Consider the following 259,527-nt stretch of genomic DNA (forward strand, 5'->3'; position numbering starts at 1 on the left):
TCAAGACAGATGTTGAGGTGCTGGAAGGTGTTTGGAGAAGGGCAGCAAGGCTGGGGAGGGGCCTGGAGCACAGCCCTGTGAGGAGAGGCTGAGGGAGCTGGGGGGTGCAGCCTGCAGCAGAGGAGGCTCAGGGCAGAGCTCATTGCTGCCTGCAGCTGCCTGCAGGGAGGCTGTAGCCAGGTGGGGTTGGGCTCTGCTGCCAGGCAGCCAGCAACAGAAGAAGGGGACACAGCCTCAAGTTGTGCCAGGGCAGGTCTAGGCTGGATGTTGTTAGGAAGTTGTTGTCAGAGAGAGTGATTGGCACTGGAATGGGCTGCCCAGGGAGGTGGTGGAGTGGCTGTGGCTGGAGGTGTTGCAGCCAAGCCTGGCTGGGGCACTTAGTGCCATGGTGTGGTTGGTTGGGCAGGGCTGGGTGCTAGGTTGTGCTGGCTGAGCTTGGAGCTCTCTTCCAGCCTGCCTGATTCTGTGATTCTTTCCCTACCTGTCCTATTGCACAGCTCCTGGACACAGCTCCCCACCCCTGCTTGGCTGCCTTCCTCCATCCCTGTACTACTTACCTCGCCCTCATTTGTGCCTCCCAGCACAGGGCTGCGTTTCCACGCCTGCTCCTTCAGCTCAGCAGCCCGTTTGCCTGGTTCTCCCAGTCCTCATCCCCTGCAAGACACCTCCACAGCAATCCCCACTGTGACAACACATTGTCCCAGCTCCAGGTGGGAGCAGAACTTCTCAGGGTGTGGGAGCGGATGCAGGGAGCAGCCTGGCAGCAGGAGCCAGCGAGAAGCTGGGGAGATGCCAGTCTCCAGCTGGCACATGCAGTCCTCCCACTATAGCTGAACCTCCTGTGTGAAGCATGGCCAGCACCAGATGTTCTGATATCATCAGTCAGAAAAAAAACCAACCTAAATCATGGGAACACAGGGGAAAAAAACCCCAAAGCACAAACCTAAACCGTTACTGTAGGAGCTAATTGATACTCTGCATTCTCAGCCTAGGAACACTCAGCTTCATTTTATTTCTTACTCTTTTCTTTTCCCCCCTGCAATCATAAATGGCAGATGGAATTTTACTAAGGAGAAAAATAAGTGAGGTGAATATTCAAAACAGATGTGGGACAAGCTGGAACATAGCCAGAGAAGGGCCACGAGGATGAGCAGAGGGTTGCAACACTTCTGCTACGAGGGCAGGCTACAAGAGTTTGGGCTCTGTAGTCTGGAGAAGAGAAGGCTTGGAGGAGAACTTGGAGTGGCCTTCCAGTAGCTGAAGGGGGCTCCAGGAGGGCTGAGGAGGGACTATTGACAAGGGCTTGTAATGACAGGAGGAGGAGTAAGGGGTTTAAACAGGAAGAGGGGAGATTCAAGGTAGATGTTAGGGAGTTCTTTCCAGTGAGTGTGGGGAGACACTGGCACAGGTTGAGGGTGGTGAGACACTGGCACAGGTTGCTCAGGGAGGTTGTGGAGCACAGAAGCACAGAATGTGATCAAAGATCACATTCTGTGCTTCTGTGCTCCACAACCTCCCTGGAGGTGTTCAAGTTCGGGTTGGATGAAGCCTTGAGTGACCTGTTCTAGTGGGAGATGTCCCTGCCTATGGCAGGGGGGTTGGAACTGGCTGAGCTTTGAGCTCCCTTCCAACCTAAACCATTCTATGATCAGAAGGCCAACTGACCTGCCACATGGAGAAAGCTGGGAGAGATGGGTTTGTTCAGCCTTGAGCAGACAAGGCTTTGGGAAGACCTTATTGCCATGCACCAGTGCATAAAGGGTGGCCACCAAGAAGATGGAAGCTCCCTTTTTCCCAGCAGTTACATGGAAAAGGAGGGGGGATGAGAACAAATTACTGCTGGAGAGATTCTGCTTGGAATCCAGAAGAAAATGTTTCCCCATGAGACCAGTGAGGCTGGAATTATCTCCCAAGGGAAGCAGTGGAAGGGAAGCTTGACAGAGTGCTGGGCCAGCTCATTTCACCTAGATTATGACCTAGAAAGCTTGGACCAGATGAGCCTTAGGGTTCCTTCCAAGCTGGCATTCTGCCATTCTATGATTCACCTGACTGTAGAGGCTGGAGCTTGACTGAGACGTGGAGTGTTGGGAGACTGCCACAATATCTGACTTGCCATTTGTAAAGCTGAAGGATCCCTGTCCCCTGACACCATCTGGCTGAGTTTTAGGTACCTGATTTAGATGTGGCCTCCCCATTTAGGCTTTTTGGGTGGCTGTAGCAAATTTGGCAAGGCCTAACAGGACATGGGGAAAGGTGGCTCCTGTCACCCATCTCAGACTGAGACAGACTGTGTCTGTCTTCATCTGTGCCTGCCCCACATGGTGCTGCATGATCCCTGTGACTGCTGAGGGCTGCAGATGGAAGGTAATTATCTGGACTAGCTTTAGATCTAGGGTCTGGGCCAGTTCACTTAAACTCTACTAGTACCTATAAGGGTTGGAGCAGATGGCCTGGAGACAATCAAGATCAGACTTGATGTGGCTTTGGGCAGTTTGACCTAGCTGGAGGTGTCTCTGCTTACTGCATGGGATTGGACAAGATGAGCTTTGAGAGTCCCTTCCAAGCCCATGCAATCTGTGAACCCTTGGGGTCCCTTCCAGCCTAGCATCCTGTGATTCCACGACCTAAGTGTGGCAATGAAATGAGAAGGAATAAGAGCACACAAAAGAAGTGCCTTGATTGGATTTGAATTGTGCCATAGGAATTAGCTCTTCTTCCAGGCACCCCAACCCTACAGTGAGTTAAAATAACAATTACCTTGGGAAACGAGAGTCAAACGGGAGAAAGTGAATCAGCATCTGAGATGTATTTGGGCTGTAAGGTGATTATCTCAGCTCCCTTCATTAACATGATAACAGCAGACTCTGCAAACAGGCACGGGGTAATACTGTAGATGTCTGCACTTTCATTTTGCAGAAGACAGCTGCCTGGGAGAGTGGGATTAGTGCTGAAAGTCCTCCTTGCTGATGCAGCTAAAACAGGCTGTGGCGATTGTGCTCACCTCACCTTCACATCGGAAGTGCTCGAATGGAACTGCCTCCCAGAGCCAAAGCTGCACCTCGAGTGTGCCTCCAGCCCTGCTGTCGCCAGCATAAGAACACAACTGTTGGAATGAATCCAGAGAAGGGCCACAGAGATGCTCCAAGGGCTGCACCTCTGCTGTGAAGACAGGCTGAGGGAGCTGGGGTTGTTCAGCCCCAGTGTTGTCTTCACTCTGGAGGGACCTCAAAGCTGCCTTCCAATACCTGAATGGACCCTACAGGAAGGCTGCAGAGAGGCTTTTCAGCCTCCTCTTCTCCAGGCTGAACAGCTCCAGTTCCCCCAGCCCCTCCTGAGAAGAAGATCTGTTATCCAGACTCTACAGATACTAAAAGCAAGCTCATTTTTTTCTCCTGATTCTCCTCTCTTTTCTAAAAACCTCTAATTTAAGGGTGACAGAGCTCTGGAGCAGACTGCCCAGAGCAGCTGTGGAGTGTCCTTCTCTGGAGACATCTGGATGTGTTCCTGTGTGACCTGCCCTAGGTGATGCTGCTCTGGCAGAGAGGTTGGCCTGGATGATCTCCAGAGGTCTCTTCCAGCTCCCACCACTGTATGATTCTGTGATAATCCAGAACACTATTTCTGCCCCAACAGGCAAGAAAGGCAGCCCCTGCTTGTACCACCCCTTCTTTATCTGCCCTTAATGTTTTCCTAGGTCTCAGACTGCTTAGTTTTTGTGCTGCTTCTTTCCCTGCTCTTTAAAAGAGCCTTTGCTGTAGTCCTTGCAGCTCACCCAGGGCTTTGCTCTCCATGAGCAGCGACAGAACAGCAACTCCCGCATCTGCCTTGTCCACAGATGCATGTGGGCAGCTGTCCCTGTCTTGAGGAGTCCCAGCTGCTCCTGTGAGCTGAAAAAAGCCAGCCTGAGATTGGGACAGCAGAGCCTATAGGAATGCCAGAGTTATCTCCTCGCTCAGTCACGCACCACAAGGTGTCAGCAGCAGTCCAGGCACCGCTGCGGGCTCTGGAGTATCTCCTGGGCTGAGCGTCCTCCCAGGCACAACTGCAATCCCTGCCCCTACTCTCAGCAGCCCCCCAGCTCTGTGAGAACTCAGATCTCCATCCTTTGTTTGCTGGGAGATTTAATTGCTGTGAAGGGCTTTGAATGAGGGCAAGCTGAAGCCAAGATGTTTTTTGTCTTGGTATTCCTTATTTCCCTGTGTTTAACACTTTCCTCCTTCCTTTCATTTAAACCAATTTCTTTTATCTATATATTATATTAAACACCAGTCAGGGTGAGTTAGCTTTTACCTTGTGTGTAACTGTAAATATGTGTGCTTAGGAATTGTGCTAAGCTGTAAGTATAACTTCATCTCTTAACTTTCAGCTGGCTGAGTCTAGTCTGGGTGAATTGCCTGGGTGGGAGGGATAACTCCCAAACCATCACAGACATACACTTGTACATGAGGACATATGCATTTGCACTGCTATCACTGTTAACACCCTGACAGCAAAGCCCTTGAGGGTTCTCCTGCCCGTGAAAAGGGTAAAACATCTCAAGCTGCCCTCCAGGAGAGGTTTAGGCTGGATAAAAGGAACAATTTCTTCCTGGAAAGGACTGTCAAGGCCTGGCACAGGCTGCCCAGGGCAGTGGTGGAGTCTCCATGCCTGGAAGGTTTTCAAAGCTGTGGTGCTGAGGTACATGGTTTAATGGTGAGCTGACAGAGCTGGGTTAACAGTTGGACTTGATGATCTTAGCCATCCTTTCCAGCTGAGGCAATTCTGTGTGTCTCCTAGAGCTATCCACTTGCCTCACATCACCAGAGAGCTCAGTGAGAAGTTGCTGGAGCAAGAGGAAGAACATATGTCTTGCATTCCACTGTACTGCCCTGTGCATAACCACTGCTACTTGGGGGCAAAAAGGACTCACAAAGACCTGGATTCCTCTTACTGAATTGGGTCATCAAAGGAAAGCAACCAGGAGATTACAGAACCATGCAGGCTGGCAAAGCCCCTCAGGATCACCAAGTCCAACCTAGAACCCTACTCTACAAGATTTGCCTTAAACCATCTCCCTAAGCATCACATCCAAACACATCCAGGCTGAGGGACTCCACCACCTCCCTGGGCAGCTCATTCCAGTCCCTGACCACTCTTTCCATGAAAAACTTTTTTCCTGATGTCCAATCTAAACCTCCCCAGGCTCAGCTTGAGGCCATTCCCCCTCATTCTATCTCCAGTTACCTGTGAGCAGAGCCCAGCTGAATGTGGGAGAAAGCATCACTGGAGGTCCTTGCCCATAGAGTACCAGGTGCTTCACCTCTTCTTGGTGCTGCCAGGAGCACCAGTGAGCCCCACTCAGTCTTGTGTCTCTCTCCTGTCCCTTGGTGGTCTTTCTGCTGTGATTTAAGGGAGGTTTGACAGAAACATCTTTAAAATCAAGCCCTTTGTGTTTAGAGAGTGGCACTTGGTGCCATGGTCTAGTTGACTGGCTAGGGCTGGGGGATAGGTTGGACTGGATGATCTTGGACATCTCCTCCAACCTGGTTGATTCTATGATGATGAGGAAATGATTCCTGGATCTTTCCAGAGATTCATGGGTTTAACAAACCAGATGGATTTGAGGCATTCCTACATTGTAGTGCTACAAGAAGACAGCAGGCATACCACATTGCCCTGCTCCTGCTTTGCCTTTGGGGGTCCTGCATGTCCTACCCACCTGTCAGGCTGCACCAGCCACAGGCTTTGTCCAGCTCTTCCTTAAAAACCACAAGGGCTCAACCACCCAAACCCTCCCTTCTCCAGCAATAAGAAAGCATTTTCAGATCCCAACTGGAAATTTATTCCTGACCAAGATGTGCCTTCTTTTATCTCCTGCTCATATTATCCTCTAACTTAAACCATTCCCCTTCCTCCCACCCTGAATGTATTTATGAAGAGTAATCATATCCCCTCTTAACCTTTGTTTTTCTAGGCTAAACAAGCCAAGCTCTTTTAATCTCCTCTCCTAAGATAGGTTCTCTCCTCTGCTAATCACCCTGCCAGGCCTTCCCTGCACCTGTTCAAGGATAAATTCATCTTTTCTTGTTCCAAAGAGAGGTGCCAGAACTGCACACAATATCCCACACCAGGTCTTACCGACACCAGGACTAATATTTCCCTCTGTCTGTCAAAGAAATGGTTTGCTGCACAGTGAATGGGAAATTGATGTAGCTCCATAAACCATCTGAAGAAAGGCTGAGAGGCCTGGGGTTGTTCACCCTTGAGAAGAGAGGGCTGAGGGGAGACCTTATTACTGTGGAGCAGTGCATAAAGAGTGGCCACCAGGAGGACAGTGAATCCATTTTTCCAGGGAGTGCCATGGACCAGACAAGGGCAGATGGGGACAATTTACTGCTGGGGAGAATCTGATTGGAATCCAAAAGAAACCATTTCCCCATGGGAACAGTCAGACATTGGAGTAATCTCCTCAGGGGAAGCAGTGGATTCCCCTACACTGGACAGTTTCAAGACTCAGCTTGACAGGCTGCTGAAACAACTCATTGCAACTGGACTATGACCTAGAAAGCTTGGACCAGATGAGCCTTGGGGTCCCTTCCCACCTGGCATTCTGTGGTCCTGTGCAACCAATAACCATAAGACAACTTTACTCCAAGAAGTCACTGCTGTACCTGGCAGGAGGGAAGTGATCCTCCCCCTCTGCCGTGCACTGGTGAGACCTCACCTGGAGTACTGCATCCAGGTCTGGAGCCTCTATTGCAAGAGGGCTATGGAGGTGCTGGAAGGTGTCCAGAGAAGGGCCACAAGGATGAGCAGAGAGCTGGAGTTGCTCTGCTGTGAGGGGAGACCGAGGGAGTTGAGGCTGTGCAGGCTCACAGAGACCTTCTTGTGGCCTTGCAGGATCTGAAGGGGGCTACACAAAAGCTGGGGAGGGACTTTTGAGGCTGTCAGGTAGGGATAGGACTGGGGGGGATGGAACCAAGGTGGAAATGGGGAGATTCAGACTGGATGTTAGGAAGAAGTTGTTCAGCATGAGGGTGGTGAGAGCCTGGCAGGGGCTGTCCAGAGAGGTGGTGGAAGCCTCATGCCTGGAGGTGTTTAGGGCCAGGCTGGCTGAGGCTTTGGGCAGCCTGCTCTAGTGTGAGGTGTCCCTGCCTAAGGCAGGGGATTTGGAACTGGATGATTCCTGTAGTCCTTTCCAACCCTGCCTGGTTCTATGATTCTGATCCTTGCATTTCTGAGTCCCAGTCCTCACAGACCTTTAATGAATGGTTGGTCCATATTTCATTTACCCTGAATGAGCACCAGGAGGCACTGAGGGAAGTCTCCTCTGTGCTTCACTCAGATGCTGCTCTGGCAAAACTCTCTCCGAAGTCATGGCCAAGGTTTTGAACTGCAAAGGCAGAGAGTCAAACGATGAGAAGCGTTTTGCATTCATCTCTCCTCTTTTCAAAATGATTTTCCAGTTTGACTTGGGCTTTAATTGAATTTTTGTGACCCAGGCAGGCAGTTCAGCCTCTCTTGATGAATGCTCTTTAAAGGGTGGCTCTGATAAGAATTTAGCATCAACAATTGAGCTAATGAGCCCCAGAGAACAGTTTGTAGCAGGAGACTTAATTCTATTAGCACTTTGCAGTGTCAGGACTCCACTTTGAGCTCCCAGCTGAAAGGAGGGATGGGGAGAGAGGGAGAAAATGTAAAGTTTGGCAGCTAAATTGCCAGGATTCAGCTTCTTTGTGGGCAAACCTCAACTGGAAAGTAGTTTAGCTGACAACATCAGAATTTCACCTGTTCTGGTTTTAGTATTACTTCTTAGGCTTTTTTCCCCCTCTCCTGGCTGGTGCTCTGCACTTTCTTGTCTCGTTGTGATAAGGGCTGAGAATAAGGACTGGAACTGATAAGAGAAATGAAAGGGCAGTGTGATGACATGACACAGGGATAGGCCCTCTGCAGTTAGCCTTGCCTGTGCTGGATGTGTACAGGGTGGTCAGGACAAAGGTGCTTGTGCTGACAGCTGCAAATTAGTGTGTGGTGAGGGGAAAATTGAGATTAGTCCTCTGCAGGGATGGTTCTGCTACTTTTTGGTGACAGCAGAAAGGTCTTGCAGGTCCATCCTGCTGAAGAAGCCTGAGGCACGAGGAAGCTTTTCTCTCTTACCCCTACCCTGATTAAGGCACCACTAAAGGCTCACTCGATCTGTGCTAAACCACAGCCTGGTGTCATTAAACCAGAGTGCAAAAGGCTTGGCCAAGGCATCTCAGCTGATCCACCTGCCCAGGGCTTCTCATCTTTCATACCTGGAGATCCAGCTCAAAGCTTGTCTGGTTTGAGCTGCCCAAACCTCACACAAGCCTCTCTTTTGTGAAAGCCTGGAGAAGCCAGAATATTATTTCACACAGTCCTAGCATGATGGAGGTTGGAAGGGACCTCTAGAGATCGTCCAGTCCACCCCCCCTGCTAAAGCAGGGCACCCACAGCACCTTCACCAGGATCATGATGGCCAAGGTGGGGTTGGAAGCTCTGCAGAGGAGACTGCACAACCTCTCTGAGCAGCCTGCTCCAGGATGCTGCACCCTCACATCAAACAAGTTTCCCCTCCTGTTCAGCTGGAACCTCCTGGCTTCCAGTTTGTGCCTTTTGCCCCTTGTTCTGTCACTAGACACCACTGACAAGAGTCTGACCCCATCCTCTTGTCCCCCACAGCTCCTTTAGCTCTTGCTGAGCACTGAGCAGAATCCCTCTGGACTGCTCTTCTCCAGGCTCTCAGCCTTTGCTCCTCACAGAACTGCTTCAGACCCCTCAGCAGCTTTTCAACCCCTGCTGGACTCCCTACAGTAGTTCCCTACGTCTCTTTGACTGTGGAAGCCCAGAACTGGACACAGTACTCCAGCTGAATCCACTGACAAGAGCCTGACCCCACCCTGAGCCGAGCAAGTGTTGCTCTCCAACAAAGATCCTGCTGCCTTCATCTCTGCAGCTGCTGGAGGTGGCCCCGTGTCCAAAGGGCAGCATCCTCATTCAGTTTGGCAGAGGCTTGCCATGTGGCCAGCAGGAACTTGGTTCTGTCTAGTGTGGGTAAGCAGCCTGGTCAGCACCTCCAACTGGAGTGGAGTGACAGCTGGGAGCTGGGCTCTGGCTGTGGTGGGAAAGGCTCCTCTCAGCAGGGAGGCAGTAAGTTTCCCACCTAATCTTCTGTAACCTTCAGGCTGCTAACGACTGGAAGAAGCCAAGCAATGGGTAGTTACTGAATTAATGACTTCATCCCCAAGCTGGTCATAAATATTTCACAGTTTTAGCTCTCCAGCTTGCAGACTGCTCCAGACTGACTAAACTGTTTATTAATCTGGCTGCTGGAGTTATGTTATTTAATTGCTGAACAGCCTTAGCATAGTTGAGGTGGGTTATTGGATGCTGAAGCTCAAGAATCATAGAAAAGACCTTTAAGATCATTGAGTCCAACCATTAACCCAACAATACTAAGTCTGCTGCTAAATCATGTCTCTCAGCACCACATCTACCCAGCTTTGAAACTCCTCCAGGGCTGGGGAACTGCCCTTGATAGCCTGTTCCAGGGCTTGACAACACTTGGCAAACAGCAAGCCTCAGGAGCTGATCCTTACAATCATAGAATCAAGCAGTTTGGAAGAGACCTCAAAGATCATCCGGTCCAACCTAGCACCCAGCCCTATCCTATCAACCATGGCACTAAGTGCTCCAGCCAGGCTTGGCTTCAACACCTCCAGGCATGGCAGGTAGTTATAGGCAACAATGAGTTCTGCCCTGAGCCTCCTCTGCTGCAGGCTGCACACCCCCAGCTCCCTCAGCCTCTCCTCACAGGGCTCTGCTCCAGGCCCCTCCCCAGCCTTGTTGCCCTTCTCTGGGCATGATCCAGCATCTCAACATCTCTCTTGAACTGAGGAGCCCAGAACTGGACACAGCACTCAAGGTGCAGCCTTAGCAGTGCTGAGTACAAGGGCAGAAGAACCTCCCTTGTCCTGCTGCCCACACTGCTCCTGAGCCAGCCCAGGATGCCATTGGCTCTGCTGCCCACCTGGGCACTGCTGCCTCAGCTTCAGCTCCTCTCTCCCAGCACCTCCATCTCCCTCTCTGCCTGGCTGCTCTCAGCCACTCTGGCCCCAGCCTGTAGTGCTGTTTGGGGTTATTGTGGCCAAAGTGTAGAACCCTGCACTTGTCCTTGTTCAATCTCATCCCATTGGCCTCTGCCCACCCATCCAGCCTGGCCAGGTCCCTCTGCAGGGCTCTCCTACCCTCCAACAACTCCACACCTGCTCCTAGCTTGGTGCCATCTGCAAACTTACTGATGCTGGACTCAGTCCCCTCGTCCAGATCATAAATGAGCTTCAGGCCAAAAATCAGCTTCCCTGTAGTGCTGAGGCAATCTTAACTCCTGAATGCAAACCACTGGGACCATTGCTTTGTGCTTGGTTTGAATGGACTCTGGAAATTGTTGGAAGCATGGAAGAGGCAGGGAAATAATTCAGAACATCTTCAGTAGGGGTGTGCTGCAGTTAACTGCATCCAGCTCTTTCTGCTAGTCTTGGATCTCAGGCAGAGCAAATCATAGAATCATGGAATTGTTTAGCCTGGGTCTTGGTTCTAGTTTAAGTTTCCCAGAGACTCAACCATAGTTCACAGAACCAATAACAATTTATGGGATGCTTTTCCCTCTGCCTCCTTTGTTATCAAAGAAAAGGAATTAGATGTAGAGAGGAAAAGGTAAAACACAGCCACATAAAATAGTCTCACTTTGATTTGGAAGTTCAAAGAGGGCATTTTAACAACAAAGAAAAGGTATTTGAGGTAGGGCAGCTACAAAGAGGTGTAGGGAAGGAAAAACAAGATACAGAAGGTATGGATACGACCTGATGGATGGCTGTGGGTTTGTCCTCCTCGTGGTAAAGCAAAGAGCAGCAGCAACAGGAGGATGGTCCTGTCAGGCAGGGAGGCAGGGCAAGAAAGAAGAAAAAAGGTAGTTCCTCTGGTTTTATAGGGGGGTAGGCAGGAAGTGGGCTAAGCATTACACCTGGAGTAAGGTTTGGACCCACCCCAAGGAGGAGTCAGGAGGACATGCAGTCAGGGTCAAGACTGCCTCCCCAGGAAGGTTAACCCTTTACAGGCTTGCAAGATCATTGAGTCCAACCTTCAGCATAGCACCACCGTGGCCATTACACCATGGTCCCAAGTGCCATGGCCACAGGTTTCTTCAACACCTCCAGGGATGATGACTCCTCCACTTCCCTGGGCAGCCTGTTCCAATCCCTGACCACTCTTGCAAGAAAGATTCTGTTTCTGACCTCCAATCTAAACCTCTCCTGGCACAATTTCAGGCCAATTCTTCTTGTCCTATTGCCTGATCCTGGGGAGAAGAGACAACCCCCACCTCACTTCAACTTCTTCTCAGGGAGTTGTAGAAAGCAATGAGGTCTCCCCTCAGCCTCCTCTTTAGTCTTTGCTCTATTGGGCTGACCTCATTGCTGTCTACAACTACTTGAAGGGAGGCTGTAGCCACGTGGGGGTTGGGCTCTTCTCCCAGACAACCAGCAACAGGACAAGGGGACAGAGTCTCAAGATGTGCCAGAGGAGGTCTAGGCTGGATGTTGTTAGGAAGTTGTTGTCAGAGAGAGTGATTGGCATTGGAATGGGCTGCCCAGGGAGGTGCTGGAGTCACCATCCCTGGAGGTGTTTAAAAGTAGGCTGCATGAGGCACTTAGTGCCATGGGTTAGTTAATTGGAAGGGTTAGGTGATTAGGTTGGACTCGATGATCTTAGATATCTTTTCCAGCCTGGTTGTCTCTGTGATTCTATGTGCTCCTGACCCCAAACCTCTGGAGCACAGGAAGATGCCAGCTGTGATTCTGATTCCCTGTATGCCCAAGGACCTCACAGTGGGAGGCTGCAGGGCTCTTGTAGGATGATGTGAAGGAGGAGGCAGCTGGTCTGCTGTGTTTATATCTGCAGGGCCTCCTGGAGCAGAGAGCAGGACCTGGCCCCCTGCTTGAACTGATGGGGATTCTGGGTTGGAGGAAGCCTAAGAGCCCTCCTAAGCACACCTAAACTGCCAGCCTACCATCTGAAACCAATTCAATTCCCTTCCCTGCCATAAAGGACGCCAGCTGCGAGCAGCTCACACCTCCCAGCGATGGCTCCCCAAGCTGCAATCCAGCCTGGCTCTGAGAGCTCTGTTCTGCGGCACAGGCAGCTCCTTAGCGAAGGACGAGCGAGCTCCTCTGTGGGCTCCACCACCCTCAGCAAATATTGGCACAAGGAACAGCTCAGCAGTGCAAAGTTGGGCAGAAAAAAAGCCCATCACACAATCCCCTGCCCTTCAGGATAACAACCTGCCAGCCACGGCACCAGCCCCCCTCTTTTCCTCCTCTTCAGGTGTGCAGCCCTTAGCCCTGGTGACAAAACCCTGTCAGCTCTCAGCTGTGCCCACTAAAGTCAGCCCTGGAAACTCATCAGCATGAAGCTTAAGAGCATCTACTGCAGCCTTTCCAGGAGGGGATCTCCTCTGTACCACCATCCCTACAAGTCTCTGTTAAGTCTCTGCCCGTTATCTGCCCCAGGGCACCTTGCAGACCTCTGGTGAGTCATAGACTCAGAACAGTTTAGGTTGGAAGGGACTTCAGAGATCATCTAGTTCCAAAACCCCTGCCATGGGCCAGAACACCTCCACCTAGACCAGGCTGCTCAAAGTCTCATCCAGCCTGGCCCTAAACACCTCCAGGGATGAGACATCCACAACTTCTTTGGGCAACCCCTTCCAGTGGCTCACTACCTTTGTAGTGAAGAACTGCTCCTAATCTCCAAGCACATTGTCCCCTGCTCTAGTTGCAAACAGTTGCCCTTTATCCTGTCACCACAGGTCCTCACAAAAAGTCCCTCTCCAACTTTCCTGTAGCCTTATTCAGGCACTGAAAGAATCACAGGATCACAGAATCAAGCAGGTTGGAAGAGATCTCCAAGCTCAGCCAGTCCAACCTAGCACCCAGCCCTGGCCAGTCAACCAGACCATTGCACTAAGTGCCCCAGCCAGGCTTGCCTTGAACATCTTCAGGGACAGTGACTCCACCAGCTCCCTGGGCAGCCCATTCCAATGCCAATCACTCTCTCTGTGAAGAACTTCCTCCTCACATCCAGTCTAGACCTTCCCCATGGTCAGCACTGGGAATGAAGGGTGTGAGGTGGAGGTGCCTGCAGCCCTCCTGCATTGGGCCAGGGGTTCTATCAACCAACCAAGTACCCCCTACCTTGGGCTGTTGGTTCTCTGCATCATGAGACTGGCAGGATTTCAGGCACCCACGTGGCCAGGTGATGACAGCTCCTTATTACACAGCATTCCAGCACAGTGAGAGCTGGAAGTGGCCTCTGGAGATGATCCAGTCCAACCCCTCTGCTGAAGCAGGGTCACCCACAGTAGCTTGCCTGGGATCACAATAGCCAGGAGGGGTTAGAACCTCTCCAGAGAAGGAGACTCCACAACCTCTCTGGGCAGCCTGCTCCAAAGCCTTCAGAGGTAGATTTGTGAAAGCCTTCATAGGTATTCTTGGAAGCCTAAAGGGGTCTACAGCCTTCAGTGGTAGATTCTTGAAAGCTTTCAGAATCTTGGAAGCCTGCAGAGGTAGACTTTTGAAAGCCCTCAGAGGTAGACTCTAGAAAGCCCTCAGAGGTAGAGGCATGAAAGGCTTCAGAGGTAGATTCTTGGAAGCACTCAGAGGTAGGCTCTTGGAAGGCTTCAGAGGTAGACTCTTGGAAGGCTTCAGAGGTTGATTCTTGGAAGCACTTAGAGGTAGGCTCTTGGAAGCACTCAGAGGTAGACTCTTGGAAGCACTCAGAGGTAGGCTCTTGGAAGGCTTCAGAGATTGATTCTTGGAAGCACTCAGAGGTAGGCTCTTGGAAGCACTCAGAGGTAGACTCTTGGAAGGCTTCAGAGGTTAATTCTTGGAAGCACTCAGAGGTAAGCTCTTGGAAGCACTCAGAGGTAGACTCCTGGAATCCCTCAGAGGTAGACTCCTGGAAGCCTTCAGAGGTAGACTCCTGGAATCCCTCAGAGGTAGACTCCTGGAAGCTCTCAAAGATACCAACCCTAAATCCCCCCCTTAAACCCCCAAATCACTGAGCATAACCACCTTTAAGACCTCCACTGACCACCCACAGCTCCCAGGAGCAAGACCACCAACCAGGCAAGCAAGAAACCACCCTGCCCCCTGGATTGGGGAGGAGAACATTGGCAAGACCCCCAAAAGAAAGACCATGGGAACTGAAGTGCCAAACAGAACCAGGTTTTATTAGGAAACACCCCTGCCAAGTACAGAAGGAAGTTCTGTCTGCAAAATACATTTCCTGAGGAAAGTAGATCACAGTATCCATATTTTTTGTTTTCTTTAGGGTTCTTTTATCTTTCTCTTTGCTTTTTGGGGGTTTTGGGGGTTTTTTTTTGTCCTTTTTTGTTGTTGTTTGGTTTTTTCCTCCCCAGAAGAACATGTAGCCTGCTAGAACTTTCAGTGTGACTTCTTTTATTCCTTAAACATTAACAGTATTCCTGCACATGGACAAGTAAGTACTCAGTCATCACAGAACCGACACACAAGCCACAAAATAAATACACAGCAAGAGCACAGGGGGTTGATTTTTGTCCTTTTTTTGTGGTTTTTTTTTCCTTTAAACCTTTTTTCTTCTTCTTCTCCCCCAGACTTAAATATTAAATAAATAATAAATACAGATTCATTCCTTTTAGTTTCCTTTTCCTCTTCTCAGTGCCTGAAACGATAGCAACAAACCGAAAAGCAACTAAAAAGATTCAAACCTCCCCACCCCTAGATGCTTTCCCCATCCCCCCACCCAGCACCTCCCCTGCTGCTCCCATCCCCCCCCCAACACACACACACACCAAAAAAAAAAATGAACCAAAAAAACTTATCAAAAATGTCTCAGTTATAAAATATCTTTAAAAAAATTTCCTGGCATTAAAAGAATAAATAACAAAATATATTAAAAAATAACTTGGTTGCATCAAAGTTACAAGGAGGAGATGTAGATAGAAGGGGGGGAGGAGAGGGGAGGGGAGGAGAGGGGAAGGAGAGGGGTGGGAAAAGCCTGGATGAGGCACTTAGTGCCATGGTCTGGTTGATTGGGCAGGGCTGGGTGCTAGGTTGGGCTGGCTGAGCTTGGAGCTCTCTTCCAACCTGCTTGATTATAAGGAGAGGGGAGGGGAAGGAAGAGGGGAAGGGAAGGAAGAGGGGAAAGGAAGGAAGAGGGGAAGGGAAGGAAGAGGGGAAGGGAAGGAAGAGGGGAAGGGAAGGAAGAGGGGAAGGGAAGGAAGAGGGGAAGGGAAGGAAGAGGGGAAGGGAAGGAAGAGGGGAAGGGAAGGAAGAGGGGAAGGGAAGGAAGAGGGGAAGGGAAGGAAGAGGGGAAGGGAAAGAAGAGGGGAAGGGAAAGAAGAGGGGAAGGGAAAGAAGAGGGGAAGGGAAAGAAGAGGGGAAGGGAAAGAAGAGGGGAAGGGAAGGAAGAAGGAGGGGAAGGAAGAGGGGAAGGGAAGGAAGAGGGGAAGGGAAGGAAGAGGGGAAGGGAAGGAAGAGGGAGGGGAAAGCCTGGATGAGACACTTAGTGCCATGGTCTGGTTGATTGGGCAGGGCTGGGTGCTAGGTTGGGCTGGCTGAGCTTGGAGCTCTCTTCCAACCTGCTTGATTCTATGATTCTAAAGAGAGGGGAGGGGAAGGAGAGGGTGAGAAAAGCCTGGATGAGGCACTTAGTGCCGTGGTCTGGTTGATTGGGCAGGGCTGGGTGCTAGGTTGGACTGGGTGAGCTTGGAGGTGTCTTCCAACCTGGTTGATTCTATTCTATGGAGAGGGGAGGGGAAGGAGAGGGAAAGGGAAAGGGAAGGAGAGGGAGAGGGAGAGGGAGAGGGAAGGAGAGGGAGAGGGAGAGGGAAGGAGAGGGAGAGGGAGAGGGAAGGAGAGGGAGAGGGAGAGGGAAGGAGAGGGAGAGGGAGAGGGAAGGAGAGGGAGAGGGAGAGGGAAGGAGAGGGAGAGGGAGAGGGAAGGAGAGGGAGAGGGAGAGGGAAGGAGAGGGAGAGGGAGAGGGAAGGAGAGGGAGAGGGAGAGGGAAGGAGAGGGAGAGGGAAAGGGAAGGAGAGGGAGAGGGAAAGGGAAGGAGAGGGAGAGGGAAAGGGAAGGAGAGGGGAAGGAATGTTCTTTTTTTTTTCTTTTTAGTATTTTTTTTTATGGTCAAAAGATTTTTTTTAAATATATTTTTATGACTATTTTTGCTTCTTTTGTTTGTTTTATGTTTGTTTGTGGTTGCTTTTTTATCTCTTCCCCAGCGTCCAGTTTCAAATGAAGTAGAAAATGAATAAATAAACCCAGAAACCAACCCCCTCCCCCCCCCCAAATTTTTTTTTCAATAAATAGGAAAAAAAAATTATGAATAATAATAATAATAGAAAGAAAGTAACAAGAAAATGTTGGAAAATATAAATTACATCTTGCCAAAAATTAAATAATTTACAGGAGAATTCAAACTAACTACTTGGGGGTTTCTTCTTCTCTTTTATACTCCTTAAGGGTTTTTTCTTTCCCCCCCTTTCCCCTTTCTCTTTCTTCCAAGAAGTGCAATTTCTCTACTGTTAAATACTAACTCAATTGCAGTCACAATCAGTTTGGATTCTATTTACATCTGAAGAACACTGTGTTTTGAACACCTCAATTTATTATTCTTTTGAGCCTTGTTTTCTTTGTTCTTTATCCCTTTTCTTTCTTCTTTTTGCACTTGGGATGGGTTCTAAAATAAGTGAACTCATGGAGTCTGATCCCACAAACGCTTTGGGATGTGAGGAACTCCCTCACGCCCCCATGGAACTCAACGCCAGTTGAGCTGCTCCTGAGCTTCAAAACCAGATCCAGTAGCCCCATATCAGTGGGAAGCTTTCCAGTGATGCCTCCAAATCATAAATATCTACAGGTTTGGGCTCCAAATGAAACCACAGGATTGATTTTAGTATGGTTTGGGCTCCAAATGACACCACAGCCTTGGATTTAGCATGGTTTGGGCTCCAAATGACACCACAGCCTTGGTTTTAGCATGGTTTGGGTTCCAAATGACACCACAGCCTTGGATTTAGCATGGTTTGGGTTCCAAATGACACCACAGCCTTGGATTTAGCATGATTTGGGCTCCAAATGACACCACAGCCTTGGTTTTAGTATGGTTTGGGCTCCAAATGACACCACAGGCTTGGTTTTAGTATGGTTTGGGTTCCAAATGACACCACAGGCTTGGTTTTAAGTATGGGTCAGCAAAATCCTCCCCATCTGTGCCCATCCTGCTGCCAATAGGGATGTGGGATGCAAGATTCATAGAATGGTTGAGGTTGGAAGGGACCTTAAAATTCATCCAGTTCCAACCCCTGCCATGGGCAGGGACACCTCCCACTAGACCAGGTTGCTGAAGGCCTTGAAGATCTCCTGGGAGGGGACATCCACGACCTCCTTAGGCAACCTGTTCTGGTGTCTCCCCAGCCGAGCTGTAAAGATGCAAGATGTGGGATGCAAGAATCAGGATGCAGGACCTGGGATACATCTCCCATTTGGATCCCCTCAGGAGGGCTTTGTCCTTTTCTGCTTGCAAAGCGTTTGCCAGAGGGGGGACAGCAAGTTCTGGGTGAGGAGGACAGCAAACCCATGAGGTGACAGCTAGAGAGCAGCATCACAAAGGCAGTCTATAGTCACTCCATAGCTGCTCTCCACATGCACAGCGAGGCTGCATGTACCAAGCTGCTTACAAGATGCTTCTTTGGAAGAATACCCAACACCTGAATACTTCCCCCCCCCCCCCCCCTTTTTTTTGTGTCATTTCTCTTTGTGGGTTGCAGAATGCTCCTTGCACCATGATTTCACCTCAAGATGTACAACCCCAAACCCAAAGCATCCCCATTGCCCTCGGGTAGCTGCTGGGTAGGAACTGGCCAATAACATCTCTCTTTCTGTTGCGTTTTGAGGTGGTTTGGGGGTTTGGTTTGGGGTTTTTTTTTTGCTTCTTTTGTGGCTGTTCTGTTGTTTTTTTCATTCTTTGTTCATCACCATCTCAATCCTTCTCTGGTATGATCTTCACTGATGTATGACCTCTGGACTGGCCACCGTAAAGACGAGCCCAAGACTGAAAAAGAACCAGAACGGTCAGCAAATAGACTCCCAAAAAATCATATACACTGGACCATGACACGTTAAAAGGATTCATCTGTATGAAACATCTGGCATTGGCCTATTCATTATAGCTATTCTCATATTTAAGACAGACAAAGGAATACTGTAGTTGCAAACTCCAAAAGCTTCCCTGAGAACCTTGGTTTTTTTTTTTCAATCCATTGCGCTTTCCACTGGAGATCCAGGACCTGCCTCCGGGTTTCTTTGCAGCAAATAAAAATAAGCTACTTTATAACACTTCAGAGTTCCCATGCCCAGTGGATATCTGAACACCTCGGGGTTGGGAGGCCCAGCCTGGCTTCAGATTTACAGGTAGCTTGCAGCTCCAGCACTTGTAGCAACGCAGAACGTGTGTGAGTAGGTGACCTGGACGTACGACTGCAGGTGACAGGAGGGTTTTAAGCCAGTGCCACGTTAGTCTTGGGTCAGACCAGACCCAACTGTTCTTGTGACAGTTTAAAGCCTTGGCTCAACGCTGCCAGAGGAGGGCAACTCGGGAGAGCTGCCTGCTCTTCACCAGCTAACCAAGCCCTACAGCCTACTGGGGAATTGAACCTTCCATCTTCATCTACCTCATGGTCCAGGTAGGAAATAAAACCAAATCTCCCTTTTCCTCAAGAAGGTCCAAAGTGAAGTAAACCAAAACACTGAGTTCGCTCAGGTCCACCTCTCGGAAATGGCCTCTTGGTTATGTTTTGGTCCTTTTTTGTTTTCCTCTCTCTTTTATTTTCTTCTTCTTTTTTTTTTTTCCCATTCATGACACAAGTTTTCTGACTTGTAAACCTGAATACTTGGAGGGAAAGTTCCATCTTACAGTCTCCATTCGCTTGCTCCTCTCCATCCCCTGGCACTAAACTTGGATGCCCTTGACGGCTTGCTTGATGCTCTCCAGCAGGTCCTTGTTGTCTGGGTTCTGGTAGCACTCCTGGTTGGTGTACATGTCAGTCAGCGTGTTCACGTATGCATCGAAGTTCTGCTCACTGATTGGCTCCTGCAGCCCAAAAAAAGCCAAATGAGAGGGTTGGTAGTGGAGTGGAAAGAGCCTGAGATGGGCAAGGTCTCCGTGTCAGAACCTTTTCGTCCTGCAACCCCTGATCCTGCCACAACTTAACTGGGTCCTGAGTCATAAAAATCAGAACATTGTTTTGCTTGGAAATGACCTTTAGGATCCTTGAGTCCAGCCATTACCTAGCTCCACGCACAGTCTGGTGCTGAGCCATGCCTCTTAACACAACCACGTCCCTTAGCCCTGTAGCCACATCCTTTAGCACCACAGCCATACCTTTGAGCATCACAGCCATGCCTGTTGGCACCGCAAACATGTCCCTTAGCACCACAACCATGACCCTTAGCGCTACAAACATGCCCTGTAGCACCACAGTCATGCCTTTTGCAACACAGCAACATCCCTTGGCACCACAACCTTGTTCATTTGCACCACAACCACTTCCCTTAGCACCACAACTACATCCTTGGTGGCAAAACGATGCCCTTTAGCACCAAAATGATGCCCCTTAGTACCACAACCCTTCCCCTTAGTACCACAACCCTTAGCACCACAACCGTGACAGCACTACAACATCCCTTGACACTACAACCCTCCTCCTTAACACCACAACCACATCCTTGGCACCAAAACCCTGCTCCTTAGCACCACAATCACTTCCCTTGTCAGCACAATTACATCCTTGGCATCAAAGCCCATTCCCTTTAGCACCACAACCCTTCCCCTTAGTACCACAACCCTTAGCATCACAACCGTGACAGCACCACAACATCCCTTGACACCACAACCCTGCTCCTTAACACCTCAACCACATCCTTGGCACCACAACCCTGCTCCTTAACACCTCAACCACATCCTTGGCACCACAACCCTTGTCCTTAGCACCACAACCACTTCCCTTATCACCTCAACCACATCCTTGGCACCAAAACAGTGCTCCTTAGCACCACAACCATGCCCCTTGGCAACACAACCATGCCAGTTAGCACCACAAAATTAATTCTATGCCTTAGCCTCATAAAGTTGTGAACAGCATCAGGGTACAAGGGTGCAGCAGTTTGACAGGCTGGAGGCTGAAGGAAGCCATGCAAATGAAGGGCTGGAGGATGAGAGGATTGCTGAAGCATCACATAGGGAATCAAAGGCAAAGTTAGGACAGGAGCTCAGTCACCTTGAGCTCACATCTGCCCACGCCAGCATGCTGCTGTGGGTACAGCTTGTGCTTTGGAGGGGCATGGTGGAAACCTTGCATACATCTAACTTGGAGGAAGGGGGATGGGGGGGAGGAAGAAAAAGCAGGCAGAAGGAAGAAAAAGACCAGGAATAAAATGAGCACAGGAGTCTCGTGGGCATCATTTAATTGGAGTTGCCTGAAACCTTGAAAAAATATTTGCTGAATAGTTTGTTTGACCTTTATGTGTCAAACACTTCACACACACACACACATGAAAAAGCAAGCACTCAGCAAGCAGTTTTCTGCCAGTGCAGGCAGCTGGGTGAATGCTATCCAAAACCACACTGCTGGGGGATGGCTTCTCTCCAACCAGCCCGGCTTTAAATACAACCCCCAGTGAAAAGCATCCCCCAACACTACACAGAAAAAGAATGGGAGAAGGAGAAGAGGGGGAAAAAAATCAATCAATCAAAAGCTCAATCCTCTGATGTCAGCGATGGGTTGGAGGAGTTGGAAGAAGAGGAGTTGGAAGAGGGCAGCTACTCCAACAACATTCCCCCATCCCCCTCGGTACACCTGGGTTTGACAACAGTAATTACATTCCTGGGAATAGAGGGAAGGTAATTAATAGGCTTTTGTGCTTTTACTGTTTTAATGCAGCCTTTTCTTTTTGCTCTAAGTCTCTGGTAGCACGCTGAGGGCTGGTAGACCTTGTTAAATTAAACAAACTCCAGGCTCTTTACCAAGGCTATTCTTTGCCTGCCAGCTATTCAAAACCCCACTTGAAACTACCTGCATGATAATGGCAGCCCTAAGATCTTTCTGACGTTGAAATCCAATCCCTCCTGATCTCTGCTTGTGCTGCCTCAGCCTAAAAGGCGCTGGGTAGCCTTGATAAAGTTTCCCATGTTGTGATAAGGCTCCCAGATGTAATGAGACAGAACAATAGACACAAAGGGAGACCGGCAGAAAGAGGACAACAAAAGGGAGATGGAATGAGGGCTTCAGAGATAAGGCAAAAGCACTGATCTTATACAGGACATGTAAGGGTATGGAGAGGCATTCTCCCATTCTTCAGCTGTGCATAAGCCATGGCTTTGGCACAGCTCCCTCAGTGCCCTCCAAGTTCCTTACCATGTGTGGAAGGCGAATATTGGCAAGACTTTGGATCAGAGCCTGGCTCAACCCTGAGAGCTCCAGGAACAGGGCTTCGTTTTGCTCCTCGATCATTTTGTTTTCCTCCTCAATGTTCTTCAGGTTCTTCTCCATAGTGGAGATCTGCAGAGGAAGCAGCATGGGCAGGGTTACAGTGTCACAGTGTCACAGTATCATCAGGGTTGGAAGAGACCTCACAGATCATCAAGTCCAACCCTTTACCACAGAGCTCAAGGCCAGACCATGGCACCAAGTGCCACGTCCAGTGCTGGCTCTGCAGGCAGTGGCTGTGCTGTAGTGTCACTGTTCTACGTGGCACAGTCACAGAGCTGGCTCTGCAGGTAGTGGCTGTGCTGAGAGTGCTGTGGTGCCACTGCTCAGCATGGCACAGCCACAGTGCTGGCTCTGCAGGCAGTGGCTGTGCTGAGGGTGCTGTGGTGCCACTGCTCTGTGTGGCACAGTCACAGAGCTGGCTCTGCAGGCAGTGGCTGTGCTGTGGTGCCACTGCTCTGTGTGGCACAGTCACAGAGCTGGCTCTGCAGGCAGTGGCCATGCTGAGGGTGCTGTGGTGCCACTGCTCTGTGTGGCACAGCCACAGTACTGGCTCTGCAGGCAGTGGCTGTGCTGAGGGTGCTGTGGTGCCACTGCTCTGTGTGGCACAATCACAGAGCTGGCTCTGCAGGCAGTGGCTGTGCTGTGGTGCCACTGCTCTGTGTGGCACAGTCACAGAGCTGGCTCTGCAGGCAGTGGCTGTGCTGAGGGTGCTGTGGTGCCACTGCTCTGCGTGGCACAGCCACAGTGCTGAGCATGAGCCCTGTTGGGCAGCATGGCACTGCCTGGGTTGAAGACAGCTCACTGTGGGCATCAGCAGCCCCTCTTCTGGGTCAAAATTAGAGCTGGGCACCTGCCAACTGTCCAGATAACATTGGTAAAAAGCAAGCTAGTGGTGGGCTTGTGAGTTCTGGGTGGGTGGTAGGTTATCAGCCTTCAGCACCCACCACCACCCATGCAAGGGGCTTGGCCATGGGCCCCTGGTCTTGGGTGCACAGCCGAGGACACAAACCTGTGACTGCAGTTTCACCATGGCTGCTTCCATCTCCGAGTTGGACTCGTTCAGCTCACTGATCTCCTTGTTCAGCTGCTTGATCTCTTCATCGTTCTCCAGAACTACAGGAGAGAATCATAGAATGGTAGGGGTTGGAAAGGGACCTCTGAAGATTGTCAAGTCCAACCCCCCCTGCCAAATGAGGGTAACCTAGGGCAGGTCACACAGGAATGCATCCAGATGGGCATTGAAAGTCTCCAGAGGAGACCTCTCTGGGCAGCCTCCTCCAGTGCTCCATCACCCTCACAGCACAGAAGTTTCTCCTCACGTTGAGGTGGCAATTACTCTGCTCTGGTTTGTGTCTTTTGCCCCTTGTCAAAAGACAGGACACCACTGAAAAGAGCCTGGCCCCTTCTTCCTGACATCCCCCCTCAGACATTTATGAACATTCATAAGCTCTCCTCCCAACCTTCCCTTCTCCAGACTAAACACCCTCAGCTCCCTCAGCCTTTCCTCATCACACAGATGTTCCAGTCCCTTCATCATCCTCACAGCCTCCAGTGGACACTCTCTAGTACATCCCTGTCCATCCTGAACTGGGGAGCCCAGAACTGTCCAGAATAGTCCAGTTTTGGTAGGAAAAAAAAAACATTAACAAAAGCAAAAGATGTGGAAAAGAAGAAGGCCACAGGCAGCCAGCAAACACTGCTGGGGAAGGCAAAGACCTTGGGGCTTTCTGCTGAGCTTTCTGTTGCACAGACCTCACCACTCATCAAGTCCTCACCTTGCTTTTACATCCTGTGAAGAGGATGTGTGTCTCACCTTGGGGGGGTGGGGTATGGTTTTATTACACAGTATCACAGTATCATCAGGGTTGGAAGAGACCTCACAGATCATCAAGTCCAACCCTTTACCACAGAGCTCAAGGCTATTCAGTACCATTTTTAGCAGTTCAAGGGCACTGTAGAGGTCAACATGGAACTGCAAAAGCCAATGACAGCACAGCAGTGGTTGGAGACCACCATCACTGCCCTGAAAACTCAAGTCCTTCTCCAAAGTCCTGAGCTTAAGGAGATGCCAATGCCTGGCATGAGTGGAAATTATGAGGGCCTTAAAATAAACCAATATTTCCAGCAGAGTGCAGGTTATTTATAGTTCCAAACTCTCAAAGTATTCAAGTTAAATGCCTGAACCTTGTCTAATCCCACAGCAACCTCCCTGCAAATGCAAAGTGCTGTCGCTGACAAAATCCCAGCTCCAGAAATATCTGCCTGAATGTGCCTGAATAGGTGAAAGTCACTGAAGGACTTCCAAGGAGTTTGTAAAAAAATGGCAGGGAATGCTTCCAAAAAATGCCTCAGATAATTCCTTTTGCCTGGAATTTTGCTATGGAGTCATAAAATAGTTTGGGTTGGAATGGAATGGAATAGAAGAGAATCAACCAAGACAGAATAAGCCAGAATAAAATAGGATAGGATAGAATCAACCAGAATAGAATAGGATAGGATAGAATAGAATCAATCAAGTTGGAAGAGACTTCCAAGCTCATCCAGTCCAACCTAGCACCCAGCCCTGCCCAACCAACCAGACCATGGCACTAAGTGCCCCAGCCAGGCTTGGCTTCTACACCTCCAGGCACTGGGACTCCACCACCTCCCTGGGCAGCCCATTCCAATGCCAATCACTCTCTCTGCCAATAACTTCCTCCTAACATCCAGCCTAGACCTCCCCTGGCACAGCTTGAGGCTGTGTCCCCTTGTTCTGCTTCTGGCTGCCTGGCAGCAGAGCCCAACCCCACCTGGCTACAGCCTCCCTGCAGGTAGTTGTAGGAAGGGATCTTAAATTTCCAACCCCTAATATCCTATGTGTGTGATCATCCAGATACAACCCCCCCTGGCATGGGCAGAGGCTCCTCTGGCAGGGCACACCCCAAGTGTCCAGAGAAGGGCAGCAAGGCTGGGGAGGGGCCTGGAGCACAGCCCTGTGAGGAGAGGCTGAGGGAGCTGGGGGTGTGCAGCCTGCAGCAGAGGAGGCTCAGGGCAGAGCTCATTGCTGTCTGCAGCTACCTTGGTCTGCAAAGAAAAGCTCTGTGGGCTCAATACCTGACACACCTGCAAGGCAACAGGCTGGAAGATCCTTACCATCGCTGGTCTTGAACTTGGTGTTGAGAATTTCATCCCCTGAGAGTTTTCCTTTCTTCCCAGCAAAAGTAGCTCTTGGACACCCTGACAAACTGCAAAGGAAGCCAAAATGGTTTTCATTAACTCTGGGAGCTCAGAGGAGCTTGTGTTCCCAACAAGAGCAGGTTTGGTGGAGCTCACAGCAGAAGGCTCCAGCCCTCCCATCATTGCTCTGGCCTCCTCTAGCCCTGCTCTGAACAGACTCACATCTGTGCTGTGCTGAGGACTCCAGAGCTGACCCCAGCACTGCAAGGGGGATGTCAGTAGAGTGGAGCAGAGGGGCAGATCTTTGTTAATTGGACAGAGCTAGATTGGTTGGACTGGATGATCTTTGAGGTCTCTTCCAACCTGGTTGATTCTACGATTCTCACACTGTGAGCCAGTTCTTCTGAAAGCTTTGCATGGCACAAAGGAGATTGCTTTGCAAACAGTGCCTCCAAACCTCCTCAGCTATAAAGCAAGAGCTCAAACACATTGTCTCCTAAAGCAGAGGGCATGACAGATAGGGAAGGTGGGAGGAAACCTGTTGGTTTGGATAGCAAACCCTTAGTTCTGTTCTGGCTTGCTCATGGAAGGACATTGCTGGTTCTGCCCAGTCCATGTCTCACCACTGCAGTATTCAAACAAAGAGAATCAGAGAATGCATTGGGTTGGAAGGGTCCCTTGAAGGTCATCTTGTCCTACCCCTTCACAGGGAGCAGGGACACCTTTAACTAGATCACATTGCTCAGAGCCCCATGAATTTTGATCTTAGAATCATAGAATCAGGCAGGGTTGGAAGGGAGCACAAGAAGCAGCCAGTTCCAATGCCCCTGCCATGCCCAGGGACACCCTACCCTAGGGCAGGCTGCACACAGCCTCAGCCAGCCTGGTCTTAATGTCTTGAATGTCTCCAAGGTTAAGGCTTCCACCACCAATCTGGGCAACCTGTTCAAGTATATCATCACCCTCATTGTGAAGAGCTTTTGCCCAATGTCCAACCTAAAGCTGCCCTGCTCCACTTTCAAATCACTGTCTTTCATCCTACCATCATAGGCCCTTCCAAACAGTCCCTCTAGTTTTCCCCTTTCTCTGCATGCTTTCCCCCTTTCTCTGCCTCCTTTTTCCTTTCTCTGCCTCCTTTGCCCCTTTCCCTGCATGCATTTCCCTTTCTCTGCCTCTTTTTCCCTTTGTCTGCCTCCATTCCCCTTTCTCTGTCTCCTATTCCACTTTCTCTGCCTCCATTCCCCTTTCTCTGCCTCCTATTCCCTTTCTCTGCCTCCTATTCCCTTTCTCTGCCTCCTATTCTCCCTTTCTCTGCCTCCATTCCCCTTTCTCTGCCTCCTATTCCCCTTTCTCTGCCTCCATTCCCCCTTTCTCTGCCTCCCATTCCCCCTTTCTCTGCCTCCATTCCCCTTTCTCTGCCTCCTATTCCCCCTTTCTCTGCCTCCATTCCCCTTTCTCTGCCTCCATTCCCCCTTTCTCTGCCTCCATTCCCCTTTCTCTGCCTCCCATTCCCCTTTCTCTGCCTCCCATTCCCCTTTCTCTGCCTCCCATTCCCCTTTCTCTGCCTCCCATTCCCCTTTCTCTGCCTCCATTTCCCTTTCTCTGCCTCCATTCCCCTTTCTCTGCATGTTTTTCTCCACCCAGAACGCCCCAACCTTGCAGCACCCTGCCAGAGGCCACCATCCACAGCACCAACTTGGCCTGAGGAGCTGAAGGATGCTCAAGCAAGCTCTTCAGGCAGCCAGGCTAAGCCACGTCAGTGCTGCCGGTGATGTGCTTTACCTTCTGTGAGTGAGGAAGCTCCCATTGGCATGCCCAGAGCCATCACAGCCTGGGGTTGGGCAGGTGGGACCTTCATTCTTCAGTGACTTCCAGGAGAAGGAAGAGCCATTGAGGGATCCTTCCTTCTGCCTTCGGGCTGCCAGGGGACACCCCGAGGCGCTCCGGTGAGAGGCGTATTTGCCGCTGATGTGCCCGAGCCCGACGCAGCCAGGGACTGGACACCTGGGAACAGGGAATCACCAACAGTTACAGCATGGGAATGAAGAGCAAGGAAGTTAGGCATGGGAATCACAGGACCAGAGAATGGCAGGGGCTGGAAGGGAGCTCCAAAGCTCAGCCAGTCCAACCCCCCCTGCCAGAGCACTTAGAGCAGATCACGCAGGAGCACATCCAGGTGGGTTTTGCATACCTCTAGAGAGGGAGACTCCACAGCCCCTCTGGGCAGCCTGTGCCAGGGCTCTGGCACCCTCACAGGCTAAAAATTCCTCCTCGTGTTTAAATGGAACTTCCTCTGCCTCAGCTTCCACCCAGTGCCCCTTGGCCTGGCACTGGGCATCACCCAGCAGAGCCTGGCTCCAGCCTCCTGCCACTCACCTGCACACATTGATAACCATTGCTGAGGTCACCTCTCAGCTCCTCCCAGCAGCACAGCCCCAGCTCCCTCAGGCTCTGCTCCTAACAGAGCTGTTCCATTCCCTTCAGCACCTTTGTGGCTCTGTGCTGGACTCTCTCAAGCAGTTCTATGTCCCTCTTGAACTGGGGGGCCCAGAACTGGACACAGTACTCCAGATGTGGCCTCAGCAGGGCAGAGCAGAGAGGCAGGAGAACCTCTCTTGACCTACTAACCACAGCCCTTCTAATCCACCCCAGAATGAGAAGGAATGAGGAAGCCTGGGAAGGGAGTGTTTGCATTTGGGGAACTCATTTGGGTGCTGGGAAGGGAAGATGAGAAATGAAGACCTATGGCTGCAGCTTCTAAAGAGCCAAAGGAGAGACAGAGGAATCCTTTGAGAGACAGACTGCCCAGGTCACATCACACACTTAAAGCAAGGCTCAGCTGAGGGAGCTCTCCTGGAGCAAAGGAGGCTGAAGGAAGAGCTTCTGGCTCTCTACAACTCCCTGGATGGAGGCTGGAGCAAGGTAAGGGTTGATCTCTTCTCCCAAGGAACAAGAGGAAACAGCCTCAAGTTGCATCAGAGGAGGTTTAGCTTGGACCCAAAAAAAGGGTTGTCAAGGCCTGGCTCAAGCTGCCCAGGGCAGTGGTGGAGTCCACACTTTGATTGTTATAACCAACTGAAGCAGAGAAGAGCTGTGAGGGGTGATGTGGAAGTGCTGACACAACTGCAGCTGTGACTATCAACTACAGTTCATTGGGCTGGGTGCTAGGTTGGACTGGCTGAGCTTGGAGCTCTCTTCCAACCTGCTTGATTCTGTGATCCTGTGATTCTTTCAGTGCCTGAATAAGGCTACAGGAAAGCTGGAGAGGGACTTTTTGTGAGGACCTGTGGTGACAGGATAAAGGGCAACTGTTTGCAACTAGAGCAGGGGACAATTTGCTTGGAGATTAGGAGCAGTTCTTCACTATGAAGGTAGTGAGCCACTGGAATGGGTTGCCCAGAGAATTTGTGGATGCCTCATCCCTGGAGGAGTTTAGGGCCAGGCTGGATGAGACTTTGAGCACCCTGCTGGTTCCCATGGAGTTGAGTGGCTCTCAAAAGTTCCCTTTCCCTCCCTGCTCACTAAATTCAGCCATTCAAAAGAGCCTGCTGTGTCTAGTAAGGTTTCTGCTGTGCTTTGCATTTCCTTAAAGGCATGAGGGAATTCTAAATGCAGCTAAAAGTTTGTGGCTTAAGGGAGGCTTCTTTGGGACAAAAAAAAAAGAGAGGTGGAAGTTGGTAAGAAATGGTCAAAATAACCCTGGTGTCCTCAGCTCTCTACAGCTCCCTGAAAGGAGGTTGGAGTGAGGTGAGGGTTGGGCTTTTCTCCTTAGAATCAGGTCATAAGACAAAAGGAAATGGCCTGAAATTGTGCCAGGGGAGGTTTAGGTTGGAGATTAGGAAGAATTTCTTTGCTGCAAGAGTGGTCAGGCACTGATATGAGCTGCCCAGGGAGGTGGTGGAGTGCCCATCCCTGGAAGGCTTCAAGAAACCTGTGGCCATGAGACTTGGGACCATGGTTTAATGGGCCATGGTGATGTTGGGATGAAAGAATAGAATCAACCAGGTTGGAAGAGACCTCCAAGCTCATCCAGTCCAACCTAGCACCCAGCCCTATCCAGTCAACCAGACCATGGCACCAAGTGCCTCATCCAGTCTTTGCTTGAACACCTCCAGGGATGGTGACTCCACCACCTCCCTGGGCAGCCCATAGTTGGACTCAATGATCTCAGAGGCCATTTCCAACCCAAACAATGCTATGATCATACGAAAAGCAATTAAGAGACTTGGAATTTCCCCCAGAACATCCACCCAGCTGCTCTTGAGCACCAGGAGCTGAGTTTCACCACGGGAATGATTGCCCTGATTGTTTACATTTGGTACAAAAGGCAGATGACAGCAGAAGATGGGAGGGGGGAGGAGAAGTGCTGCCCAACCCCAGCCTTCTCCCAGGGTAATTTGAAAACTGCTGATCTGGGTTTTAATCAGCTGCAAATGCAGCACAATTCACTTCTAATATCCCTGCCAGCAGGATCCTGAGTAAATTCATAACATCATTGCTTTTATATGATCACGAGCAAATTACTGAAGCCTCAGGAGGAAAAGGAAAGAGAGGAGAGGTGGGAGGAGGAGGAGGGGGAAAAAAAAGAGAGAGAAAGAGACAAACCCCCAGCATTTAGCATGCAGTGCTTACAGCCCAACCATTACATATTTTATGCTGTTAATTTAACTTTCATTACCTCTCCAGTGTTCAAAAATAAACCAAAGCCTTATTGTGCAAAAGCAGCCAGCTTGGCCAGGTTGATTTTCTGGTTTAACTTACTGCTGTTGTTATTATTAGTGTTTAAAGGAAGCACCAAGCAGCACTGCATGGCTTGGGCAGCTGTGGATGCTTCCACTTTGGTGGGCTGAAGGTTGAGGGGAGCTCTTCAATCACTTCTGTAGCAAATCCAGTGGAAGGATGGAGAGCAAAAGCAGTGGGGACTAAATGGCTTTCTCTATGGTGGTGATGTGCAAACCTCAGCCAGGTTCCCAGTGGTGTTCACTGCAGACAGGCTGGATTTAGAGCCAAAGCTCCTTAGCAGAAGGCTAAGCCAGGCACACCTTGCTCCTGGGAGTACTGAAGGAGGAGAGGTTGCTGCTTGTGCCTGAAGGAAGGTTGTAGCCAGGTGGGGGTTAGGCTCCTCTCCCAGGCAATGAAGTTGGGGAAGGGCCTGGAGCACAGCCCTGTGAGGAGAGGCTGAGGGAGCTGGGGGGGTGCAGCCTGCAGCAGAGGAGGCTCAGGGCAGAGCTCATTGCTGCCTGCAGCTGCCTGCAGGGAGGCTGTAGCCAGGTGGGGTTGGGCTCTGCTGCCAGGCAGCCAGCAACAGAACAAGGGGACACAGCCTCAAGCTGTGCCAGGGCAGGTCTAGGCTGGGTGTTAGGAGGAAGTTCCTGGCAGAGAGAGTGATTGGCATTGGAATGGGCTGCCCAGGGAGGTGGTGGAGTGGCCGTGGCTGGAGGTGTTGAAGCCAAGCCTGGCTGGGGCACTTAGTGCCATGGTCTGGTTGGTTGGGCAGGGCTGGGGGATAGGTTGGACTGGATGAGCTGGATGTCCCAAGAGCTCATCCTATGTTCCTATCCAAACACCAGCTGGACCACAACTACCCATAGCAGCAAGTCTGGACTAGAAGATCCCTTCCAGCCCAAACGATTCCATGATGATGAAGCAAAACAGCACAGAAAAGCCTCTTCCTCTTTGTGCTGGGACACACACAGCTCTTTGCAGAGAAACCACACTGGGGGAGCTGACTGGCCCCAGCTTCCCACTTCCCAGCAGGGAAGATGTGGAGTGGGCAACCTCCCAACTGGGAAAACAGGGAGAGGGCAACCTCCTAATTGGGAAAATAGGAGAGGACAACCTCCCAACTGGGAAAATTGGGAGAGGGCAACCTCCCAACTGGGAAAACAGGGAGAGGGCAACCTCCTAATTGGGAAAATAGGAGAGGGCAACCTCCCAGATGGGAAAATATGGAGTAGGCAACCTCCCAACTGGGAGAATTGGGAGAGGGCAACTTCCCAACTGGGAAAAGAGGGAGAGGGCAACTTCCCAACTCTGAGCCTCTAACTGCTGTTAAAAAAGCAAACCTCAAGAGCCAGCAGCTCCACAGCAGCATGTGCTGTGCTCTTCTCCTTTGCTGTGTCACCAGGTAAGGTCCCAGCATTGCCATGCCACCAGCACTGTAGTGCCTTTGAACCAAACCAGGCTTCCCCCCCCGCCAGATTCTCGAGTAGGTTGCTTAATTATTAATAAACTCTGCTAGCTCCTGCTAATTATCCCAGGGCTCACTGAACTGGGAGGCTTTCCTTCCTGTAGACTGAAGAGAGAGAGGAGAGCAGATGGCTCAGATATCAGCTTTTGCTTAAGGCTGGTGCAGCTCAGCTTCCTGCAGCCCCCCGCAGGGTTGCTTCCTGCTCCAGCTCAGCTTCTGCCCCAGGGCAAATCCTGGCTACAAAGAGGTTTTCCCCTCTGCTCTTCTGCAGGGGCAAGGCCTGCCCTAGGGCTAAAAGGAGGAAAATAATTGTAGGATGGATTAGGTTTAGGACCTCAAAGATCATCCAGTTCCAACCCCCTGCCACAGGCAGGGACAGCTCCCCACTAGGAGATGCTCTGGGGGACAGTCTGCTGAGCTTGGCCAGATGCCAGAGCTCATGAAGCTCTTAGGATCATCAAATCAACCAATCCTTTTGCTTGGAAGAGACCTGAAGCTCAGCAAGTCCAATCTTTACCCCAGCAGTGCCAGGGCACCACCAAACCATGCCCCCCAGCACCACATCTGCACAGCTTTGAAACCCCTCCAGGGATGGGGACTCTGCCACTGCCCTGGGCAGCCTGGGCCAGGCCACAGCAACCCTCAAGGGGAAGAAATTGTTCCTCATGTCCAAGCTAAACCTCCCATGGTACAGCTTGGGGCCATTTTCTCTTGTCCTATTTCTTGTTCTTTGGCAGAAGAGCTCAACCCCCACCTGGCTCCAGCCTCCTTTTGGGCCATTGCAGAGAGCTGAGGACACCAGGGTTAGTTTTACCATTTCTTGCCAGCTTCCACCTCCCTTTTTCTTTTGTCCCCACGTGCTCTGGCCACACTTTTCTTCAACACCTCCAGGGATGGTGACTCCACCACCTCCCTGAACAGCCTGTGTCAGTCCCTGACCACTCTTCCATCTCATCTCCAACCCTAACCTCCCCTGGCACAATCTCAAGCCGTTTCTTGACACTAGGGAGAACAGCCCAACTCCTCCTCACACCAACTTACTTTCAGGGAGCTGTAGAGAGCAGCCTCCTCTTCTCCAGGCTGTACATCCCCAGCTCCCTCAGCTGCTCCTCCTCAGCCCTGTTCTCCAGACCCTTCACCAGCTTCATTGCCCTTCTCTGGACACAGCTTCTCGATGTCCTTCTTGGAGTGAGAGCCCAAAACTGAGCCCAGAATTCCAGGTGTGGCCTCATCAGTGCTGAGTACAGGAGGACAATCCCTGCTGGGGTCCTGCTGGCCACACCACTGCCAATCCAAGCCAGGGTGCTGGTGCCCTTCTTGCTGATGGTCAGAGCAGTGTGAGCAAGGGCAGCATGGGATGAGTGCTGCCTCCCATCCCCAGGTAACTCCCTGTGAGGCAAAGGGGATGGTGGGGTTGGATGGCAGGGGGGTTGGAACTAGATGATCCTTGTGGTCCCTTCCAACCCTGACTGATTCTGTGCCCAGGGAGGTGGTTGAGGTCCCATCCCTGGAGGTGTTTAAAGCCAGGCTGGATAATGCTCTGGCCAGCTTGATCTAGGGTAGGATGTCCCTGCCCATGGCAGGGGGGTTGGAACTGGCTGCTCCTTGTGGTCCCTTCCAACCCTGACTGATTCTATGACTCTGTGGTGCAAAAGGCTCTCGCTGGGAGTTCCATCCAGACTTACTTCATCAGCTCTGGGTCTTCTTTATCATCCTTTGTCGGGGTGATCTTGATCCCACTTTTCTTGGCCCGTGGGCAGCCTGACAGACTGTGGCAAGAGAGAGAGAGAGAGGAGAGAGTCTTGTCTGACTGGCATCATCCTTGCCTTTGCTATTCCCCTGCTTCAGTCATCTTTGGCAGAGAGCTTTTTTTTGGGGGGGTTGTTTTGTTTGATCTGGCTCGTTTTGAGGCTTCACATCACGAAGAGAAGTCAGGAGGAGGGGAGGGGGGAACCCAACATTGGTGGGAGATGGACAGTAATTAACAGTGTGGAGATAAGAAGCTATCTGCTAACAGCCTGCAGAGTTTAATGGAAGTGCTGAAACAGAAGGCTCAGATCTCTGTTATTAATGCTCTAAAGCGATAATAGAAGTCATAAATAGGAGGCATTATTAAGGGGAACATTGCATCAGCTAAAATGTGACCCCTTTGTCTTTTATTCTCTTGAAGGCAGCTTCTAATCAGGCACTGGAAGCATTAAAAAAAAAATGGAGATAGAGGCAGAATAAATAAATAAATAAAGCAAAAGAGGAGTCAGATTAAAGGGATGAAAATAGGCTTCGGTTGTCAGCCATGGCAATGTTTTATTCACAACTTTACAACTCTGCCCGGTGCAGGGGGAGGGAAATCATCACCAAAAAAAAGATAAAATAAGGGAAAATAAAATTAGAAATGGAATAAGGTCTAAAAAAAAAAAAAATAAAGAAAGAAAATAAAAGATGAAATTTTAAAATGGAATTAAAAATAAAATATAAGAGAAAAAGCAACAAGATAAAGATGACAGAAGAAGATAAAAGAGGATAAAAGAAATAATAATGAGAGTAAATTATTAAGATAAAAGAATGAATGAGATTTAAAATAGAATTAGGAATAATATAAAGCAAAATAAAATAAATAATAAAATAAAATAAGATGGAAAATGAGATAAAATAAAAAGGAAATTAAAAATAAAATAAAATATAATAGAAAAGAAGATCAAATAAAATAAGAGAAAAAGGAAAAATAGGATCAAATGAAATAAAAAAGGAAATCAAAATTAAAAATACTATAAAAGATCAAATAAAATAAGATAAAAAGGAAAAATAGGATAAAATAAAATAAAAAAGGAAATTAAAAATGAAAATATTATAAAAGAAGATCAAATAAGAGAAGATAAAAAGGAAAGATAGGATAAAATAAAATAGGAAATGAAAAATGAAAATATTATAAAAGAAGATCAGATAAAATAAGAGAAAAAGGAAAAATAAGATCAGATGAAATAAAAAAGGAAATTAAAAGTGAAAATATTATAAAAGAAGATCAAATAAAATAAGAGAAAAAGGAAAAATAAGATCAGATGAAATAAAAAAGGAAATAAAAAATAAAAATATTATAAAAGAAGATCAAATAAAAATAAAAAGGAAATTAAAAATAAAATATAATAGAAAAGATCAAATGAAATAAGATAAAAAGAAAAAACAGGATCAAATGAAACAAACAAGGAAATTAAAAATAGCAATACTATAAAACAAGATCAAATCAAATAAAATAAAATGATAAAATAGGATCAAATGAAATAAAAAAGGAAATTAAAAAAAGAATAAAAATAATAGAAAATGAGATTAAATAAAATAAGGGAAAAAGAAAAAAACAAGATAAAACAAAATTAAAAAGTAAATTAAAAATATAATTAAAAAATAGAAAAGAAAATCAAATAAAATAAGAGAAAAAGAAAAATAAGATAAAATAAAAAATGGAATAAAATAAGATAAAAAATGAAATTAAAATAAAAAATAAGCCAAGATCAAATAAAAGAAAAAGAAAAAATAGGATAAAATAAAATAAGAAATTAAATTAAAAATAAAATTAAAAATAATAGAACATGATATAAAATAAGATAAAAAGATAAAATAGGATAAAATAAAAAATTAAATAAAAGAAAAGAAAAGAAAAAATGAAATTAAAAATATAAACCAAGATCAAAAAAAATATTTTAAAAATAGGATAAAATAAATGAAATATAAAATGAGATAAAAGAAAAATGAAGTTAAAAATGAAAATAGAAAAGAAGATCAAATAAGATTAAAAAATAGGATAAAATAAAATTCAAAATATAAAATGAGATAAAAGAAAAATGAAATTCAAAGTAAAAGAAAAAATAATGTAAAACAAGATCAAATAAGATTAAAAACATGAAATAGGATAAAATAAAAAGGTAAAATATAAATAAGATAAAATAAAATTAAAAAATGAAATAAGAAATAAAAAAATTATAAAACAAGATAAGATAAAAGAATATAAAATAAAAAGATAAAATAGGATTAAAACAAAAGATTAAATAAGGTACAACAGAAAGATAAAATAGGGTTAAAATAAAAAGTTAAAAAAGATAAAAAGGATTAAAATAAAAAATTAAATAAGATAAAAAGGATTAAAATAAAAAATTAAATAAGATAAAAAGATAAAATAGGATTAAAATAATAAATTAAATAAGATAAAAAAGATAAAATAGGATGACATAAAAAATAAAGGAGAAAATAAGCTAAAATAAAATAAAAAAATAAATAAAAAATAAATTTAAAATAATAAAGAAGAAAAAAAAGAAGTTGAAAGAAAAGTAGAAAATGGGATAAATATAATCAAAAGATTAAATAAGATAAAATAGGATAAAATACATTAAAAAAGATAAAAGGAAATTTTAATACTGAAATTTGAAATGAAATAAAAAATAATATAAAACAAGACAAAAGAAAAAGATAAAATAGGATAAAATATTAAGAAATAAAAGATAAAAAAATGAAATAAAAGTTCAAAATATAAACAAGATCAAATTAGATAAAATAAAAAAGATAAAATAGGATAAAAATAAAATAAAATATAAAACAAGATCAAATTTTAAATTAAATTAACAATAAATTCAAAAAATATGAACAAGATCAAATAAGAGAAAAGAAAAAGATAAAATAGGATAAAATATTAAGAAATAAAAGGTAAAAAAATGAAATAAATTTTCAAAATATAAACAAGATCAAATTAGATAAAATAAAAAAGATAAAATAGGATAAAAATAAAATATAAAACAAGATCAAATTTTAAATTAAATTAACAATCAATTAAATAAATATGAACAAGATCAAATAAGAGAAAAGAAAAAGATAAAATAGGATAAAAATAAAATAAAATATAAAACAAGATCAAATTTTAATTGAAATTAAAAATAAATTAAAAAATATGAACAAGCTCAAATAAGAGAAAAGAAAAAGATAAAATAGGATAAAAATAAAATCAAATATAAAACAAAATCAAATTTTAATTGAAATTAACAATAAATTAAAAAATATGAACAAGATCAAATAAGAGAAAAGAAAAAGATAAAATAGGATAAAAATAAAATAAAATATAAAATAAGATCAACTTTTAAATTAAATTAAAAATAAATTAAAAATATGAACAAGATCAAATAAGAGAAAAGAAAAAGATAAAATAGGATAAAAATAGAATCAAATATAAAATTAGATAAAATAATAGAAAAATGAAATTTAAAATGAAATCAAGATAATATAAAACTCATTAAAATAGGATAAAATAGGATGTAAAAAAGAACATTAAATAAAAGATGAAAGAAAAAGTTAAAATAGGACAAAATAGAACAAAAAAAAAAAGATAAAATAAAAAACTAATGGAAAAAATAAATTCTGTGTAAAACAAGACAAAAATAAGATAAAACCAAAAGATGAACCAGGCTCAAATGAACTAAAAAATGACTTTAAATATAAAATAAAGATAAAATAAGATAAAAATAATAAAGGAGAAAATAAGCTGAAATAAAAGGGGGAAAAAAATTAAATGAAAACTGGAAAATCAATTAAAAATAAGAGAAAATCCAGGAAAAATATAAAAATAAAATAGGAATAAAGGAAAAGCAAAGCAAAAGAAATGAAACTCAACTAAAAAGACTCTCAGAGTCTCCAATCAAATACCAACCTAGCAAGCAGCTATGGAGCAGAGAATGGATGTGGGCTCTCACCTTCTATGCGATGCATAATTCCCTGTGATGTGACCTGAGCCATCACAACCAGGAGTAGGGCACCTGTGGAGGAAAGGGAGGCTTGGATTAGCCCCAGGGATGCTTAGTGGCAGCTGGGTTCAAGGAGGCATCCAGGGACTGGTGACACCGAGACAGGTTTTGGCTGCCTGCCCCTTCCCCTGGCGCAGGAACGAGGGGTGGGTGGTGGCACGGTGTGGGTGCGGTGGTTGCTGCCTGGGGTTGGCATTGATGCACAGAATCACTCTGGTTGGAAAAGATCTTCAACAACATCAAGTCCAACCCTTCTCTGACTCTGCTGGGGTCACTGCTGCGCCGTACCCCTGAGCAGCATGTCCAGACAGCTTTTAAATGCCTCCAGGGATGGCCATGCCACCACTGCCCTGGGCAGCCTGTTCCCTTCTTTGAGAGCCCTTTTGGTGTAGAAAGGTGTCCAAACTAAACCTCCCCTGGCAGACCTGGTGGCTGGTTTCTCTTGTCCTATCAGCTGTCATCTGTGAGAAGAGTCCATCCCCCACCTGGCTCCAGCCTCCTTTCGGGGAGCTGTAGAGAGGCAGAAGGTCTCCCCTCAGCCTCCTTTGCTCCAGGCTGAACATCCCCAGCTCCCTCAGCTGCTCCTCCTCAGCCCTGTTCTCCAGACCCTTCCCCAGCTTCACTGCCCTTCTCTGGGCCCACTCCAGCCCCTCAATGCCTCTTCTATGCTGCAGTGCCCCAAACTGAAGCAAGTACTTAAGGTACAGAATGAGCTGCCCAGGGAGGTGGTGGAGTCACCAACCCTGGATGTGTTTAAGGGTCACTTGGATGTGGTTTAAGGTGAATCTTGTAGAGTAGGGTTCTAAGTTGGACTTGGTGCTCCTGAGGGGCTTTGCCAGCCTGGATGTCTCTGTGACTCTGTATGGCCTCACTAGTGCCAAGTACCATGAGACAATCACCTCTGGAGAGGAACATTGGTGGGAAGAAGATGTTGGGAGTGTGGTGGGCAGCTGCTCTCCACTGAAGGGATGCAGATACCACCCTTCTCTTTGGGGGAGGAATTTGCTGTGCCCCCAGGTTCTCAATCCCCATTTTTAAAGCCACCAGTGCCTGGCTGTGGTACCACTGGTTGGTAGCATGCAGCAGATCAGGGGGTAATATATCTCCAGGACATCCCAGTCAACCAATGGGCAATATGTGGTGGTCCACAGGCAAGCCTCTGAAGCCTTTGGGCAATCCAGATGCTGATGCCCGGTCCAGGCAATAGTGTGGTTGGGCTGCTCTAGATGCTAGCAGCCCATGCAGCAGCAATGCCCATCAGTGCCTTTAGTTTTTAAGCTTGGAAAAGAACATTTTGAAAGTCTTCTCTTTTGTGTTTTGGGGTGGGGTTTTTTTTTTTGGCCAGAAAACAGAAGCATAGAATTGTTTTGGCTGGAAAAGACCTCTGAGATGATTAAGTCCAACCACCAAGCCCAACACAGAATTGTTCTGGTTGGAAAAGACCTCTATGATGATCCAGTCCAACACAGGACCATGGAGATTAAAAAAGACCTCTAATACCAAAAGTCTCCTCCTTGCACCAGCTCTGAAGGAGAATTGGACATTTGTAGCTCAGTGGGGGGAAAAAATGGGCTCCTCACCTAGGCTGGCAGAGGAAGGCCATGTCCTAGAGCTAGAAGGGTGGCAAGGAGATCAAACCAGGACCAAGCAAAGCCCATGGAGAAGGGACACATCAGCAGGGCCTCAACAAGGGTGCAAAGTCTCTGACTCCTTTAGGAATGAGAGGTTTAGGAGGTGATTCTGACATCCCCTGGCTAGATGCTGGCGAAGTGGAAAGCAAAACCCTCTCTTTGTTGTTCTACCTTCAGGGTGGGCTGGAAATTATGACAACACTAACAGCCAACTCCTTCTGCCTTTCAGGATGTTTAAAGAAGGGGGGAAAGTGATTTGATTCTTATTTTTAATTATCTGGAGACAAATCATACCGACAGAGACCTTTTATTGCATGTTCCAGCCTGGAGCTATTTTTTCCTATCAAGGATATTAACCCCTGAAATGGAATTTCTAATGGAAACACTGGCACAGCCTTATCTGAAGCAGTGAAGAGCTGTGACTGCACTATCTGGGAGATCTTCAAATCCTCTTCCTTTCCTCCCATCTTCACCAAGACAGTGAAAAATAAACCCCAAGCAGCACATGGGGAATAGCATTAAAAGGCTTTTAGTCTTTGGTCAGAAGCCATCATAAAGTGGTTTGGATTGGAAGTGACCTTAAAGATCATCCAGTTCCAACCAACCTGCCAGGGCAGAGACACCTCCCACTAGCTCAGATTGCTCAAAGCTTCATCCAACCTGGCCTTGAAGTCTTCCAGGCTTGGAGTCTCTATAAGTTCTCTGGGCAACCTGTTCCAGTGCTTCACCACCTGGGGAAGAAGGATCACAGCAGGACCATGCTGTGGAGGGTGGTTTGGTCAAGCAGAGCTCAGCATCTTCCCAATCTCTCTTTTTCCTCCCAACCTCTGTTTTAATTCCTCAGCTCCATTTTTCATCTCAACCCAAAATTCCCTTTTTCCCTCGTGGGGAAGAATTTCTTCCTAATGTCTGATCTCAGTCCAGACTCTTCCAGTTTGAAGCCAGCATCCTTCCTCCACTCACTCCATGCTTTTACACCAAGTCCTTTTCCAGCTCTCCTGTATCCACCCTCAAATGCTGGAAGCTGCTCTAAGCCCTTAGTTTTCTGCAGGATTTTGATGCAAAGCTCTGCCCTCAGATACCTGAGGGGAGCAGGGATGCTGCTGAGCAAGGCTCTCAGGGGTGACCCCATTTGGCTTTTCTCTGGGTTCTTACTGGAATTGGGCACTTGTTCCTGAGAGCTTTTCATACCTCTCACACTGACTGCTGATCTCTGAGCTGTTCTTGTAGGCTGCTGGAGAAACAGCAGCTCAGCAAAGTTCTCTTGAGAGGTCCTTTCAAAATGTATATGGTCTATACCAGATGATTAAAGGTACTTAGCACTAATCATCAGAGTCCTCTCCATCCACTGGCACCTTCTATTAATACCAACTAATCCAGAGACCTTTTCTACCTCTCTCATAAGGAGCAGGTGGCTAACAACCATTTTTCCTGCCACCAGCACCCACGGTGATGGTGATGTGAGGAGCAGTCCTGGATAGACTTTGCCCTCAGGGTCACCCAAAAAGGATGTAGGACTTTACCACTCACCTTAATGACTGAATGGGTTCCCCCCTAACTATTCTTACCATGCCTCCAAGCATCACTGATTGCACACAGGACTCACGAGGTGTTTATGATGACTCTGTGCAGTATAAAGCCCTCCAAGAGGTGTTACTCTCTGGTAGCAACCCCAACAGGCTCAGCCTGGCCTCCCAGCAGAACCCTTCCAGGCCTCCCAGCATCACTGTGGCCTCCTCTGGTCTCTGTCTCTGTTGTACTGAGGACTCCAGAGCTGGCCCCAACACTGCAGGTGTGGTCTCAGCAGAGCAGAGGGGCAGAATTCCCTCCCTGCCCCTGCTGCTCACACTGCTGGAGATCAGCCCAGGACAGGGCTGGAGCTGGGCTGGGGGCCAGCTTATCACAGAATCACAGGGCTTGGAAGAAACCTCCAGAGATCATCAAGTCCAACTGCTCTGTCAAAGCAGGATCAACCAGGGCAGGCCACACAGGAACACATCCAGGAGGGTTTTGAAAGTCTCCAGGGAGGAAGACTCCACAGCCTCTCTGAGCATCCTGCTTCAAGGCTCCATCATTCTCATGTTGAGCTCTTCATCACCCAGCACCCCCAAATCCACAGGGCTACTCTCTATCCCTTCATCCCCAGCCTGGGCTGATACCAAGGACTGCCCAACCCTAGTGGAGGACCTTGCACTTGACCTTGTGGAACCTCATGAGGTTCACATGGTCCCACTTCTCCAGCTTGACAATGAACATCCATGGATATGAACAGGAACCTCTGCTGCTGACACCTAAATGGCCACAAAAACTCACCATCAAGTCAGCACCTCAGGTTCTCCTAAAGCATTTTCTTTGCTTTCTCCTGGTGGCATTTTCCCAGCTGTATTTCTACCCCTCCAAAATAAACCTTGCACCTTCATCTGGGCTTTGGGTTGTACAAAAAAGTTTGAATGAAAAGGGTTAGGACACAAACTGGGAAGATAGAGCATGGGATAAGACACCAAATCAAAGGGAACATTTATCTACAGTGCCCAAAGGAGGCCTGTCAGGGGCCCAGGCTATTGCTGATCACTGCCCTCATCATCATCTCTTCATAGAGAGAGTGATTGGCATTGGAATGGGCTGCCCAGAGAGATGGTGGAGGCACCATCCCTGGAGGTGTTCAAGACAAGCCTGGATGAGGCACTTAGTGCCATGGTCTGGTTGATTGGCTAGGGCTGGGTGCTAGGTTGGACTGGGTGAGCTTGGAGGTCTCTTCCAACCTGGTTGATTCTATGACTCTATGGTCTAGCTGATTGGATAGGGCTGAGTGATAGGCTGGACTGGGTGAGCTTGGAGGTCTCTTCCAACCTGGTTGATCTTATGACTCTATGGTCTAGCTGATTGGATAGGGCTGAGTGATAGGCTGGACTGGGTAAGCTTGGAAGTCTCTTCCAACCTGGTTGATTCTATGACTCTATGATCCTATGCTCTGGTTGATTGGATGGGGCTGGGTGCTAGGTTGGACTGGATGAGCTTGGAGGTCTCTTCCAACCTGGTTGCTTCTATGATTCTATGATCCCCCCCTCCCCAGAAGATGCTTTTCCTCCGTGCCATCGCTCCTCCCAGTTGGACTCCACCAGAACTCCTCGCGGATGGATTTTCATCATCTCTTTGAAAAGAGAAGGGGAAGGGATGGAAAAGCAAAAGCAGAGCAAAAGGAAGAAGGGGCAGGAAAGGGAAGAGAGGAAAAAGGGTGGGGGAGAAAAAAAAAAGAAGAAGGAAAAACAACAGAAAAGAAAAAGGCATCCAAGTTGAGCGCAAACATACTTGAGGTCAGCAGAGTGGGCAGCCATGAGGTTTCTGAGGCTCTTGTCAGCAAGAGGACAACCAGAAAGGCTGAAAGAGAAGAGATGGAATATCTGGATAAGCCAAAAAAAAAAAAAAAAAGGAAAAAAAAAGGAAAAAAAGGGGAAAAAATAGAAAAAATAGAAAAAAAAAGGATCAGGGCATGGGGAGGGAGAGGGGCAACAGAAGGTGGGGAGGAAACAGAACCAAACTACCCAGGTGGACACAAAATACACTGAAAGAAACTGGAAAAGCCATCTTTTGAAGCCCAAAGCATGGGGGAAAGCAGAGGTCAACCCACCTGCGGTGAGAGGCGTAGTTTCCCGTGATGTGTCCGCTGCCATCACAGCCTGGGGTTGGGCAACTAGGCAACAGAGAAGAAGGAGGAGGAATTTAAGTGCTGGAAAGGAGTGGGGGCATCTGCAGGCTCAGCTTGGGGTCTGTCTGAGGGGAGAGCTCAGCCTGGACCTGCAGCCAGATCCCTTGCACCTGATCCCTCCACGTGTTTGTGTGTTCACACACACCTAAGCTGACTCTTTCCCTCTCCTCTCCCCTTCCTCCCCTTTTCAGCCCCAAAAGCTCTCAAGGATCTTGGAAAAACAGGTGACAAACTTGTGGCACAATCAGAGACTGGTTTGGGTTGGAAGGGACTTCAAAGTTCATTCAGTCCAACCCCCCTGCAGTCAGCAGGGACATCTGCAATCAGAGCAGGTTGCTCACAGCCCCAGACAGCCTGAGCAGCAGTGGTGCCAGGGCTGGGGCAGCTCCCACCTCTCTGGGCCAGGCTCTCATTGCCCTCATCATAAGAAATTTTGTTCTTGCAACAAGAAGGAGGAGGAACTGAAGTGCTGGAAAGGAGTGGGGGCATCTGCAGGCTCAGCTTGGGGTCTGTCTGAGGGGAGAGCTCAGCCTGGACCTGCAGCCAGATCCCTTGCACCTGATCCCTCCACGTGTTTGTGTGTTCACACACACCTAAGCTGACTCTTTCCCTCTCCTCTCCCCTTCCTCCCCTTTTCAGCCCCAAAAGCTCTCAAGGATCTTGGAAAAACAGGTGACAAACTTGTGGCACAATCAGAGACTGGTTTGGGTTAGAAGGGACTTCAAAGTTCATTCAGTCCAATCCCCCTGCAGTCAGCAGGGACATCTGCAATCAGAGCAGGTTGCTCACAGCCCCAGACAGCCTGAGATGCAGTGGTGCCAGGGCTGGGGCAGCTCCCACCTCTCTGGGCCAGGCTCTCATTGCCCTCATCATAAGAAATTTTGTTCTTGCAACAGAAGGAGGAGGAACTGAAGTGCTGGAAAGAGTGGGGGCATCTGCAGGCTCAGCTTGGGGTCTGTCTGAGGGGAGAGCTCAGCTTGGACCTGCAGCCAGATCCCTTGCACCTGATCCCTCCATGTGTTTGTGTGTTCACACACAACTAAGCTCTTTCCCTCTCCTCTCCCCTTCCTCCCCTTTTCAGCCCCAAAAGCTCTCAAGGATCTTGGAAAAACAGGTGACAAACTTGTGGCACAATCAGAGACTGGTTTGGGTTGGAAGGGACTTCAAAGTTCATTCAGTCCAACCCCCCTGCAGTCAGCAGGGACATCTGCAATCAGAGCAGGTTGCTCACAGCCCCAGACAGCCTGAGCTGCAGTGGTGCCAGGGCTGGGGCAGCTCCCACCTCTCTGGGCCAGGCTCTCATTGCCCTCATCATAAGAAATTTTGTTCTTGCAACAAGAAGGAGGAGGAACTGAAGTGCTGGAAAGGAGTGGGGGCATCTGCAGGCTCAGCTTGGGGTCTGTCTGAGGGGAGAGCTCAGCCTGGACCTGCAGCCAGATCCCTTGCACCTGATCCCTCCACGTGTTTGTGTGTTCACACACACCTAAGCTGACTCTTTCCCTCTCCTCTCCCCTTCCTCCCCTTTTCAGCCCCAAAGGCTCTCAAGGATCTTGGAAAAACAGGTGGCAAACTTGTGGCACAATCAGAGACTGGTTTGGGTTGGAAGGACTTCGAAGTTCATTCAGTCCAACCCCCCCTGCAGTCAGCAGGGACATCTGCAATCAGAGCAGGTTGCTCACAGCCCCAGACAGCCTGAGCTGCAGTGGTGCCAGGGCTGGGGCAGCTCCCACCTCTCTGGGCAGCCTGGGCCAGGCTCTCAATGCCCTCATCATAAGAAATTTCATCCTTCCCTCTAGTCTAAATCTCCCTCTTTTAGTTTAAACCCATCCCCCCTTGTCCTGTCCCAACAGGCCCTGCTCAGGAGTCTCTCCCCAGCTTTCTGATGGATCCCTTGAAGCACTGTAAAGCCACCAGAAGGTCTCTCTGGAGCCTTCTCCTCTCCAGGCTGACCAAGCCCAACACTCTCAGCCTGACCTCACAGCAGATCACTTCCAGCCCTCATATCATTGCTGTTGCCTTCTCTCCAACCCATGTTCTGGGTTGTCCTGGGACAGTTTGGCCCAGCAGGTTGACAGCTTGGAGGTTCACCTACTCACTATTCACCCTTGAGTCCTCTTCACAACCATAGTGCCCTCACAAACCCCCTGCAGCACTGATGTGAAGATGGTCAAGCAGCAGTGATGTGTGCCCACGTGGTACCCACTCATGTGGTGAGAAGATTAAGGTGAAGAACACAGCCACTGCCCTCAGTGCCTGGACTTGGCCCAAGGACTGCACCCAGACAGTGAGCATCAAACAGGCACAGCAGGCAAGTCTGCTCCCGAGTTACAGCCCAGCTAATCCATCACAGCCCTGGGGCCAGAGAGGGAGGAGGATGATAAATGGGGAGGAGAAGGCTCAGGGATGCCCTTGACACCATTTCTGTATTCCAGGGCTGTTTTCACTTACAATCACAGAATGATCTGAGTTGGAAGTGACCTCCAAAGGTCATTCAGTCCAACCCCCTGCAGTCAGCAGGGGCATCCTCAACTAGATCATGTTGCTCAGAGCCTTGTCCAGCCTCACCCGGAACAGCTCCAGCCATGGGGCCTCAGCTCCCTCCCTGGGCAACCTGCTGCAGTGCTCCAGCAGCCTCCTGCTGCACAACTTGTTCCTCCCCTCCAATCTCAATCTGCTCTGCTCTCATTCCAAACCATTGCACTTGTGCTGTCCCTGCAGGCCTTTGGGAGCAGTCCCTCTGCAGCCTGCTTGTAGCCCCTTCAGGTCCTGGCAGGCTGCTCTGAGGTCTACCTGCAGCCTTCTTGTAGCCCCTGTAGGTCCTGGCAGGCTGCTATTAGGCAAATTCCTCTCCCCTCATTCACAATTAAAGCTCAGGAGCACTTCAGGGCTCTGCCTCAGGAATTGCTGCTCACATCACTGCTGGCTTTTAAGAAGGCTTTAGGGCTTGGCAGAGCAGGGCTTCACTGGTGTAGGGATGGTGCTGCTGCTCTGACCCTATGGGTGTCTTCCCTCCCTGCCTCATCAAACAATGAGCTCTGTTGTATGAGGTCAGTAAAATGATGCCTGTGGACTCTTCCCTGTTTGACATACCCAAACCAGCACATCTGTTGGGATGGCTGGGAGGAAAGACTTCCCCATCACAACACCCAGCCTGATCTCAGCGTGTCCTCAGATCAGAGCAAAGTCCCAGCTGCAGCATTTGGGTCAGACTTTGACCATTAATCAGTAATTTGAAGATCACAGAACTGTTTTGGTTGGAAAAGACCTTCAAGATCATGGGGTCCAACCATTCCCTAACTCTACCCAGGCTGGTGCCAAGCCATGGCTCTCAGCACCACATCCCTGTGGCTTTGATGTGGATGCAGAGCAAAATAGCACAGAGCTGGGTCAATATTTCTCCCCACCCAAGGCTTTAAATATGTAGATGGGATCTGGGTTAAGATCTCTCTCCAGTGGAAGCTGCACCATGAAGCAGTCTTGCCACAGTCCTAATTCACACTCTGTGGCCCTGAACTGTCATGGTGAGGGGACCTCATTGCTCTGCCTTAAGGAACCAACCAGTCTTGGCTTTCCAGTGAGGCACCCTGTGGTTCAACACCCCCTTGGAGAAGGTACTGAGATGCCTCAGGTGCTTTTGGCTCCACAGCATCACCCAGTATCCAATGCTGAGGCTGGGCAGGCTCCAGAAACACTCTTGCAGCAAAATCTCAGGAGAAAATGAACCCTGCAAGGAGATTTCCACAGCCCTGCCCATGAATCTCGAGAGCACCAAGCTCCCTAAAGAGTTCCCTTCATATCTGCAGGGTTTCAAGGCTGTGTGGGAATAGACTTTGCCTCAAAGCTCAGTTATATGAGGACAGGGCCCCTCTGTGAGCTTTCATCTGAACACTTTGGATGAGGTAAGAGCAGTCACAGTAAGAAAGGGAACTACATTTCTCATTTTTAAACACATTTGCTATTGGCTATCAAGTTTTCTCTCTTGCCAGCCTGGTTGTAGCATCATAGAATCAGTCAGGGTTGGAAGGGAGCACAAGGAGCAGCCAGTCCCAACCCCCTGCCATGCCCAGGGACACCCTACCCTAGAGCAGGCTGCACACAGCCTCAGCCAGCCTGGCCTCAAACACCTCCAGCCATGGGGCCTCAACCACCTCCCTGGGCAACCCATTGCAGCCTCTCACCACTCTCCTGCTCAACAACTTCCTCCTCACCTCCAGCCTCACTCTCCCCACCTCCAGCTTTGCTCCATTCCCCCCACTCCTGCCACTCCCTCACAGCCTCAAAAGTCCCTCCCCAGCTTTTTTGGAGCCCCCTGCAGATGCTGGAAGGCCACAAGAAGTCCCCTGGGAGCCTCCTCTGCTGCAGCCTGCACAGCCCCAACCCTTTCAGTCTGTGCTCATAGGAGAGGTGGCTGTGCAGCCTGGAGGAAGAGACAGGAAGGCAAGACTCACGTGAGCAGCTCCTTCTTGATGTCCTTGGAGAGGAATTTAAGCTTGAAGTTGGTTAAAGTAACTTCCCCTGGGTACTTTCGTTCTTCAAAGTTCTCCTCTGGCACTTCCTGCTCATCAGCTTCCGAGGAGGCAAAAGAGTGGGCAGCAGGCTCTGACTGCAAGAGAACAGCCAGGAGAAGGGATGGCAGTGGTGGTCATGGCTGCTGAGCCACGCTGGGAAATGATCCCAGCTCCTTCCCAGTCAGTGCAGCGTTGCCAGCACTGCTGAGCCCTCTGCAAGTGCCTCGTGGTACCCAAAGAGAGATCAAACAGTCCATAAATGCCCCTTTTTGTAGGAGAAGTGTGTGACAGGGATTTACCCCTGGATCTCTCAAGGTCCAGAAGGGATGAAGATCATTGTAATCCCCCCATACTCATCCTCAGCAGTACCTCCACATGGGCAGAGAGGCAGGGTCAAAATTGCTCATGCCAGTTAGGAGGCAAAAGTTGGGTTCCCCCAACTTCAGAATCAGTGCTGGGGCACAGAAGGTCACATCTGCTCACAGCAGGTATAAATGATCCCAGGGAACATCCCAGCAACACCACTGGTGGCAGTGAGCTGAAGGAATGTACTACAAAGCAAGGAGCACAGAGCCAGGACAGCACAAGTGGTGGGCTCTGCCTTGGCAAGACCACCTTAACAGACCCAGGGCGATCTTCCTCCTGCCTGCTTGCCCACAGGTGATGTCTGGTAGCACTGATGGAGCCCCCAGTATTTACTTCCCAGGCTCAGAGGGCAAACTGGCAGTTGTGGGGTGGGGAAAAGAACAACTGTGCAAGCAAACATACTCAGAGAATCAGAGGATCCTTTGGATAGGAAGGGACCTTCAAGGTCATCTACTCCAAGCACAGACAAGGATATCTTAGAATCACAGAACCAACCAGGTTGGAAGAGACCTCCAAGCTCATCCAGTCCAACCTAGCACCCAGCCCTGGCCAATCAACCAGACCAAGATAGGATAGAATAGAATCAACCAGGATAGGATAGGATAGGATAGGATAGGATAGGTTAGAATAAATCAGGTAGGAAGAGCTTTCCAAGCTCAGCCAGCCCAACCTAGCACCCAGCCCTGCCCAACCAACCAGACCATGGCACTAAGTGCCCCAGCCAGGCTTGGCTTCAACACCTCCAGCCACAGACACTCCACCACCTCCCTGGGCAGCCCATTCCAATGCCAATCACTCTCTCTGCCAGGAACTTCCTCCTCACATCCAGCCTAGACCTGCCCTGGCACACCTTGAGGCTGTGTCCCCTTGTTCTATTGCTGACTGCCTGGCAGCAGAGCCCAACCCCACCTGGCTACAGCCTCCCTTCAGGTAGCTGTGGACAGCAATGAGCTCAAGTTGCTCACAGCCCCACCCAACATGACCTGGACTGCTTCCAGAGATGGAGCATTTAGAATCTCTTTGGGCAGCCTGTTGGTTGTTGAGTATCCCTACCAAGCAGGCAGCATTCAAGCCCCAGGGGTCCCCACTCACCTCTTCTGGCTCCTCTTCCCGCTGCCGGTTTGGTTTAGTGTAATCAATGGGCCCATCCCATTCATCCTGCCGAGAGGTCTGGCTGGACTGGGGGGAGGTCATGGTGCTGCTCGTGGCACTGGTGCTGTTTTGGCGCTGGGATACATCTGGGGACTTCATGCTGGGACTGCTGCTGCAGCTGCTGCTGCTAGGGAAAGTGTTCTCCCGCTTGCGGTGCTTGTTCATACTCAAGTCCAGAGTCCCATTCTCATCCACTTCAATGTCCATGGACTGAAGCAGAGAACCAGAGAAGGGTTTAGGTTGGAAGGAACCTTGAGAATCATCCAGTTCCACTCCCCTGCCATAGGCAGGGACACCTCCCACTAGAACAGGTGCCTCAAGGGCCTCATCCAGCCTGGTTCTGAACATCTCCAGGGAGGTTGTGGAGCACAGAAGGAGCACAACTTCAGGCTGTGTCCCCTTCTTCTGTCCCTGGGTGCCTGGCAGCAGAGCCCAACCCCACCTGGCTACAGCCTCCCTGCAGGCAGCTGCAGGCAACAATGAGCTGTGCCCTGAGCCTCCTCTGCTGCAGGCTGCACCCCCCCAGCTCCCTCAGCCTCTCCTCACAGGGCTGTGCTCCAGGCCCCTCCCCAGCCTTGCTGCCCTGCTCCAAACACCTTCCAGCACCTCAACATCTCTCTTGAACTGAGGAGCCCAGACCTGGACACAGCACTCCAGGGGTGGCCTGAGCAGTGCTGAGCACAGGGGCAGAAGAACCTCCCTTGTGCTGCTGCCCACACTGCTCCTGAGCCAGCCCAGGATGCCATTGGCTCTGCTGCCCACCTGGGCACTGCTGCCTCCTCTTCAGCCTAATGTCTACCAGTACCCCCAGGTCTCTTTCTGCCTGTCTACTCTTAGCCACACTGCCCCCAGCCTGTAGCGCTGCAGAGCAGTTCCCTCACCAGCCCTGGTCTGCAAACCCTTTGCATTTTTATTGCCCTTCTCTGGACCTGCTCCAGGCCCTCACCTTGCCAGGGGCCTCCTGCTGCTTGGTGCTGAGATTCTCTGGCATCTCCCAGCAGCGGGTGGAGAGGTTGAGGATGGCAGTGGCAGCCATGTGCGCAGCCTCGGCGTCATGAGAGTAGTCGAAGCCTGTGGAGGAAGATGAAGTGCTCTTCACGTAACTGCTGGAGGGGCTGTGGCTGGGGGAAGAGGCCTTTGGAAAAGGTTTGGCTGGAATAAAAAGAGAAGGAAGAACACAAGGCTAATGTATAAGCAGCATGGGCAGCGGTGAGAGGTTAGGGCAGGCTGCCACAGTTGACGGATCAGCAGCCAGCATGGGACAGGCAAAAGGATCATTGAGTCTTAGAACTGTTTTGGTTGGAAGAGGCTTTTAGGCTCATCAAATCCAACCATTAACCCAGCACTGCCAGGCCACCACTAAACCAGGGCACTCAGCATCACACCTACATGGCTTCAAAACCTCTCCAGGGATAGGGACCACACCACTGCTCTGGGCAACCTGGGCCAGGCCTTGATAAGCTCCTGGGGAAGAAACTATCACAGAATCAGGGAATCAAAGGATCATTAACGTTGGAAAAGTCCTCTAAGATCCTCAGGTTCAGTCATCAACCCAATATTTCCATGCCACTAAACCACAAGCTTCTGCCTTGGGGCTTGGACTGGATGATCTTTCAGGGTGTCTTCCAGCCCCTGCCATTCTGTGGTTCTGCCTGACAAGAGTGAAGCAGCAAAACAACCTTGGTTGATGTGGCTACAAGAGCAGTGTGATGGATGGATGACATGGATCTGTTGGAGAGGGGCCAGAGAAGGACCACAGAGATGATCAGAGGACTGGAGCAGCTCTCACACAAGGATAGGCTAAGAGAATTGGGACTATTCAGCCTGGAGAAGACTGTAGGGAGACCTTAGAGCAGCCTTCTAGTACCTGAAGGGGGCTACAGGAGGGCTGGGGAGAGACTTCTCAGAAGGGCATATGGTGACAGGACAAGGGGCAATGGCTTTAAAGTAGAGCAGGGTAGATTTAGGTGGGACATTAGAAAGAGGTTCTTCACTGTGAGAGTGGTGAGACACTGGAACAGGTTGCCCAGAGAAGTTGCAGACATCTCATCCCTGGAAGCATTTAAGACCATGCTGGAGGAGGCTTTGAGCAGCCTGGTCCGGTGGGATGTGTCCTTGCCATGGCAGGGGGGTTGGAACTGGATGTCTTTAAGGTGGCTTTGAGCTGATTCTCTGAATCCATGATTCCCAGCACAAACTGCTGGTAGAAGGCTCTGTAAAGCACTGCTCCTCCCAAGGACTTTGTTCCTCCTCCTGGCCTGTGTGGATAATGCATGCTGACATTAATGGGAGTTCTGCACACACAGGCAGGGGGATGTAAATCCCTCTGGAGGAAGATCTCCTTAAAAGAAGTTCTCAGTGAAAGGAACAGATTTCCCTGCTATGATTGGCAATCATATTCATCTTGTCTCTCTGATTAACTCGTTGGAGCTTTGCCCGACTGCTTCTGCTGCTGCATGGAGGCTGCTTTGCAGCCTGCTCTAATCCATGCCTGTGCAACGGGGCGAGGGCGTTTGCCAGCCCAACTGGCAGTACCCAGGGGGCTGAGATCACAGAACCATAGAATCAGTCAGGGTTGGAAGGGAGCACAAGGAGCAGCCAGTTCCAACCTCCCTGACATGCCCAGGGACACCCTACCCTAGAGCAGGCTGCACACAGCCTCAGCCATGGAGCTCCAACCACCTCCCTGGGCAACCCATTCCAGCCTCTCACCACTCTCCTGCTCAACAACTTCCTCCTCACCTCCACCCTCACTCTCCCCACCTCCAGCTTTGTGCCATTCCCCCAGCCCTGGCACTCCCTGACAGCCTCAAAAGTCCCTCCCCAGCTTTTTTGGAGCCCCCTTCAGATCCTGGCAGGCCACAAGAAGGTCACTTGGGAGCCTCCTCTGCTCCAGCCTGCACAGCCCCAACTCTTTCAGGCTGTGCTCACAGCAGAGCTGCTGCAGCCCTCTGAGCATCCTCCTGGCCCTGCTCTGGCCACACTCCAGATGTCAATTGTGATTTCACACCGTGGGCTGAGGGCTGCTTTTCCATCTCCCAAGCATCTCTCCCCCTCTAACAGACTGACAATCAGCAAACTGGGGGGGGGGGGGGGGAAATAAACGATGAGCAGAACTGGCAAGGATTATCCGAGCAGGTTTGCTGGAATGGTTTTTGCCAGAACAATTACCCTGAAAAATTCTTTGCTAAATATTGCAAATAACACAAACCTATTCAGTGGGAGAATCACTTCTGCTGGGGAACAAATTACTTTCCCATCAACCCTAACCCGGGATGACAGTGGCAGTTGTGCTCTCTGGCCTCCATCCAATTTCATTGTCTGATCCTTTGCAGATTTAGTACTGTAATAAAGGGCTGCTCCCATTGTGGTGCAGCCACCAGGATGCTTTCAAGTACCAGCACTTTTATTTATTTAATTATATGGCTGTGGGGTTGTATTTTTTTTTTTTGGGGGGGGGGGGGGGGCTCAAGAGCAGCTGCCTCAGGATTAAGCAGGATTGTGGCAGTGGGATTAGCCCAACAGAAAAGCTCTCTTGGAGGCTGCTGACTTCTGCAAAGTGGGCTCTGAAATCTTCTTTCTTCTTTGTTTTGGGGTCTGGGGTTTGTTTTTTTTTGACTTTCAAAAAGAAAGATGTCTTCAGGGGCAAGGTTGGGGGCAAAGGAAGGGAGAGGTTTGACATTGTTTTGCAGCAAGCTGTCTACTCATTCAGTTTAGAATCAGTTGGAGAGTGTGGAGTCCAAACCCCTACTCTTGCCAAAGCAGGGTCACCCAAAGCAGGTCACCCAGGAACACATCTGTATGGGTATGGAGAGTCCCCAGAGAAGGAGACTCCACAGCCTCTCTGGGCAGTCTGCTCCAGGCCTCCAGCACCCTCACACTGGGGTGAAACATCCTAGGTTCCACTTTCCATAGAACATAGAATGGTTTGAGTTGGAAGGGACCTCAAAGATCATCCACTTCCAACCCCCCTGCCATGGGCAGGGACATCTTCTGCTAGCCCAGGTTGCTCAAGGTCTCATCCAGCCTGGTCCTGAACATCTCCAGGGAGGTTGTGGAGCACAGAAGCACAGAATGTGATCTTTGATCACATTCTGTGCTTCTGTGCTCCACAACCTCCCTGGGCAATCTGTGCCAGTGTCTCCCCACCCTCAACCTGTGCCAGTGTCTCCCCACCTTCACTGCAAACAACTTCTTCCTAATATCCACTGTAAATCTGCCTCCTTCCTGCTTAAATCTATGATCCCCAAATGATCTTCCAAGCAGACAACAGTCTGCAGATTTCTTTTAGTATTTTTTTTTCCACCCCAAATGGTCAAAACTTATCCATAATTTTTCTTTTTGCAGTGTTCTTACAATGAAATTCTTTGACCAAATGTCCTCACCACTAATACATCCTGATCTATATGCTCATGTAGATGACACCCAACTAAATGAGTGCAAGGTCCATCAGCAAGGCTGGTTCTAAATGCCTCTCCTTCCTGGTTGTGTGGAATCCTTTTGTACTGCTTCAGTTTGTGGCCATTGCTCCTTAGAATCATAGAGTCAACCAGGTTGGAAGAGACCTCCAAGCTCAGCCAGTCCAACCTAGCACCCAGCCCTAGCCAATCATCTAGACCGTGGCACTAAGTGCCTCAGCCAGGCTTTGCTGTGTCACCTGCCCTAGCTGATCCTGTCTGGGATCCCTTTCAACCTTTACCAGTCTCTGTCTGTATGGTTCAGTTTCACCCAGATCCAGTGTGGACCAGTGCAAGGTCCTTGTTACAAAGCAGAGGTGGGTGACTATGACAGGGAAGAGTTGGGAAGTAGGAGCTTGGTGATCAATAGACAGCAGAGCTGGGGAGCAGAGCACAGCAGAGAAGACAAATGGGTGAAGTGGGTCATATAGAAGATGGAAGAGAAGCAAACTGTAATCCATTTAGCTTAGATGAGGAAAGGCAGATCAATAGCTATGAACTGCAGAGCAGCAGGGACCCACTGAGGACAACTGTGTAACTTATCCCACCTAAAGACATCACTCAGATTAATGCTCCCACCACTCAGTGCAATTCATCCCAAAGCCAAACCCAAAGTGACTCTCCACCAAGCAGATCTTTACTGGCAGTCATAAGCTCCTCTCTCCACCACCCAGGACCCATCTCAGCCTCCCCCATCCCCATCCTCCTTTCTCCCCATGCTTCACAGCAGTGGAGGTCAGGGTTGGGGGGGGAGAAGATCAACCCCAAAGCCACCATCCTGAGAGCCTCACAACATGCTGAGAAAAGCAGAAAATGCAGAAGCCAGCCCAGCCCTGCTCCCAACTTACATTTAAAGGCTTTAGGTGAGGTTTCGCTAGTCTGAATCTTTGGGGCAAGCATGCGTTTGCCAAAAACCTGAGCATCAAAACTTGCATAATCGAAGGTGACCTTGGAGTACTTCTCCAGCTCCTTGGCCAGGTTGGCCCGGGGGGTTGCTGGGACCATGTTGGGCCGGTAGCTTCCATACTGAGGGATCTCCAGTTGCTTCACAAAGCACATAGGCCTGAGGATGAAACGAGGAGCAAGAGTGATTTCTCGGTTCCTCGACGAGACAGCTGCTGAGAGGGGACCAAAAGTGGAGCTGCACCTTGTTTCTGAGGGTTACTGGAGGGAAAGAGGCAGTGACAGCCTTTTTTCCCCTCTCCCTCAGCATCTGGTTGGGGGTCTCAGATTTCCTTTCTATTTTTCCCCCCTTGTATTTCCTTGATTTTGATTTCTTTCTCTCTTTTTAACCAAAAGACCAAGCTGTTGATGCCAGCCCTATCAACAGCCTTGCAGGCTACCATCCCATGGCAGCATTTTCCTACAGCAGCAGAAACTTGGGCATCACTCATGGCACCCATGGAACAGAGTGGTCCACAAAGGTAGGAGGACCCCAGTTTAGTTCTGCTCCTCACCAGAGTTCCACTGCCAAGGCACCAGGGCAATGAATGGTCCATGAAGGCAGGAGGATCCCAGTTCAGCTCTGCTCCTCACCACAGCTCCATTGCCAAGGCACCAGGGCAATGAATGGTCCATGAAGGCAGAAGGATCCCAGTTCAGCTCTGATTCCCACCAGAGCTCCATTGCCAAGGCACCAGGGCAATGAATGGTCCATGAAGGCAGGAGGATCCCAGTTCAGCTCTGCTCCTCACCACAGCTCCATTGCCAAGGCACCAGGGCAATGAATGGTCCATGAAGGCAGAAGGATCCCAGTTCAGCTCTGATTCCCACCAGAGCTCCATTGCCAAGGCACCAGGGCAATGAATGGTCCATGATGGCAGGAGGATCCCAGTTCAGCTCTGCTCCTCACCACAGCAGTGAATGCTCCACAACAGCATGAAGACCCCAGTTCAGCAACACTGTCCACCACAGCTCCATTGCCAAGGTACCAGAGCCTCTTCCTTACCCTCACAGTCCCTCTTCCAGCTCCATTTCTGCTGGGCTGCCTATCATGAATCAATTTGTCCTGCATGTAAATGGTGTATAAATGGCCCATTGTTATTCTCCTTCCCATGACCCCTTTCCACCAGCAAGTCCTCAGAGCAGGAGCTCCTTGGAGGGCAGAGAATGCTCAAGATGAGCTCAGAGCACTCCACTGGAAATAAAGAAGTAATCACCCCAAAATGCTCTTTTCAAAGCATGAAGCACTGGGGTGTCTGAAGTCTTGGGGAGCAAATAAATAGATGTATCAGACCTCAACAGCTTGGTGGGGGTGCTCAGGGGACATGGGGTGGGTTTCACCCTGCTCTTGTTGCAAAATGACTAAACATGCTACAGTCCATCTGTAGCTTTGTGAAGCACAACAGCTATGGAAGTCACCATCTCTCAGGGACGTCCTTCACCTTTCTCCTGAGGTCATGGAGATGGGTGAAACAACCCAAGAAATGGGCCTTGCTTTGATGTGAGTGGCAGGTTTCTCTCCTCTGAGCCATGCAGGCTGAGGAAGAAAAGCAGCTGGACTTGGGGGAAGCTGCCAGCGAGTGATTTATGGTAGCCTGAACCTCCTCCTCCCCCCTCCCTGAGCCCACCCCACTTATAATGCTAATATAATAGCCATCACTCTCTGGCAGTTTGCATTGCAGAGCCAGAGGCACAAATGTCTTCTGCTGCACTGCTAAAACCCTTTGGCCTGTAGCCTCAGCATTAATTGATGCTACAGAAGCAATTCATTGTCCTCAATGCCCTCCCTGGGATCATCAATTAAATATCTCCCCACCTTGCCGAGACCTATGATCATAATAAGGGACTCAGCAGTATTAGGATACAGCTGGAGGGAGCTGTGATGGATGGTCTGGAGAGTGTGGGATCACAGAGAGGGGCTGGGGCAGCCTGGTTGGGGGGGGGGGGGGGTTGGGTTTCCCCATTCCATTTTACCTGAGTATTCGGTCAGAATTGGAGCTGGTCTTTGAAGGATCACCAGACTGGGTTTGTTGCTTTTCATGTGATTTGGCTAACTTTTCAGCAGCAGCAATGGGGCACCCAGATAAACTGTGGGAGAAGGAGAAAAAAAAACAGAGAGCAGAAAAGAAGAAGAAGAGAAAAGGAAGCTAAGTGTGAGAGCTGAGCACGGAGATCTTCATTTCAGGGATGAGTAAGGAGATCTTCGTTTTAGGTTGCACCAAGCCCGTGGAAAACAGTGTTTACATTTGAAAGGGCTTTTATCACCACCCTCCTCCTTTACTTTTAGTCTTGGCAAGCAGCAAAGCAGCCAGACATCGAGTGCTAAACCTCTCCAGGATGAGCTCCAGAGCATCCCTTGGCCTGGAGATGGATCAAGGAGGCAGCTTCCTCCAGGGGCAGGAGGGGCCAGGCTGGCTTCTTGAAGTGGTTTTAGCACTTCACTGACATTTTTGCTTTGGATTCTTTGGGATCTTTTGCAGGGGCTGTTTGAAGGGGGACTGCTGAGGGGCACTTGTGTGGCTGATGTGCAGGGCTGCCAGTGTGCTCTGGGGAGGTTGGAGCTGGGATGACTTCTGCCTACACACATCCTGCATGTGAGGCAGGTTCTGCTTCTTTAGGACATCTTGGCTCTTGTGGTGATCACAGAATCACAGAATGGTTTCCACTGGAAAAGCCCTTTAAGATCATCCACCTAAGGCCACCATGGCCACTAAACCATGGCCCCAGCTGCCATGTCCATGTATTTCTTGAACACCTCCAGGGCCGCTGACTCTATCACCTCCCTGGGCAGTCTGTTCTAGTACCTGAGAACCCTTTCTGGGGAGGATTTTCTTTCTTGATATCCAACCTAAACCTCTCCCAGCATAACTTGAGGCCCTTTCCTCTTGTTTTGTCACTTGTTGCATGTGAGAAGAGACCAACCCCCCCTTGCTCCATCCTCCTTTGAGTGAGTTGTAGAGGGTGATGAAGTCTCCCCTCAGCCTCCACTTCTACAGATTAAACAATCCCAGCTGCCCCATCTTGTTCTCCCCTATTATTCCTTGCCTCAGAGTCAATCCCTCCTTCACCCATCCTAGGTTACAGATTCAGAGAATCATAGAATGGTTTTAAGTTGGAAAGATTTTTTAAGACCATCCAGTTCCAACCAACCTGCCACAGGCACAGACACCTCCCACTAGCTCAGATTGATCAAAGCCTCATCCAACCTGGCCTTGAAGATTTCCAGGCTTGGAGCCTCTATAAATTCTCTGGGCAGTCTGTTCCAGTGCCTCACAATCTGGGGAAGAAGGATCACAGCAGGATCATGCTGTGGAGGGTGGTTTGGTCAAGCAGAGCTCAGCATCTTCCCAAGTTCTCTTTTTCCTCCCAACCTCTATTTTAATTCCTCAGCTCCATTTTTCACTTGGATCTCAACCCAAAATTCCCTTTTTCCCTCATGGGGAAGAATTTCTTCCTAATGTCTGATCTCAGTCCAGACTCTTCCAGTTTGAAGCCAGCATCCTTCCTCCACTCACTCCATGCTTTTACACCAAGTCCCTTTCCAGCTCTCCTGTATCCACCTTCAAATGCTGGAAGCTGCTCTAAGCCTTAAGTTTTCTGCAGGATTTTGATGCAAAGCTCTGCCCTCAGATACCTGAGGGGAGCAGGGATGCTGCTGAGCAAGGCTCTCAGGGGTGACCCCATTTGGCTTTTCTCTGGGTCCTTACTGGAATTGGGCACTTGTTCCTGAGAGCTTTTCATACCTCTCACACTGACTGCTGATCTCTGAGCTGTTCTTTCAGGCTGCTGGAGAAACAGCAGCTCAGCAAAGCTCAAATGAGTCCTTTCAGAAAGGTTTCATCCAACCTGAACTTGAACACCTCCAGGAAGGAGCATCCACAAATTCCCTGAGCAAGTAAAGCCAATGCTTTTTAGGGCTGGTTGTTCTACTTCCATCTTTGCCCTGAGCATTCCTCATTGTGGCCTTTCAGTATCTTAAGGAGGCTGCAAGAAAGCTGGGGAGGGACTTTTGAGGCTGTCAGGTAGGGATAGGACTGAGGGGAATGGAACAAAGCTGGAAATGGGGAGATTCAGACTGGATGTTAGGAAGAAGTTCTTCAGCATGAGGGTGGTGAGAGCCTGGAATGGGTTGCCCAGGGAGGTGGTGGAAGCCTCATGCCTGGAGCTGTTTAAAGCCAGGCTGGCTGAGGCTGTGGGCAGCCTGATCTAGTGTGAGGTGCCTCTGGGCATGGCAGGGGTGTTGGAACTGGCTGATCCTTGTGGTGCCTTCCAACCCTGCCTGATTCTAGGATTCTATGATCCTGGAGGAGAAGTCAAAGCTGGTACCTCCTGTGCGTGTTGCGGTTGCTGTTGACGTGACCCTGTCCTGTGCAGCCGGGCGTGGGGCATTTCAACACGTTCTCGTGCATCGCCAGGACTTCCGAGCGAGAAGGGCAAGGGGAGAGGGGAAGGGAAGCAAAAACAACTTGATAAAAATCAGAGGAAAGAAGAAGAAGAAGAAAAGAAGAAGAAGGAAAAAAAAAAAGAAAAGACAAAATCAAGCCTTGTACTTTGGTCTCTTAGGAATCAGGGAAGGTGAAATGCTGTCATTGGAATTCGTCTGCACAGAGGAAATGAAGCTTTGTGAGGCAGCAGGGCTCAGCTCAGTGGGAGGTTGGCATCTCCATGCCTAGCTTTGGGCTTTCGCCACCTTTGCTGGTCACAAACCAAGTTTCCAACCCCACAAACTCAACCCAGCCCTCTCCTGCCCATCACTGGTTTGGAGCCAGGTCTCTCAAGTTCAGGTAGTTTGAAGCAATTGAATTTGCATCCCAGCTTTTTTGTTAGGACTACTCTTTGTTTGCTTGGAGGTTCTGCTGTGTTTTCAGCTCAGCCCTAGGCTGGCATTTCCACACCCAGCTTTGGGCTTTGTCCACATTTGCTGATCACAACCTAAACCCAATCCAGCCTCTCCTGCCCATCACTGGTTTGGAGCCAGGACTCTCAATTTCATGTAGCTTGAAGCAACTGAATTTATATCTCAGCTTTAGCCTTAGGACTACTCTTTGTTTGCTTTGAGGTTTGGCTGTGTTTTTAGCTCAGCACTAGGCTGTCATTTCCTCACTCAGCTTTGGGCTTTCTCCACCTTTGTTGGTCACAAACCAAGTTTCCACCTCCACAAACCCAACTCAGACCCCTCTTGCCCATCACTGGTTTGGAGCCAGGTCTCTTAATTTCAGGTAGCTCGAAGCAACTGAATTTATATCTCAGCTTTAGCCTTAGGACTACTCTTTGTTTGCTTTGAGGTTTTGCTGTGTTTTGGGTGGTTGGTGTTGTTTTTTTCCTTTCTTTAATTTTAATCTTCAGGATTATTTTGCTTCCTGCAGCGCTGACCTTAAAAGTAAAGAGAATAATATGATTTGATTTCCTAAAGCAGCCTGCTTGGATTAGTTATGCTGGTTTTTCTTTTTCCCCTTAACATCCAAGCTCGTGTGAAGATAGTTGGGCTCACTCCTTGCTTCCTGCAGCTCTGTGTTTATGGCAGGTCTGCAACCTTTGAAATTACTGATAAGGAGAGGCCCTTTTTTTGCCTTTTTTTTTTTTCCCCAGAGGTAGGGGGAATCTATTTTGCCATTATCATAAACAGACAACACTGATTTTTATGTGTCTGTCTAGGGAAGGCTGTTACGGATGTTGGTGGAGAGGGAGAAAGAAAATCTCTCTCTGAATGTTTTTTAATTTCCTATGTATATTTATTTTCAGTAGGTTATTTTGTATGTTTTTATGGATAATCTATGAACTGCATGTTGGTAAGCACAGAACAGCTCTTTACACTGGAGGTATGCGTATTTACTTATGTGCAGAGAGGGGGGGGAGAGGAGGAGAGGGAGCGCATGAGAGAAAGAGAGAGCGAGTGAGAGAGAGCGCAAAAGCAAGCGAGCGAAAGAGAGAAAGAGAGCGAGAGAGAGAGAACGTGAGCAAAAGGGCAAGAGAGAAAGAGAGAGCGAGCAACAGAGCGAGCGAGCAACAGAGCGAGCGAGCAACAGAGCGAGCGAGCAACAGAGTGAGCGAGCAACAGAGCGAGCGAGAGAGCAGAAGAAAGTGAGAGCACGAGCAAAAGAGTGAGCAGAAGAGGGCGAGAGAGTGAATGAAAGAGCACGAGAGAAAGAGCGAGCAAGAGAGAAAGAGCAAGCAAAAGACAGAGCGAGCAAGGGGGGGGAGAGGAAGAGAGGGAGCACATGAGAGCAAGAGAGCGAGTGAGAGCGAGAGCACAAAAGCAAGCGAGCGAGAGAGAGAAAGAGAGCAAGAGAGAGAGAGTGAGAGAGAGAGAGCATGAGAAAAAGGACAAGAGAGAGAGTGATCAAGAGAGAGAGAGAACGAGAGAGCAAGAAAGAGTGAGCGAAAGAGAGCAAGAGCACAAGGGGGAGAGCGAGCAGGGGGGAGAGCGAGCAGGGGGGAGAGCGAGCAGGGGGGAGAGCGAGCAGGGGGGAGAGCGAGCAGGGGGGAGAGCGAGCAGGGGGGAGAGCGAGCAGGGGGGAGAACATGAGAGCAAGAGAGAGCGAGTGAGAGAGAGAGCGCAAAAGCAAGCGAGCGAGAGAGAGAAAGAGAGCAAGACAGTGAGAGAGAGCGTGAGCAAAAGGACAAGAGAGAAAGAGTGAGCAAGAGAGAGAGAACGAGAGAGCAAGAAAGAGTGAAAGAGAGCGAGAGCACGAGTGAAAGAGCGAGCAGAAGAGAGCGAGAGAGAGAGCGAGCAAGAGAGAGAGAGCGAGAGAGAGAAAGAGAGGAAGAAGGAGAGAAATAGACCGAGCAAAAGAGAGCACGAGCAAGGGAAAGAGCTAAAAGCCTGTGCTGACGATGCCAAGTATTTCCTGTGGAAGAACTGAATCTTGTGAACGTGACAATAATGAAAGCATGGGAGGACACCCGATGAACTCCACACATCCTCCACAGCTCCTCTCCATGCAACACCTTTGGGTAGCAAGAAGGAATGGTTTCCACTTCTTCCCAACCTGTTATCCCAAGCAGAGACAAAATACGTGTGGCCTTTCGGGATAAAGGCGAGAGCTGCTCCACCCCCCTGTGGAGGCGAGCAGTCAGTATGAAAGCTCTTTGCTTGGCAGAGAAGGGAGCTCCTTCTCCACAGGATGGTGCTAAAAATCTTTAAGAAGGGTTGTGCTTCCTCATGATCTTCCCGTGAAGAGTGGCAACACTTGGGCGGGCAGAAACATCCCAGGACAACTCGGGAAAGCACCATCCTGTGCCAGAAACTCCCTTCTACCCCCCGAGGTTTAACATCAGGCTGGTGCTGGGAGTTCACTCATCCAAAAATCACATCGCTGGGAGCTCTTTGAAACCCACACAGGGCTTGAGACAGGCTCTACCCATCGGGTGGGAAATTCCCCCTGGGAAACAAGGCTAGAGGCTCCTTTCAGCCACCCCTGCTGCCCCACCATGTACTCACTCTCGGGAGGGATCCTGTCTTTGTGCGGACAACCGGAGAGGCTGCGGTGGTGGGGGTAGAGTCCTGTCACGTGCCCGGTGCCATCACAGCCAGGAGTTGGGCATTTGATTTCTCTCTTCTCGGGTCTTGAGGGATCTAGGGATTGTGGAGAAAGGGAGGTAGGAACGGGTCTGTTGGAGATGGTCCAGAGGAGGCCCAGAAGGTGATCAGAAGGCTGGAACACCTTCTGTATAAGGATGGGATGAGTTGGGGAAGAGAGAGCTCCAGAGAGACCTCAAAGAGCCTTCCAGTACCTGAAGAGGACTACAGGAGAGCTGGAATATTTGCCATTGGAATGGGCTGCCCAGGGAGGTGGTGGAGTCATCATCCCTGGAGGTGTTGAAACAAAGCCTGACTGGGGCACTTAGTGCCATGGTCTGGTTGATTGGCCAGGGCTGGGTGCTAGGTTGTGCTGGATGAGCTTGGAGCTCTCTTCTAACCTGGCTGATTCTATGATAAGGGACTGCTCCTAAGAGCCTGTGGTGACACTGCTGTTCCAGTGAGTTCTCTGGGACCAGGGAACAGTCTCACACATGGGTCCCCCCGCTCTGGGTACAGTTCCAACACTTCATTGTAGCTTAAACACTAAAACCATCACAAGAAAGGTATATGTGCAATAGCTATGGCTCACCTGCTACAGCCACTAGAGAAACTACGGTGCTGAACAAGACACGAGAAACAATCCCAAGCAGCTCTATTGATCAAGGGGCAGGCTATACTCACCCTATCCCCCCAGCCAGCAATGCTCCTGAGATGTGTAGCTAGCAGAGCTGGTCAACTGCTGGCTCAGAAGGCAGGCATATCCCCCCTGGGAACCACACAGCATGGTGCTCAGACTGGCACTGCTCCAGCTTGCCTCCCCACACTCCTGCTTTAGGTGTGTTCAGAATTCTGTGATGTATGTCCAGTGCATCCCAGAATTCTGAACCAAGGAGAACCAAACTCCTCCTCTATTTGGAACACCACTTTTCCTCTACTGCTCATGTGCACACCTGCAAGCCTGCAAGCCCTGGTCCCATGGACCTTATCTTTAGTAACCTAGTGATTAGGGGCTTGGTGTAACTTAGAATCATAGAATCAGGCAGGGTTGGAAGGGAGCACAAGGAGCAGCCAGTTCCAACCCCCTGCCATGCCCAGGGACACCCTACCCTAGAGCAGGCTACACACAGCCTCAGCCAGCCTGGCCTCAAACACCTCCAGCCATGGGGCCTCAACCCCCTCCCTGGGCAACCCATTCCAGCCTCTCACCACTCTCCTGCTCAACAACTTCCTCCTCACCTCCAGCCTCACTCTCCCCACCTCCAGCTTTGTTCCATTCCCCCCACTCCTGTCACTCCCTGATAGCCTCAAAAGTCCCTCCCCAGGTTTTTTGTAGGCCCCCTGGAAGGCCACAAGAAGGTCCCCTGGGAGCCTCCTCTTCTCCAGCCTGCACAGCCCCAACTCTTTCAATCTGTCCTCACAGGAGAGGTGCTCCAACTTCTGATCACACACAAAGCAACTCTGCCCTCTTACAGCAGCAAGGGGCAATGGTTTGAAACCAAAGCAGGGGTGATTTAGATTGGACATTAGGAAGAAGTTCTTCACTTCTGTGAGACACTGGAATGGGTTGCCCAGAGAAGTTGTGCATGCCTCATAACTGGAAGTGTTTAAGATGAGGCTAGATGAGCCTTTGAGCAGCTTGGTGTAGTGGGACATGTCCCTGCTCACGGCAGGGGGGTTGGAACTAGATGATCTTTAAGTTCTGTTCTATGATTTTATGAAGCAGTTAATGGTTTGGAGCAAAAGAGGTGGAAAAGAAAGAAAGAAAAGTTGCCAAGGATGCTTCCCACCACTTTTCCAGTCAAATCAGGTTGTTCAGTCTGGAGAAAAGGAGGCTGAGGAAAGACCTTCTGGATCTCTACAGCTGCCTGAAAGGAGGCTGGAGACAGGTGGAGGATGGAGACAGGTGGGGGTTGGTCTCTACTCCCAAGGTACAAGTGACAGGACAAGAGGAAGTGACCTCAAGCTGCCCCAGGGGAGGTTTAAGTTGGACATGAGGAAGAATCTTTTTCCTGAAAGGTTTGTCAAAGCCTGACACAGCCTGCCCAGGGCAGTGGTGGAGTCCCTGGAGAGGTTTCAAAGCTGTGTAGGCATGGTGCTGAGGGCCATGGTTTAGTGCTGACCTGGCAGTGCTGGGTTAATGATTGGACCTAATGATCATAAAGCTCCTTCCAACCAAAATGATTCTCTGACCTCTAGGTTGTCCCCATCCCTCTGGGCATTGAGGATTCCTGCCTAAATCCCTCTATGGGTGGTGAACCTCCCCCAGCAGCCTCATTTTCAGACAGGTTCAGCCCTTTCCCTTGGGTTGGGAAGGAAGGAGACAGGTGGAGGTTCCTTGCCATACCTTTGCCGTAGTAGCTCTTGCGGATGCTGTCCACGGGTTTGTTCTGTTTCTCATCCACCTGGAAGTGCTTCACATGCTCTCCTGGCAGCCTGCCGGGCTCCCGCACGATCTTCACCTGCTCAGCTTTCAGGGCAATGGCTTGCTCCAGCAGCCCCAGGTTGCCCCTCGTCATCATGTCGTACATCTCCGACTCGTCGGTCACGGCCGACTTCTGGGAGCGGGCATCGTCGTCCTTGTCGTCGTCCGACCTCACCTCCACGATGACCGAGTACTCGGCCTTGGGGCTGAACTGCCCTTCACAGTGGCTTTTCTGGGGGTCCTGAGAAGTGTGAGGAGCTTCCTCGCAGATCACCTCGGGAGCCATCTCCTCCTCCTCTTCATCCTCCTCCTCTTCGTCCTCTTCCTCCTCCTCCTCTTCTTCTTCCTCCTCCTCCTCATCATCATCCTCCTCCTCCTCCTCCTCCTCCTCCTCCTCCTCCTCCTCTTCAGCCTCAGCCTTCTGCAGCTTGCACGCCTCCTCGCAGTTGGCATCGTCGCGGTGCTCCGGGCACAACTCACTGCTGCGCTCGCTGGTGACCTCGATGACCTCCTCCGCGTCCTCCGTCTGGATGATGATCTCCTTGTCGCACTCCTCCTCCGCCAGCTCCTCTCCCGCGTCCTCGTGGACCAAGTGCACGACGTTGGACGGTGGCTTGGAGTCCTGCAGCTCCTCCTCGGGCAGCTGCCCTTCGATGGCCAGGGTCTCCTCCGCTATCTGGCCTAGGTTGAGGAGAGAGGTGGCGATTATTTCCTGGTAGCTGCTATAGTTGGGCTTGCTGGGCCCAGGCGGGTTTGCGGCTGTGCTTTGTCCATAGTGGGCTGCTTTTCCTGGGTTTCTCTCTGAGAGAGGGAGAAGAAGGGAAAGGAGGAGGAAAGGGGGGGAAAAAGGAGGAGGAAAGGGGGGGAAAAAGGAGGAGGAAAGGGGGGGAAAAAGGAGGAGGAAAGGGGGGGAAAAAGGAGGAGGAAAAGGGGGGGAAAAAGGAGGAGGAAAGGGGGGGGAAAAAGGAGGAGGAAAGGGGGGGAAAATGGAGGAGGAAAGGGGGTGACAAAGGAGGAGTAAAGTGGGGGAAAAAGGAGGAGGAAAGGGGGGGAAAAAGGAGGAGGAAAGGGGGGGAAAAAGGAGGAGGAAAGGGGGGGGGAAAAAGGAGGAGGAAAGGGGGGGAAAAAGGAGGAGGAAAGGGGGGGGGGGAAAAAGGAGGAGGAAAGGGGGGGCAAAAGGGGGGTGGAAGGGGGGGGGAAAAAGGAGGAGGAAAGGGGGGGAAAAAGGAGGAGGAAAGGGGGGGGAAAATGATGAGGAAAGGGGGGGGAAAAGGAGGAGTAAAGGGGGGGAAAAAGGGAGGAGGAAAGGGGGGGGAAAAAGGAGGAGGAAAGGGGGGGGAAAAGGAGGAGGAAAGGGGGGGGAAAAAGGAGGAGGAAAGGGGGGGGAAAAAGGAGGAGGAAAGGGGGGGGAAAAGGAGGAGGAAAGGGGGGGAAAAGGAGGAGGAAAGGGGGGGGAAAGGAGGAGGAAAGGGGGGGGGAAAAGGAGGAGGAAAGGAGGGGGGAAAAGGAGGAGGAAAGGGGGGGGAAAAGGAGGAGGAAAGGAGGGGGGAAAAGGAGGAGGAAAGGGGGGGGAAAAGGAGGAGGAAAGGGGGGGGGAAAAAGGAGGAGGAAAGGGGGGGAAAAAGGAGGAGGAAGAAAGAGGGGGAAAACAAAGAAAAGAACAAAAAGGAGGAAAAAACAAAGGGAGAAAAGTGGAAAAAAGAGGAAAATAAAATAATAATTTAAAAGGATAAGAAGAAGAAGAAAAAGGAAATGGGCAACCAGAAGAAGAAAAGGAGCAGAGAGCAGAAAAGGGGGGAAAGAAAAGGAAAATGAAAAGGAGGTTAAGATAAAAAGAGGAAAATGAAAGGAAAAGAGGATAAGGAGAAAATAGAAAGAGAGGAAAAGGAGAAGGGAGGAGAAGGGAGGAAGGGAAAAAGGGAAGAAAAGAGAGGAAGAGAGGCAGAAAAGGGAGGAAAAGAAGGTAATTGTGTAGGCTCATCAGCACTTCTGTCTTACTTGAGCTTAACTGAAAGCAGAGCCTGGCCCTTTGGCTGTTCTAGCCTGCAGCAGCCCCAGGGATTGCCCTTGGGAAGGGTAGGTAAAACAGGGATTTCCACCTGGAAGCTTCCATGGGGCTCAGGTGCACACAGCTTCCCAGCCCCCAGGCTGTCAGCAGCCATCTCATCCCTCACTCCCAGTGCTCCCCAGACCATGGGCTTCAAGCCAGTCAGTTCCATGTCCTTCTTGTGCTGGGGGCTCCAGAACTGCACTCAGTACTGCAGGTGGGGTCTGAGGAGAGCAGAGCAAAGGGGCAGAATCCCCTCCCTTGCCCTGCTGCCCACACTGCTCTTGCTGCAGCCCAGCACAGGGTTGTGTCTGGGCTGCACTCACGCTGCAGGATCACGCTGAGCTTTCCATCACCCCAGACCCCCAGGTCCTTTTCCTCAGGGCTGCTCTCAGCCATTCCCCACCCAGCCTGCACCCACCCAGGTGCAAGACCTTAGAGGTCTTCTCCAACCCAAACAATTCAGTGGTTCTATGACCTGTCCTGTGCACCACCCAGCAGAGCTGTGACTCCTGGCTACGAACACTCCCTGCCCTTTCTTCACCTGCAGAACACAGCTCTGCCATCACTAACAAGAAGTACCTTCAGGCAGCTCGGGGCTGTGGGTCTCCTCCTGCTCCGCCGCCTCTGCCTCATCCTCCTCCAGCGTCCCCTCGGACTCCTCGGAGCCAGACTCCTCCTTGGCCTCAGCTTCCTCGCTGCCATCGCTGTCAACGTTGTAGCCTTCATCCAGGGCCAGCTTGAGTGGATGGGATTTTCTCTTTGACACCAGATGTTCAGCCTCTGCATCCTGGAGCTTCCTCTTCTTTGCCAGAGGGCAGCTTTGTAAACTGCAGATGGGATCAATGAGCAGAGCAGACATTGCCCAGTGAGAAAGGCACAGCTATGGTGCCCTAGCTGGTTAGGCAAAGGTGAGTGGGACAAATGCCAAGAACCAAATCCAGCCAGCAGCCCAGATTTTAGCTGCTTTGACCCTTTCTGGCCAGAAAATCTGCTCCTTGAGCTTGACATTGAGTATCTACATCAACTTAAGGGACCTCACTCCATCAGTCTAACCCATGGGCAGCTGTTGTCCAACACCAATAGCTCCCAGCACCACTTTTGGTGATGATTGCCTCAAATGCTGGGTTCAGTTTTGGGCCACTCACTGCAAAGACATTCAGGGGCTGGAGTGTGTCCAGACAAGGGCAACAAAGCTGGTAAAGGGTCTGGAGAACAGGGCTGAGGAGGAGCAGCTGAGGGAGCTGGGGTTGTTCAGCCTGGAGAAAAGGAGGCTGAGGGGAGACCTTCTGCCTCTTTACAGCTCCCTGAAAGGAGACTGGAGCCAAGTGGAGGTTGGGCTCTTCTCCCAAGGAACAAGTGACAGGACAAGAGGAAACAGCCTCAAGTTGCTCCAAGAGAAGTTTAGCTTGGACATGAGAAACATTTTCTTCCCCTTTTAGAGTTGAAACCAGACAGGAGATGCAGAACCTGCCCCTGGGCCACTTCCACCAGCTGCTGAGAGGACACTGTTACAGGGTGAGAGAACCACCAGCCAAGGTTGGCAAGACCCCAGAGTCAGCCAACGTTCTCTCACCTTCCTCCTCATCTGTAGAGGCACTGAGCAGACCAAAATGTCTGCCCACCAATAGCTCCCAGCAACCCCAGGCCCTCATGCCAGGCTCTCCCATCCTGCTTTGGGGTCTGTGGGAAGTCTACTGTCAGCTTGCTGAAGCAGATCCCCCAGGATCCCTCATGGACTGGTGAAGAAACAGAACTGGCCTCTTTGGAAGGCAGGTCAAGCAAGTTGGGTTGCTGCTCCAGATCAGCCTCTCTCCATTGAGCCTGTATCTTTGACCTTCTTGCTGGTATCTTTCCACCCCCCCACCCCCACCCCTGACCCAGCCTCACCTTCTGTGTCTTGCGTACTTCCCACGGATGTGTCCTGAGCCGTTACAGCCTGGGGTTGGACAGCTTGGGAGGGAAACAAGCAACCATCAGGAACAGCAAGAGGGCCTTGGAGATGACAGGCTGGAGAAGTGGGCACAAGCCAACCTCAGGAGGTTCAACAAGACCAAGTGCAAGGTCCTGCAGCTGGGTCAAGGCAATGCCAAGCACAAACGCAGGCTGGGCAGTGAGTGGCTGAAAGCAGCCCTGAGGAGAGGGACTTGGGAGTGCTGCTGGAGGAGAAGCTCAGCAGGAGCCAGCAGTGTGCACTTACAGCCCAGAGAGCCAAGCAGAGCCTGGGCTGCAGCAGCAGCAGTGTGGCCAGCAGGGCCAGGGAGGGGATTCTCCCCCTCTGCTCTGCTGAGACCCCACCTGGAGTCCTGCATCCAGCTCTGGAGCCCCTGGGACAAGAGGGCTGTGGAGATGCTGGAGAGTGTCCAGAGCAGGGCCAGGAGGATGCTCAGAGGCTGCAGCAGCTCTGCTGTGAGCACAGACTGAAAGAGTTGGGGCTGTGCAGGCTGGAGAAGAGGAGGCTCCCAGGGGACCTTCTTGTGGCCTTCCAGCATCTGAAGGGGGCTACAAAAAAGCTGGGGAGGGACTTTTGAGACTGTCAGGGAGTGCCAGGAGTGGGGGGAATGGAGCAAAGCTGGAGGTGGGGAGAGTCAAGCTGGAGTTGAGGAGGAAGTTGTTGAGCATGAGAGTGGCGAGAGGCTGGAATGGGTTGCCCAGGGAGGTGGTTGAGTCCCCATGGCTGGAGGTGTTTGAGGCCAGGCTGGCTGAGGCTGTGTGCAGCCTGCTCTAGGGTAGGGTGTCCCTGGGCATGGCAGGGGGGTTGGAACTGGCTGCTCCTTGTGCTCCCTTCCAATCCTGCCTGCTTCTGTGATTCTGTGTCATTTTTAAGTACAAGTGTGGAAAGCCTGCTCAGCTAAGGAGGTTCCTGTGAGCAAGGACCAAAACTACCCCAAGAGGGGAGAGGATTTCCTTCAGAAGGTTCAGCCTGTCCCTCGGAGTTCCAAATGAGAAGGGCAGGAGAGCAGCTTTGCAGCCTGCTAAGAATTAATGAAATGACTCACCCCATTTAATTAGATGAATGGTTCATTATAGTTTTATGATGATGTTTAATTAAAGCTTTGCATGTGTAAGAGCAAGCTCTTAAAAAGGAGACAACTGCTGCTCCCTCCCCCCAGCACCACCACCACGCTTCACAGCAGCACTGGTGTGGGAGGAAAACAGGAGGAGACCTTCTCAATGATGAGCAATAGCTAAAGGGTGAGGGGCAAGAGGATGGGGCCAGACTCTTCTCAGTGGTGCCCAGGGACAGGACAAAGGGCAGTGGGCACAAAGTGGAAGGCAGGAGATTCCATCTGAGCAGGAGGAGGGTGTGAGGTGCAGAGCTGAGGGGCCTGGAGCCTCTCTGTGAGGAAGAAAGGCTGAGAGCCCTGGGGATGGTGAGCCTGGAGAAGGGCAGCCTGAGAGGGGAACTGAGCAGTAGCCAAAGGGCAAGCGTGAAGAGGATAGAGATGGACTCTTTGGTAGTGCCCAGCCACAGCATAAGAGGCAATGGACACAAACTGCAACCCAGGAGGTTCCATCTGAGCAGGAAGAAAAGCTGCTTTGGTGGGAGGGTGCAGAGCCCTGGAGCAGGCTGCCCAGAGAGGTTGTGGAGTCTCCTCTGCAGAGCTCCCAACTCCCCCTGGCCATTGTGCTCCTGGGCAAGCTGCTGTGGGTGCCCTGCTTTAGCAGGGGGTGTTGGACTGGATAATCTCCAGAGGTCCCTTCCAACCCCACCATGCTGGGATCCTGTTGCAAAGATTTCCCCTTGTTTAGTGGCTTTTCAGGCACTTGGAGTTCCTTGCACTAAATGGGTGGCTGTCTGGAAAGAGCAGGATGGAGACTTTCACCAGAGCACCTGGGTGGAGGTCACTAGGAACAGATTTCCCTGAAAGCACCTCAAAGCCTCACTTTTGAGGGAACAGATGGGATTTAGGTGACCAGATCTCCCCAGATCCCTACATTAGCCCCTGCTGCTGAGCAGAAGAGGATGAGTTAAAGACTTCCAAGGAGCTCTGGGCCCTGGTCCTGCCCTGAAGGTGTAATTAGTCCCAGCTCCAGCAGCTCTAAGGGCTCCAGATAAGAAGCATTAAAGCAAACATTTTCTGGCAAAACCAGATTACAGCATTGATTATGGGATACCCAAGTGACTTGCTTGACATCTGAGGAATTCCGGAGTCGTGTAGGATTAATAACCTCATTTAGCACCGTATCACCCTCAGCCCGGGAAGCTGGAAGTGCTAATGAAATCTCTTGATGACAGTGCAAAGGGAGGAGGCATCACCAGCCCGGAGGGGATCTGGCCAGCCTCTTATTCTTGCAGTAAAAGACAGGGGACAACATTAAACAGGACCAAGTGGCAAATCAGGCTTTAGGGACTCAGAGTTCCTCTCTCAGCAGAGCTCAGCCTTTGCAGAAAGCTCAGGATCAGGAAGGTCTGAGCAGGCTGATGGATGCAGGAGTGCTGGGTGCACTCGTGGGTTACTCATGGGCTCAGCTCTCCAGAACACCAAGCACAAGTCAGATGACTGTGTTCAGAGAATATGGTTCAGCCCAAAAACAAGGGGCTGCTGAGGTCAGGGGAGGAGGAACCTTTCCTTCAGGGAGACTGCTCTGCTTTGGTTTAGCAAAGCTATGAGGACAAGTGATGGCAGCATGTCCCCAGAAGGGGCATGGTTTGCTAGATGGGCTGTCTGTAAGCTGCACCTCCTGGTCCCTCTGAGATGAAGTTCTCCCTTCTTCTGAGATAAAGTTCTTTTCTGCCAGGCATCTGGTGACAGAGCAAGAGGACACAGGCTCAAGCTGCACCAGGGCAGGTTCAGGCTGGATGTTAGGAAGAAGTTCTTCACAGCAAGAGTGATTGCCATTGGAATGGGCTGCCCAGGGAGGTGGTGGAGTCCCCATCCCTGGAAGTGTTTAAAAAGAGGCTGGATGAGGCACTTAGTGCCAGGGGTTAGTTCATTAGAAGGTGCTAGGTTGGACTCAATGATCTTGAAAGTCTTTTCCAACCAGATTAATTCTGTCATTCTTCCTGCTGCTGCCTTTGCTTATGGCTTGTTTTCAACCCAAGATACTGAGCATCCTCCAACACTGTGGCTTGGCAGATGGCTGCCAGGTGGTTTTGGGGGCATCCTCCAACACCATGGCTTGGTAGATGAGCTACCAGGTGGTTTTGGGAGCATCCTCCAACACCATGGCTTGGTGGATGGGCTACCAGGTGGTCTTGGGGGCAAACATGCTCACTAACCCCAGGAAAACAGTCGAGGTCACCGAGAAAATGATCTCCTCCCACTAAGGTGCATGATCAGAAGAGGGAGCTCCCTGCTTTGCTCTGCTGGCAAGTTGAAAGTCTATTTAATTTCAATTACCCCCAGTCGGGACTGAGGCTGCTCTGTCCTGGGCAGCCCCAGACACACTTTGAGTGCCAGCCCACTCAAAGACAGAGCAGTGTTTATGTTACCAGACACTTGCCTGGAAATAAAAAGAAGAGCCTTGTTCAGTGGGGAACAAGAGCAGCTCTGAGGAAGATGCTGCAGGCTTTGCTAAGCTCTCCTGAATCGATACAAACTGATTCCAGCCTGGTTTTTGTGATGTGGAGAAATGAAGCCTGCAGTAAAAGCCAAACAGGAAAGATCCAAGTGATTCAGCACTGAGGCTTCCCAAAGCAGGTGACAATTTGGGATGTCTCTGGCTTCAGTGTGTGGAGGTGATGCCTGCCGTGCTCTGGGCCAGGCTTTTCCCTGCTCTCCTCTGGGGAGGTTTAAATTATTTGGGCAGGAATCCCAAAAAGGGAAACGAGGCTTTGAGGTCTATTAAAGCAAGCTTGCTTGCTTGCTTCCTTCCTTCCTTCCTTCCTTCCCTGCAAGAGCCACCACACCAACCTGCTCTCCCTCTCTCCTCAGCCTTCCTAGGTTTGACAAAAGGGGCCTCTTATTGTCATGCAGACGATGTCCTGCTTCCAATTAGTCGATTAATCGTCCAGCTATTCAGGCAATTAGGTGACAGCTGCAGAGATGGCTTTGTGGAGCACTCGGTCCTGCCCCTTCTATATGTCACCTGCTCCAATTACCACCTCCACTCAAGTGTTCAGCAATAAAAGTTGGAGAAGTGGCATGGCCACTGCTGGCTCCTCCCGGAGTGACAGGAGAGCAGGGATGCTCTGGAATGGGGTTGGTTAAGGTCCAATTGCTCTCTGACACACACAGGGCTAAGGCAGGCTGCTAGGAAAGGATGCCCCTGCTATTAGTGCCTGTCCAGGTTAAAGACTCCTACACCTCTTCCATAAGCCCTTGTGCAAGGTTTAAAGGGAGCTTAGAGGTGGAGGAGTCTGCTGCTTCTAATGAGATGCTCTGAAGGGCTGCAGAGGCTCCTTCCAGCTCTCCTGGCTGCTGCTCTTAACGTGCCAGCACTGCTGAATGAGTGGCAGCAAGACCTTGGTGGTTCTCCAGGGGTCATAGGGGCAAAGGAGGAGCATCTGGCATGAGAACTGGGGTTACACAACATTGGTTAGGGGCAAAAGGAGGATGTAAAATAGATGGGAAAGAAAGTCAGGTTAGTAGGATGGCTCTAGTGATCCTGCAACAAAAACATGTGAGCACTGGGGTCTGCTGGGGTTTAAATCAGGGGTGGGAGAGGGGATGGGTGGAGAGTCTTCAGTCTGACCCATCCAGACCTCATGTTCTCATCCCTTTAACTCCTGTGGTTCCTCTAGTGCGTGTTGTCGACTGCTGCCTCAAGGACTTGGACACAACGAGGTGACCCCCAGCAAGACCTCCTCCACTCCATTAGTTCCATCAGTTTGTTCCTCTCATCCAGACTCTCAAAACTGCAAGGACCTGTTTGGCTTCACTCAAGGCATTCCCAGCACAGCACCTCCCCTCCCTCCCACCGCTGAGGAGGAGCAGAGTCCTTACCTCACCTCCTGGCCGATGAGCTCCGTGGGCACTGGGCAAGATGCAGCAATGGAAACAAACACAAGGTCAAAACCATAACAGGAGTACCCAGCCCCCCTGAGACATCTCCCTGCTCTGGGTGGGGGGGTCCTCTTCTTCCTGCAGCTGGGCTTCTGCTGTCTCCTCAGGAATCCCATGTGAAAAAGAAGGGACAAATCTATCGTGATGCCAGCCTGGGGTAAACTATCATCCTGCCTTGAAAGTCCTCCTCCCTGAGCTTCGTTTCAAGCATGTGAGCCTGCAGCATCAGGGACTACCTCTGTGTGTCCAGAGAAGGACAGCAAAGCTGGGGAAGTGCCTAGAGAGCAGGCCTGGTGAGGAGCAGCTGAAGGAACAGAGGCTAAGTCTGGAGAAGAGGAGGCTAAGGGGAGACCTCATCACTCTCTACTACTCCCTGAAAGGAGGTTATGGTGAAGTAGGCATTGGTCTCATTTCCCTTGTCAGGTCATAAATGGAGAGGAAGTGGCCTGAAATTGTGCCAGGGGAGGTTTAGATTGGTGATTAAGAACAAGAGTGGTCAGGGATTGGAACAGGCTGCCCAGGGTGGTGATGGAGTCACTGTCCCTGGAGGTGTTCAAGAAACCTGTGGACATGGCACCTGGGGGCATGCTTTAATGGCTGTGGTGGTCTTAGCTTGCTGGTTGGACTTGATCTTCAAGGTCTTTTCTACCCCAAACTGTTCTACAGTGACTTTAAAGTGAGGGAGCCCTGCAGATGTACATATAAACAGCTTCAAAGTACAAACCAATCTCTCTCATGCCTTCTCTACCTTTGCCTTTAGATTCTGCTTCTCAGTCACTTTTTGCACCACTCAGGAACAATTTGCTGCAGTGGCCACGTTCACCTCTGCCACATCTGCAACCTACAGGGCATTTTTATCCTCCCCTTGTTGCAACAGGCTGGTGTGTGAGCCCCTGCCCACGCTCAGACACGTCACAGGGGATGCAATACTGAGCTTTCAGGCTACTCTGTAGAGGTTTTTAAGGGATCATTCCTCATTTGTGAACAAGAGGACATCCTGCTGCTTACACTAGCGAGACACAGCATCACCACATGGCTCCTGAAACCTTCCAGCCAGCCAGGAAGTCAAATAATCAGGAGGAGAAGAAAGCAAGCCAACAGCCCACCACACAAGTCTGCATTTGCCCAGGCTGAAACCCCATAATGTGTCTGCTCAATTTGTTTGAGCTAATTGGGTTTCCTGGGATCCAGCTCTCAGTGGGATGACTCAGAAGCTTCAACAAACTGGAGGCAGTGGCAAGTCCCAGGGTGTCTGTGAGGAATTACCTTTGCACAGGGAGAAACCCAGATCCCAGCACGGGGAAGGCAGAAAAACGAACAGGGTCAGGGCATGCTCATTAGCAGCCTGAGCAAGCACCTTTCTGTACCTGGCACAAAGGAATGAGCCTCCAGTAGGGCCTGGCTCAGCAAAACTGGCAGCATCTGGGCTTGGTTAGTGAAAGGATGTGCGTGGTGAGAAAGGGCAGAGGGCGAGGAGGAGGGAAGGGAAGGGGAGCAGAGGGCGAGGAGGAGGGAAGGGAAGGGGAGCAGAGGGCGAGGAGGAGGGAAGGGAAGGGGAGCAGAGGGCGAGGAGGAGGGAAGGGAAGGGGAGCAGAGGGCGAGGAGGAGGGAAGGGAAGGGGAGCAGAGGGCGAGGAGGAGGGAAGGGAAGGGGAGCAGAGGGCGAGGAGGAGGGAAGGGAAGGGGAGCAGAGGGCGAGGAGGTAGGTGTGACCCAGCTGCATAGGTGAAGCTGCAGTCATCACACTCTTTCAGCCAGTCCTACTCATTCCTCACTTCCAGCCACCTTTGCAATTCATCACATCCAGGGCCACAAGATGGAACCAAAACAGAGAGGTCAGTCCAGAACTGACCCACATGGCCAAGGTATCAGCCAAGCTGACAGCCAGCACTCTGTATCCAAGCTCCTCACCTCCTCCCAGGATAGACACATGCAAAGGCAGACCCAGATGGCTTCTTCCAGGTTTGACAGATAAACAGTACCCAATCTCTGCATTAATGAGTCATTTGTCCTCGGATCCCTGCCAGGGATGGCCCCGTTTGCTTCTCCAGCCTGCACCACTTCTGCCAGGCGCTCTCAGATGTGCAACTTCAAAGCCTCTGGCAGAGTGTGCATGATGAAAGCCCTGGGAGCTGATCTGAAGCTCCAGCAATTGCCATCCCCCTAAAGCAAAACATGCAAGGGGCCTTTTTCCCCCCCCCACCCCCTTCCCCTCCTCTTTTTTGTCCTCTTCCCCTGGATATAGGGGATGAGGGTTAAATACTTTGAGGACCTGTAAAGGTTTGTGGTTGGGAGTTCTCCATGTGTGAGGCTAAGTTTCAGTGGGGTTAGACTAAATGAGCTCCAGAGGTCCTTTCTAAACCCCCCACCATGCTGGGATTCTAGGTGGGGCACTGAGCATAGTTTAAGGAGTTAAGCCTGAAGAACCTAAGCCTGTTTGGAAGAAGCAAAGTGCAGGTGTGGACATCCCCAGGCCACGACAAGCAGCTGCTCACCTCTGACAGACTTGGATCGGGTGCGTGCTCTCTTGTCATCATGTTCTAAACTCATCTGGAATGGAAAAGGAAAAGATAATTGGTGAAAGATAACAAGAAAAATGCTGTCAAAGGACAATCTTGCACGTGGCTGTGGCTCTCCTCCCTGCTCACTAGTGAGAGGGCAAGAGGAAACCATAAAATCAGGTAGGGTTGGAAGGGACCACAAGGATCAGCCAGTTCCAACCCCCTGCCATGCTCAGGGACACCTCACACTAGAGCAGGCTGCCCACAGCCTCAGCCAGCCTAGGAAAAGGGGCATTTATGGACTGTTTGATCTCTCTTTGGGTACCACGAGGCACTTGCAGAGGGCTCAGCAGTGCTGGCAACGCTGCCCTGACTGGGAAGGAGCTGGGATCATTTCCCAGCGTGGCTCAGCAGCCATGACCACCACTGCCATCCCTTCTCCTGGCTGTTCTCTTGCAGTCAGAGCCTGCTGCCCACTCTTTTGCCTCCTCGGAAGCTGATGAGCAGGAAGTGCCAGAGGAGAACTTTGAAGAACGAAAGTACCCAGGGGAAGTTACTTTAACCAACTTCAAGCTTAAATTCCTCTCCAAGGACATCAAGAAGGAGCTGCTCACGTGAGTCTTGCCTTCCTGTCTCTTCCTCCAGACTGCACAGCCACCTCTCCTATGAGCACAGACTGAAAGGGTTGGGGCTGTGCAGGCTGCAGAAGAGGAGGCTCCCAGGGGACCTTCTTGTGGCCTTTCAGGATTTGAAGGGAGCTACAAAAAAGCTGGGGAGGGACTTTTGAGGCTGTCAGGGAGTGGCAGGAGTGGGGGGAATGGAGCAAAGCTGGAGGTGGGGAGAGTGAGGCTGGAGGTGAGGAGGAAGTTGTTGAGCAGGAGAGTGGTGAGAGGCTGGAATGGGTTGCCCAGGGAGGTGGTTGAGGCCCCATGGCTGGAGGTGTTTGAGGCCAGGCTGGCTGAGGCTGTGTGCAGCCTGCTCTAGGGTAGGGTGTCCCTGCCAATGCCAGGAAGGTTGAAACTGGTTGATCCTCGTGGTCCCTTCCAACCCTGACTGATTCTGTGATTCTGTGAACCCCTCACCACGCAGCTGAGCTGATCTCATGCCTGAGGAGAGCAACTTCTCATGCAGTGCCCTAAAGAGCAACCTCTTCTCTCTGGTTAAATCTGACACAAAGAGGGTTGCATCTAAATAACCCCTTCTACATGGACATCAAACAGGAGGGTCTGCAGGGAATAGCAGGCATGAATAAGTAACATCAGAGACTTCAAAGTGCTCGAGATTAATTAAACATCACAACATGCCACAAGGTAGCAGAAGGCTGAAGTGCAGCCACCTCTGGGGTACAGCACAGGCTCCGAACTGGGGAGGGGGGGGGAGAGCTTTGAAATCAGGCTGTGTCTGGAGGTGGAACAGCCAAAGCAGGAGACCTCCACAAGAGGGCAAGAAGCTGTGGTTCAGAATAATAGAAGAGGGCTTTGTTAAAGCTTGTCAGCCAAGCTGCTGGGGTGGGCAAAGAGTTGGGTTTCTGTCCTGCCTGCGTCACAGATGCTCTCTGTGCAGCAAGTGCCAAGGATCAGTGTGAAGCAGGGAAGTGAGTTGTAGCCTGGTAGGTTGTGGACAGGGTGACTTGGGTTGTATTGCAGTGTTAGTGGCTGGGATATTTCCTGCTGGGATAATGAGAAGGAGAAAGAAAAGGAAGGGGAAAGGCCAATCCATAGAAACATTGAACAAAGCAGAATCGCTCTGGCTGGAAAAGACCTTTGAGATTGAGTCCAGCTGCTAACCCAGCACTGCCAGGGCACCACCAAGCCATGGCCCTCAGCACCACATCTACACAGCTTTCAAACCCTTCCAGAGGTGGGGACTCCACAACTGCCTGGGCCAGATCTTAACAACCCTTTAGGAGAAGAAATTGTTCCTCATGTCCAACTTAAACTTTCCCTGACACAACTTGAAGCCATTTCCTCTTGCCCTGTTCCTTGAGAGAAAAGGCCAATCCCCACCTTGCCACAACAATTTCTGCATAACCTCTGACATCATAACACCATCCTCTACAAGTCCCTCTTGGTGAGGGATGCAACCAGCTCCTGTGCCATCCCAGAATGAGGAAGCTCCACGGCTAATTCTCTGGCACCCCTAAAAGAAGGTAGCACACAAGCAGCTGCTCCCCTTGGTTGGGGAGCTGGAAGAGACACACATGCAGAGCTCCCATGGCAGTGGGGACAATGCACAGGGTCACAGCATATTAGGGGTTTGAGGGGACCCAAAGACACCATCCAGTCCAACTCCTCTGCCACAGCAGGACCACACAATCTAGCTCAGGGCACACAGGAACACATCCAGACAGGCCTGGAAAGGCTGCACAGAAGGAGACTCCACAGCCTCTCTGGGCAGCCTGTGCCAGGGCTCTGGGACCCTTCCAGGCAAGAAGTTGCCCCTTGTGTTGAGCTGGAACCTCCTGTGCTGCAGCTTCCATCCATTGCTGCTTGTCCTATCCCAGGCAGCAGTGAGCAGAGCCTGTCCCCCCCTCCTGACCCCCAGCCCTCAGATACTGATAAACATTGATTAAATATCTTCTCTTCTCCAGACTAAGCAGCCCCAGGTCTCTCAGCCTCTCCTCACCAGGCAGTGTTCCAGCCCCATCATCATCCCTCATAGCCCTCCACTGGACCCTCTCCAGCAGATCCCTGTCCCTCTTCATCTGGGGAGCCCAAAACTGAAGGCAATATTCAAGATGAGATCTCACCAGGGCAGAGTAGAGGAGGAAAACCTTCCTTGATCTGCTGGACACACTCTTCTTAATACACCCCAAGATCCCACTGACCCTCTTGGCCACAAGGGCAGATTGCTGTGCCATAGCTAACTTGTTAGCCACTGTATGCACATATAGGATCTGCTGCTACATCCCTAAGTGCACCTGGAAACTCTTTCTTGATGGCTGCTTCTTGCAGTCCCCAGCAGAAGAAGCCAAGGGGGCCTCACCCATCACCCTTGAAGGATGCACTGCTTGCTTTGGCCCTCTTTGTTCCTCCCTGAGGCCTAGAGATGGTAAGGAGGGAGAAAAGCTGTTGGGGATGGGAATCCCTAGGCAGTGGAACAGCACAGGTGGAAGCACCTCCAAGGGGAGAGAAACGCAACCGGCGTGAAATTTCCCCGAGTGCCTTTTCCCCCTCTCACTGCCACCCTCCAGAAAGGCAGCAGCGAGGCAGAGTTATTTCTGTGAGCTGGGAGATGGAGAAAAAAGAAAGAGAAGAAAATTAAAATAAAGGCAGGGAAAATTAAAAAAGGAGGAGAAAGAGCAAATAAATCCAAACCTGGAGCAATTTACACATCCTGTCAGCATCCAGCTCGTGGCACCGCCGCGTTGTGCTCCACGTTTATGACAATCTTTCCCCCCAATAACCCAGCAGACAATTACTGTAATTTCTATTTTTAAAGCCCTGGTTCCCTGTGGGCCAATGGCTCAACGTTGGAAGTGTGGAGAGGAGCAGGTGTCAAAGGGACTTCATTACATTTATGAGCCTTTCAACGCCGGCGTGCGCTGAGCGAGGCTGCTACCGCCACAATGCTGCTAATGCTTTTGATTGCTGGGAGCCTGCCTCCAACCAAAATGAATTTCAGAGAGGCCTTTTGCTTCCCTTTATTTTTTTTTCTCCCTGGTTTGGGTTTTTTTTTTTTGCCAGGTTTCCCAGGGAATTGGCACGTGGTGGGCTGGTGCCTTGGCAAAACCAGGTTTCCTGCAGCTGAATTATGCATAGAGGCAGAGGGAGGGGAGGGCTGTGGGAAGGGGAATGGAGGACCCTGTGGGGTAAAGCTGAGCATCACTTGCTATGGAACCTGTCCTTAGAGGACAGGCAGGTGGGGCAGGCTCAGGCTGCTGGCTACTGGAATGGGCTGCCCGGGGAGGTGGTGGAGTCGCCGTCCCTGGAGCTGTTCAAGGCAGGATTGGACGTGGCACTTGGTGCCATGGTCTAGCCTTGAGCTCTGTGGTAAAGGGTTGGATTTGATGATCTATGAGGTCTCTTCCAACCTTGGTGATACTGTGATATTTGTCTCCAAAAGCAAACCAGGCATCAGTTCTGAGCTGCCACCCAGGCTCCTTACCACACCACCAAGTGATTCCTCCCCGTTGCCTGCAATGCCTCTTTCAAACCAGGATGGAACAGTTTGGTGATTGGACTTGATGATCTCAAAGTACTCTTCCAATCTCAACATCCCCACATAAAAAAAACTTATTTAAGGCTGCCCAGAGAGGCTGTGGAGTCTCCTTATCTGGAGACAGTCAAAACCCCACCTGGGTGTGTTGCTGTGTGACCTGCATTGGATGGTCCTGCTCTGGCAGGGAGGTTGGACTTAATCATCTTTCAAGGTCACTTCCAGTCCCTAACATTCTGTAATTTCTATGATTCTATGAAATGCCCTGGGGAGATGGGAGCAGGCTCAGTCACTGCCCAGGCAAAGAGGACAGGAGCTACCTAAAGCAAGGATGGATCCAATCTTGCTGAGGAGCAAAGGATGGAAAAGCCAAATAGGCTGCCTTGCCTGACCTGCAGTGAAAAACAGCCTTCAAAACAGACAGGCAGAAAGAAGCCCACCAGTAAAATCCACCCCCTAAATTACTGCATGTTTTGTCCACAGGGAAGACCACTGGGTCCTACAAGAAAGCTGGGGAGGGGGTTTTGAGGATGTCAGGTAGGGATAGGACTGGGAGGAATGGAACCAAGATGGAAATGGGGAGATTCAGACTGGATATGAGGAAGAAGTTGTTCAGCATGAGGGTGGTGAGAGCCTGGAATGGGTTGCCCAGGGAGGTGGTGGAAGACTCATCCCTGGCTGAGATTTAAGGCCAGGCTGGCTGAGGCTGTGGGCAGCCTGATCTAGGGTAGGATGTCCCTGCCCATGGCAGGAGGGTTGGAACTGGCTGATCCTTGTGGTCCCTTCCAACCCTGCCTGATTCTAGTCTACAATTCTAAGACCCCAATATTTGGGAGAGCTTAACACAGCCTCAGCACTGTGCATTTCAAAAGTCTTTTACTTCCAGCACCAGAGGGATGCAGTGAGAGCAATTTGCAGACCTAGACCTAGGCTCTGTTTCCTACTATCAGGCTCTCTAAACCCACACCAGCAGCACCCTCAGTAAAAAAAATCATGGATTTATTTCCCACCAAACAGCAGAAACACCAAGGGGGGGGTGGGGAAGGGGACCTCCCTTTCTGACCTCAGCCCCTGCTCCTCCCAGGGCACTCAAATGACCTGAGGTGACCATCACCGAGCTCCTGGGGCCCTGCTGGTGATGGAGCTTGGATGCAGGAAGGTTCTAGGAAATCACTGTCCTTTATTGTTCACCTCCCCAGCAAGAAGCCCTCTAAATGGATCATTTTAACACAGACTTTCAGGTCACATAGTGCATGTTTGCAGTCTGGGAGATTGACAGGGTGTTTTGATTTGTTCTCTCTCTCTCTCCATCTCTCTCTTGCATACACAGCCCAGCTGAGAAGCTCTCTGGATTTTTAACTCTGAATGGAAAAACAAAGCAATCCAAAAGGAAACCTGCACATAAATGATTGCTACCAGAGGCCAGACAGAAAGCTTGTTAGTCCAGCTTAGAGCAGAGGCTTTTTCCACTCCTCTCCCTCCTCACCTATTGCTGGATTATCTCCTGCCTTAAACCAAAACAAGCATCATGCAGGTTTCCTAACCCAGCCCTGCAGGGCAAAGCAGGGAAATGGACCCTCTGCTGGGTCTCAGGGGATTTGCTTCAGGATTCAACTCCACACTGCAGCCAGGGTAACCTTGAGAACACCATTTCAGCTCCAAGTGCCCCTTTCTTCCCCTGCTCTCTGAAGGTGCCACGGTACAAGGGCTGGTCCTTACCCTGTGTTAATCCTGCACTAGGAAGCTTCCTGACACAACCATTTCTTCCCACAAAGGGTTGTCAAGGCCTGGCCCAGAGCAGTGGTGGAGTGCCCATCCCTGCAGGGGGTTGAAAGCTGTGGAGATGTAGTGCTGAGAGGCACAGTTTAGTGGTGACCTGGCAGTGCTGGGCTAAGGGTTGGCTTTGATGATCTAAAAGGTCATTTCCAACCTAAACAGTTCTACCATTCAAGCTCTACTGATGCTGTCCCTAGTGCTGCAAATCTAAATCAATGAAGTTCAGACAGAGAGACCTCAAAGACAGTTTAATCTAGGTCCAAGCTGGATTTTCACAGCCTGCTTCTACATCCAACCCTCTTTGCCCTGCTGCCAAGGCTACAGCAGCTTGGAGGTGAAGTTTGATTTGATGGAACACCTCCAGGATTGAGATTTTCTTCATAGAGTGGTTTGAGCTGGAAGGGACCTTAAAGATCATCTAGTTCCTGTCCCCCTATCATGGGCAGGGACATATTCCACCAGCCCAGGTTGCTCAAGGCTTCATCCAACCTGGCTTTGAACATTTCCAGAGAGGGAGACATCCACAACCTCCCTGGGCAACCTGTGCCAGTGTCTCACCAACCTTGCTGGAAGCAATTTCTTCCTAATCTCCAGTCTCAATCTCCCCTCCTAGAATCAACCAGGTTGGGAGAGACTTCCAAGCTCAGCCAGCCCAACCTAGCACCCAGCCCTGGCCAATCAACCAGACCATGGCACTAAGTGCCCCAGCCAGGCTTGGCTTCAACACCTCCAGGCATGGCTCTCTTGGCCACCTGGGCACACTGCTGCCTCATCTTCAGCCTACTCTCTACCAGCACCCCCTGGTCCCTTTCTTCCTGGCTGCTCTCAGCCACTCTGTCCTCAGCCTGTAGGGCTGCTTGCAGTTGTTGTGGCCAAAGTGCAGCACCAGCTCAAACCCACTGCCTCTTGTCCTAGAGTCATAGAATCAGTAAGGGCTGGAAGGGACCACAAGGAGCAGCCAGTTCCAACCCCCCTGCCATGCTCAGGGACACCTCACACTAGAGCAGGCTGCCCACAGCCTCAGCCAGCCTGGCCCTAAACACCTCCAGGGATGAGGCTTCCACCACCTCCCTGGACAACCCCTGCCAGGCTCTCACCACTCTCATGCTGGACAACTTCTGCCTAACATCCAGTCTGAATCTCCCCATTTCCAGCTTGGTTCCATTCCCTCCAGTCCTATCCCTACCTGACAGCCTCAAAAGTCCCTCCCCAGCTTTCTTGTAGCCTCCTTAAGATACTGAAAGGCCACAATAAAGTCCCCTGGGAGCCTTCACCTCTCCAGACTGCACAGCCACAACTCCCTCAGTCTCTCCTCATAGGAGAGGTGCTCCAGTCCTCTACTCATCCTCATGGTCCTCCTTGGGACTTCAAGTTGCATCAGAGGAGATTTAGGTTGGAATTTCTTTCCTGAAAAGGTTTTCAGGCAGTGTAACAGGCTGCTCAGGGAGGTGGTGGAGTCCCCATGCCTGGAGATGCAGCTTCCACCACCTCCCTGGGCAACCCATTCACAGAGTCACAGAATTAACCCTCAAGATGATCAAGTCCAACCCATCACCCAGCTCCTTCTGATCAACCAAACCATGGCACCCAGTGCCTCATCCAGCCTCTCTCCAAACCCCTCCAGGGACAGTGACTCCACCACCTCCCTGTGCAGCCCATTCCAATGCCAATCACTCTTCCTATGAAGAACTCCTCCCTAGCACCCAGCCTGACCCTAGAGCCACAGGTCCTTGTCATAATCCCTCCCCAGCATTTTTCCTTTGTTCCTTTCTCTTTCCTTTCCTATCCTTACCCATTTCTTTCCCAGTGGAAGACCTCAGCCCTGACATAAACCCTCAGCAACCTCCAGTGCCCTTACGCCCAGCTCCATGCAAATCAGCCAGCAAGGGTTTGTGCTGAGTTCCCCCTGCTCAGCAGCAACACTTCAGATGTATTCAAGAGCACCACGGTGCTTGAGAGAAAACAAACATGCTGGGAAAGCCTTCAGTTGGACAAAGGGAGGTGAGGATTCAGCAGGAATGTTTATTTTTGCTCTGAAAGCAGCAGAGCTTCCATCAGTGCTTGCTGGTGGATACAGCAAAATGCCCTTTGTGAGAAGCTAGGGACAGATGGGCAAACACAGACTCTTTTTCTTCCTCCTCCTTCAGTTTAAAACCCCCAAACCTAGATTTGCCTACCAGCAGGTAAAGCAGAAAGAGGAAAATTCCAGAAGAAATGGCTTTTTTTGGTTTTTTGCCTGTGGAGTTGTTGAAAATTGGTTTTCTTCTCCCATTCCAGGAGCAAAGAGCTCCTTCTTGAGCTCCTCAAGGGAAAGGGCCACCCCGAGGAGGCAGGGTCCCCAGCACACCTCACTCTGTCCCTGCCCATGCAAAGTCAGAGGATAGGGCAGCTCCCTCAGTCCTGGCTCAAGATTGGGTTCCAAGTCAGGATGAGGGAAGAGAAAGGGTTCATAGAATCAACCTCCAAGCTCATCCAGTCCAACCTAGCACCCAGCCCTGCCCTGCCCAACCAACCAGACCATGGCACTAAGTGCCCCAGCCAGGCTTGGCTTCAGCACCTCCAGCCACGGCCACTCCACCACCTCCCTGGGCAGCCCATTCCAATGCCAATCACTCTCTCTGACAACAACTTCCTAACAACATCCAGCCTAGACCTGCCCTGGCACAGCTTGAGCCTCTGTCCCCTTGTTCTGTTGCTGGCTGCCTGGCAGCAGAGCCCAACCCCACCTGGCTACAGCCTCCCTGCAGGCAGCTGCAGGCAGCAATGAGCTCTGCCCTGAGCCTCCTCTGCTGCAGGCTGCACCCCCCCAGCTCCCTCAGCCTCTCCTCACAGGGCTGTGCTCCAGGCCCCTCCCCAGCCCTGCTGCCCTTCTCCAAACACCTTCCAGCACCTCAGCATCTCTCTTGAACTGAGGAGCCCAGAACTGGACACAGCACTCAAGGAATGCAAGTAGTCCTAGAATGCTTTGGGTTGAAAAGGACCTTTCATAGAGGGAAATATGAGAAACATATCCACTTTGAAGGCCATATGGGAAACCTACATCATCCTCAGTCTTGTCCCAGTAAATTCCTTTAAGCTCTCACCAGGGAAGATTAAATTTGCTGTTTAATTTGCACCTTTGCCTGCTGCTCCTTTCCTACCAAGGACTCCTCCATCAGCACAAGCCAATGAAAGGATCAAACCCTGAGGTCCAGCAGGATGCAGCCTACAGGATAAATTACAATCAATGAAAGGATCAAATCCTGAGGTCCAGCTGGATGTAACCTATGAGACAAACCACAACCAATGAAGGGATCAAATCCTGAGGTCCAGCTGGATGCAGACTATGGGACAAACCACAACCAGTGAAGGGATCAAACCCTGAGATCCAACTGGATGCAGACTATGGGACAAGCCACAACCAATGAAGGGATCAAACCCTGAGGTCCAGCTGGATGTAACCTATGAGACAAAACACAACCAATGAAGGGATCAAACCCTGAGGTCCAGCTGGATGTAGCCAATGGGACAAACCACAACCAATGAAGGGATCAAACCCTGAGGTCCAGCTGGATGTAGCCAATGGGACAAACCACAACCAATGAAGGGATCAAACCCTGAGGTCCAGCTGGATGTAGCCAATGGGACAAACCACAACCAATGAAGGGATCAAACCCTGAGGTCCAGCTGGATGTAGCCAATGGGACAAACCACAACCAATGAAGGGATCAAACCCTGAGGTCCAGCTGGATGTAGCCAATGGGACAAACCACAACCAATGAAGGGATCAAACCCTGAGGTCCAGCTGGATGTAACCTATGAGACAAACCACAACCAATGAAGGGATCAAACCCTGAGGTCCAGCTGGATGCAGACTATGGGACAAACCACAACCAGTGAAGGGATCAAACCCTGAGGTCCAGCTGGACATAGCCTATGCTTTAGTGCCAACCAATCAGTAAAGCTGCTTCTCAGCACCCTCCAACCAGTGGGGATGTGTTAGAACAGCCTGTCCTAATTTTTCCAACCTCTGCTTTTTGTTTTGGAGAGTTTTTTCCCCCCACCCTGAAGGCAGCACAGGGGAAGGAATCTGGATCTATTCCCCCCAACACCAATCCTTGACATCTGGGAGCTGAACAAAGGTGAGAAGACCTGGAGCTGGGGCTCCAAACCTCTCCCACTCACTCTCTGCCAAGTGCTGTGGCATTGTCAGCCACTGCAGGCAATGAAGAGGACTTTGACCTGCTGGACCTTCTCTAGCTGTTAATTGATTAAAAATAGGTAGGAAGTGATGGAGGGGGAGAAAAAAACCCTCAGTCAAGAGTCTGCCTCTACTGCAAAAAGGCTCAATAGCAGCTCCCAGTTGCTGCTTTCTAACCACACTCTGAGGTTAGTGGTTGATTATTTTTTTCTGGTATGTGTTTTTATCCCCTTCTTCCTTTAGGCTTTTCCTTGCTGCTTGATTTAAATTCCTCCTGACGTTGCACCTATTGTGAGCCCCATCCTCGGCTGAATCAACCCCTGCCTGCTGTTTGCTCTCTGCCTGCTTCCAGGAAAGGACACCCTGTGCCATGTTCTCCAGCTTGCATTCCTCCCAGAGAGAAGCAAGGCTTAGGAGGCAGCAGTTTGGGGGGGGGATGGGGGTGGTGTTGGGGTGGGTGGGGAGGGGTTTTTGCCTTGACATTTCTAGCTGTGAAATCACAGCTTGTCCCCACCTCAACTGAAAAATCACCTCTGCGGCACCGGCATCCACCCCTAAAGCTGTGCTGGCAGCTGGCGTGGGGAGGAAAGGTCCAACCCCCCTCCCTCCCCTCCTCCTCCCCCCCCACCACCACCACCACAAAGGAAAAAGCAGCAACCTCGTGAAGAGCTCAGCAGAGGCATCCTCACACGAAGTGAAGCCGACCAGAAAGGATGCTCCTTGAGCATCACGTTTGACACGGGCGCAGCTGCAGGCTTGTGACATCCCAGCAGCAGGCTGGGCTGATTTCATAGGCGCTGGGGGAAGCTGACATCCACTTCCCTCTCGGCTGCTGCAAAGTGCTGCTGCCACACACAGACGTGTGTGTGTCCCCCCCCTCCTCCCCCAATGCCATTTCATGTGCAGAGAGACCTCAAGGGGCTCTGGTTGTGCAAGCAGCTCTCAGCTGGGGGGAAAGGGGGAGGAGGAAAAAAAGGACTAATACATTGCAGTTCTAGTGGGAGGTGTTCCCTGTGCTCCACAGCCTCCCAGGGGGTGTTCAAGACACTGGCACAGGTTGAGGGTGGTAAGACACTGGCACAGGTTGCCCAGGGAGGTTGTGGAGCACAGAAGCACCCAATGTGATCAAAGATCCCTGGGAAACCTGTGCCAGTGCCTCACCACCCTCAACCTGTGCCAGTGTCTCACCATCCTCAACCTGTGCCAGTGTCTCACCACCCTCAACCTGTGCCAGTGTCTCACCACCCTCACTGCAAACAACTTCTTCCTAACATCCAGATTCAATCTCCCCTCTGCCACTTCAATCCTATTCCTCCTCCTCCTCTCATGACAAGACCTCATCAGTAGTCCCTCCCCAGCCTTCCTGTAGCCCCCCTCAGCTACTGGAAGGCCTCTCCAAGGTCTCATCTAAGCCTTCTCTTCTCTAGGCTGCAGAACCCCAACTCTTGTAGCCTGTCCTCATATCAGAGGTGCTCTCCTTGCCCTGATGGCTGTCAGCCTCCAGCAGCAGGCTGCCTGCTCTTCAGCAGCATGCCCCAGCTAGCTGACCACAGCAGAAGAGAGATTTGGGAGAGAGGAATTCAATTCTTCATCAGCCACCCTGCACCAGGAGGAGAGCAGCAGCAGCAGCAGCAGGAGCATCCATGCAGATGGTCTCAGCTGGCTCCGTCCTAAGAGCATCTCCCCTCAGCTCTCTTCAGAGATCTCATTTCAGACCTGTCATGGGAAATTTTATCCTGTGCCTGAACTCCTTTAGAGGCAAAAAATAAATAAGTAAACGTGCCCCACATCCCACTGTCCTTCAGCACTGCACATCCTGGGGACTGCAAGCTGTAACCAGCATGGCAAACTGCTTTTAAATGCAAGAAGGATTTGTGAGCACACAGCCATCCTGAGCAACCTACTCCAGGTGAACCTGCTCTGGCAGGGGAGAGTTGGGCTGGATGACCTCCAGAGATCCCTTCCAACCCCTACCATTCCATAATTCTGTACTTCAAGTGCAGATCTGAAGGTTAGAGGGGGACTGAGACCTCTTTCCTCTGTGTGACGTGAGAGGTCTCCACACACACACACACACACAATATCCAGGCTTAAACCTTCCAGAGTTCTGCCTGGATTTTAGGAAGCCATCATGGGAAATACATACACTGCTGCACTATGCAGGGGGAAAGTGTTGAGCACTCCAGTGACATTATCACAGGATGTCAGGGGCTGGAAGGGACCTCCAAAGCTCAGCCAGTCCAACCCCCTTCCAGAGAGCAGGTCACACAGGAACACAGCCAGGCAGGTTTTGCATACCTCCAGAGAGGGAGACTCCTCAACCCCCCTGGGCAGCCTGTGCCAGGGCTCTGGCATCCTCACAGGGGAAAATTCCTCCTCATGTTTACATGAAACTTCCTCTGCCTCAGATTCCACCATTACCCCTTGGCCTGGCACTGGGCATCACCCAGCAGAGCCTGGCTCCAGCCTCCTGCCACTCAGCTGCACACATTGATAACCATTGCTGAGGTCACCTCTCAGCCTCCTCCTCTCCCAGCAGCACAGCCCCAGCTCCCTCAGGCTCTCCTCCTAACAGAGCTGTTCCATTCCCTTCCTTGTCTGTGTGGCTCTGTGCTGGACTCTCTCAAGCAGTTCTATGTCCCTCTTGAACTGGGGGGCCCAGAACTGGACACAGTACTCCAGATGTGGCCTCAGCAGGGCAGAACAGAGGGGCAGGAGAACCTCTCTCAACCTGCTCACCACAGCCCTTCTAATCCACCCCAGAATAGCATTGCCCCTCCTGGCCACAAGTGCACAGGTTTTCATTTGCTCAGATGGATGTAAAGCAAGACATGGGGAAACTTCTCACAGAACCAGTGACAACAAAGCCAGACCCCTCCTGGCCCATCCTAGCCCAGAGCAATTTGGCTTTCAGAACGAAGGACCAGAGCTCTGCCACTGCCTACTCAAACATGTCAGGCTAACAGGCTTGGTCTTGCAGCCTCAGATCACAGAATTGATTGGTTGAAAAAGACCTCCCAGAGCATCAAGTCCAACCATCAGCCTAACACCACCATGGACATTGAAGTATATCCCCCAGTGCCACATCCACATCTTCCTTGAACACCTCCAGGGAGGGTGAGATGTGCAGAATCAGGCTCCTGAGTGCCCCTCAGTGGGACTCTTCAAGGACCTCTTTGCCAAACCACCTCCAAACCTTGCAGCTCCTCCCCAGTATCCTGCACTTACATCACTGCCCCCCTCCCCAGCCTCCTCTTGCCCTCAGACCTGTTGTAGAACTGGGTTGGGTTGAAAGGGACCTTTAAAGCTCATCCAGTCCAACCCCCCTGCAGTCAGCAGGCACAGCCACAACCAGAGCAGGCTGCTCACAACCACAACCTGCAGTGGTGGCAGGGCTGGGGCAGCTCCCACCTCTCTGAGCAACCTGAGCCAGGCTCTCCCCACCCTCAGTGTAAGCAATTTCTTTCTTCTCACCCTCTTTTAGTTCAAACCCTCACCCCTTCTCCTGTCCCAACAGGCCCTGCTCAAAAGTCAATCCCCAGCTCTCTGATCAACCTCTTTAAGCACTGCAAGGCCATCAGAAAATCTCTTGATAAGGTCTGCTCTGTCAAGACACTGATAAGCAGAGCTGGGGAGGGTCACAGGCAAAGCTTGCTCTCAGCAGTGTGCTCAGCAGAGGCAGAGCAGCAGATGAGCACCAGGTAGCAGGACCATTCCCCTTTGTAATCATTGCTTTATTAACATCCAACAGCCTTATTAAATCTCCTCTAAGTGCTTGTTTGGCAGCTTCAATAGAAAACCTTAATTGAGCTCGTTTTAACTACAGCAACAACTGCTTACTCTGCTGTCTGAGAAGGTGTGAGCTTCCTCCTCACCCCCTGCAGCTGACAGCTTGTTAGGGAAGAAGGATGAGGTTGAAGGGTGGATTTTTTGCTGGATTGGGGTTTTCCTAGGACTCACTTTAGTTGGGCACATGGGATGAGTCAGTCATCAAGACACAGGAAGAGCTGGTAACATCAATCACCCAAAGAGGGCTTCTTCCACCCCCCAGGTGGGTCCATCTGCACATCTGAGATGTTGCCTCGCTACTGAGAGGCCAAAAACAAATGAGACAGGAAGCATCATTTGTGTCATGAGCAGCCTCAGTCCTCTGCTTAATGAAAGCTTCTAAATCTGCTGTCAGGGAACGTGCCAGGAGGTTTGACAGCCTTGGCTGGACCTCTTTCATCAGCCACAGCTGCAGCTGTAAATGGGCAGCTCTGTTGAGCCCTTTAGGGTCCCTGGGGGGGAGGTGTGTGTGTGTGAATGACTCACTTGTCTCCTCCAAAGGCACCACAGCTTCACCTGGTCTACAAGGAGCTTCTTCCGACCAGCCGGTGCCTTGGAGAAAGGCTCCATTTTACCAGGCCTGGGACTGACCTAAATACCCAGATCTGAACCATCCTTGAGGGATGGGACTGGAGAGGAAGGCAAGGATTTAAATAGCTGGACTGAAAGCCAAAGCTTGACAGCTGGAAGCCCTTTCTGCCCGGATTCACCAGGCAGGAGGCTTGGCTGTAGCAAGCAGGCAGAGATTTCCAAGTCCTGCCCATCGCTTTGGGGACCAGAAAGGCTCCATACTGCCAGGACCACCTGGTCCATGAGGGCTGGAGCAGCATGTGGCCCTTGTCCTGTGGCTAGCAGGTGGGGTGGGAGGTCAGCACACCAAAACTCTACATGTCTGTGGAGGACCAAGGGCTCTCTGCTCACCTTGATGTGCGAGCCGTGCAGGCTGGCGGCTCCCTCGCAGCTGCTGATCTTCTCTCCACAGATCCACCTCTGATTCAGCAGCTCACCCCGAAACTCATTTTCTGGGGAGAGGAAGAGAAACATGGGGTCAGGACACGGGCTCAGCCCAGCACCATGGCAGCAGCAGCAGCAGCAGCAACTGGGGTGAAAATGCAATGTTTGTTCCCTGCCTGCTTGCTTTAGTAGTCATACAACCTCTGCTTGAGGATCTCCGTGCCCCAAGCAGGACCTGCAGGCACAACACCAAAGCCAAGAGCCCCAAGGCATGAGTAATTTCACCCTCAGCCTACCCAAAGCACTGCAAAGCTGATCAGATTAATCCTCAGCTGGAGAACAGTGTGAAGAGTGAGGGTCTGGACAAGGCAGCTGCCAGCGCTGCCCTAGGAGGCTGGTGGTGGCAGCTATGGCAGCTTGCAAAGGGCTTCTCCCTTGCACTCTCTTCTCTTTGCAGGGATCAGAGAGCTGCAAGTTGGTCAGAAGTGAAGTCTTCAGCTTTCACAGGAATTGGCACAACTACAGCAGCAGATGGGACCCATTAGCTGGACACCACTCAGAGCCAGGTGGGATCTGCACACAGGTTTCCTTGGCAGATCTAAGCAACAGCAGAGCACAGAGAGGGTACAAAGCAAGGGTCTTAGGGGTAAAGCTGCCAGGCACAAGGCTGGTTTGGCAGCAAGAGAGGGCAGGCAGAGAGGGAGTTCCATCTGAGCAGAAAGCTTATGGGAAATACAGGCTTTGTGATGAGATTGTCACATTCCCTTCGTTCCAGTACAGCCTCAGACACCTTCAAGGGGCCAGCACCAGCCCTGCCACACGTGGGTAGATCTGCAGCAGCTGTGCCAGCGTGGAGCAGGAGCTGGCAGGGAGCAGCTGCCCTCCCACGTTGCTATTGCTCACAGTGACATCAGGAGCATTTGTCCCAGACTCTGGCCTCCTGCTTCCCAGCATCACAGCTCACCTGGCAAGCTGTTGTCACTGCCTCTGTGAGCCTTCCTCTCTAATTGCAGCTCCCTCTGGCACTAAGTACTGAATAATTCACTGCCTGTTCTCTAAGTCTTGCTCCATTCATCTGCTACCACCACAGCAGAGGAAAAAGGAGAGCACCTCCAAGCAGGAGGCATGTGAGGAGCTCCACACATGTCAGCACCTTCACTCATCTCAGGCTTCTGGCAGCTCCCATGCTTGGAGTTCCCTTTATTGAGGTGAGTTCAGAGACAAGGGCCACAGGGAGGAGACTCCCCCACAAAAATCAGCCTGTAGAAGGTGTTTCCAGCTATGGATGACTCAGAGGATACCTGCTGAGCAACTGGAGACCCACTCTGCCACAAAGCAGCTTCCAGGGGCACACACACACACAGAAAAGAGCCAAGGAATTTATTCCTCCCCTGCCTCTGCCTCTTCTCCATCAACAAGGCATTAAGGAGCAAGCAGTGCATCCCACACTGCTCTGCCAAGAGTGAGTACATTGGCAGACTGGGATAATGTGATGCACAACTCAAGTTCCTGCCTAAGACAGATGACAATGAAAGTCACCCCCATCCATTTCTCCTGAATCAGAGCTGTTTGGGAAGCTTGGGCAGAGTAAGTCCCCAGGTTTCACAGGAGAAACGTCTGGTTTGGAGACTCCAAACCCTGTCTGAAGTGTTGAGATCCAGCCTGGACCCAAGGGACAGGCACGCAGGGCTTGGAAACTAAATTCAGGAGGCACAGAGAGATTGGAAACTAAATTCAGGAGGCACAGAGAGCTTGGAAACTAAATTCAGGAGGCACAGAGAGCTTGGAAGCTAAATCCAGGAGTTGCTGAAACATTACTTGGCTCAGAGGAAAAGGAGCAGGGAGGCAGAGGATGGAAAACAAGCAAAATGTGGGAAAGCAGCTAGAAGGGGACAGAAGAAAGGTGAACTGGGCAGGGGGGGGACACCAAATAAGAAATAAAGAGCTTTCTCTTACACATTCTTGGCAGATAGCAACCTGCCTGCTTATAGGAGGCATTTCTCTGAGCACCTCTGCAGGTTTTAAAGGCAGAGCATCCTCTCTGGATGCTGCAGGTGGTAGTGAAGCTGCAGGAGGTTGTAGTGAGGTGATGCTTGGTCTTTTCTCCCTAGGTTCAATTTTAGAACCAGAGGAAATGGCCTCAAGTTGCACCAAGGTGGAAGTTTAGATTGGTTCTTAGGAAAGATTTATTTGCTGCAAGAGTGGTCAGGGATTGGAACAGGCTGCCCAGGGAGGTGGTGGAGTCCCCATCCCTGGAGGTGTTAAAAACCCCACATAGACAGGACATTTCAGGACATGGTTTAGTGGCCATGGTGGGGCTGGGCTGATGGTTGGACTCCAGCTTAGAGATGTTTCCAACCAAACCAATTCTGTGATTCTCCAGGAGGCAGTGGGAACAGGAGTAGAGGTGGGGCTGAACTGCAGAAACAACAGGTGAAGAGTACAAGATAAGCCTAAAGGTAGCTTAGGGGATTGCTGAAAAGTGAAGGGGTCATGAGATTCAGCTCCAAGCAGGAAGACACAGCAAAGCACAGACAGACTTCTCTTTGGGTCCATTCTGCTCATGTCTGCCAAAGCCTCAGGTTAAGAATCATAGAATCAACCAGGTTGGCAGAGAGCTCCAAGCTCAGCCAGCACAACCTAGCACCCAGCCCTGCCCAACCAACCACACCATGGCACTAAGTGCCCCAGCCAGGCTTGGCTGCAACACCTCCAGCCACAGCCACTCCACCACCTCCCTGGGCAGCCCATTCCAGTGCCAATCACTCTCTCTGCCAGGAACTTCCTCCTCACACCCAGCCTAGACCTGCCCTGGCACAGCTTGAGGAAGTGTCCTCTCCTTCTGTCCCTGGCTGCCTGGCAGCAGAGCCCAACCCCACCTGGCTACAGCCTCCCTGCAGGCAGCAATGAGCTCTGCCCTGAGCCTCCTCTGCTGCAGGCTGCACACCCCCAGCTCCCTCAGCCTCTCCTCACAGGGCTCTGCTCCAGGCCCCTCCCCAGCCTTGCTGCCCTTCTCCAAACACCTTCCAGCACCTCAACATCTCTCTGCAATTGAACTCAAGAAGCTGCCACAGTGAGTCTTGCCCAACATGGCAACTTCCCCTTGCCACGAGCCCCATCTCAACCTCCCATATCTTCATCCCTGAAGCAATAGCAGGGGAAGGGTCTGTGTGCTGGGACAAGGAGCTTTGACCAGGCTGTGTGTTGGCTGCACCAGCTCAGTACCATCCTGCCTGTTCCAATCCCTCTGCCCAGCCCTGTTCAGGTGGCCAAGGCAGCTCCCTCCACACCATGAGTCAGGTTTCCTCTGCTTGGTTCTGCTCAAATACACCTGGTCTCTGGAGAGGATCAGCTTGCACTGCTGGCTCTGCCCTTTCCACCTCCACTCCAGATCCTGGGTTCAGCAGAAATGCAGCTCCATGGTTATGTGAAGGACATTTCTTTTAACCCCTACCTTGGCCACCTGAAAGCAGATGTAGGACATCACCTTAAAAGCAGGTTTTTGCTCATGGGAAGCAAATCTTGGTGGAAAGAGCACAGCCTGGGGTCCCCTCCTGCCACTGAACTGGGGCAACCAAAAGCATTTGCATCCACTGCTTGAAAGAGAACCTGGAAGCTGCTCTGATAGGTCACTGCCAGATCTTTGCATCCCAAAGGAAACCATTAGCTTGCCCCACCTCCTCCATCTTCAGGTACCTGCCACCCCCCCAGGACTGGATCACACACCAGGGGCCCTCAGATAGGATGATTTTACATAGAACCATAGAGTCAGGGCTGGGAGGGACCACAAGGAGCAGCCAGTCCCAACCCCCCTGCCATGCCCAGGGACACCCTACCCTAGAGCAGGCTGCACACAGCCTCAGCCAGCCTGGCCTCAAACACCTCCAGCCATGGGGCCTCAACCACCTCCCTGGGCAACCCAGTCCAGCCTCTCACCACTCTCCTGCTCAACAACTTCCTCCTCACCTCCAGCCTCACTCTCCCCACCTCCACCTTTGCTCCATTCCCCCCAGTCCTGGCACTCCCTCACAGCCTCAAAAGTCCCTCCCCAGATTTTTTGGAGCCCCCTTCAAATCCTGGAAGGCCACAAGAAGGTCACCTGGGAGCCTCCTCTGCTCCAGCCTGCACAGCCCCAACTCTTTCAGTCTGTGCTCCCAGCAGAGCTGCTGCAGCCTCTGAGCATCCTCCTGGCCCTTCCCAAATGTCACTGTGCCTCAAAAATACATCCAACAAACCTTCTAGGAAGCTTTGAAGAGGAGAAAGTGAATAGACAGCAAGGCAGGACACTTCAGGAGGGGGCTGCCACCTGCCACACCAGTCCTTAGAGTGCCAGAGGAAGTCCTGCTCATGAGCAGCAGCATTACCCTGGCTCCAAATCTATCCACAGGAGGCTGAAAGGCCTGAGGCTGTTGAGCTTAATACGAGCAACCTGAAAGGGGATCTGCTCAATGCTCAGCAAGAGGTAAAGAGTGGGGGGGCACAAAAGGATAGAGCCAGGCTCTTGTCAGTGGTGCCCAGTGACAGGACAAGGGGCAGTGGGCACAAACTGGAACCCAGGAGGTTCCACCTATGGAATCATAGAATCAGGCAGGTTGGGAGAGAGCTCCAAGCTCAGCCAGCACAACCTAGCACCCAGCCCTGCACAACCAACCACACCATGGCACTAAGTGCCCCAGCCAGGCTTGGCTTCAACACCTCCAGGCACAGCCACTCCACCACCTCCCTGGGCAGCCCATTCCAGTGCCAATCACTCTCTCTGACAACAACTGCCTCCTAACATCCAGCCTAGACCTGCCCTGGCACAACTTAAGGCTGTGTCCCCTTCTTCTGGTGCTGGCTGCCTGGCAGCAGAGCCCAACCCCACCTGGCTACAGCCTCCCTGCAGGCAGCTGCAGGCAGCAATGAGCTCTGCCCTGAGCCTCCTCTGCTGCAGGCTGCACACCCCCAGCTCCCTCAGCCTCTCCTCACAGGGCTGTGCTCCAGGCCCCTCCCCAGCCTTGCTGCCCTTCTCCAAACACCTTCCAGCACCTCAGCATCTCTCCTGAATTCAGGAGCCCAGAACTGGACACAGCACTCAAGGTGTGGCCTGAGCAGTGAGAAAGAGAGATTTGTTTGGTGTGAGAGTGCAGAGCTCTGGATCAGGTTGCCCAGAGAGGTTGTGGAGTCTCCTATCTCAGAGAGCTTCCAACCCTCCCTTGCCATTGTATCACAGTATCACCAAGGTTGGAAGAGACCTCATAGATCATCAAGTCCAACCTGTTACCACAGAGCTCAAGGCTAGACCATGGCACCAAGTGATGCTGGGCAAGCTGTTGTGGGTGCTCTGCTTTAGCCAGTGGCAGGGAGTTGGGCAGGATGATCTCCAGAGGTCCCTTCCAGCCTCCACCATGCTGGCATTTTATGATTCTGTGATTGATTGTCTAACTCCTTTCCAAGTGCCCTAAGGAAAACATCTTTAGGCCAGCAAATGACCAACCAAGAAGAGCCCTTCCAATCCAGCTGGCCATTTACATCTCCCATCCAACCATCCATCCCTCCCTGAATCCCATCCTAACTGATTATTAAATCATATTTGCTGATAAGGAGGAGATGTAATATCTATTACACAGCTGTTAAACCTCAATGATTGCATTTTAATGAGCAGTCGTTTACTGTGCAGTGCACAATTAACATCCAGCATCAGACCTTCAATTAAATGCATGTTTGGGAAGCTGAGTTGGAAGCACTGAACCTGGTGGCCATGCCACAGTAAACACCAATAATTGGGTGGAAAAGACCTTGTTTTTTCTGCCCTGAGAGGTGGTTAAACCAACACTGCTGGCATCAGCAAAGACTTGCTATAGGAGCTGGGTTCTGCTTTTCAGGGTGGAACCTCCCCTGCAGAGGTTTTCATAGAATCAAGCAGGTTGGAAGAGAGCTCCAAGCTCAGCCAGCCCAACCTAGCACCCAGCCCTGCCCAATCAACCAGACCATAGCACTAAGTGCCCCAGCCAGGCTTTGCTTGAACACCTCTGGAGAGCTCCAGAGTTTCCATCTGTCTATTCCAAGGGGCAAAGGACAGCTCATTTCTAGGATGCTGTTGCTGTTTCTCCATCTCCAGCCATAAGAACAGTGCCACTCTTCTGCCAACAATTCCTGCAGAGCCCCAGTGCCAGCAGCAGCCCAGGGAACTTCCCTCCTCCATCACTGCATGAAGCACCACTGACTCACCACTTCCCAGCCTCAGGCACTTTAAGGCAAGGTTGGATGTGGCACTTGGTGCCATGGTCTAGCCTTGAGCTCGGTGGTAAAGGGTTGGACTCGATGATCTGTGAGGTCTCTTCCATCCCTTATGATACTATGATACTCACCTCTTGGCTCACCCTGGTTTTCATGCCATCAGCTGCCACCTCTGAGTAGGAGGCTGTGTCAGCTCACCTGTGACCACCTCACCTCTGCCAGCTCACACACTGCTCTTTGATACTTTGCACTTAGGATGCTTCTGAGCTCTCTATGCCAGGCCTTTGATGGGAAAAAGGAATCATTCCCAACCAGTGGCCCTAGGACAGGACATGCTCCAACAGCCTTAATCAGAAGAAGATTCAGTTGCCCATCCACGAGGATATACTGTGGTAGGAAGGGAAAGAGCACTAAACCCTGCTCCTGGGAGAGGGGGCAGAGCCCTCAGCAGTGGGTTAAAGATCCAGCAGGACCATGGCGTGGACATCACCTCCAACACCACCAGCATCCCCAGCCCTCAGCAGCAGCTGCACTGCTGTCCTCCAGCCACAGCCCTCTCTTCACCCCTGCCCAGCAGCTCTGCATACCAAGCCAAGAGGTGCTCTAGAGAAGCATCAACCTTTCCCCCTGTACCATCCAGGGCTAGAGCAGCTGAAGCCTTCAGTTCCTGTGTGCCGCTAAGGAAGCAAATGGAGCTCCACTCTCTGCTCATTAGGAGCAATATTCATGGTCCAGTGGTCATGGCCAGTTAATAAGACCTTTTTATTAGAGTCTTTTTCTCTTTTTTTCCCCTGCAAAGTGGCAGGAGCAGGCTGCACTGAGCTGCAGAAGAGAGAGGAGAGGGTGATTTGCACCTTCCATCCTTCTACCACCTGGCTACTCGAGGAGAGAGAAGAAATGCTGTGTGTCTGTGCCCACAGCACTGCTGCTGTCTCTGTGTTGTTCTGAAGTACACTGATCAAGAAGAATAAAGAGTGGTCAGCAGTCCATCACCTGCCTGCTCCTCCAGGAGGGTACCAAAATGCAGAGGCCACCAACAAGACAACAGTCACCAGTGGTGTTCCCCAAGGATCAGTGCTGGGCACAGTCCTGTTCAATCTCTTTACTGATGATCTGGAGCAGGGGATTGAGTCCAGCATCAGTAAGTTTGCAGATGACACCAAGCTAGGAGCAGCTGTGGAGCTGTTGGAGGGTAGCAGAGCCCTGCAGAGGGACCTGGCCAGGCTGCATGGGTGGGCAGAGGCCAATGGGATGAGATTGAACAAGGCCAAGGGCAGGGTTCTGCACTTTGGCCACAACAACCCCAAGCAGCACTACAGGCTGGGGACAGAGTGGCTGAGAGCAGCCAGGCAGAGAGGGAGCTGAGGATGCTGGCAGAGAGGAGGTGAAGAGGAGGCAGCAGTGCCCAGGTGGGCAGCAGAGCCAATGGCATCCTGGGCTGGCTCAGGAGCAGTGTGGGCAGCAGGACAAGGGAGGTTCTTGTGCCCCTGTGCTCAGCACTGCTCAGGCCACCCCTGGAGTGCTGTGTCCAGTTCTGGGCTCCTCAGCTCAAGGCACTTGAACAGGCACTTGGCCTTATTCAATCTCATCCCATTGGCCTCTGCCCTCCCATCCAGCCTGTCCAGGTCCCTCTGCAGTGCTCTCCCACCCTCCAACAGCTCTGCCCACACCGTTCCTCACTTGCTGATCCCGAGGGACTTTTCTAACCTGCCCATTTTAGCACTTCTGTGATTCTGAGAGCACCTCCCCAAACCAGAGGAGCTGCTGCTTTCTCCTTGCACATTTCCCTCATTATTTCACCCTCATTTGCCTTTCCTGCTCCCTTTCTCTCTTCAATACCAGCCCAACGCTGGAAGCTTTCCCTTCATCTCCCCAACAGCAGCTCACTGCTGAGAAAATAATATAGCTGTAACTTCCAGCACCACACACTTTCCTTTCCATTTATATGCAAATGCTGACCTCTCACCCAGGCTGTCTCAAAGAAATATTCCCTTAAACATGCAAATAGCATGGTGCAGGCAGAGACTCTGGCTGGGGCTTTTCTTCTATTACTATCATTATTTCTTTTAACCTTCCCAGCACTGTAAAAACACAACAGCTAAACTGCACCCCGGTAATAATGACTTTGCAGACCCCATCTCCAGCCTCCCCGGAGCTGAGCTGTCGAAACACTGAGCAGGAGAATTCAACCCAAGATGGGGTTTGAGAAAGGCTTTTTTTCTTTTAGAAGGGTTGAGTTGTTTGGATTGGAAAAAAAGACCTCTGAGGTCATGGAGTCCAAGCATCGACTCAGCACTGCTGTGGCTAGGAAAGTGTGGCCCAGAGTGCCACTGAGCACAGGTGCCGCCAGGGATGGGGACTCCACCACCAGCCTGGGCAGTCTGTGCCAATCTCTGACCACTCTGGCAGCAAAGAATTGTTTTTTAATGTCTGACCTAAAGCTCCACCAGCCATTTCCTCTTGTTCTATCACCTGATACTAGGAATCACAGAATCAAGCAGGTTGGAAGAGAGCTCCAAGCTCAGCCAGCACAACCTAGCACCCAGCCCTGCCCAACCAACCAGACCATGGCACTAAGTGCCCCAGCCAGGCTTGGCTTCAACACCTCCAGCCACAGAGACTCCATCACCTCCCTGGGCAGCCCATTCCAATGCCAATCACTCTCTCTGCCAGGAACTTCTTCCTCCTAACATCCAGCCTAGATCTGCCCTGGCACAACTCAAGACAGTGTCCCCTTCTTCTGTTGCTGGATGCCTGGCAGCAGAGCCCAACCCCACCTGGCTACAGCTTCCCTTCAGGCAGCTGCAGACAGCAATGAGCTCTGCCCTGAGCCTCCTCTTCTTCAAATTAAACAACTCCAACTCCCTCAGCCTCTCCTCATTGGACCTGAGACCAAGTCCTACCCTGGCTACAGCTTCCTTTAACAGGTGTCACAGGATGCCAGGGGTTGGAAGGGACCCAAAGAGATCATCCAGTCCAACTCCTCTGCCACAGCAGGACCACATAATCTAGCTCAGGGCACACAGCAACACATTCAGACAGGCCTGGAAAGGCTGCACAGAAGGAGACTCCACAGCCTCTCTGGGCAGCCTGTGCCAGGGCTCTGGGACCCTTCCAGGCAAGAAGTTCCCCCTTGTGTTGAGCTGGAACCTCCTGTGCTACAGTTTCCATCCATTGCTGCTTGTCCTATCCCAGGCAGCAGTGAGAAGAGCCTGTCCCCTCCTCCTGATCCCCAGCCCTCAGATATTGATAAGCATTGATTAATTCCTCTCTCAGTCTTCTCTTCTCCAGACTAAGCAGCCCCAGGTGCCTCAGCCTCTCCTCATCAGGCAGTGCTCCAGGCCCCTCATCATCCTCATAGCCCTCCACTGGATTCTCTCCAGCAGATCCCTGTCCCTCTTCAACTGGGGAGCCCAAAACTGAAGGCAGTGCTCAAGCTGAGGTCTCACCAGGACAGATTAGGGAGAATGAGAACCTCCCTTGATCTGCTGGACACACTCTTCTCAGTGCACCCCAGGATCCTGTATCAAATGATACCTCTAGATCTATCTGCCAATGACTCTTGAGTTCCTGCTGCACTTCAAACCTCCAGAGACATCCCAGAGTTGACCACCACAGCCTAAGTGATGTTTGTTCAGCCTTGGGACAGTTCCTCAGATCCAGGAGCTCAGGTCAAAAGAACCCAAACTGCAAATCCCACACTGCTGCTGCCCTAAGCTGGCATCACTGAAGCGTTTGAGGGGCACAAACCCTTTCATCCTCAGCACAGGACTGGGGTCCAGCAGCCACTTGAGAAAGCAATGTGGTGGAGATGTCAACTGCCTGTGACACCAGGCCAGGCAGAGGAGGGAGAAGCTGCCTGGAAGAGCCAGGAGAGAGGCTGGCAGCATCTCTGATGCAAAGTTAGATGACTAAGTGGGCTACTTCCCAGCTGCCAGCTTGTCTTTCTGATATGAAGCCTCTCCTCTCTGCTGCCATATCAGAAGTGAAAAGTTGACACACCAGCGTGTGTCACAGGGAGCCAGAGAGACAGAAGCAATAAGGCATAAAAGGAGGTGAGATCATCGTGCAGCAGCAGCTCCCCTGGGGTAAGAGCCAGCTCTGCCTCACAGCCCCCCACCAGCGTCCTCTCTCATGGCTCTGCCAGCCCTCATGGTGCACACACCCCCCCAGCCAAGGGTTATCCCAGAATCCTGGCAGGCTGGGGGCTGGAAGAGCTCTCTGAAGAGAGAGTCCAAACACCCTGCTGAAGCAGAGGCACCCACAGCAGCTTGCTTGGGGCAAGACTCTGCTTCAAAACCAAAAGGCAGCTGCTGAGGTTTCCCCAAGCTTCTCCTCTCAAGCTGCAAAGCAGGGCAAGACTCTGCTCCAAAACCAAAAGGCAGCTGCTGAGGTTTCCCCAAGCTGCTTCTCTCAAGCTGCAGAGCAGGGCAAGACTGCTCCAAAACCAAAAGGCAGCTGCTGAGGTTTCCCCAAGCTTCTCCTCTCAAGCTGCAAAGCAGGGCAAGACTCTGCTCCAAAACCAAAAGGCAGCTGCTGAGGTTTCCCCAAGCTGCTTCTCTCAAGCTGCAGAGCAGGGCAAGACTGCTCCAAAACCAAAAGGCAGCTGCTGAGGTTTCCCCAAGCTGCTCCTCTCAAGCTGCAGAGCATGGCAAGACTCTGCTCCAAAACCAAAAGGCAGCTGCTGAGGAGGTTTCCCCAAGCTGCAGAGCAGGGCAAGACTCTGCTCCAAAACCTAAGGCAGCTGCTGAGGAGGTTTCCCCAAGCTGCTTCTCTCAAGCTGCAGAGCTCCAGAGCAGGGCAAGACTCTGGCTCCAAAACCTAAGGCAGCTGCTGAGGAGGTTTCTCCACTCCAGTGGGGGGGTTTGTGCACAGGTAATTAGGTACTCATCACAAACCTTAACAGAATCCTGGCATGCTGGGGGTTGGAAGAGATCTCTGAGGATCATCCAGTCTAACCACCCTGCTGCAGCAGAGGCTCCCACAGCAGCTTGCTTGGGAGCACAATGGTTAGATGAGGCTGGAAGCTCTCCAGAGGAGGAGACTCCAAAACCCTGCTCCAGGGCTCTGCAGCCTCACACCAAACAAGGTTCTCCTCCTGTTCAGATGGAACCTCCTGGCTTCCAGTTTGTGCCCAGTGCCTCTCGTTCTGTTTCTGGGCACCACTGGAAAGAAGCTGGCTCCATCCTCTTGCCAGCCACCCTTTAGCTATCACAGAACGATAGGAGTTGGAAGGCATTTCTGGCAATCATCTGCTCAGCAATGAGAACAGCTCTCAGGCTGCTCTTCTCCAGGCTCAACAGCCCCAGGGCTTTCAGCCTTTCCTCTTTACAGAGATGCTGAATTCCAGAGAGATGTTGAGGTGCTGGAAGGTGTTTGGAGCAGGGCAGCAAGGCTGGGGAGAAGCCTGGAGCACAGCCCTGTGAGGAGAGGCTGAGGGAGCTGGGGGTGTGCAGCCTGCAGCAGAGGAGGCTCAGGGCAGAGCTCATTGCTGCCTGCAGCTGCCTGCAGGGAGGCTGTAGCCAGGTGGGGTTGGGCTCTGCTGCCAGGCAGCCAGCAACAGAACACGGGGACACAGCCTCAAGCTGTGCCAGGGCAGGTCTAGGCTGGATGTTAGGAGGAAGTTGTTGTCAGAGAGAGTGATTGGCATTGGAATGGGCTGCCCAGGGAGGTAGTGGAGTGGCTGTGGCTGGAGGTGTTGGAGCCAAGCCTGGCTGGGGCACTTAGTGCCATGGTCTGGTTGGTTGGGCAGGGCTGGGTGCTAGGTTGGGCTGTCTGAGCTTGGAGCTCTCTTCCAACCTGATTGATTCTATGATGTCCCAGAAGAGAGAAGGTTTCCTTCCTCCATACCCTTCTTTTCCCAATCCTCCACTTTCTGACACATGCTCCCTGGGGAAGCAGCCAACCTGCAAGCAGCAACCAGAGAGAACTGAAAGTTTCTTAGGAGACACAGGAGAGGAGCTGACATCTCTCTGCTCTTCTGAGCCCCTGCAGGCAAAGTTAACTGTTTAGGTTGTCTTTGTTGCTGTTGTTTTTTCAAAGCCATAACATTGCTCCTGGGCATTTGCTTTCTGAAACAAGAAAAGCAGAGCAGCTCTCTCTAGCAGGCCACTAACCCCCTCCTGTCACTTGTGTTCTTGGAGAGAGCCTTTCTCTGGGCAAAAGCAGCCACTTGCTCACTGACTAATTACATCAAAACATTGAGGGCAGCAAACAAACCTTTAACTTGACTTGTCAAAAGCTTGCTGGATGAGGAGAGCTTCAAAGTTACAGAGGGGAAAGTCATGCAGCAGGAGAAGCTCAGACTCCAGATTGAAGCTGGGACTCCAGACCCACTCATGGCCCCATCAGCTTTCAGGGGCAGGAACTTCTCTGCCTCACTGCTTGAGTTAGGTTAGCTTTGCCCAAGAGAACTTTGCTCAGAGTCTCTCCCACCCAAGGGCTTGGATTTCTGACAAATAAAGGCATTTTTTGCCTTTACTGGGGAAGGGAATTAATTTCCTCTCTGACTCACACACTTGGGTTCTGAGTACAGAGCAAGACCTCAGTTATAGGCATCTCTGCCCTGGTAAGGTCACATCTAGAGTATTGAGTCCAGGTCTGGGCTCCTCAGTTTAAAAGGGACAGGGAACTACTGGAGAGAGTCCAGCAGAGGCTACAAAGATGCTGAGGAGCAAAGATGTGAGGAGCAAAGGCTGAGAGCCTGCAGAAGAGCAGCCCCAGAGGGGAGCTGAGCAATGCTCAGCAGGAGCTGAAGGAGCTGTGGGGGACAAGAGGCTGGGGCCAGGCTCTTGTCAGTGGTGCCCAGGGACAGGCCAAGGGGCAGTGGGCACAAACTGGAAGCCAGGAGGTTCCATCTGAACAGCAAGAGAAAACTTGTTTGGTGTGAGGGTGCAGAGCCCTGGAGCAGGCTGCCCAGAGAGGTTGTGGAGTCTCCTTCTCTGGAGAGATTCCACCCCAGGGGGACATTGTGCTGCTGGGCAAGCTGCTGGGGGTGTCCTGCTTTAGCAGGGGGATTGGACTGGGTGATCTCCAGAGGTCCCTTCCAAACCTCACCATTCCCTCATTCTGTGTGACTCTTGCTCAGGCTACAGCCCCACTTCATGACAGCTTTCAAAGGCTCTTGGCTGAAATTGAGCAGCTTTTCTCAAGGCCCATCTGACACCTTCCACTTATTCCAGCATTGCCTCCCTTTGGGACATGGCCTCACCCTTCCCTGACCCAAAATATTCACCAAGCATTAAGGCAGCAGATTTCTCTCTCTGACTCCATTTCCCATTACCCAGCACTGCTCACACAGCCAGAATGGGATAAGTCAGTGACAAAAGAGAAGAGTCCAATTCTGCACTGAGGTGCTAAAGCTGATGCTTTTCTAAGAGAGTTTGGATGTGCAAAGAGGTAAAACAGGTGACTTAGACACAGACATTGACCCCAACCCCACAGCTGCCTGACAGATGTCACTTTCTACCACCCCAAGCTCCTTCTCTCAGACTGGAGAGCACCACAGCAGGGCAAGACTCTGCTTCAAAACCAAAAGGTAGCTGCTGAGGAGGTTTCTCCAAGCTGCTTCTCTCAAGCTGCAGAGCAGGGCAAGACTCTGGCTCCAAAACCTAAGGCAGCTGATGAGGAGGTTTCCCCAAGCTGAAGAGCAGGACAAGACTCTGGCTCCAAAACCTAAGGCAGCTGATGAGGAGGTTTCCCCAAGCTGAAGAGCAGGACAAGACTCTGGCTCCAAAACCTAAGGCAGCTGCTGAGGAGGTTTCCCCAAGCTACAGAGCAGGACAAGACTCTGGCTCCAAAACCTAAGGCAGCTGCTGAGGAGGTTTCCCCAAGCTACAGAGCAGGACAAGACTCTGGCTCCAAAACCTAAGGCAGCTGATGAGGAGGTTTCCCCAAGCTGCAGAGCAGGGCAAGACTCTGGCTCCAAAACCTAAGGCAGCTGATGAGGAGGTTTCCCCAAGCTGCAGAGCAGGACAAGACTCTGGCTCCAAAACCTAAGGCAGCTGATGAGGAGGTTTCCCCAAGCCGCTCCTCCCAAGCTGCAGAGCAGGGCAAGACGCTGGCTCCAAAACCTAAGGCAGCTGCTGAGGAGGTTTCCCCAAGCTGCTCCTCCCAAGTTGCAGAGCACCGCAGCAGGGCAAGACTCTGCTCCAACACCAAAAGGCAGCTGCTGAGGAGGTTTCTCCACTCCAGTGGGTGTTTTCATGCACAGGTAATTGGGTACTCATCACAAATCTGAACAAGCCACACTGCAGGGCCCTGGTGACAAGCTCAAGGCAGAGTTATTCAACAGGAAATGGTTGAGCTTGAAGGGTTGCTTTAAAAACAGACACCATTCAAAAGCACTCAGTGTCACTAGCAGTAGCTTGGGTTTTAAGCATCACATGCATGAAAGCTCCCCTGGAGTCATCTCTTGTACCTTTCAACAACATGCACAGGAGATCCTCCTAATGTGAGGTTTGATTCCATGGCTCTAAAATACACTCAACTCGTGCCTGGGAGCCTTCCTGCAAGGCACAAATGGCCATGAGCTCAGAGAGGAGATGAGTCTCCTGCTCTGGAGACTTTCCAAACCCACCTGGCTGCATTCCTGTGTGACCTGTCCTAGGTGATCCTGCTTTGGTGAGGGGTGTTGGGCTCAGTGATCACTGAGGGTTCCTTTCAATCCCTGACATTCTATGGTTATGATCCTTGGTATGGATCAGAAGGCTGATTGCACTCATAAAGAGTGAGAGGCTTCCCCAAAACACAGACCTGACTTGCAGCTACAAGATCACTTGAACTTAAGGAGAAACCTCTCTACTTGGAGGGTGAAGGAGAATTGGATCAGGTTACCCAGAGAGAACCAAAGAACCACAGAATCAAACAGGTTGGAAGAGACCTCCAAGCTCAGTCAGTCCAACCTAGCACCAAGCACCTGCCAATCAACCAGACCATGGCACTAAGTGCCTCAGCCAGGCTTTGCTTCAACACCTCCAGGGACAGTGACTCCACCTCCCTGGGCAGCCCATTCCAATGCCAATCACTCTCTCTGCCAACAACTTCCTCCTAACAGCCAGCCTAGACCTGCCCTGGCACAGCTTGAGACTGTGATAGGACAAGGAGCAATGGGTGTAAGCTGCAGCAAAAGAGGTTCCAGATCAACACAAGGGGGAACTTCTCTCCTGTAAGGGTCCCAGAGCACTGGCACAGGCTGCCCAGAGAGGTTGTGGAGTCTCCTTCTCTGGGGACTTTCCAGGCCTGGACACTGGAATGGGCTGCCTGGGGAGGTGGTGGAGTCGCCGTCCCTGGAGCTGTTCAAGGCAGGATTGGACATGGCACTTGGTGCCATGGTCTGGCCTTGAGCTCTGTGCTAAAGGGTTGGACTTGATGATCTGTGAGGTCTCTTCCAACCTTGGTGATACTGTGATGTGTTCCTCTGTGATCTGTATTAGATAGAATTGTCCTGCTGTGGCAGGGGGGTTGGACTCAATAATTTCCTTGGGTCCCTTCCAACCCCTAATATCCTGTGAGGCTGTGTCCCCTTCTTCTGTTGCTGGCTGCCTGGCTGCAGAGCCCAACCCCACCTGGCTACAGCCTCCCTTCAGGTAGTTGCAGCCAGCAATGAGCTCTGCCCTGAGCCTCCTATTCTCCAGGCTGCACCCCCCCAGCTCCCTCAGAGATTGTGGAATCTCCTTCTCTGGAGAGTTTCCAAGCCCACCTGGACACTATGATCCTGAGTAAGCTGCTGTGGGTGATGCTGGTTTAGCAGCAGGGTTGAGACAGGCTAATCTCCAGAGGTCCCTTCCAACCCTTTCCATTCTACGCTTCCATAGTTCTATGCTATCCCAGGGAGAGCCACAAGCTTGCCAAATGGTTTTGAGTGAAGGAAGGAAGGAAGAAACCCAAGTCTGGGCTGCAGTTTCTATTTAATTAGAGGCAAGGCAGCTTACACAGCACTTTCAGAAGCATATTGTCTCCAGCATATTGGATATTTGTATCTTAACAGCTCGACATTGATTGCTTTTATGTAAAGGAAGAGGAGGAGGTGGAGGGGGGGATGAGAACCACGTGCCCTAAGTTGTGTTAGCTCCAAAGAGACTTCTGCACTGCTTGGACTAATGTTTAGAGTAATCAAAGGCGTGAACTCATGTTTTATGTATGGCAATGAGAGTCTGCAGGCTTCTGCAAGGAGGAATCTCCAGCGTTTGGTATTTCGTTCGCAGGCTGGCACCATATGGCTCTCCCCTGCTGAGATCCTTTCACACCAGAACTTTATGTTCAGATGCTTTAGTTAATATTTTACCCAGCAAGCATAAACAAGATGCAAAGATTGCAGTCAGCAGCAACCTCCTCTTAAACCATAGACCCGTGTTAATAGAGGAGGTTTCTTTCAGCACGTAGCTTACCCAGCACATACCTGGCTTTAGGTTGGTTTTTTTCCTTAGGGGTCCAAGCTGGGCCATTTACTTTGGCTGCTTCAGCACCACATGAATCACCATCCAAGGAGGATGTTCTCACTCCCTTCCTGCCCTGTTTTCTGGCTGCTTTAAGACAGTACTGGACACTGCACACAGATCGACCGAGGATGAATCACAGCCTCATAGAAGGGGTTGGGTTGGAAGGGACCCTAAAGGTCATCTAGTTCCAATTCCCTGCCATGAGCAGGGACACCTTCTGCTAGCCCAGGTTGCTCAAAGCTTCATCCAGCCTGGCCTTGAACACCTCCAGGGAGGTTGTGGAGCACAGATCAAAGATCACATTCTGTGCTCCACAACCTCTCTGGGCAACCTGTGCCAGTGTCTCACCACCCTCACTGCAAACAACTTCTTCCTAACAGCCACTTTCAATCTCCCCTCTGCCACTTCAAAGCCATTCCTCCTCCTCCTGTCATTACAAGACCTTCTCCCTCCACAGCCCTCCTGGAAGGCTACTCCGAAGTCTCCTCTAAGCCTTCTCTTCTCCAGGCTGCACAGCCCCAACTCTCTCAGCCTGTCCTCACAGCAGAGCTGCTGCAGCCCTCTCAGCATCTTGGTAGCCTCCTCTGGACTGGCTCCAACACTTCCATGTCCTGCTTGTGCTGAGGGCTCCAGAACTGCCCCCAGGACTGCAGGTGGGGTGTGAGGAGAGCAGAGCCAAGGGGCAGAATCCCCTCCCTTGCCCTGCTGCCCACACTGCTCTTGCTGCAGCTCAGCACAGGGTTCCTGTCTGGGCTGCACTCACACTGCAGGCTCCTGTTGAGCTTTCCATCACCCCAGACCCCCAGGTCCTTCTCCTCAGGGCTGCCCTCTCACCTGAATGGGGCAGCTCCTCAAAACCTTAATGGGTCTGGGGGACTGTTGGTGGCCTTTTATAGAAGGCACAAGCAGGAGTTCTAAGGTTCAATGACCCAGTGTACAACACCAAACACCTACACTTAAGGAGCATCCAACACAACAGTGCTTACCAAGATTTGTATCACAGTATCACAGTATCATTAAGATTGGAAGAGACCTCACAGATCATCAAGTCCAACCCTTTACCACAGAGCTCAAGGCCAGACCATGGCACCAAGTGCCACGTCCAGTCCTGCCTTGAACAGCTCCAGGGACGGCGACTCCACCACCTCCCCGGGCAGCCCATTCCAGTGTCCAATGACTCTCTCAGGGAAGAACTTTCTCCTCACCTCCAGCCTAAATCTCCCTTGGCACAGCCTGAGGCTGTGTCCTCTCGTTCTGGTGCTGGCCACCTGAGAGAAGAGAGCAACCTCCTCCTGGCCACAACCTCCCCTCAGGTAGTTGCAGACAGCAATAAGGTCTGCCCTGAGCCTCCTCTTCTCCAGGCTAACCAATCCCAGCTCCCTCAGCCTCTCCTCGTAGGGCTGTGCTCAAGGCCTCTCCCCAGCCTCGTCGCCCTGCTCTGGACACGCTCAAGCATCTCAATGTCCCTCCTAAACTGGGGGGCCCAGAACTGAACACAGCACTCAAGGTGTGGTCTGACCAGTGCAGAGTACAGGGGCAGAATGACCTCCCTGCTCCTGCTGGCCACACCATTCCTGATGCAGGCCAGGATGCCACTGGCTCTCTTGGCCACCTGGGCACACTGCTGGCTCATGTTCAGGCAGGTGTCAATCAGCACCCCCAGATCCCTCTCTGTCTGGCTGCTCTCAGCCACTCTGACCCCAGCCTGTATCTCTGCATGGGGTTGTTGTGGCCAAAGTGCAGCACCCTGCACTTGGAGCTATTGAATGCCATCCCCTTGGGCTCTGCCCTGCCCCAGGCTTAGACACAGAACCACTTTAGAAAACTGCAGCTTGGACATTTTGCTCTGAATCATAGAATCAACCAGGCTGGAAGAGACCTCCAAGATCATCCAGTCCAACCTAGCACCCAGCCCTATCCAGTCAACCAGACCACAGCACCAAGTGCCTCCTATACTGCATTTAAACTTCCACACACACATTCCCCCTCCCCTCCACCCTCCAATATTCTTATTAGTCTTTAATAACCTTAAAACAAACAGGACCTAACAGATGTCTTCCAGCCCACACTCTTATTAATGAGAATATTGTAAGGATGGAAATCAGGTCACAAATGTTTAATACTTTGTTTAAAAGAAGTCTTCAGCTTCTTTAAAGAGTTCCACTAATCCAGACATGACAGATGTACAAAGCAGTTTTGCTTGGGGCAGATTAAAAGTCTCCCTCTGATTTGCTCTTTCATTTGCTCTGATTAAAATAACATCACAATCATTTATCTTTTCTTCTATTTTTTCTGGGGGGGGGGAGGGTGTCTTTTCATTTTCATTTCAGGGAAGGAGTCAGGCTTGGGGTTTGGTTTGGTTTAATGAGGGGTTGGGTTGGTTTCTGAGGTGGTTTGGGGCTTAAGGGAGGTATTTTTTGGGGGTGGGTTTTTTGTTGTTGGAGGTTTTTTTTCCCCCTCATTGTGTTGACTTCCAATTAATTAAAAAAAGGAAAGAATGATAAAAACCTGAGCAGTGAAAGGTCAACATGACCACAATAAAAGCAAACTTCTTGTTGCCAGGATAAAAAGAAAAGCAAGACTAAAAGGAAGTGAAGGACAAGTGCAGAGTCCTGCATCTAGGGAGGAATAATAAACTCCACCAGTACAGGCTGGGAGGTGATCTGCTGGAGAGCAGCCCTGGGGGTCCTGGTGGCTAATAAGTTAACCATGGCACAGCAATTGGCCCTAGGGGCCAAGAAGGGCAATGGGGTCCTGGGGTGCATTAAGAAGAGTGTGTCCAGCAGATCAAGGGAGGTTCTCCTCCTTCTCTACTCTGCCCTGCTGAGACCTCATCTTGAATACTGGGTTCAGTTTTGGGCTCCCCTGTTGAAGAGGGACAGGGATCTGCTGGAGAGGGTCCAGTGGAGGGCTGTGAGGATGATGAGGGGACTGGACCACTGCCTGGTGAGGAGAGGCTGAGGGCCCTGGAAAAGAGAAGACTTAGAGGGGATTTGATAAATGCTTATAAGTATCTGAGGGCTGCCAGGAGGAGTGGGACAGGCTCTGCTCATTGCTCCCTGGGATAGGACAAGGAGCAATTGGTGCAAATTGCAGCAAAAGAGGTTCCAGCTCAGCACGAGGGGGAACTTCTTGACTGGAAGGCCACAGGCTGCCCAGAGAGGTTGTGGAGTCTCCTTCTCTGGTGCCTTTCAAGGCCTGTCTGGATATGTTCCTCTGTGATCTGTGTTAGATAGGATTGCCCTGCTCTGACAGGGGGTTGGACTCAATGATCTCTTTTAGTCCCTTCCCACCCCTAACATCCTGTGAGCCTGCAGCAGGTAACCCATGCACACATTTGCATTGAAGCTCTGGGTTGGAGGTAAAAATGAGACCTTTCCAAACTATGGGTTTGGGTTGGTTTTCTTCCCCCTATTTGAAAGTGTTTATTAATCTATTCTCTCTGAAGCCAAAAAATAAAGATCAATGCAAGACAAAGATCAAAAGTATTATAATGCAGGTGAAAATGGTAAGGGTTTGTTCTCTGGTTTTTAAAGCCAAGCCAACTTGAAAAGCAGGAGGTTGCAGAGTGTCACTTCATTATCCTGCTCTAAGACCAACATTTGGCTGGGAGCAGCCTGGATAAGCTGATCTCAGTCACCCTGCCCCTAGCCAAACTTGCTGGGAATAGATTCATAGAATGGGTTGGGTTGGAAGGGACCTTAAAGCTCAGCCAGTTCCAACCAGCCTGATGTAGGCTCCATTGTCTGGCTGGTTTAAGATGGGACAGGACACTGCACATAGATGGGACACTGATGAATCCTAGCTGCATAGAAGGGGTTGGGTTGGAAGGGACCTTAAAGCTCAGCCAGTTCCAACCAGCCTGATGCAGGCTCTGTTGTCTGGATGGTTTGAGATGGTACAGGACACTGCACATAGATGGGACACTGATGAATCTTAGCTGCATAGAAGGGGTTGGGTTGGAAAGGACCTTAAAGCTCAGCCAGTTCCAACCAGCCTGATGCAGGCTCCATTGTCTGGCTGGTTTAAGATGGGACAGGACACTGCACATAGATGGGACACTGATGAATCCTAGCTGCATAGAAGGGGTTGGAAGGGACCTTAAAGCTCAGCCAGTTCCAACCAGCCTGATGTAGGCTCTGTTGTCTGGCTGGTTTAAGATGGGACAGGACACTGCACATAGATGGGACACTGATGAATCCTAGCTGCATAGAAGGGGTTGGGTTGGAAAGGACCTTAAAGCTCAGCCAGTTCCAACCCCCTGCCGTGGGCAGGGACATCTACCACCAGCTGAGGTTGCTCAATGCCTCACCCAGCCTGGCCTTGAACAGCTCCAGGGAGGGAGCATCCACAACCTCCCTGGACAACCTGTGCCAGTGTGTCACCACCCTCACTGTCAAGAACTTCTTTCTAATGCCCACTCTAAATCTAGTACCCAGGGTAGTTGGGTGAGGTGATCACAGCCTCCCTTTCCTCAACCAAACCATGCCTGGCAATTCCCTGTTTCCCATTCCTCACCTCCTTTCACACCAGACTGCCTCTCCCTGGACACTCTTTCACTGCTAACTTTCTTTCCTCACTGCTCATTAACCACTGCAGTAGTGAGGTGGGGGCTGGTCTCATACCCCTAGTATCAAGTGATAGAACAAGAGGAAATGGCCTGAATTTGTGCCAGCAGAGGTTTAGATTAGAGATCAGGAAAAATTTCTTTGCTGCAAGAGTGCTCAAAGATTGGAACAGGCTGCCCAGGGAGGTGATGGAGTCACCATGCCTGGAGGCATTCAAAAAATGTGTGGACATGGCACTTTGGGCCATGGTTTAATGGCCATGGTGGTGCTGGGTTGATGGTTGGACTCAATGACCTTGGAAGAAGAATTTTTCAACCAAAATGATTCTATAAACCACAGCAGGCATCTGAGTTTTGTAACAGCACATGAAAGGTGATGGCTACACCAGGATAATAGAATCAGAGAATGTCAGGGGCTGGAAGAGACCTCAAAAGCTGACCTGATCCACAGCAGGAACACCTAGAGCAGATCTCATTGGAACACATCCACATGGTTCTTGAATATCTCCACAGAGGGAGACTCCACAACCCCCTCGGGCAGCCTGTTTCAGTGCTCTGTCACCCTCACAGGGAAAAATCCTCCTCAGGTTCACATGGAACCTCCTATGTCTCTTATGCTAAGCTGATGGGATGCCCCCATCATCTCAGCACAGTAGCAGGGAAGTGGGATGGAGCCCTGGGCACACTGACAGCTCATATCCTCTCCCCACACGCATCTGTAAACGAGCCAGAGCCACGTGTGGCTTTGCCCTCTTGGGTCTGCCCCAAATCAGCCACAGCTCCCAGCATCAGGTGCCTCCAGGGCACTGCTGGGCCAGTTTCATACAGGCACTGGATGGAGGCACTGCTTTAAAAAGCAGCCAGTGATGCTGAACATGCAGTCCCCTGAGGGGCAAACTCCTGCTTAAAGGGACAGAGTTGTCACACTACAATCCCAGACACTAAGTCTGCATCTTCTGTGCCCAGAAACCTTCTCTGCCTCCCTATCCATACCTGCAAAACCACAGCAAGGCCTCACTGAAGAGTTGTAGGGATCAATAACCTCAACTCCAGAAAAAAACCCTGATTTGGTGTTGCACACTGGGTCATTGAACCTTAGAACTCCTGTTTGTGCCTTCTATAATGGATTTGGGGGACTGTTGGTGGCCTCTTAAGGTTTTGAGGAGCTGCCCCATTCAGGTGAGAGAGCAGCCCTGAGGAGAAGGACCTGGGGGTCTGGGGTGATGGAAAGCTCAACAGGAGCCTGCAGTGTGAGTGCAGCCCAGACAGCAACCCTGTGCTGGGCTGCAGCAAGAGCAGTGTGGGCAGCAGGGCAAGGGAGGGGATTCTGCCTCTTGGCTCTGCTCTCCTCAGACCCCACCTGCAGTCCCCAACACAAGTAGGACATGGGAGTGTTGGAGGCAGTCCAGAGGAGGCCACCAAGATGCTGAGAGGGCTGCAGCAGCTCTGCTCTGAGCACAGGCTGAGAGAGTTGGGGCTGTGCAGCCTGGAGAAGAGAAGGCTTGGAGGAGACTTCGGAGTGGCCTTCCAGTATCTGAAGGGGGCTACAGGAGGGCTGGGGAAGGACTACTGAGAAGGTCTTGTAATGAAAGGAGGAGGAGGAATGGCTTTGAAGTGGCAGAGGGGAGATTGAAACTGGATGTTGGAAAAGGTTCTTTGCAGTGAGGGTGGTGAGAGACTGGCACAGGTTGTGGATGCTCCCTCCATGGAGGTGTTCAAGGTTAGGTCAAGTCAGGCCTTCAGCAACCTGTTCTAGTGGGAAGTGTCCCTGCCTGTGGCAGGAGTTTGGAACTGGCTGAGCTTTGAGGTCCCTTCCAACCTAACCCATTCCATGTTGTTTCTTTTAGTGTTTCCCTTCTTTAAGCACTAGTGTTCAACACAGCTCCATACCTCCCAGATGTCCTCACCTTGGCACCCCCCTCCAGCTATTCCCAGAGCAGAAACAACCTCCCCACAGTGCAAGATGTTCAGGGAAACCAAGGGATCCTCCCTTGTGCTGCTGCTGTCAAGCAAGGAGAGCTGCACAAGGAAGAGACCCTTCGAAGCTGCTCCTCACCTTCTGCATCTTGGTCCTGTCCCAAAAGCTCAGCTGCTCCCAGCAACACAGCTCCCAAACTCTGCAAGGGCAGAGGTTGCACTTCCAGAAATTCCCTCAGCCTGCCATATTTCCTCCAAACTTAGCCACCACAAAAAAAAATCCCTCTTCTCCTCAGGCAAAACAACTGGTGAAGAATGAAGGGAGACAGATGTCACCTCCCATGTCTGACGGGAGGATGCCCCAGCCCAGCTCGCTGCCGTTACTCATGGCCTGGCTCTCAGATGCCAGCACAAAGATCTCATGTAAATTCATTTCACACTAGGGAGGGGGAAAAAAAAAAGTGTTTCAGGGCATTTCTGCTGGCCCAGGAGCTCCACAGCATGTGCTCACCACTTCTCTCCTCACACCACCACCTCCTCTCTAAGGACGTAAGCGACGGATTGAGTTTCTGCTTTGCAGAGGTAAACAGCTTAAGAAGCAATACAGAATATCAGAAGATGAGAGGCTTCAAACAAGCCTTGAGGACATCAGACACACCAAGGAACTCTGCATCCCACCAGAAGTGATGGAGTGATCCTTTTGTAGAAGCCAGCAGAAAAAACCAGGAGGAAGGTTTAAAGCATCGGGGTGGGGGGAAGGGTGGAAAGAACAAAGTCATTTCTGCCCTGTCGAAGGGCAGGGAGGGGATGGGTGGGAGCTAATCCCAGCTGCATCTCATCCCCTTCGCACAGCTACGTCCTCAAAAGACAAATCCACCTGGAATTTGGGGCCACCTCAAGCCTCCCTCCTGGCTGACAGCAGCCTTACCCCACAGCCAGGGTGTAAGCAGCACTTCGATAACAAATAAGACAAAGATGGGATTTGCTGGGAGAAGAAGCGTGGCACAGTGCTGTGTCCCTAGCTCTGGAAGTTTACAGCCAGATTCCCCACCCTCAGCTCCTGGGAAAGTGGAGCAGCTGTAAAGTGACAGAGATGTCCTTTGTCATTAAGGAAAGAGCTCTAACAACTAAGCCACGCAGCTCACAGCTATGAAACAAAAATATCAGTCCTTGCATCTCCAGTCACACACTAAGCAAAGGGGAGACCACATCTTCCCCCCCCCCCCCCCCCCCCCCCACTTCGCTGTGAAACTCTTCCGTCTGACTTCCCAGCGCTATCGTGATGCTTCCCCATCTCCCTCCCCTTCCCTTCGGCTCGTTTCATGTCTTCTGGGAAGCCCAGCCCAGCCGTGGCGATTTCCACCCCCACGCCACGCTCCAGCCTTTACTGTAAACCTTCCACTTCCCCTTCCTCGCTCTCTTCTAAGGGAGCAGAAGTGTCCCCCAAACCTTCGGGTGGACGGATGCCAGCATCCCTGACCAAATCAGCATCGCCAGGTCGCAAAAGGAGGGCTCCATCCCTCACTGGTCAGGCACCCTGGGACCAGTTTACATCTCACTCACTGATTAGGGGGCTCAGAAGTACAAACTCACCCCTACCTCCTCAAACCCCGATGCAAAACCGCGCTGAGATTTGGGGGGAGGGAGAGGAGTTGATACTCCCGAGCTCCAAAAGTGGTTTAACTCAGCTTGGTTTGGAGGAGCGTTTCTGACTGAGGGTGCACTGCTCCCCCTAAAAACAACCCCACGAAGTGCATCCTACCCCATCAAGAAGGCGAGGTGGGAGGTAACACCCCAAAGCCCAACCTTCGGGGGGGTCTGAGGGAAGGGAGGGGGAGGTTGTTTAGCACTGTTTGCTAAAATGGCAGCTGCTCTGACGCCGAGCTACGTCTTGCAGAGTCAGCCCTGCCCTCTCCATCTGACTGCCGGGAACAGCGGAGCGGCCCCGGGGGCTCGGCGGGACGGACGACGACGACGACACGGAGCTAGAGCTTCACATCCTCCTGCCCACCCCAGTTCATAGCTTGGGCATGTCGGGGTGAGGGGGGAAGTCCCGACCCAGCTGGGTTAGTGCCCGGCCAAACGCTTTCCCCCCGCAGGCTCCAGCTGGAAGGCACCTGGGATCTGTGTGTGTGTGTCCCCTTCCCTCCCAGCCCAGCCTAGGGCCATCAACCCACACACAACCGGCTCGCAAAAACAAAAGCCCGAGGATTTGGGGAGGGGGCTGCCGGGCTGCTTTCCGCCGCTCTGCTCCGTGTTCCCCCCCCGGCGCCTGCTCTGGGGACAAGGACGAGCGCGGGGGCAAAGGGAGCGGGCACCGAGCAGCAGCGCGGACCGGGGGGCGGTGGGGAGAGGAAGGAGGAGGTTCGGGGGTCTTCAAGCAACGGGGGGGGTTCTCACGTGCTTTCAGGCAAGGGTTTGCCCAAAGTGAAGGGGACCTCCCCGTGCCAAAGCCACCACCATCACCCTTGGCAGTGACCTTAAGGACTGTCCCACAGCAGGACCCCCTCCAGCCCTGCCCCACCTCGCGGGGTGTCCCAGGAGGTGCGTGTGGTGGATGTGCTTCTGCCCTTCCTGCAGCACGAGGTGATGCCCGCTCCCCTTCCCTTCCTCCAGGGTCACCACCCCTGGGGCGGGCCCTTGTTTGGGGCTGCGCGGAGGACAAGTAGCTCTGTCCACCCAAACCCCTCCTCAACGCGACCCCCGGGAAATCGCCACCTGCGTGGGACAGTGTCCCAAGGACAGACCCGGACCCATTGCTCCAGGACACACAGACCCCAGCTTCACCAGCACAATAAGGACCGACTCCTATCTGCTTTCTGGGAAGGAATAAAGCCAACTTTCTGGAGTTGCCCCTACACTTCTTGCCTTTGGGATCCCACAGATCCCTAAACCACTTTCAGAAACAAAGAGGGGGGAGGTGGGCAGGGGGGAGAGAGAAGAAAAGGAAGAAAAGAAAGTAAAGAAGAAAGTTCTCCTCGGTTTTTCCCGAGGTAAGAGAGGTGGGGGGAATAAAACAGAAGGAATGGAGAAGAAGAGGGAGGTTTGAGAGCTGAAGGGGACAAGTGGTGGCCAGGTTCCTGGGGCCACAGCAGCAGGAGAGGGTTTGCAACACGCGCCTGCTCCAATCTCCGCCGCTCGGGAACAATAAACAGGATCATACAAAGAGGTGGAAAGGCAGCATCTTTGCTTCTGGTTTCTATGACAGCATCAGAGACAAACCCACTATAAACTCTTAATTCCTAGATTCCTCCTCCCCACCCCACCCCCCCAAGCTCCCCAAACCCCTTTTGTCTGCCATTAATTAAAGTGGCCATATGGAAAAGGCTGATAATAACAGCAGATGAGCCAACGAGAGAGAGAGAGAGAGAGGGAGAAAGGGAAAGAAAAGAGAAAAATAACTAAAAGTAGTGGCAGGGGGATGGTGAGCATCTAGCCTGGGCTTTTTGCACTTGTTTTCAGGGGCTGCCCAGAGTCAGGGGGCTCAACAATACTGGGAGGGGAGTGGGAGCAATCCCCAGGCCTCATCTTCAGAGGGGGTTGATCTCCACAACCTGCCCCTTTGTTTGGGGGGGGGGGGGGGGGAGCCTGAGAGGAGATCGAGCTCAACCCAACTCTTTGGGTTGATCTCCCCGGGGAGGGTTGGTCCTACCTACCTGCCAGCTCTGCCTAACTCATGAGGGTCCTACCCCAAACTCAGCCTAACTCATGAAGGTCGATGACAGCTCAAGAATACCCTCAGGCTCGAGCCCGTTTGCCTTTGCTCTCCTCCAAAATTACCCACAGAGCAGCGACAGCAACAACAAAAACTTTGCTGAAATTGATAAAGAGATTAGCCAAGCAAAGCCTCTTCCGAGCTAGCTAAAAATAAGAACCCACAGATTCCTGCCGTGGTCAACAGAGAGAGAGAGAGAGAGAGAGAGAAATCCACCAACATGGCACACGTCCCTTGTTCCTCGCTGCTATAAATAGAGAACTCTGAAGTAGTCAACACTGGGGAAGAGCAGAGGGAAAAATAATATTAAAAATAAGAAAGGATAAAGAAAAGTAGTGGCAAGAGCAAGCACCAAGCAAGTGACCTGCGGGGGCAAATATTAGCCCTCTTCATCCAAAGAAAAGCTTATCCTCCTCCCCCCACCCGGGCACAGAGCTCCCCGAGGAGTAGGAAACTGTAGACTTCGGGTTGGAGTTTTTGTAGGAAGGGGAGTTGGAGTGGGAGGGTAAAGGGGTGGAGGGGGTGGGGGGGGGGGGGGGGAATGCCCGGAGATGGACGCACAGAGCCCCTGGTCCCCGCACCATCAGCACCTCCGAGAGCTCCGCTGCCACGGAACAAACTCCTCCCGGCGCCTCGGAGCGTCTCCTGCTAACAGCACCGCGCACGCTTCCCTCCGGATAAACATCCACCCAGCTCGCAGTCCACAAACCCGGCAAGCATCCTCTCTCTCTTCCACCACCGTCAGAAAGTTTCCCCGGCTGAAACGCGATGGTTGCCTTTGATGTCAAGAAATTCTCTTCCTTTCTGGTCTTACTCAAGCTCAGTCAGACGCAGAACATGTCCACTTGCTTCTGGCAGGCTGCAAGCGAGCCAGCGAGCAAAGATGGACCTAGGAGCGTGCTGATCATCATCAAAAATCCCTTCGGTTCTCCAGTGCGATTTGCAAAACAACAAGCCAGCCTCGGTGCTTTAAAGGCAGAACGCCTGCCTCTGTTTACATCAACCGTGTGCTCCCAAAGCCTTTCCTCTCCGTCTCAATCCAAGGGAGGGGAAAAGAGGAAGGGAAAAAAAAAAAAAAAAAGGAAAAGAGAAGGGGGGGAAAAAAGAGGGAGGGGGGGGAGAAGGCAAAGAAAAAAAAGCCAGCATTATCTGCCTTTGTCAGCGAAAGAACATAATATTGACTTACCTTTCCCCACAGCTATTGTCTGCCCCTTTGCAAAATGACATCACGGAAACCAATCATGAAATTTGCATGGGGGGGGGGGAGGGGGGGGGAGTGGGGATGGAAGGGGTGGGGGGGGGAGAGTTCTTGGAGGGCAGCCCACTTCCCTACACCAGGAACGCGCGTGTAAGACGGGTTGTTGGTTTCAATTAAATATCTGCTACTCCTTAGCGTGTGAACTCTTAAGCCTGCTAAAGGCAATGTCTCATTTACTTAATGACCGCTCTCATTAATGGAAATGGCACAGAGGGGGCTCGCTGCGCCTTCCCTTTGTAAATACACTACCCATGAACCCTTGGGCTTGCAATATATCTGTTTACTCTCCGAGGTGAAATAAATTTACAGTACAGCATCCCAGAAAACAGAGAGCAAAGAGCAAGCGAGCAATGGAGCCGCTGACTTGAGCGCACCCAGAGTTGGGGGCTCTCCAAGCCCCTCTCACCTCACTTCTCCCCTCTCCCCAAGACCCCGCAGAAGGTGAGGAGATGGGGGTGGGTGTTATTTATTTATTTTACCCAAGCTGATTCATAATTAATATGCACGAAGCTAGAGGGAGAAGGGGAGGGGGGTGGGGGGGGGGGGAGAAGCTCCTTTGATAGCAGCAACACAAAAGGACGGCGAGCGCGACGAACGAACGCAGTGCCGCCTTCCAACCCCCCCCCCCCCCCACCTCCCCAACCTCCCACCCCCTGCACATCCCGACGCGTGGTACGGCCCAATAATTCCTAATAGCAGCAAGCAGCGAGTGACAGATGCCCTGGGTTAGCACAGCTCCAGCGAAAGTACTTTACAATATTTATTGGTGGTTAGGAAGATGACCTATCACCATAAAGAACAGACCGGGGAATTTATTGCCTCTGCGAAGCTGGAAGGGTTGTGGATTAGCCCATATCCATATTCAAAAAGTGAGTGCTTAAAAGGTGTATAAATATTGGTGGGTTGTGTTCTTTCCCCCTCATCCCCCCCCACCGCCTTTTCAAACCCTCCCCCAGGCTTCCCTTAAACATAATAAAACAAATGGCACAAGGTGTTCCCAGCAGACATCACCTCAGCCCGGCAAGGGTGTTTAGTCTGGAGAAGAGAAGGTTGAGAGGGGATCTTATTAGTGTCTATTAAATGTCTGAGGGGTGGGTGTCAAGATAAAGGTGCCAGGCTCTTTTCAGTAATAGGACAAGGAACAAGGGGGATAAGCTGGAGCACAGGAAGTTGTTCTGCCCTAACACGAGGATAAACTTCTTTGCTGTAAGGGTGACAGAGCTCTGGTGCAGGCTGCTCAGAGAGGTTGTAGAGTCTCCTTCTCTGGAGACTTTCAAAACTCACCTGGATGCATCCCTCTGTGGCCTGCCCTAGCAGTGGGATTGGACTGGATGATCTCTAGGGGTGCCTTTCAGCTCCTATGACTCTACGGATCATGACTCAAGTGGTTGTGTTTAACAGCTCCATGACAGGAAAGAGAATGACCTAAAGATGAGTCCTAAAAGACAACGGTGGCTGAAGGAGTTGGAGAGTGATTCTAATTAAGGAAAGTGCCTGTTCTTTCATCACACGTGTTCTTCTCCCAGGAAGAGCCACCCTTTCCATAAAGTAGCACTGTCTTTCCTTGAAAACCCTCCTGTCTGGTGGAGATCTGGCTGCCTCAGGAGGGGAGAGCCCTCAACAAGCTGGAGGGCAGAATCCTCTGGGGAGAAACCCCAGTGCTGTGCATCAGCACAGGATCCCATTCCCCCCTCACCCTCCCAGATGGGAGCATTAGCATTGCAACTTTTTGGTGGTAGTGGGGGGAAACACAAGTGTGCTGCAGCCCCATGAGGTGTGTGTGGGGTCAATGCTTAGCTCCTGTGCTTTTCCAGCGTTACCAGGATGATTAAGACTTTACTGTCATTGCAATGAAGGCTTCTGAAAGGATGCAGGAGCTCACAAGCAGACAGAAACTCCAGGAGCCTGCAGAGAGCTGAGAGAGCAGTGGCAGAGCCTGGCAGGGAAAGTTGGATCCTGCCAGAGATGAGCTCTCTTGTGGGAAATTCCACCTTCAGAGCCACAAGAACCCCAATTGTCCTGCTTCAGCTCCCTACCACCCTGTTAGTGGGAGGCAGGAAGGAGAAAAGCCTCTCAAACTGCCCAAGGTTTCAGCCCGTGCCCCTTATTAGCTCTGCAGATCACCCTCTCAGCAGCACAGCCTTGAGGGGGTGCTGGATGCAAGCCCATCTCACCCACTGACCTTTACAGGTCACGTAGGAGGGGAGAGTGATTTGATGTCCCATTTTGGGGCATCTTATTGAGGAAAAGGATGACAAAACCCACACTCATCTAAAACTGTTGAGGCCAATTTGGAGATTCTTACAATGCCTATTTCCACAGCTCACAAGCCTGGGGTGCTCCTAAACCAGGAAGATAAGAGAAGGCATTCAGCAGGGAGCACTCCTGAAAAGCCTTTTTTTTTTCCCTCCCCCCCTATCTCCTTTGGCCACACCGTGAAGACAGGGATATTTTACATCCTAAACCTTTGGCATTCAGAAATTCTATTAAACTCTTATCTGCAGGCAGCAGGCCTGGTGCTATGCTGCCTCTCCATTGTTCTGCACCCGCGATAGAATCAGAGGGAGGGCTGGGGGGACTCTGCTCCTCTCTGCTCACAAAGCTTTGCCTGCCTCTCTCCACCACGCTTCCATTTAGAGAGGCAAGGCCAAAAAACTTGAGAAACGAGCAAACAACAACAAAATAAAACGCACAAGGTTTGGGCTGGAAGGCAGGAGAAGGGGAGGGGGGAGAATAGATTTATCTGCCTGTGGTCCCCTCCAGGGAAAATTCAGTTTGGGCTGAATTCACAACGATTTGTGTCCGTGCACAGGGCAGGGAGAGGAACACACACACACACGTGTGCAGACATCCCCGCGCCTCTCCCAGCGTTAGCACAGGGGAATTTCAGTCTTGCTGCCGTTGCATTTATTACCAAACGAGGCACCTAAAAGCCCTACGGCAGCTGACAGCTTTGATACCCTCCTACCCAGCAGCGGGTTGCGAGGGGGTGCTCGGTTTCTCTTTGTTCCCAAACTCTCCAGACTTTCCCTTTCTCTTCCTCCTCCTCCTCTCAATTCCTCCCGGAGCAGCTCTTTAACCAGCGACTTTCTACCTCCCACCAACTTCAGCGGCAGACACCAGGAATCCTCATCTCACCTCTCCTAAATCCTTCCTTAACCCCTTGACGATCTTCAGGGCATGATGACCAATATCACCCCTCCCTTGCCAGCCCCAAGCCGGAGGAGCCCGCTAGGGAAGCGCTGCCACGCGTGGGCTGGGGCGCGGCGGCGCTCAGCACCACGGCGCTGGACAGCTCCCGGCGCCAGATTTACTCCTTTAGGGTTTTTTTTGAGGCACTTTGGACCCTTTTAAACCTTTTGCAACCTTTTTGGAGGTTGTTTCGGTTCGGTCCACCCCCAACCCCCTTTCCAAGCTCTACGGAGTCACTTAACTGCTTTTATTCCTTCTGTTGGTGTGGGTTTTTTTTACCCCAGGAAGGAGACAATTATTGTGTGTTCCCAGGGCTGAATGAGCTGCCAGATCCCTAAAGGGAGCCGTGCAGCAAAGACATAAAAGAAATAGTCACTTATTTCCACTTTTGGAGGATTTTCACCTTTCTGGAGTGATTTGAGCTCCTTTCCAGGGTCCCCATCTGCCTGTCACCTGCAGAAGCTATTAGACAGAAGTAGATTCCCCCAATCCCTCTCGCCCCTTCCCCAACTGTAGTTTTAGTTTTTAAATCTTTCTGTGCTCCTATTTTCAGCCTTTTTTAAGGATGGTTTTGGTTTGTTTTCCCAAGCACTACCGAGTAACTTATAGCTGTTCTCAATGGGGATAGAATTATTTTGTGGTCCCAGGGCTGCAAGAGCTGCCCTTACTTTGAAGGGGTATTTCCCCTAAAGAAAACTGTCTGGCAGAGTGGTATGAAATGTTCCTCAGTTCAAGAGAGATGCTGAGGTGCTGGAAGGTGTTTGGAGCAGGGCAGCAAGGCTGGGGAGGGGCCGGGAGCACAGCCCTGTGAGGAGAGGCTGAGGGAGCTGGGGGGGTGCAGCCTGCAGCAGAGGAGGCTCAGGGCAGAGCTCATTGCTGCCTGCAGCTGCCTGCAGGGAGGCTGTAGCCAGGTGGGGTTGGGCTCTGCTGCCAGGCATCCAGCAACAGAAGAAGGGGACACAGCCTCAAGCTGTGCCAGGGCAGGTCTAGGCTGGATGTTAGGAGGAAGTTCCTGGCAGAGAGAGTGATTGGCATTGGAATGGGCTGCCCAGGGAGGTGGTGGAGTGGCTGTGGCTGGAGGTGTTGCAGCCAAGCCTGGCTGGGGCACTTAGTGCCATGGTGTGGTTGGTTGGGCAGGGCTGGGTGCTAGGTTGTGCTGGCTGAGCTTGGAGCTCTCTTCCAACCTGCCTGATTCTATTATTCTACCAAAAGAAATATTCACACTTTGTCATCTTTAGAGCATTAATTGAGCCCCTTCTGAGGCTCCTCATCTGCCTGCCACCTGCAGAAGTGAAAACCAAAGGGTTTTTTCAAAGGTAGATTCCCTTCAGGACCCTCTCTATGCAATTTTGGCTTTGGTTTGGATTTTTAAACCTTTTTATGCTCCTGTTTTCAGACTGACCACTTCCAGTGCAAGTTCTTTTAAATAAACCTGTGTGCTTTATATAAACCTGTAAAGTTTAGAAGTGCAAACAAAGTTTGAGAGAATTTAAATGAGCCTGCAAGGTTTTTTTTTTCTTTTAGGGCTGTATTTACATCCCTAAACCTTCCACACAGCTCCTTTGAGTCCAGTTCAAAGAAAATTAGATCTCTAACTTTTCTGCATTTCTAATTGGCACCAACTTCTCCGGTTACCAGCTGGGGGTGAAAGATGTTAGGGCTTTTTTTTTCCCCCCTTCTTCTTCTTCTTTCCCTCTCCTTGTTTCTTTCTGAAAGCTCCTATGCAGATGGGCTGACTGCCTTAATGCCTTCGACTACAATTAGTGCTGTTGTACAGCGAATAGAAATGGGCAGCATTAATATTGTATATGGAACAGCTGAAGGGTAGGGAAGAAACCTGCCGGCTACAGGCCCCTGGCAGATGGAACAACAGGCACAAGCACACACACACACACACCACCCAACTTTTAATAACCCTCTGCTCACTCTCCAGCACCCCACCCCCCTTTTCTCCCCACTTTGGGCGGGTCCTTCCCAAAGAGGCAAAGCCTTTGTTTGACCCAAACCTCCAGCTCCTTTTTTTCCCCTCCCTCTCTCTTCCCGAAGAACAACAATTGGAGCTATCAGCAGCTTTTGCAGAAGGCACCTCGTGTTATCCTCAACCTTCCTCCTTTGTGCCTGGGTTAAAGCAGGCTCTAAAACACACCCAGAGGCAAACTTCCTTCTTTGTGCCTGGCTTTTCACACAGGAGCTGAAACGCACCCACTCCAGCAGCACCGAACTTGCTCCTGATTGTAACAAACGGCAGCCCCCAACTTGCTTCTGAGTGTAGCAAACAGCAGCCCCCCCAACTTGCTTCTGATTGTAGCAAACAGCAGCCCCCAAGCTGCTTCTGAGTGTAGCAAACAGCAGCCCCCCCAACTTGCTTCTGATTGTAGCAAACAGCAGCCCCCCCAACTTGCTTCTGATTGTAGCAAACAGCAGCCCCCCCAACTTGCTTCTGATTGTAGCAAACAGCAGCCCCCCCAACTTGCTTCTGATTGTAGCAAACAGCAGCCCCCCCAACTTGCTTCTGATTGTAGCAAACAGCAGCCCCCCCAACTTGCTTCTGATTGTAGCAAACAGCAGCCCCCCCAACTTGCTTCTGATTGTAGCAAACAGCAGCCCCCCCAACTTGCTTCTGATTGTAGCAAACAGCAGCCCCCCCAACTTGCTTCTGATTGTAGCAAACAGCAGCCCCCCCAACTTGCTTCTGATTGTGGCAAACAGCTGCCCCCAACTTGCTTCTGATTGTGGCAAACAGCTGCCCCCAACTTGCTTCTGATCGTGACAAACAGAAGTCCCCAAACTGCTTCTGACTGTAACAAACAGCAGCCCCCAACTCGCTTCTGATTGTAGCAAACAGCAGCCCCCAACTCGCTTCTGATCGCAGCAAAGAGCAGCCCCCAGCCCGTCCAGCACAGCACCCGTCGCTGTTCAGCGAAACGAGAGGTTTTCACTACTCTCACGAAGTAAAAACGCACAACGGCAACCACCTCCCTCCCCCCGCCACAAAAGCAAATCAACCCCCCCGCACCCCAGCAGAACTGTGACCAGCAGCAGCAGAAAACAGGATTTTCTCCTCCCCTCACCCCGCTTCTCCCCGTCTTTTGTGATGAGGTGCTAGAGGGGACAAAGCCCTGCCGGTGCCTCGGAGCAGCAGCACCGAGGGTCGACCATTTCCCCCCCACCCTCCAGAAGCACCTGTAAAACCCTTCCTAGCTGAGCCTGGAGCAAAACAGGGGGGGGGAAGTGAGTAAGAGCAGGACCTAACACAACCGCGAGGAAAGCGAGCTCTGGAACACACTCGGAAGCCGCTTTCCATCACGAGAAACACCCCCCACCCCCCCCCCCAAAAACACCCTAAATCTAGGAGATAACTTGGAGGGGGGTGAGGAGCGATTCCTCCCCCCCCGGCCCCTTTGCCAAGGCGTGGCTTAAGCAGCGTGAAGCTGCTGGGAGTTCTTTCGAGGAGAAACACACTCAGAACCCCCCCATTCCATTCACGCACACCCCCACACCTCCCTTCTCCATCCACCGGTAAGCGGCTACGAACCGAGGAAGGTCCCGCAGAGCTTCATCCTTGCCGGGGAGCGGAGGCTGCCTTCACCCGGGGCGGTGCGGGATGGGAGGAGGAGGGGAAGGGGGTTGGGGAGGGGGGGAAACTGGGATGGCTGGGAGGGAGCGCAGCCTCCGCGGGGTTACTCACTCCATCATCCCTGCGAAAAGTTGGCGTCCGGAGCAAAAACTTATGGGAGGAGGCGGCCAATGGGACCTCGGCGCAAAATCCCTGCAGCGCACTCGGCGGCCAATCCGCGGGGATCCTGCACAATGGTTTGGGTGGCTGTAATTCCCCCCCCCCCCCCCCCCCCCCCATACACACACCTCCCCCTCGCCCCCCATCACCAGCCCTGACCCAGGGATATATTGCCGCCCCCACCCCCCCCGGTCTCTCCTGTATGGGCAAATGGGGGGGAGGCAGAGAAGAGGACCCATCCTCCCCTGACGTCCCGGGGCTCAGAGCTTCAATTCTGCCCGTAACTGGCAGAGAGGTGAAGTAACAACGTGGACACGACGGTGGGGGCGGGGGTGGATAGGCGCACACCCCACCCACCCCACCCACACTTCCAGGGGAACCGTCCCCAGGGAGCCTCATCCACCTCCGCCGTGTCAGAGACCCAACAGAGACTGTATCTGCTCGCAGGGTGACAGTGCCCCCACCTCACCCTGGGGCTGGGCAGGGGACATATGCCCAGCCCTCTGGGTGGCCCCTGGGCTGGTAGGACTCTGGCTAGCCAGTGACCAGGCCAGGGGACCTCTTGCACATCTGAATAGTTTAGAAATCACCACAGAATCCCAGTTTGGTGGGGGTTGGAAGTAACTTCTGGACATCAGCTTCAACTCCCCTGTTAAAGCAGGGCACCCACAGCAGCTTGCCCAGGAGCACAACACCCAAGTAGGGTTGGAAGCTCTCCAGAGAAGACAACGACTCCACAACCTCTCTGGGCAGCCTGCTCCAGGGCTCTGCACCCTCACACTAAAGAATTGTCTCCTCGTGTTGAGATGGAACCTCCTGGCTTCCAGTTTGTGCCCACTGCCCATTGTCCTGCTGCTGGGCACCACTGAGAAGATATGCCCTCAGCCCTGTGAGCAGTCTTTGTGCTGGCAGGGCTCTGGCCAGCCAGCAGTCAGGCCACTGGACCTCTTGCATGCCCAAGTCTGTTTAGAACTGCACAAGTCTGATGGCCACACAGCTCCTTGGATCCTTCGATCGAGTCCAGCCTGGATGGGGGAAGGGGCAACTGGCTGTGGGCAAGATCCAAAATGGAAGAGGATGTCCCTCTGCCTCAAAGGACAGATGGCAACATTGGACTGAACTGTTCCCAGCTGGAGAAAATTGGCTACAGGCCAGTGAGGAACACACTGCCTGGCCTCCAGATGGAAAAGCAGGGAAATAGTTACCAGGATAATACTACTAACACTAAGAACGATAATAATACAAACAACTAACCAGGAGTGTGACTAATCCATATGGATCAAACTGACCTTTGTTATCCCATTGGCCTGGAGGACAAAGTGCCTTCTCTAGCTTGCTTTCCTCCTCACCCCAGCTGAAGCCAAGGGCAGTTCCTCCTGCAGGTCAGCAGCAAGGGCCAAGTGCTGTTTCTGAAGGGGGAGGTTGCCTGGCAAAAAGCCTGACTGTTAGCACAAAATCTCATCAGCCTAACCCAGGTGGGCAAAGAAGTGTTGGCAGAGAGAGGACAAGCCCACCCAAACATTTGCTTTGGGTTAATTTGGGAGAGAGAAGGGGGGAAAAAGAATTCTGCTTGGAGGGACAGGTGGCACCAATCATAGAGAGGCTGGGACGAAGCTGGTGTTAACTGAAGGGGAGCTGAAGGCAATGAATCCCAGCAGGGTGTGCCTCTGCAGCTGAGTGGGTTTACAAATCTAAGAGCAAGAGCAATTGGAATGAAGGTTGGCAAAGAGGATGGAACAAGATTGATTGGACAGGGCTGGGTGATAGGTTGGACTGGATGATCTTGGAGGTCTACTCCAACCTGACTGATTCTATGATAAAAGATATATCCACTCCTTGGTGCAAGATCTTGGAACTAACCCTTTGGGGAATACATCAAACTCCTTAATCCATGTTTCTCTGAAGGCAGGGAGCTGGCAGGGGGAGCAGGGAGGAGCAGCATTGCTGGGTTGGGGCAGGGGAGGTGTGAATATCAAAGTCCACTTCTTCTGCACATCCATCATGGTCTCCTGTGGGTCTCAGGGTGGGCTAAGACAATAACAACAGTACTGAGCATTATTGTCATCACTGGACTGAGCTGAAAGTCAGGAGTCTGAGACAAAGTATGGGGAGGTGAGAGGGTGTTGAGGTTCTTGCTCTTAGGATGACTTGGATGAGCCAAGCCTAGCTCAGCCAGATCACTCCTTGAGGCTGGAGGTGGCTCAGGAAAGGAGCTGGAACCAGGCCCCACACACACAGCTACATCTGACTGCACAGATCTCCCAGCAGAAGGAGGGGTGTGAGACAGCCTGTTTGGGGACTGGCACCTCTTCTGTCTTTGAATTAGCAGCTCTGTCTTCCCAGATTATTCTGTGCTTTATTGTCCCTTCAATCCCCACCTTGGAAGATGAGAGGTGACATTGCAGGGAGCACCACGCTTGGAAAATGACTTTCAGAATTATGTTCTGGCAATCTGAAACTTTCCCTCTCTCATCTTCAGCCTCTTGGGGCTTTAATGTGAGACAGCAAAGTGCCTCTTCCTCCTCCTCTCTTTTCCTCTCCTCCCCTGTTCTCCTGCAGCTGCAGTGGCTGGGATTCAGCAAGGTCACTCAACTCCATCGCTTCCTGCATGCAGGAGATCTCAAATTAAGGGGTGTTGGGAGCAGCCTGGTGAGATGAAACAGCCTTCACTCGACTCCAGCAAGCAATGAAACAAAACCCATTTACAGGAGCTCCAGACTGGCTCACCTCCTCTGTGCATTAGCTGGGGGGTGTGGGTGTGTGGGGGGAGAAGTAAAGACATTGAAGGAGCAAAAAGCAGAGTGAAATGAAAACATCTTCGAGCTGGAAGCTGCTGTCTTTTGTCTAGCAGAAGGAGCCTCAAAATGTTATTAGGAGGCTCTGTGGCTGCAGCTGCCTTGTTCATTCCTTGGTGTTCCTATCAACATCTCACTCTGGTTCTTGTTCTCCCCAAAATTCCTGCTTCTACCACCCTATTCCCCAGCAAGACAGAGCTGGCTCTGGCTCCCTCCATCCTCTGGTCTTGGACCACAGACATGGTTGCTTCTCCCGTTGGGTTTTGGTCTTGTTGGTGCTGTGATTCTCTTCCCAGGGGTCATTGTCCTTAGTCGTGGAGCAGAGGAGAGAACAGATGGGAAGCTGGGGGGGGGGGGAACCCAAAGTACACATGTATATAGGTATCAGAGGAATTCCACTGCTAGCTCAATCATTTCTTGCTTTGGGTCGTGGGAAGCCACATGGCTCATGTAGAAAACCAGCAAAGGAAGCCTCATCCTTTCAATTTCTGCTGCTGCAGTGCCAGACCAGGGGGAGTTTATGGTTCCAGGGCTGCAGTTTTGCATCTGAAAGCAAATCAAACCCAAAAACACTACACAAAAATAAATCCAAACAACCAAACCCCATCAAATCCAAACAACTCACCACCACCACAACCCTTCATCAAGGTGGGTTCTGTGTCCTCCCCCAACAGCCTGTGTTGTGCTTTCCTTCTGTTTAACAGCTCCCCAGGCCCCCCAGCAGCCTTGCTTGTTCCACAAAGAATGGGATAGCTCCAATTTTCTGTTGACTGTTGGCTTCTGCCTCCAATCTCTTCCTCCAGCACCTTCCATGGCTGGGAAGCAGGATGCAGATACTGTCAAGCTCAACTTGATAGGTACTGTCAAAACTGCCAGAGCGTGGTGACAATAAACATTTCCCTCCCCCCTCTCTGGCTAACAATTTGCTGAAGAAAAAAATAATGATCAAGAAAAATAAAGGAGAGAAGAAAGGGGAGAAAAAAAAAAGGATGCTCCTGAAATGAAGTTCTGCTGTAATGAACACTTTGTCTCCAAATATTTGCATTTCTGCTGACAAGGTTCCCCCTCCAGGAGATTTCCTCCACCCGTGAGCAATCTGCCTTCAGATGAGCTGGAGGCTGTTTGCTGAGCCAGTTGGATGTCTGCTGTGCAGGAGGGATGTACACAGGGCCCAAACCCAGCAGAGCCACCCTGGATAGGAGATGCTCAAGCAGAGCAGCTGCTCTGCTCCAGAGTGGTGCTCAGCCTCACTGAGAAAGCTCTTTGCTGGTGGTTCTCTATGGCCCTTGTGTTGCTGATCACAGAATGGTAGGGGCTTGGGGGCTCCCCAGTTGAAGAGGGACAGGGATCTGCTGGAGAGAATCCAGTGGAGGGCTATGAGGATGATGAGGGGACTGGAGCACTGCCTGATGAGGAGAGGCTGAGGCACCTGGGGCTGCTTAGTCTGGAGAAAGAAGACTGAGGAGATATTTATTCAATGTTTCTCAATATCTGAGGGCTGGGGGTCAGGAGGTGGGGGGGGACAGGCTCTGCTCACTGCTGCCTGGGATAGGACAAGGAGCAATGGATGGAAGCTGCAGCACAGGAGGTTCCAGCTCAGCACAAGGGGGAATTTCTTGCCTGGAAGGGTCCCAGAGCCCTGGCACAGGCTGCCCAGAGAGGCTGTGGAGTCTCCTTCTGTGGAACCTTTCCAGGCCTGTCTGGATGTGTTCTTGTGTGTCCTGTGCTAGATTGTGTGGTCCTGCTCTGGCAGAGGGGTTGGACTGGATGATCTCTTTGGATCCCTTCCAACCCCTAACATCCTGTGAGCCTGTAGTTGGGAAGGACCTCTGAGAACCAACACTGTGCAAGGGGCAGAGCAGCAGGCTTAGGAGGATGCTGCTTCTCAGATGAGGGCTTCAGCATCCCAGCTCCATCAATCCTTAACAATGGAGGGCAAAAAATAAGCCCCAAGCAAGCAGATTTATGCAAGGGCCTAGGAGGCAGGAGAGCAGGATTTCATTTCTGCTCCAGCTACTGCTCTCTTTGATAGTGGCCACAAGAAAGTCTCCTCAGCCATTTCCCTTTGACCCTCAGCTCCTCTGTTTGGAGTAAAAGATGCTTAGAGCACACCCTGTCTCATACTACATCTATTAGTAGCACTTCCCAGGCTGAGGCTGTGATTTGCTCAAGATCCCCAAATTCCTACACAAATGCACAATAAATTGTAGTGGAACTTCTCATTGCTGCAGGAAACCAGGGCAGGGGGGGGAGTGGAAGAAAGAATCCTCATAGGTTTACAAAAGAGACATAAAGGGAGGAAAAGCAGAGCTTAATTAATTTTTATCTCCCTTTCCCTCTGTGATGGTTTGGGGGTTACCCCGCCCCCCCACACTTTTGAATTTGCCCCAGCTAACTCAGACGGACCCTGGGAATATAGATGAAGCAATTTATTTACAGCTAGCAGAATTTACAAGCAGCTATTTACAATATATACACTTATATACAGTTATATACAGAAATATACAAAGGATAAACAATACAAAAGCACAACTCCCCTCCCAGAAACCTAAGTTCCCAGGAGGGGCTCTCAAACCACCCCAACACCTCCCCCCGTCCCTCTCAACCTTACCCCAGTCCTCAGGAAGAAGAGAGGTGCAGCCAAGAGGTTAGGGAGCAAGGTTAGTAGGAGCAGGGTTAATGAGATGTGACCAGGTCTAAGGCAAAAGCAAGAGAGAGAGACAAAATGGAGAATAAGACTTTCTTCTTCCCAGAGTTCTCAGCGAGACTGTGAGAGAAGTTGACATCAATTGTTTTTCATTTCACTGCCTGTTATCTAGTTCTGTTACCAAAACACTCCAGCTTGCTTCAAACTAGCACAATCCACCCCTGTCTACTTCGCTCAGAGTATCGCTGAGAATTATCCAATCTAATCTAAACCAATATTTACACTAAAACAATATATACAAGTTCAGTTCACACTTCAATCAGATGTAGGTGATTCAAAAGCTCAGAACAGGGACTCCCAGGTGATGTTGGGTTCGTGCTCACGTACTGTAGATTCTATCATAGATTCTCTCAGTGTTGGGCGCCGATGTTACCTAGAACAGAAAACTCCTAACAACTTGAATTTAAACTCTCTCAGCTAAAGTTAGATTTCTCTGTGGAATACACTGGATTTCACCATTCTCCTGCATTACCCAGTATGTATGACCAGGACCTTCAGCAGTTACCACCCCTCGGACAGGTTTCCCTTCGCCCGAAGGAGAAAATACCCAAACAGTTTTCCCTAACAGATTCTTCTCACGTACAACAGGAACTTTATCACCGTCTACTGTTTGGACCAAATCTGATTGTGCAGGTCCTGCTCTGTTTACTGAACCTCTACTATTTACCAACCAGGTAGCTTGTGCTAAATGTTTGTCCCAGTTTTTCAGAGTTCCACCCCCCATGGCTTTGAGGGTGGTTTTCAGCAAACCATTGTAGCGTTCAATCTTCCCTGAAGCTGGTGCATAGTAGGGTATATGATAGATCCATTCAATACCATGCTCTTTGGCCCAGTTTTTCACAAGATTGTTCTTGAAATGAGTACCATTGTCTGACTCAATTCTTTCTGGAGTTCCATGTCTCCACAAGATCTGTCTCTCCAAACCAACAATGGTGTTACGTGCAGTAGCATGTGGAACTGGATAGGTTTCCAACCATCCAGTGCTGGCTTCTACCATCGTTAGCACATACTGCTTGCCAGAACGAGATCTAGGTAAAGTGATGTAGTCAATCTGCCAGGCTTCTCCATACTTGTACTTTGACCATCTATCACCATACCATAAGGGCTTGATTCGCTTAGCCTGCTTAATAGCAGCACAAATGTCACAGTCATAGATGACTTGGGTGATAGCGTCCATAGACAAGTCAATTGACCTATCGCGAGCCCATCGGTATGTTCCATCTCTGCCTTGATGTCCAGATGAGTCATGGGCCCACCGAGCTAAGAACAGTTCACCTCGGTGTTTCCAATCAAGGTCAATGTCAAGTTCAGAGTTGGTATCAGCTTGAGCAATCTTAGCAGCTTGATCTGCCTTCTGATTGTGGTGATGTTCCTCATTGGCTCTGCTCTTAGGCATGTGTGCGTCTACGTGCCGCACCTTCACTGGAGTTTTCTCCAGCCGTGCATCAATGTCCTGCCATAGATCAGCACACCAAATAGGCTTTCCTTTCCTCTGCCAACCATTCTTCTTCCAGTCCTTCAGCCAACCCCATAGAGCATTGGCTACCATCCACGAGTCGGTGTAGAGGTAAAGGATAGGCCAATTCTCACGTTCAGCCACATCAAGAGCAAGTTGAACAGCTTTTACCTCAGCGAACTGACTGGATTCTCCTTCACCATCTTTCGTTTCGGTAACTCTCCTGGTTGGACTCCAGACTGCTGACTTCCATCTTCGCTTGTTCCCAACAAGACGACAGGAACCGTCTGTGAACAAAGCATAGTTCTTTTCCTCATCAGAGAGATCACCATAGGGAGGAGCTTCCTCAGCACGAGTTATTTTCTCCTCTGGAGGTTTGGAACAGTCTGTGCCTTCCGGCCAGTTGGTGATCACCTCCACCAGACCAGGTCGGTCAAGATTACCCATTCGCGCTCGTTGGGTTATCAAAGCCATCCATTTAGACCAGGTTGCATCTGTGGCATGATGTGGTGATGAACCTTTGCCCTTGAACATCCAGTTAAGAACTGGCAGTCTAGGAGCTAAAAGCAATTGTGACTCAGTTCCAATCACTTCAGAAGCTGCTTTCACTCCCTCATAGGCTGCTAGAATCTCTTTCTCAGTTGCAGTGTAATTTATCTCTGAACCTCTGTAACAACGTCCCCAGAAACCAAGTGGACGACCACGTGTCTCATTTGGAGCTCTCTGCCAAAGACTCCAAGTTGGACCATTGTCACTGGCAGCCGTGTACAGAATGTTTTTGATGTCCGGACCAGATCTCACAGGTCCCAGGCCCACTGCATGGACTACTTCTCGTTTAATTTGATCAAAGGCTGCTTGTTGTTCAGGTCCCCACTCGAAATTGTTTCTCTTACGAGTCACATCATGCAGAGGTTTGACAATCTGACTGAAACCAGGAATGTGTAGTCTCCAAAATCCCACCACACCAAGAAAAGAAAGTGTGTCCTTCTTACTGGTGGGAACTGCCATAGTAGAGACTTTGTTGATCACATCCTGAGGAATGTAACGGCGACCATCCTGCCACCGCACTCCCAGAAACTGAATTTCCTTGGCAGGTCCTTTGACCTTGTCTCTCTTAATGGCAAAACCTGCTTGCAACAGAATGTCAATGATTTTGTTACCTTTCTCGAAGACTTCCTCAGCAGTTTGGCCCCACACAATGATGTCGTCGATGTACTGGATGTGCTCTGGAGCTTTACCTTTCTCCAGTGCATTGTGGATGACTGAGTGACAGATGGTTGAGCTGTGTTTCCACCCCTGAGGCAAACGATTGAACTGGTACTGGATTCCTCTCCAGGTGAATGCAAACTGAGGCCTGCACTCCTTTGCTATGGGAATAGAGAAGAAAGCATTAGCAATGTCTATGGTTGCATACCATTTAGCCTCCTTCAATTCCAGCTCGTACTGGAGTTCCAGCATGTCCGGCACAGCTGCACTCATGGGTGGCGTCACCTCGTTGAGGGCACGAAAGTCAACTGTCAGTCTCCAGTCGCCCGTAGGTTTGCGCCAATAAAAAAATGTGATGGTTTGGGGGTTACCCCGCCCCCCCCACACTTTTGAATTTGCCCCAGCTAACTCAGACGGACCCTGGGAATATAGATGAAGCAATTTATTTACAGCTAGCAGAATTTACAAGCAGCTATTTACAATATATACACTTATATACAGTTATATACAGAAATATACAAAGGATAAACAATACAAAAGCACAACTCCCCTCCCAGAAACCTAAGTTCCCAGGAGGGGCTCTCAAACCACCCCAACACCTCCCCCCGTCCCTCTCAACCTTACCCCAGTCCTCAGGAAGAAGAGAGGTGCAGCCAAGAGGTTAGGGAGCAAGGTTAGTAGGAGCAGGGTTAATGAGATGTGACCAGGTCTAAGGCAAAAGCAAGAGAGAGAGACAAAATGGAGAATAAGACTTTCTTCTTCCCAGAGTTCTCAGCGAGACTGTGAGAGAAGTTGACATCAATTGTTTTTCATTTCACTGCCTGTTATCTAGTTCTGTTACCAAAACACTCCAGCTTGCTTCAAACTAGCACACCCTCCCTGCTCAAGTGAAAGGCAGCACTCACCAGTGGAGTCTTGTCATCTGGCCAGTGACAAATACAGAGTTGGCCAAAGAGTGGGGTTTTTTCCCTCCCCTTTCTGTTCATAGAATCAAGCAGGTTGGAAGAGAGCTCCAAGCTCAGCCAGCACAACCTAGCACCCAGCCCTGCCCAACCAACCACACCATGGCACTGAGTGCCCCAGCCAGGCTTGGCTGCAACACCTCCAGCCACAGCCACTCCACCACCTCCCTGGGCAGCCCATTCCAATGCCAATCACTCTCTCTGACAACAACTTCCTCCTAACAGCCAGCCTAGACCTCCTACTGAGTAGGATGTTTATGGGATGGGATTCACCTGGAGCCAGCTCAGGTCACTGCTCTGGCTGGCTGCAAACTGTTAATGGTCTGCAGGCCATGGCTGACCTGGGATTCTGCCCCAGCAAAACCAGGATATCCCCTGGGAAAGCAAAGACTGCTCAGCTACCCCCCACAGCCCCCCACAGAGGACCATGCAGGGGTACCCACACCTTTGAGATCTTTTCTGTCTCACCCTTTTTGTTACAAGTGAGCTTCTCAGCACTGGCAAACATTATTATCATCCTCCTACCCCTCCTGGGCTTCTCCATCTCCTGATGGATGACCTAAGAAACAAACTGCCCTGGCTGAGGGCAGCAAGCTGAGTTCTCCAAGTCACCATTGACTCCAAAGAGACTATTTCCTCCTTTTCCTTCTTCCCCTCCTTCCCTCCTCTCTGGCACAGGACAATTACCACAGCTCCAAGACAGACACCACAAGCCCACTTGCCAGCTGTGCTGTTTCACCCTGTCCTCATTGCAAGCAGTGCTGGGAAGCCCATAAAGCACAAGGGAGAAATAATTACTAGTCCCAGCTCTGAGATGATAATTAATACTCTGCTAAGAGCAGAGCTTGGCAGGTCAGAGAGGAGAAGGAAGGATGGGAAAACAACCAGGCACTACTAAAAGCTGAGTGAAGGTTGCTGTGAGGAAGGGGCTGCAGACCCTGGGCAGGAGGAATTGTGAGGTGCAGATCTCCAGGGGGGTGTAGGTGGGGTCTGTGCACATCCACAGGAGAAGGAGTTGTTTCACTGATGGCTTGAAAGGAACTTTACTGAGAGTGGCCAGCAGGTCAAGAGAGGTTCTCTTTCCCCTCTACTCTGCCCTAGTGAGGTCACATCTCCAGTACTGGGTTCAGTTCTGGGCTCCCCAGGTCAAGAGAGACAGGAAAATATGGACAGAGTTCAGTGAAAAGCCACAAAGATGCTGAGGGGCCTGGAGCATCTCTGTTGAGGAGGAAAAGATCATAGAATCAAGCAGGCTGGAAGAGAGCTCCAAGCTCAGCCAGCCCAACCTAGCACCCAGCCCTGCCCAACCAACCAGATCATGGCACTAAGTGCCCCAGCCAGGCTTGGCTTCAACACCTCCAGGCACAGCCACTCCACCACCTCCCTGGGCAGCCCATTCCAATGCCAATCACTCTCTCTGCCAGGAACTTCCTAACAATATCCAGCCCAGACCTCCCCTGGCACAGCTTCAGGCTGTGTCCCCTTGTTCTGTTGCTGGCTGCCTGGCAGCAGAGCCCAACCCCACCTGGCTACAGCCTCCCTGCAGGCAGCTGCAGGCAGCAATGAGCTCTGCCCTCAGCCTCCTCTGCTGCAGGCTGCACCCCCCCCAGCTCCCTCAGCCTCTCCTCAGGCTGTTGAGCCTGGAGATGAGCAGCCTGAGAGGGGAAATGTGCTTTGGGGCTTTCTCCCAGCAGAAACAGCTTTGGATAAACATTTTCCTTCTTCTCTCCTTTCATCTCACAGAACCATAGAATAGTTTTGGTTGGAAAAGACCTCCAAGCTCATCAAGTCCAACCACTGAACTAACACCACCGTGGCCATTGAACCATGTCCCAAAGCACCACATCCACAGGCTTCTTGAATACCTCCAGGGACAGTGACTCCACTACCTCCCTGGGCAGCAAAGAAATCTTTCCTACCATCCAACTTAAACCTTCCCTGGCACAATTTCAGGCCAGTTCCTCTCATTCCATCACCTGAACCATCCACAAACTACCTCCATAGATGCTGTGTAGCAGCAACCACTTGAGTTAAACCCAAAAAGACAAGCCAGAACCCATGGTAAAGGGTGAGAGAAAGAGAGAAGAGCTGGCAAGGGAGAACAATATGTTTTCAGACAAGATTTAAGAAGGAATGTTATGTTAATACCAGTTTGGCATCATCCTGTCACAACACCATCAAAGTGACATGCTGTCACCACTAATACGGCTGCTGAGGGAATCTGGGGCATGGAGAAGAAAGCAAATCACTGAGAAACAAACTGGGATGAGTCTGGGTGGTAGGAAAACAGAAATGTGCTGCAATCCAAAGGGGGACCAGGCACATGGAAGGAGTTTTTTTCCCCTGTGAGGGTGACAGAGCACTGGAACAGGCTGCCCAGGGAGGTTGTGGAGTCTTCCTCTCTGGAGATATTCAGGAACTGTCTGGAGGTGGACCTGTGTGATCTGCTCTGAGTGATGCTGCTCTGGCAGGGGGGCTGGGCCATAGAATCACTTCTTTGGTCAATTCATAAAATCTTAGAATCAGCAGGTTGGGAGAGAGCTCCAAGCTCAGCCAGTCCAACCTAGCACCCAGCCCTGGCCAACCAACCAGACCATGGCACTAAGTGCCTCATCACTTAATCACAGCATCATAGAACCACAGCATCACAGAATCAACCAGGTTGGAAGAAACCTCCAAGCTCACCCAGTCCAACTAAATAGTTGGCATGAGGCAGCAGTGTGCCAAGGTGGCCAAGAGAGCCAATGGCATCCTGGCCTGGCTCAGGAGCAGTGTGGCTAGCAGGACAAGGGAGATTATTCTGACCTTGCACTCACCTTGAGTGTTGTGTCCAGTTTTGGGCTCCTCAATTCAAGAGAGATGTTGAGGTGCTGGAAGGTGTCCAGAGGAGGGTGTTGAAGCTAGGGAGGGGCCTGGAGCACAGCCCTGTCAGGAGAGGCTGAGGGAGCTGGGGGTGTGCAGCCTGCAGCAGAGGAGGCTCAGTGCAGAGCTCATTGCTGTCTGCAGCTGCCTGAAGGGAAGAGTATTTCACCACTCTCATTGTGCAGAATTTCCTCCTGATGTCCAACCTAAATCTCCCTGCTCCACTTTCTATCCACTGCCCCTCATCCTGTCCCCACAGGCCCTCCTAAACAGTCTCTCCACTGCCTTCCTATAGATCCCCTTCAGACCAGGAGGTGTTCAGCAAAGCCTGGGTGAGGCACTTAATGCCATGGTCTGGTTGATTGGACAGAGCTGGGTGCTAGGTTGGATTGGATGAGCTTGGAGGTCTCCTCCAACCTGGTCAATGCTATGATTCTAAGGGTCATGTATGTGTAGTGCTCAGGGATATGGTTTAGTCAAGGATCTGTTGCTATTAGGCTAATGATTGGACTGGATGTTCTTTGAAGGTCTCTTCCAACTTGGTTGATTCTAGGATATTGCAACTCTCCTCTAAAGGTTTCCCTGGAGCCTTCTCTTCTCCAGGGTGAACAGCTTCAAGTCTCCCTGCCTGGAGAGGTGCTCCAGCCCTCTGATCATCTTGATAGCCCTGCTCATAAGAAAGAATGAGTTTAAGGCCAGCTGTTGTGGCATCAATTAAAATGCCCTGCAGCCCTTTCCTAACCACACCACTTGGCTCCTGAGGTCTTCCTCCTCCATTTGTTTCAGAACCTGTTCCTAATTAAGTCCAGAGAGAGGAATTCACTGCTTCAAATGAGTTACAAACTGATGTTCTCAAGGCACCTGCATCTGAAGAAGCTTCTTTTTGAAGTCCAGTGGTTCAATTAAGAGGAGACCTTCTCAAGCTGATCACTCCCTTTTGATTAGCACAAACGAGCTGCTCTGCCCTTGAATCTCCTCATTGCTCTTGCTTTCCTGGCTAATCTGGAGAGAGTTCAGCTGTTAGGGAGCTAAATAGGCACATCTAAGACTACAAGACCCAGGAGTGGAGCAGGGGATGTTTGGATTAGATATTAGGAGGAATTTCTTCACTAAAACTGGCACAGGGTGCCCAGGGAATCTCAGAACCATGCAGGTTGGCAAAGCCCCTCAGGAGCACCAAGTCCAACCTAGAACCCTACTCTACAAGATTCACCTTAAACCACAGCCCCAAGCACCACATCCAAACCATCCTTAAACACAGCCAGGCTGGGGGACTCCACCACCTCCCTGGGCAGCTCATTCCAGTCCCTGGGCAGCTCATTCCAGTCCCTGGGCAGCTCATTCCACTCCCTGACCACTCTCTCCATGAAAAACTTTTTCCTAATGTCCAATCTAAACCTCCCCAGCCTCAGCTGGAGGCCATCCCCCATTGTTCTGTCTCCAGTTCCTTGTGAGCAGAGCCCAGCAGCAGCCTCTCCACAGTGTCCCTTCAGGTAGTTGTAGAGCACAATGAGGTCTCTCCTCAGCCTCCTCTTCCACAAAGTAAACAGCTCCAGGGAAATGGTGGAGTCATCATCCCTGGAAGTATTTAAAAGACATTTGGATGAGATTAGGGACATGGTCTTACAGTTGTGTGCAGGAAGAAGTTAGGTTGTGGTTGAACTGGATGATCTTAAGGTCTTTCCAAATAGGCAGTTCTATGATTCACAGAATCACAGAATCAGGTAGGGTTGGAAGGGACCACAAGGAGCAGCCAGTTCCAACCCCCCTGCCATGCCCAGGGACACCCTACCCTAGAGCAGGCTGCACACAGCCTCAGCCAGCCTGGCCTCAAACACCTCCAGCCATGGGGCCTCAACCACCTCCCTGGGCAACCCCTGCCAGCCTCTCACCACTCTCCTGCTCAACAACTTCCTCCTCACCTCCAGCCTCACTCTCCCCACCTCCAGCTTTGCTCCATTCCCCCCACTCCTGCCACTCCCTCACAGCCTCTAAAGTCCCTCCCCAGATTTTTTGTAGCCCCCTTCAGATCCTGGAAGGCCACAAGAAGGTCACCTGGGAGCCTCCTCTGCTCCAGCCTGCACAGCCCCAACTCTTTCAGGCTGTGCTCACAGCAGAGCTGCTGCAGCCCTCTGAGCATCCTCCTGGCCCTGCTCTGGACACTCTCCAGCATCTCCACAGCCCTCTTGTCCCAGGGGCTTCAGAACTGGATGCAGCACTCCAGGTGGGGTCTCAGCAGAGCAGAGCAGAGGGGCAGAATCCCCTCCCTGGCCCTGCTGGCCACACTTCTCCTGCTGCAGCCCAGGCTCTGCTTGGCTTTCTGGGCTGCAAGTGCACACTGCTGGCTCCTGTTGAGCTTCTCCTCCAGCAGCACCCCCAAGTCCCTCTCCTCAGGGCTGCTTTCCAGCCAGTCCCTGCCCAGCCTGGATTTGTGCTTGGCATTGCCTCCACCCACCTGCAGGACCTTGCCCTTGGTCTTGTTGAACCTCCTGAGGTTGGCTTGTGCTCACCTCTGCAGCCTGTCCTCTCCAAAAGGAAGCTGCAGTGCAGTGGGAGTTGGTCTCTCCTCCCTGGTCTCAGGAGACAGAACAAGAGGCAGTGGCCTCAAGTTGCACTAGGAGAGGTTTAGGTTGGAGGTTGGGAAAAACTTCTTTCCTTCAGGAGCAGTCAGAGATTGAAACAAGCTTCCCAAGGAGCTAGTGCAGTCATCATCCCTGGAGGTGTTCAGAAATCTACAGACACAGCCCTTGAGGCCCTGGTTTCGTGGCCATGGTGAGCTCAGGTCGACAGTAGGACTCCAGCAACCCTGGAGGTGTTCTCCAACCAAAACAAGCCCAGGATTTTTGGAGTGCATTTAGGCCAGGTCCTTTCAGATGGAGGTTCAGCATGGCATCACCCAAGGATGCTCCTCTCCACAGAGAGCTGTGCAAACACATTGCCTGCCCACCCACCCTGGCAGCAGTTTGTTGACCAACAAAATCCTGGCAGGACCCCCCCATGTATCAGCCATGGCAACCGAGCTGACAGCTTGGCTGTGGCAGCTGCTCCACAGAGAGAAAGGCTCTCAGAAATATCACTGCTCAAAGCCTTGAGGAAAATCAAGCCAGAAAACAGGCAAGGCAAGCAGGCTGCCTGCCTGGGGAAGAGCTACCAGGAAGAGTGTAGGTGCTTTTAGAACTACAGCCTGCCCCACGTTTGCTGGCACTTTCTGTTTCTCCACTACCAGCAACCCAAATCATTGAATCATTAGAATCATAGAATCAACCAGGTTGGAAGAGACCTCCAAGCTCAGCCAGTCCAACCTAGCACCCAGCCCTATCCAATCAACCAGACCATGGCACTAAGTGCCTCATCAAGGCTTTTCTTGAAGATCCCCAGGGACGGTGCCTCCACCACCTCCCTGGGCAGCCCATTCCAATGGGAAATCACTCTCTCTGTGAAGAACTTCTTCCTAAACATCCAGCCTATACCTACCCTGGCACAACTTGAGACTGTGTCCCCTTGTTCTCTTGCTGCTTGTCTGGGAGAAGAGGCCACCCCCTACCTGGCTACAATGCCCCTTCAGGTAGTTGTAGACAGTAATAAGATCACCCCTGAGCCTCCTCTTCTCCAAGCTAAACAGGCCCAGCTCCCTCAACCTCTCCTCACAGGATTTGTGCTCCAGGCCCCTCACCAGCTTTGTTGCCCTTCTCTGGACATGTTCCAGCACCTCAACATCCTTCTTGAATTGAGTGGCCCAGAACTGGACACAGCACTCAAGGTGTGGTCTGAGCAGTGCTGAGTACAGGGGCAGAATAACCTCCCTTGTCCTACTGGCCACACTGTTCCTGATGCAGGCCATGCTGAAGGGTGGCTTTGTTTCATCTGAAAGTCTTCATTCCCTGCTTCTCCCTTTCTTTTTACAGTGCTACCAACGTGGTCAAAGTTGAGAGCTGACTTGGGTTCAAGTAAAGCCAAATGGTTGCTTTGGTTTCTCTCCCTTTCTCTGTTATTTCTTCCTCTCTTTCTTTTCTTCCATTCTTTTCCTGTCTCTGTTCTGTCTTCCTCTCTTTCTTTTCTTCCATTCTTTCCCCTTTTCTTTCTTCCTCTCTTTCTTATCTTCTGCTCACTCCTTCCTTCCTTCCTTCCTTCCTTCCTTCCTTCCTTCCTTCCTTCCTTCCTTCCTACCTTCCTTCCTTCCTTCCTTCCTTCCTTCCTTCCTTCCTCTCTTTCTTATCTTCTGTTCTTTCCTTCCTTCCTACCTTTCTTCCTCTCTTTTCTTCCATTCCTTCCCTTTTTCTTTTCTTTCTTCCTCTTTTTCCTCCAATCTTTCCCCTTTTATTTCTTCCTCTCTTTTTTCCTCCATTCTTTCCCTTTTTCTTTTCTTTCTTCCTCTTTTTCTTCCATTCTTTCCCCTTTTCTTTCTTCCTCTCTTTTTTCTTCTATTCTTTCCCTTTTATTTTCTTCCTCTCTTTTTTCTTCCATTCTTTCCCTTTTTCTTTTCTTTCTTCCTCTTTTTCTTCCATTCTTTCCCTTTTTCTTTTCTTTCTTCCTCTTTTTCCTCCAATCTTTCCCCTTTTCTTTCTTCCTCTCTTTTTTCTTCCATTCTTTCCCTTTTTCTTTTTTCTTCCTCTTTTTCTTCCATTCTTTCCCTTTTTATTTTTTCTTCCTCTTTTTCTTCCATTCTTTCCCCTTTTCTTTCCTCCTCTCTTTTTTCTTCCATTCTTTCCCTTTTTATTTTTTCTTCCTCTTTTTCTTCCATTCTTTCCCCTTTTCTTTCTTCCTCTCTTTTTTCTTCCATTCTTTCCCCTTTTCTTTCTTCCTCTTTTTTCTTCCACTTTCCCCTTTTCTTTTCTTTCTCATTCTCTTTCTTTTCCTTCTTCCTCCCTTCCTTCCTCCCTCTTTTCCTCCCTTTCCTCCCTCCCTCTTTTCCTCCCTTCTTTCCTCTCTCCCTCTTTTCCTTCCTCCCTCTTTTCCTCCCTTCTTTCCTCTCTCCCTCTTTTCCTCCCTCCCTCTTTTCCTCCCTTCTTTCCTCTCTCCCTCTTTTTGTCCCTCCCTTCCTCTCTCCCTCTTTTCCTCCCTCCCTTCCTCTCTCCCTCCTTTCCTCCTTCCCATCCTCCCTCCTCCTTTCCTTCCCTCCCCCTTGCAAACCAAGGCACAGATACTCAGCTGGCAGCGCTTTGCCCCGCAGGTCGCTGTTGTCGCGTAGCTAAGGGCTGAGCGTTTCCAAACGCAACAAGCCCAGGCTTTGCCATCCAGGATGCATTCCCTGTGTTCCAGCAGGTCTGCACAGCAGTAGGCTGGTTCCTGCTGGAGCTGAGTCTGTGCCAGGCTTTCCTAGAAAAGCTCTCAGTGCCACATTAATTCCAACCAAGAGGGCTGGAATGAAATGTTCCTCTGCGAGCAAGCCACGAGGCAGAGAGCAATATTTAGCTTTCCTCTCCCAGAGGTCTCACCTGTGTTGGCACTGGTTTAAAGATGTTCAAATGGGATTAAGGGGCTGAATCAGATGTCTTATTAGTTGCAGGAGCCCATTTTCTTTGCTAAATAATTGAATGTGTGTGCTTAAGGCAAGAATCTAAGCTGGCTGCTGTGAGGAAGTCCATGGAAGGCCAGGCTGAGATTGCTCAGAGGAGTCCAATGGAGTTTGCAGCATCCATCTGGCTGTGAAGACATCTGTGGAGCCTTGCACCATCATGGTGCTGGGGGTATCACTTCCTGGGGTATTTCTGACAAGGATTTACATGAAGAGATTAAAAGGTTGGGAATTTCTTCAGAGGAAATGTATATTTATTCCTTAGAATCAATCCCAGAAGGGTTTGGGTTGGAAAGGACATCAAGGATCAATCAGTTCCAACCCTCCTGCCATAGGCAGGGACATCTCCCACTAGAACAGGTTGCTCAAGGTCTCATCCAGCCTGGCCTTGAACACCTCCAGGGAGAGATCACATTGGGTGCTTCTGTGCTCCACAACCTCCCTGGGCAACCTGTGCCAGTGTCTCCCCACCCTCAACCTGTGCCAGTGTCTCACTACCCTCGACCTGTGCCAGTGTCTCACCACCCTCACTGTAAAGAACTTCCCCCTAACATCCAGGTTAAACCTGCCCTCAGCCAGTACAAACCCATGGATGGTGACTTCACTACCTCCCTTGAGTAGCCTGTTCCAATGTTTAGAACCCAAGCAATGCTGATTCCAGGTGATTCATAGAATGAAGCAGGTTGGAAGAGAGCTCCAAGCTCAGCCAGCACAACCTAGCACCCAGCCCTGCCCAACCAACCACACCATGGCACTAAGTGCCCCAGCCAGGCTTGGCTTCAACACCTCCAGCCACAGCAACTCCACCACCTCCCTGGGCAGCCCATTCCAGTGCCAATCACTCTCTCTGATAACAACTTCCTCCTCACATCCAGCCTAGACCTGCCCTGGCACAGCTTGAGGCTGTATCCCCTTGTTCTCTTGCTAGTTTCCTGGGAGAAGATGCCTGATTTGGGGACTGAAGATTGATTTTTTTCCTTCCTTACCCCAATAAAAGGTTGATTAAAAGGGACTTATTCAGGGGAAGTAACCCAGCAGCACTGTGTGAATGGCATAAAGCAGAGAATTTGAGGGTGCAGGTTGGTTGGTGGCCAAATCCCTGCCTAGGATGAGAACCCAAAGACCTGCTTAGATTCAGTGTGGCACCAACCAGTCCAGGAAAAGGCAATAGAGAACATCAAACTAAAAAACTGCAGCTCTGATGCCTTCTTTTTTTTCAGCTATTTTGCAGATTTGATGAATTAAAGCACTTCTGCAGGTACTTTGGAGCTTATTCATCTCTGGTAGCCCTTTGGTACCTTATCATTTCTTACTGAGCTACAGAGGAAAACACATTACTATGGATTTTATCCTGGGTTTGTGGAGGTTTTTTTTTGGTGCTAGATCTTCCAATTTATCAACCTAAAAAGATTTCAAAGCAGTAGAGGGTTCTTAAGTTAATGTGCCACAAGCAATTTGTCACCCAGGGTCTGCTGCGTCTCTGTTCCCAATCAATGAGTTGACAACTTCAGTTAGGCAATGCTTAAAGATTATCTCCATGCAGAATAAAAGATGTGAGCAAAGCAGATGCAGCCTCCAGGAAGGGACACAGGGCACTTTGGTCACCAGGATGTGTGGTTGCATGGCTCAGGGATGGGCACCAGCAATGACAATGATTTCCTCGCCTCAGCAAGAGGCATTCCTGCAAAAGGAATGGGCTGCATGCAAAGCAATGTGGGCAGTGGATGGAGAGAGGTGATTCTGCCCCTCTGTCCTTGTGAGACTTCACCTGGAGTGCTGCATACAGCTCTGGAGCCTTCGACGCAGGAAGGACATGGATCTGAGGGAGGGGGTGAGGAGAAGGGCAAAGGAAAATGCTCAGGGGGCTGGAGAACCTCTGCCAAGGGGCCAGGCTGAGGGAGCTGGGGGTGTGCAGCCTGCAGAAGAGAAGGCTCCAGGCAGACTTCAAAGCAGCCTGCCAGGACCTGAAGGGGTATGAGAAGGCTGCAGAGGGACTGCTCCCAAAGGCCTGCAGGGACAGGCTGAGGGCAGTGGTTTGGAATGAGAGCAGAGCAGCTTGAGATTGGAGGGGAGGAACAAGTTGTGCAGCAGGAGGCTGCTGGAGCACTGCAGCAGGTTGCCCAGGGAGGGAGTTGGGGCCCCATGGCTGGAGCTATGCAAGGTGAGGCTGGCCAATGCTGTGAGCAAACTGCTCTAGGGGAGGATGTCCCTGCTGACTGCAGAGGGGTGGCACTGGGTGACCTTTGGAGCTCCTTTCCAGTCCAGATCATTCTGTGACTCTACAAATAATAGAATCACACACTGAAATTCCCCAGGACTCAGCTGATGGTGGAAATCCTCCAGTTTCCAAGATGTGTAATTCCATTCTGCCTCCTTCATCTCTCCCTGGGGTCAGGTCAGAGCTGTCTGTCCTTGCAAGCATTCATCTCATCTCAGCCTTGTCGATTGGGAGTGGAAAAGAGGGAGAAAAGTTTGACACTATGGATGAGGAGAGCCTGGCTCTGGCTGCCCAGAGAGGTGGGAGCTGCCCCAGCCCTGGCACCATTGCAGATCAAGTTGATTGTGGCTCTGAGCAGCCTGATCTGGTTGCAGATATCCCTGCTGATGGCAGGGGGGTTGGACTGAATGACTTTTAAAGGTCTTTTCCATCCCAAACCAGTCTGGGATTCTATGATGGTATGAAGAGGACAGTGCAGCATCAGTCAGAAAGCAAGGAGAGAAATGAATTAGCCAGGTTAGTTTTCCTCACTGCTTAATTGTTCCAGAGAGGCTGAGTTCTGGGGAGATTGATGAATCACTCTTCATGAAATATTCCTTCCAAGAAGCTGATTTGGAAAGAAAAAAAAAAAAAAAAGCAGCATTTATAATTTATTGCAACCTTTTGCTTTCTCAGGGAACAGCAGCCAAAGGAGGAAAGTTCCTCCCTCCCCTCAGTTCTGTCTCACTATCATCTGATCTCTTATAGAATCATAGGATCAAGCAGGTTGGAAGAGACCTCCAAGCTCTGCCAGCCCAAAATATCACCCAGCCCTGGCCAATCAACCAGACCATGGAACTAAGTGCCCCAGCCAGGCTTGGCTTCAACACCTCCAGGGATGGTGACTCCATCACCTGCCTTAGCAGCCCATTCCAGTGGCAATCATAGAATCAAGCAGGCTGGAAGAGAGCTCCAGGCTCAGCCAGCCCAACCTAGCACCCAGCCCTGCCCAACCAACCAGACCATGGCACTAAGTGCCCCAGCCAGCCTTGGCTTCAACACCTCCAGCCACAGCCACTCCACCACCTCCCTGGGCAGCCCATTCCAATGCCAATCACTCGCTGCCAAAAACTTCCTCCTAACATCCAGCCTAGACCTGCCCTGGCACAGCTTCAGGCTGTGTCCTCTTCTTCTGATGCTGCTTGCCTGGCAGAAGAGCCCAACCCCACCTGGCTACAATCTCCCTTCAGGGAGTTGTAGACAGCAATGAAGTCACCCCCAAGCCTCCTCTTCTCCAGCCTAAACAACCCCAGCCTCTTCCTCATCCTCAGACCATCACATCTCCTCCTGCTCCTGTGCTGAGGGAGCAAGGGAAGAAGGAAGGAGGGGGAGGGGGGGAAAAAAACCCTCATCACATATTTCAGGCTGGCTCTATTTAAATGAGTTTGGGATTGTGCTTCTCTGGAGCAGATGGCCCTGGAGATAATGATGCCTGAGCAGCAGAGGCTGGAGCCCCTCTCTCTCCTGTTGCCATGGCAGGCCACGGGGGCTGAAATGGATTCTGCTTATTAAATTTGCCAGCTCTTGTGTGCTGAGGATGAATGGTGCTCACTCGGGGAGAGGCCCAGCCTCCTCGTGTGGCTGGAGAGTTTTATCTTGGAAAGCCAGGCACTCCAACATGGCCAGACTGAGGGGCTCATTAACCTATTAACAGCAGCTCTGGAGGAGTTCAACCCAAGGGGGGGGAAGAGGGGAGGGGGGTGGGGGTGTTGAATGAGGAGAGCAGGGTGCTTCCAGGAAGGGGCCAAGTGGTCCTTGTGGCATCAGAGCCCTGGGTGAGGGCAGGGGATTGGCTGGGAAAAAAAAAGGACAAAAGAAAAAGAGAGTTTTGCTCAGTAGCAAATAGCTCAGATGTGTTTGTATGGGACTGACCTTCCCTGGAGGTCTTCAAGGCCAGGATGGATGAGGCCTTGAGCAATCTGGTCAAGAGGAAAGTGTCCCTGGCCATGGGAGGGGGGTTGGAACCAAATGGTGTTCAAGGTCCCTTCCAACCCAAACTGTTCTGTGGTTCTATGAGACTGTGCCTGGCAGTCCTGTGCAGCCTGCTCTAGCTGAAGCTGCTCTGGCAGGGGCATCTCCAGAGGTTCCTTCCAATCCCTGCCATGCTGGGATTCTGTGAATCACAGCAACATGCAGGTTGGAAAAGCCCCTCAGGACCACCAACTCCAACCTATAACCCTACTCTATGAGATTCACCTTAAACCATACCCCTAAGGGCAGTGCAGCCAGGGGAGCCCTGGAGCAGGCTGCCCAGAGAAGTTGTGGAACCTCCTTCTCAGGAGAGATGCCAACCCCACCTGGCCATTGTGATCCTGGGCAAGTTGCTGTGGGTGCCCTGCTTTAGCAGGAGAGTTGGACTAGATGATCTTCAAAGGTCTCTTTCAACCTTTCACAGTTTCCAAAGCCTTATAGAATCATAGAATCAAGCAGGTTGGAAGAGAGCTCCAAGCTCAGCCACTCCAACCTAGCACCCAGCCTTGCCCAACCAACCAGACCATGGCACCGAATGCCCCAGCCAGGCTTGGCTTCAACACCTCTAGGGATAATGACTCCACCACCTCCCTGAGCAGCCCATTCCAATGCCAATCACTCTCTCTGCCAACAACTTCCTCCTAACATCCAGCCTGAACCTGCCCTGGCACAACTTGAGACTGTGTCCCCTTCTGTTGGAAGAGACCTCCAAGCTCATCCAGCCCAACCTATCACCCAGCCCTATCCAATCCACTCGACCATGGCACTAAGTGCCTGATCCAGTCTCATCACAGCTGAGCAAAAGTCACTTAGTAGGGCTGGTGCAGATACTCACCCACACTTTGGTAAGATCCTCCTGGACTCCATGAACAAAGCACAGAAGTCAAACCCAGCCAGATTTCTTGTCATTCAGAGCTCCTCCTCTCTTCATCCCCAGCTTAATATCCTTAATGACTAAGAGGCAGAAGGGATGGTCCCAAGGACTTTGTGCACTTGGCAAGGAGATCTGACTATTCAGGTTGAAGTCCTCTTCATTTTGGTGAGTGCTGAGGATCTGCTTCCTGCAGTTGGCCTTGGAAATCCTGGTTTCATCCAGGCACTCTGAACATCTCCTCTGTCAGCTGCTGGCCTCAGAGACACTTCTGCAGTCCATGCATCGTTAAGCCAAGGTGATGTGAATCATAGAATCAAGCAGGTTGAAGAGAGCTCCAAGCTCAGCCAGCCCAACCTAGCACCCAGCCCTGCCCAACCAACCAGATCATGGCACTAAGTGCCCCAGCCAGGCTTGGCTTCAACACCTCCAGCCACAGCCACTCCACCACCTCCCTGGGCAGCCCATTCCAATGCCAATCACTCTCTCTGACAACAACTTCCTAACAACATCCAGCCTAGACCTCCCCTGGCACAGCTTCAAGCTGTGTCCCCTTCTTCTGGTGCTGGCTGCCTGACTAGATCTTGCATTCTGTTGTTTAGATCAACCTCCTGTGGAATCACACAAGACATCCATTAGGGCAGCAGAACAAACTGGGCTCAGGCTTTGGGCACAGAGGCTTCTATCAACTTTCTCTTAGTTATAAATCCAATTTTATTTGGGTTTGCTCTTCTTATTTGTCTTTTTGAGTCTTGCATCTCACAAAGGAGATTCTTTTGGACTTGCTGCTGTGATGCCCTCCTCTCACAGTCCTATGACCTACGTTTTGGGCTAGCTTGGATTGCTTGTCTCTGCATTGCTGCCAGAATCCAGAAGTGATAGCTAGACATTCCAAATGTTATAAGCCACCAACCTCAGGCTTTGGGCTAGACTTAATAAACAAACATTCCAACTCCAACCCTCGCAGCACAGCAGCTCTTGAGAAGGCTCTGCAGACCAGAGGACCTCTCCTTTTTCACAGAGCTCTAAAGCTCCAGGCCTAGCAGCACTCAGTGCAGGCAGATCAGATTAGAAGTGCTGGTAAGGTGCTTGTGCATCTCTTTGTTTCCAGCCATGATGAGGTTCAGCCTGAAGAAGAAGGGAGACCTTCTCTCCAGGCAGACTTTCTGATGGCCTCTCAGCACTTAGAGGGGCCCATGAGTAAGCTTCATTAAGACCTTCTCTCTGTGCCCTTCAGCACTTAAAGGAGCCTATAAGTTCCAGAGAGAATCTTTGATCACATTCTGTGCTTCTGTGCTCCACAACCCCCCTGGGCAACCTGTGCCAGTGTCTCACCACCCTCACTGCAAACAACTTCTTCCCAACATCCAGTTTCAATCTCCCTTCTGCCATTTCAAACCCATTCCTCCTCCTCCTGGCATTCCAAGCCCTTGTCAATAGTCCCTCCACAGCCCTTCTGGAACCCCCTTCAGATCCTGGAAGGCCACTCCAAGGGCTCCTCCAAGCCTTCCCTTCTCCAGGCTGCACAGCCCCAACTCTCTCAGCCTGTGCTCAGAGCAGAGCTGCTGCAGCCCTCTCAGCATCTTGATGGCCTCCTCTGCACTGGCTCAAACAGTTCCATGTCCTTCTTGTGTTGGGGGCTCCAGAACTGCACACTCCAGATGAACCTTTAAAGGTTCCTTGCAGCCTACAGCATTCTATGATCCTGTGATTCCATGTAGCCCAGCAGCTCTCCTGCCCTGGCCTGGCTACTGGAGCTGGGCTGGAAGCCAGCTCCAAGGGCAGGCTGGGTGTTAGCACAGGTAAGCCTGCTCTGGCACCCCTGTGGTTGGAGACTGTGGCACATATCCAGGGTGACCTTAAGAGGCTGAAAGAGAGCAGAAGGCTGAAGCTACATCTCTTGTGTGCCAGGTTGGTGCTTCCACTCCCTGACCCATTGCCCTCTTTGTTCTGAAATCCCCAGCACTAGGGAGGGTGGAGGAGAGGAGAGGAGAGGCAAACCGCTTCGGGGGCAGCTGCCTAGGAGTGGGGACCATAGAAAAGGGATTAGCTCCATCTTCAAAATGCAAATCCCCTCGACACACGCCAAGCTTCAGATGCTCCTGGAGCCCTTTGCCCAGCCCTGACTCACAGCTTTTACACAGGCAGGAGCCTGCCAACTTAACGTCGGGGGTACGAGCAGCGGCGGAGTAAAACGGAGCCTACAAGCGCAAAGCCGATTAGCAGACGTTAGGAGGACATGGAGATGAAGAGGCCACAGGGATGGAGAAAGGCTCCTGGCCTCCTCCTTGGTTTGTAGCACAAGTCCCTCCTCAGCCTCTCCAGCTGCTTTGCCCTGGCCTAGTCGTGGAGTCATAGAAGCCATTCTACTAAGAGGTGCTGAGGGGCACGGTTCAGCGGTGGTCCAGGGGTGCTAGGTTGGCAGTTGGACTTGGTGGTCATAGAATGCACTGGGTTGGAAGGAACCTCTGGATGTCATCTAGCACAGTCCCTCTGTAGTAAGCAGGGACATAGAATCAGGCAGGGTTGGAAGGGACCACAAGGAGCAGCCAATTCCAACCCCCCTGCCATGCCCAGGGAAACCCTACCCTAGAGCAGGTTGTGGAGCCTCCTTCTCTGGAGAGAGCTTCCAACTCCACCTGGCCATTGTGACCCTAAGCAAGCTGCTCTGGGTGTCCTGATATAGCATGGGGGGTTGGACTGGATGATCTCTGGGGTGGATTAGAAGGGCTGTGGTTAGTAGGTCAAGAGAGGTTCTCCTGCCCCTCTACTCTGCTCTGCTGAGGCCACATCTGGAGTCCTGTGTCCAGTTCTGGGCCACTCAGTTCAAGAGGGACATAGAACTGCTTGAGAGAGTCCATCACAGAGCCACAAAGGTGCTGAAGGGAATGGAACAGCTCTGTTAGGAGCAGAGCCTGAGGGAGCTGAGGCTGTGCTGCTGGGAGAGGAGGAGCTGAGAGGTGACCTCAGCAATGGTTATCAGTGTGCAGGTGAGTGGCAGGAGGCTGGAGCTAGGCTTTGCTGGGTGATGCCCAGTGCCAGGCCAAGGGGCAATGGATGGAAGCTGAGGCAGAGGAAGTTTTATGTAAACATGAGGTGGAATTTCTGCCCTGAGAGGGTGCCAGAGCCCTGGCACAGGCTGCCCAGGGGGGTTGTGGAGTCTCCCTCTCTGGAGATACTCAAGACCTGCCTGGATGCATTCCTGTGTGATCTGCTCTAGGAGATCCTGCTCTGGCAGGGGAGTTGGACTGGCTGAGCTTTGGAGGTCCTTTCCAGGCCCTGACATCCTGTGCTCTCCAGAGGTCCCTTCCAGCTCCACCACTCCATGATTTTATGACACACAATCCCTTTGCTGTTCTGACTTCTACAGACGGTTCCTATAGGCAGCAATCCCAATGGACCAGCAAATCATAGAATCACAGAATCAACCAGGTTGGAAGAGACCTCCAAGATCATCCAGTCCAACCTAGCACCCAGCCCTGTCCAATCAACCAGACCATGGCACTAAGTGCCTCATCCAGTCTTTTCTTGAAGACCCCCAAGGACGGTGCCTCCACCACCTCCCCTGCTTCCCTCCCCATCCCACACCCCATGCCTCGTTGCACGGGGGGGCCACCAAGGAGCCCTGCCAGGAGCCAGTGGGTGGCAGAGGCAGGCGTGTGCATGGGCACCCGAGGAGCTGGGCACACTTTCCCTGCCCGCACAGTGACACAGCTCCGCTTTTGTCTCCTGAGTAAATAGCGCAAGCAAAGGGTGGCAAGAAGGAGAAAAGCACAAGGCAGGGCTGGGCTAGCAGCCATCACCCCCCCCCCCCCCCTTTCCCCACCCTGTTTACAATGACAAAAGGGCTCTGCCACACTTCGGGGAGGAAATTTTCCTTCCAGACTTCAGGCCTCATTAAGTGAGTGTGGGCACAGCTAATAGGCTTTGTGTGCGAGCAGCCCCAGAGCAGCCTCAGCCTCGCAAGGTCCAGCTGTCACCGGGGCGAATGTCACAACTAGCAGCGGGCTCAGCCAGCCCCCACCCCAGCCCACCCCAGCCCACCCCGGGCTTGCAAATTCAGCTGTCAAAAAGGGGGGGTGGGGGTGGGGGGGAAGGAGTAAGGCAGGGAAAAGTAGCAAGCAATTAATGAGAGACAAAAGCAAACTGAGTTGATGGCTAAAAGCACAGCTGGGACAGGGGGGCAATGGGGGAAGGGGAAGGGAAGGGGAAGGGAAGGGGAAGGGAAGGGGAAGGGAAGGGGAAGGGAAGGGGAAGGGAAGGGGAAGGGAAGGGGAAGGGAAGGGGAAGGGAAGGGGAAGGGAAGGGGAAGGGAAGGGGAAGGGAAGGGGAAGGGAAGGGGAAGGGAAGGGGAAGGGAAGGGGAAGGGAAGGGGAAGGGAAGTGGGAAGGGGGAGGGGAAGGGAAGGAGAAAGGGAAGTGAGAGGGGAAGGGAAGGGGAAGGAGAAAGGGAAGGGGAAGGGAAGGGGAAGGGGAAGGGGAAGGGGAAGGGGAAGGGGAAGGGGAAGGGGAAGGGGAAGGGGAAGGGGAAGGGGAAGGGGAAGGGGAAGGGGAAGGGGAAGGGAAGGGGAAGAGGAAGGGGAAGGGGAAGGGGAAGGGAAAGGGGAAGGGGAAGGGGAAGGGAAGGGGGAAGGGACGGGGGACGGGAAGGGGGAAGGGAAGGGGGAAGGGAAGGGGAAGGGAAGGGGAAGGGAAGGGGAAGGGAAGGGGAAGGGAAGGGGAAGGGAAGGGGAAGGGAAGGGGAAGGGAAGGGGAAGGAAGGGGAAGGGAAGGGGAAGGAGGTGGGGAAGTTCTCCCCTTGAGCTGGGGAGAGGAGGGGAGAGGAGGGGAAGGGAAGGGGAAGGGAAGGGGGTGGGGAAGTTCTCCCCTTGAGCTGGGCTGGAGGGTCGGTAGGGCTGAGATAGAAAAGCTGAAGAGCTCTCCTGCCAAGGAGTAACTGGTTGCGGTGATAAATGGGAGGATGCTCAGAAACTGAGGGGCTCGGAGGTCCCTCTCCACACTAGGTTGATGCAGCTACCTCTCCCTGCTAGCCCTGAGATTCTCCCTTCCCAGATGATGACTCCAAAACGACGAGCACATGGGCTTCCCCCCACCCCCCCCAGCTCATCCAGAGGTCAGGCTCTCACCGAGTTGAGTCTCTCACTGCCGGCAGAAAGCTGACAACATGATGCAGAAATAAATATGCTTCTGTGTTTAACTTTTCTCTTTTCACCCCCATCCAATCTCAGCCTGCCCTGGAATGAGATTTGCATGCGTTTGGTTTCTCCCTCCCTTGGCAGCTCCGTCTGGAGGGAGATGCCACAAATGGCTCATTTGAGGGCGTTTGCCATTCATGGGATACATCGATTGAGAGGGGAAGGGGGGAGGGGGGAGTGAGAAAGGATTTAAAACCTCCAGAAGTTCTCCTAGTTTCTTGGGTTTTGGCATCCACAGCCCCACAGAATGAGCCTGCTGTGTTTTTAGCTAAGCTCAAGCTGGCTTTGCTCACAGGCTGCAAAATCAGGCACCCCAGAGCTTATAGAATCATAGGATGGGTTTAGTTGGAAGGGAGCTCAAAGCTCAGCCAGTTCCAACCCTCCCCCCTGCCCCCGACATAGGCAGGGACACCTCCCACTAGAACAGGTCACTCAAGGAGTCATCCAGACTGGTTCTGAACACCTCCAGGGAGGCTGTGGAGCACAGAAGCACCCAATGTGACCACAAGGATCATCCAGTTCCAACTGAACACCTCCAGAGATGAGGACTCCACCACCTCCCTGGGCAGCTTGTTCCAATCCCTGACCACTCTTCCAGCAAAGAAATGTTCCCTAATCACCAACCTAAACCTTCCCTTGGCACAACTTCAGTCCATCACCTGGTACTAGAGAGAAGAGACCAACTCCCATCTCACTACCTTTGTAGATATGCTGTGATAAGACATAAAGAAACCTCTTAGGAGGAAGTTTTGAGTTAGCCTGAGGCTCAAAATACAGCCAAGAGAGAGGTAAAAGCCTTTAGGGTCCCCAAAACCAGCAGAGGATCTTTTTCCTGAGTCACCCTGGTGGGAGCTGGAGCTCTCCAAAGACACAACAATGCACCTTGACGGGAAGCAAAGGGAGCGGAGCCTACTCCAAACACATCTGCTCAGCTCCAGGGTTCAGCTTGTTGCACTTGTAGAGGGAAATCTGTGCAAACAAACAGTTATTGAAGGGGTCAACTGAGCAGAGAGGCTGAAGGAGCTGAACAATGAGGTGGTTTATTCCCTCAGTGCATGCCAAGGCCATTCACCATGCAAGCACCTCTCGAGGAGCCACGTGATGAGCAGGCTCAAGCTGCTGCTTTGCTGGGGTCATGCATCTGGCATTCCATGACCAGGATTTGGCAAGGGGAGCTACAAGCAAGGCAAGGAAGCCATCTCATTGCCATGGTGGTGGGCTTCTGTTCTTTTTAATTGCATGTTGGTAAGAGAAGGGGTTGCTGGGCTGCTCTTTGAGAGGTGGTGCTTGTGGCTGCAGGGTTTTACGCAAGATCCCAGCATGGTGAGGGTTGGAAGGGACCTTTGGAGATCACAGAATCATAGAATCAACCAGGTTGGAAGAGAGCTCCAAGCTCAGCCAGCACAACCTAGCACCCAGCCCTGCCCAACCAACCAGACCATGGCACTAAGTGCCCCAGCCAGGCTTGGCTGCAACACCTCCAGCCACGGCCACTCCACCACCTCCCTGGGCAGCCCATTCCAATGCCAATCACTCTCTCTGACAACAACTTCCTAACAACATCCAGCCTAGACCTGCCCTGGCACAGCTTCAGGCTGTGTCCCCTTGTTCTGGTGCTGGCTGCCTGGCAGCAGAGCCCAACCCCACCTGGCTACAGCCTCCCTTCAGGCAGCTGCAGGCAGCAATGAGCTCTGCCCTCAGCCTCCTCTGCTGCAGGCTGCACCCCCCCAGCTCCCTCAGCCTCTCCTCACAGGGCTGTGCTCCAGGCCCCCCCCCAGCCTTGCTGCCCTTCTCCAAACACCTTCCAGCACCTCAACATCTCTCTGCAATGGAGGAGCCCAGACCTGGACACAGCACTCCAGGTGTGGCCTGAGCACTCTCTGCTATAGCAGGGCACCCACAGCAGCTTGCCCAGGAGCACAATGGCCAGGTGGATTTGGGAGCTCTCCAGACGTAGAGAGTCCACAACCTCTCTGTACAGCCTGCTCCAGGGCTCTGCACCCTCATGTGAAAGGATTTTGCCTCCTATTCAGACAGAATCTTCTGGGTTCTAATTTGTGTCCATAGCCTCCACTGGACTGTCTCCAGTAGTTCCCTGTCTCTCCTGAACTGGAGAGCCCAGAACTGAACCCACTACTCCAGATGTGGTCTCATTCAGAGCGTTTTACCTCTCCAAGCTCCTTCCAAAACGTTGACAGTCAGCATGTGCTGCCCCACATTGCTATGAGTCCCTCCATCACCAGCCTCGAGTCACAGCGGGTTTGGAAGTCAGCAGCAAAGGAGGCACTGTGGAAAGGCACAGCCAAAGTGGGTGATGAATTCAGTGTTTCATTCATGTGTCACCTCAGCTTCCTGGATGCTGCAGATCCCTCAGAGAGCCAGCTGTACAAACAGCAGGTTTGACAAATTCATCCTCCCCTTCTGCCCAAGGACTCTCCACAGCCACTCACAGCTCCCCAGCCTCTGTTTGCTGTTCAAACAGATTTGATGGATAACTTTTCTTTAAAGTAAAGCAGGCAAACTCTTTACAGACCACAGTGGTCTCCAGCTGGAGCTCTGCTGCTGATTAGAGTGATTGAAGTGACCACAGACTGTAGGTTTTCTTCCCTGTTCATTGCTGGAGAACCTCCTGCTTCTGGTCACTGCCAAGCATCAGCACGAGATGAGAACTCAAGGTGTGAGGGTGATGGGGCTGGGGTTTTACTCCATTTGCTCAGCTGGGTGGGATTGTGCTCTGGGTGAGATCATGCAGAGCTGTTGGGCAGGCAGTAAGGAAGATCTAACCATCACTTGAAGGTATTACCTGGAGTCTTCAACAAGAGACAGCAGGAGGGGAAAAGTGAACACACTGATGGAGAAGGAAAGAGAACTACAGAAATCAGTCAGGGTTGGAAGGGAGCACAAGGAGCAGACAGTTCCAACCCCCCTGCCATGCCCAGGGACACCCTACCCTAGAGCAGGCTGCACACAGCCTCAGCCAGTCTGGCCTCAAACACCTCCAGCCATGGGGCCTCAACCACCTCCCTGGGCAACCCATTCCAGCCTCTCATCACTCTCCTGCTCAACAACTTCCTCCTCACCTCCAGCCTGACTCTCCCCACCTCCAGCTTTGCTCCATTCCCTCCACTCCTGGCACCCCCTGAGAGCCTCAAAAGTCCCTCCCCAGCTTTTTTGTACCTGGGTTGAGGTTGGATGAGACCTCTGAGATTGTCAAGAAGGAAAGTAGCAGGAAAGTGGCCAAGGATGGACAGACAGACAGAGAGAGCAGGCTGGTGCTGCATCACAGGGACACTCCACACCCCTGTGTCTCACTGGGCTGCTGTCTGCTCTTAGTCCAGCCTGCACCAGGGGGGCCTGTGGAGACAATCTCACTGATGGTTCCCCCCTCAGCCTGCCGTGATGAGATGAAGATTTCAGAGCCCACACATTGAGTGGCCTCACCTCTGTGCCAGTCACCAGTGGTCCCCTTCCCCCTCCACGCTGAGACCCCTCAGGATTTCTATGCATCTGTATGCAAATCACAGGCTGCCAGCACTGGGAGAGGCACTTTGTTCCCAGCACCTCCAGCACAGCTGCTCCACTTCCCAGACCCCCTCCAGCCAGCTGCTCCATAGGGCTTGGGACATGGAAACACCGAGGGAAGCACTGATGATCCTAGGGGAAAAAACCCAAGTGTGTCCATCCCACACTGCTGAAGGGTTTTGGATAGGGGCAGGGAAAAAAAATACCCAAATTTGATTTGTTAAAGCATCAGGGGAGGTCTGTGGGGAAGCAGGAGGCAGCAAAGGACAGAGGCAAGCTCAGAGCCCGTGGTGGAACACACTCCACAGTGACGCAGCTCCTCCTGCCCCGCTCAGCGCCTGCCTGGGAAGCAATCTGCTCCCAGGCTGGATGACAAATTCTTGCAGCTGAGACTTGGTGGCAAAGCTTCAGCTCCCCTCGAGCCCCAGAGGCACAAAGCACAGCCCCCAAACATAACAGCTTGCATTTCTTCAGTCCCTCAGGCAAATCCCTTCTCCCCCTGCCTTCTCTGATCCCCCCCCTCCTCCACCCCTTAGAAACCCCTCTCAGCCTGAGCTCCCCCTGTTTATTTTCAGCAAGAAGTGTTTACAGGGCCCCAGTGAGTTCCCAGGCAGCTCTACAAGCAGAGAAGCATCAGACACCCTAGGAGGTGCTTTTTCAATCCACCAAGAAAGGAGTAATCTCCACTGGTGCTGAAATGAGCTGTTGCTGCCTACAGCAGGGGACAGCGCTAGAGGCACTGCACTGAGCAGCCAGGCAGGATGGACAAACCAGGGAGGCACCACAGTGCCCCCAAGCCCTCCTGCACCTGGGTAGCCTCCACCTCCCCTCACAGAATCACAGAAACATTCATCACCAAGTCCAACCTAGAACCCTACACTACAAGATTCACCTTAAACCATAGCCATAAGCACCACATCCAAACCATCCTTAAACACATCCAGGGCTGGGGACTCCACCACCTCCCTGGGCGGCTCATTCCAGTCCCTGACCACTCTCTCCATGAAAAACTTTCACCTAATGCCCTCCTCACTACTAGAAATCATGGCAAGAATTGGGGAAGCAATGGGAAAGCTCCATTTTCATGGGATCATAGAATGAGTAATGGGAGAAGCAGCAGAAAGAGATCCAGACAAAGGACTGCCCAACCTGCCCACAGACAGTGTAAGCTACCCCTCCCAAAGCCACAGCAGGCCAGCAGCCTGGGGTTCAGCTGGCCAGCAGCTACCTCCACACACCAGCAAGCACCCTAAGACCATAGAATCACAGTTTGGGTTGGAATGGACCCTGGAGCTCATATTCAGAGACTCACAGAATCAAACAGGTTGGAAGAGAGCTCCAAGCTCAGCCAGCACAACCTAGCACCCAGCCCTGCCCAACCAACCAGACCATGGCACTAAGTGCCCCAGCCAGGCTTGGCTTCAACACCTCCAGCCACGGCCACTCCACCACCTCCCTGGGCAGCCCATTCCAATGCCAATCACTCTCTCTGACAACTTCCTCACAACATCCAGCCTAGACCTGCCCTGGCACAGCTTGAGGCTGTGTCCCCTTCTTCTGTTGCTGCTTGCCTGGCAGCAGAGCCCAACCCCACCTGGCTACAGCCTCCCTGCAGGCAGCTGCAGGCAGCAATGAGCTCTGCCCTGAGCCTCCTCTGCTGCAGGCTGCACCCCCCCAGCTCCCTCAGCCTCTTCTCACAGGGCTGTGCTCCAGGCCTCTCCCCAGCTTTGCTGCCCTTCTCTGGACAACTTCCATTACCTCAACATCTCTCTTGAATTGAGGAGCCCAGAACTGGACACAGCACTCAAGGTCCATCCCCTCCACACACATGCAGAGTGAGCAGGGTCAGCTGCAACTAGAGCAGGGGAATTGCTTCATTTTAGTCTGGAAAAGAGAAGACAGAGGGAGGCTGCTCAGTACTTCAAGGGTGGGTGACAGGAGGATGGGGCCAGGCTTCTTTTAGCAGTGCCCAGTGACAGGAGAAAGGGCAACAGGCACAAACTTGAACATCAGAAGCTCCAGCTAAACACGAGGAGGAACTTCTTTAATTGAAGGGTGCTGGAGCCTTGGAGCAAGCTGCCCAGAGAGGTTGGTGGAGTCTCCATCTCTGGAGACACTTAAAACCCATGCAGATGTCTTCTTGCTGGATGTTAGAAGGAAGTTCTTCACAGAGAGAGTGATTGGCATTGGAATGGGCTGCCCAGGGAGGTGGTGGAGGCACCATCCCTGGGGGTCTTCAAGCAAAGCCTGGATGAGGCACTTGGTGCCATGGTCTGGTTGATTGGATAGGGCTGGGTGCTAGGTTGGACTGGATGCTAGGTTGGACTGGATGAGCCTGAAGGTCTCTTCCAACCTGATTGATTCTATGATTCTACTCTAGGTGCCCCTACCTTGGTAGTGGAGTTGAACTCCATCATCTCCAGAGGTCCCTTCCAGCCCCTCTCATTCTGTGATTTTGGTGCCTGCTGGTCACAAATCAGCCAGAAACCATCCCAAGGCAGCTTTTTAACCAGGTGCAAGGCTGGGGTGGACAACTTATGTCCAAACTCCTGGCACCACCTCCCAAGCAGAGCTGAGTTGTCATTTGCAACTCAAACAGCTTTTGCCTCAGGGGATCTGTTTCTTCTCGATTTTTTCCCCTCCCCTGCTGGATGAGAGATTCTCTGCTTCTGACACTTTCTAAAAGCAGATTTTATTCTCTTCCCCAACCCCCCCCCCTCTACCCCCTCCTTCATCCCATGTGACACAGATGCAAATGGAGAACAGTGGGACGCCAGCTTATCTTTTATTTGTGCTTTTAGGTTATAATTGCAGTCTGAATCACTGACTTTTAAGTCGGGCTGCGTTCTGCCTCAGCAGAGAAAGGGAGAGGAGCGGAAGCAGACTGCAACCCTCCCTTGAAGTTCAGTTACACACCAAGCAGCTTTGCCTTCAGACAAGAAAGCATCATTATTATTACTGCTTTTTTTTTCCTTTTGGTTGGCACAAGCAATTTCCGTGATGAAATAATAAAGAGAGTTAATTGAGATGGAGGAGAAACAAAATAGATGAGGGGGAATCGAACAAGAAAGGGCTGCTGTGGTTCCTCTGTGCCCGTGTGGTGCTGATGGCATCCGTTCCCTGGCTCTGATGTGGGCAGTTCAGAGGGTTTCAATTCACACCTCCATCCTCCTCCCACCCCAAAGGATAAAACAAACCCAAAGCCCCAATGAGTCGTGATTTTGGTGGATTGCAAAGCAAAGCCCCCGGCCACATCACCCCCATCTCAGCCTTGCCTGCTGCTGGGGAGCTGTCTGCTTGCTGTTAGCGCATCCTTCCCTGCCCCCGCCGGGGCTGGCAAGTCCAGCCATGCCACGACCTGCATTAACACACCCCACGAGAGACAGGGAGGCAATAAAACCATCTCAGTCTCAGCAGAAAGATGTTGGGACAGCTCAGCCACTCCCTCCCTCCTCCCAGTCTCCCTGCAGGGATAGAAAGTGGGATGGCGCTGCAAATCCCAAAGCAACGCAGTCTCAGCCATGGAAAGGGCATTTTCCCCTCAACCCTGAGCCCCGACTCCCTTCTGGAGGGTGTACAAGTTTGATTAGCCAACCTCAGCACCCTCACAGCATCAGGTCAGGGTAATTAGAGACCTCGTGTTAATGAGGAAGCCGTGGCTCGAGAGTCTAATTGACACCGCCAAGCACTGGAGTGTCGCTAATTGCCGGAGCTGGACCCTCAGCCCCCGGGTTAACCCATAATAAACCCTTCCTGCGAGGAAAAGTTGTCCCCTCTGTGCCCAACAGCAGGAAATCACCAGGAGAGGAGGGGAAATGGAAGAGCTGGGACGGGGGGCGCAGAATGGAGGGGGCTGGGAAGGGGAGTGTGGAGGGGAAGGGCTGCAGAGGGGAAGGGGCTGGGATGGAGGCTGCAGAGGGGAAGGGGCTGGGATGGAGGCTGCAGAGGGGAAGGGAGTGCGGAGGGGAAGGGGCTGGGATGGAGGCTGCGGAGGGGAAGGGAGTGCGGAGGGGAAGGGGCTGGGATGGAGGCTGCGGAGGGGAAGGGAGTGCGGAGGGGAAGGGGCTGGGATGGAGGCTGCAGAGGGGAAGGGAGTGCGGAGGGGAAGGGGCTGGGATGGAGGCTGCGGAGGGGAAGGGAGTGCGGAGGGGAAGGGGCTGGGATGGAGGCTGCGGAGGGGAAGGGGGCTCTGCATTTTCCTCCCCCGTTACAGCCCATCCCGAGGCTCCCGAGCAGACAGTTCCACCGCTCCCTGCCCCGTGTGCCCCCAGCAGTGACCCTACAGGACCACCCTGCTCATGAGGTGATGGGCACAGAGGCCACCCCACCCCTACAGCCCTCTCAATCTTCCCCAGACAAAGCCTGTCTCGGGGCAGCAGGTCCTGGGGAGGGGGCCAGGGCAGGTCTGTCTGGTGGGAAGCAGCAAGCCTGGGTCAGACAGCAGATACTTTGTAGAGAAGGAGCAGGGGGGAGCAGAGGTGAAAGGGCAGCCCTCTCTTGCCACCATACTCCCTCCCCAACACCCTGGCTCGCTCCTCTTGGCCTTTGCCCCTCTGTCTTGCTGCTTCCCCCCCCCACCTGGCGTTGACAAGGGGAAATCCCAGAGCAATTCATGGAGTTGTTCACTCCAGGATAATTTACGGAGCCAGCATCTGCCGGAGGCAGAGGACACTACACTTAATCTCAGCTTTCATCTCCTCTAACCTCTTTCACCATGAGGTTGGGTTTTGTGCAGGCAGTTGGATGAGATGATTGTTGTAGGTCCCTTCCAACTGAAATATTTCAACTTATTCTTTTTAGGTGGCCGAGAGGAAGGAGAGAGAGAGAGAGGAAGGAGAGAGAGAGAGAGGAAGGAGAGAGAGAGAGGAGGGAAGGAGGGAAGGAGGGAAGGAGGGAAGGAGGGAAGGAGGGAAGGAGGGAAGGAGGGAAGGAGGGAAGGAGGGAAGGAGGGAAGGAGGGAAGGAGGGAAGGAGGGAAGGAGGGAAGGAGGGAAGGAGGGAAGGAGGGAAGGAGGGAAGGAGGGAAGGAGGGAAGGAGGGAAGGAGGGAAGGAGGGAAGGAGGGAAGGAGGGAAGGAGGGAAGGAGGGAAGGAGGGAAGGAGGGAAGGAGGGAAGGAGGGAAGGAGGGAAGGAGGGAAGGAGGGAAGGAGGGAAGGAGGGAAGGAGGGAAGGAGGGAAGGAGGGAAGGAGGGAAGGAGGGAAGGAGGGAAGGAGGGAAGGAGGGAAGGAGGGAAGGAGGGAAGGAGGGAAGGAGGGAAGGAGGGAAGGAGGAAGGAGAGGATCATTAGTCTAGCACCATTCACCCAAGCAAACTGCACATTGAAAGCCAGCCAAGGCTCACACCTCATCCCACGGGAGCTCAGCCCTGGGCAGAGCGTGATGGAAACACCAAAGCAACCTTCACTTCTTTCCTCTGCTCGCAGCGGGGGCCAAAACCTGTCTCATCAAGTAAAGTCTTCCTTAAATTAGCTTGATATTATGGACTTAAGAAGCTCCTGGTGACAGGATCGACACAGACATGCTGAAACAGCCACCTGAGCTGAGAGCAGAGGTGGAGGCAGAAGACAATCGGCAAGGAGAGCTTTGAAAAGCCACAAAGCACAGCTTGGCTGCCCCTGCTGAGAGACATCCCTGCAGGCCTGCCTTTATCCAAAGCAACGTCAGAGGATGGAAGGGGGAAATGGCTGATGCCTTCAGGTCCAAAAAGAGACAAAACTCCCTTTAGCAGCAAAACCAACCCCAGTCAGAGCAGCCTCTGTGTCTAATGGTGACAGTTAATTGGGAAGGACCCAGCTGAGAAGGGCGACAAAGATGGAGCACAAATCCTATGAGGAGAGGCTGGGGGTGTGCAGCCTGCAGCAGAGGAGGCTCAGGGCAGAGCTCATTGCTGCCTGCAGCTGCCTGCAGGGAGGCTGTAGCCAGGTGGGGTTGGGCTCTGCTGCCAGGCACCCAGCAACAGTCTCAAGTTGTGCCAGGGGAGGTCTATGCTGGATGTTAGGAGGAAGTTGTTGTCAGAGAGAGTGATTGGCATTGGAATGGGCTGCCCAGGGAGGTGGTGGAGTGGCCGTGGCTGGAGGTGTTGCAGCCAAGCCTGGCTGGGGCACTTAGTGCCATGGTGTGGTTGGTTGGGCAGGGCTGGGTGCTAGGTTGTGCTGGCTGAGCTTGGAGCTCTCTTCCAACCTGCCTGATTCTCTGATTCTATGACCCTAGGTAGCTGAGAATCCCAATGCCTGGGTGAATGCAGCAGCTTTTTGGGCTGCAGCTCTCTTCTCTGCAAGCACATCCTTAATGTTCCATGTGTGTTCCCTCAAGCTGTGTCAGGGTGCAGGGAGCATCCAGGGCAGTCTGGGTGCAGACCAGATGCATACTTTCACTAATGGCCTTTCAGGTACAACATTATTATTTGCCTCTAATGGTTGCTTTTCTCTCTTTCTTCCTGGCTGGCTCATAAAAGGCACATCATAACTACAGAGGGAGGAGTGGGGATGGGGGAAACGTGGAAAGCTTTGCAAATTACAGCAATCAGAGAGCCTGGACCATTAGGAGCATCTGGGACTGCATTTTACATAACAGTGGACACTTTCTTTGAAACAATTACAGCTAATAATGAATTAGGATTGACTGAGCTGTAAACGCTTCCAATTGCGATTCAGAGACTGTCGCTCCTCACCATCCCCTGCTCTGCTCCCCCTTACCGTCTCCTGCTCTGCTCCCCCTCGCCCATCCCCTGCTCTGCTCCCCCTCGCCCTTTCCCTGCTCTGCTCCCCCTCGCCCTCCCCCTGCCCTTCTGCCCCTCGCCCTTCCCCTGCTCTGCTCCCCCTCGCCCATCCCCTGCTCTGCTCCCCCTCGCCCATCCCCTGCTCTGCTCCCCCTCGCCCATCCCCTGCCCTGCTCCCCCTCGCCCATCCCCTGCTCTGCTCCCCCTCGCCCATCCCCTGCTCTGCTCCCCCTCGCCCATCCCCTGCTCTGCTCCCCCTCGCCCTTCCCCTGCCCTGCTCCCCCTCGCCCTCCCCCTGCCCTGCTGCCCCTCTCCCTTCCCCTGCTCTGCTCCCCCTCGCCCTTCCCCTGCTCTGCTCCCCCTCGCCCTTCCCCTGCTCTGCTCCCCCTCGCCCTTCCCCTGCTCTGCTCCCCCACCATCCCATCACTCCTGCCTCTGCAAACCCATTGCCCAAGAGTCTACCCTACCCACACAGACAGGAGCCATGCCTGAGCTGAGAGATCACCACGACATAGAATGGGTTGGGTTGGAAGTGACCTCCAAAGGTCACCCAGTCCAATCCCCCTGCAGTCAGCAGGAACATCCTCCCCTAGAGCAGTTTGCTCACAACCCTGTCCAGCCTCACCTTGCATACTCCAGCCATGGGGCCCCAGCTCCCAACCTGGCCAACCTGCTGCAGTGTTGCAGCAGCCTCCTGCTGCACAACTTGTTCCTCACCTCCAATCTCAAGCTGCTCTGCTCTCATTTCAAACCATTGCCCTTGTGCTGGCCCTGCAGGCCTTTGCCAAGAGTCCCTCTGCAGCCTCCTTGTAGCACCTTCCACTACTGGCAGGCTGCTCTGAGGTCTGCCTGAAGCCTTCTCTTCTGCAGGCTCAACACCTTCAGCTCCCTCAGCTTGTCCTTGTAGCAGAGGTTCTCCAGCCCCCTGAGCATCTTCATGGCCTCCTCTGGACCTGCTCCATCAGCTCCATGCCCTTTCTGTATTGAGGACTCCAGAGCTGGATGCAGTGCTGCAGGTGAGATCTTACCAGAGCAAAGTTCCAGAATCACCTCTCTGTCCTCCCCACACCCCTTAGGCAGAGCAAGAACAACATTGGAAGGGTTCTCCATGGCCCAATCTCCCACCATGGCCAGCACAAATCCCTCCAGCTGGGCTGCTCAAGCTCCCAGCACAGCTGCCTGAGCAACACAGGTACCCAAACAGAAAGTTTAGAGAAAAGCATCAATCCCTTCACTGCTGCCCTAGAAAACCAGGAGGGAAAAGGCTACAATCCCTTGAATTCTGCCCCAAAGAAAACTCTGTCTTACAAGACAGTGAATACAGAGCAGGGGATTGAGAGCAGGGAACACTCATGGCCCCTCCAGCACAAGTGCAGATGTGGGCTAAATGAGGCCAGCTCTGCCCTCTCAAAGCCCCCTTCTCTCCCAAGTTGGCAGGTCCTAAAAGGCTGCTTGTTGTGGAAGTTGGCTGCTGTCTTGCTCACCCTCTCTCAAGGAGGCACAGTGTCACCTCAGGTTTCTAAGCCTGTTCACACTGCCTTGATGTTCATCCCTACCCCTGTCTCCCGTTCCCAGGAGGATCAGCAGCTGCTGACTGAAGCAGAGGGGATGTGAATGAGCACTGAAGACCCCAGATCCTCCCAAAATCAGCCCTTCTGGGGAGAAATGGACTTATGGGGAGGTGAAAGGTTGCAAACTCAATGTTAAGCAAAAGAAAAACCACACTCCTGTGTCTGGCAAACTCCAAGGAACCTTTTTATGTCTGTTTCAGTACCTGGAGAGATCCTGCAAGAGAGACAGGAAGGGACTTTGTACAAGGGCTTGCTGTGGTAGCACAAGAGGGAATGGATTGAAGCCTGAAAAGGGGAGATGGTTGTGATATCCATTCCCTGGCTCTGATTTGGGGAGTTTCACCTCACACCTCCATCCTCCCCCTGGATGACTGGATAGGGCTGGCTGATAGGTTGAGCTGGATGATCTTGGAGATCTCTTCCAACCTGCTTCATTCTAGGATTTTGGTGGATTGCAAAGCAAAGCCCCAGCCACATCACCCCAGCTCCCCACACAGCCTTGCTGGGGAGATGTAGAATCACAGAATCAATCAGGTTGGAAGAGAGCTCCAAGCTCAGCCAGCACAACCTAGCACCCAGCCCTGCCCAACCAACCACACCATGGCACTAAGTGCCCCAGCCAGGCTTGGCTTCAACACCTCCAGCCACGGCCACACCACCACCTCCCTGGGCAGCCCATTCCAATGCCAATCACTCTCTCTGCCAGGAACTTCCTCTTAACATCCAGCATAGACCTCCTCTGGCACAACTTGAGACTGTCCCTGGGTGCCTGGCAGCAGAGCCCAACCCCACCTGGCTACAGCCTCCCTGCAGGCAGCTGCAGGCAGCAATGAGCTCTGCCCTGAGCCTCCTCTGCTGCAGGCTGCACCCCCCCAGCTCCCTCAGCCTCTCCTCACAGGGCTGTGCTCCAGGCCCCTCCCCAGCCTTGCTGCCCTGCTCCAAACACCTTCCAGCACCTCAACATCTCTCTGCAATGGAGGAGCCCAGAACTGGACACAGCACTCCAGGGGTGTCCTGAGCAATGCTGAGCACAGAGGCAGAAGAACCTCCCTTGTCCTGCTGCCCACACTGCTCCTGAGCCAGCCCAGGATGCCATTGGCTCTGCTGCCCACCTGGGCACACTGCTGCCTCCTCTTCAGCTCCTCTCTCCCAGCACCCCCAGCTCCCTCTCTGCCTGGCTGCTCTCAGCCACTCTGGCCCCAGCCTGTAGTGCTGCTTGGGGTTGTTGTGGCCAAAAGTGCAGAACCCTGCACTTGGCCTTGCTCAATCTCATCCCATTGGCCTCTGCCCACCCATCCAGCCTGTCTAGATCCCTCTGCAGGGCTCTGCTACCTTCCAACAGATCAACACCTGCTCCTAGCTTGGTGTCATATGCATGTAGGCTGGAGATGTGAAAAAGTCTTTAGAGTGAGAGCAGTAAGACAGTAGAGGAAGGTTGCCCAGTGAGGAGGTTGCCCAGGGAGGTCATGGATGCCCCTTCCTGAAGGTGTTGAAAGCCAAATTGGATGAGCAGCCTGCTCTAGTGGAAGGTGTCCCTGCCCAAGTCAGGGGATTGGAACTGGCTGACCTCAAAGGTCCCTTCCAACCCAACCCATTCTATGATTCCTTGGTGGTATTTCAGTGTTGAGCTGCTTCACTGCCATCAATCCACAAAGCACAGCTGCCACCTCTTGCACCCTGAGCCAACCTTCCCTCCCCTCCACACCTGCCAGATTTGCCACAACAGCAACATCTCCTTCCCCTCTTGGGGAAGCCTGGAACCTTGCAATAAGCTATGCATGGCAAATGGCTGCCTGCTTGATAGGGATGGCTCCCACCAGCCTTAAAACCCTCTAATTATACAAGAATAACAAGGCTCTAAAGCTCAGAAGCACTTAGATATTATTTCAAGCCAACCAAGGAGGAAGTTACAGCTGCTGTAATTAAACATGACACGGAGAAGTCAAGCATTAAATGCAGGTTCATTAAGGAAGCACAGGGACTCGGTGATCCATAAAGGCAGGACCTTGTAGTCGTGGGCCAGGCAGGGAGAAAGGCAGAGAAGGGAAAGTCTCCTCTGCCTGCCTCAAAAAGGCAGCAGCAAAGCTGCTAATTGTGTTTGCAGTGAAGGAAAAGATGAGCCACGGGCAGGGCTTGCTGGAGCAGAGCTCAGGAGCTGGCTGTAGTGGGGCTCCTGGGTCATCAACCTGCATCATCATCACACCAGGCAGGTACTGCACAGGGACAGCAGATGACACAGCCCCACAGCACACACCACTTCAGGCCACACCTCTGCAAGCAAGCTCTAACATCCACTTGGAAGAAAGAGAGGGAGAAGGGAGAAGGACCTGGGGGGTCTTGGTGGAGGTAAAGCTCAACCTGTGTGTGCATGCAGTCCAGACAGCCACTGTGTGCTGGGCTGCAGATAGAAGAGTCTTGCAAGCAGGGCAAGGGAGGGGATTCTGCCCCATTACTCTGCTCTCCTCAGACCCCACCTGCTGTCCTGTGTGCAGTTCTGGAGCCCCCAACACAAGCAGGACCTGGAATTGTTGGAACCAGTCCAGAGGAGTGTTCTGTGGTGTTCCCTGAGGAGATCCAGCAGCATCTGGTTTTACTCCAAGGAAAAACCCCAAACCCCAGGAAAGTAGTCCTGCTATTTAGACACTGCTCCACCAGCAGGCACCTTGTGCTTGCCAAGCTGGGCAGGATTTGGCCCACTGGTGCTGAGCCTGGACTGTCTGGAGGATGCTGGCATGGGGCAAGGATTTTCCCTTTCACACTTAAGGTTTCTCCACATGGGCATCGTGGTGTAAAGAGGAGGGAGAGGACACCCCAGCTGCCTACACAGTGTCCCAGAGGCAGAAGCCATCACCCCACTCAGACCCCCTAAAGGCAGAAGAAGCCACCTGTGAGGGGAGAAAAAGCCACCTGAGGGGGCTCCAGCCACAAACCCACATCCCACAGGTTCAGACACCAAACCCCAACCACTCCAAAAGCCCCTAGGAGTGAAGGGAATACAACCCAGCCAAGCCAACCCCAGAGGCAGGCAGATGCAAAAGAGGGGATGGAGCAGGGGAGACGTCAGGGGAGGGGGGGACGGAGCAGGGGAGGGGGGGACGGAGCAGGGGAGGGGGGGACGGAGCAGGGGAGGGGGGGACGGAGCAGGGGAGGGGGGGACGGAGCAGGGGAGAGGGCAGGGGAGGGGGGGACGGAGCAGGGGAGACGGCAGGGGAGGGGGGGATGGAGCAGGGGAGAGGGCAGGGGAGGGGGGGATGGAGCAGGGGAGACGGCAGGGGAGGGGGGGATGGAGCAGGGGAGAGGGCAGGGGAGGGGGGATGGAGCAGGGGAGAGGGCAGGGGAGGGGGGGATGGAGCAGGGGAGAGGGCAGGGGAGGGGGGGATGGAGAAGGGGAGACGGCAGGGGAGGGGGGGATGGAGCAGGGGAGAGGGCAGGGGAGGGGGGGATGGAGAAGGGGAGACGGCAGGGGAGGGGGGGATGGAGCAGGGGAGACGGCAGGGGAGGGGGGGACGGAGCAGGGGAGACGGCAGGGGAGGGGGGGACGGAGCAGGGGAGACGGCAGGGGAGGGGGGGACGGAGCAGGGGAGACGGCAGGGGAGGGGGGGACGGAGCAGGGGAGACGGCAGGGGAGGGGGGGACGGAGCAGGGGAGACGGCAGGGGAGGGGGGGGACGGAGCAGGGGAGACGGCAGGGGAGGGGGGATGGAGCAGGGGAGAGGGCAGGGGAGGGGGGGATGGAGCAGGGGAGAGGGCAGGGGAGGGGGGATGGAGCAGGGGAGACGGCAGGGGCCGCAGGCTGGAAGAAAGGAGGGCTGAGCAGCACGACCCCCCCTGACCCGGAGCGTGCAGCCTCCCAGCCCTGGCTTTGTGAAGCTCCTTTCCCCCCCCCTGCTCCCCATACAATCAGGGCAGCTGCCTGGAACGGGGCCGGCTGCTGCGGGGGAGAGGGCAAAGGGGCAGAGAGTAATTTATTTACTCCTCACAATGTGCTGTTTGAACAGACTCCTACAGAACACGGAGGAGGAAGCAGCACTCTACCAGGCGGGAGGAGGAGGAGGAGGAGGAGGGTGAGGAGGGTGATGTGAGGCTGGGGGAAACGGTCCTAAATGGACTAGAAACTTACCCTACAACTGTGGGGCTCTAATTGATACATGGGGAGGGAGAGGGGGAGAGAGAGAGGTAAAATTTCCCTCTAATAGTATTAAAGATACACTAATTAGGTTGGTTAAAACCAGAGAGGCTGCTTCTTGCTCTCCCCAGAAGGTCTAAAGGGATGGGGATGACAGAGGGGGGAAAGTGCAAACAGATTGGAGTTGAAAAAGGAGGAAGAAAGGGGAGAAAGGGAGAGAGGAGGGGAAGAAAGGGGAGAAAGGGAGAGAGGAGGGGAAGAAAGGGGAGAAAGGGAGAGAGGAGGGGAAGAAAGGGGAGAAAGGGAGAGAGGAGGGGAAGAAAGGGGAGAAAGGGAGAGAGGAGGGGAAGAAAGGGGAGAAAGGGAGAGAGGAGGGGAAGAAAGGGGAGAAAGGGAGAGAGGAGGGGGGGAAAAAGGAGGCAAAAACACTACTTCAAGAAGAGAGAAAAAAGGAAAAACAAAAAAGAGAGAGAAAAGGGAAAGGGAAGAGGAAAAAGCAAACTGCTGCCAGTCCTTGCAAGAGGTGCAGCTTCTGCCCAAAGCACCAGGAAGAGCAGGAGCAGCATCCCAGGTGCACAAGGATGGCCAAAGTTTTGTCTTTCCCCCTGCAAACCAAGTGCCAAGGTGGCAAAGTCACCTTCAGCAGCTCCAATCCCCCAGCTCCCTCTCTGCCTGGCTGCTCTCAGCCACTCTGGCCCCAGCCTGTAGTGCTGCTTGGGGTTGTTGTGGCCAAAGTGCAGAACCCTGCCCTTGGCCTTGTTCAATCTCATCCCATTGGCCTCTGCCCACCCATCCAGCCTGGCCAGGTCCCTCTGCAGGGCTCTGCTACCCTCCAACAGCTCCACAGCTGCTCCTAGCTTGGTGTCATCTGTAGACTCACTGATGCTGGACTCAATCCTCTGCTCCAGATCATCAATAAAGACATTGAATCAGAATCCCAGTACAGTGAGGGTTGGAAGGGACCTTTGGAGCTCATCCAGTCCAACCCCCTTTGCTAAAGCAGGGCACCCACAGCAGCTTGCCCAGGATGACACTGGCCAGGAAGGGTTAGAAGCTATCCAAAGGAGAAGATGCCACAACCTCTCTGGGCTCTGTAAACTTACTGATCATAGAATCAAGCAGGTTGGAAGAGAGCTCCAAGCTCAGCCAGCACAACCTAGCACCCAGCCCTGCCCAACCAACCACACCATGGCACTAAGTGCCCCAGCCAGGCTTGGCTTCAACACCTCCAGCCACAGCAACTCCACTATCTCATTGGCCTCTGCCCACCCATGCAGCCTGGCCAGGTCCCTCTGCAGGGCTCTCCTACCCTCCAACAGCTCCACACCTGCTCCTAGCTTGGTGTCACCTGCAAACTTGCTAATGCTGGACTCACCTCCCCTAGGCTTTTTCTCTGTAAGGAGGACAGAAAAGTCCTTCCTTCATCCTGGGGAAAAGAAGCTTCCCTAGGAAAACTTTTGTATTGCTGGTGTGCAGAAGCCAGCCACTAATTGACCTTTGAAATGGCCAAGCTGTAAAGGGAGGCAAGCAAAGTGCTGCCACTTTAAAGGAGCTAACCCACATTGTGTTTTTCTTCCCTCTTCCTCTTCCAAATGACCATTTTCTCCTTCAAAGACAAAGAAAGAGGAAAGAAGAAGAAAAAAAACAACCCAACCCAGCCCACAGGATGAAGGGCAAGCTCAAATTGAGGAAGGAAGCTTGATGAGTTCTGATGCTTCCATTACTGCATAATCAGGGACTGAAGCTGCAATCAATGGAACCACCGGTGCAGCCCAGCAGCTTTCAGAGTAACTCCAGTGAAAGGGAGATAATTTTCTTTGTGGGACTTTATGTTCCTGAAGCAGCACCTCCCCCCTCCCTTCAGCCCTCTTTCTTGGTTGGTCTTTTTTTTTTTCACTTTCTTTCCTCCCCTTAATGTTTGTTTAGGAAAGAGGAGAAGTGGAAAGAGCCCTGAGATGTGTGGGCTTTGCATGAGCATATTCAGTGTGCTCAGCACTGCTCAGGCCACCCCTGGACTGCTGTGTCCAGGTCTGGGCTACTCAGTTCAAGAGAGATGTTGAGGTGCTGGAAGGTGTTTGGAGAAGGGCAGCAAGGCTGGGGAGGGGCCTGGAGCACAGCCCTGTGAGGAGAGGCTGAGGGAGCTGGGGGTGTGCAGTCTGCAGCAGAGGAGGCTCAGGGCAGAGCTCATTGCTGCCTGCAGCTGCCTGCAGGGAGGCTGTAGCCAGGTGGGGTTGGGCTCTGCTGCCAGGCAGCCAGCAGCAGAACAAGGGGACCCAGCCTGAAGCTGTGCCAGGGCAGGTCTAGGCTGGATGTGAGGAGGAAGTTCCTGGCAGAGAGAGTGATTGGCACTAGAATGGGCTGCCCAGGGAGGTGGTGGAGTGGCTGTGCCTGGAGGGATTGAAGCCCTGGTTCATTGGCCAGGCCTCAACCACCTCCCTGGGCAACCCATTCCAGCCTCTCACCACTCTCACACTCAACAACTTCCTCCTCACCTCCAGACTGACTCTCCCCACCTCCAGCTTTGCTCCATTCCCCCCACTCCTGCCACTCCCTCACAGCCTCAAAAGTCCCTCCCCAGATTTTTTGTAGCCCCCTTCAGATCCTGGAAGGCCACAAGAAGGTCCCTTGGCAGCCTCCTCTTCTCCTGCCTGCACAGCCCCAACTCTTTCAGTCTGTGCTCACAGCAGAGCTGCTGCAGCCTCTGAGCATCCTCCTGGCCCTGCTCTGGACACTCTCCAGCATGGCCACATCCCATCCATCAGACAGATGGCAGCTGACGTGGTAAGACACTGCTGCCCTCCACTACCCAGGTTTCCCTCATTGCTCACAGCTTTCAAAACACAAAAGCAGCATTTTTTTATTCATGTTTTTTATATTTAACTACTTCTGTATTCACTGGGAGGGGAGGAGGAAAAAGAAAATCAAGTTTTTGAAGGGCTAAATGTAGGAACAAATTTAGGTAGAGAAAATGGGAGGAGGAGGAGGAGGAGAGAGGACTGGGGGAGGAAAAAAAATGTCAAAACACTCAGATGCAGCATTTTTAATGAAATGTTTCACTTCAGAAATGCCAAAACATTTTGTTTTGACATTTTCAAAATGAAACTTAATGATATTTTGCTTCCAAACAGCAGGCATTTCTTTGCAAGAACCTGAACTAAAGGAGGGAGGGGAAAAAAACTAAGGAAAAGAAAGAGTCAGGGTTGGAAGGACCACAAGGGTCAGCCAGTTCCAACCCCCCTGCCATGCCCAGGGACACTCTACCTTAGAGCAGGCTGCCCACAGCCTCATCCAGCCTGGCCTCAAACACCTCCAGGGATGGGACTTCAACCATAGGATCAGAATCATAGAATCAGGCAGGGTTGGAAGGGACTACAAGGAGCAGACAGTTCCAAGCCCCCTGCCATGCCCAGGGACACCCTACCCTAGAGCAGGCTGCCCACAACCTCAGGCAGCCTGGCCTCAAACACCTCCAGCCATGGGGCCTCAACCACCTCCCTGGGCAACCCATTCCAGCCTCTCACCACTCTCCTGCTCAACCACTTCCTCCTCACCTCCAAAGGCTTGCTGGCCACCAAACCAAAAACCAGCTTGTCCCCATCCTTCCAGCTCTGTGCTGACATGGAATGAGCATTTCCTTCCCTCCTCCTGCCATTTTGCCAACCAATTTCAGCATCTTGGGTTCCACTTCACTCTGCACTAATGGATTCTCCTGCTTCTCTGCACTGAAAACAGACTCTCGCCTCCTCCTGGCTTCCAAGATCCTCCTCCTTCTGGAGGATCTCTTCCTCAGCTTGGCCTTGCTGCAGAAGCTGGGGAAAAACAGATCCCTGTGGGTGTGCTCAGCTCACTGCAGCTCTCCTGCCCTAGGGAGAGACTTCAACAGGAGCAGCAGCTGCTTTCTCCTCCTTAGGAGAGCTGCCTCCTCCTCCTCCTCCTCTGTGGCTTGTGTGCTGAGCATTCTGCAGCATGAAACCCCTCTGAGGTATCACCCATGCCAGAAATTACCCTTTCCCTTGGTCTTGTGCCATACTTTGGAGGCAGAGCTCTGCCCTCCCAGCCTGCAGGAACTGGTGCATGAACCAAATGAGTCCCAGGATCATAGAACTCACTGGGCTGGAAGGCAACTCCAGAGGTCATCTACTCCAAACCTCCTGCAGTCAGCAGGGACACCTCCAACTGGATCAGATTGCTCAGAGCCCCATCAAGCCCAAATGTGTCCAAGGATGGAACCTCCACCACCTCCCATTGGGGCAACCCATCCTTGGCTTCCACCACCCCCACAGCAAAGAACTTCTTCCTAACACCCAATCTGAACCTACCCTTCCCTAGTCCATAGCTCAGTATTTCACCCAAACCTTTGGCAGGGCAGAGGGGAGAGGCTTAGCCACAGCTAACCCACAGCACCTGAGCCCTTCTTCTCTGCACACACAGTGATAAAAAGGACCATGAAGGTTTATCAGCCATGAAGCAAAAGGCTCTTTACATGTCTTTATGATGCAGTTAGTTGTCATCTGCAGCCCTTCTTGTCATGCCTTGCTCAGAACACCTCCCATCCTGTGCTGAGCCCCCACAGCCCAACAGCAAATGGTGCCTGTTCAGGCAGCTGGGCATGAATTTCTGGGAGCAGCCCTCAGGAAAAGGGCAAAAAGAAGCAGCTGAATAGGCTTCAACCCCAGGACAACACCACAGCTCACCAGGCACCCTCGATGTGTTGTCAGATGGAGCTGGGATCTCTCAGCCTGCCATAGAGCACATCACAACAATCCAGGCTAAAGCACAGGTGCCAAGTAGCTCTCTGGGCAAAAATAACCTTGCACATGGCAAAACACAAGCAGAAGGAGATGCAAGCTGTGAAAAGAGCAACTGGAAGCTCAAATCCCCAAAACAGAGCAAATCAGGTACCTTTTGCAGCCTCCTCTGACCATCTCTCAGGGGAAAGATGAACAAGCTGGAGCTGGGTGAAACTGAGACAGCTTTTGGCTCCTAAGAAAGAAGGGTGGAGGGTTTCCTTCTCCCATATAAAGAGCTAACTCCTTGCAGGTGGTGGCAACAGCTGATGCAAGTAAACAAACCCAAGAGATGCCCCAAACCTGTGCAAGGAAACCAATGCAGGCTTTGACAGTGCTTGTTGGAGAGCACACAGCCAAAGCAGCAGTGGGGACAGCTGGTGCCACAACACCACTGGGAAGCCAAACCCATCCACTCCTGGCAAAGGAAGTATCAGGGACCCACATAAACCTGGCCCACCCCTGAACCAGGCTGTGTGGTGCTGGTGCAAGGGCCAAGCCTTAGGAGCAGAGCATCAAAGCCCTGGGCAGCCCTTTTCTTTGTGAGGCTCAGCTGCTGCATGTGGCTCACTCTGGGATATTTTGCTTTGCTCAGTGCAGATCAAAAATAATTAATTGCTTGCCCCCACCCCTGCTCACACAGACCTGTATTTACATATGGAAATTAAATCCTTGGGTGTGCAAAGCCAAGCAAATCCAATGGATTTGCAGCAGGAGCCTTAGCCAGGCTTGCTTGAAGGTGTCTCCATAGCACCAGGACTCAAGGGCTGAGCAGCAACATGTCCCCAAAGTGGTTAAGAGCAGAGGGGAAAAGAAGTGTTTGAGGATGCCCTTGAGAGCAGTGCTTTTGATGCTGCAGCTACCCCTGCAACAAGAGCAAGTTGTGCCTGGCCATGCCCCTCAGAGGGGGAGGTTTCACTCAGCATCCCTCCATCTGCTAAGGGGAATTAGAATCATAGAATCAGACAGGGTTGGAAGGGACCACAAGGATCATCTACTTCCAATCCCTCTGCACAAACAGGAACACCCTACCCTAGGTCAGGCTGGCCAGAGCCTCATCCAGCTTGGGGAACCCATGCTAGTTCTGCATCCTATTTAAAGGCAAATGTTGCCTATTAGACAATTTAGTCTTTTCTAATTGAAATTACCCAGTAGAGCAGGCTTGGTACTTGCACCTGGGTGCTCCTCACCAGCCATGGTCTCATAGTATGGCTTAAGTTGGAAGGGACCTTCCAGATCATCCACTTCCAACCTTCCCTGCCATGGGTAGGGAGACCTTCCACTAGTCCAGGTTGCTCAGAACTTCATCCAGCCTGGCCTTGAGCATATTGAGAGGTGAGGTGTCCACAACTTCCCTGGGCAACTCATTCCAGTGTCTCTCTGCCCTCACTCTGAAAAACTTCTTCCTAATGTCCAAGGGGACACAGTCCCAAGTTGTGCCAGGGCAAGTCTAGGCTGGATGTTAGGAGGAAGTTGTTGTCAGAGAGAGTGATTGGCATTGGAATGGGCTGCCCAGGGAGGTGGTGGAGTGGTCGTGGCTGGAGGTGTTGAAGCCAAGCCTGGCTGGAGCACTTAGTGCCATGGTCTGGTTGGTTGGGCAGGGCTGGGTGCTAGGTTGTGCTGGCTGAGCTTGGAGCTCTCTTCCAACCTGATTCTATGATTCAGTGATTCTATGTCCCTCCTTTAGACCCTCTCCAACAGATCCACATCAGAGAAGGTCTAGAGGAGAGCCACAAGGCAGAGAAAAAGCATTGTCAGTGAGAGGCAGAGAGGCTCAAACACACAAGGAGAGGCATTTTGCGGGGGTACAAAACTCCAGGGAGCAAGCAGCAACTCTCCCCCCCGCCCCCAACCCCTGGAATGTGAACTGTCCCTTTAATTCCTGCCTCCAGCCTACAAACCCAACACTTTCAATTTAAATTCTGATTCCACATCCATTCATGGGAGCTGGCTCTGAGCGGGGATTTCATTAAAGGCTTTAATAGATTTTATAGGACTTGTCAGATCCGGAAAGGTTATGGAGCAAATGCATTTGCTCTGCTTCCAGACTTTCAACAACGGCTCAGGAAACAAATTCACCATGAAAACAAATGCAAAGAGTTCCAACCTTGTCGAGACAAGGAGAAATGAACTTCAGCTGAGTGACTTCGAGGCAGCAAGATGCAGTGGCCATCCCCTTGCCAACTGCTCTCCTTTCCCCTTAGCGCGCTGGGCACAGCTTACCCTGTGCTGGGCTGCAGCAAGAGCAGTGTGGGCAGCAGGGCAAGAGAGGGGATTCTGCCCCTTGGCTCTGCTCTCCTCAGACCCCACCTGGAGTGCTGTCATTCTGCCCCTTGGCTCTGCTCTCCTCAGACCCCACCTGGAGTGCTGTCATTCTGCCCCTTGGCTCTGCTCTCCTCAGACCCCACCTGGAGTGCTGTGATTCTGCCCCTTGGCTCTGCTCTCCTCAGACCCCACCTGGAGTGCTGTGATTCTGCCCCTTGGCTCTGCTCTCCTCAGACCCCACCTGGAGTGCTGTCATTCTGCCCCTTGGCTCTGCTCTCCTCAGACCCCACCTGGAGTGCTGTGATTCTGCCCCTTGGCTCTGCTCTCCTCAGACCCCACCTGGAGTGCTGTGATTCTGCCCCTTGGCTCTGCTCTCCTCAGACCCCACCTGGAGTGCTGTCATTCTGCCCCTTGGCTCTGCTCTCCTCAGACCCCACCTGGAGTGCTGTCATTCTGCCCCTTGGCTCTGCTCTCCTCAGACCCCACCTGGAGTGCTGTCATTCTGCCCCTTGGCTCTGCTCTCCTCAGACCCCACCTGGAGTGCTGTCATTCTGCCCCTTGGCTCTGCTCTCCTCAGACCCCACTTGGAGTGCTGTCATTCTGCCCCTTGGCTCTGCTCTCCTCAGACCCCACCTGGAGTGCTGTGATTCTGCCCCTTGGCTCTGCTCTCCTCAGACCCCACCTGGAGTGCTGTCATTCTGCCCCTTGGCTCTGCTCTCCTCAGACCCCACCTGGAGTCCTGTCTGCAGTTCTGGAGCTCCCACTCCAACACAAGAAGGACATGGAACTGTTTGAGCCAGTCCAGAGGAGGCCACCAAGATGCTCAGAGGGTGCAGCAGCTCCGATGTGAGGCTGAGAGAGTTGGGGCTCTGCAGTCTGGAGAAGAGAAGGCTTGGAGGAGACCTTGGAGTGGCCTTCCAGTGTCTGAAGGAGGCTATAGGAGGGTTGTAGAGAGACTATTGAAAGGCTCTCAGCCTTTCCTCTTCACAGAGATGCTCCAGGCCCCTCAGCATTGTTGTAGCCTCTACTGGAGCCCCTCCAGCAGCTCCCTGTCTATCTTGAACTGGGAAGCCCAGAACTGAGCGGGGAGGAGGAGGAGGAATGGGTTTGAACTGGCAGAGGGGAGATTGAAAGTGGCTGTTAGGAAGAAGTTCTTTGAAGTGAGACACTGGCACAGGTTGTCCAGGGAAGCTGTGGATGCTCCCTCCCTGAAGGTGTTCAAGGACTCATCCAACCCAGCCTTAAACACCTCCAGGGATGAGGCTTCCACCACCTCCCTGGGCAACCCATCCCAGCCTCTTACCACCCTCATGCTGAAGAACTTCTTCCTAACACCCAGGCTGAATCTCCCCATTTCCATCTTTGTTCCATTCCCCCCTGTCCTATCCCTACCTGACAGCCTAAAAAGTCCCTTCCCAGCTCTTTTATAGGCCCCTTCAGATCCTGGAAGGCCACAAGAAGCTCACCTGGGAGCCTTCTCTCCAGACTGATGAGTACTAGGACAACAAAGCTGGTAAGGGGTCCAGAGAGGAGAGGCTCTCTTATGAGGAGAGGCTGAAGGAGCTGGGCTTGTTTAAGCTGAAGGATACTGGGATACCTTATTGCTCTCTACTGCTCCTGAAAGGAGGTTGGAGTGAAGCTGCTGTTGGCCTCTTCTCCCAAGTTACTAATGCCAAGAGGGAATGGCCTCAAGCTGTGCTGCAGGAGGTTTAGGTTGGGTATTAGGAAAAGGAACAGGCTGCCCAGGTCAGTGGTGGAGTCCCCATGCTTGGGGGTGCTAAAGAAACAAGTAGATGTGGAAGTTCAGGGCATGGTCCAGTAGTCATGGAGGAGATACCTAGTGGCAGGTTGGACCTGGTGACCTGAGATGTCTTTTCCAGCCTGAGCGATTCTATGATGCCCGAGCTTGCCTCACACAGGGGCTGGGAGGTGTTGGGCATCACTGGAGGAATCAAAGGCTGATGCCTTGGCAACAGAGCCGTGGTGATGCTGAACAAAGTGAAGAAAAGGCCTCTTGTTTTTGGATGAGCTCTGTAAACAGAGCTGAATGTCAGAGGAGCTTTCTGCCCGAGCACGGTTCGCAGGCTGCAGAGCGGGGAAGGAAATCAGCTCGGAGCAAATTACAACTGACACAAACCTCCAACCAAAACCTCCTTTTGCCTTTGGAGGCTAAGACAAGTTGATGACTTTATCATTATGATTAGGACGATGATTATTTTCCCCTCCTCATGACTTTGCAATCTGAGATTGACAGGTCCTAGCACAGCTGCTCTGGATCCTTTCCCAGCTCCACAAAGGCAGCAGGAGCGTGAAAAGCAGCAGCCAGCTGCTTCGAGAGCCGCTGGTGGCGTGGGAGTGGGGAGCAGTGGCTTCCCAACAAACCCACCCCCCCCCCCCCCATGGATCAAGGACCTGGTGCTGAGAGGTGGGGAACATCTGGGAGGTCCTTTCAGTGGGAACAGGAGCTGCAGGTGGCCGGGGATGTGGCTGGTAGCTCTGCTGTAATTAGAGGGAGCTGGGGAAGAGAAGCAGATTCCAATCGAGTGACTACTGAGTAAAGCATGAGAATCCCCTGTGTAGTTTATGGTGCATTAAATACCCCAAATCACAGTATCACAGTATCATCAGGGTTGGAAGAGACCTCATAGATCATCAAGTCCAACCCTTTACCACAGAGCTCAAGGCCAGACCATGGCACCAAGTGCCACATCCAACCTTGCCTTGAACAGCTCCAGGGATGGCAACTCCACCACCTCCCCGGGCAGCCCATTCCAGTGTCCAATGACTCTCTCAGTGAAGAACTTTCTCCTCACCTCCAGCCTAAATTTCCCCTGGCACAGCCTGAGGCTGTGTCCTCTCGTTCTGGTGCTGTCCAGAGAGAAGAGAGCAACCTCCTCCTGGCCACAACCACCCCTCAAATATCCTGGCCCTGAGAGTTACTCCAGTTGTTAAGGGCTCTCATTTTGAGGAAGCTTTTTGTATGGGTCACCTTAAGCTTGATTTGTCTTTCTACCTGGCATGTAGCACATTAAAATGTCCCTTTTGCCCCCCCTGGTTTCCCTATTCTTTTCCCTAACTGCACATGTAGAGAGTGATTGGCATTGGAATGGGCTGCCCAGGGAGGTGGTGGAGTGGAGGTGTTGAAGCCAAGCCTGGCTGGGGCACTTAGTGCCATGGTGTGGTTGGTTGGGCAGGGCTGGTGCTAGGTTGGACTGCCTGAGCTTGGAGGTTGATTCTATGAACCCCTGGGGGTGTTCAAGAAAAGCACTTAGTGCCATGGTCTGGTTGATTGGATAGGGCTGGGTGCTTGGTTGGACTGGCTGAGCTTGGAGATCTCTTCCAACCTTGTTGATTCTATGAAATGTGTGACCATGGCACTTGGGGACATGGTTTAGTGGCCATGGTGGTGTTGGGTTGAAGTTTGGACTCGGAGAGTTTTTCCAGCCCCAACCAATTCCATGTGCCTAGCAGGACTTTGCTTTTACCAAAGTACCACTTATTTTCCTCCTTCCTTCCCTTTCATTGCCCTGTGGCCTCCAAAAACTAAGCTGAGTTTTCTTTTTTCCCCCTCTACACCAAAGTTGCCCCTTCATAACCTCACTCCAAACCCCTTCTTTTTCACCTCTTCCAGCCTGGCTGATTCTATGTACATGTGAGGTGTGTGCTTCAAGTGACCAAAGTCTCTCAGGGCATGAACTTCCTGAACTCCTCTTACATCAACCAAGAATGAAGCTCTAAATGTAAGGAAGTTTGGTCTGGATGATCCCCAGAAGCCACTTCCAACCTTTGCCATGCTGGGATTCTGGGATTCTCTGCTCCATCTAGGAGTGATCTGTGTGGTGGGTGAGTGGAACACACTTAGCAGTGCCCATGGGGGAGTGGAGGAGGGGGTGATGCCACCAACCTTCACAGCAGAGCAGCCCAACCTGGTGCACTAGGGCCTGGAGGGCAACGTGGGGGTTAGCTCCTGTTAAAGCACACATAGGAGACCATGCAACAGCTGGCAGAGGGCTTGTGGCACCTCCATCCTTGGAGATCTCCCAGCTCAGCTGGACAAGGCTCTGGTTTTAACTCTGATTAAGCCTAAGTTAACTTTGAGCTTAGTCCTGGTGGGAGCAGGGGCTGGATCAGGGAGATCCAGAGGTTTTCTCTGCTCTCAGCCTGATCTCCAAGCCTCTGGGCTGGGTGTGCTTATCAGACTCATCTGGGTCACTGTAACTTGGTTTTCTCTGTGCTGTAACTGATCTCCCAGAGTCTGTTACCCTTCTTTGAGCTGGGATAGTTGGGCCTTCAGAAGCACCATTCACCTGCTGGGCACCTTGCAAATGACTGCCAATGTGTTAGCTACTGCTGGGCTGTCTTTGGTAGTTCCCTGTCTGCCCTGAGCTGGAGAGCCCAGAACTGGAGACAGTATTTCAGATGTGGCCTCACTAGGGCAGAGTAGTGGGGGAGTAATCATAGAATCAGCCAGGCTGGAAGAGAGCTCCAGGCTCAGCCAGCACAACCTAGCACCCAGCCCTGCCCAACCAACCAGACCATGGCACTAAGTGCCCCAGCCAGGCTTCGCTGCAACACCTCCAGCCACAGCCACTCCACCACCTCCCTGGGCAGCCCATTCCAGTGCCAATCACTTTCTCTGACAACAACTTCCTAACAACACCCAGCCTAGACCTGCCCTGGCACAGCTTGAGGCTGTGTCCCCTTCTTCTGGTGCTGGCTGCCTGGCAGCAGAGCCCAACCCCACCTGGCTACAGCCTCCCTGCAGGCAGCTGCAGGCAGCAATGAGCTCTGCCCTGAGCCTCCTCTGCTGCAGGCTGCACACCTCCAGCTCCCTCAGCCTCTCCTCACAGGGCTGTGCTCCAGGCCCCTCCCCAGCCTTGCTGCCCTGCTCCAAACACCTTCCAGCACCTCAACATCTCTCTTGAACTGAGTAGCCCAGACCTGGACACAGCACTCCAGGGGTGTCCTGAGCAGTGCTGAGCACAGGGGCACAAGAACCTCCCTTGTCCTGCTGCCCACACTGCTCCTGAGCCAGCCCAGGATGCCATTGGCTCTGCTGCCCACCTGGGCACTGCTGCCTCATCTGCAGCCTACCTGGAGGAGAACCTCCCTGGACACATTGGCTGCAATTTTCTTCATGCACCACAAAGAAATATTTCACACAGAGCAAACTCTCCTGACCCTTTTCAGCAAAGCCTGTCCCGAAGTCAAGACAGGGCTGTAAGGTGGCCAGAAGCACCAGAGCCAAAGGCCTCCTTTAACCAGCAGCAGCAGAAGCTTGCCAGGAGCAGAAGTGGCAAAGCAACAGGAAAAGCTTTTTTCCTGCTGCCATCTACAGTTTGGGTGATGGCAGGAGGCTGGACTGGAAACCAGGCAGGAGAAAAGGTGAACTCCAGTGAACTCTTGCAGCTCTTCCCAGCAAAGGCTCTGTCATCCGCACCCGGGAAGTTGCTGCCACCTATTGATGCAAGGGACACGGTGCCCAGCGCTGGGATGCTCTCAGCAGCAGCCCGATAGAAAGGGTGGGAACAGCTGTTGGAAATACCTCCACGGCTTGAGGTTTGGAGAGCTGCACAGACCCGAGACTCTGGGAGGTGCCGTTTGGCTCCTGCTCTAAAAGGTTTTGCTCTTAAAAGAAGCCCAAAGTTGGCCTCAGACAAAGTTTGCTCAATCAAATGCCTTTGGGTTAATGGAGCAGAGAGATTACTCTGTGTGTGCTGGGGGGAAATGAGGTCAGACTCCCTGAATGCATCCCCCAGCAAGCAAAGGCAACTCCAAAGAGCCTTGGACTTGCCTGGGAAGGTTCCTAGGCACAAAAGAGACCCTCTCAGTTCAGCACCCATCCATCAATGCTGCCTTTGTGGTGCTCTCACTTCCAGGATAGGCAATATTCCTTCCTGCTCAGTCTTCCTCCAGCCCTGAGGCCACAACAGAGCCAGGTTTGTTGGATGGCACAAAGGGACCACACAGCATCTCCCCCAGATGCAGGACCCGGCGCATCCCTCCTCCGGCTGCCCTGTTCGGCTCCTCCCAGCAGCGATGCGCAGCACAAAGCACCCAGCTCCGGGTTCCAGCCCAAATATCACCTCACTTTAACCTGGCAGTCAGCACCACCCACATCTCTACCCTGCCCTGACTCCTCTGAGCTCAACCCTGGAGCCTCTTTCATGCTTCCCACGGACCATCTGTCACCTCACAGTGGGCACAGGACACACTGCATGCAAGAGCAGAGGGATGCGACGCTGTCGCTTCCAGCAGTGCCAGAAGCAGTGTGCAGACTGAAATCAGTTCCTCTCAAGAAACAGCTAAGGAGAGAACAGGCCTGTGTGGGTTTTCCAATGGCTAAGCAAAACGAAATGCCCTTTTTCCCCCCACTTTGTGAGAGGAAACTCAGGTAAGGCAGAGCTCAGCACGCCACCAGCCTTGCCCAGCAGCAACCTGAATGATCAAGTCTGACATTTCCCCCCTCCTGCTACCCCTAACACCAAAGGCCAAAATAATTCCTTTGCTCTGGCTACAGATCAGTTGGCAAATAAGCTTTCAAGGCACAATTATTTTGCCCTGAGAGGATTCTGCAGCTGCTCCTCTTTTGCTTGAGATCAATACCTACAGGATAATCCTGCAGCTTAGCCGACAGTTTGGCGGTGTTAGCTCAAGCTGCCTTGTTTGCTTTATTTCCTCTATGAATTACAACCCCTTCTGCTGAGAGGGGGGAGGGGAAAAGTGGGGTTATTATCAATGCTGATCAATAGCTAAAGGCTGTGGGGTGAGAGGAGAGGGACAGACTCTTCTAAATGCTGCCCAGAGGCAGGACAAGGAGCAGCGGCACAAACCGGAGCCATGAAGGGGTCTGATGGGGGTCCCCAGCAGCCACATCTAGCAGGTGATGTCTGACCCCACTGCAGCAAGCAGGGTGTAGATGGCCTTTAAAGATCCATTTGAGCCAAACCATTCCAGTGCTGTGTCCAGTTCTGGGCTCCTCCACTTCAAGAGCAATGTTGAGGTGCTAGAAGGTGTTGAGAGCAGGGCAGCAAGGCTGGGGAGGGGCCTGGAGCAGAGCCCTGTGAGGAGAGGCTGAGGGAGCTGGGGGTGTGCAGCCTGCAGCAGAGGAGGCTCAGGGCAGAGCTCATTGCTGCCTGCAGCTGCCTGCAGGGAGGCTGTAGCCAGGTGGGGTTGGGCTCTGCTGCCAGGCACTCAACACCAGAACAAGGGGACACAGCCTCAAGTTGTGCCAGGGCAGGTCTAGGCTGGATGTTGTTAGGAAGTTGTTGTCAGAGAGAGTGATTGGCATTGGAATGGGCTGGATGTTATTAGGAAGTTGTTGTCAGAGAGAGTGTGCCATCCCAGAACCCCTAAAAGAAGGTAGCACACAAGCAGCTGCTCCCCTTGGTTAGGGAGCTGGAAGAGACACACATGCAGAGCTCCCATGGCAGTGGGAACAAAGCACAGGGTCACAGCATATTAGGGGTTGGAAGGGACCCAAGGAGATCATCCAGTCCACCCCCCCTGCCACAACAGGACCAGACAATCCAGCTCAGGGCACACAGGAACACATCCAGACAGGCCTGGAAAGGCTCCACAGAAGGAGACTCCACAACCTCTCTGGGCAGCCTGTGCCAGGGCTCTGGGACCCTTCCAGGCAAGAAGTTCCCCCTTGTGCTGAGCTGGAACCTCCTGTGCTGCAGCTTCCATCCACTGCTGCTTGTCCTATCCCAGGCAGCAGTGAGCAGAGCCTGTCCCCCCCATCCTAACCCCCAGCCCTCAGATACTGAGAAACATTGATTCAATCCCCTCTCTGTCTTCTCTTCTCCAGACTAAGCAGCCCCAGGTCCCTCCCCTGCTAGGGTTGTGTGACACAAGTCTGTGGGGTCACAAATTGTCCCTACCTGCTCACAGATTGAATTCTGTTGACTCCACTTTTTTTGCCCTGAGCATCTGATGAGAACAGACCAGTTTCAGGAGGTGACTCAACCCTTTCCAAAAGGAGCAGAGCAAACAATAGCAACCACCCAAACCAGATCAGAGCACATTGCTCTTTTCCATAGCTAGCACTTCAAGCCTGGAGGAGTTTATTCTCCTGTGAGTCCCAAAGGTGGAAGGCAGCAGAGCTCAGAAACAGCTTCCTGCATCTGAAAGGTTACTTTTATTTGGTTTCAACCTGCCACACACTTTCTGAACCCAACCATCTGCACCCAGAATAGCAACTCTGGGCTCTTTCTTGCTGGAAAGTTTCCCAGGTGATAAACTTTGAGAAATAGGAGAATCTCTCTGTCACTCCCAGGGCAGAGACACTGCTGCTAACACCAAGAGTAACCTCAGAATAACTGCCACAGATTATTTGCTGGCCAACAGATAAGATCTCCTTTATTCTGCTCTCCTGAGACCCTATCTCAAACACTGCATCCAATTCTGATGTCCCCAGCAGAAGGGGGACAGTGAGTTGTTGGAATGAGTCCAGAGAAGGGTTGCAAAGATGCTTCAAGGGTTGGAGCAGCTCTGCTGTGAAGGTGCTCCAAGGGATGGAGCAGCTCTGCTGTGAGGACAGGCTGAGGGAGCTGGGGATGTGCAGCCTGGAGGAGAGCAGGCTCCAGGGGGACCTTAGGGCTGCCTGCCAGTGCCTGAAGGGATCCTCACACCCCCTGAGATGCTGCACAGGAACACTGAGAGCATTAAAAACTCCCCAGGGGAGAGCAGGAGCCACCATCAAAACCACATTTCATCCAAGAGCTTGCACCAGAATTGCACCTTTGCACCATCAAGCACATTCCCCATGGCCTGTGGGCCACACCAGACAATTCCTGCTGATGTTCTGAGGGCAACCTTCTACATGGTGTAAGCTAAAATGAAGCACCCTGTGGGCATGAAACCAGTCAGGTGCCAGGAGGGTGAGGCGACAAGAGTTGGAGTCCCACAAGGTGGCAGAGCTCCATCGCTCATCGACAGGAGGAGATGCACGAAGCTCCTCTGTGCAAGGCACGGTCCTGGGTGCTCTGCGCACAGATCCACCCTGTGACAGTGCTGCTGAAGGCAAAAAGGGCTCTTTGCTTCGCTGTTTTTGGCTTTTCCCAGCTGGAAATTGAGTGTGAATCAGGTGCGAGGCTGCTCAGAAAGCAGGAGGAAGAGTGGGGTGAAAGAAAAGAGAGAAGCTTCACTTTTCTTCTCTGCTCTGGGGGTGGGGAGAAAGCTTTGTGTGGGGAAAGGATTAGGAGGTTCTTAACTCACTCAAGGGAATTGTGAACTGGGGGAAAAAATCATCTGAAGCTGCTGCAGAGCTGAGGAGGGATCTGGGTGGGATTTCAGCCCTGGAGCTGAGCAGACAATGCCTTGGCAGAGCAGAACTGTTGGCTCTCAGGGCAGAAATGTCCTTTTCTTCTTGCTAGGCTTTGCTTTTTCCTCTGGACACTCCTCTGATAGAGGACAACTGAGCCGGTGAAGAGTCTAGAGCACATATCTCAGGAGGAGCAGCTGAGGGACCTGTGCTTGTTCAGCCTGGAGGAAAAGAGCCTGAGGACTTACCCTTCCTCTTCAGCAGCCCCAGGGGTGCTGTGAGACCCTGGTCTGGGAAGAGGTTTGGTTGCTGTCTTGAAGGAGAAAGCAATTCTAGGAGGAGGAAAAAAGCCATGGTGGGAAGAGGACAGAGGAGAGTAGAAAAGGCAGGCAGGGGAGGGAAAGGACCAGGGAGAGAAAGGAGAGTGGGGAAGGGCAAGGACCAGGGTGGGGGTAAGGACCAGGGAGAGAAAGGAGAGTGGGAAAGGGAAAGGGCCAGGGTGGGGGAAAGGAGAGGGGGAAAGGGAAAGGGTCAGGGTGGGGGAAAGGAGAGGGGGAAAGGGAAAGGGTCAGGGTGAGGGAAAGGAGAGGGGGAAAGGGAAAGGGTCAGGGTGGGGGAAAGGAGAGGGGGAAAGGGAAAGGGTCAGGGTGGAGAAAGGAGAGGGGGAAAGGGCACCCCCAGGTCCCTCTCTGCCTGGCTGCTCTCAGCCACTCTCTCCCCAACCTGTAGCACTGCATGAGGTTGTTGTGGCCAAAATGCAGAACCTGGCACTTGGCCTTGTTAAAACTCCTGGCACTGGACTGTGCCCATCTGTGCAGCCTGCCCAGGTCCCTCTGCAGAGACCTCAGATAAACCCAGCAGTGCCCTGACTCTTAATCAAAGCTGCCATTGCCCAGCCTGGGAGGTAATTGCTGGCTGCATGGATGCCTACATCCTACCATTTGTGGTTATTTTTGTCTTGCCAATAGAAAACTCCTCTTGTTCCCAGGTGCCCAAACTTGCCTCTCCATGCTGGCTCCTCTGCAGCACTCATCCCTGCCTCACCACACCACCAGCAGCCTCACCTGCCTTGCTCCACACTCCTTTTCTGTGCCTTCCCCTTAATAAAGTGGCTTTTAATTCTGCTGCAGTACTTTCAGTTCTCAGAAATCACATGGAAAGGACATTGCAGTCCCCTCAGGTTTATACAAACATGTCCCTGTTTATTAGCCTCTGTGGTGGCTGAGCTGAAACTCTAAACCCTACAGAAAAGGTCCCTGCTCAGACAAGGCTGGGAGCATGGCTGGGAGAGATGTTTAAGGCCAATGAGGTCTTGATTAAGTTAAAAACCAATAAAATATGGCTGAGAAGATACCCTTTGGTGACTTGTTTGCATCTTCCCAGGCTCTCCACTTACTCCAGAGCACCAAGACTGACTAAGCCCCATCAGGACCCAACCCACAGGTGCCCAGCTGCAGCCTTCACCCACCCATAGAGTGCTGATCCCAGCACCATCCCAAAACAGCCAGCTCAGTCCACTTACTCAGAGCACCAAGAGTGGCTAAGCCCCATCAGGACCCAGTCCATAGATGCCCAGCTCCAGCCTGCAACCACCCATAGGGTGCTGATCCCAAAGCAGCCAACTTCCAATTATAGAGTCAGTCAGGGTTAGAAGGGACCACAAGGAGCAGCCAGTTCCAAGCCCCCTGCCATGCCCAGGGACACCCTACCCTAGAGCAGGCTGCACACAGCCTCAGCCAGCCTGGCCTCAAACACCTCCAGCCATGGGGCCTCAACCACCTCCCTGGGCAACCCATTCCAGCCTCTCACCACTCTCCTGCTCAACAACTTCCTCCTCACCTCCAGCCTCACTCTCCCCACCTCCAGCTTTGCTCCATTCCCCCCACTCCTGGCACTCCCTCACAGCCTATAAAGTCCCTCCACAGCTTTTTTGGAGCCCCCTTCAGATCCTGGAAGGCCACAAGAAGGTCACCTGGGAGCCTCCTCTGCTCCAGCCTGCACAGCCCCAACTCTTTCAGTCTGTGCTCACAGCAGAGCTGCTGCAGCCTCTGAGCATCCTCCTGGCCCTGCTCTGGACACTCTCCAGCATCTCCACAGCCCTCTTGTCCCAGGGGCTCCAGAGCTGGATGCAGCACTCCAGGTGGGGTCTCAGCAGAGCAGAGCAGAGGGGCAGAATCCCCTCCCTGGCCCTGCTGGCCACACTGCTGCTGCTGCAGCCCAGGCTCTGCTTGGCTTTCTGGGCTGCAAGTGCACACTGCTGGCTCCCTGTTGAGCTTCTCCTCCAGCAGCACCCCTAAGTCCCTCTCCTCAGGGCTGCTCCCCAGCCAGTCCCTGCCCAGCCTGGATTGGTGCTTGGGGTTGCAAGAATCAGAATCATAGAATCAAGCAGGTTGGAAGAGAGCTCCAAGCTCAGCCAGCCCAACCAACCAGACCATGGCACTAAGTGCCCCAGCCAGGCTTGGCTTCAACACCTCCAGCCACAGCCACTCCACCACCTCCCTGGGCAGCCCATTCCAATGCCAATCACTCTCTCTGACAACAACTTCCTAACAACATCCAGCCTAGACCTGCCCTGGCACAACTCGAGGCTGTGTCCCCTTGTTCTCTTGCTGGCTGCCTGGCAGAAGAAACCAACTCAGAAAGCAGTGCTTCACTTCTGCCTTGCTTCCACCCCTTGACTGAGTCACCACAGCAGCAGACTGTTCCTTTCCCTTTACACAGCATTTTTAATCCAAGCCAGGATGCCATTGGCCTTCTTGGCCACCTGGGCACACTGCTGGCTCATATTCAGCTCCTCTCTTGAAACTCCCAGGTCCCTTTATGCCAGCAGCTCTCCAGCCACACTGCTGCAAGCCTGTAGCATTGCTTGGGGTGGTTGTGACTCAAGTACAGGAGCTGGCATTGCTGCAGACAGAGTTTTGGGGCTAGGGGAGATGTAAGCAAGTTGAGAGGGGACTGAGTGGACTAGAGGTTGGGTACAAATGTTGCCATGGATCCTGTAAGGAATGCACTGATCCCCACCTGTTTGCTATGGAAACCAGCAGCTGGATTTGGAGGATGCAGAGGGTGGTTGCACCCAAAACCTGCCCCTAGGCAATGTGCAGCCAGGGAGAGGCTCCTGGAGCTGGGCAAAGAGGGTTCATGGGGCTGAATTCCAGCCCCTGGCTCACTATCAGCTGGGCACTGAGCCCTGAAGGATCATTCTGAGCAGGGATAAATTAATTAATCCACCAGATCAAAATCCCCACTGTCAAATATCCTTTTCCACCTGAGTGTATTGACAAGTGGAGCCTGGGGAGTCCCTGAGCAGTCCAGGGTTGACAACCAGCAAGAAACTGGGGAGTAAAATGAGGGAAGGGAAGAAAAAACAAAACCCAAACCAATCCAGTAGTGTTCTCTTGATAAAATTTAGTGTGGCTGCTCCATGGAAGCCAGGAGAAATAAACCAAGCAAATCTAAAGTGCCATGGGAGGGGAGGGAGAAGTGAGCCTTGATCTAATCCCTGTGTTTGACAGCCAGTTTGTATGAAATAAGCTCTGAAGGCTCCTGCTTCTCCCCAAGGGCTTTTTCTTTCTAAATAGATCTATAGATGGCACTAATTAGCTGGAGGAGAAGCACAGGAGTTAATCCCTAATCATGTAAATGTGTTGTTTCAATTAATTAATGCACGTGGCACTTGGGCTCTGGTGATAGGCACCCTAAGGAGAGGCAGCCAGGAGTGAGAATCATCATCTTTAACTGTCTGCTCCCATTTCTGCCTCCCAACACTGAGAGTGACAAAGCTTCCCAGCAGCTCTCTCTGCAGTTCATTGTTGCTTGGCAGAGCTGTGTTAGAAATTAGCTGGAATCAGAGCCTGGAAATGATAGTTTTGTAAAGGGAAAGGAACAGTCTGCTGCTGTGGTGACTCAGTCAAGGGGTGGAAGCAAGGCAGAAGTGAAGCACTGCTTTCTGAGTTGGTTTCTTCTGCCAGGCAGCCAGCAAGAGAACAAGGGGACACAGCCTCGAGTTGTGCCAGGGCAGGTCTAGGCTGGATGTTGTTAGGAAGTTCCTGGCAGAGAGAGTGATTGGCATTGGAATGGGCTGCCCAGGGAGGTGGTGGAGTGGCTGTGGCTGGAGGTGTTGAAGCCAAGCCTGGCTGGGGCACTTAGTGCCATGGTCTGGTTGGTTGGGCAGGGCTGGGTGCTAGGTTGTGCTGGCTGAGCTTGGAGCTCTCTTCCAACCTGCTTGATTCTATGATTCTAAATCCTAAGCAAAGCAGAGGCTTCTGTGCTGTCCACACCCAGATAACTAATCCTTATCTCATTTTCCTTTGTTAGAGCCAGGACACGAGGAGCTGAACCCTCTCAACTTCAGGTGCAACCCAGAGGTTTGTCTGCAGTATTCTGTGGCTTCAGCCCATAAAATGCTTCTTCACCAGCAGCAAACTGCACAGAATATTGACTTTTAACACCAAATAGCCTCTTAAAGCATTACCTGATTGCACAATGGCTCCCTACCATTGCTCAGAGGAGAAGCTCTGTTTTCCCTATTCTCCCATCAAAGCTTTTAGAGACCTGCTTAAAGGTAGCACTTGAAGGTACAAAAGACAATCATAAACCCCCTCTTGTCCTCCAGAGCTTTGTGTTCATTTGGATCCTACCCTTGGCAAAAGCTCTCCAAAATAAGCAGCTCCACCATCTCCTCACCCAGTAGGAGCTCTGCTCTCTCCCAGGCCACTCATGGAGGAGAAGAAAGAGGAGGGAAAGGGTCAGCAATTCCTTAATTCTCTGGTCCAGGCTAATTTCCTTCCCTAGCTCCCCTAGTGCAGGTTTCTCCATTCATGGCAGGCTAAGAGGAAGCTGAGTCCCAGCCTCCTGCTGAGCTTTCACAAGGAACTTGGTCAATGCATCTCCTTTGCTTTGCAAACGTCAGACTGGACATGAGGAGAAAGTTCTTCACCATGAGAGTGGTGAGACCCTGGAATGGGCTGGTCCTTGTGCTCCCTTCCAACCCTGACTGATTCTATGAGGTGTTCAAGAAGAGCCTGGATGAGGCACTTAGTGCCATGGTCTGGTTGACTGGATAGGGCTGGGTGCTAGGTTGGGCTGGCTGAGCTTGGAGCTCTCTTCCAACCTGCTTGATTCTATGAGGACTGGAACTCCTCTGCTGTGAGGACAGGGCTGAGAATTAAAATCACTGAACAGAATTGGTTCTCTTCAAGCCCAAACCAAGCCAGGAGGAAATGTGAACAGGAAAATGAGCATTAGCCCTGCTTGCTTTTGCCTAAGACGAGATGAGAACCATTCCTGTTGTTGGAAAACCTCCTTGAGTGGCTCTCAGAAGCAACCTTTTGATGCTGAACCAACATTGCAGCCCCTTCACGTGGCAAATTTCCCCTCTGGAACCAAGGAAATGTCATTTCAAGCAGCAGAATCAACCAATCTGGTGGTTGTGAATCAGATTTAAGAGGCTCTTTCCAAGGACCTTGTTCCTGCCTCTCCAAGGAGCAGACAAGGAAAGCAATAAGGCTGAGCCTTATTATCTCTGTTTGCAACCAGCCAGCAGGGGAAAAAATGTTGCCTCAGAGTTTTCTGTGCCTCTCACAGCTCCACAACAGAGACTCAGCAGCAAACATTATCCTGTGGTGATTCACAATGGTTCCCCTTACTGGAGGCTCATGAAGTCATCTTAGATACCCAGGAAAAGTGCTGCTGTGCAAAACACTTCAGCCCAACTGAACAGGACTCCAACAACTACTGCAGCAAAAGTCAATCTCTAATGAGGGTTGGGTTTTTTTTCCCCCCATTCACTCCTGCTCAGTGTCCCTTGCTGATGGTCTTTGAATCAATAAATAGACAGAAGGGAGCTACAAGATCAGGTTTGCAAGTTAATGCAGACTTCTGCCTAAAGTGGTTATGTTGCAAACTGCTTTTGGGCATTAGGAAGAAGGGTTTTTGTGATGAGGGTGGTGGAACACTGGAATAGGCTGTCTGAGAAGGCAATGGAGGCTTTAGACCTGGAGACATTCAAGATCATAGAGTCAGTCAGGGTTGGAAGGGAGCACAAGGAGCAGTCCACTTACTCCAGAGCACCAAGAGTGGCTAAGCCTCATCAGGACCCAACCCATAGATGCCCAGCTCCAGCCTGCAACCGCCCATGGGGTGCTGATCCCAGCACCATCCCTAAACAGCCAGTTCAGTCCACTTACTCTAGAGCACCAAGAGTGGCTAAGCCCCATCAGGACCCAACCCATAGGTGCCCAGCACCATCCCAAAACAGCCAGCTCAGTCCACTTACTCCAGAGCACCAAGAGTGGCTAAGCCCCATCAGGACTCAACCCATAGGTGCCCAGCTCCAGCCTGCACCCATCCATAGGGTGCTGATCCCAAAGCAGCCAACTCCCAGTCATAGAATCAGTCAGGGTTGGAAGGGACCACAAGGATCATCTAGTTCCAGTCCCCTGCCATGGGCAGAGACACTCTACCCTAGAACAGGCTGCCCACAGCCTAGATCAGGCTTGCTGGGGCTCTGAGAAATCTGTGCTGGTTGAAGATGTCTCTGTTAATAGAATCATGGAATGATTTGGGTTGGAAAAGCCCTCTAAGATCATCCAGTCCAAACATCAACAGCACTAACCAAGGTGGAGCAGGAGCAGATGTGGCAGTCCTTGGTCTCCACACCAGCTACTAGACAAGAAGTATTTGCTGAGGTGTGACTCAGGGGACTAAAATTAGACAAGTGGCTGTGTCTGGCTGGAGAGCAGAGGCAGCTACAAAAGGCACTGCTAACAGGTATGACTCACAGGCCACCTGGAACAGACTTTGCTGAAAGTGGGGATGGTCAGAAGGAGGGCAAATAGCAGCCAAAGTTGGAACTGGATGATGATCTTTGAGGTCACTTCCAACCCAAACCAGTCTATGGGATTCTTATTGCTGTCTACAGCTCCCTGAAAGGAGGTTGTGGAGATGTGGGTGTGGTAGTAACAAGTAATAGGATGAGATGGAAGAGCCTCAAGTTGCACCAGGGGAGGTTTAGGTTGGGTATTAGGAGAAACTTCTTCCCTCTCAGCCTTCTCAGATGCTGCATCAGGCTCCTCAGGGAGGTGGTTGAATCCTTGCCCCTGAAGGTGTTGAAAACAGCCTCTGACAGCCAACAGAGACATCTCCAACTGGAGCAGGTTGCTCAGAGCCTCATGGAGTTTGACCCTGAATGTCTGCAGGGATGGGACCTCCCCTACATCTCTGAGCAACCTGCTCCAGCCTTTCACCACTCTCACTGGGCAGAACCTCCCCCTGATGTCTAACCTAAATCTCTCCTGCTCCAGTTTCAAACTGTTGCCCCTCGTCCTGTCACCACAGCTCCTTCTAAACAGACCCTCCCCAGCTTTCCTGTGGGTTCCCTTCCACATACTGAACTGCAGCTCTCAGCTCTCCCTGGAGCCTTCTGTTCTCCAGGCTGAACAGCCTCAACTCACCCAGCCTGTCCTTGTAGCAGAAGTGATCAACTTCATGAGCTTCTCTGGATCCTCTCCAGCAGGTCCATGTCCTTTCTGTGCTGGGGAGCCTAGGGCTAGACACAGTACTCCAGGCTGAGGTCTCAGCAGAGTGAGGACAAACCAATCTTGTCTTCACTGAAGCTATTGAACAACAAAATTGGAGGGCAGAGCTAAATAACCTGCCCCTCATTAGGGGAGATGGGAAGCAGGTGGGATCCAAACAAGGCTTCATTTGGTGGGTTGCAAAGACAGGAAAATGCCCCAGGCAAATCTTTCACTTCTTTGGTCAATTCATAGAATGATAGAATGAAGCAGGTTGGAAGAGAGCTCCAAGCTCAGCCAGCACAACCTAGCACCCAGCCCTGCCCAACCAACCACACCATGGCACTAAGTGCCCCAGGCAGGCTTGGCTTCAACACCTCCAGCCACAGCCACTCCACCACCTCCCTGGGCAGCCCATTCCAATGCCAATCACTCTCTCTGACAACAACTTCCTAACAACATCCAGCCTGAACCTGCTCTGGCACAGCTTGAGGCTGTGTCCCCTTGTTCTATTGCTGGGTGCCTGGCAGCAGAACCCAACCCCACCTGGCTACAGCCTCCCTGCAGGACACCCTCATAGCTCCTCAACAACAAGTTCTTATCCATGAGGACAGCCTGGTGGTTTATAGGAGCTTAGTGTGATTGAGTGGGCAGACAGGTGGACTGGTGTTTGCTTTTGCAGCTGTGATATATGATGGCTCACAAAGAAGCCTGAGAGAAGAGGAATGGTTTTGCCCTTCATGCTGAAGGATTTGTTGGTTTCACTCTCATTTGAGGAAAGGGAAAAAAAAGGAGGTGATATAAAAAGTAGTTTAAAGTGGTGCTGAGTTGGAACAGTTCAAATAAAAGGCAGAAGGAATTGGAGAAGAAATTGTTCCTCATGTCCAACCTAAACCTCCCTTGGTGCAACTCCAGGCCATATCCTCCTCTCTTATCTTGTCCAAGTGCAGGCAGTGACAAGCAGAGTCCCTCAGGGATCAGTCCTGGGACCAGTTTTGTTCAACATCTTTGTGAGTGCCATGGACAGAGGCACTGAGTGCAGCCTCAGCAGGTTTGCTGCCCACACCGAGCTGTGTGGCGCCTGGGCAGGCTGCAGAGGTTGGCATAAGCCAAGGTCAGGAGGTTCAACAAGATCAAGGGCAAGGTCCTGCAGCTGGCTGGAGGCATGCCAAGCACCAATCCAGGCTGGGCAGGGACTGGCTGGAGAGCAGCCCTGAGGAGAGGGACTTGGGGGTGCTGCTGGAGGAGAAGCTCAACAGGAGCCAGCAGTGTGCACTTGCAGCCCAGAAAGCCAAGCAGAGCCTGGGCTGCAGCAGCAGCAGTGTGGCCAGCAGGGCCAGGGAGGGGATTCTCCTCCTCTGCTCTGCTCTGCTGAGACCCCACCTGGAGTCCTGCATCCAGCTCTGGAGTCCCTGGGACAAGAGGGCTGTGGAGATGCTGGAGAGTGTCCAGAGCAGGGCCAGGAGGATGCTGAGAGGCTGCAGCAGCTCTGCTGTGAGCACAGCCTGAAAGAGTTGGGGCTGTGCAGGCTGGAGCAGAGGAGGCTCCCAGGTGACCTTCTTGTGGCCTGCCAGGATCTGAAGGGGGCTCCAAAAAAGCTGGGGAGGCACTTTTGAGGCTGTGAGGGAGTGCCAGGAGTGGGGGGAATGGAGCAAAGGTGGAGGTGGGGAGAATGAGGCTGGAGGTGAGGAGGAAGTTGTTGAGCAGGAGAGTGGTGAGAGGCTGGAATGGGTTGCCCAGGGAGGTGCTTGAGGCCCCATGGCTGGAGGTGTTTGAGGCCAGGCTGGCTGAGGCTGTGTGCAGCCTGCTCTAGGGTAGGGTGTCCCTGGGCATGGCAGGGGGTTGGAACTGGCTGCTCCTTGTGCTCCCTTCCAACCCTGACTGACTCTATGATTATCACTTAGAATCAAAGAATCATAGAATGAATCAGGTTGGAAGAGACCTCCAAGATCATCCAGCCCAACCTACCCCCTCCTGGCTCTGATCTCCTTTCAGGGAGTTGTAGAGAGCCAGAAGCTCTCCCCTCAGCCTCCTTTGCCCCAGGCTAGAGAGGTCTACACTTGGCACAGCCTGAGAGCAACTGTTTGCCCTGGCAGAAGGAGAGAGAAAACTAATGACCACTTCTCCAGTCCAGACAACTGTCCTGACCTCATTTTCCTGCCTGTAACAACTATCCTGACCTCATTTTCCTGCCTATAAATAACCAATTTCCACCTGAGCAGCCCATTCCAAGTGGCACTTCTCTCTCTAAGCCCACAACCTGACGTTGTGCTATTAAAGACCTTTTCTTCCTCTCACAAAGGAGTATTTTGGTTGAAATCTTCTTGCCTTGCAAAAAAAACCCAAACAACCCCAAACTCCACAGTTGCAGGTTGACAGAAAAGGCATTTTCATTAACCAGCCCCCAAGGCTGAGGAGCTCTAATCAAATGGAATCCAGAAGCATCCCCTGGTAGGAATTATTTGCAGCATCATTTGCCAGTGAATCCCAGCTCTGCACTTTCAAACTGCTTGGAACTGGATTTTTCTCCTGGCTTCCAAAGGAGATGAAGGGTCTGTGACTGTGCTGCTTGATATCACAGCATCATAGAATCAACCAGGTTGGAGCTTGTTGTGGCAGATTGTGTCAAAGGCTTTGCTGGAGCCCAGGTAGACTCCATCCACAGCCTGCCCCACATGCACCAGACAGGCAACCTGATCAGAAAAGGTTCTTTCCCTCTCCTGAACTGCTGTCTCCTCCTGTCCTATTCCTCCCTTTCAGCCCACTGCTCTCTTTTCATACCTCATTAAGAGCAAACTAAGGCTCTAAGGCTGAACAAACAAAGCCAGAAATAGGACAGGGATGAGTGAAGGGGAAAAAACAGAACCAAACCCCACCATTCAAAGGCTGCATCAAGGCTCTGCCCCTTCCACTTGCTGCTGAGAGTCAGCAGGACCGAGGACATAAGAGGTGAGGTGGACAAGCCCTGGTTTCATTGAGGTCTTGCTCAGCTCTACTGAGTCATAGAACCATAGAATCATAGAATCAACCAGGTTGGAAGAGAGCTCCAAGATCATCCAGTCCAACCTAGCACCCAGCCCCATCCAGTCAACCAGACCATGGCACTGAGTGCCTCACCAGGCTTTGCTTCAACACCTCCAGGGACGGTGCCTCCACCACCTCCCTGGACAGCCCACTCCAATGGGAAATCACTCTGTGAAGAGCTTCCTCCTGAGGTCTTGTGGCAGTAAGTTCTCCAAGTCACTCTTCTTCCAGAACAGCATCTAGAGATTCACCTTTGGCAAATGCTCTTACCAAAGACAAAAGGGAGCAGTCAGAGTTCAAACAGAATTAGCAGCTGAAGCTGGCAGAGCTACTCATGTAGAGACAGAGATGAGTCAGTGCTGTCCATGACACTGGCTCCCCTGACTGCTAAATGAAAAGCACTCACTCTAAATGAGAATGATCATCTGCCTCAGGCCAGAGCTGAGAACTGAGGTGAATTTCCCCAGCTTCAGCTCTGGAGAGTCCTTTCAGGCTCATCCTCAGGCAGCTCTGCGCTGCTGGTCGGACACAGTCCATTGGCTTTGAAGGACATGAAGTGGTTTTCAGCCTGTGACAACAGCTTCTGGCCCTATCTCTTCACATCAGCCCTGCTCCCTGCTGAGAGCAGACCTCTGAGCCAGGTTGTGAGTCAGCTGAGAGGGGATTTCATCAATAGCTAAAGGGTGGGAGGCAAGAGGATGGGGGCAAACTTCTCAGTGGTGCCCAGTGACAGTGCCCAGTGACAGGACAAAGGGCAATGAGCACAAACAAGGACCCAGCATCTTCCCTCTAAACAGGAGGAGCAAATTCTTTGCTGTGAGGGTGTTGGAGCCCAGAGAGGTTGTGGCATCTTCTCCTTTGGATAGTTTCTAACCCTTCCTGGCCAGTGTCATCCTGGGTAAGCTGCTGTGGGTGCCCTGCTTTAGCAGAGGGGGTTGGATTGGATGAGCTCCAGAGGTCCCTTCCAACTCTCACCATGCTGGGACTCTGATTCAATGTCTTTATTGATGATCTGGACCAGAGGATTGAGTCCAGCATCAGTAAGTTTGCAGATGACACCAAGTTAGGAGCAGCTGTGGAGCTGTTGGAGGGTAGGAGAGCCCTGCAGAGGGACCTGGCCAGGCTGGATGGGTGGGCAGAGGCTAAGGGGATTGAACAAGGCCAAGGGCAGGGTTCTGCACTTTGGCCACAACAACCCCAAGCAGCACTACAGGCTGGGGCCAGAGTGGCTGAGAGCAGCCAGGCAGAGAGGGATCTGGGGGTGCTGGCAGAGAGGAGATGAAGATGAGGCAGCAGTGCCCAGGTAGGCAGCAGAGCCAATGGCATCCTGGGCTGGCTCAGGAGCAGTGTGGGCAGCAGGACAAGGGAGGTTCTTCTGCCCCTGTGCTCAACACTGCTCAGGACACCCCTGGAGTGCTGTGTCCAGTTCTGGGCTCCTCCATTGCAGAGAGATGCTGAGGTGCTGGAAGGTGTTTGGAGAAGAGCAGCAAGGCTGGGGAGGGGCCTGGAGCAGAGCCCTATGAGGAGAGGCTGAGGGAGCTGGGGGTGTGCAGCCTGCAGCAGAGGAGGCTCAGGGGTGATCTTATTACTGTCTACAACTACCTGCAGGGAGGCTGTAGCCAGGTGGGGTTGGGCTCTGCTGCCAGGCACCCAGTAACAGAACAAGGGGACACAGCCTCAAGCTGTGCCAGGGCAGATCTAGGCTGGATGTTGTTAGGAAGTTGTTGGCAGAGAGAGTGATTGGCATTGGAATGGGCTGCCCAGGGAGGTGATGGAGTGGCTGTGGCTGGAGGTGTTGCAGCCAAGCCTGGCTGGGGCACTTAGTGCCATGGTGTGGTTGGTTGGGCAGGGCTGGGGGCTAGGTTGTGCTGGCTGAGCTTGGAGCTCTCTTCCAACCTGGCTGATTCTATGATTCATGTCCTTAGATGCCTGGGAGAAGGACCAGCCCCAGGTGGCTGCACAAGCCAGCTCTCCAAGCAGCTGGGAAGCCTGGCTGCACACCAGCTGTCCTGCAGCAGCATTTGAAGGATGCTTTCGAGTGAGGATGCTCTGGAAACGCTCCTTGAAGGAGCACAGCATCCACCCCACCCCTGTTGTAGTTTCCCCAGCAGCTGCACACATTGATATTTATCCTCTGCTTGCTTACCCAACTAGAGAAATAAAAACCCCTCATTTCCCAACTTCCCCCTCCCCATCTGCTACATTCAATTGTCTTCTTTACAGCACCAAGGCCGCTGGGGTGGCACTCAGGGCTGGTGTGCAGCTATTTGAGATGTACCCACTCGAAACCCTGCTCAGGCAACAAAAAGAGAGAGAGAGAGAGAAACAAAGAGTGGGTAGTTACCTTCAGACAGAGCATGAAAAATGTCAAATATAATCATGGGTGATATTAACCTCCTCAAGTGAAAGGAATACATCCCTTTGTGAAATAAGCTGGGCTTTAATGCTCCAGATTGCTCCAGCAGATGAAATGGCAGCCCCTCGGATAAGTTGCCTGCACTAAAAGCATCATGGAAATTGAAAACATGATGTACCTCACTCAAGTGATTCACACCGTTAATAGCTAGAGGGGTGGGGCTTTTTTTTTTTCAAGCTGGAGGATGATCAGAGTTGAACAGGGGGGAAATAGAGGAGGGCTTGGTTTCTTGGGTGGGTTTCTCTCTGTCTCGAATAGGAAAAGAGAAGTGGTGCATTGTCTTCCAGGGAGGGGAGAGAGAGGAGGGGGGAGAGAGAGAGAGAGAGAGAAGGAGAGGGAGGGAGAAGGGGAGAGAGAGAGGGAGAAGGGGAGAGAGAGAGGGAGAAGGGGGGAGAGAGAGGGAGAAGGGGGGAGAGAGAGGGAGAAGGGGGGAGAGAGAGGGAGAAGGGGGGAGAGAGAGGGAGAAGGGGAGAGAGAGAGGGAGAAGGGGAGAGAGAGAGGGAGAAGGGGAGAGGGAGAGGGAGAAGGGGAGAGGGAGAGGGAGAAGGGGAGAGGGAGAGGGAGAAGGGGAGAGGGAGAGGGAGAAGGGGAGAGGGAGAGGGAGAAGGGGAGAGGGAGAGGGAGAAGGGGAGAGGGAGAGGGAGAAGGGGAGAGGGAGAGGGAGAAGGGGAGAGGGAGAGGGAGAAGGGGAGAGGGAGGGAGAAGGAGAAGGGGAGAGGGAGGGAGAAGGAGAAGGGGAGAGGGAGGGAGAAGGAGAAGGGGAGAGGGAGGGAGAAGGAGAAGGGGAGGGAGAGAGAGAGAAGGGGAGGGAGAGAGAGAGAAGGGGGGAGAGAGAGAGAGAGAGAGAGAAGGGGAGAGAGAGAGAGAGAGAGAAGGGGAGAGAGAGAGAGAGAGAAGGGGAGAGAGAGAGAGAGAGAGAGAAGGGGAGAGAGCTGTAAGGGCTTGTTGCCTAAGGTAATAAAGAAATCATGCTCCAAACCCCAAGGCAGGCACTCAGCAGCCCTTCTCCACACAGCCAAAAGGGCAGGCTGAGGTAGAGGTCACAAATGATTAATAAGCCTAGCCCAGGTTTCAGTGCAAGGAAATGCTAATCACTGTGATAATGCTGAAGCAGAGGATGGTGACCTTTAGAGGTCACTCCCAACCCAGGGCGTTCTAGGATTCAGTGCTCTGTGGATGGTCAGAAGAAAGGTGAAGTGCTTCGTTATGGGATGGCCACACACAGACACACAGCCCCCAACACAATCACACCATCACCCCACCTGCATGCAGCTGCAGCTTGCACCCCCCTCCTGAGGATTAGAAACATCAGATCTCCTTTCAGTCATGGCCTCTCATAACTGATTCCAGTGGCAAGCCCCAGGCTGGATATTTGAGCTGTAAAGAGCTAACCTGTCCTGTTTAATCTGCTTGTTGACTTTTCAGATGACTTTTTGGATTTAGTGCTGCCAGAGATGCACCTTTGGTCCACAGAAACCATCTTGCAGCTGCTCCCCTACCCTTAAATGCAGTTTAATATCCAGAGCTGCTCTCCTCTCAGAGATGGGATACTATGAATTGAGAAACCTCTTGCCAATACCTCAACAAGCTTGAGATGAAGCTGCTTCAAAGTGTCTTTCCAGATAGATATTGACAGTGAAGATATTACACCTTGCCCACATCTTGGGCAGCTCTCAGTTTGCTATCTCAGGGCTGTGCAACATCTGCTTCCAACCCCCTGGGGAACTGCTAAAAGACAGGAGAGACCAAAAGCATTTTCTCAGTGTCAAAATGTGAAGGCCAAAAAAAAAATGGTCAGAGCTCAGTGATGCTGCCAGAGATGCACCTTTGGTCCACAAAAACCATTGTGCAGCTGCTCCCCTACCCTTAAATGCAGTTTAATATCCAGAGCTGCTCTCCTCTCAGAGATGGGATACTATGAATTGAGAAACCTCTTGCCAACACCCCCACAAGCTTGAGACAAAGCTGCTTCAAAGTGTCCTTCCAAATAGACATGGACAGTGAAGATATTACACCTTGCCCACATCTTGGGCAGCTCTCAGTTTATCTCAGGGCTGTGCAACATCTGCCTCCAGCCCCCCTGGGGAACTACTGAGAGACAGAAGGGACCAAAAGCATTTTCTCAGTGTGAAAATGTGAAGGCACAAAAGAAGTCGGAGCTCAGTGATGCTGCCTCTGCTTCTCATTGCTTTGACATCACTCACAGGGACATCAGTTAGTTGTCCTGGTGGGTTTGGACCTGGCCATAAGAGCATCACTTGTGCAGCCACTCCTGCCTCAGGTGCCCCATGGAACTGCAAAGGAGTGCAAGAAGACAAAGAGTCCAGGAAAGAGATCATCTTCTGGACCCTCTCCTGCAATTCAATGACCCTACTGTGTTGGGGGCACTCAAGTACTAAAGCTGAATCCACAGATGAGCCAAAAAATCCCTCCTCCTTGTACTTCAGTGGATAGACACAGAGGGCTGAGGGAGGTTGTTTCATGCTGAGGAAGGTTTGCTTCTCTCATCTCTTGCTCTGTAAGTGCATCCAGTACATCCCAAGCAGAGTTTCACCAATTCAGTTCCTGCAGGAAAGGCTTCAATGTGAGCAGGCAGCACTCTGGCATTGCTGCCTGCAGGGAAGAAAGAAACCCACAGCAGCACCTTCCTGTGGGTCGTTGCTGCCAGATGGAAGTGCAGAGCACCCACAGCAGCTTGCCCAGCATCACAATGCCCAGGGTGGGTTGGAAGCTCTCCAGAGAAGGAGACTCTACAAACTCTCTGGGCAGCCTGCTCCAAGGCTCCAGCACCCTCACACCTTGCCATGGGATGGGCTGCCCAGGGAGGTAGTGGAGTCACCATCCCTGGAGGTGTTGAAGCCAAGCCTGGCTGGGGCACTTAGTGCCATGGTCTGGTTGGTTGGGCAGGGCTGGGTGCTAGGTTGGCCTGGCTGAGCTTGGAGCTCTCTTCCACCCTGCTTGATTCTATGATTCTGTGATTCAAAGAGGGTTCAGATGGAAGCACCTGGGTTCCAGTTTGTGCCCATTGCCCCTTTCCTGCCACTGGGCACCAGTGAAATGCCGCTTCTCTGAAGCCAGTGATTTTGTCAGTCTTCTCCCTTAAGCAACTATGGATTTTCTCATCTTCCCAGGATAAAAGCCAGCCTGCAATGTAGGGCATGAGCTCATCTATCTCCACCTTCCACATCTGTGGGCATGGCACAACTAGAATTAATGGCAATAAAAGTAAACTCCTCTGGAGTTTAATGATTATTCATTACCAGCAGTGCATGGATTCTGCAGCCTCCTCTCCCCTGACTCTCTGGGCTACACTGCTTCTGCTGAGGTGGAGCAATCAATGAGTCCTTAGCTTCGAGGGGAGCTAATCACCTCCTTTTAGAGCCAGGCATGCAGTCCACCTGCTTCATCTAACTACCAGTGCCAAGCCAAAAAGCAGGGCTCCACATCATCTCAGGAGGCTAGAGGTGTCCTGAGACAGCAGGGACCTGCTGTTGGCATGGTGACACTAGAGAATCACAAGGAAGATCATAGAATCATAGAATCAACCAGGCTGGAAGAGAGCTCCAAGCTCATCCAGCCCAACCTAGCACCCAGCCCTGCCCAACCAACCACACCATGGCACTAAGTGTCCCATCCAGGCTTGGCTTCAACACCTCCAGCCACAGCCACTCCACCACCTCCCTGGGCAGCCCATTCCAATGCAAATCACTCTCTCAGCTCCCCTCTCATCTCTCAGATGAACTGGGGAGCTGTTCCTTACCACCAATCTTCCAGCATGGAAATGAAGAAGCTGAGAGTTGGTGTCCACATCCAAAATAACTCCTGGGAGGACTGGAGTGGTGCAAGAATAGAGCTGGGAAGCCACTGCTCCTCTGTTGGTCCTTCCTTCACCATCAAGGAACTCGGCTGAGAACCCAAGTGCTGGTTACACCCTCAGGAGGTTGCAGGAAGGCTTCCAGCAACCTCAGTGGAATCAATATATCACTGGGAGGAGCTTTATCCACCTGTGGACCTACAACCTAAGCCTTGAAGCTCACTTTCTGAGCAGGGCATCACACCTGGCTCCCAAGTTTTCAGGGCATCTTTCAACGTGTTGCACATCCAGGCAATGAGAACATCTGGCTCACAGCTGGAGGGCTCTGAGCTCTCTTCTCCTATTTTTTTTGGCTCTTTGGCCTCTGAACAGAGTTCAGCTCAGCTCTTCTGAGGCAATTGATGCCTAAATTTTGCTAGGAGTGAAAAGCCCTTTGATTTCCTCAGTGCATCCAGCCCCCAGAGCCGTGGTGCTGCAGTTAATTTGGTTTCTCTTCTTTCTGTGCTTTGCTAATGATCTCCCCAGTTCCATTTGGCTCTGGATAGATGGAGAGAGATGAGCTGGAATAATGTAATCATCTACTTCAGACAGAGCAAAACCAGGAGAAATTAGCTGTAATGAAGATGTGACCGAAGCAGAGGTATGAAAGGTTGCTTAAAGTTGTAAAATCTATTTGCACACAAACCAGGCCTGTGTGGGCTCCAAAGAAAAGAGAGGTTGTGCAGGTGTGCTTCCAAGAGGAGCATGAAGTGATGAAATGATTCATTCCATGACAAAAAATATTCCCAAATTCAAATACAACACACACAGAGAGCTCCCAGGCCATGGCTCTAAGGACATTTACTCTCACTGCTTTTTCAGAATCAGAGAGTCAAGCAGGTTGGAAGAGAGCTCCAAGCTCAGCCAGCACAACCTAGCACCCAGCCCTGCCCAACCAACCACACCATGGCACTAAGTGCCCCAGCCAGGATTGGCTCCAACACCTCCAGGCACAGTAACTCCACCACCTCCCTGGGCAGCCCATTCCAATGCCAATCACTCTCTCTGCCAACAACTTCTTCCTCCTAACATCCAGCCTAGACCTGCCCTGGCACAACTTGAGGCTGTGTCCTCTTGTTCTGTTGCTGTTTGCCTGGCAGAAGAGAATCATAGATTGCCAAGGTTGGAGGAGACCTCTGAGATTATCAAGTCCAACCACTCACCTGGAGCTCAGAGTCCCACCACTGCTGCTGAGCCACTGCCAGCAAACCACAGCCTCCAGCAACACACACATGAGTCTTTTAAATACCTCCACAGGTGACGACCTCACCACCTCCCCAGGCAGCCTGTTCCAGTGCCTGAGAACCCCTTCAGGGAAGAAATGGTAGAGAGGAGCTGCAGATGAGGCAGCAGGTGTGCCCAGGTGGGCATTGGAATGGGCTGCCCAGGGAGGGGGTGGAGTGGCCGTGGCTGGAGGTGTTGAAGCCAAGCCTGGCTGGGGCACTTAGTGCCATGGTCTGGTTGGTTGGGCAGGGCTGGGTGCTAGGTTGGGCTGGCTGAGCTTGGAGCTCTCTTCCAGCCTGCTTGATTCTGTGATTCTATGATTTCTCCTTTTGGATGGACCTTGACTTGAGCAGCTGGAGCAGGGCACTTAGAGCCAGTCCCTGACAATACCTTTAAATGGAGCAGAACTGCAGCACCTCCCCACCCCAAACTCAGCATCACAGAATCAGTCCCTGTGACCTCCAGGGAGGGGACATCCACAACCTCCCTGGGCAGCCTGTGCCAGTGTCTTCCCACCCTCACTCTAAAGCATTTCTTCCTAATCTCCAGTCTCAATTTCCCCTCTTCCAGCTCAAAGCCACTCTCCACCTCCACAGAAAGAGCTGTCCAGCTCAGCCCAGTCAGCCTTTGAAGCTGGGAGGTTGGTGCAGCTCAGTGGAGCTGCCCTTTGTCCCTTACAGACAGACACACAGGCTTTGAACATCCCCAAGTGAAGCGGTTCTGGCACAAACCCTCCTCCTCCTCCTCTATCTTTCCTGACCTCTTCATCCCCGAGGGGATGCCAGATCTCAGCGTTGTGTGATCTTCCCTCTGGAGGCTGATTAGGCAGGGCTGGAGTTGAGGGAGGTGAGAGCATTGGCATCCCAGCGCTGCCCTTTGATCCGCGGCGGCTGCCGGCGCTCCCAATTAGCCTGCAATTGCTGCCTCTGCTTCAGAATCCTTCTCAACTCCAAACTTTAACGACAAGCCACCTGCCTGGCCTTTCTTCAGCTGTCTCCACCTTATCAAAGCCTCAGAGAGGAGCTAAGGACAACTTTTATGGCTGAGAAGGAGCCGTCGGAGTTGTTGGCTCGTTAGCGCCGCGCATAGAGCTGGGGAGCATCCATCAGCCCATGCCACCAGCTCTGCTTCCCAGGAGGGCTCAGTGAATAGCAGACAGAGTGGTAGGCTGTGAAGTTAGCTTCTGAGAGAGCCACCGAAGGGCCTTTCAAGCAGAAAGGTCACTCAGCTCATCTGCTGCCAGAGGAGCTGATTAGAGGTGACTTGTTTCAGGAGCAAGTCCTTCCTCTCAGTGGTGGTTTCCCCCCACCCCCCTCCTTTTTTTTTCAGTAATGATCTCCAAGTAGGTGGAGAGGGAGGACAGCAGCAGCACACTGGGAAAGAAAGAGCATTTGGGAGCAGGCTTTTAAGGCTGCAGCTTGGCAAGAGATTTGCTGAAGCACTGAGAGGGAAGATTAAGGTGAAAATGAGTGCCCAGGGAACAGCTTGGGCCACTGAGCTGATGGAACATGTCCAAAGAAGAGTGATGAAGCTGCTGGAGGGCCTTGAGCACAGCTCTTAGAAGCAGTATCTGAGGGGACTGGGGTTATTTAGTCTTCAGAAGAGGAGACTGAGGGGAGACTTCATTGCTCTCTACAACTCCCTGAAAGGAGGCTGGAGCCAGGTGGCAGGGGGTTTGTTCTCACGTGCAACAAGTGACAGGACAAGAGGAAATGGTCTCAGGTTGTTACAGGGGAGGTTAAGGTTGGATATTAAATAGAATCATAGAATCAAGCAGGTTGGAAGAGAGCTCCAAGCTCAGCCAGCACAACCTAGCACCCAGCCCTGCCCAACCAACCAGACCATGGCACTAAGTGCCCCAGCCAGGCTTGGCTGCAACACCTCCAGCCACGGCCACTCCACCACCTCCCCGGGCAGCCCATTCCAGTGCCAATCACTCTCTCTGCCAGGAACTTCCTAACAACATCCAGCCTAGACCTGCCCTGGCACAGCTTCAGGCTGGGTCCCCTCATTCTGCTGCTGGCTGCCTGGCAGCAGAGCCCAACCCCACCTGGCTACAGCCTCCCTGCAGGCAGCTGCAGGCAGCAATGAGCTCTGCCCTGAGCCTCCTCTGCTGCAGGCTGCACACCCCCAGCTCCCTCAGCCTCTCCTCACAGGGCTCTGCTCCAGGACCCTCCCCAGCCTTGCTGCCCTTCTCCAAACACCTTCCAGCACCTCAACAGCTCTCTTGAACTGAGGAGCCCAGACCTGGACACAGCACTCCAGGTGTGGCCTGAGCAGTGGTGAGCACAGGGGCAGAAGAACCTCCCTTGTCCTGCTGCCCACACTGCTCCTGAGCCAGCCCAGGATGCCATTGGCTCTGCTGCCCACCTGGGCACTGTTGCCTCCTCTTCAGCTCTTCCCTCCCAGCACCCCCAGCTCCCTCTCTGCCTGCCTTCTCTCAGCCACTCTGTCCCCAGCCTGTAGTGCTGCTTGGGGTTGTTGTGGCCAGAGTGTAGAAGCACAGAACAACTCTGGCATGTTTGCACACTGGAGTTAGCAAAAGCATCTGCACTGGGAAAACAGGAGGAGGATCTTTAGTTATTGGTTAGGGCAATTTGGCAGGATTGTTAAACACAAAGCAGTGCCAAAGCTGCTGGCAAGCCCCCACCAAACCCAAAATGCTTCCTATTCTCAGCTCTAAAGACTTTGTTTTTTCTACTGGGGGAAAAAAAAAGGGAAAGAGGGGAGGAAACCTCTGAAAATAACACATTTCATGGTTCCCCCTCTTTCAAAAGTGCTCTTTGGTTTTCAATTCAGTTATTTTGCATTATTATTCCTCCTGTAGCTCTGCAGAAACAAAACTGAACAAAACCCACATCAACTAAACCAGATGGGTTTGGATCAGCACAAACCAACTGGCATTGGCTCTCCTGAATCACTCAAAAATTCAGCTCAGAAAGCCAATTTCTTCTCTGAGAAGCCTCTTCCAAAAGGGAGTGTTTGGCATTTTGCAGCACTTCTGTTCAGCAGACCCCAACATCTTATTCCTTTTAATGCTCAAATGACACTGAAGTCCTCCAAGCTCCAGCTCTGAGCTCTTTCAGAGCAGACACATCTTTTTCTAGCCTTTCTCTTTCACACAGCAAAATCCCTGCTTGCACCTGGGATGTCCTGATTAGGAGAGAAATACTGCTTTAAATCCTAGTGTCTGTGTCCATAGCAGTGTGCCCAGGTGGGCAGCAGAGCCAATGGCATCCTGGGCTGGCTCAGGTGGGCAGCAGGACAAGGGAGGTTCTTCTGCCCCTGTGCTCAGCATTGCTCAGGACACCCCTAGAGTGCTGTGTCCAGGTCTGGGCTCCTCAGTTCAAGAGAGATGTTGAGGTGCTGGAAGGTGTTGAGAGAAGGACAAAAGCAGGCCTTGAGCGACCTGATCTAGTGGGAGGTGTCCCTGCCTATGGCAGGGGGTTGGAACTGGATAAGCTTTGAGCTCCCTTCCAACCTAAGCCTGTGCCTTAGGCTGTCTGTCCCTTGGATGAAAGCAACTTGTTCTAGTGGGAGGTGTCCCTGCCTATGGCAGGGGGTTGGAAATGGATGAGCTTTGAGCTCCCTTCCAACCTAAACCATTCTATGATTCCAAGACCCATCTGGATGCATTCCTGTGTGACTGCACTAGATTATGGTCCTGCTCTAGCAAGGGGCTTGGGCTCAATGACCTCCAGAGGTCCCTTCCAACATCTAGCATCCTGTGATCCCCTAACCCAAGCAATGTCTGTGCCTTAGGCTGTCCATCCTTTGGAAGAGAGCAACCTCTTCTAGTGGGAGATGTCCCTGCCTATGGCAGGGGGTTGGAACTGGATGAGCTTTGAGCTCCCTTCCAACCTAAACCTGTGTCTTAGTCTGTCCATCCCTTGAATGAGTGCCCAAGAGCTTCTACCAGCTGCGGGTACCAACCTCAGCATGTGACACTGGCACCAGTTGAGGGTGGTGAGACACTGGCACAGGTTGAGGGTGGTGAGACACTGGCACAGGTTGCCCAGGGAGGTTGTGCAGCACAGAAGCACAGAATGTGATCAAAGATCACATTCTTTGCTTCTGTGCTGCACAACCTCCCTGGAGGTGTTCAGGACCAGGTTGGATGAGTCCTTGAGCAACCTGGGTCTAATGGGAGGTGTCCCTGCCTATGGCAGGGGCTTGGAACTGGCTGAACTTGGAGGTCCCTTCCAACCTAAACCATCCTCTGATTCTCTGAAGGGTTTGTTACATTCCACACACATAGTTCACTCAAGTTGGCTCCTTGAGAAGCAATCATCTGAACAGCAACAGATTGGCCTCATCTTTTTTTCCCCAGCAGGGATGCTCAGACACATCAATGAGCACAGTAGGAAGAGCCACCAAGTCCCTTCACCCAATCCTGCATCAGAGACACTCTGCCTTAAACTTCTGCCTGAGGGCTTTCTGCACGTTTTGGATCTTCTCTGTGATCACAGTGTCACTGAGGTGATCTCCAAACTTCTGCTTCAGCAGCACCCTGATGATTTTGATGCAGCGTTCATCCATCATGGGCTTGGCCTCTCGGAAGGTGTTGCCCCTCCTCCCTGTGATGGAGTGGCTCTGGATGTAGTCAGATGTGAAGAGCTTGTAGAGCAGTGTCTTGCAGGCAGTGCTGATCTTCTGGTCAAAGCGAATGGTCTCCCTCAGCTGTTCCTTGGTGTAGCCATTGAACAGCTCCACCACCTCACAAGGCTGCCCGTGAGGCTCCTCCTGGAAGGACAGGGATTCCAGCCTCTGGACCTTCTTCTTCAGAGAGAGGACATCCTTTTGGAGGTTCAACACCATCTTTTCCAGCTGCTCCATCTTCTCTGCCCTGAAAGAGTCAAAGCACAGGTGTGAAGGTAAGAAGGCAGTGTGGCCTGGACTGGCAGCTGATGAAGGATGGAGCACAGCCAACCCAGCAGCAAAGCCATGCCCCCTGGGAGCACAGACAGCACTGCCCTGGAATCATATCACAGAATCAACCAGGATGGAAGAGAGCTCCAAGCTCATCCAGCCCAACCTGGCACCCAGCCCTGCCCAACCAACCAGATCATGGCACTAAGTGCCCCAGCCAGGCTTGGCTTCAACACCTCCAGCCACGGCCACTCCACCCCCTCCCTGGGCAGCCCATTCCAATGCCAATCACTCTAATTACCTCGAGATTCAGCAGCTCTTGCATCTAAATTTGCACCATTTTGTCACCCAGCTGTGGTCTTGCTGCTGCCTCTTGTAGTCAGGAGGAAAATACAGCTAGGAACAGGAGCCTCCTTTGTTTAATTACCTTTCCATTTCACCAGGACCAGGACTTTTCTCAACCCTCTCAAGGTCATCTGTGTCTTGCAGAGCACTCAGCTTTTGCTCTTCACAGCTGGAAGAAAGAAGCAAGCTCAGAAGTGATGCCTCAGAAAGCTTCATAGAGCCATAGAATGGTGAGGGTTGGAAGGGACCTCTGGAGATCATCCAGTTCCAATCCCCCTCTAAAGCTGGGTACCCACAGCAGCTGCCCAGGATCACAACAGCCAGGTGGGTTTTGAAAGTCTCCAGGGAGGGAGACTCCACAACCTCTCTGGGCAGCCTGCTCCAAGACTCCAGCACCCTCACAGCAAAGAAGTTTCTCCTTATGTTCAAGTGCAATGTCCTGGGTTCTATTTTGCCTTAGTTGTCCCCTTGTCATAGAATCAAGCATGTTGTAAGAGACCTCCAAGATCATCCAGTCCAACCTAGCACCCAGCCCTGGCCAATCAACTACACCATGGCACTAAGTGCATCATCAAGTCTTTAAACTATCTTTGTCCTATCACTGACCTCCACTGCAAAGAGCCCATCCTCACCCTCTTCCACATGACTCCACTGCAAAGAGCCCATCCTCACCCTCCTCTACATGACTCCACTGCAAAGAGCCCATCCTCACCCTCCTCCACATGACTCCACTACAAAGAGCCCATCCTCACCCTCCTCCACATGACTCCACTGCAAAGAGCCCATCCTCACCCTCCTCCACATGACCTCCACTGCAAGGAGCCCATCCTCACCCTCCTCCACATGATTCCACTGCAAAGAGCCCATCCTCACCCTCTTCCACATGACCTCCACTGCAAAGAGCCCATCCTCACCCTCCTCCACATGACCTCCACTGCAAAGAGCCCATCCTCACCCTCCTCCACATGACCTCCACTGCAAAGAGCCCATCCTCACCCTCCTCCACATGACCTCCACCCTTCACCATGCCTTCAAGTACTACCTGTTCAGACAGATGTGCTGCTGGCACTGGGACAAGATGCCATCTGACTTCCTCTTCATTGGCAGGACAACATAATCTAAAGACAGAGATAAGAAACAGTTGTTGGAAAGGTCCTGGACCCTTTGTCTCCAGAGCAGGTTATCTAAGTGCTCAATTGCAACACCTTCTTCATCCTTTGCTTTCCAGGACTGAAGAGCAGGGAGTTTGCTAGTAGCAAAAGGTGGGATCTCAGGGGCTTCTTCTGCTCCCATCACAGAAGACACAGTGGGCAAGGCAAAGAAAACCAACCTGCTTCTGGACACCACTGTTAACCAGCAGGTAGATGTGGGTTTATGTGTTTAACATGTGAAGTAGAGGCTGGGAAAGCAAGGAAAGAGGCAAATCTGAGGAGGTTTGGCTAAGTGAGATCCAAAGCTTTGGGTCTTTCCAATTTTCAGGCAGGCTAGATTGGGTTCTAGCATGTGGGGGATAGCACTGCTGGCTCACAGGAGAAGAGCTGGTGTGCCATAGAGCAGCCACCAGGTGCCATCATATTGCCACCTCCCTTTAGACAGCCCTTCTGGAAGGGATCTTCTGAGTGGAAAGCACCAAAAAAAATCATTCTCTAACCTTTGCAGCTCTAGAAGAAAATACACCCAGCCCTGGAGCAAAGCAGAGGTCTGCTGGGTGCCCACCCCACCCTGCCATTGGGGATGAGGGCTAAATGGCAGCATCCTACCTTACAGCCTGAATTACCTCTAGCAGCTGGACCAGCTCTGTCCTCTTCACCTTGGGACATCCCTGGCATGGCCACAGCGAGAAATGTGGATGGAGGTGTGAAGGCACTGGCTGGGTGAGGGGGTCCTGCCAGCGAGCTGCTGGCTGTGCCACATCTCTCCTTGATGCTGGAGGAGCTGCTGGTGTCGTGGGACAGGTTGGTCTCTGCTGCCCTCAGCAGCGGCTTGGCAGGGTAAGCCTTGTCGCCGTGGAATCTCCTGGATGCATTCCCTGGGCTCCATTTTGGGAAGGTCTTCCTGGATTTTTTTGGCTGGGGGGGCATCATGCTGTGGACAGTTGGTTCTTCTTCTGAAAGCAAGGTGGACACCCAGGATGTCCATCAAGGCCATGTCCCTCCCACCTCCCATCACTGCTTCCTACCCTGACCGTGATATCTCCGCCAGGACTACAGCACCTTCAGGATCCTCCCAGTCCCAAAGCCCATTGGAGGTTGAAAGATGCCACCTCCAAGCCACTCTACTCACTTAACTTCTCCAGGAGCTGTCTGCCTTCCAGCAGCTTCTTCTCTAGGACATCTTTATGCTCTGTAGGAAGAGAGGACTTCTTAGCGCTGAACTCACTCACTCCTGAGCAACCTCAAACTGCAAAGCTGTGCTGCTTGGAGGCTAACTGGAATATTCTAATGAGAGGAATCAGATCATTGGTTGCAACAAGGAAATAACAGCAGAGTCTGTTTCATTCACTGGTTTGCTAAAAGCCAAAATGCAATCAATTTGTCCCTCCTTTGCCTTCTTCACTCCTAAGAGTTGGATCTATTCACTTCTCCTTTGCTCCACTCTGATGTCATTAAAGACCAGGGCCAAGGCCATTCCAGGGTGGATTAGAAGGGCTGTGGTTAGTAGGTCAAGAGAGGCTCCTCTTTCCCTCTGCTCTGCCCTGCTGAGGCCACATCTGGAGTACTGTGTCCAGTTCTGGGCTCCCCAGTTCAAGAGGGACATAGAACTGCTTGAGAGAGTCCAGCACAGAGCCACACAGACAAGGAAGGGAATGGAACAGCTCTGTTAGGAGGAGAGCCTGAGGGAGCTGGGGCTGTGTTGCTGGGAGAGAAGGAGACTGAGAGGTGACCTCAGCAGTGGTTATCAATGTGTGCAGCTGAGTGGCAGGAGGCTGGAGCCAGGCTCTGCTGGGTGATGCCCAGTGCCAGGCCAAGGGGCACTGGGTGGAAGCTGAGGCAGAGGAAGTTCCATTTAAACAGGAGGAGGAATTTTTTGCCTGTGAGGGTGCCAGAGCCCTGGCACAGGCTGCCCAGGGGGGTTGTGGAGTCTCCCTCTCTGGAGCTATTTAAGACCTGCCTGGGTGTGTTCCTGTGTGATCTGCTCTGGCAGGGGGGTTGACTGGCTGAGCTTTGGCAGTCCCTTCTAGCCCCTGACATTCAGACACAGCTAACAAGTAAGCTTCAGAATCATAGAATGGCTTAGGTTGGAAGGGACTTCAAAGGTCATCCAGTCCCAATCCCCTGCCATAGGCAGGGACACTTCCCACTGATTCTAACTGCTAATTCTTTAACCCACCACAAAATCTCAGGACAGAGGGGTGCCAACTCACCACTTATGCCTTCCACCATGCCCCAGTAGAGCCCACTGAAGCCAGGACAGCGAGCCAGCACCTGCTCACCCACCGTGTAGAGGTGGAAGGGCTTGCGTGGCTCCTTGATGTTCTCCATGTTGATCACCCTGCTGCCATCAGGCCAGCTGATGAGGACGTAGAGCTTGGCTGACATGGGGGCTGTCCACCTGCTGGGAGGAGAGCATCATCTGGTAGAGAGGAGATGAAGTAGGAGAGCCCTGCAGAGGGACCTGGCCAGGCTGCATGGGTGGGCAGAGGCCAAGGGGATGAGACTGAACAAAGCCAAGTGCAGGGTTCTACACTTTGGCTACAACAACCCCAAGCAGCACTGCAGGCTGGGGATAGAGTGGCTGAGAGCAGCCAGACAGAGAGGGAGCTGGGGGTGCTGGGAGAGAGGAGCTGAAGAGGAGGCAGCAGTGCCCAGGTGGGCAGCAGAGCCAATGGCATCCTGGGCTGGCTCAGGAGCAGTGTGGGCAGCAGGACAAGGGAGGTTCTTCTGCCCACACTGCTCAGCACTGCTCAGGCCACCCCTGGAGTGCTGTGTCCAGGTCTGGGCTCCTCAGTTCAAGAGAGCTGTTGAGGTGCTGGAAGGTGTTTGGAGAAGGGCAGCAAGGCTGGGGAGGGTCCTGGAGCAGAGCCCTGTGAGGAGAGGCTGAGGGAGCTGGGGGTGTGCAGCCTGCAGCAGAGGAGGCTCAGGGCAGAGCTCATTGCTGCCTGCAGCTGCCTGCAGGGAGGCTGTAGCCAGGTGGGGTTGGGCTCTGCTGCCAGGCACCCAGAACCAGAAGAAGGGGACACAGCCTCAAGCTGTGCCAGGGTAGGTTCAGGCTGTCAGGAGGAAGCTGTTGTCAGAGAGAGTGATTGGCATTGAAATGAGCTGCCCAGGGAGGTGGTAGAGTCAGCATGCCTGGAGGTGTTTAAGACTGGATGAGGCACTTAGTGCCAAGGGTTAATTCATTAGAAGGTGGTAGGTTGGACTCAATGATCTCAAAAGTCTTTTCCAACCTGGTTGATTTTGTGATCATGACACAGTTTTGTGCTCTGCCATGGCCAGGAGGGTGAGCAAATGATGCTCTCCCTGAGGTGGTGAAACCTGCAGATAGAAACCACTTCTCCCTTTGCTTTTTCTATCAGTTGTTTCTCCTTTCTGTGCTTGCCTCATCCTAAACTCCTCCCCTGGGAGGTTGTCCTGGGACTTGGGAGGCTGAGCTGGGCACAACTTCATGTGCTTGATTTGAAGAGCTGCAGCTCTTCAAATTTGGACACCTGGGGTTGGGCAGGAGGAGCTCTGGGTGAGCAGAAGAGCAGGCAGAGGCAGGCTGGTTCCTCTGCCCCTGTGAAGCAGCTCACAGACTCACAGAATGGCAGGGCTTGGAAGGGACCTCTGGAGATCATCCACTCCAACTTCCCTGCTGAAGCAGTGCCAGCCACAGCTCGAGTGACTTCAGCAGGTCTACAGCAATTTGCTGGAGCCCAGGCAAATGATTTGTGCCATCTCAAAGCAGGAAAGACTCAACAAGACCCAGGAGCACCCAAGGAAATGAGCTCTGCCCTCTGCCTGCACAGCTCTTTTCTCCAGTAAACATCAAAGGACAGAGAAATGCCTGCTCCATACAGGGGGAAACTGAGGCACAGAGCAATGAAAGGCACATCCAAGGCAGCAATGCTGCAAGGAGCTCATCTCCTGTGTCCTGAGCCACAGCTCTGCCCACTGAGCTCTCCTGTTTCTCTTCCCCTTCTTGCTGCAGGTTTAAATCCCTGGAGAGGTGGAAGTGCTCAGCAATCAAAACACCAACCAGGCCAGTGGTGACTTCCCAAACCTCCTTGAGAGCCAGGGGCTGGTGGGCTTGGGGAGGGTTTCATTCCAGATATCAACCAACACATCACAGATGGAGACAAAACCATGCAGAGACCACTTGCCAGAGCTCCTAAGGGCCCTGGCAGAGCATCACCCCAGAGCAGCCTGCTCTGCTCTGCAGCAGGATTTGGCAGAAGGGGTTTGGGGTTGAACTCTTATGCTGGGCAGCATGGGGCAAGCAGCCACAGTGTCCAAAGCCAATGGGAGGGAGCTGGGGCAGGGAGGGGAGAGCTGGAGCAGGGACAAGCTGTCAGGAAAGGCAGCCACCACCCAATTTATTGCAGGCTCTTCTTTTGCCTCCCCCCATCCCTTGCATTAAAGCCAAGCCTGGGGGTCATTTCTCTCCCTTGGGAGGTTCAATTCACCCTGGAGAACTCTGCCCTCCCCTTCCTCCCCCCCAAACAATGACCATCTCCTTGGAGGAGCCACAACTTCCCCCAAACCTGCCAGCCTGCCCTACTGACACAGCCTCCCACCAAGCTCCCTTCAACCCTTTTCTCCTGGCCACAACAGGCTCTGGGCTTTGTTTTTATCTCCAGAGTAACCCTGTGGCTCCAGCCTGGCTCCACACAGTCCCTTCTCTGCTGCTGGCTGCTTTACAGACACCTGCCCTCAGTCCCCTCCTGAGCCCAGGGGAGGCTGCAGACCACCAAACTGGGCTAAACACACAGCTGAGACCTCTCCCCCCCAGCCCCACAACCCTGTTTTCCAAAGCTCCGTGTCACAAACAGCAAAACAACCCCACAAAGCTCTCCAGAGGCTTCCCCCCTCTCTTAGAACAAACATTGATCTTCAGAGATGCTGCAGCTGCTCCCTCCTGCCCCACTTCCCCCTTGCTCCTTCACCTTAACCAGCACCACACAGCTCCATCAATGCACAAACACGGGGAGAAGGGAAAGGAAAGAGAGGAAAAGAAAGAGAAAGAGAGAAATAAATCACAGTCCTGGATAGCAACACAGCTCAGTCCTTGCCTGGGGAGCACAGCTCCAGGTGTAGAGTCGTGCAAAATGTCTCCTGTCTATCCAGCTGCCTGCTCCAGGAGAGGAGGTGATCAGACACTTCTTTACCTTGGGCTTGTCCCTTCACCACAGTTCCTTGCCAGGTCTCCTTTGTCTGCTTTAGAAAGCTTCCCACCTGCCGTCCCCCACTGCAAAAGAAGGAAAGAAAGGGGAGGGGAGGAAAAAAAAGGAAGGGAAAAAAAGAGGGGGGGGGGTGGGAAAAAGACCTTTTGCTTTCTTTTTTGTCCTGCTTGTTCTGCTTCAGCCTTATTATTCCTGCTCTTTTTCCATATGCATATGTTGGGTTGGGGTTTTTCCCCCTCCCCACCCCCCTATCACCTCCTTCCTTAGCTTGTTTCAGTTCTGTTTCTTAGAGGGAGAGAGCAGGAAAGAGAAGAGGAAAGGGGGGGGGGGGGGGGGGGGGGAAGAGGCTTGGGTTTTTTGGAGCATGAATAAACCTTGCATTTCCATGAGTTATTCATGAATAATTCATGGAGGGAGGAAAAAAAAATGCATGATTAATTCAGGTTCATGAATTATTCAGGCATAATTCTGGAACATTCCTGGTTAATTCATGCTCACACAGCCAGTGAGTCAGGCACCAGGGCTGGGTGAATTCTTTTCTCCCTGACACAGGAAGAGAGAGAGAGGCTTAGAGGCAGCTGAGTTGTGTGCTCCTGGCTTAGATGGAAACATCTTTTGGGGGCTTTGGTTTCTTTTTTGAACTAAGGAGGTGAGGAGGAGAGTGGAAATGCCTTCAGCCTCCTGGCCAGGGAGGAATAAGACAGAAAGAGAAAGAGGTTGCACTTGCTCTCAGGGGACAGCCCAGCAGCAAGTTCTACTCCTTTTCAAAGCCAGTGGGATGAGATTGAACAAGGCCAAGGGCAGGGTTCTACACTTTGGCCACAACAACCCCAAGCAGCGCTACAGGCTGGGGCCAGAGTGGCTGAGAGCAGCCAGGCAGAGAGGGAGCTGGGGGTGCTGGCAGAGAGGAGCTGAAGAGGAGGCAGCAGTGCCCAGGTGGGCAGCAGAGCCAATGGCATCCTGGGCTGGCTCAGGAGCAGTGTGGGCAGCAGGACAAGGGAGGTTCTTCTGCCCCTGTGCTCAGCACTGCTCAGGCCACCCCTGGAGTGCTGTGTCCAGGTCTGGGCTCCTCAGTTCAAGAGAGATGCTGAGGTGCTGGAAGGTGTTTGGAGAAGGGCAGCAAGGCTGGGGAGGGGCCTGGAGCACAGCCCTGTGAGGAGAGGCTGAGGGAGCTGGGGGGGTGCAGCCTGCAGCAGAGGAGGCTCAGGGCAGAGCTCATAGCTGCCTGCAGCTGCCTGCAGGGAGGCTGTAGCCAGGTGGGGTTGGGCTCTGCTGCCAGGCAGCCAGCAACAGAACAAGGGGACACAGCCTCAAGTTGTGCCAGGGGAGGTTCAGGTTGGATGTTGTTAGGAAGTTGTTGTCAGAGAGAGTGATTGGCATTGGAATGGGCTGCCCAGGGAGGTGGTGGAGTGGCTGTGCCTGGAGGTGTTGAAGCCAAGCCTGGCTGGGGCACTTAGTGCCATGGTCTGGTTGGTTGGGCAGGGCTGGGTGCTAGGTTGTGCTGGCTGAGCTTGGAGCTCTCTTCCAACCTGCTTCATTCTATGATTTTTACTTTCTTTTAGCCAAAAGCAGCTCTGAAGGTTGCTTGAAGAAAGAAAGACTTCAGATGTTGGGTGAGATGTTGAAAAAGGACCTCAGATCATCTCGACAGGGTAAGGAAATGCCTGCATCCCTCCTTTGCAGCATTTGCTGCTCCAAGAGGACATCTGCCAGCCTAGGGAAAAGCAGGTGCTAGCTGGAGATCTGTCTGGGATAGATCAGAGCAGGAAGGAGCAGAAAAGCAGCACCAGGAGCCAGTAGGCAGATGGGCAGTGATGGTGGGAATCTCCTCAGCCCCACTTGATGAGCAAGGGCTGTGTGGGCAGGAACACTGCTGTAGGCAGCTGAGTCTGGTTTCCCCTGTCAAACAATGCCCTTCCTGACAGCTGTGGAGGAGGAAGCAAACAGCCCACAGCAGGCACCATGGCAGGAGTACCAGAGGCTGGAAAGGCTCTCTCCTCCTGGATGTGTCAGAGCCATGTCTGTGCTTGGTGGCATTTTGAGTGATGTCCCCTGAGGAATGAGACCTCTGTTGGAGGAAGGAATGGAAGAGCAATGACCAGGAGGGGGGAATAATAGAGACACAGAGAATCATACAATCAGTCAGGGCTGAGAGGGACCACAAGGATCAGCCAGTTCCAATCTCCCTGCCATGGGCAGGGACACTCCACCCTAGATCAAGCTGCCCAGAGCCCCATCCATCCTGGCCCTAAACACCTCCAAGGATGGGGCCTCAAGGCCCCCCCCTGGGCAAAGGAGGTGAGATTGGAGCTTGGTTTTATGCAGGACTTGGTTCAAATAAAACCCTCTGGCCAAGTGGGCTTGCTGGGACAAGCATCCTTTGCTTCCCTTTGGAGAACCAACAGCAGGCAAAGCACCACCAGATGAATAGTCCTGGGGGTGGGAGGGTAAACCCCAGGAGAGGAAGGATGGCAGGGCCCCCGAGAGGAAGACAAACTGTGGTCTCCTCAAACAAGAGAGAAGTCAAGTGGCTGTGTGTGAACACAGAGGGTTTGTGTTGAATCACTCCAGGAAAACACTGGGGCTGAAGTGAATCCCAAGGGTTTGACTTCATGGAGATTAGCAAACCCTGATTAGAGCTCCCTCCCTGGCTCTGAATACAAAATCCCTGGCAGCTGCCTGGCTCTGGGCTGTAGAAGGAGCTGCTGCTGCTTTCAGCAAGCAGCCTCTGCTGGCTCCTTGAGAAACAAAGCCCACACTCTGGCCCCCAGTGCCACAACATGGCACTTTCTCTGCCGTGAGGGGAGTGGAACACTGCAACAGGTTGCCTGGGGAGATGGTTGGAGCCCCACTCCTAGAGGTATTCCAGGTGAGGCTGGACAGGGCTCTGGGCAACCTGATCTAGTCAGGTCTGCCCCTGCTGACTGCAGAGAGGCTTGACAAGGCTCTGGGCTACCTGATCTAGTCGAGGCTGCCCCTGCTGACTGCAGAGAGGCTTGACAAGGCTCTGGGCAACCTGATCTAGTCGAGGCTGCCCCTGCTGACCGCAGAGAGGCTTGGACTGGATGACCTTTGGAGGTCCCTTCCAACCCAGGCCATTTTATGATTCAAGCTGCACACGTCCAGGGTCCTTTCATCCTCCATCAGCAAGAGATTTCAGACTCCCAGGTGAGAGTTTGGCCCCAAGCATCAGATCAAAGCCCAGGATCTGAACCTTGAAAGGAAGCTTCACTGCACCAGTTGAATTTGCCATGTGTGGTTAGCACAGACCCCACACTGTGGCCCCCACTTGGTGTCACCTCCCAGCTGTACCTGCAGAGATTGAGATTTAATTGCACCTAAGGACCAACAGGAGCTTGTCAGCTGATCTGGAGATGCTCTACAGGGACCATGGAATGGTTTGGGATCTTTAAACCCCCTGCAGCCAGTAGGGCCATCTGCAGCCAGAGTAGGTTGCTCACAGCCACAAACAACCTGAGCTACAGTGGTGCCAGGGCCATATAAACTTGTCAGCTTCCCTGGATGTGTTCTACAGGGCCATGGGATGGTTTGGGTTGGGAACTTTAAAGGCCATATAGACAAACTTGGCAGCTTACCTGGATGTGCTCTACAGGACCATGGAATGGTTTGGGATCTTTCACCCCCCTGCAGCCAGTAGGGACATCTACAACCAGAGTAGGTTGCTCACAACCAACCTGAGCTGCAGTGGTGCAGCTCCCACCTCTCTGGGCAGCCTGGGCCAAGCTCTCCCCACCCACATTGTCAAACATTTCTTTCTTCTCTCCAGCCTGAATCTCCCTCTTTCAGCTTAAAATCATCACCCCTCATCCTGCCACTACACTCCCTGGCATCTCACCCCCCACCACTGCAGGGCTACACAGCCAAGCTCCAAAGAGGACAAAGAGACACAGGTATTTAGCACTGCCCCAGGTCAGCAGTCCCGCCTGGGATGGCAAGTTGGGCTGATGGAGTCATTAGGATGGATCTGGGTCAGGGTTTTGTGGCCATCCATGACAAACCCTGCAGCACAACTCACTGTGTGTACCAGAGAGCGACCACCTGGTGGCACTTTGCATCTCTAATGAAGTGAGTACGAGTCCCACCTCTGCCTCACCACATGGAACAGCGAAATGTAAGCCAGGCTGGAGGCTGCAATTAGCTGCAATTTAATTACAGACGTGTCTCTTTCCTAATCAGCTGGAAACGAGCTCAAATGGGGAGAAAAGCAGCAATCCTAGGGCAGCAGCCAGCCAGACTGCTGCACACAAGTCCTACTTAGCACAGGTTGGGAAATGCTTTCCCAGCCTCTTGCTGTGAAGAACTTCTTAACAACATCCAGCCCTGGCACAGCTTCAGGCTGTGTCCTCTTATCCTGCCCCTGGGTGCCTGGCAGCAGAGCCCAACCCCACCTGGCTACAGCCTCCCTGCAGGCAGCTGCAGACAGCAATGAGCTCTGCCCTCAGCCTCCTCTGCTGCAGGCTGCACCCCCCCAGCTCCCTCATCCTCTCCTCACAGAGTTGTGCTACCTTACAGCATCTGCCAAGCCACAGAAGGAGACAAAGCCTCAAAGCTTCAGATAGCAACAACCCCCACCTAAAGCTCTAAGAGACTTCTGTCCTGTAGAGTGCAAGTACAAAGAGCAACCTCTACCCCCTCCAAAAAAAAAACCCACTTTTTAGGGCCAAGCTTCCAGAGTGCAACCAACGAAGGAGCAGAAAAGGGACCACATGGCAGAGTATCACCTGCAAGGGGAGCAAAGGACTGCGAGAAGAGGCTGATGTGGCAAATCCATCTCAGCACATCACCTCTGGGCACTATCTTCCTAGGGAATTACCACCATTTCCCCCTCCATTCCTGGATGGAAAGGGGCTGCAGGGAGATGAGGTCCCTGACTGAAAGCCCCAAACCCATGTGCTCAGCCTTAGTGGAGCCAGCGCTGCACCACCAGACGCTGTCTGCACATCTTGTGAGTCATCACCCCCCCCCCCCCCCCCCCCCGTTACCTTGGCAAAGGGAGCCCTGGGTACCCTTAGAAGAGCTCCAGCACCAAGAGAACATCTTGTCTCGTGTTCCTCCACCAGCACAATTCTGATTCCAGAGTCTCAACCTGCTGCTAATTAATTAAACGCAACCAGGAGCACGGCAGCGGCTCCAGAAAGGGCTCAGCGGCTGGCATGGGCTGTGTGAGCGCCCAGGAGCAGGAGGAGGCTGCTGCTGCCAGGTCCTCCCACAGCATGCCTGCCACAGAGAATCATGGCAGGGGCTGGAAGGGACTGCCAAAGCTCAGCCAGTCCAACCCTGCTGCCAGAGCAGGATCTCCTAGAGCAGATCACACAGGAACGCATCCAGGCAGGTCTTGAACAGCTCCAGAGAGGAGATCTCCACACCCTCCCTGGGCAGCCTGTGCCAGGGCTCTGGCACCCTCACAGGCAAAAAATTCCTCCTCTTGTTTACATGAAACTTCCTATGGCTCAGCTTCCACCCAGTGCCCCTTGGCCTGGCACTGGGCATCACCCAGCAGAGCCTGGCTCCAGCCTCCTGCCACTCAGCTGCACACATTGATAACCATTGCTGAGGTCACCTCTCAGCTCCTCCTCTCCCAGCAGCACAGCCCCAGCTCCCTCAGGCTCTCCTCCTAACAGAGCTGTTCCATCCCCTTCAGCAACTTTGTGGCTCTGCCTGGACACTCTCAAGCAGTTCCATATCCCTCATGGAGTTCTTGCCCTCAGCATTGCTTACTTGTGGGGGTTTTCCCCCTGATTACATCTTGTTACTGGCAGAAAGCACAAAGAGCAGGTCCTTGCTCCAGGAGGGGATGGGATCTGAGCTGATTCTGGATGGGAAGCTGTGCCAAGTCGAATCAAGGTGCCATAAGGGACATCCTGTCCCTCTCCAGAGCACAGGTGGTGTATTCTGGATCAGAGCCTCTGCAGCAGCCCCCAGTCGTAGAATCAAGCAGGTTGGAAAATACCTCCAAGCTCATCCAGCCCAACCTAGCACCCATCCCTGCCCAATCAACCAGACCATGGCACTAAGTGCCCCATCCAAGCTTGTCCTGAATACTTCCAAGGACAGTGACTCCACCACCTCCCTGGACAGCCCATTCCAATGCCAATCATTCTCTGCCAGAGCTCATGAAATCCTCCACTTTCACCTTGCATAAAACAGCCACTGATGATGTCCTCATTGAGCCCTCAGTGCTGCTGAATAATTCAAAGTCAGAGAGTCATAGAATCATCTAGGTTGGAAAAGACCTTCAAGACCATCAAGACCAATCATTAACCCTAGCAAGTCCACTACTAAACCACAACCCCAGACACCACACATCCACATGGCTTCTAAAGACACCGAGGGATGGTGACTCCAACACCAACCTGGGCAACCTCATCCCCACAACCTACCACAGCTTTGAGTGAAACAGACCCACAGTGCAAGCCACACTGATGCCACCAGGCAAGCATCAAGCCTGTGGCAGGATGATCATATAATCAGTCAGGGTTGGAAGGGACCACAAGGAGCAGCCAGTTCCAACCCCCTGCCATGCCCAGGGACACCCTACCCTAGAGCAGGCTGCACACAGCCTCAGCCAGCCTGGCCTCAAACACCTCCAGCCATGGGGCCTCAACCACCTCCCTGGGCAACCCATTCCAGCCTCTCACCACTCTCCTGCTCAACAACTTCCTCTTCACCTCCAGACTGACTCTCCCCACCTCCAGCTTTGCTCCATTCCCCCCCAGTCCTGGCACTCCCTCACAGCCTCAAAAGTCCCTCCCCAGCTTTTTTGTAGCCCCTTTCAGATGCTGGAAGGCCACAGGAAGGTCTCACTAAGGGATGCCAAGGGAATGGAGGACAGCATCGAGCAGCCTCAGAGCAGCATGGTGTAAAATCAGGCACAGAATCTGTCCATGCCCAGCAGCCTCTCCAAGCCCTGCTGCATGGAGCTGGCCCCAGCAAAAGGGCTCTTGTGTGGAGAGATGTCACAACGAGCAGCAGCATGAACAACTCCCACCCCAGCCCTGCCTACTCAATGACCTTATTAAGGTGCTTGGCTGCTGAAGAGGTGCAAGAGCACTCTGGCTGATGTGCTCAAGTGACAAATCCACTCCTCTCAGGAGGCAACCCCATCTCCACCTTCCCCTTCTTCAGCCTCCTGCACTCTCGCACAGGAAAAGGTTGTGAGGTTTTTTGGCCTTAATTTCTCCTCCAGGAAAGCTGGAATTGATCTTTTATCTGCAGCAGTTTAAGTGGAGGTGTCCACTACACAAATCCACTGCTCCTCACATCAAAGGCTGAGCTGATAGCGCCTATTAATCCAGTAATGGAGGTGCTCCAGGGTGAGTGGATTAGCACAAAGGGAAGCATAGTAGGAGGGATGCAGAGGATGCAGTAGATGAGTCTCCTGAAAGGTGTGCATCGGTGCAAGGAGGCAGAGCAAGGAGCAGCGCCTGAGAAAGCAATGCTGCTGGGAATGGAGACATCTGCTGCACAGGGCAAGATAAAACAAGACATGGTGCTGAAGTGTTGGGTGCAGCTCTGGAGCCCCCAGCAAGAAGGACATGGAAGTGTTGGAGCCAGTCCAGAGGAGGACACAAAGATGCTCAGAGGGCTGCAGCAGCTCTGCTCTGAGCACAGGCTGAGAGAGTTTGGGCTGTGCAGCCTGGAGAAGAGAAGGCTTGGAGGAGACCTTGAAGTGGCCTTCCAGGATCTGAAGGGGGTTACAGAAGGGCTTGTAATGCCAGGAGGAGGAGGAATGAGTTTGAAGTGGCAGAGGGGAGACTGAAACTGGATGTCGGGAAGAAGTCCTGGACAGTGAGGGTGGTGAGACACTGGCACAGGTTGAGGGTGGTGAGAGACTGGCACAGGTTGCCCAGGGAGGTTGTGGAGCACAGAAGCACAGAATGGGATCAAGATCACATTCTGTGATTGGCTCTGCTGGCTTTTAGGAGAACACAAAACCTTTCATCTCCACTGCTTTGGTCCCTGGGGCGGAATGCACTCAGCTGGAGAGTGGGACAGATGAAAAAAGATGAAGCCTTCCCCTGGAGGCTGTAGCCAGGTGGGGTTGGGCTCTGCTGCCAGGCACCCAGCACTAGAAGAAGGGGACACAGCCTCAAGCTGTGCCAGGACAAGTCTAGGCTGGATGTTAGGAGGAAGTTGTCAGAGAGAGTGATTGGCATTGGAATGGGCTGCCCAGGGAGGTGGTGGAGTGGCCGTGGCTGGAGGTGTTGAAGCCAAGCCTGGCTGGGGCACTTAGTGCCATGGTCTGGTTGGTTGGGCAGGGCTGGGTGCTAGGTTGTGCTGGCTGAGCTTGGAGCTCTCTTCCAACCTGCTTGATTCTATGATCAGGTTCCCAGCATGGTGAGGGGTTGGAAGGGACCTCTGGAGGGCACCCAGTCCAACCCCACCCTGCTAAAGCAGGGCACCCACAACAGATTGCCCAGGAGCACAGTGGCCAGAGGGGGTTGGAAGCTCTCCAGAGAAGGAGACTCCACAACCTCTCTGGGCAGCCTGCCCCAAGGCTTTGCTCCCTCATGGGCAGAAGTTTCTCCTCCTGTTCAGCTGGAACCTCCTGGCTCCCAGTTCAAAAGCAGGACAGTTTGGTGGCTCTTTAAAGCTGCTTTTTGAGGGTCTCTGATGAAGGAGGCATTTTCACACATTGCCCTCCTCAGGCTTTTCAGCACCCAGTTGTTTTGAAGTTTCCACTTTCACCTCCTGCCAACTTCTACCTGCCCAGAGTCACTCCTCCTGCTGACAGCTGTCATCTCCATGCCCCATTTGCTGAGCATCAAGCTGCATGAAACCTCTGGTGCTCACCAGAGGAAAGCTCCCTCCTTAGTTTGCAGCATCAGGAAAGCTCTTGCTCCTTGCTCTGTTGGGAAGTGAGGTGCTTTGCTTCTCCAACATGCTCCATATGGCATCATTGATGTCTTTTTGACTCCAAAAAGGTCTCTGCTTATTGTCTGCTCCCAACTAAGGAGCAAGAGCTGCTGTGAGTGACATCACTGTGCAGGAAATGCAAATAGGCTGCTACTCAAACCCCCTTTCTGAAGGGATTGTGCTCTGCTTTTCAGATAAGATTAAGAGCTCAATTACAGGACAGAAAGGGGCTTTCAGCCAACATTCTTTCATTAAATCACACACAGAGCATAATAAGGGTGAATTAGAAAGCTCTTCACAAGCACATCTGTGCCAGACCATGAGGCAGGGAGGCTCATCATGGGGAGCATCAGCTGCCTGGCCTGGCCTTCCAAAGAAACCAGGCCATGCTTCACCTCACCATAGTTTTGAAGCACACACAGCCACCTACCCATGGAGCACAAAGGTCTTTGAATGCATCTCTGCCAGTGATGGACCAATGTAAGCAGAGCCACAGAAGGCTTCTCCAACTAAGAGATCATCCAATTCCAATTCAAAGATCACCCAAGTCCAACTTCCAACCTAAGGCCACCATGTGATGGTTTGGGTGTCACCCACCCCCCTCCACACTTAAGGAAATCACCCAGCCTAGACTCAGCAGCTGGGAATTAAAGCCTGGAGCTTTATATTTACAGCTTAGCACCATATGCAAGCAGATATTTAGAGTAGCTACAGCTACAGACAGGAAGGAACCAGTTGAGAAGTAATGCAGAAACACAACAGCCCTCCCAGAAACCTGAGACCCCAGGAGGGGCTCCCAACCACCCTTCCACCTCCCTTCCACTCCTCTGCCTTACCCCAGACTTTGCCTTACGCTCAAGGTGAGTTTGGAGAATCAGCCAGTGGAGGTGAGGAAGCAGAAGGATTAGTCACACAGAGAGCAAGTTAGGGAGAGAAGGGAGGCAGCCAGAGAGCAACTCTGTCATCTGTATTTGTGTTCCTGCTTTTATCCACCTCAGCAAGCCTATGAGTGAAGCAGACATCACCACTGCTTCCTTTTCACAGCCTATCATCCAATTCCTCTCATTAAAATATCCCAGCTAGGCTCAAACTATTTGTGCTCTTGCTTTTATCCATCTCAGCAAGCCTATGAGTGAAGCAGACATCACCACTGCTTCCTTTTCACAGCCTATCATCTAGTTCCTCTCCCAGCTAGGCTCAGTCTAGCTCACACCACAGCCATTAAACCCTGTCCCCAAGTGCAGTGACCACAGGTTCATTGAGCACCTCCCGGGATGAGGTCTCCACCACCTCCCTGGGCAGCCTGTGCCAACTCCTGACCACTCGTGCAGCAATGACATTTCCCCTCATCTCCAACCTAGCCCTCCATTGGCACAGTTCCAGGCTGTTGCCTCTTCTTCTGTCACCTGATATTAGGGAGAAGAAACCAATCCCCCACCTCACTGCAACCTCCTTTCAGGAACTTGCAGAGAGCAATGAGGTCTGCCCTTAACCTCCTCTTCCCCAGAGGAGGATCAAACCACGAGAGAGAGAGAGCTCAAAGAGTGCCCACAATGAAATATTGGTTGTGTATGCAGAGGAAGACAAAACAGGGCTGAGCACATCCAACTGCTATTCTTTAGCCTGCCCTGGTGTCTGGCACACAGTGCAGTGAGTCAGACACCTCCGCTCCAAACGTGGGTGGCAGACCTGAAAAGTCCACTGAGAAGCAATAGAAGTCATTAAAAGCTTACAGGAGGGAGCACAGCCATTAAGATGTGGAGAAGAAAGGACCTAAAAGGGCTCAACATCATCTAACAAGCTGTATAATGAGGGTAAAATAGATGCTGCTATTCATTAGGTATCAAAAGAGTGACAGACTGCTCAGAGAAATCAAAGGCAGCTGAGATTGTCAGGGGGAAAACTGCACTGCAAGCAACCTGGAATTACAAACCAGGCCAGCTTGGATCTGAGGATTCATCAACACAGAGATAAAGGCTGAGATATTCATGGGGCTTTCATGATATCCACATTGAGCTGGCAGATGGAAGCCTCCACCTACCAGGCTGCTGCTGCAGCTTCCACCTTCCAGGCTGCTGCTGCAGCCTCCACCTTCCAGGCTGCTGCTGCTGCAGCCTCCACCTTCCAGGCTGCTGCTGCTGCAGCCTCCACCTTCCAGGCTGCTGCTGCTGCAGCCTCCACCTTCCAGGCTGCTGCTGCTGCAGCCTCCACCTTCCAGGCTGCTGCTGCTGCAGCCTCCACCTTCCAGGATGCTGCTGCTGCAGCCTCCACCTTCCAGGATGCTGCTGCTGCAGCCTCCACCTTCCAGGATGCTGCTGCAGCCTCCACCTTCCAGGATGCTGCTGCTGCAGCTTCCACCTTCCAGGCTGCTGCTGCAGCCTCCACCTTCCAGGCTGCTGCTGCCTCCACCTTCCAGGCTGCTGCTGCTGCAGCCTCCACCTTCCAGGCTGCTGCAGCCTCCACCTTCCAGGCTGCTGCTGCCTCCACCTTCCAGGCTGCTGCTGCAGCCTCCACCTTCCAGGATGCTGCAGCCAGCCACTAAGAGAAGGGCAATAAAGTCTCCAAGCTGAGCTCTCTGTGCACAGCTCTGCCAGGCTGCCTTGCAAAGCAATCTGAGATGGGCACAAACACACCTGCAGCACTCTGCAAACCCAGTTTGCTGCTGCGTGGCCACATCTCAATGCCTGACATTGCTTTGCTCGAAGCAAGGGCTAAAATTGCCTGGCACATCTGGCCCCTCCTGGCACATCTGGTGCCTAACGCTGCTGCGTGGCTTGCTGATCACCAGACCCTCCTTATAGAGTCACAGAACAGTTTGTGTTGGAAGGGACCTTTAAAGGTCATCCAGTCCAACCCCCCCTGCAGTCAGCAGGGACATCTGCAACTAGAGCAGGTTGCTCAGAGCCTGAAACTACCTGGCCTGGCACTGTTCCACCTCTCTGAGCAACCTGGGCCAGGGTTTCACCATCCTCAGGGTAAGAAAACTCTTCCTTCTCTCCAGTCTGAATCTCCCTCCTTGTCACAGCATCTTCTCTGAACTTCATCCCACAGAATGTCAGGGGCTGGAAGGGACCTTGAAAGATCATCTGGTCCAATCCCCCTGCCAGAGCATTAGCTCAGATAGCAGCTTTGATATCCAGAGTGGCTCGGGGGGATCACAGAATGGTTTAGGTTGGATCTCAAAGCTCAGCCAGTTCCAACCTCCCTGTGCCATAGGCAGGGACATCTCCCACTAGAACAGGTTGCTTAAGGATTCATCCAGCCTGGTCCTGAACACCTCCAGGGAGGTTGTGGAGCACAGAAGCACAGAATGTGATCTTTGATCACATTCTGTGCTTCTGTGCTCCACAACCTCCCTGGGCAACCTGTGCCAGGGTCTTAGCACCCTCAATCTGTGCCAGTCTCTCACCACCCTCAACCTGTGCCAGTCTCTCACCACCCTCGCTGTCCAGAATTTCTTTCCCAACATCCAGTTTCAATCTCCCCTCGGCCACTTCAAACCCATTCCTCCTCCTCCTGGCATTCCAAGCCCTTGTCAATAGTCCCTGCTCAGCCTTCCTGGAGCCCCCTTCAGATCCTGGAAGGCCACTCCAAGGGCTCCTCCAAGCCTTCTCTTCTCCAGGCTGCACAGCCCCAACTCTCTCAGCCTGACCTCAGAGCAGAGCTGCTGCAGACCTCTCAGCATCTTGGTGGCCTTCTCTGGACTGGCTCCAACACTTCCATGTCCTGCTTGTGCTGAGGGCTCCAGAACTGCACTCAGTGCTCCAGGTGGGGGCTGAGCAGAGCAGAGCAAAGGGGCAGAATCCCCTCCCTTGCCCTGCTGCCCACACTGCTCTTGCTGCAGCCCAGCACAGGGTTGCTGTCTGGGCTGCACTCGCACCGCAGGCTGTCACAGACGCGACAATGCCTGTACTTAAGGGGACAAATGGTCCTTCTACCTGCCCTCGAGTCCTTTTGTCGATGTTCTGTTGTGCCCAGGACAGCATCATCCCCCTCTCCATCCCCCCCCTTCCTGCAGCACCCTGCAGCCTGCTCGCTGGCTGCCTGCCAGCCTGTGCCGCTTCGTTCCCCACACACAGATGGTTAATGATTTTGTCCTTTCCTTGCTGAGGAGCTGGAGGAGGACTGTACAAGTTTGCTTGTTAGCATTGTGACCCTCCAGGCTGCTTCATGCAGGAGAAAAGGGGTTCAGAGCACTCCAGCAAAGCAAAAAGCAAGAGAAAGGGGGGATACACTCAAAGGCATCGTTTTGGGGAGCAGTCAGGGCACAGCGAGCCTCTGTGGGTCATTACCTGGGGTTTGCATCCACCTCCTCTTCATCAGCACATCACTTAGCCCTCCACTGCTTCAGCTGTGCTGAGAATGTGCTGCCTGGCATCGGAGGGAAACTCTACCACGACCCCAACCAATGCTACAGGGAGATGCTCAGGGGAGAAGGACCTCTGGGTGCTGACTGACAGGCAGCTGAAGGTGAGCCAGCACTGTGTGCTCTGGTGGCCAAGATGGTCAACGGTGTCCTGGCTTGGATCAGGAAGTGTGGACAGCAGGTCTAGGGATGGGATTGTCCTTCTGTGCTGGGCACTGGGGAGGCCACAGCTTGAGCATTGGGTTCAGCTCTGGGGCACTCACTCCAAGAAGGACATTGAGAGGCTGGAGCAGGTCCAGAGAAGGGTAACAAAGCTGGGGAAGGATCTGGAGAACAGGGCTGAGGAAGAGCAGCTGAGGGAGCTGGGGGTGTTCAGCCTGGAGAAGAGGAGGCTGAGAGGAGCCCTCACTGCTCCCTACAACTCCCTGAAGAGAAGCTGGAGCCAGGTGGGGGTTGGCCTCTTCTCACATGTAACAAGTAACAGGAGAAGAGGAGACAGCCTCGAGTTGTGGAAGAGGAAGCTCAGGTTGGATATTAGGAGCAGTTCCTTCCCTGAAATGGTTCTCAGGCACTGGAACAGGCTGCCCAGGGAGGCAGTGGAGTCACTATCCCTGGGGTTGGGCTCTTCTCCCAGGCAACCAGCAACAGAAGAAGGGGACCCAGCCTCATGTTGTGCCAGGGCAGGTCTAGGCTGGATGTTGTTAGGAAGTTGTTGTCAGAGAGAGTGATTGGCATTGGAATGGGCTGCCCAGGGAGGTGGTGGAGTGGCTGTGGCTGGAGGTGTTGCAGCCAAGCCTGGCTGGGGCACTTAGTGCCATGGCGTGGTTGGTTGGGCAGGGCTGGGTGCTAGGTTGGGCTGGCTGAGCTTGGAGCTCTCTTCCAACCTGCTTGATTCTGTGATTCTATGACTAAGAGACCCTGTGGATGTGCTGCAGAAGGTTGTGGTTTAGTGGCAGTGGTGAGGCTGTGAGCTCCAAGCAAGTGGTTGGACTTGATAATCACAAAGGTCCCCTCCAACCCCACGATTCTAGGACTGAAACAAAACCCTCCCACTCCAGTTTTCCAGTGCCATGCTGCTGGACATCTCCCTGCTCAGCAGCTGCTGCAGAACTTTGTGTTGTGCCCTCAAGGTGACATCAACTGGACACACATTTATCAAACACTACCCCCAAAACCACTTCTACACAACCAAAAAGCTTTTACCTGAGCATCAAGAAGCAGAAAAGTTCTCTGGAGACCCCTGGGTGCAGGATGAGCAAGGGACAGGGAAGAGATTTCTCTGTGGAGCAATGGCCTGGTTTAAATCCTCATTAGGCTGCAGGTTTCATTAAGCTGCCTACATTTAAAACATAATTGCTTAGAGCTTTACTGCACAGTGGATTCCTGTTGCAGTTTATTAATGCTCTCACAGCTCAAAAGCTGTCAGTGGAATTGCTGGAGATATGGCCTGTAAAGTTTGCTCCTCGTGGAAGGAGGTGGTGGGGTTGGGGGAGTGGTGCTTGAAGTTAACTGCCCATAAAAAAAGGAGCTTTAATGCAATTTAATAACACCTGAAAGCCTTCTGCTCTGATGTCCTGCCCCCCACAGCCATAGAATCACAGAATCAAGCAGGTTGGAAGAGAATTCCAAGCTCAGCCAGCACAACCTAGCACCCAGCCCTGCCCAACCAACCAGACCATGGCACTAAGTGCCCCAGCCAGGCTTGGCTTCTACACCTCCAGGCACAGCCACTCCACCACCTCCCTGGGCAGCCCATTCCAATGCCAATCACTCTCTCTGCCAACAACTTCGTCCTCACAGCCAGCCTGAACCTGCCCTGGCACAACTTAACCCAGGTGAACCTTTTTCTGTTGGAGACCTTTAAAACCTCTGGGAGTTAGGACTTTGGTGTTCATTTCATGGGAGGGTTTACAGCCCAGGAGTCAAGAGCAAGGTCATAAAGTCCTGCTCAAGCTCTGAGGTTTCTCAAACCAGAGGAAAAGCTGCATCTGAAGGTCTGTTTGAAGCCTCTCAGGTCTGCCAGGAGCAGTGCTCCTTGTTATAAAGCTTAGCTGCCAGCAAAGACAAAGCCTGAGCTTAATTAAGCTAAATGCTCCCCCTGAGCTGGTGTAAATTACAATTCCTCTACTAAAACTCGTGGCCTCTGCACCTCTAATTTACTCTTCCTGCTTGCACAAGGGCAAATTATCTCATCCCTAAGCATCATCCTTACACCTACAACAGCTCACCCTGGACTTACTGCTCTGCAGACATGCTGGATTCAAGTTTGCTTCATCCAGTGCCTCCAGCAGCTGATGCCAAACATACTTCAGTCCATTCAACATAGACACTGTGGAAGAAAAGAGAGATTTACCCAATCTCAGCATGGTAGTGTTGGAAGGAACCTCTAGAGATCATCCAGCCTGGAGGTGTTGAAGCCAAGCCTGGCTGGGGCACTTAGTGCCACGGTCTGATTGATTGGCATGGGCTGGGTGCTAGGTTGTGCTGGCTGAGCTTGGAGCTCTCTTCCAACCTGCCTGATCCTATGATTTCCACAAGGCAGTGAAAGAGCAGCTCCATGGAGGCCCCAGGAGGAGAGGACCGGTGAGTCTGCAGCTTAATCCCATAGATCTTCTTCCTTCTGCCATCCTTTGTAACCTGAGGCACTCTGTAGCTCTTGAACTCAGCGGCTGGGGAAGTTAATCAGTGTAATTAGTGCTAAATGAACGTGTTCCCTTCCCCTTACCACGGCTGTGATGAGCATTAGGTAACCCTGGGAGCACTTGCTAAGAGTGGGGGGGGGAGAGGTTGTTATGTGGCAGGGAGGAGGGAGGATGTAGTGCCTGCAGTTACTAGAGGTGGTTTAGCTTCTCTGGCAGGAGGGGAAGGAGCAATTAAAGCTGCGAGCGCTGCGTGGAGTCGTTTGCATCGTTAACCTCACTGCTTGCAAAGGAGACAGCAATCTGGGGCTCAGAGAATCCTTTTGGCTGGAAAAGACTTCTAGGGCTGAGTCTAACCAACTCCACTATGCCCTGCTCAAAAGTGCCTTTTCCACAGCTTTCTCCAAGCTCCCCAGGGTTGGTGACTGCACAACCTCCCTGGGCAGCCTGTCCCAATGCTGCTTAGAAAGAGAGAATCAAGCAGAATGGAAGACAGCTCCAAGCTCATCCAGCCCAGCCTAGCACCCAGCCCTGCCCAACCAACCACACCATGGCACTAAGTGCCCCAGCCAGGCTTGGCTGCAACACCTCCAGCCACAGCCACTCCACCACCTCCCTGGGCAGCCCATTCCAATGCCAATCACTCTCTCTGCCAGGAACTTCCTCCTAACATCCAGCCTAGACCTGCCCTGGCACAGCTTGAGGCTGTGTCCCCTTGTTCTGTCCCTGGGTGCCTGGCAGCAGAGCCCAACCCCAGCTGGCTACAGCCTCCCTGCAGGCAGCTGCAGGCAGCAATGAGCTCTGCCCTGAGCCTCCTCTGCTGCAGGCTGCACACCCCCAGCTCCCTCAGCCTCTCCTCACAGGGCTGTGCTCCAGGCCCCTCCCCAGCCTTGCTGCCCTTCTCCAAACACCTTCCAGCACCTCAACATCTCTCTTGAACTGAGGAGCCCAGACCTGGACACAGCACTCCAGGTGTGGCCTGAGCAGTGCTGAGCACAGGGGCACAAGAACCTCCCTTGTGCTGCTGCCCACACTGCTCCTGAGCCAGCCCAGGATGCCATTGGCTCTGCTGCCTACCTGGGCACACTGCTGCCTCAGCTTCAGTCTATCTTAGAATCATAGAATCAGTCAGGGTAGGAAGGGAGCACAAGGAGCAGCCAGTTCCAACCCCCCCTACCTTGCCCAGGGACACCCTACCCTAGAGCAGGCTGCACACAGCCTCAGCCAGCCTGGCCTCAAACACCTCCAGCCATGGGGCCTCAACCACCTCCCTGGGCAACCCATTCCAGCCTCTCACCACTCTCCTGCTCAATAACTTCCTCATCATTTCCAGCCTGAACCTACAAATCTCCAGCTTCAACCAAACTGGGTGAGAAATTCTGTGATCTCCTCTTGCCAAAGCTACATCTCAGGAACCAGAATGTTTGTCTTGTCCCTCAAATCACAGAGCTGCCTGCTCAGAAATGACCTTAAGATTGAGTCCAACCTTAGCCTAACAACTCCCTTCTGAACTTCTGTGCAGCCTCTGAGATCTATTCCACTTTAATCTTGGGGGTGGTGGTGGGTGAGAAGCTGGACAGGAGGCAGCAATGGGCACTTGCAGCCCAGAAGGCCAAGGGCAGCCTGGGCTGCATCCAAAGCAGAGTGGGCAGAGATGAAGAGAGGGGATCCTACCCCTCTGCTCTGCTGAGACCTCACCTGCACTGCATCTGTCCAGCTCTGGAGCCCTCAGGAAGCAAGGACATGGACCTGAGGGAGAGGGTCCAGAGGAGGTAGTGAACAGGATTGCAGGGCTGGAGCACCTCTTCTGTGAAGGCAGGCTGGCAGAGTTGGAGTTGTTCAGCACGGAGAAGAGAGAGCTCCAGGGAGACCTGGAAGCAGCATTTCAGTATCTGCAGGGGAGCTACAGGAAAGCTGAGGAGGGACTGTTTGAAAGGGGCTGTGGGATATGTGTGTGGCTGTTGCCCAGGGAGGTGGTGGAGTGGCCGTGCCTGGAGGTGTTGCAGCCAAGCCTGGCTGGGGCACTTAGTGCCATGGTCTGGTTGGTTGGGCAGGGCTGGGTGCTAGGTTGTGCTGGCTGAGCTTGGAGCTCTCTTCCAACCTGCTTGAGTCTATGATTCTATCATAGGATGGGGGCAATGGTTTGAAACTTGGAGCAGGAGAGATTAAGGTTGGACATCAGGAGGAAGCTCTTAGCAGTGAGGGTGGTGGAATACTGGACCAGGCTGCTCAGAGGGGTAGTGGAGCCTCCATCCCTGGAGACATTCAAGGTCAACCTAGATGGGATCCAGAGCAACCTAATCTACTGCAGAAGTGTTGAGCAAGCTGACCTTTGAGGGTCCCTTCCAAGCCTTTGCTTCCCATGCTCTGCATTTCCCAAGGGAAGGCAGAAAGCAAAGCCTCTGTTTGCACCCAGCTCAACACCAGCTCTGGCAGAGCGCTGCCACCCCCTTCACTCCCTTTTCTCCCCCCGTTGGCGGAACATTTGCTTTCTATTGTTGTTGTTTGGAGCACTCTTATCTGTTTAGCTGCCTGAGGGTGCTTAAAATAGCACAACAAAGGCTGCTGGGGATGGCAAACTCTGCTCTTGCACTGCCAGCGCTTCTGTTGATGGAAGCCCTCAAATCCCTCCTCTCTGGTGGGATGAAATAGATGCTCCTAATCCAAGCCCTAAAATATCAGCCATCAAACTGACACTATTTTAAGGCTGAGAAAAGCCAATGTAATCAAACCTCTATTTTCTCTTTTCTCTGCTCATGACAGGAGACAGAAGGAGGAGATTGTTTGGGCAGCAACAGGGTTTTCAGAATCCTAAGAATAATATTAGCCCTGCTCTGCTGCAGCCTGGGCTGGGTACAGCCCCAGAGGGCACCAGCAGTGGTCTGGGCTTCCCAGCTCAAGAGAGACCAGGAACTGCTGGAGAGAATCCAGCAGAAGCTCCAAAGATGCTGAGGGGTCTGGAACATCTCTGTGAGGAGGAAGGGCTGAGATCTTGGGGCTGTTGAGCCTGGAGAAGAGCTGCCTGAAAGGGGCAGGAGAAGGAGGGAGGAAAGAAGCAGGAAAGGAAGGGGGTGTGGAGGGAAGACAGGAAAGGAGGGAGGAAGGAGGCAGAAAAGGAAGGGGGTGGAGGGAAGACACAGGAAAGGAAGGAGGAAGGAGAAGTGGAGGAAAGACACAAGAAAGGAGGGAGGAAGGAGACAGGAGGAAGGAGGGGGTGGAGGGAAGACACAGGAAAGGAAGGAGGAAGGAGGCAGGAGGAAGGAGAAGTGGAGGAAAGACACAAGAAAGGAGGGAGGAAGGAGGCAGGAGGAAGGAGGGGGTGGAGGGAAGACACAGGAAAGGAAGGAGGAAGGAGGGGTTGGAGGGAAGACACAGGAAAGGAAGGAGGAAAGAGGCAGGAAAAAGATCTCAGCTCAGAGCAGAGAGCTCATGCCACCACTGCATAGAATCATAGACTCAGTCAGGGCTGGAAGGGACCACAAGGATCATCTAGTTCCAACCCCCCTGCCATGGGCCTGCTGCTTTCTTACTGTCAGGTTTTTAGGGCCAAAGCTGGGTGTAACATTCCCATTTCACTCTGCCACCCTCCAGCTCTGATCACTGCTGTCCCTAGGGAGCAGAGAGGAAAAACACCACCAGGTCCTTCATGGGTCAAGTTTCCCTTTAGAGACCATCTTGGTCACCAGGCTGTGGTACAAGCACATGAGCTGATGCTCCTCGTTAAAGGCCTGATGTTAATTACCATGAATTTGCTGCTTGGGCTTTGTACCACAGCAAATGTCAGTGTGTGTAATCCCTGTTCTGCAGTCCATGCTCCAGCCCAGAAAGCCAAGCAGAGCCTGGGCTGCAGCAGCAGAAGTGTGGCCAGCAGGGCCAGGGAGGGGATTCTGCCCCTCTGCTCTGCTCTGCTGAGACCCCACCTGGAGTGCTGCATCCAGCTCTGGAGCCCCTGGGACAAGAGGGCTGTGGAGATGCTGGAGAGTGTCCAGAGCAGAGCCAGGAGGATGCTCAGAGGCTGCAGCAGCTCTGCTGTGAGCACAGCCTGAAAGAGTTGGGGCTGTGCAGGCTGGAGCAGAGGAGGCTCTGAGGTGACCTTCTTGTGGCCTTCCAGGATCTGAAGTGGGCTCCAAAAAAGCTGGGGAGGGACTTTTGAGGCTGTGAAGGAGTACCAGGACTGCGGGAAGTGGAGCAAAGCTGGAGGTGGGGAGAGTGAGGCTGGAGGTGAGGAGGAAGTTGAACATGAGAGTGGTGAGAGCCCATTACAGCCCATTCCAATGCCAATCACTCTCTGCCAACAACTTCCTCCTAACATCCAGCCTAAACCTCCCCTGGCACAACTTGAGGCTGTGTCCCCTTGTTCTGCTGCTTGCCTGGCAGAAGAGTTGAAGTTTGGACTCATCTCAGAGGTCTTTCCCAACCCAAACAACTCTCTGACTCTACCAATGCCTGTTGCAAATGTTTGCTGCTGGATTGCAACCCCTTTTTATCCCTGCAGGTTCAGGACTGACATTTCTCCCAGTGCAGATGCAGGGGTAGTGTATTTCAGAGCAAGATGAGCCCAGCATGGCTCCTGCAAGGCACAGCATGAATGTTCAGATGCAGACATCCAGGCAGTGCACGCTGATATTTGCACCCCTGGGTGAAGATAATTCTCAGTACGTCACTGATGTGCCATGAACCTCTCTGAGCTGTCCCTTCTGTTGGCAGATCTCACTCCCAAAGCCATTATTGACATCATTAAGCATCCCAGGGCATTTCATCCTCGCTTTCCTTCTCCTCAGCCACCTTCACCAGCTCTCAGGATGTCAGGGGTTGGAAAGGACCCAAAGAGATCATCCAGTCCAACCCCTCTGCCAGAGCAGGATCATACAATCCAGCTCAGGACACACAGCAACACATCCAGACAGGCCTGAAAAGGCTCCACAGAAGGAGACTCCACAGCCTCTCTGGGCAGCCTGTGCCAGGACTCTGGGACCCTTCCAGGCAAGAAGTTCCTCCTTGTGCTGAGCTGCAACCTCCTGTGCTGCAGCTTCCATCCATTGCTGCTTGTCCTAGCCCAGGCAGCAGTAAGCAGAGCCTGTCCCCCCCTCCTGACCCCCAGCCCTCAGATACTGAGAAACATTGATTAAATCCCCTCTCAGTCTACTCTTCTCCAGACTAAGCAGACCCAGGGCCTTCAGCCTCTCCTCACCAGGCAGTGCTCAGTCCCCTCAGCATCCTTATAGCCCACCACTGGACTCTCCCCAGCAGATCCCTGTCCCTCTTCAACTGGGGAGCCCAAAATTGAAGGCAGTCCTCAAGCTGAGGTCTCAGCAGGGCAGAGGACACTGCAGCTGTGCTGCTGAAGGATGTGGCTTAGCAGTGACCTCTCAGTGATGGGTTAATATTTGGACTCGGTGAGCGTAAAGGTCTCTTTCAACCCAACCCATTGCATGATTCTAAGACCCAATGAACCAGCTCAGCTTGAGAAGGAGAACAATTCCAAGCCCTTAATCTGGCAGAGGCAGTTGACAGCTCAGCTAGAATGAACACCAGCACTGGGCTGCTGCTTTACACTCAATTACACTTCAAGGCCACCTCTACCAAATGTCTCCACCATGCTCCAATGATCCTCCTTCAGCAGCAGGATTCCAATGCCAGTCTCTGCTTGGCAGCAGTGGATTTCTTTGCCCTGTTATCACATCTGTCTGGAGCACTTGGCCAAGAAGATGCTAAGTGGCCATCAGGGCAAGGGAGGGGATTCTCCCTCTTTACTCTGCTCTCCTCAGACCCTCACCTGCAGTCTCATGTGCAGTTCTGGAACCCCCAGCACAAGAAGGACATGGAAGTGTTGGAGCCAGGCCAGAGGAGGCCACCAAGATGCTCAGAGGGCTGCAGCAGCTCTGCTCTGAGGACAGGCTGAGAGAGTTGGGGCTGTGCAGCCTGGAAAAGAGAAGGCTTTGAGGAGCCCTTGGAGTGGCCTTCCAGGATCTGAAGGGGGCTCCAGGAAGGCTGTGGAGGGACTATTGACAAGGGCTTGGAATGCCAGGAGGAGGAGGAATGGGTTTAAAGTGGCAGAAGGGAGATTGAAACTGGATGTTGGGAAGAAGTCCTGGACAGTGAGGGTGGTGAGAGACTGGCACAGGTTGAGGGTGGTGAGACACTGGCACAGGTTGAAGGTGGTGAGACACTGGCACAAGTTGAGGGTGGTGAGACACTGGCACAGGTTGCTCAGGGAGGTTGTGGAGCACAGAAGCACAGAATGTGATCTTTGATCACATTTTGTGCTCCACAACCTCCCTGGAGGTGTTCAGGACCAGGTTAGATCAGGCCTTGAGCAACCTGTTCTAGTGGGAGATGTCCTTGCTTACGGCACAGGGGTTAGAACCGTCTGAGCCTTGAGCTCCCTTCCAACCTAAACCATGTCTTTAAGCATACCTGGCTCAGGAGATGCTTCTCCACACCAGCAGGATTTCATCTTCAGGCCATGCTGGGAACATCTTCTGCTGGTCAGCTTGGGACACAGGGCAGGAACAAGCTGTGCTGCTCCGCAGGCTCAGCTCGCCAGCTGCAGGGACACATTCACATCCCATTGCCATTTACGTAGGAATTTCAGGAGGAGATGACACTGAAGTCATCAATTCACAGAGGAAAACATTAATTCACTCAATCTGAAGCCCCAGGGTGCTGCAAGCTGCAGTAAGCCCAGCACTGCATTCACACTTTTGCCTCTGAGGCTTGTTTTTCCCTGCTCCAATGCCAGCCCCAGCTCTCCCCATGCTCAGATGCCTGAGATAATTAAAAGCAGGGCTAGGGGTAGGGATGGGTGAGATGTGCAAGCCTGAGGCTCAGCAAAACTTCTCATTTCCAGCCCAGGAAGGAAGAAAAGCCTGCATGAAGGAAGTGTGGAGGCAAAGCAATCATCAAATCTAGGTATAAAGAGAGAAGCTGGAGTGATTTTTTTTCAACCTTCAGACCAAGATGTGGAGCTCCAAGCACAGGAGCAATGCAGCATTGCCCTGCTTAACCAGTCTGGGGGTGCAGAAAGCATCTCCAATGCTTCTCCCCAGCTCTCAGACCCATTCTCAGCATTTCTAGCCCTGTTTCCCATCCTGTGGTGCTGTTGCAGGGAGTTACTCCAGCACTCAGCAGCAGTGAGAGCTCAGGACTGCATCCCTCAGAGAAATGGGTTGGTTTGCCCCAAATTCCTCTCAAAGCCAAGCAAAGGCAACAAAGCTGGTGAAGGGTCTGAAGAAGAAGGCTTGTGAGGAGCAGCTGAGGGAAGTGGGGCTGTTTAGGCTGGGGAAAAGGCTGAGCAGAGACCTCACTGCTCTCCACAGCTCCCTGAAAGGAGGTGGAAGTTGGACTCTTCTCTCTAGTATCAGTTGATAGAACAAAAGGAAATCAGAGAGTCACAGAATCAGGCAGGGTTGGAAGGGACCACAAGGAGCAGCCAATTCCAACCCCCCTGCCATGCCCAGGGACACCCTACCCTAGAGCAAGCTGCACACAGCCTCAGCCAGCCTGGCCTCAAACACCTCCAGCAGAGTTGTTTTTTCTTATCTCTTGATTCTGTCTCCTCACCTGGATTGACCTTCCAGGCCAGGTTAGACAAAGCCTTCAGCATCCTCCTCTAGTGGAAGGGGTCCCTGCCCATGGTGGAGCTTAGGAACAAGATGATCTTTAAGGTTCCTTCCAGTCCAAACCATTCTAGGACCCAATGGGGACCTAACCCAACTGCACCAAACCTCATTCGTGGGGAAGACCTTTGCAGGACCATCTTTATGGAGCAGCCACTCATAGAATCATAGAATCAGGCAGGGTTGGAAGGGAGCACAAGGAGCAGCCAGTCCCAACCCCCCTGCCATGCCCAGGGACACCCTACCCTAGAGCAGGCTGCACACAGCCTCAGCCAGCCTGGCCTCAAACACCTCCAGCCATGGGGCCTCAACCACCTCCCTGGGCAACCCATTCCAGGCTCTCACCACTCTCATCATCAACAACTTCCTCCTCACTTCCAGACTGACTCTCCCCACCTCCAGCTTTGCTCCATTCCCCCTATGCCTCAAATTGTGCCAGGGGAGGTTCAGGTTGGAGACCAGGGGGAAAAAAAATTCTTTGCTACAAGAGTGGTCAGGGCTTGGCACAGGCTGCTCAGGGAGGTGGTGGAGTCACCAGCACTGGAGGGGGGCAAGAAACCTGTGCCCATGGCACTTGGGACCATGGTTTAATGTCCACGGTGGTGTTGGGTTGAGAGATGGACTCAGTGCTCTCAGAGGTCTTTTCCAGCTGGAACAACTCTGTGATTTGGAGAGCATTTCATTGCTTGGATGCTGCCATTTCTCCACTTTGTTTCCTTCCCTGAGCATTGCATGGATTTGGTGCTCTCTCAGCACCCAGATGCCACCAAATCAGTTTTCCTCCTGATCTAAGCTTTGGATCAAGCCCTTAAAGGAGAAACCACAGCACAGAGAATTCCAAACAGAGGCCCTGGGAAAGCCTAATGAAAAGCCCCACGCCTGTGTTTGCTGCAGGGAAGGATCAGCTTCCCTGGCTGGTGCTGCTTATTAAGTCATTACAAGCAATTAAAGCAGCAGAGAGCAGGAGAATTTAGCCACCACTTCCAGCTCCCCAGCATGAATCTCATAAAACACAAATCCCCCCAGCAGAAATCCCTCAGCAGTTGGTTTCCTTCTCATAGAAGACAGCAGAAATCCTGATTTTCCTGGGGGCAGGGAGGGAAATGAATTCAAAATATAGGGGGAAAAGGATAATTTGCCTTTATCCATCAGCTGTGATGCCAACTCTCTGCCTGCCAGGAGGAAGGTTTCCATGGGGTGACAGCTCTGTGTATGTAGAGAGAGAGGATTCAGGTTCCCATTCAGGCTCCAGCTTTGCTCATGAGCAGCTCCTAGGAGGAGTCCTGGCCTGTTTCCCCAGATAAAGGGAATTACCAAGCCATGTTATCTGTTCCTCAAAGGCAGTGTGCCTGGGGCTGCTTTGGAGAGGAGGAAATTCAAGTGCATGAAGAGGAGTGTGCCCAGGAGGTCGAGAGAGGTTTCCTTCCCGTTCTACTCTGCTCTAGTGAGGTCTCAGCTGGAGTGCTGGGTCCAGTTCTGGGCTCCCCAGTTCAAGAGAGACAAGGAACCACTGGAAGCAGAAACTACCAAGCTCCTGAGGGGCCTGGAGCAGCTCTGTGAGGAGCAAAGGCTGAGGCTGAGCAGAAGAGCAGTCCCAGAGGAGAGATGAGCAATGCTCAGCAAGAGCTAAAGGGTAGGGGGAAGAGGATGGGGCCAGGCTCTTGTCAGTGGTGCATAGGAAAAGGAGCAACAGGCACAATATGGAACCCAGGAGGTTCCATCTGACCAGGAGGAGAAATTGTTTGATGTGAGGATGCAGAGCCCTGGAGCAGGCAGCCCAGAGAGGTTGTGGAGTTTCTTATAGAGAGCTTCCAACCCCTCCTGGCCACTGTGCTCTTGGGCAAGCTGCTGTGGGTGCCCTGTTTATCTGGGGGGGTGGACTGGGTGATTTGTGTCCAGTTCTGGGCTCCTCCATTGCAGAGAGATGTTGAGGTGCTGGAAGGTGTTTGGAGAAGGGCAGCAAGGCTGGGGAGGGGCCTGGAGCACAGCCCTGTGAGGAGAGGCTGAGGGAGCTGGGGGTGTGCAGCCTGCAGCAGAGGAGGCTCAGGGCAGAGCTCATTGCTGCCTGCAGCTGCCTGCAGGGAGGCTGTAGCCAGGTGGGGTTGGGCTCTGCTGCCAGGCAGCCAGGGCCAGAAGAAGGGGACCCAGCCTGGAGCTGTGCTGGGGGAGGTTCAGGCTGGATATTGTTAGGAAGTTCCTGGCAGAGAGAGTGATTGGCACTGGAATGGGCTGCCCAGGGAGGTGGTGGAGTGGCAGTGGCTGGAGGTGTTGAAGCCAAGCCTGGCTGGGGCACTTAGTGCCATGGTGTGGTTGGTTGGGCAGGGCTGGGTGCTAGGTTGTGCTGGCTGAGCTTGGAGCTCTCTGCCAACCTGATGATTCTATGGGGAAGTATCTGGAGAACAGAGCTGGGGAGGAGGAGTTGAGTTCAGCTGGGAGAAAAGGAGGCTGAGGAGAGACCTTCTGGCTCCCTGCAACTCCCTGAAAGGAGGCTGGAGCCATCTGGGGGTTGGTTTCTTCTCACCTCTTGATAGGACAAGAGGAAAAGACCTCAGCTTGCCCCAGGGGAAGCTTAGGTTGGGCATGAGGAACAGTTTCTTCCCCTTGAGGATTGTCAAAACCTGACCCAGACTGCCCAGGGCAGTGGGGGGGTCCCCTTCCCTAGAGGGGTTTGAAAGCTGTGGAGCTGTGGTGCTGAAGGCCATGGTTTAGTACTGGGTTAATAGTTGGACTCAAGGAGCTTAAAGCTCTTTTCCAACCCAAACGATTCCATGGTTCTGTGCTGTCACCAGCAGGCATTTGGGACAAAGAACTACAATGCCCTGCTTAAGGTAGGTCAGTGAGCTCTAACAAGTGATTTAGCCCAAAGCCATAGAGTCAGCTTTCACTAAGCTCCAATCAGGCCTCCTGCTTTCCCCCCCTTTTCCCCCCCCTGGGGCTAACCACCACAGCTGTAAACCCCACACTGCCTTGTGTCTGGAAAAGCCAAGCCTTGGCTCTGTGTAACTGCGGTGAGAAAAGCTCCGCCAGGAGATGGATTTCATGTGTTGGGTGTTGTTGGCTTTCTGAAGCAATAAACACTGTGCAAGATGTTAGGAGGTTTCTCTGCAAGGTGATAGCAAGGTGAGGATGACTCATTTCACTGTCATAACACACAAGCAGGGAGGGGAAAGCTGGAGTGAGCAAAGCAGCGAATGCATCCAGCGGTAATTTGCGCTCCATAACCCTCTGATGAGGAGGCTTTTAGGCCAGAGGAGCTCTGCTGCTGAAGCACAGACACTTGGAGCTGTTGCTTAGAGATATTGGGATGTATGGCACAGAGTCTGCTCCCAGCAAACATCCCCAAAGGAGCTCTGGGCTGGTTTGCCAAGGAGGCATCAACTCCATAGCGGTGCCACAGTAGGCAAAGCAGGGGCAGAAAGGGTGACTTAAAAGAGAGTGTGGTCAGCAGGTCAAGAGTGGTTCTCTTCCACCTCTACTCTGCCCCAGGAGAGGGGCAGAGTACTGGGTCCAGTTCTGGGCTGCCCAGTTTGAGAGAGACAAAGAACTAGTGGAGAGAGTCCAGAGGAGGCAACAGAACCATTGCAGATGCTGCAGGACAGCCTTTGCCTACTGCTCGTGACACGAGGAGAGACCCAAGCTGCTGCTTGGCTCCTCCACAAAGGAGAACTGGCCAGGATGATAGACCCCTCCTTCCAAAACCCTTCCTCTCCCAAAGGGCTCTGTTCTGCACAGACTGGACTAGATGACCTTTAAAGGTCTCTTCCTACCCAAACCATCCTGTGATGGCTCAAGGCATAAAAATAAACCAAAGTACAGACTCACCTCCAGCTCTGGAGAGAAGAAGGAAAACAGGCTGGGGAACAAAAGCATCCTGGAGGGCAAAGCTGGTTTGGTTTCTCTAGAAGGTGGCTGCGTTGTAGGCAGAGCCAGAGGGCAGGGAGGAAGTTAAGGTGTTTGGAGAAGCTGCATTGTGCTCTGCACTCTGGATTCTCACACACAGACTGCAGCAAGCCTGGCACCGTGTCCCTGCTCACACAGCCACACCAGGGCTCCAGTAATTGACACACTGCTGCCAGCACAGCAGATGCACTGACAGCAGCATCTGCTCCTTGCTGGGAAGCAGGCAGCCTCTCAGCCTCCACAGCTGGATCACACATCTGGGAACATGCCCAGGCCGTGGCTATGCTGGCACCGTGGGGCTGGAGATGGACTGCAGAAGAGCCAAGATCTCCAAAAGCTGCTGGCAATCAGAGAAGGTCAGGTTGGAAGGGACCCCAGGGATCACCTGGGCTGACCTTTCCAACACAAGGGGGAACTTCTTGCCTGGAAGGGTCCCAGAGCCCTGGCACAGGCAGCCCAGAGAGGTTGTGGAGTCTCCTTCTCTGGAGCCTTTCAAAGCCTGTCTGGATGTGTTCCTGTGTGTCCTGAGCTAGATTGTATGGTCCTGCTGTGGCAGGGGGGCTGGACTGGATGATCTCTTTGGGTCCCTTCCAGCCCCTAACACCCTGTGACCCTCTGGCATTGAACTGAGCTGGCCCAACAGCCTATCAAGGGGAGTCTAAAAGCTGTCCAGTGTAGGCAATCCACTGCTTCCCTCAGGAGATGCTTCCAGTGTCCAACTGTTCCCACGGGGAAACATTTTCTCCTGCAGCCCCAGCAGTAACTTGTCCCCACCACCCTTTGTCTGCTCCATGGGACCCACTGGAAAAAGGGAGCCTCCATCCTCCTGCTGCCCACCCTTTATGTCCTGGCCCATGGCAATAAGGCCTCCCCTAAGCCCTCTCTTCTCCAGGCTGAACATCCCCAGCTCTTCCAGCCTTTCCTCACGGGGCAAGGCTGCCAGTCCTCTGATCGCCCTCGTGGACCATCTCTGGACCATTTCCAGCCTGTCCACATATGTTTCTTTGTAGAGGAATGAGGACTAACTCATTGCAGAGACTTCACAGCCTCCTCTTTGGCTGGCAGGAAGGGAGCAAACAGCTCCAGGCAGCCACCCACCTATCCATCCCCTCCCAGTGCTACAGCTTTTGTTCCCCTACAGCCTCTGGCCTGAGGAAATTGGTCACACAGCGTTTGCCTTGATTGCTCCCCTGCCGAGGAGGAGATGGGGCAGTTATAGACACAGCCCTTGCCTGACAAAACCCAGGCCCTTTAGAAGCCAGAGCAATTACCCTCATTTTCTTTAGAGCACCTCCAGTACCACTTTGCCCTCGCTGCAGCTTATGGCAGGTCAGCTGTGCCACCAGCTGCTGGATTCACTGTGGCTAACAGCACTCAAAAGAAGCTTTTGTCCCCCCACGATTCACCTGGTCACTGATGGAGACATCTGCTCTGCCCTTAGCCCCCCCAAAAAGCAGCACCTGCACTGCTTGCCTCATTCCCAGGCTTGTCCCACAGGCTGAGCACCATCACCCTAAGGCAAGCTGGAAAGGCAACCTGGATCCCAGTCCTGGTTGTGCCTGGAAGAGGTCATTTTGCCATCCTCACTCCCTCCCCCCCCTTATATTGCTCTCCTTAGTTGGGATGTCAAAGCCTTTTCTACCCTACAGAGTCATAGACTGGTTGGAAGGGAGCTCAAAGCTCAGCCAGTTCCAACCCCCCTGTGCCATTGGAACACCTCCCACTGGAACAGGTCACTCAAGGCCTCAACCAACCTGGTCCTGAACATCTCCAGGGAGGTTGTGGAGCACAGAAGCACCCAATGTGATCTTTGATCACATTGGGTGCTTCTGTGCTCCACAACCTCCCTGGGCAACCTGTGCCAGGGTCTCACCACCCTCAATCTGTCCTATCTCATAGCACAGGAGGAAAGCACCTAGCAGAGGGATGATGAACAAGCTCAGCTTCATCCTTTCCAGCTCAACCCAACACTCACAAACTGATCCTTTCCTGAGCCATCATCATACCAAGGAGCAGCAGGTGGTTCCTGGGTGAATAGTAGCCAACTTATATCCCCCCACCCCCAGGCTGGGATCAGAGCAGCTCAGGGGAGACTCATCCCCAAGGGCAGGTGACAGCAGAGTCAGTGTTATCCTGCAGTGAATGTCCTGACCAGGCACAGTGGTTTTCTGACTGCTTTTACTCATCAGAAACCATCACTTCCAGACTGTTGGCCATAACCAGTTCTGGAGATCAACCTGCAGTGCTGTACCACCACTTGACAAGCTTCAACACCTCACACAAATCACCCTAATGACCAGCAGCTGCAAGAGAGTCAGCTGAGAACATCTTGTTTTGGTGAGCAAAGAGTATTGATTGCCTATCTGTGTCCTGGAGATGAACCTGACTCTTTGGCAGCAGCCAGAGCCCAGGAAAACAGGATTCTCTCCCCAGCTAACCCTTTGAAGGGCAGAGCAGGCTTAGGAAACTGGACCCAGTCACAGGACTTTCCTGGTGGCTGCAGGAGCTCCAAGGCTGAAGAAGGAAAGGTTTGCTGCTCTTTGGCTTTGCTGAGCCCAGCTCTGCACAGCCTCTTCCTCCAAAGCTGGGAAGTGAAGCAGAGCAGAGAGAAATCCCTTTGGATGTCCAGCAAGGTTAGAGTCCAACCCAGATCTGACCTGCTCCTGTGATTACAGCCTTCTGAGTGAATCAGAGGGGTGTTCCTGTGATCACCCTTCTGTGATGGCTCTCTTCCATCAAACTTCTTCCATCCCTGAAGATCAGCTGTGGATCTTCCCAGGGTGACTGTCAGCCAGACATAGAGGTGAGGCTCAAAGCCTCCCCCAGCAAAGGACATGGAACATCAGCACTACAGCAGGAGGGAGCTGCTCACACCCTGGGTGACTAAGAAGCCATCTTCATTTGGCTCCCCTTGGATTCTCCTCCAAAGGCATGAATATACCTCTCAGGCAGATGGAAAGCTGCTGCTTTGATCAGAGGTCAAACATAACCTCCCCCTGGCAGAGCAGAGCTTAATCAGTTCTGGAGCCCCTATTACAAGAGGGCTATGGAAGGTGGCCAGAGAAGGGCCACGAGGATGAGCAGAGGGCTGGAGCTGCTCTGCTGTGAGGGGAAACAGAGGGAGTTGGGGATGTTCAGTCTGGAGAGGAGAAGGCTCTGAGGTGACCTTATTGTGACCTTTCAGTATCTTAAAGGGGGCTACAAGGAAGCTGGAGAAGGACTTTTTAGGCTGTCAGGTAGGGATAGGAATGGGGGGAAAGGAACCAAGCTGGAAATGGGGAGATTCAGAGTGGATGTTAAGAAGAAGTTGTTGAACATGAGGGTGGTGAGAGGCTGGAAGGGGTTGCACAAGGAGGTGGTGGAAGCCTCATCCCTGGAGGTGTTTCAGGCCAGGCTGGCTGAGGCTGTGTGCAGCCTGCTCTAGGGTAGGGTGTCCCTGGGCATGGCAGGGGGGGTTGGAACTGGCTGCTCCTTGTGCTCCCTTCTAACCCTGACTGATTCTGTGATTCTCCCTTCTCTTTCCTGCAGTTAATCCACCAAAATTTAAGTGGCTGAGCTGTCTCCCATCCCTGTGAGCCCTGGCAGGAAGAGTGCTCATCCCCTTTCTTGGTGAACTCACCCCTCAGCAAGCCTGCTTTCATCCCTCCTGCTGCTCCTACAGGGAGTGAAAAGCAGCCTTGATCCATCAGAGTGGCAAACTTAAGCCCAGCCAAGATCACTGTGACTTTGGAAAGGAGAAGGCCAAGAAGGTTTCTCTCGAGGGCTGATCCTCAGCAACTCCAACTCCTTAATTGTCCCTGTGGATTAACAGGAAAGTTGAGGCAGGCTTCAGCCCTGGAGAAGTCTTCATGGCAAGAACTGAGGCTTGCTTAGGGCAGGCAACTTTCTGTCTTAGCAGCCCTTCAGACAACATGCCCTTGCTGAGGGGTTGAAGCAGCTCAGAAGGCTTGGGTGGCACCACCCTGTTGGTGAGAAGGCAACTCCATCTTCCAGCAAACGTTTAAGAGTGCAAAGAAAGCTTCAGTCCTGCCTGTCCTCAGCTAGCTGCTGCCAGGCACTCCTGATGCCCCCAGGCACTGCCAGCAAAACCTTTCTCCATAGCTCCAAACTGATGGCTGGGCTTTGCCTGCAGCCAGCAGCACAACAACTTCATGAAGGCAATAATGCTCCACTGATGTAGCCTTGGAAGGGATTTTTCCCTCTCTGGTTTACTGCCTTTTGTTTGCACAGCTGTGAAGCAGGGTGCTCAGAGGCAAAGTCCACCTCCATGGCATGGATATCCCAGGGATAGGAACACTTTGTCCAGCCTGCACCGTGCTAGAGAGGGGAAAAAAACACAGCTCATCTCCTTCCCAACAGCAGCCTGAGCTAGTGCTCAGTTTGCAGGGCTTGGTGACATTCATAAGCAAGTGGAAGGGACATCCAGGCAGAGAAAACAAGGTGAATAAAACATCTTCTCATGCCTCTTTCCAGCATCTCACACCACACTGACACACAGGACAGGCCCCCTCTGGGCTCAGCCACAGCTCTACTCGGATCCACAGCTGGCAGAAGGCAAAGGTTTTGCTCTTTGTTGATGGAAGTCCTTCTGCCACAAAGCAATTCCGTGCCTGGACTTAGATCTGTTTGCAGTTGCTGTCCCCAGAGCAAGTGAGTTTCCCTGCAGGTCTGTTAGGGGAGCTAGGCAGGGAGCACAGCTCACAAAGCAGACGGCAGGGATTGGGCTGGGGGATGAAACACAAACCAAAGCCTCACCAGATAATGAGATTCACTTCCTGGGCTCCCATCTCCTCTCTCTTTGTTTTAACCAAACACATCCTAGCCAAGGAGATCATGAGAAGTGCAGATGGGAGGTGAGGTAGCACAGAGAGATGGGGAGGAAAGCATGGTCCTCAGAAGCAGCCCCCCCAGCCCCTTCAAACCATGGCAACACTAAGAGATAAGAGACCTTATCAATGCTGATCAATAGCTAAAGGGCATAGAATGGTTTAGGTTGGAAGGGACCTCAAAGGTCATCTAGTTCCATGAGTCAAAAGAGTGAGGACAGACTCTTCTCAGTGGCACCCAGTGGCAGGACAAAGGGCAACAGGCACAAGCTGGAACCCAGGAGGTGGTGGCCAGGAGGCTAAGGAAAGTTCTCTGCCACATGTGGAGTACTGGGGCCAGGTCTGGGCTCACCCCAGCTCAAGAGAGACAGGGAACTACTGGAGGGAGTCCAGCAGAGGCTGCACAGATACTGAGTTGCCTGGGGCAGCTCTGTGAGGAGCAAAGGCTGAGAGCCTGGAGGAGAGCAGCCTGAGAGGGAAACTTCCCAGAGCTCAGTAAGAGAACAAAGGGTGAGGGGACAAGAGAATGGTGCCCAGTGACAGAACAAGGGGCAGCAGGCACAAAATGCAGCCCAGGAGGTTCCATTTGGAGGTTCTCTTCCTCCTCTACTCTGCTCTAGTGAGGCCACATCTGGAGCACTGGGTCCAGCTCTGGGCTCCCCAGTTCCAGAGAGGCAGAGAACAGCTGGAGAGAGTCCAGCAGAGGCTGCAGAGCTGCTGAGGGGCCTGGAGCAGCTCTGTGAGGAGCAAAGGCTGAGAGCCCTGGGGCTGAGAGCCTGCAGAAGAGCAGCCCCAGAGGAGAGATGAACAATGCTCAGCAAGAGCTGAAGGGTAGGGGGAAGAGGATGGGGCCAGGCTCTTGTCAGTGGTGCATAGGATAAGGAGCAACAGGCACAAAGTGGAACCCAGGAGGTTCCATCTGACCAGGAGGAGAAATTGTTTGGTTTGAGCATGCAGAGCCCTGGAGCAGGCTGCCCAGAGAGGTTGTGGAGTCTCCTTTAGAGAGCTTCCAACCCTTCCTGGCCACTGTGCTCTTGGGCAAGCTGCTGTGGGTGCCCTGCTTTAGCAGGATGATCTCCAGAGCTCCTTTCCAACCCTAACCATGCTGAGATGTCCCAAAACACACACCACTTGGCCAAGGCAGTGAAACAACCACTTGCAGCACAACATCATTTGGGCAGTGACAGGACAACTTCCCAGGGCTCTGAGATGTGCTTGATGCTGAAAACCAGGAAGCCACCACAGGAGGATTTCTCAGTGTGGGACACTTCTACACCCTTTTACCCTGGGCAATAGCTCTCCCTCAGCAAACTGAGCATCACATGCTCGTGAAATTCTCTTCTTCTCCTATTTCTTTTTGACAAAAAGCACAGCAATTCCTGGAAAACTGCCTCCCCCCTGCAGCCCTATCAAACTTTGCTTTCCCTTACAAGGACTTCTAAGCTGTGCCAGCTTCCCCAGAACAGGCAAGAGGAGAGCTCAGGGGGGTCTTTCAGCTGAAGCAGCATCCTCCATATCATTCCCACAGAGCATCTTGGGCAATCTTACATTTGTTTCATTTTGCTCAGGCTCAGTGGCTGCTCAGATTGGGTTTGAGCTGCAGGAAGAATTTGTGTGTTGTGCCCAAGTGGCCAAGAAAGCCAATGGCATCCTGGGCTGGCTCAGGAGCAGTGTGGGCAGCAGGGCAAGGGAGGTTCTTCTGCCCCTGTGCTCAGCACTGCTCAGGCCACACCTGCAGTGCTGTGTCCAGTTCTGGGCTCCTCAGTTCAAGAGAGCTGTTGAGGTGCTGGAAGGTGTTTGGAGAAGGGCAGCAGGGCTGGGGGGGGGCCTGGAGCACAGCCCTGTGAGGAGAGGCTGAGGGAGCTGGGGGTGTGCAGCCTGCAGCAGAGGAGGCTCAGGGCAGAGCTCATTGCTGCCTGCAGCTGCCTGCAGGGAGGCTGTAGCCAGGTGGGGTTGGGCTCTGCTGCCAGGCAGCCAGCACCAGAACAAGGGGACACAGCCTGAAGCTGTGCCAGGGTAGGTCTAGGCTGGATGTTGTTAGGAAGTTGTTGTCAGAGAGAGTGATTGGCATTGGAATGGGCTGCCCAGGGAGGTGGTGGAGTGGCCGTGGCTGGAGGTGTTGAAGCCAAGCCTGGCTGGGGCACTTAGTGCCATGGTCTGGTTGGTTGGGCAGGGCTGGGTGCTAGGTTGTGCTGGCTGAGCTTGGAGCTCTCTTCCAACCTGCTTGATTCTATGATTCTGTGTATGCTGAGCCTGAAATCTTTACCAGCTGCTGAAAGTCAGCCAGAGCCACTGTCCTCAGGAGCTGCCTGAGTGCACTGAAGTGTTTGGTTCCCATCAAGTTATTTGTGCAGCTCCAACCCTGCACCCAGCTGAGGAAAAGCCACCTGAACCTCTCCCCACACACACACCTCAGCACCCAAACCCAGCACAGGTCTGCCAAGGTACAGCTGTTTGCTTGTTCATTTTCAGCACTGTAGTGTTGGTCACTCTCCTCCCTCTCCCTTCACCCCTCCCCACCCGCTTGCATCTTTGTTAAATGTTCCCTATGGAAGCAGTTTAGTACCCCCAACATTTCCAGTACCCCTCACTCAGCCCTGAGGGCTCCTCAATATCTCCCTCACTCCTGAAGGGATGCAGCCCTGGAGCATCGGCTGCTCACCAGCATCCTCCTTATTTACTGTTTAAATCACCCTGCAGAGAGGGGAAAAAAAACTTCCCCCCCCCTCCCCTCTCTCCTTTCCCTGGTGTGAACAAGTGCTAATCACTCAGACATGCAACGCACACCCAGAGCCACCATGCTGATGTGACTGCAAAGCTGGGGAACGTCAGCATCCTGGAGACCCTCCTCCGGCTCCCAGTAAAGAGAAGAGGCTCAAACAGAGCTGGAGGAGCAGCAGGTGCTGGAGGTGGCAGCCAGAGCTACTTCACCAGGTAAGGGACACCTCATCCCTCAGTCCCCGTCCCTCCTCGTCCCGCTCACTTCACTGCTGTGGAGTGGGGCACTTCTCTTGGCACAGCCTGGGCACCAGCTGCCAATCCTTCGATCTTCCCAGCAGGGGGTCGCTTGTTTGTTCACTTCCCTGCGGAGGAATTCTTGGAAGCGAGGGGTCAGGAGACAGGGACGGACGTGGATGTGGACAGATGGGGGCAATTCTCGCTTGGGCTCTGAAGTGGATTTGCTTTCGGGCTACTTCTGCTCCCTTCTCCTTGACTGATCCTGAAGTTGGGGGCTGTGAGGTTTTCCGTCCATCTCTGCCCAAGTCTGATGTGCTGCCACAGTTTGCCGCGGGGGTGCTCCTCGTATCGACTAAGATCCTGCCTTAACCCTCGCTTGAAGACTTGCTTTAATCGTGCATTAAGCTGCTTTCACCCTTACTTTGGAGAATAATCATTACCCTCTCTTCCTTCCCCCCCTCAACCCCCTCCCTTCTTCTGCTTCTTTCCTTTTTTTGGAGTGGGGAGTAGCCGTGGTGGAAACCTCTCCTTAATTTGCGAGATGTCAGCGAGGAGCCTGAACTCACACAAAGGCACTAATTAACCACTGCGACGCTTCTGCTCCGGCGTGGAGAAACCTCAGCTCTGTGCCAGTGAAGCAGCAGCTGCCCCTCAGCCCCCCCTGCACAAGGGCTGCGAGCAGGCAGCCGGGCACAAAGCTCTGCCTCTGCTCTGCCCGATCAGGACTCGCTGCAGACAGCCGAACTGGAGCCGCTTTGACTTCCCCAGCGGAGAAAAGCCAAAGCTCGCTGGGATGCTCTCCAAGGAATTCCCCATCTTATGTAAGGAGTTATAATTCTTTTGTGGATGGAGCTTTACTTGTTGGGGATTTCCTCCCTCCCCACCCCCCTCCTCTCTGATCACTTACAAATGCAGCTTCTCCAGCGGTGGAGGTAAGTCAGATGGTCCATGCTGCCTCACAACCCACTCTTTGGAGTTAACCCACTTCTAAATGAGACAGCAGCCGCTTCTCTCAGGAGGAAAAAGCTCTCCTTTCCGGGCTAGCAGGGCTCCCAGTGACACCTGAGGTGGGCTGTGACCAGCGAGCATGGGAAACAGCTCTCTTTGGGATGATCTGAACAGCACTTGCAGCAGCGCAGGCAACAGCTGCTACCTGGACAGCAGCATGAGGTTCAACTTCACCTTCCAAGAGCCAGCAGCCGATTTCTATGTTGTCCTGCCTGTGATTTACTCGGTGATCTGTGCCGTTGGGCTCACAGGCAACACGGCTGTCATTTATGTGATCCTCAAGGCCCCCAAGATGAAGACTGTGACCAACATGTTCATCCTGAACCTTGCTATCGCCGACGACTTGTTCACGCTTGTCTTGCCCATTAACATCGCTGAGCACCTGCTCCACTACTGGCCCTTTGGAGAAGTCCTCTGCAAGGTCATCTTGTCCATAGACCACTACAATATCTTCTCCAGCATTTACTTCCTGACAGTGATGAGCATAGACAGGTATCTGGTGGTGCTGGCTACAGTCAGGTCCAAGAGGATGCCCCATCGCACCTACCGGGCGGCCAGGATCATCAGCTTGTGCATCTGGTTCCTGGTCACCATCATAGTCCTCCCCTTCATCATCTTTGCCAACGTCTACATAGATGACCTGGAGATCAAGAGCTGTGGGCTCAATTTCCCCAAGCCTGAGAGGTTTTGGTTCAAAGCCAGCAGGATCTATACCCTTATCCTTGGCTTTGCCATTCCAGTCTCCACCATCTGCATCCTCTACACCATGATGCTCTACAAGCTGCGGAACATGCACTTGAACTCGAACGCTAAAGCCCTGGACAAAGCCAAGAAGAAGGTCACCATCATGGTCTTCATAGTCCTGGCTGTGTGTCTCTTCTGTTGGACACCCTTCCACTTGGCCACCATCGTGGCTTTGACCACGGACTTGCCACAGACCTCCGTGGTCATTGGGATTTCCTACTTCATCACCAGCCTCAGCTACGCCAACTCCTGCCTGAATCCCTTCCTCTACGCGTTCCTGGACGACAGCTTTCGGAAGAGCTTCCGCAAGATGCTGGAATGCAGAACTTCTTGAACAGGGGCTCGGAGAGCCTCCCCGTGGCAGTTTTGCAGGCTGAAGGGGGTGGTCGGTGGGTGTGCAATGGTCTCCCTTTCGTTCCAGTGTAGCGTTCGTGTCGTTGGCATTCACATGTCTTGTCCTGCTTACTCGCAGCTCCGGCGTTGTCCTCTCCTCTCTGCACCTCCCAACTTCTTCTAAGTCTCTAGGTTCTTTCTTTGAACGCCACACTCCGAGGCATTAAGGACTGAAAGCTTCCTCTCCAGAGGTACTTTTGCTACGCTGCGGTCCTTTATTGCCACCTGCTGTATGGCACAGGCAAGCCGGAGAGCAGCTTTCAGATCCACGAGTGGGTAGAACCATAGGAGTGCTTCAGTTAGAAAAGCCCTCCTAAGATCATCAGGTCCAGACACTGACCTGACACCACAGTGACCATTAAACCACGTCCCAAATTGCCCTGTGTACACATCTTTGTCTGGAGCATTGTCACGGAGCAGAGCTCACAGCACTTCCAGTCAAACAGCAAGGAGAGAGAGGCTGCAAAACGAATACCTGGAGGAGAACACAAACCCTTCTGAACTCTCTGTGTGCTAGAACTTGGGGTTTGATGTTGAGGGCTGCCCACCTGCCACCCCCTCCCTCCAAATCTTCTTTCCTAAATTAACACAGGTTAACTTTAAACCAAAAAAAAAGCAAGATTTGGGGAGAGGGGGTCCTTAAAAGGAGCATTAAGCATCACACTACACAAACACCAGGGCAGCTGTGGCAGTTTGTGCTTGAGGTTATTTTTAAACCAATGGTTCCTGTCAAGTGTCAAATACATATATATATATTTATTTATTTAAGAGTAATGAATAAAACAGCCCTTGTGTGGGGGGAAACAAAATAGAGACTGGTCCTTCTTTCATTGGAGAGAGCTTGAACTGCTCCTCCTGTGTCTTCCCTGATACAGATGCTGCATTTTCCCTGCTGCAAAAGAAAATGCTGGAGATTGATAACCAATTGAAGGTGGTTTGCAAGCCACTGCCAAGCTCTACAGCTAAAGCTCCTTACAGCATCATAGAGATCTTTAAGATCATCAAGTCCAGCTGCTCACCTAGAACTCACCATCCCACCACTGCTGCTAAGCCACATCCCTCAGCTCCACACCTAAACACTCCCAGGGGTGGTGACTCCACCACCTCCTCGGGCAGCCTGTTCCAGGGTTTGGCAACCCTTTCTGTGAAGGGCTTGTTCCTAACATCCAACCTAAACCTCTCCCTGGTACAACTAGAGGGCATCTCCTCCTATCCTGTCACTTGCTGCATGTGAGAAGAGACCAATCCTCACCTGGCTCCAACTTCCTTTCAGGGACTTATAGAGAACAATGAGGTCTTTAACAGGTGAAGAGTAAAAAAGCTTTATCAGAACCAGGACTTGAGAAGGAGTCTGGAGATCACAAAAAAACCCTACCAAAACACACTAAAACCTTCAGGAACTGCCCCAACCATGCTGGAACTCCAGCACCCTTCTCTTAGCAAGGGAACCTCTCCCTCCAGGGAGGTGAGCACCCCTCCATGGCTGAAAGATGGGAGATGTGAAGTCTCACCTTCACCATCCACCTACAGAGATGAGCAAGGCTCATAGCTAAGGACTGGTCCCTAGCAGAGCTGCACCACAGCCACATCCAGCCCTTAGCAGATGCACCACAGCCATCTCCAGCCCTTAGCAGAGCTGCACCACAGCCACATCCAGCCCTTAGCAGAGCTGCACCACAGCCACATCCAGCCCTTAGCAGAGCTGCACCACAGCCACATCCAGCCCTTAGCAGAGCTGCACCACAGCCACATCCAGCCCTTAGCAGAGCTGCACCACAGCCACATCCAGCCCTTAGCAGAGCTGCACCACAGCCACATCCAGCCCTTAGCAGAGCTGCACCACAGCCACATCCAGCCCTCAGCAGAGCTGCACCACAGCCACATCCAGCCCTCAGCAGAGCTGCACCACAGCCACATCCAGCCCTTAGCAGAGCTGCACCACAGCCACATCCAGCCCTTAGCAGAGCTGCACCACAGCCACATCCAGCCCTTAGCAGAGCTGCACCACAGCCACATCCAGCCCTTAGCAGAGATGCACCACAGCCACATCCAGCCCTTAGCAGAGCTGCACCACAGCCACATCCAGCCCTTAGCAGAGATGCACCACAGCCACATCCAGCCCTTAGCAGAGCTGCACCACAGCCACATCCAGCCCTCAGCAGAGCTGCACCACAGCCACATCCAGCCCTCAGCAGAGCTGCACCACAGCCATGACACAGCCAAGTGTCAGAGTTCTGCTCTTTTGCCTCCTCATCTATCACCTCATTAAGCATGAGTAGACTTTCTTTTGACCAAAGCACCAGCAGAGCCTAACTCCCCTATGCAACACCTCTGTGCAAACCAGAGCACCCCCAGCCCTTGCCCTGGAGGGTGATGCCCAGCTGAGGACAGCACTAAGGGCTGCAGTAAGTCTGTGAGGAGCTCCTCACATGCTTCAGCCCTGTGTATTTCTGGTTTACTGCTTTGAGGAAGGCTGCTTCAGCCACAAGGGCTTTTTTTCCCCCAGATGCACAAGCACCAAGCTGGGCTCCTACCTGCCCAAACTCCCCCAACAAAGTGCAAGAGAGGTAAAAAATATTAGGGCTAGAACCAGGACTAGAGACCAGCAATATTGCACAGACCAAAACCCATCCAGGAGATAAACAACTTACAGAAGTCACCCAAGGGCTGGCCAGCAGATGGGACTTGGCATGAGGCTGCTTGCAGGATGAGTCCAAGGTCCACCCAGGAGGGAAAGGTTTGAACCAGCCACAGAGCAGAGACTGCAAAGTGCTTGGCTTAAACAGCCTCCTGGAAGCACACTGCAGGAGAGCAGATTACCTCCAGGTGAAACTTCTCCAGGGCCTTCATTATTCACACCAGCTGCAGCATTACCTTGCTGGGGAAGTCAAGATTCAGTCTCAGCCAGGCTCCTGAGGAACAGACCACAAGGGTGGGGTCTGAATCCCACAGTTTTAAGCCCCCAGACTTAGTGCCCACAAGAGCTAGTTTATCTCTAGCTCTCATCAGCTGCACCCTGCAGCCATCAGCAGAGCCAAGGGATTGTCTGACCCAGTCCTGGCAGTGTTGGCAGGAGCAGGGCAGGGCAGATGCTTAGCAAGCTCCATTCAAAAGAGAAGCAAATAGGAGCAACCTGGAGAAGAGATCAGCTCCACCTAGAAGGGGTATCACAGGATGTTAGGGGTTGGAAGGAACCCAAAGACATCATCCAGTCCAACCCTCTGCCAGAGCAGGACCACACAATCTAGCTCAGGGCACACAGGAACACATCCAGACAGGCCTGGAAAGGCTCCACAGAAGGAGACTCCACAACCTCTCTGGGCAGCCTGTGCCAGGGCTCTGGGACCCTTCCAGGCAAGAAGTTCCCCCTTGTGCTGAGCTGCAACCTCCTGTGCTGCAGCTTCCATCCACTGCTGCTTGTCCTAGCCCAGGCAGCAGTGAGCAGAGCCTGTCCCCCCCTCCTGACCCCCAGCCCTCAGATACTGAGAAACATTCTTTAGATCCTCTCTCAGTCTTCTCTTCTCCAGACTAAGCAGCCCCAGGTCCCTCAGCCTCTCCTCACCAGGCAGTGCTCAGTCCCCTCAGCATCATTGCAGCCCTCCCTTGAACCCTCTCCAGCAGATCCCTGCCCCTCTTAAACTGGGCTCAAACAGTTCTAAGAATTTAGATATTGAAAGGTGTCCAGAGCAGGGCAGCAAGGCTGGGGAGGGGCCTGGAGCACAGCCCTGTGAGGAGAGGCTGAGGGAGCTGGGGGTGTGCAGCCTGCAGCAGAGGAGGCTCAGGGCAGAGCTCATTGCTGCCTGCAGCTGCCTGCAGGGAGGCTGTAGCCAGGTGGGGTTGGGCTCTGCTGCCAGGCAGCCAGCAACAGAACAAGGGGACACAGCCTCAAGCTGTGCCAGGGCAGGTCTAGGCTGGATGTTGTTAGGAAGTTGCTGGCAGAGAGAGTGATTGGCATTGGAATGGGCTGCCCAGGGAGGTGGTGGAGTGGCTGTGGCTGGAGGTGTTGCAGCCAAGCCTGGCTGGGGCACTTAGTGCCATGGTGTGGTTGGTTGGGCAGGGCTGGGTGCTAGGTTGTGCTGGCTGAGCTTGGAGCTCTCTTCCAGCCTGGCTGATTCTGTGAGTCTATGAATTTGGAGAAGAGTGGCAGGACCTGGCAGATGGAGCCCTGGGGAGCAGTCAGGTGGCTGGGTGTGGAAGGAAAGCTGGGTGCTGTGGTTCTGAGAGACCTTCCCCAGCCAGGAGGCAGGTGCCAGCAGCAGATGAGGGAGTGCAGAAGTGTCTCATGGCCCCTCGGAGCAGCCCAGGCAAGCGCAGGCAGCAGAGCCAGCCTGGCTCGGAGCGCTCCGCGGGCACTGCTCTGGCACGGTTGCCACCTGCTGGCAATGGGCTCCTCGGGTGGAAGAGCCTCTCTGAGCACAGAAAGCTAACTCAGACGATGCCATCCCACGCACAGATTTTCTTCCTGGCTCGAACACCACCGCTCGGTGGTGCCAGGTCTGCAGGAAGGGCAACACATTTTGTGAGGTGCAAAACCAAAGGGCTGGGAGCACTTCCTCGGCAGGGAGAGGCTGAGAGAGGCTGCTCAGCCTGGAGACACTCCTGAGACACCTTAGGGCAGCCTGCCAGTACCTGGAGGGGGCTGCAGGAGAGCTGGGGAGGGGCTTTATAGAAGATGAGAGGCAATGGCTTTGAGCTGGAGAGGGCAGATTGAGACTGGAGATGAGAAGAATTCTTTCTAGTGTGGGTGGGGAGACACTGGCCCAGGCTGCCCAGGCAGGTGGTGGATGCCACCTCCCTGGAGATGCTGAAAGCCAGGTTGGATGAGGCTTTGAGCAGCCTGGGCTGGTGGGAGGTGTCCCTGCTCATGACAGGGGAGGGCTGGAACTGGATGAGCTTTAATGTCCTCTCCATCCTAAAACCTCTCTCTGACTCTCTGCGCTTCAGCCCAGCAGCACTAAGGGGCACTCTCTGCTTTCAGCTCAGCATCGCTGCACCCCCAGCAGCTGCTCAGCCTCACGCCCAGGCTGGTGTCGAGCTGCTGCAGGGAAGCCTGAGAATTCCAACTCACCGTGCCCAGGCAGAGCCCCTGAGCATGGCAGCCGAGGTTAAGCTGCTGTGGCTGCTTCTTGGAGAGCTGAAGTCACCTTCAAGGAGACTTTTGCACACTTGATGCACAAATTCACTGCAAGGGAAGATCTGCAGCTGTGCTCTGAACCTCACCAGGCTGCTGGGGCTGGCTGCATAGGATCATGGAATGGATCTCCAACTTTTTTAGGTTGAAAAAGAGCTTAGAGATCATCAGATCCGAGCCTTAACCCAGCACTGCCAGAGCATCACTAAACCATGGCCCTCAGTGTCACATCTCCAGGGCTCTTGAAACCCCTCCAGGGATGGAGACTCCATCATTGTCCTCAGCAGCCTGAATCAGGCCTTGAAAACCCTCAAGGGGCAGACATCTTTCCACATGTCCAACCTAAACTGCCTCTGGCACAACCTGAGGCTGTTTGCTCCTGTTCTATCTCTTTTAACATGGGAGAAGAGCCCAACCCCCACCTGGCTGCAGCCTCCTTTCAGGGAGCTGTAGAGACCCAGAAGGTCCCCTCTCAGCCTCCTGTTCTGCAGCTCCCTCAGCTGCTCCTCACCACATCTCTTCTCCAGACCTTCCTGAAGCTTTGTTGCCCTTCTCTGGACTCACTGAAGCTCCCCAGTGTCCCTCTTGGAGTGAGGGGCCCAAACCTGACCTATCTCTCTGGTAGCAGGTGAATAAATGCCCTTAGCCATTCAGTGACTGAATTCCCTTCTCAACCAAGCATCCCTAGCAGGGTTCAGGGTTGCAGGAGGCTGAATCAGGGAGCTGCACTCTCACTGCCAACCTGAATCCCTTCCCAGAGAGCCATGCATCAAGCAGGGGAACCAGATCAACCCCAAAGCTGGGGACATTTCCTTCTGGAATCATCTGGGATGTCTGAATGAGTGCAAAGGTGCCAGGTAACCTCCCAGCTCCCTGGTTACAGCAGGAGCTGAAGGCTTTCTGCTTGCTCCTGCCCACTGCATTAGCATGGAGGAAGGAAGTAGGCTCCTGCTTTTTCTGCTCTCCAGGGAAGGACATCCCCTTACCTGCTCTGGCTGCACCTTTGAGGTAGACATTAGGAGGAAGTTCCTCACAATGAGGGTAGTAAAATACTGGAGCAGGTTGCCCAGAGAATGGCAGAGTGCCCATCCCTGGAGACATCCAAGGTCAGACTTGACAGGGTCCTGAGCAGCTTGATGCAATTGGAGATGTCCCTGCTGACTGCTGGGGGGGGGTGGGGGTTGATAAGATGACCTTTGGGGGTCCCTTCCAACTCAATGCATTCCATGATTCTATGAGGACAAATAGCCCTGGAGGACTCCACTTGGTTATCCCTTAGGAGAGGAAGAAGAAGGTATTTCCCACCCTAAACCCAGGAATTGGGGCTCATGGAAAGCTCAGTTCCCCCCCCCAGGCTTCTGAGAGAAGAGGCAGGGACTGGAAGTGGCTGTTGCTTTAAGTCTTCATGCTGCAGCAAGCAACAAAGGCTGCTAGGATCGATTGTCCTCATCCCAGCTGTGCTGCAGCTTGTTCCCAGTGAGGCTGCAATCCTTTGGTGCTCACAGACTCTCCTGCTGCTGGTCACTATTTGGGGTGAGCAAAGAAACCCTACTGAGGGTGGGAGAGGAAGGTTTGGCTCTCAGATGTGTCTTTAGATGGGTCTCAGCACCTTAAGGATGGAGATCTGATCTGCTCCTGAAAGAGATTTCCCAAGCTGGGGTCCCTTTCACAGTCAGGAGGACTGAAGACCTGTGGGCCATGGGCACAGCATCCTGTTCCATGCCCAGGGCAGACAGTGTTGGGTCTTACATCACCACTGCAGCCAAGACTTTGAGGTGGTGAACTCCCCCATCTAGAGCAGCTCTGAGGCCTCTGGAGGAGCTCATGGAGGGTTGGGACAGGAGACACCTTCCAACAAAGCAAATTCTTCCCAAAGAGACTCCCTTTGGAAAGCTTTGCTCTTCCCCCATCCCCCCTTGGAAGGGAGGGAGGGAGGGAGGGAGGAAAGGGAGGGAGGGAGGGAGGAAAGGGAGGGAGGAATGGGAGGGAGGGAGGGAGGGAGGGAGGGAGGAATGGGAGGGAGGGAGGAATGGAGGAATGGGAGGGAGGGAGGAATGGGAGGGAGGGAAGGGAGGGAGGGAAGGAAGGGAGGGAGGGAAGGAAGGGAGGGAGGGAAGGAAGGGAGGGAGGGAAGGAAGGGAGGGAGGGAGGGAGGGAGGAAAGGGAGGGAGGAAGGAAGGGAGGGAGGGAGGGAGGGAGGAAAGGGAGGGAGGGAGGAAAGGGAGGGAGGGAGGAAAGGGAGGGAGGGAGGAAAGGGAGGGAGGGAGGAAAGGGAGGGAGGGAGGAAAGGGAGGGAGGGAGGAAAAGGAGGGAGGGAGGAAAAGGAGGGAGGGAGGAAAAGGAGGGAGGGAGGAAAAGGAGGGAGGGAGGAAAAGGAGGGAGGGAGGAAAAGGAGGGAGGGAGGAAAAGGAGGGAGGGAGGAAAAGGAGGGAGGGAGGAAAAGGAGGGAGGGAGGAAAAGGAGGGAGGGAGGAAAAGGAGGGAGGGAGGAAAAGGAGGGAGGGAGGAAAAGGAGGGAGGGAGGAAAAGGAGGGAGGGAAGATCGTTTAAAGGCAAACTCCAGGAACAGGGACAGTAAATATTGCCAGGAGT

At 52.3% G+C, this 259,527-nt stretch overlaps 3 protein-coding genes across 13 annotated transcripts; 1 reads left to right on the top strand and 2 right to left on the bottom strand.

Moving 5' to 3' along the window:
* Nucleotides 1-17,835: 17,835 nt before the first annotated feature.
* Nucleotides 17,836-124,917, bottom strand: MYT1 (myelin transcription factor 1). Of its 8 annotated transcripts, none has more exons than XM_064167609.1 (23): nucleotides 124,807-124,917; nucleotides 89,779-89,879; nucleotides 74,910-74,964; nucleotides 72,356-72,386; nucleotides 67,356-67,418; nucleotides 66,048-66,295; nucleotides 63,341-64,219; nucleotides 60,916-61,050; nucleotides 57,801-57,891; nucleotides 55,449-55,562; nucleotides 53,381-53,595; nucleotides 49,022-49,227; nucleotides 48,016-48,285; nucleotides 46,498-46,652; nucleotides 41,972-42,034; nucleotides 41,653-41,721; nucleotides 36,662-36,724; nucleotides 32,621-32,704; nucleotides 26,528-26,749; nucleotides 24,722-24,813; nucleotides 22,599-22,702; nucleotides 21,515-21,658; nucleotides 17,836-19,191 (listed from the first exon to the last, which is right to left on the bottom strand). In XM_064167609.1, exons 3-23 carry the CDS (start codon nucleotides 74,962-74,964, stop codon nucleotides 19,051-19,053), a joined length of 3,444 nt encoding a protein of 1,147 aa, XP_064023679.1. In that variant the 5' UTR covers nucleotides 89,779-89,879; nucleotides 124,807-124,917; the 3' UTR covers nucleotides 17,836-19,050. The 8 variants fall into 8 exon arrangements, with proteins under 8 accessions (XP_064023679.1, XP_064023676.1, XP_064023674.1 ...); XM_064167606.1 differs by lacking the exon at nucleotides 124,807-124,917 and adding an exon at nucleotides 124,654-124,793 and having other exon boundaries at nucleotides 63,341-64,099; XM_064167604.1 differs by lacking the exon at nucleotides 124,807-124,917 and adding an exon at nucleotides 124,654-124,793.
* An 82,326-nt stretch (nucleotides 124,918-207,243) lies between these two features.
* LOC135188186 (uncharacterized) lies at nucleotides 207,244-230,003 on the bottom strand. 4 transcript variants are annotated; one of them, XM_064167477.1, is made up of 9 exons: nucleotides 229,958-230,003; nucleotides 228,922-229,054; nucleotides 214,365-214,540; nucleotides 211,518-211,705; nucleotides 210,437-210,496; nucleotides 209,931-210,260; nucleotides 209,196-209,271; nucleotides 208,236-208,322; nucleotides 207,244-207,785 (listed from the first exon to the last, which is right to left on the bottom strand). In XM_064167477.1, exons 4-9 carry the CDS (start codon nucleotides 211,690-211,692, stop codon nucleotides 207,338-207,340), a joined length of 1,176 nt encoding a protein of 391 aa, XP_064023547.1. In that variant the 5' UTR covers nucleotides 211,693-211,705; nucleotides 214,365-214,540; nucleotides 228,922-229,054; nucleotides 229,958-230,003; the 3' UTR covers nucleotides 207,244-207,337. The 4 variants fall into 4 exon arrangements, with proteins under 4 accessions (XP_064023547.1, XP_064023548.1, XP_064023545.1 ...); XM_064167478.1 differs by having other exon boundaries at nucleotides 209,931-210,257; nucleotides 211,518-211,708; XM_064167475.1 differs by having other exon boundaries at nucleotides 211,518-211,708.
* A 19,575-nt stretch (nucleotides 230,004-249,578) lies between these two features.
* On the top strand, nucleotides 249,579-252,599 carry NPBWR2 (neuropeptides B and W receptor 2). The gene is made up of 2 exons (XM_064167443.1): nucleotides 249,579-249,636; nucleotides 249,762-252,599. Exon 2 carries the CDS (start codon nucleotides 250,748-250,750, stop codon nucleotides 251,744-251,746), a length of 999 nt encoding a protein of 332 aa, XP_064023513.1. The 5' UTR covers nucleotides 249,579-249,636; nucleotides 249,762-250,747; the 3' UTR covers nucleotides 251,747-252,599.
* The last annotated feature ends 6,928 nt before the right edge of the window (nucleotides 252,600-259,527 follow it).

The sequence above is a fragment of the Pogoniulus pusillus genome, chromosome 29 (assembly GCF_015220805.1).
Source record: "Pogoniulus pusillus isolate bPogPus1 chromosome 29, bPogPus1.pri, whole genome shotgun sequence".
In the NCBI taxonomy this organism is placed as follows: domain Eukaryota; kingdom Metazoa; phylum Chordata; class Aves; order Piciformes; family Lybiidae; genus Pogoniulus; species Pogoniulus pusillus.

What these genes read in the sequence shown, in the direction of transcription:
- MYT1 (XM_064167603.1), bottom strand. Translation starts at nt 124,678, where the DNA reads ATGAAGCTCTGCGGGACCTTCCTCG. An exon ending in CTCATCGGCCAGGAGGTGAG is followed by an intron (nt 67,419 to 72,355) that starts GTAAGGACTCTG and finishes TTCCCTCCCAAG; the next exon opens with CTGTCCAACCCCAGGCTGTA. An exon ending in AGCTTCCTCACTCACAGAAG is followed by an intron (nt 24,814 to 26,527) that starts GTAAAGCACATC and finishes CTTCCTTTGCAG; the next exon opens with TTTGTCAGGGTGTCCAAGAG.
- LOC135188186 (XM_064167477.1), bottom strand. Translation starts at nt 211,692, where the DNA reads ATGTCAGCCAAGCTCTACGTCCTCATCAGCTGGCCTGATGGCAGCAGG. An exon ending in ACAGCTCCTGGAGAAGTTAA is followed by an intron (nt 210,261 to 210,436) that starts GTGAGTAGAGTG and finishes CCTTGCTTTCAG; the next exon opens with AAGAAGAACCAACTGTCCAC. An exon ending in AGCTGGTCCAGCTGCTAGAG is followed by an intron (nt 209,272 to 209,930) that starts GTAATTCAGGCT and finishes CTCTGTCTTTAG; the next exon opens with ATTATGTTGTCCTGCCAATG.
- NPBWR2 (XM_064167443.1), top strand. Translation starts at nt 250,748, where the DNA reads ATGGGAAACAGCTCTCTTTGGGATGATCTGAACAGCACTTGCAGCAGC.